The sequence below is a fragment of the Barbus barbus genome (genome assembly GCF_936440315.1).
Source record: "Barbus barbus genome assembly, chromosome: 48".
Taxonomy (NCBI): domain Eukaryota; kingdom Metazoa; phylum Chordata; class Actinopteri; order Cypriniformes; family Cyprinidae; genus Barbus; species Barbus barbus.
The window spans coordinates 12,908,490-13,152,172 of NC_136726.1; the positions used below are offsets into that span (position 1 = coordinate 12,908,490).

Sequence of the window (243,683 nt, forward strand, 5' to 3'; positions counted from 1 at the left end):
GGCGGATCGGCGGCGTGCACAGGGGAGCCGCGGACGGCGGCGTGAACAGGGGAGCCGCCGACGGTGGGTGGGCTTTCCCCACGGACGGCGACGTGATCTCCCGCGAACGGCGGGGTCGGTGAGCCGCGGAAAGCGGCGTGATCTCCCGCGAACGGTGGGCTCGGTGAGCCGCGAATGGCGGCGTGACTTCCCGCGAACGGCGGGCTCGGTGTGCCGCGGACGGCGGCGTGAACTCCCGCGAACGGCGGGTTGGATGAGCCGCGGACAACGGCGAACTTCTCCCGCGATCGGCAGACTTGCAGGGCTCACGGCCAGCGGACTCGCGGCACTCGCGGTAATCCTGCCGAACTCCCACGCCGACTGCTGTGGGCTAAGGCGGGATGTCGAGTGGCGACTTCCATGCCGCGAGTAACAGACAAAACAGGAACAAACAAAAAACTTTTCAAAAACGGAAAACAAAACAAGGTGAAGGGGCGCCGCTTACTGTTTTGGTCTGGTCTTCTGTCACGGTGCACACACGAGGGAGGAACCAGGAACACGCAGACGAGGATGTAAACTCAAATAACACACTTTACTGACATCAAGGCAGGGCAAGACAAGGCAGGGTAAGACACGGACATCAACAGGAACACCGGGGAGTAACGAGTAGACCAGACAGCACGAAACTCAACAGGCAGGAACTTAAATACACACGCTAATGAGACGAACACGGCTAGACAAGAATTAACCGATGATTACATATGACAAGGACAGGAAACAAACCAAATAAGGGCACAAGAGGCAGGAACACATGACACACACGACAGTTCCCTGACAACTATACATTCCGTTAGTTTTGCAAATTGGTTTCATCAGGTCACGAAGAAATATAGAGCTGGGTATCATCAGCATAACAGTGAAAGCTAACACCATGTTTCCTAATGATATCTCCCAAGGGTAACATGTAAAGCGTGAAAGGTAAGGGGCCAAGTACTGAGCCTTGAGGTACTCCATACTGCGCTTGTGATTGCTATGATACCGCTTCATTTACTGCCACAAATTGATGGCGGTCAGATAAGTACGATTTGAACCATGCCAGTGCACTTCCTCTAATGCCAACATAATTTTTTAGTCTATTTAAAAGAATGTTATGGGTGATAGTGTCAAATGCGGCGCTAAGATCCTGTAGCACTAATAGAGAGATACAACCACGATCCGATAATAAAAGAAGGTCATTTGTAACTCTAATGAGAACAGTCTCAGTACTATGATATGGTCTAAAACCTGACTGGAAATCCTGACATATATCACACAACTATATCAAGGAACATAGTTGTGACGATACTACCTTTTCTAATATCTTTGACAGAAAAGGGAGATTCGAGATCGGTCTGTAATTAATTAATTCTTTGGGGTCAAGTTGTTGTTTTTTAAGGAGAGGCTTAATAACAGCCAGTTTGAAGGTTTTTGGGACATATCCTAATGACAATGATGAGTTAGTAATATTCAGAAGAGGATCTATATCTGATGCGATACTGTGGCCGACAGCTGCATGGTTTCAATTTTATATGTAATAGTTTCGATCTTGGAATTAAAGTAGTTCATAAAGTCATTACTACTGTGCTGCTGGGTAATGTCTGAACCTGCTGATGTTATATTTTTTGATAATTTAGCCACTGTATTAAATAAATACTTGGGGTTGTGTTTGTTTTCTTCTAAAAGAGACGTAAAGTAAGCAGATCTAGCAGTTTTTAATGCTTTTCTTTAGGATAGGGTACTTTCCTGTCAAGCAATACGAAATACCTCTAATTTAGTTTTTCTCCAGCTGTGCTCCATTTTCCGGGCTGCTCTCTTTAGGGCCCGAGTGTGCTCATTATACCACGGTGTTGGACTCTTTTCCTTAATCTTCCTTAAGCGTAAAGGAGCAACCGTATATCTAAAGTGCTAGAAAAGTGAGAGTCAATAGTTTCTGTTACATCATCAAGTTGTTCTGAGCAATTGGATATGCTGAGAAATTGAGATAAATTAGGAAGATTATTTATAAAGTAGTCTTTTGTGGTAGAAGTGATGGTTCTACCATATTTGTAACAAGGAGTTGGCTTTACAGCTTTAGCTATATGTAATATACACAAAACTAGATAATGATCTGAGATATCATCGCTCTGCTGCAATATTTCAACGCCACTGACATCAATTCCATATGACAGTATTAAATCTAGAGTATGATTTCGACAATGAGTAGGTCCTGAAACGTGTGGTTTAACACCAATGGAGTTTAGAATGTCTATAAATGCTGATCCCAACGAATCTCTTTCATTATCAACATAGATATTAAAATCACCAGCAATTAGGAATTTATCTACAGCCAGCACTACCTCAGAGAGAAAATCAGCAAATTTTTTATGTTATATGAAGCACCATTACTTCGAATTAATTATACTTGAAACCTGACCTCTGAGAAACACTGAAAATATTGCTATAAATTGTGGCAACACCTCCCCTTTACCTTTTGGACACGGTTCATGTTTGTAACTGTAATCTTGGGGGGTAGACTCATTTAAAGTAAAGTAGTCATCTGGTTTTAGCCAGGTTTCTGTCAAACAAAGCACATCTAGTTTATGGTCAGTGATCATAACATTTACAAAAAGTGCTTTTGTAGAAAGGGATCTAATATTCAATAAGCCAAGCTTTATCATTTGTTTATCTGTATTATATCAGTTTTTTATTTGTTGAACATCAATTAAATTGTTACTCTTACTTTGGTTTGGATGTTTTCTGTATTTTCTAGTTCGGGGAACAGACACAGTCTCTATAGTGTGATATCTAGGTGAAGGAGTCTCTATGTGGTAAGAATTAACTGACTTCTGTGACGTGAGGCAGCTAGCAGACGGTCGGTTTAGCCAGTCTGTCTGCTTCTAGGCAGACAGTCATCAGGGCCTGGAGGTCTAAAAGATGTCTCTCAAGAGTCTGGAAGCCCCTGTGTTTTCTCAGTAATGTGCTCGCTCGAGAGTGACAAATGATGAAGTGATGCATTTTGAGTGTTGAGGAAAGTGAAATTGCAAGATTTCAGCGGCTTGATTAAATTAGTGTCTGTCACGGAGTGAAAAATTAACCTTCAATCTGATCCTCTCAAGTTACACCAATATCAAGAAAATAAAAGCAGATTAAGTTATCCCTCCTACACACACAGATGCAAATGCGCACGAGGGGAGGTGAAGAGATACCAGTGACAGCCTGGTGAGAGAAGGAGAAAGAGGAAAAAGCTGTAATAACAGATGAAATCATTATCAGAGAGGTATGACAGTGCATTAGTTCATAGAGCGGACATACTCCTAAAACAACACTCTCTTAGGAGAAAGAGTACAAGGGTTTGGTCAAAGGTCGATACTGAACACTGTTCTGTAAGAAATACTCAGAGGTAAAACATAATAAACAAAACCAGGGAGATTTTTACCCTGCAGGAAATGAGAGCAAGGTAAGAAGTGCCAGTTTTGTTTTGCTGTTTTTTCTCAAATGGATATTTATATGCCATCTTTAACATATCATACATGTGCAGTGGCACAACTTGCCCCATACTGTGTCAGTTGTAGAACCATCTTGGGTAAATTGTACAATTTATTTTTATCCAAAATTTTCCCTGTGCCTCACATCTCCAAAAACAATTACTCTGTGCACCAGATATCAAGCACAGCTAGTATTTTCTGCTTGCTATATCAGTCTAACAAAGTGCATCAACAGCATATTCAGATCTGCTTATCAGATATCCTCTTTAATGTGCATTTATTGAGTGAGCTTTAATTTCGTATCGACGAATACAATTCAAACTGAACATTCAGTGTAATTTGTAAAAGCAGTAGGACATGATGCGGTAAGATGGGTCAGTTCATAACTAGGAAAGTGCACAATTTTTGTCATGTAATTAAATATTTAAAGAGCTGTCAGTGAGAGATAAAAATGAGAAATGTGTTTCATTACAATTAAATATTCTGAATATTGAAGCTTTCCTGTCTGCAGCAAAATGTGACTTTTGGAATAGACTAGTGCATTTCGTTTTCTTCAATTTTAGTTCATATTTTATTTGAAATGTCCTTTTGCTTACTAGTTTTGCCTCCATCTAATTTCTCCTTGCCTATAGAGTAACATATATACATATATATTTTTAAATGTGACCCTGGACCACAAAACCAGTTGCAAGTTGCACGATTTGTAGCAAAAGCCAAAAATACAGTGTTTCAAAATTATCGATTTTTCTTTTATGCCAAAAATCTTTAGGATATTAAGTAAACATCATGTTCCATGAAGATATTTTGTAAATTTCCAAATCCTACCATAAATATTTCAAAGATTAATTTTTGATTAGTTATGCATTGCTAAGAACTTCATTTGGACAATTTTAAAGGCGATTTTCTCAATATTTAGATTTTTTTTTGCACGCTCAGATTCCAGATTTTCAAATAGTTGTATCTCGGCCAAATATTCTCCTATCCTAACAAACCATATTGCATCAATGAAAAGTTTATTTATTCAGCATATTTATTGATGGTTTTCTGGTCCAGGGTCACAAATGGCAATTTACCTCAGTCTCTCTTATTGAAGCCTACTGTAGTCTACTACTGCCGTAGATGTCACTGTTTACATCAGTGTTCGCGCACGTCTGTCACATTCAACCACATATGTAACACAAAAGTCAAACACGTTTGATTCGAGCCCATTTGATTTGCATATTTGATCAAATGTCAAGTAGGTAAACAGGTATGTCCACGAAATTTTCCGCTCGAGAAACTTTGAATGGTCAGCTGCGCTTCATTTCTTGTGTTTCCATAATACAAAAATCCATTTAAGCCAAGCCAAGGCTTTGTTTCGTACTTGGTCATATTTGAGATGTTTTGAGATATTGGTACCAGAACGTAGGCTACACGCCCGTGACGGACCATTTTCCAGAAGGATATCAACAATCACTAAGCATTTCTTCGACGTCTCAGGGCGAAAACAGTCCAGTGCCAGAGACTTTTTCTCTACAAAACATCTTACAAACAATATGCAAGCCGTAAACGAGCGACTCCAAAACATTGCCATCATATAAATCTCAGTTGGACGTTTATGGTGATTGTGAAATCGACTGAGTGAGACCCAGGGCAGCAGACGATCAAGGGGCGGGAGTTCGCTGAAGTCACACGATAAAAAGGCTTTGCTCTTGGGAAAAAACTCTTGATTCTTTCCGCAGCCTTCCGTTCTCCATCGTGCGGTATGAAGCGTCTACTTGGATACTTACCGTCATTACACAAATTTAGGTGACTTTCTTTCCCTCCCGGCTTGGATTCTACTTTATGATGATTTTGGATATGTACCTTTGGGATGAAGAGAACCCTTTCCCTGCCCGTCGAAGTAAGATAAAATAGGCTTTCGCTGACATTGGAGTTACTCCTCTCGTTCCATATGAAGAAGTCAAACGTAAGTGAACGGCTTTTGCTTTAACGCGTGTAATTTAGCGTCAATCACATGTGATTTGCATTAGTTTTAGCTACGTGCGTTTGCAAAAATATACGCTGTCTGCAGAGCATAACTGGAGGAAATGTAAATGAACACGAAAGCGTATTTTATATTAGCTACAACATATTGAAGTGACAGTCTGAAAAGACTTTCTCGCGTCTTTGAGCTTGTAAAGTATTTTAAGACGCTAAATGCGTACAATTGTGCGCACTTGATTAGTAGGTGGGGTGTGAAAGGACTAGCTATATAATGGTTTATTATTAAATATTACTTAATGCTTGTCGTAAAGTAGCCTACCACAAACATGCTTTGATCTCGTTATTACTGTAACAGCGTGTTTGTTTCTATCCATTTAACGTGTCACATCCATTTTTCGTCATTTCTGCTCAATTAGAATTTTTGGAATTTGAACCAGAAATGGTTAAAAAAATAATTAAGCTTAAGTATTAAATTTTAGTTGGTTCACATGTTTTATGATGTGGTGAGACATGCATAATTCGGTCAACCTGCAAAATCAGCTTCCGTTGTCGTTTAACGAGAATATATATCTCTGGTGTTTATTCAATTATATTACTATTAAAACATGATCGATAAATATGAAATCCTCGAAAAGGCAGATATGAGTAAATTAATACATTTTTTTCGCCTGGCACGAAAAATGTACATGCACACATATTTTGTACGAACTAGATCTTCTTGGTATATTACTCACTGTCTTGGAAATGTTGTACAACGGGAAACAAGCCAGGGGAAATGGTTTTCATTGACTGTGTGGGGGATATTTACTCGAAATGCACCAGGCTTTTCTAACAGCATCACTAATGCTTCCCTTGCTTTTAAGTGAGTAGGTGAGGCTTTGCGCTTGCTTTTAGGTAGATGAACATTTGCTATGTTGTAAATATACTCAAATTTAAATAATACATAGTCTATATTGATGTATGAAGAGACAGAAGTCATTCACCTTGCACCTTCTTAGCCCTGCTGGTAATTTGCATTACCTCTTTTTGGGAAGCAGTTTTAGGATGATAAATTGGCATGTGGTGCTCACCAAGACCTATGTTTTTTAAAGACTTGATTTATTTGTGGTGCATTTTTGCAGAACTTAAAGTAGAGAGAGGACAAATTAGACCAGGATGGGAAAATGGCTGGTGACCCATAAGCATGTCACCTCAAAATGTTAGAGCATTCACATGTTGCTTGAATAAAACACCTTTAAGCACACATAATTTATGTTTAACTTTGGTGGTTTTGAAAGTACATTTATTAGCTTTGACACACCTGCCGCTGTACTTGAATTTCATTGTTTGTAACCTAGTCTTACAACCTTACATAAAACAAAGTTAATCATTTGCAAACATAAGCACAGGGAAGCTCGCTCATACTGTAGCCTACACATGACCGTTTTAATTTAGATTTTTGTGGTTAATCTATTAGAGACAATTTAATGTATGAGGAAAGTGTTGTGTGAACACCTTCAATTCTGTGTGCAGTATTCTGTGGCTGCGGTTAAGAAACCAAACCTAGTACGTGAATAATCATTGAACTAATTGTACAGCTCTTTACCATCAACCATGACATGCATCGATCCTTTTGCCAAAACTGAGGTTCAATTATGTGAAACATCTTGCATGAAAGCAAAACACCTATCCCGTGCCAAGCCCAAAGGCAAAAATAAATTTGTGACAGTTTTCAGTTTGACTATGAGGAAGTGTTACACATCAAAAAAGAACAATCTTGAAGTAAGTGAAAACTTGGTATTTTGCAGCATTTCCTCTTCATGGGTAATACCAGATTTCTATTCAACACAGTTCTTTCCTGGAAGATTTCATTTTAGAAATGCTGTGAAACGTGCAGCTATACTTGCAGTTGACATTCTTGTGCATGGGCTGAATTAAATGTAAAATGTGATTTGCATGTTTAGCCTTTGAAATTAGACATGGAAAAGTGAAGACATTTAGCACCTCAGCTGTGAAGGCACTACAAATGAAATTGGCTACAGCCACAATTTAAACAGTAATCCTATTCACAGACTTCAAAACTGGTTTTAGTGATAACATAAATCTTTCAAGACTGCTAGAACAAACTACGAGGTTGTGAAACAATGGCATATGCTTGTGTGTAAGTTGGAAAAGTTATTTTAACTTTATTAAAAAAATACCTGAAGTAACCATAATCTACAATCCTTAAGCAATGTTCTGTTACTCTGCAAAAGTCTTATTTGGGTAACTATCAAATGTTAGTTCATAGGAGATGTTGCAGTATTACAGGATTAAAGACAGCAGTAATGTGTTCTGATAAGAAAAGAAATTAAGACAGAAAACCCAGATGGACTGCATTATTCACAGCAGTAAAGCAACAAGCAGTAGTCCACTACATACTAAATCGATTACAGAGTAATCCAAACACAGTTAGAACATTAGGAAGTTAATACATATATATCTGGTTTGAAATAAGTGCAGGGTTGAACCATAATTTAACTGAACGGTATCAGCACCATTCCATTAAGCCTGTTTACCTCTTTACATTGTTTCCATATCCTTTTAGTCCTTACATGGTATTTGACACTAACCTGGCTTTGACACTGCTAAGCCTAATACAAATAAAAAGGTTTTCAATAGCGGATGGCCATTCACAATAAAGGGTGAAACTTCATCCGTGTTTGGAAAGAGCTTAATTGTATAATGGACTCTCTAAAGTGAATTGAACCCAGTGATAAAAAATGAAATCACTGGACCGGCAAATATATCTCTTGCTTTCATTGGCGAACTCTGTAAATTGAACGTCAATCAAATTAAACTCCTAACGTATAATATGATCCTCATTAGTTTTCTATTGTTTCTCTATTACGTGTTCCATTTTGTCTGTTGTTTTATTGCAGAAACTGGTTTACCTCAAGTAGTTTTTCAATGCCTGGCTCAATTAGCGATTGGAAATGAGTCATTTCGCTATAATATCTTTGCATTTCTTTTCTTTCAGATATCATTTTCTCAGCGTTCTCCTCAGTGTTGGGTGGGTTCCATTAGTATAACTACTTTTCTTGGTTAGTTCCTGAACAAGGCCTCCCTCCAGCACAGGCTATTGTATTTTTTGCTCCCACCCAGTCCAAAGACTCCCTTTAAATTAGCTATAAAATAGCCAGATCACATTTCATTGGGCTCCTGTGGCCTATTGCCCTCTATTCACACACTCATCAGAGGATATTGCAGCGTAATCGATGTTACCCTGGCTATTATAAATCCACTACATCTTTTCCTGTTGTTTCCTTTGGTTTGAGATGTTTAACAGCACCCAATCATTTTGACTTTACTGACTAACCCCATTGAAGAAATAATCATTGCGATCCACAGAAGTATAGATTCATGGCTGCTGAGGAAGAATTTGACATTCTTGGCAACATGAGAAAGCATATATATTCTTTAGGACATTTGATAGCATCTTTAGCTAGTGTTTATTCAGTTAGCCAGAGGTTTGTAAAGTGCACCTGAATAGACACGGGCAGACAGAGTGCAATTTGTGGATGCAAATTTGATTTGAGTAGTTTTTGAGTGGATACTGGTCGCTGGCTATTCAACTAAGGCTGAAATGATTATGCTAGTTTTCCGGCTGCTGATTTTTGTACTCTTGCTACTCTGGCCTGCGTAAGTAGATCACATGGCTTTACAAAACTGCCTTCCAAACAAAACACACAATTGGTGACAGGAGACTCTCACATCTTTCAGCTTTTTCCTTGTAGCTACATTTGCATGTGTTAGCATTTGTGTCATAGGCTAGCTAATATCAGTCATCGGGATTCTGCCTGTTTTTGAACTGTTTTTACTGATGTACACCATGAACTGCGAAAAGATGGAAAGAAGTAAGATAGATGGTGACTAGACTTTTTTTTTTGGCACCATGTGCTCTGTTCTCACTAATAAGATTATGTAGTGAATGATACAGAATGAGCTTATATGTCTGTCTGGGGAGCCTGCAAAGTTAATAAACCCTAGCGATCAAAGTGTCTGGTCAGCATGACTCTGGCAATGATCTCTAGCTGAGAGAGTTGCTGTTAACATGATGTTCAAAAGGGAGGTTTGAGTTGTCGCTCTCGCTTTTTCTCTCAGTCCAGCTCATGGTCAGCCATAATGAGATCTTGTTCTGCTTCATCTTCTTGTGTCTGGCTAAGTGAAAGTGACCTCTCATTTGACTTTGAAGATTTCTCTGTGATTATAATACAGCAGGTCTGTACAATGTCCTATCAAAGCCTGAGCAATTTCACAATTGTGAGGTATAAAGTCACAATTATAACGAAAGGACACTTTAAATCTCAAAGCGTTACTTTACATCTTGCTGCATTACTCGTTATAAACAGTCACATTTGTGAGATATAGTCACACTGCAGGATATAAAGTCGCAGTTTTGTGGGAAAAAAATGCAATTAAAGTCACAATTATGCTAAACAAGATCATGTAGCAGGATATGAAGGTGTAATTATGAGGAAAAAATGTAATGTGTGGAGTCACCTTGCAGGAAATGAAGTTGCAGTTATGAGGAAAATAATTGCAATTGTTGTACTGAGGCACAATTATGAGAGACAAATTTGCATTTGTGATTATATAGAGTAGTAATTACTTTTTATTTTGTATTTACTTGATAAATGAACTCTTTTAGATACACAGAGCTATTCTGATAAATACATGCTCACAGCTGTGCATTCTGGGATTGTGTTCATTAATATGTATATACTTACCACGTAATGTAGGAGACTGCATTTAGGAGATCTACACCTTCACACACACACACCCATAATTCCTTAAATGCTGCCTAGGCAGCTTGTGCCTATAGTTTGGGAGTAACCTGTTGTTCAGTTGATCAGTTCAGATGTTGGCTTTGCTTACAGTCTATTGATTTATGGCAGTCAGAGTTGAATTTGAGCACAAGTGAGTTTGAATTGTTGACGTTTCAATAGGAGACAGACAGACGTTTGTTGTTGTGTCCAAAGTACTTGCTGAAATCGTAGTTCTTGGCTATGAAGGCACTTTAAAGTCTTGGAGGAAGTCAAATTATGGATAAATATAACCAATGAAACATCCGGGCTTCCTTGTGTTGTTTCATTCATCAAATTTCAACAAATCCTCATCTGGTTTACAACACGCAAGAGCTCTGTCCCTGGTGATGCGGTCTGAAATACTCGCTACAGATTAACTGCTTGTTTGAGTGCATACTAAATTCCAGATGCTGTCATGTGTACTAGCATTGTTTACTTTGAATTATATATTGCAGTCCATTAATTCAAAGCAAAACCTAAGTATTTACATGTGGCCAGTCTTATTTATGGTTCGATGCAAATAAACATGCCCTGTTTAACCAGGAAGAATGTTTTTAGAAGAGCTGGTTGGAAAGAAGATACATTTTGTAAACTTGTAATGGGAAATCAAAACTATTGCATTGATTATTACCTATATATTGTAAACTTGTAGATTTGGTTTAAAAGCGTATGACCTGCCTATCATTATAAATTGTGTCAATTTAACATGTCTTTGACTCGCTACATGTGACTTTGAGTTAAATCACTGATACTGTGATGTAATCGATGATTAAATAAGCTTCTTCTTTATTACTTTAATTTTCATGTCAACAGCTGAGACCTTCCAGCACATGGTCTTCTTCTCAAAAAAAAAATGGTAGCGTGGAATTAAAGATGGTTCTAAGGTGGAACTAGTGTTTACTAGTTATCTAATAAGTTTTAGTGAGAAAGAATAGTTTATCTAGATTTTTTTATATTAGGCCCTACATTGTTTAGTTTAGTGGCGGTGCGTTAATTAGCATGCTGTACATTAACTTCTATACTGTTTTTATTCAGTTTGTAAATTCATCACTTTTGAAGCACCACTGCTCCAATCATTCATAATTAGATGAAATATGTTTGGTATATTGAGTTGTATCATTTGGCTTTTCTTTAATGTCCTGTCACTAGCTTTGTACAAAATAGATGTTTAAAACAACAGCAAAATAGGATGCTAGTTTGCAAAATGAATAAATAAATTGCTAATATAGCCTATTAAAACAACAGAAAAATATAATGCTAAAGGAATAAAGTGCTAACATTCTACAACAACAGCAAAATAGAATGCTAGTTCGCTAAAGGAATAAATAAAGTGCTAATATACTAAAACAACTGCTAAACAGAATGCTAGTTTGCAAAAACAACAGTAAAATAGAATGCTTGATTGCTAAAGGAATAAAATGCTAATATTCTAAAACAACATCTAAATAGAATGCTTGATTGCTAAATGAATAAAGGGCTAATATTTAAAACAACACAATGCTAGTTTGCTAAAACAGTAGCAAAATAGAATGGTGGTTTGCTAAAGGAATAAATAAAGTGCTAATATGCTAATTGTTTGCTAAAGACTACTAATACTGTAAGTTTGCTTAATTAGAATGTTAGCGTTCTAAGTCAACAGCTACATTGAATGCTAATTTTCTTATCATTATCCAATAGCCTGCACTGTCTGCACAAAATTGTACAAGAAAAGTATTACATTTTAATGTAAAATTGAACTTTGGAATAGCATACACTTATGAATCATTTACAATAAGACTAGAAACATAGCTACATTGTTCATAAAAAGTTTTATTCATGTTGACTTTAAAAACGAGACCCTTGCATTGTGCTGTAGCTGTTTTTGAATGTAAATGCCTTGCGAGAAACGCATCCGATTATGGTCACTTGATCTAAATTCTCAAAATATTGAATTGCAGAGCATCTATTTTGTATTTGTGCAATTACACACTCGGAGCATCTCGCAGCTAATAAGATGAGTCTGCTCTTCAACTCTGCTCTGCTCCCCTTCTCTTTCAATCGCTGGCCCATTTCTCCCGACAAGGCTCATGCATTGTTTGTCTGGGATCACCCTTGTAAGCAGGGTTAAGAGCAAATCTGCCTCATGTTATGCAACAAGCTCAAATAGCAGGTCTGGGAAGAGGGGAGCAAAAGCTTTAAATGCTAAGCCATCATGGGACAACAAGCTTTATAGCAGCGGATGGGAAGGAGACTTTGCTAGACAAAACACTCATTTATTCTATCAAAACTGACCCAGTTGTTCTCGGAATAGCAGTCGAAACATTTTCCGTTTTGCCTAATACTCCTCCAAACAATGAGATTAGAAATTAGGACACAAGCAGATCTATATTATTAAAAGATTTTCGATACGATCAATTAGACTGATCTTTTACCTCTTGTTTTTCAGATTTGGATATGCACCTGTGTCCATTTATTGCTGTGCATGACAGTTGCTGCCTATTCCAGTGAAATAGGAAATCCCATTACAGATGACATCAAGAAAATTTCTTTGTTGGTAAGAGCTCAGACATTCTTATCTCTCCAGTGCCGGGGGGCTTTTTTTCCCAACATATTTTGTGAAAGACAGCAGCGAAGGCTGATTTACTGATGCTCTGGGGGCAAAGAGCTGAAATTTATTTCTTGTGTGTTGAAATGAAAGCCCCAGACATGTGGTTCAAAGTATGATAATAGAGTCGTCGACATAAAACAAATGCTTCGCTGCAGACAGTCTTTTTGGGATCATCAAAAATCATCAGCCTGAAAGGATTATTGAGTTTATCGCTTTTTTGGAGCATGTGAGTTGTGTAATGGTATTTGCTTTTCTTAAGCAAAATATTTACAAAGTATCATGCCAAATCAGTGTGCGTGCCATATGCTGAAAGTTTAATAACCAGTCATTAAAATCTTTTGAAGTACATATGTTTGCGGCTTCCATAACTATACCTAAGCCAAGGTTATATAGCAAATTAGAGTAATTCCATGTTTACATTGTGGTTGCATACTGGTAAAGTTTCATTTTTGAATCTTTATTGATGATGGAATGACCATGTGCATTGTAGTTTTTGGCACTTAGAAGCGGCTTTCTTTTTCTCCTATTAGAAACAGAATATTCCAAAAGACTACAAGATTACATTACATTATATACCTAAAGAATTGGTGAGTTGTTGTTATTCAATTTCATTGAATCGTTCATGGTAATAAAGGCAAACATGGTGATAATCTAGTAATGTCTTTTGTTTTTCTTCAAGAGTGGTATGTGCTGGGTGAAGCTAAATGTATTTCACTTGGAGGTGAGCTTAAAAGGCCTGGCGCAGAAGTTTGGGAACATATCCTCCAATAAAGATAATATAGGCACTTTTGTCCAAATACTGCAAGAGATGCGGTATCACATTGGACATGGCTTGGTAAGTTACCTCATCCAAGTGATAACAATAACAAGTGTGTTTCATACAGAACTCTTGATATATCTAGTATGTTTTTGTTGTTGTGTGCTTGTTTTCTTGTCAGCTATAAAAGTCAAGTCTATAAATAACACCGTAAATGAGGAACTAAAACAATTTGGGGGAAAAAAACAGTACAAAAGGTCCTAATTAGGTCTTCGTTTTTTTTTTAAATCAAAAATAGTTTAAAAAAAATTATTTATTTATTTATTTATGGTGTGTTTTATAAAGGTTTATTCATTTCTTTTTCAAAAATGTTCATTCATGAATATTCATTATTAAAATGTATATATTTATCTTAAATTTTTATTTAAAATTATATTTTTGTTCAAAACTATTTTTAAAACTATTTATTTTTCTTATTTTTAAGTAAAATATTGCAGCCAATGGGCAAGGTTTGTAAAACCACTTGGAAAAATTCCTTCATTTGTAAAGCAGTGCGAAACCTGGAATCTTTTATTTATTAAGGCTTTATTTATTAATTTTTTTCAAGAATAGTTTAAATAATTGTATAAAATGAATATTTATTATTACAATTTATTTTTGTGTCATTTATTTTTCTATTTATTCATATCTATTTAAAACGATAAATTTATATTATATGTAAATCATCACAACAAATGATCTTGTAAACCATTTTTTTCTGATTCTTCAGGAGGATTCAATGCTAGAATTCGATTGTCACTACATAAATGAGATGTGGCTTACGGCAAAGTATTTTGAATTTGTGGAGGACTTTTTCTACACTGCCAATTCGTCGAGAGATGCCGAGGATTGCGAGCCTCCACCGTGTCCCACATCCACAAAAACAACAGTAACGACAACTACGACAGCGTCGACAACGTCAGCGCAACATAGTACAAATGGTGAGGCGCATGTCATAACCAGTCTTAAAGGCCTTGCGAAGGCATGGTCTACACATTGCAGAGTGTTGTTTGTGTCGTTTTTAATGAAGCTATTGAGAAGCCGCAGAATGTTGTTTGTGGAAGGCCGCCCATTTGCAACTGAGGTTTTAGATGTTAACACCCGCTTTTAAATCATATCTCTTGTGGCAGCTTTGGTTGCAATTTTGCACATGTTGTGTGTGTGTGGGGAGGGGGGTGGATGTGTGTGTGTTCCATGCCTTTTCAAACGAAGCCGCTGGACAAAACAAGAGAGGCAACATGTTTTTGTCAGCGCTATTATGACAGAGTCTCACTTGAGTTTCAAAACCAAGAGATGCTCCCTAGTGAATGGCATGAAAGGGGGAGCAGAATCGAAGTCCAATTGTCACCATGTTGATTACAGAGCAATCTTCAGATCTTCCCAAGCGCAAGCTCTTTCTTTCTAAAAGCGGACAGATCAGATCTTTCATGGGGTGGAGAGAAAAGGAGATTGTGTCCGACTTTTTAAGCGTCTAACAATGAACGGTTTCTATCTGAGTCTTTTAATGCTTCTCTGTTTCTGGCTTTCTCTAGAGAAACATAACGGTTTGCCTGATGACCCTGAAAAAGGTGAGTTATCATATAAATGTCTTCAGTCATCACTGCTGTATTCATCCAAGAGATAGGTGGTCCAAAAATGGCAAAAAACAACAACAACAAAAGTAAATAAATCGTTTACCTGCCCTCATGTTGTTCCAAACCTTCATGACTTTATCTCTTCACTGGAACACAAGTAGAGATACTGCTGTTTTTCTTATGATGAAAATGAATAAGGAATAAGGGCGTAAAGTGTGATATTTGATAATAAATATCAGCTGAAAGTCAAGACATTTCATGCCAGGCTTTTTTTGTCATTTTTGAGGCTTGACAGCCTCAGACACCATCCACTTTTATTATAAGGGAAGAACTGTGTGAACATTTTTGAGGAATTGAGGAACAACATCAAGTAAATGATGACAGATTTTATTTTATTATTTTATTTTCCTTTATATTTTATTCATTTAAAAATGACTATCCAGCTACCCAAAGAAATAGGAAATATGAGATTGAATAAATGTTGACAGAAATGTATTTAGTTTAGTTTATTTTTTTAACATTTATATGAATATGACTATCCAGCTAGCCAAACACTATCCATAGAGGAAACCATAAATGACTTGAGGGCGAGGAAATGCTGACTGAATTTTCATGAATTTATTAATTTAATTTCATTTTATTTTGGGTAATCTATTCCTTTACCAATTATTTGAGGAACATTATCCAACAACATTAGTCTTTATATTATTTGGGGGGGGGTTTATATTTATATTTATTCATTTAGCTGACGCTTTTATCCAAAGCGACTTACAATTGCTATATATGTCAAGAGGTCACACGCCTCTGGAGCAACTAGGGGTTAAGTGTCTTGCTCAGGGACACATTGGTGTCTCACAGTGGATTCGAACCCGGGTCTCTCACACCAAAGGCATGTGTCTTATCCACTGCGCCATCACCACCCAGTTATTACTTTAACATTTATTTGAAGAAATCTATCAAGTTATGCAGGTTAGATGTTGGGTTTAGTGCTATATATATCTGCCAGTTTGAAAGTTTATCTTGCTGTCTGTCACAGTTCAACGAGTGCACCTTTGCAAACTGATAAAACCAGTCTAATTTTTCCATAGGGGCATTCCTTCCGAAAGTTGTGCAGAGCAGTCTTATGTCGCTGCTCGCCATCCTGTTCATCGCAGTGGTGGTGTTTCTGTTGGTCTGGAAGGTACGTGTGGTGGTGTGCTCTGCTGAGCCTTCAGCATCACAGCCTTTTCGTTTTCAATCCTGATTGGTATTTTTCTTTTTCCTTTCGCAATGCAGATGAAATCTAGAAGAAATGCCCCACAAACCGACCGGAGTCCAGAAGAAGGTCCTGCCCTTTTTTCAGGAGAGGAAGCCAATATACCCCCATTAGATGTGGAGATATCTGAAAAGTAAACATTCAAGTCTGCATACTGTTCTGTGCTTTCCATTGAGTCCTAAAATATTTGAAAACTTCAAAAAATGAAATACATATTAAATAAATCATGTTTAACATATTTATGTTTTATGATTTGAAACCTAACTAATTTAAATATATATATTTATTTATTTAATTTTAGTTTTTTTAGTTTTTTTTACCAAAGATCATACCATTTTTTTGTACGTTTTTAAGTGTTGCTTTGGTATCCAAATATTTTTGGGGTCTATTTTTGTCCTACCTATTGAGCTGTTTCAACACACCAGTTAACACCAACTTCCTGTTTTCCTTTTCCAGAAACAGATTAAATATTATCATGGCAGTGTAAATCCAGCCCCAGCTTAACCAACGCAGGTAAATAATGTTCTTATTATAAACACAGTATTAACTTAACCTACTTTACAGCATATGGTTTCACAGAGGCCGCAGCCATAATTTGGTTTCTTATTAACAACATTTCAGTCACTCCTTCAGACGGCAGAACGGACAGGAACACAAACAAGCACCACCTCCGAAAGATTCTCTTACTGAACTTCTTATTGTGAAGGAAGGATGCATACTGGCCTGAGATGCAACGAACTGCTCTTTGAGAACTGATGCCCTCTCTTATCAACCACTGCTGAGCCCTTCGGGGTGGATACAGCTGCTCCTTTTGTGAACTTCTGAGAGTCGCTCTTCATGCTCTATAAAGCTTCCTTCTCCTCTTGGAGACCGCAAGGAGACTGTGCAGGAGGAATTTGATGAAAAACAGAACGAAAGCAACACGGCATTGGATTCAGCTGGAGGCGTCAAATAGCCAAGCGCATTTTTTGGAGTGCAGGAACCACAGTTCAGAAGGAGGGCAGCCATATTGTTGCTTGAGAGCAGATCTCCTCTAAAAGGAGTTAAAGCAGAATTGACTACCTCCAGCTGCACTGGTCCATCTCCTTCTTTCTTTCTTCATCCTTGTTCTCTCTCTTTCTTTTGGTCTGGGTGTCCAGATAGACGCCTTTTCAGTTTTTTGAGTGCTTGAATCAGTAAAGTCGTTCTCAGATTGTATCATCTGATTTGTGAATTGTTTTTGTCTCTATAGACTGGTGGTGTGGACTTAATTTATTTATTTTCTGAATATGACATGACACCTGCATGGCATCGATTGAGACGAAAAGTACATGATTGTCTCAACCTTTAAACATATCCTGCAATCCTTAATTGCTTGTGTATTTTGACAATAAACCTTACGTTCATACTAGCCACAACCTTGTAATTACCATTATAGCTCCTCATCCCACAGATGCAGTTAAGTGTTTTTAAAGCTATATATCAGTACACCCGTGATTTATGCAGTTAGTATCACAATTATGGCTTTTTATGAAGTCTGCTTCAGTGTTTTTGAAGTCATTTAGTAAGAGAAAATCTCTGGTGGCTGCTAATTTTATAGACGATTCAGCTTTTGTCAACGGTCAAAAGAGTTATACCTTGTAGGGAAGAAAGTCTGCCATACTAGAGCGAAATACAGTTATGGGTCAAAACTAACTCAAGTAATATTACGTCAAACAAAACGGTACACCTCACCACAAAAAGCGGCTTTTTCGAAAACAGGACACCATTGGAAGACCTCGCTAGCAGTAATAGAAAGCCTACATGTATGCTTCTACTTGTATTTTTGTGCCTTTTCATAGCATGGCTCTCCCTGTAAAGATTCTTTTTGGATAACCAGCCATATATTTATTACGGAGAAAAAATAATAATATAATAATGATATTGCACTAGTTATATTCAAGAAAATTCTTCTAGGACATTTCAGATGACTTTCCAAGAAAAGCATAACACAATCCGGATCCTGCTGAGTACGAATCAATTTATGCATGTTTACATCTGACGTCTTACATGGCTTGCGCTTAATCTGTACATACTGATTTATGATAGCTAAGACTAGACAAGTGCTAATGATTTCGAGACGAAACTCAGAGGAGACCAGATTTGATTTGTACCCTGCTTTCTCCAACTGGTTGTAATGATCTATATCCTGTGCCGTGGGGAATAACCTGTTGTCTGCCCAGTCTTTGTTTTCTTAGAGCACAACTGTTTTTTTTTAAGATACAGTATGTAATGTGAATTGACGTTTGGTGAGTAATATCTTGTCCTGGTTAAGGTGGCTGTTTACAAAAACTCGTATTAACATTGGCAGCAATGGAAAGGTCTCTCATTGTAGTGTTTTCTTGCAGTTAATCCAAGTCATTTTGAAGCTCTTCATGAGTCCTGTCAGTGTAGTATTTGCTTTTTCCATCACAGTAAACCACTTCAACCCATCTCAGTGTAGTTCGGGACAGTGCTGGTAATGTTACAGCCTGAGGACACAGATTATAAACATGCAAAATTCATTTTTACACTCGATTCAGGAACCTCAGTGAACTGGAGAAGTTCTCAGTCTGTCTAGAGGGAAGCTTCCTTTGGCGTCTTTGTTTGTGCCCTGATAAGGTTCCATGTAAAGTGTAAATAAATAATTGCGACAGATAAACTGCACCATAGAAATCTTCAAAAGTGGGAATATTCCTACATGATGTAAGAGTTTCATGTGTGAAAACTCTGAAAACGGGAGTTTAGACCCCCCAAAAACACAGACCACATGAGCCAGCCAGCGAAATTCCCACCACTGCCCTGAAACCACTGGGAATGTTGGCGAAGTGTCAGAAGGCACTGCTGCTCCATTTTTTGACACGAGATGAGATGAGAGGGACGTACAAGGGAACCGTACCAGGATTTTTCAGATTTGGCACATCCCAACTGCCGCAATTGGATCCTGCATCATATTTGTTAGACTGCAGAACACAGCTAGTCAGGAAGCCAGTCAGGGTGCCAAAAGTAAACAAGGAATTGTGGCCCAGTCATTGTCTGGGTGACAGTCTACTGTATTCTGTATTTTATATGAATATATGCAAATAAATATATGAGATGTGAATAAAAGTACATTTATCCACCATTGCTGAAGCTTGGGTGGGCTTTACTTGTCATTACGACTAATAAAACCATGATATTACAGTTGAGCGTTCTGGGTTTGATTTTACTTTTTACAATTTTTTTCTTTCAACTTCCTTTTAAAATGTACTGATGCATTTAAAAGGACAGTTTACTCATGTACTCACCCTCATCCAAACCCAAATGACTTTCTCTTTGCAGAAGGAAGTATTGACTATTATTGACTGTTAGTTTATGAGAGAATTGTTTTGTTTTTTTTCAGTGAATTGGTTAATCCTGACCGATTCATTCTGAAGGAGTTGAGTTCTAGTAGTTCATGTTTTATGAGACAAGACTTTTTATGAAAAAAGACTAATCATTTCTCACACAAAACTATTGTATGATTTCAAAAGACTTTGAAGGTACTAATAAATATGGACCAGTTTTACGATGCCTTGTATTGCTCCACGATAACAAATCATTAACTTTTATTATTAGATCATTCACTTTTTATTACACTTTTACTATACAGAAAGTGACTAGGATATTCTTCAAAAAATCCCCTTTTTGTGTCTCACAGAAGAAAAGAATAATAACATGAGTGTGCAAGGACATGAGGGTGAGGAAATAAGAGAATGTTCATTTTGAGCGAATTATTCATTTAAGAATGTGTGAAGAAGTTTGTGGTTATTTGATGGGTTCAAATGGCTTTTCTTTCCATTTACTAGGAAATAACACGCCATAATCACACGCACTAGTTAAGACTGAGTAGACTGGTTAAGGGTTCAAATTTCATTTAAATGATACCATTCGCTTTCCTGTTAAATGAAACAATACATTTGGAATGTAATTACTGTGAGGCTTTTTACAAAAGCTAATCCCAAGGAATATCCATAATGTAAATGTAAACATAATGTAAAAGTATTATTTTCCTGTATGGAAAAAAACAAAACATAGACCCACTGGTTAAGAATGACATGAGGGTGAGTAAATATTCATTTTTAGCCAAACTATCCCTTTAAGTGCTTTTATTCGTGTAGCATTTTAAACCCCCAACTGGTTAGAGGCTGTTTTGGGGCTCAATATAAAACCTGTGGAGTGAAAATGCACTACACATAAAGCTAAATCACATACCATCAGGGAGTTGTTGTAAAAGTTAGGCCCAACTCTGAGCTAACAAGAAGGTCGAGGCATTTTAGCTGTTTTGCCATCAGCCTTCTTGCTTGCTGTGGCGTATTTGGCGCAACCTAATATAAACCTGCTGTGCACAAATCTTCCAGGCCCTTTAAACACCCCTGCAGGGTAATACTTGCTTGTTAACTCAGTAACATTACTTACTAAAAAACGATTACGGAAGAAACAAGGCATAATTTAAGGGTTTAGAAAGAAGTAGTGCCAAAACTGTGAATTTGATCTTGTTTATTTGTGCAAGTTAGGAATATATGGACAGTCATTTCTCCCTGGTGTGCTTGTGTGGGCAACGGCTTCCCGCTGCGCAAATATGCAGGCGCTTCGGCGCACTACAATAAACTCTGCCGTCTCTTGAATCTTGAACCCAGATTGCAGAATGCATAATAAAGATAAAAATGGAAGCGTTTTTGCATAACAGTCTACGGCTCGCTCGCCTCTGCCCTTCTCGGCGGCCCCCTCGCATCGCATTAGCGCCGTTTGTGTGGGTTGGTACACTGGTTGAGAGCCCAGGCAGATGACACTATAAGCCTGTCCCCCTGAATGCCAGCCTCTCCTGTGACAGTACGTACATTAACAAAAAAAGGGCTTTTGAATGTGTGACAAAGGTCTTTATGAATTTAAATTGTGTGTTTTTTCTAGGTGGTGGGAATCGGCACAGGACCTTAGTCACAGGTCATGTGGTTTAGGGTTACTAAAAGCCTCTACCAATAGAGCTGAGTTCCGCGCTTTTTGCCCTTTTACAAAGCCCTTTCTGCAGCCGCGAGAGAAAGCGCTCGCCCCCAGGTGGGGAGCGGAGACGGACGAGTCGGGTCCCTGGAGGCCGTAACCAGAAGCTTATCAGAGCCCGACGCTGTTCTGTAATACTCCTGTGAAAGGCCTTCTCCGCCGCCTCCCAATGGCCGCGTCTCTGGACAGGAGGCTGTAATGGAGATCTTCGTGGCCCCTCGGTGAGCAACGAAGGAGCAAAAAAGGGGGGTCTGTCTCAGGACGAGGCCAGAACCGAGCTGAGACGGAGGGAGAGATGACACTGCCGTGTAGGCGTGACAGAAGAGAGGAGAGGTCTAATGAGTCAGAGGTGAAAGGCTCGGGTTCTCCTCAGGGGTCCCCCGTCATGAAGCGTCAACTCACGGGGCGCAGGTGGACACGCCCGGCATTCGAACGCCACCGCGTTTCTCACGGGCTCCCCGAGGATCGCTTGTGTCGTGGCTCAAAAGGATTGGATAAAGACTGGGAAAGGTTTACACCAGTTCAATGACATTCAGATTAAAACCGAGGCCTTGCGAGGATGAGTAACCTGAGATTTGCTGATTATGACTAAGGCCAACACACAGGCGGATAAAGATAAATGTTGTGCTGCCGTGTAACTATGAGTCATGTCGCGATGATCGGTTGCTTTCTTCTTGGCTACTACACTGATTGAAATCCTAAAGGTTGTTTTGCAAGTAATTTTGCCAGCTGATACAACTGCCGCTGTATCATGGTGGCCTGAAAGGCTTCCCGAGAAGAATTTCAAGTGAAACTGGAACACTTCAAAGGGTGTTGAAACTGATTTCGGGACAGGCCAGGATGATGCATTTATCACACAGAAGCTCTGAATAACTCTGAATGAATCTTTTGTCAAACCATTTAGCAGTCACTTTTAAAAATTATCCTAGTTATTTGTCCTTCTGTGCATGAAAAAATGTAATGCAATTAAAAATGTTAAATTATCATTACTATGTGTAACTTATGAAAAATCCAGTGCACCAAAACATAAAATGCATTCAGTGCTTCAAAAAATTCAAAATTCATTCTATAACCCCACGCATCATTCTGATTCCCAGGAGGATAAAGGGTGTGTAAAAGGAGGTTTTCTTTGATCAAAATGAGTACTTTTGGGTGTTCACATTGTTTGCTGCTGTTTGAAATGCTGATTCTTTTCACACTATTCCAATAAATCATTTCAAAAGAGTAACTTGATAACCTTGAGGGTTTGGCTGCATGTCTAAAACATATTATAGTATACAAAGACATCTTTCCCTGGAGATTTTCACAAATGACATGAAAGACATCAAGATATATGTGATGTCATGTGGGATACAGGGAGTGCAATATTGTAATTCAACAATAGGGACCAAATTATTGCCGTGTCTTCCTAGTAGATTTATCTAGATATTTCAACTTGTGGCTGATTTTTTGATTATATGTGCATAATTCATGTCAGACTCTTAACCAAAAGAACAAATAGGCTATATTTAATTATAAGCTGAAACATTTGTGTTGCTAATAGTTCACCATTTGTGCAAAAAATCTGTTTTCACATATGAATCATCAATTATCATAATCAATCAATATTGTTTCACCAATTATTAAATTTTGCAATCAGTTATATATAAATATTTTAGATAAAAAATTATATTTATAGCCTACTTTGTAATTATATAGGTCTATAGAATTCAGAATTCCTTTGATACAAAATAAGAAATTCGAAATGCTATAGCATGTCGTTCATCAAGGACAAATTTAATTAGTTATTAAATGTTTAAATTAGTTATAAAAAATGTGTTGTGCTGTAAGCTGCGCATGCTGCAAGCTAGCGATGAGAGCCCTTATGAACATGGTTTGAGCGCGTTTTATGACAATTTTAGTGGTTATTAATTTGCATGTACAAACAACCGGATTCATATGACTTTACAACAAAAGTAAGAACGTCTCATGTTTACTCACCTGTTGAATATTGCGTGAGAACTTTGCTACACGCAAAACAGATGTTACCAAAGAGCACAGACTTTACTCTAAAAAATGAGAATTAACATTAGATTAATGGCATCTGACATGTACTGCATTCCTAATCTCCCGCATGCTCTCTCTTTAATCATTTCATCGGTACCTACATGGTATTTCCTCTGACGGAACAATTATTTGTAATTATTAACAGGTCTTATATGTATCCGCTTAGCCTCAGCATAACTGCTGTTAATTCTCAAGGGTTGTTTCATGGCAGAGCTTTGCTCTTTGGCACTTAGTTAGTCTACTTAAAGAAAAAGATTTGAAAGTTCACCTGAACTTTTCCATCATTAATATGCTAGCTTGGTCGGCCGCCAAGTAACGTTAAGTTACTTACAATTCTATGGAGTGTGTCCACAGTCAATGTGACACATAGAGGATGATAAATTAAGCTTATGACTAGAGGTTAAGCATTTAATTAAATATGGAGAAACCCAGTGAACACGACTCTCTTAAAGTTTATCCAAACACAGAACCTCTGCCAGACTGTCGAAATGAAGAGTCACTATCATTAGAAGTGGAACATTTATCTCATGTATGAGGAAGCAGCAGATGAGTAATGATAAGAATCGTAAAAATGGACATTAATGTCAAGGTTTCACCCCAATGCTTCCTTTATCAACCTTATCTTAATTCAATAGGTATATCAAATGTGCAACCAGGTCAAGGCTTATGAATCTTGGGAGACATGTTATGGAATTCACAGATATGTAACTGCATTTTGCATGAATCCCATTCGTGGTATTGCAGTTGTTTTTAAAGGCATAGTTCACCCAAAAATGAAAATTATGTCATTAATTCCAACCCTCATGTCGTTCCAAACCCGTAAGACCTTCGTTCATCTTTGGAACACAAATGAAAATATTTTTTATGAAATTCGAGGGCTCTATGACCCTCCATAGACAGCAATGCAAATGAACCACAAAAAGTATTCTCGTAGCTTCACAAAATTGAAGTTGAGCCACTGATGGACTATTTTACTGATGTAATATGTTTCTGGTTCTGGGAACATTTCAGTTGCTGTCTATGGAGGGTCCAAGAGCTCTCGAATTTCATCAAACATATCTTAATTTGTGTTCTGAAGATTCAATTCAATTCAATTAAAGTTTATTCGTATAGCGCTCTTTACGATACAAATCGTGGCAAAGCAGCTCTACAGGAATTTAAGTTTCCACAATATATATTGATGAATGGAGATTTTTCATTTTGGGGTGAACTAACCTTATAACAACAAACATCTGAAATGTTCTGTCCTAAATGTAATAGTCATTAGCGTCCCTCAATAAATTTGCATGGTATGAGGTCTTTGTTTCCACTTAAACCACATATTAGAAGAATGAGGTACCATTAAAGGTACCTACATTGCTGGTGCCTGATGTAGAAAAAATCCTTAAACAAATGTTTTTCCTTTGAAACAAACCGTCACTGCGAATTGCTTCCTAAGCGGAGAACAAAACTGTTTACATGTGCTCCAAATCTGTTAAATAGTGTGGATTTGCCAAAGTGGCCATTTGTGGCAATGCCAGCACAAATTTGTGATACAGATACTCTGCATAACCCCTGAGAAACATCATTTCTAATTAAATTTAATGACAGAGTGGCTCACCGACCCATTCCCATGCCAAATCTTTCATGATAAAAAGGGGAAAACAGCTCTGAGCAAAGCTGAAACGCTTGCAAAAAGGCATGCCGACAAAGTTCTTCCAGGCTATTGCACCTGGGCTATATGTGAAACTCGATTGTCAATATTTGTATTGCCAAGTCAAAGTTATACATTACACTCTTGATTGGCATTTAGTGGCTTTGTTCCACCGCACTAGTATCCGATCTTCCTATCTTTTCCTATGTTCTTCGTGCATGTCTGACTAATAGTTTAAATGATTTGCCATAAGCAGAATGCGACAGGTTGGTGGGAATGTATTAAATAATCCTCCTAATATGAGTATTTCTATGCACTGACAGATTAAAAAAAACAAAAAATCTGCAAAATGCGTGAATATCCAAGGATATATCCTAGATTGTCCAAAAAGTAGGTTGCTTGCACTGTATTTTATGTATCCTCATGTATTACCTGTTAATTTAATTCATTTTAAATCAGTGTTTTAAATGTTTTACTCTTTGCTTTTATTGTTGTGTTTACTTTTACAGTTATTTTAACTCTTTAACTTTTAATGCAAAGCACTTTGAAATACCAATGTGTTTGTAAATGAACTTTAATAAATAAAATAAAAATAAAACTATGCATAAGAACAATTCATGATGCATATTAAAACACTTTCATATTATAAACATCCTTGTAAATAAACAGTTTTTTAACATGAAGACGGGAGTAATGATGCTGAAAATTCAGCTTTACCATCACAGAAATAAATTATATTTTAACATATGTTAAAATATGGTACAAAGAGTTCCTATAAATTGTAATAATACTTATATCTTACTGTTTTTTACTGTATAGTTTGATAAATGCAGACTTGATGAGTATAAGAGACATCTTTCAAAAACATTTAATAATCTTCATTATTCAAAACAAAATTCTGGTAGTATATTTATACATTTCATATTAAAATATTTTATTTAATTATTTTACATATTTTAATAAAATATATATCATAATATGTGTAATTCTTTTAAAGTCTGAAATTATACAGAAATATAAATGTAAAACTAATATAAATAATATAAATAAAATATAAATAAAACTAAAATGTCAGGGTGACAGCTATTGATCATCATTCATTTTAGCATCATGGAAAAAAGCAGCTTTGACATTTTGATGATCATCCTTTTTTTATTTAACAGGGAAACGTCATCGAAACATGAATTTGCTGAAACGTGAAGGCGAGTAGAAATAAAGCAAATAATAGTGAAATTTTATATTTTGTTAGGATATTGCAACACAGTTTGAATGTAGTATCTTAAACAGGGTTTTTATGGAAATCGGAGTAACCGCACACAATGCTCATGTTACTTTTTATCAGTGTTTTAAACGTTTTTTCATTACTATTATCCCCTAGGCGGTCTTCGGTTTCTTGTGAAAGATTTGTGTTAAACTCTTTACAGGTTTGGCAATACGTCTTTGTAGTGCTAAGGCATTTGATTACACATATGTCTCTAACAGGGTCAATTTCAGCGCAGAAAGAATAACTGCGAAATAGAAATCCCTTTCAGCACTTCAGTAAAACAACTATAAAATATGACAGGGTCAGTCAATTTAGTCACAAACGTAATGATGTAGCAACTTTGCACCAGCTGCACAGCATGCCTGATAAACTTTAATAATGGTATGCAAACAAACTTCAAAGATTTTGTGGCCGACTGGCAATAACTCGTTTACAGCCATTCATGTGGAGTCAAGTGTCTTTTTGATCTTTAAATTAATCATCTTACCTGACAGAAAATTGACTTTGTTTCCAATGTTAGCACTTTTAAAACTGGGCTTATATGAGATAACAACAACATGTGGGAGCTGAAGCCTCAGGCCAGTCACCCTAAAGGATTTTAACTTGCTTGAACTCAACATGCATCCACATAACAGATGTATCTGCTGTTAGATATTAAGCAATGTTTACCCACATAACAGCAGCGGCACTGGAAAGACCTCTCAAGTCAATTACTAATACGATCCGATGTAAAATTTTGGCTTTCAATGTAGAACGATGAAATAAACAAAAACAAAAACACAAGGACACTGAACTCCCTCTCTGACAGATCTGTATTGTTGTGGAAGTGCTCACTTTAAAAAGCAAACAACTGCACTTAAAATTGAGTAATGATCCTCGGACATTCAGTTACTATATCAGCCCTAATCTTCATGATCTCGGGCAGCAAAACATGCACCCACATAATAAAAAAAAGAAAAATCTGAAAGAAAAATCACAAATGAGATCCCTTAAAGATCTTAAAATGAATTGTCTGAGCTTTGTCATCCACATTTTGTCACCCTTTATACTTTCTGTAGCCTGTGTCAACAACTTTCTAATTTGTCTCGAATTTTTATTTCTGAAGATAATATTTTTATTTCTGTAATTTAGGAGAAGCATCTGTGTGTCACGGTGCACACAGCAAGGATGAACGAGGAACACGAGACGAGGGTGTAAACTCGAATAACAGTCTTTAATAACTCCAAACAAGGCAGGGCAAGACAAGGCAAGGTAGACACAGACAGGAACACCGGGGAGTGACGAGTAGACCAGACGACATCTACACGGGCTAATTACAGATAATAACTAAAACACAGCTGGACAAGAATTAACTGATAATCACACTTAACAAGGACAGGAAACAAACCAAATATGGAAACATGAGGTGGGAACACATGACACACACGACAGAGGACTGACACTGTGATAAAGTTGATACATTTAGCTGTGAACGTCTCGGTTACGTACGTAACCCTCGTTCCCTGATGGAGGGAACGGAGACGTTATGTCGTGACGACATTAGGGGATTTACTTGAGAGCCCCGACTGCCTCTGATAAGAGAAAACGCCAATGAAATTTGGCTAGTGGATTTTGCATACCTGAGCCACTCCCCGTGCATACGGGTATAAAAGGGCGACAGGTGCATCCACTCATCAGGTTTTCCGCTGAGGAGCCGAGAACGTGTCCCTGGCAACCAGCGATGGTTCAAGATTGTGGCATGGGGACATAACGTCTCCGTTCCCTCCATCAGGGAACGAGGGTTACGTACGTAACCGAGACGTTCCCTATCTGTCGGTCACTACGAGTTATGTCGTGACGACATTAGGGGTCTATGGAAAGCGCCACAACCTGAACCCCGTCACGACCTTGTGGCATGCAGATGTTGACAAGCTAGCGCGTGACAGACAAATGCGATGCGAAGGTCGCAACCTTCCCGTCGCCCCAGCGCAAATTCGCTAACCTTGGTGCCCGCAGGGACCACTGAGTACATTGCTGCTGGAGATAGCCAAGCCGCTGTTCCTTTCCCCAGAAATCGGAAGGGATTTCGACCTTCTATGAAAGATTGCTTCAAGTCTTTCCTGTTTGTTGTTACAGCCCGGCAGTAACGACGGGGAAGCGAGCCTTCCGGAGAAGGGCGCTACGGAGGCCACACCCTGCCCGAAGGGAGGTAACGTGTGGAGACACTGGTATGGACTGGCCCAAGCCTGGGGCAGTGCTACATACGCCTGGACCCTGGGGCAGATCCTACCTAGGAGAAGGGAGGAAGGCTGCCAGCAGGGCCTGACAGAGCTCTGTCAAAGGGAAGACACGGGTTTACCATGAGGGAAACCGTACCGTGGATGAATACACGTGTGGGATCACCCGAAGGGAATCAGGCCGCACGGGCACCTAGCCGAGTACAGGGGCTGACCGGAGACCCGGGCAAGCTAACACCGGTACTGGGCCTGGCGTCAGACTGCTCCGCCCAGCCTGACTGCCAGGGGTGCTGGAGGAACTCCGCCAGGGTTCGCCGTTCGGGGAACTAACTGGAGGAGAGAATAGGCGCTCGTATCCCCGGGTAAGGGGGAATGGCGCAGCAAGCGTGACACCGGCCAACTCTTCCCGCCACTTACCTGTTACCCAACACACGGGAAGAGACTGGCTCAACGCGGAGACTGTAAAATCTCGCGAAGGTGTTCGGTGTCGCCCAGCCCGCAGCTCTACAGATGTCTGCCAAAGAGGCGCCGTGCGCCAGCGCATAGGAGGAGGCAACACTCCGTGTGGAGTGAGCCCTCACCCCGAGGGGGCACGGCTCGCCTTGGGATTGGTACGCCAAGGCGATGGCATCCACTATCCAGTGGGCCAACCTCTGCTTGGAGACAGCCTTCCCTTTCTGCTGACCTCCGTGGCAGACAAAGAGCTGCTCAGAGCTTCTGAAGCTCCGGGTGCGGTCCACGTATATGCGCAGCGCTCTTACGGGACACAGCAACGCCAAGGCTGGGTCTGCCTCCTCCGAGGGCAGTGCTTGCAGGTTCACCACCTGATCGCGGAAAGGCGTGGTGGGAACCTTAGGCACGTATCCAGGCCGGGGTCTCAGGACAACGTGAGAGTAGGCCGGCCCAAACACAAGGCACTCTTCGCTTACCGAAAATGCTTGAAGGTCCCCGACCCTCTTGATGGAAGTGAGCGCGGTCAGGAGCGCTGTCTTGGCCGACAGGAATTTCAGCTCGACTGAGTCCAGCGGCTCAAAGGGACCTCTCTGAAGTCCAGCCAGGACAATAGAGAGATCCCGGGAGGGCATCAGGGGTGGCCTAGGAGGATTTAACCTTCTGGCACCCCTCAGGAACCTCACGATGAGATCGTGCTTCCCCAGGGACCGGCCGTCCACTGCGTCGTGATGGGCCGCAATAGCAGCCACGTACACTTTCAAGGTGGAGGGCGACAGCCCGCGCTCCAACCTCTCTTGCAGGAAAGAAAGCACCACTCCAATCGTGCATCTTCGGGGGTCCTCCCGCCGAGAAGAACACCAGTCCGCGAACAGACTCCACTTCAGCCTGTGGCAGGCCACTCAAGTCTGCCGCGTCCCATCCAGGAGCCGCACATGGCGGTTCCACAGAGCCGGACGCGGGTGCCGTATGGTGCCGAGCCCCTGAGAAAGAAGGTCCTTCCTCAGAGGGATGCGCCAGGGAGGGGCTGTCGCGAGGAGGGTGAGTTCCGGAAATCAGGTCCGGGTGGGCCAATATGGCGCAACCAACAAGACCTGCTCCTCGTCCTCCCTGACCTTGCACAGTGTCTGTGCGATCAGGCTCACTGGGGGAAACGCATACTTGCGCAGAGCCCGAGGCCAGCTGTGTGCCAGTGCGTCCGTGCCGGGGGGGGGCCTCGGCCAGGGGGAATACAGCTGGCAGTGGGAGGACTTGCGGGAAGCAAACAGGTCTACCTGAGCTTCCCCGAATCGACTCCAAATCAGCCGGATCGTCTCGGGATGGAGTCGCCATTCTCCGGGGAAGTGAGCTGTCGTGAGAGCGCGTCGGCTGCACGATTGAGCTCCCCCGGAATGTGGACGGCGCACAGCGATTTGAGCTGTGACTGACTCCAGAGGAGGAGATGGCGGGCGAGCTGTGACATGCGGCGTGATCGTAGACCTCCCTGCCGGTTGATGTACGAAACAGCCGCAGTGTTGTCCGTGCGGACCAACACGTGCTGGCCTAGGAGCAGTGGCCGGAACTGCTTTAAGGCCAGATGCACTGCCAACAGCTCTAGGCAGTTGAAGTGCCAAAGCAGTCGAGGCCCCATCCAGAGCCAGTGCTGAAGTGGTCTCATATGAAGCAACCCGAGCGGCGTGACTGCGGCTACGGATGCCATATGCCCCAGGAGCTGCTGAAACTGTTTCAGCGGAACCACTGTCCTGCCTCTGAAGGAACTCAGGCAGTTCAGCACTGATTGGGCACGCTCGTCCGAGAGACGTGCCATCATACTCACAGAGTCTAACTCCACACCGAGAAAAGAGATTCTCTGCACGGGGGAGAGCTTGCTCTTTTCCCAGTTGACCCGAAGCCCCAACTGGCTGAGGTGCCGGAGCACCAGGTCCCTGTGACCACCCAACTGTTCTCGCGATCGGGCCAGGATGAGCCAATCATCGAGATAGTTGAGGATCCTGACGCCCACTTCCCGTAACGGGGCAAGGGCGCCCTCCGCCACCTTCGTGAAGGCACGGGGAGACAGGGAGAGCCCGAAGGGGAGGACCCTGTACTGCCATGCCCGCCCCTCGAACGCAAACCGTAGGAACGGCCTGTGTCGAGGGCGAATCGAGACATGAGAGTAAGCGTCCTTCAGGTCGATCGCTGCAAACCAATCCACGGAGTGAACTCATCTGCGTCAACATCTTGAACGGGAGCTTGTGTAGGGCCCGATTCAAGACTCGCAGGTCCAGGATTGGCCGAAGGCCACCGCCTTTCTTGGGCACGATGAAGTAGGGGCTGTAAAACCCCTGCCTCATCTCGGCTGGAGGGACCGGCTCGATTGCACCCTTTGCCAGAAGGACAGCAATCTCCTCGCGCAGGACAGGTGCATCTCGGACTGCCACCGAAGTCTCGAGGATGCCGCTGAACCTGGGCGGCCGCCTGGCGAACTGAATCGCATAGCCGAGTCGAACTGTGCGAATGAGCCAGCGAGACGGGCTGGGTAGCGCAAGCCACGCCCCCAGATACCGTGCAAGCGGCACCAAAGGCCCAATCGACGTGCCCGCAGTGGTGCAGCGAGGGGGAGTAAGGTTGGATGGAACAGAAGGCAGTGCGTTCTGACTCATCCCCACAAAACTCCCTAAGTCCCCGGGGGGACTGGCTAGAGGTGCGCGGGGAGGCATCGCGTCCCCAGACCGCACTCTCTTGGCCACTGGCAATATGGGTCTCGGGTGAGAGTGAGGAGGCATTGCGTCGCACACTGTCAGCCCGCAGACCTGGGAACCCGGAGGGAAGGGAAATTGCTCTTTCTTTGACAATGTGGGTACCACTGGCCCTTGAGCCAGTGGCGGAACAGAAAGAAAAGAAAACACAGGATTCTCCACCCGGCCCTCCTCCGGGGGAAGGAGCGACGCTAGCCTCGTCGTCTCCTGGGAAAGAGCAAATTCCTCCATCTCCGGGTTGTGCGCGTCAGGGCCGCTTTGTCGTCTTCCTGGAGGACTTGGCGGCCGGCTGAGGCGCAGGGGGCGCCGCACTCCTGCGAGAGGCTCGACGCACCGGCCTAGGTGACGACTCAGCACGGGGCGGAGCAGCTCTGGAGGACGCAGGAGGGCGCCCACGGCGACCAGCAGACTGGGGCCTGGCCCTTGGGCCAGCGGTGGCAGCTGGAGCATCCCGCCGTTTAGGGAGGATGTGCTGAATTGCCTCCGTCTGCTTTTGTACTGCCGAGAATTGCTGGGCAAAACCCTCGACAGTGTCGCCAAATAGCCCCGTCTGGGAGATGGAGGCGTCGAGAAAGCGTACTTTGTCGACGTCCTTCATCTCGGCCAGATTGAGCCAGAGATGGCGCTCTTGGACCACTAACGTGGACATCGCCTTCCCGAGGGACCGCGCCGTGACTTTCGTCGCCCGGAGAGCGAAGTCAGTCGCCGTGCGCAGCTCCTGCATCAACCCCGGGTCGGGACTACCCTCGTGCATTTGTTTTAGTGCCTTGGCCTGGTGAACTTGCAGGATGGCCATGGCATGCAGGGCAGAGGCGGCCTGGCCCGCAGCGCTGTAGGCCTTGGCGGCGAGTGCGGCCGTCAGCCTACAGGCTTTGGACGGGAGACGCGGACGATTCCTCCAGGTGGCGGCGTTTTGCGGGCACAGGTGCACCGCAACCGCTCTCTCCACCTGGGGAATATCCACGTACCCCCTGGCCGCCCCGCCATCGAGGGTAGTGAGGACGGAGGAGGGAGACGAGCGGCTTCTGGCCGAGAAAGGGGCCGTCCACGACTTCGTCAGCTCCTCATGCACCTCCGGGAAGAAAGGCACCGGGGCAAAGTGCGGCCGCTGGTCGCGTTTTGCGCCGATGAACCAATCATCCAGCCGCGAGGGCTCGGGACTGGGCGGTCTGTTGACCTCCAGCCCGATACTCACGGCTGCCCGGGCAAGCATGGCCGTCAGCTCTGGGTCCGGATCGGCAGTGGCGACAACACCCGAGGGGGGCAGCCCCGCCGATCGTTCATCCTCAGAGGACGAAAGCCCATCCCCCGATGCCGCGATCGACATCTGATCCTCGGGCGGCGCACCGAATGAAATGCTGGCGGCCCCGTGAGGCGAACCAGCGAAATCACTCGGGAACCGGACGGAACAAGCGCTGCGGGAGGAGTAAGAGGTCCGCGGGGACGTGCCCGGCGGAGAAGCTCTTACCGTCACCCTCAGATCTCCCAGAGCGCCAGCCGGCGGTCCTCTGCTCGAGCCAGAGAGACCGGGACGGGTGGCGGCAGAGGGTGCCAATCCTTTCAGAAAGGAAAGGCGAGAACGCAGCGTTGCCATGTTCATACGCCCACAACAGGCGCATGACTCATCCACAAACGCATCTTCAGCGTGCTGGATGCCCAGACACTGAAGACAACGCTCGTGACCGTCATCCGAGGACAGGAAGCGACCGCAACCAAGAGAACACGGACGGAACGGCATCTTTAAAAAGACGCGAACCGCCCAGTGTTTTAGAAATTTGCTCTTTCAGGTGAAGTGCCCAGGGGAATCGCTGCTGCAGGGACACCGCTGTCTGCACCGTAACGCCACCCAGGAACAAACTTCGAGGCAGACGGCTTTGTGGAGATCTGATCTGTTTTGAAGATTTCTCATCCACTCGGCTCCGAAGCAAAAATCTGATGAGTGGATGCACCTGTCGCCCTTTTATACCCGTATGCACGGGGAGTGGCTCAGGTATGCAAAATCCACTAGCCAAATTTCATTGGCGTTTTCTCTTATCAGAGGCAGTCGGGGCTCTCAAGTAAATCCCCTAATGTCGTCACGACATAACTCGTAGTGACCGACAGATAGGGAACTCCTGAGATCTGGGGAAAGAAACATCAACTCCAGGTAAGACCAGGGAGTGTTGTGACTGGTTAGAAATGAGCTGTGGGGTGAAATAAATACACATCTTCAAATAATTAGTAAATCTTTCATAATCCAAATATGAACATATTCTGATTAAAATCTGATGTTTTTTGCACCTTAACTCTACATATGACGCAATTGTGAGACTGATTTACATGCGAACATGCACACAGTGCTTACATTGTATGTGTTTGATGTTATTTGTCATTTTGTATCATCAGAAGGGCTTAAAGTGAAACAGTTGTTGGGTTAAGTGAGGGGTGGGATGGATGTTTGGCATAAAAATGGTTTTGAAACAAAGTTAATATGATTAACACAACAAATCATTCACAAAATTGAAACTGATGTCCATGTTTTCTATTAGTAGTGGGTAGTGAGAACGGCACTCTTTGTACCTTAAAGTTAGTTATTGGATAAGTAAAAACAGCACTTTTACAGAGACGCATTGCACAAACAAACAGCATGTTACAACAGTCCCTTTTATACTGAACAACTCCTGCAAACCCATCACCGATTACTGATCTTCAAAGAACATGTTCAGAATTGTGTGATTGTTTTAACTGTCATTATTAACTCAGCATGACAGGAATAATACTATCCGTAAATAAGCCTAGGTTCTCAAAACCTCTCCCGCCTGCCTGACAATAGTTAAGTAAATTGAAATGTCAACTAGAGGACATTCATAAATGCCTTCTCTCCAGTCTTTTTGGTGCCTGCTTGTCTGTGGAATGAAATCACATGAAGCCGATATCAAGTGCACATAATTTGTGGAAAACCAATTTATTTATTTTTGCCCAGCCACCAAGCGGGAGCAGTCTTAATGGAGTACAATAAGTTCTGAAGATGCCAGCTAAGTCATTTGGTGTTGTTTTTGCTAATTATGATTTTTAATCTGTTCAGGACAGAATACCATACTTTCTGTATTGAGACCGCGACAGCTTGCAAGGCTGTTTATGTTTCACAGTATGTGGTGAACAATTTTTCCCTTTTTATAGTTCCTGAATAAATACCCTCTTAAAGAAGAATAGCTTTAAGGATAGTTAGCTTTACAACCAGATGGCTTTTAAAGTTAGTTTATCCTCCATGTGTTGTCAACCATGTTAAAATAGTGGGACATATGATGAAAATAACCATATATTTGGTGCATTCAAACGTACATATGTTAGCTGGTTGAATGTGAGTTATCTAGTAGCACTTCCACTATTAGATGTAGCAGCAGTTTAATAATAATCATCACAACAAACTTTGTACTGTTTTTGCATTTATTTGGGCACTCCACGGTCTTGGCACATAAATATAAATGGGTACTTAAAAGGACACTTTATCCATAAATGAAAAGTCTGTCAACAATTACTCACCCTTACCTTTCTTGCCATGGAGCACAAACAGATGTTTAGCAGAGTGTTCATGCAGCTTCATACGTACATCTTTTTCTGTTCCATGCTGAAAAAACAATGGTGGAGAAACAATTTTTACTCAGAAATGATCAGTAAGTTTCACAATTAATTTATGAAGAAATGTCAAGAAAACATTGCATTAAACATAAAAATTTGAAGCAGAAACACTGAAATATAAGTATTTTCTTGTAAAACATATTCCACTAATCTTCAAAACCAACTTCAAAAAATAATTTTTGTTGTGTTAAAGTTCGACGGTCTTTTTTTCTTACTCTTCTTTTTTCTTCTCACTTGAGGATTGTTCAGCATCTGAGAGTAAAGCAGGTCACTTAGATTTCCTATCACCCAACTGTCTGCAGGACCTTTTTAACATCTTCAAACCGACAAGGGCTGTCGGCTGGCTCCTCACCCCTGACCCCTTTGAAGACGCCATGACTGCATCTTATTTTAGATATAGCAAGCTTATGTTAAACTGCTCCTGTCTCATTCAGAAGCTTCAGTAATGCACAGTTTTCACATAGAGCTTGTATTTACCTGCCAACAGTGGTCTGTTATGGTTTCCCTGTATCCCAAAAATGGAAATAGTTTTTTTTTTGTCTTATTTTCTATCTCAAAGTGAGAGTGAGCTGGGGCTATTTGCTTCAAGGGGATTTACACTGAAGTCTGTGTTATAATATAAAAGTCAAACTAGACAAACAAGTTTGTCAGGACGTGAAATAGTTGTAAAAGCTTGAAGATTGAAACAGCTGTAGTTAAAAAGTTAAAAATTTAGATAAGATTTAGCATATTTTATCACACTCTTAGAATGTTTTAACATGATTTTTCACATTGCTAACATGTTTCTGGCATAACTGGCATGTTGCTAGCGAGTCTTTAGCATGATTGTGTTGTTGTTAGCATGTTTTAAAATGATTAGCATGTTGCTAACATGTTTCTAGAATGATTAGCATGTTAAGATCATTATTATGTTGTTAGCATGTCACTAACATGTTGTTACCATGATGCTAGTATGATTATTTGTTTTCTCTAGCAGTGGTTTTGTATGTTGGTTTCAAATATCTAGTTCAAAACAGTATATATATAGTATATAACAAACTAAGGGAGATTTTAAGTTAATGCCCGGTGGATTAAGCTGGATCAAAAAAAGCAAATGCACACCAGAATAATATTTTATAAGGTGCAGAGTCCAGGACCTGGAAATCTTTTTTTTATTTTTTTATTTTAAACACTGAATAAAGTGTACACAGAAACAGAAAGCAATGATAAACACAATGTGTACCAATACTAATAAAAGTAAAAAAAAAAAAACAGACAAAGCACAGTCAGAATAGTAAATAATAATAATAAAATATGAATATATAAATAAATATTAATCAGATATTAAAGCTGTTTATGAGATGTGTATAATACATCCTTCAAAAACCAAACCTTACTCTGTTCCCTTCCGTCCCAACTATCTTAATCAGGGCTGAATAAAGAACTACTCTCTTTAATATACTGAAAGAAGGGACCCACACCTTCCAAAACTTATTCAAACACTTCTTGAGGGAAAATCGTATCTTTTCTAACTTTATAAAATAAAGAACATCTGATAACCAACGATAATGTGTGGGGGGGGCATTTTAGATTTCCAGTTCAGCAATATTAGTATCCTAGCCAACAGAGTGACAAAGGCGATAGCATCTTGTTTAAGAGTTGACAAGGATGGTACAAATTGAGGCAAATTCCAAACAAAGCAGTGAGAGCATTTGGTTAATTCTTTCCCCTATAATAAACTATAAAGTTTCAAAAATGTTTGTCCAGTATACAATGAAGGGCAAAGCCAGAACATATGGATAAGGTTTGCTGGAATTTGACAGCATCTGTCACAAACTGGAGAAACAACTTCATAAATCTTAGCCCATCTAGCTTTTGTAAAATAGACACGATGCACAACTTTACACTGAATAAGTGAATGTCTGCATCAAATAGATGAACTGTGTACCCTATTGAGGATCTTTTCCAGGACCTGGAAATCTAAAAGAACTCACACACTTTCTAATGCTTCCAAAAAACAAAAAAACAAAGACAGACGATGTAGTCAAAATTATTATTCACGCTTATGCATTTAGCAGATACTTTTATGCAAAACGACCTACAATAGAGTGCATATACTATTAAGTTTATCCAACTCATGACCTTGCCATTGCCATGCTGTTTGAATGAAAGGTTGGTGAAAGTTGTCTTTTAAATGAATTTTTAATAAAAGTTTTATTGTTTTTTTTTTCATTTATATTTCACAATTTTTTTGCTGCTTAATTTTTATCTGAAAAGCCTATAATAAGCCCATAATCAGGCTTCTTGTGTGACAACTCAAACTATTCACTATGAAATCAAAACAAACCCAATGTACTGGTCTTTTTGTGCACGTAATTAAGCTAAAAATTCCAATAGTAACCGTTAAGAATGAGTTTGATATGTTAAGGCACTGGCATCAACCTAATCAGATTTCATAATGATCATCTGAGAAACATGTTCACAAGTCATAAAATTGTATGAACATGGGGTGTGTCCTTGTTCACTGAAGACACACCCCAAACTTGTTTACCCCACATGACCTTTTTTTCCCCAACCCAGTCTGTCTTTGTGAAAAATGTTCCCAGATTCTTGGGTAAATCAGGTCCTCATGGGAAAATAATACTTTGCAGAGTTCGACAAGGCCCTCACAACTTTGTATTTTTGTACTATAAACGTGAGAGAGGTCATGTAGTCCACATGCTAACCAGTTTGTATGGTTTGATGCAGTCACGTGCAATCAAGTCAACAACAATAAGATACTCACTTTTTTGAAGTGCCTCTTGTTTGAGATTAATAATTTATTTGCAATTTATTTGAGTTAAGTAAAACAAATCGGTATCATGAAACGAGAAAGTTTAAGACGAGTTCAAAAGCTCAGCAGAAAAGCATTGTAACTCATGCTTCAGTCTGTGAAAACAAACAAAAAATTGGTTTCACAATAAGGCACTTACTACAGAGGTCTATGGGGAATGGCATAGCACCGGAATAGAGGTCAAAATACTGAAATACACACCGTTTAGAAAGTATAACCACAAAACTCAAGGGTGAAGCACTAGCTTTACCAAATGTAACGGCAAAAACACTGACTGTTTTAAAGCAGATTTCCCAAACACTGTCCCATCGCCATTGGTCAGGCAATCAGATTTAGCAGCCCCACCACTCAATCACACCGATGGTTGAGCCAGCATTACTGTTGTCAGGCTGGTTAGGATGCTCAAACAAAAAGCAATGCTTTGAAGGAACTTGAACTTTTATTTAGCAGTCACATTAAATTGATCAAAATGGACAGATAAAAAGCAATGACCCATCAGTCCACTATTGCTTCTGTCCTGATTTCTTTTGAGTGGGGAAGTCGTGGCCTAATGGTTAGAGAGGTGGACTCGTAATCGAAAGGTTGCGGGTTCGAGTCCCCGGCCGGCAGGGATTGTAGGTGGGGGGAGTGAATGTACAGCACTCTCTCCACCCTCAATACCACGACTGAGGTGCCCTTGAGCAAGGCACCGAACCCCCCAATTGCTCCCCGGGCACTGCAGCATGGCTGCCCACTGCTCCGGGTGTGTGTTCACGGTGTGTGTGTGTGTGTGTGTGTGCATTTGTTCACTACTCACTGCTGTGTGTGTGCACTTGGATGGGTTAAACGCAGAGCACCAATTTCGAGTATGGGTCACCATACTTGACAATACGTCACGACTTTTATAATGTTACAAAAGATGTTTCAAATAAATTTTATTCTTTTGAATTTTGTATTCATTAATGAGTCCTGAAAAAATCTATTACAGTTAAAAGAAATATATTAAGCGACACAACTGTTTTCAAGATTAGTTTAAATTGTAATAATTATTGATAATGTCTACAACCAAGGTCCTGTCTGCATGGCTCCTCCCTCTTTGCCTGCCAGTATCCCTCTTCTGGGCAGAGTCTCTCTGGACCTGTTTACACCTGGTATTAAGACGCTTTTTGGTCGATCGAATCACAAGTGGATGAGGGAGACACATTCCTGTTCACACCTGGTGTTTTAATCCATCAGTCCACTATTGCTTCTGTCCTGATTTCTTTTGAGAGGTAGGTCTATTGGCCAGTGTATGTGTGCTTCTTCTGATCTTTCGATCTAATGTGAAATAAGCTTGCAACAACATTGCAACATATTGCATATTTTTAAAACGTTTTCTGCATGGATAAAAAAAATCTACTACACATATATGTCAAAATTGTGCTGAGAGAGAGAGAAAGTGAGAAAAAAAATTGTGATCTATAAATTCTTCAATCCTTGTATTCAGAAAATAAAGATAACAATCTGAAAATATAAGTAGCTATAAAATTATAGTACAATTACAAAACCCATTATAATTGCATTTGTTATAAACCACATTGCCCCATAAAAACTGTATCTAGCAATGCTATAATTGATATGTTGTGCGTGCACAAGGGGCTGCGGTGCAGTCACGGATGTTGTTCTTATCACAGCAGAAAAAAACTAAAATATTCATTCAGTCATTTTTGGTCATAAAGATAGGAGTAAGAAGCTATTTCCTTTTATTTATGTATACTTACAATAAGAAAAAAATTCCTGTGTAAAAGAAAGAAAACAAACAGGATGCGCTTTCAGCTGTCTGTTTTCTTAAACTTGTGGTGTGGTTAAGTGAAATGAAACCGACTTGTGCTGCATCCCAATGTGTCTACTTATACTACACCCTTAAAGTATGTACTCTTTTGGTGAAGAAAAAGTACACTTTTGAGTGTGTAGTAGAAGAGTAGGCAAGCTTTGGGACACACCATCACGTCACACAACTACGTTTTTAAAAGGTAATTTGCATCTCAGATTCATCACAAACTCATGACATTCCAGGGATTTATATAAAAAAAAAAAAAACATCAGTTAACACACTATATATATAGCAAGTACCGGTCTGTGAAATCGCTTAAGCCGGGTCATATGGGATTTTGACTTTCTGGTTAAACAAAAAAGAGGCTTGCATGGCAAAATAGGGCACAGAGCACCAAAAGTTCGACAGCAATTATCTTTCGATGTTAAAATATTTTCTCTTATAGCTTAAAATGTGGAGACAATTACCATTTTTTGTCCGATTCCCCCAAAATGTGTGTAAAAATAGTGTCTCAGAACATAAAAGTATGTTTGAGTATCCAGATCTGCCTGACTACAGTTGGCTCAACCAATGGTGTGAGTTTGGGGTAGAGCCATCTGTTTGACTGACCAGTGGCAGACAGCCAATATGTTTGCATATCTCTTACACGTTTCAGCGTTCAACATCTTTTTGTTTTTTTTATTCACACTGAAGTCTTAAAATGTGATAAAACTGGGTTGCTTAGTCTAGTGTATTATATAAAATCTATCTGAATGTTCTGAGGTAGTTGATCCAGACAGATATATCTTCAAGATTACACAGTCTAGATTCATCACATGGCACAATTTCCCTGGAAGCCTGGGAGTACAGAGTTATCTTCAAGTGGAATAAGATACAGAGGTACTGACATGTGATTAATCGTAAAACTCCATATGCAAGCAAGTGAGAGTTGATAGAATCTAAGGTCAGGGTCAACATCAACACTTTAGCACTTCGGCTTTAGTAGCTGCCGAGCAGCTTCCTGTTGCTGACTGCTCATGTCCAGCTGAGAAGTCAACCCCAACAGCAGAGCACTATGAGCCAAGGCTGTCTGCATATACCCTGGGAATTCCCACAATTGTTCTGGCGGAGGACTCTGCATGACTGTTTATATGAGAGGACCAGTGAACACTTGGTCTTAAAATAGCCACTTCCAGATCAAATGCAGGAAATCGCCATCGTGGCTCCTCGGCAAGTGACGCTAACTTTAACAAGACAATGGCTTCACGATTAAGCTGTTAACTTATCATTTGTCAGTTGTTTTTCAATGCCCTAAAGGACGCGTTTCATGTTTTCTGTGGCTTACAGCATAGTTCAAACCACAGTTCAGCTTGGGGTCAGTCCGAATTTTTTGTGATTTTTAAATTAGTCTCCTATGCTCCCCCAAGGCTACATTTGTTTGATTAAAAACACTAGTCTTATTACAACTATTTTCTATTTCTGTATATTCTAAAATGTAATCCATTTCTGTGATGCAAAGCTGAATTTTCCCCAGTCAATTTTCCAGTGTCACATGATCCTTCATAAATCATTCTATTATGCTCATTTGCTGTGCAAAAATATTTACATTTAGCAGATGCTTTTATGCAACGCTTTTATCCAAACCGTATGACTTCAGAGCACTTCAAAAATATCTATTGTTTTTCAAATGTAAAAGTAAAATGAGGGCAACTTAATAATGACAGAATGTTCATTTTAGGGTGAACTACTACTTTAAAGTTTTATTACTTTAACATGTCTACACATAAAAACCACATGACCTAAGCTTCTGTCACGTCACACGGAGGAGCAGGGAAACGAGGAGGCAACGAACGTCTTGAAAACTCAAGACTTTTATTTACAAAGCTCAGTGATCGCTGGAGATACAGCTACACAAAGGTTGTCGTTAAGGAATGCCGATCAGACCGGACGCAGAGGCAGGGAAACACAGGGCTTAAGAACACAGGGAAATCAAAGAGGAAGAACAGAAACAGGTGCGGAGTAATTAAACAGGGCTCGGGACTAATTAACTAATGATGACAGGGAACGAGGACAGGAACAGGAAGGCCAAATATGGACACGAGAGGAGGGGGAAACAAGACACAGGACTGACAGCTTCATTATATGATTAAAAACAGATCTGAAGGTTCCCACGGAACCAAATGGAATGTAGTGCAAGTGTGTTCATATCAATCCTACATATATTAAAATGACACATTTTTAAAACATGCCTTCATTTGAAGACAATAGTGTTACTTCTGTCCAAGGCAATAACTGTGTTCTTAGCAACTGTGCCATTCATTTATTATTTTTGGTACAGAGGTGGTAAGGCAGAGTGACTAGTAAACACAAGATGCACAATTTTGTGGGGGAAAAAAAATAAAATCAGCCATGATGCCAAGTTAGTAGTGTTTGTGATAGACAGCTTACCTGAGACTCTCAGCCAATTTACTGTTACAAAACTCATATTTTGATTTTACCGGCATGAATTTTAACCTTCAATTATTTACGAATAAATACATTTAATGATTGAAAATTTTAATGAATTAAAATACGTATATATTTTAAGTTGGATTCAAAAGGATCTGACACTTCTGCTATAAATAAGAAAGTGTCTTGTAATTTTAAAGGAATAATAAACCACAAAAAACTAATCCTGTATAATATTTTCTAAGGGGATTGGATAAAATATATAAAAAAATTATTGTGTGTCTCATTCCTATGGTTCCTAAATGTCACATTGCTGCTGCCATTAGAAGCATGGTGGTTTACAACTTATTGGCAGATGAATACAGACTTCCTCTGTTCAAAGATATATTTTAAGTCAACAAATGTCTTGTAGTTCCGTATAAAGCCCTCTTAAAACATCCTCTCATATAACATTTCTGTTTCTGTGTAAAAGCCTTTTAAACATGAACAGAAATGAAATATAAGGTCTCACAGATCAGACCCAGACACATTTGTTCTCATTAAAAGCAGACATGGAAACCCCTGTAGATAACAATTTACATTCACCATGTCTTGACTCACGTACACATTCCACAGAGATGAGCAAGCGTCGCTTTTACAAAACTTAACCTGACTTTCAAGATGTAATTTGCTTTCACATGTTGTTTTTCACTTATTTGATTAGTTTTTCATTAGCTATTGAAAATGTAAACAATTTTTCAATTTAAACAATTCTTGTCCGTATTAATCTAATAATACATTTGTTAAACAATTGTTCCTTAAATATTCAAATATTCAGTGATTCGGATACTACACAATGTGCCTGGTGGGCCTGGTAAACCCATGTTTACCAGCGTACTTCCTACTTGAAAAAGAGGAACGCTGCTTAACCATATCTAATTATTCTGATTACAAAGGCTGTGACTCTTGAGCTGACGCATGTGTGAAGTATTTCATTTAACTCTGATTCATATGCTCGCATTGTCTAACTGACATTTGTGAGAATCTAAGAAACAGAACAAGATGACCAAGTTGCAAGAAACACATTAGAAAAAGTAATGCATAAAAGCAAGTTACAACTAAATGGGCTATGCAGTTGGACTGGTGTTGTAAGCAAAAAAAAAAAGAAAAAAAGAGCAAGATTACTCCTAACTTTGAGTACATTGGTGGCCCTAGGGTAGGTAGGTGGTTCATCACCACAAGATGACAAGCTCACAAACCATGTTCACACAATGCCTTTCACTTTCTCATCTCAGGGAAGATTAAGTTGTAAAGACAACTAATCTTCTATTTACAGTGACATGACCCAGCCTTTCACAGTCTGCTTCAGCGCAAGTATTTTTATTCCTATTTTATTTTCTGAAGTTTGCATGTGCAGTTTTACTGCATGCTAAAAGGTGTTTATCTATACTTGTAAAAAAAAAAGGAAAAATATAAAACTAATTGTACATATATACACACGTGAATATACATCATTTTATGTTTAATATGATTGCTTTTTTAATAAATAATGTATAACAGTTATAAAATTGCATATATTGTATGTATTTCAATATTTCTTTGGTAACACTTTAGATCATTAGAACAATATTCACTATTAAGTAGTTGCTTATTAGCATGAATATTGGCTGCTTATTAGTACTTATAAAGCACATACAGTTGTGTTCAAAACAATAGCAGTGTGTTTAAAAAAGCGAGTAAAGCTCAAAATCCTTATAACTTTTACTTCAATACACACAAATGCATCAGGAACACTGCACTTTCTATTCTAAATCAAAACATGAAGAAAAATTTTGCAAATGTGTTATTACTTTGCAGAAAGTGAAGAAAAAGGAATATTAGGCTGTTCAAAAAAATAGCAGTGTCTTCATTTTTCTTTACAAAATCAAACATTTACTGTATAATCAAAAAATCGATACACAAATTAACTAATTAATCGCACATTTTTCTGAAATTAATCGCGATTAATCCCACCTAACATTAAAGTTTTTAAATATATTTTTATATTGCAATAATTTCACATTCAATCTTCAAATTAATGTACAAACAACATAAAGACAGTATATTTTTTATTTGCTTAATGGCATCTTTATTTTTATGACTGAAGGCCATGAATCACTGATACCAATTAATACTGATTTCCCTATAAAAATATTTCCCCCTAATATTTAACCATTGACTACAGCCATTCAACATTACATTATAATTAAGAGCTATCAATTTTTACATTTATTCGACTTTAAAAATAACTTCTAATTTAGGTGAACTTAAAACAGTCCTCACATAAACCCAGTATAATAAATGTCATATTTATCTATCTGTGCCTCTGTTTTAATGGCCTTTTTGGTAACTTCATGACTTAACTGATCACGACATTGCATGCTCGTAGGTTCTTTCGCGATTTGATATGAAATGATGCATGCGCACGGCGGCACCTTTGTGTGTGTAATTGTGCACGTGCTGCAAGCATAGTACAGTTTCCGCGCTCGTTTGACTCGCGCCTGCCGCTGAAGTGTAGTTGAAGCGCGCGTCTGAAACATCTCCTGTTTGATGTACTCGTAAAGATGTTCTGCGACTGAATAAATTCACTTCTTGTCCAGAAAAATAGACACAGAATTAGCAATTATGAGTGGGGTGGCCAAGCCTAGGCCCCGCCCCTGCGTTAACGGGGTTAAATTATTTTAACGTGTTAAACTGAGAAAATTCATAGTCTGAGTTAACGGGCTAATTTTGACAGCACTAGTGTATAAATATATATAACTGAAGTCAAAACTTTACATACACCCTTCAGAATCTGCAAAATGTTAATTATTTTACCAAGATAAGAGGGATCATACAAAATGCATGTTATTGTTTATTTAGTACTGACCTGAATAAGATATTTCACATAAAAGATGTTTACATATGTTTACATTTTTTATTCAGGTGTGTGAATGTGTTTTGCCCCACATTCACATGAGTTTCTTAATTTGTGATTTGTAGAATATGATTTGTGCACCTCAGCATTTTAAATGATGTAACTGTTGTGTTGTGTTTGTTACAGAGAAAGAGTAAAAGAATAAATAAATTGGAACTTTTTGGAAAAAACTGTTCTCTGTGACTTTAAATTTACTACCTATAATACACATGTATGACTATTCTTTACAACTACAAATTCCACTGTCACAGGTGCTCAGTCTTGCTATAATAATACCTTAGAACATAATACCAATAATACTACAGAACATGGTCGTAGTCAGCCATCTATGCAAAAGCAGAGAGGTCAGTGTGGTGTAGCCTACTGTAGAGACAGCTGTCCAGGCCAACATCTGATGTACTAATGTCTTCAACTGGGAATCAAGAAAACCTGCAATAAAAATAGTACAGTTAAAATCTATCATACATAACCAATATAACAGGACTGCCCAATCCTGTGCCTGGAGATCTACCCACCTGCAGAATTCAGATATAACTCTGATTCAACACACCCATCTGTAATTGTCAAACTGCTTTCATTGATGCGCTGTGAGGTAGATTTATTGACTAGTTCCTCCCTAAAAGTACATTGATAAAACTGTAGTCACTATATTGCCTTTTTAAATTACCTCATTAATAACTTTGCTAAATATTTTTATTGTTATAATAAATAACCTTATGAGAAAGGCATGTAACTGCTTTTTAGGTTCATTCTTTTTAGGGAAGTAATGGCCTAAAGGTTAGAGATTCGGACTCGTAATCCAAAGGTTGTGGGTTCGAGTCTCGGGCTGGCAGTGATTGTAGATGGGGGAGTGAATGTCCAGCGCTCTCTCCACCCTCAATACCACGACTGAGGTGCCCTTGAGCAAGGCACCGAACCCCCAACTGCTCCCCGGGCGCCGCAGCATAAATGGCTGCCCACTGCTCCGGGTGTGTGTTCACGGTGTGTGTGTGTTCACTGCTGTGTGTGTGAACGTTGGATGGGTTAAATGCAGAGCACGAATTCCGAGTATGGGTCGCCATACTTGGCAGTATGTCACTTCACTTCACATTTACAGTCATTTACATTTGCATCATAAATACATACTCAGTCCCAAAGTGATCTTTGATTAATAATTTAAAAGTAGTAGTATATAATAAAAAAAACAATAAAATAGGCAGAAGGGAGAAACACAGCTAAACCCTCCATCTAAATATTCTCTAACAAGTCAAAGGAGTATTAGTTCCTGTTCAAAATTTATAGTATGCAGGACAAAGAAATGAGACATACAATCACCCCATAACCTTTTGCATCATCTGAGTTTTGCTTAAAAATAAATGTGATCTGTACTGGCAAAATGAGTCGGAATGCACACGAGCTAATTTCAAGTTACAGGCAAAAGGAGTTAAAGATATTGATTTTGGTCGAATTTGCTGTTTTCACAAAAATGAGTTCATTAAGCCCTCTTCTAGCGATCCCAATGCTCCAAATAGTATTTAAACATCTAAATATATCTTTATTTGCATGTTTTCTGAGAGGAGTACCTTTTCTCCGCTCGCTTCTCGCGCTGACTGTCATCCAAAGCGAGCGCGTAACGGCGCTTCTGACGGCGTGCAATCCCGATAAATATACGCAGAATTACAGTATTTAAGTATTCACGCGAACATAATCTGTTGTTTTAAGTGAACGTTTGAGGAAATGTTGGGTAAAAACATCGGATGTGTGACATTATATTATATCCGTGCAGTACAGTAGGTCTAATATATAGGCCGTCTGTCTCAATGTTAATCTAATAATAAAAGAGGGAATCGCTGCTCTTGATTGAACTGCTTTTGTAATCAATTTATTCCTACTAAATAAATTACTAAAGTGATTTTTACATTTGATTATTTGTTTTACTTACTTGAATGCTTTTGTTTAGATGTAAAATGAAAAAAGTAATACATTAGTAATTAAAGTAATACATTTTTATTGGAGAATGTAATTAAAAAAAGTGACTCATTTTTGAAAATGTGTTAATTTTGACTCATTTTGCCAGCACAGGTCACAAATGGTGAAATATCGATACAAGTAATTCAGAGAACAGGTAAACCTTGTTCATTTACATACATTACCAACACTGTAACAATACAAAGCTGGTTGAAAATCTGCAAACTTACCTTTTAGGGCAATGATTACAATTTAAGGATTATTTGGCAGCTTTGTATGTTCATCTAGTTGCCATCATCTGAAGTCTTTGTGAGTAGAGGTCGACCGATATGGGTTTTTCTCTGGCTGATGCCTATGCCGATATTTAGAAATCAGGGCAGCCGATGGCCGATATATGATTCTTTTTTTATTATTTATATGATTCTGACTTTTTTGGCCGATATGTTTGGCAGATTTTCTTTCTTTCTTTCTTTTTTTTTCTTCATCTCATAAGAAGTAAAGTGATACATAAAATTGCTTAAATTAAACAAAACAAGCCTCTCCAATGAGTGCACTTGTATAATTTAAATAAAAAATAATGTATACATTAAATAATAAATACACAACAGGTAATCAAAAATCTAGGAAAAAAAGTTTTTTTTGTGCACAAAAACTTACATAACATAAATAATATAATAAATAAACAAGAGTAGTGTTACACAGTAGCACCCAGCAGCATTTCTTAATTTTTGGTCTGAAGTGAACAAAACTATATACAACATCTGAACTTCACTTGAACACTTGTTCTGAGTCTGAACTTTTTTTTTATTGGGTTAAATTAAAAAAATGTATGGGTAACACCAGTGTGTTACATGTCGGGTTTTCTGTTTTCCCCTTTGACCTAGTTCAGTTTGATTAGTCATTGTGTTCACCTGTCCTCCCCAATTATCTGCCCCTTTATAAGTTCCTGTGTTTGTTAGTCTGACCGTCGGTTATTAGTTCATTTATAGATGTGTGTGCTGTTCCTTCTGTGTATCTGCTCCTGGATTATCTATTAAAAGAAAGTTTAATTGTCTTTGCTTGTCGTGCGCTCCTTGCTCCGCACAGCATCCGTGACACAGTGAAGATTCGTTTACATGTATGTTCTTTTACTAACTGCTTTCACTAATTTCCAAATGTATGCCGAATATAACAATATAGTCTCATCTATTAATTATAGCTGAAGAATAAGGATATTTGGTCTAATGTATGTCACTGGTGTTACCATGGTTTATTTTCTGTCACATTACATAAAATGTGCCACATGTGGCATAATAATAATTTTACATCCATTGAATTCTGCTTCACTCAAGAGTTAAGATTTAAAGGATTGCATCATCATTTGTTTATAATTGTTTTTGTTTCAAATATTTTCATTGTTATAACAAATACATGGTTGCACAAATGTACTAACATCATTCAATCACACTTTTAACAAACCTGATTAAAATAAAACAATCTCCTTATTTGTCACATTATCATTTCATTTCATAAAAACCTCTAAAATTGACAAAGTAACACCAGTGACAAAACTTTTTTACATGTGGTCTTTAAATAAATGCACAAATAAATATAAAAAAAATCATTTTGCTGTCATTTATGCGTATTCATAAAGTCAAAAGGTAATCTAATAATGTGGTCTAAGTTTAAATGATAAAAAAAATACATTTTAAGACATCTTGCCATACCAAAAGTTGATGCTTCTGTAATGACCCAAACACGAATGTAAAAAAGAAAAGCTGTGCTGAGTATTTTTGTGTAAATGTTTTAACAGTGTAAAGTTTATTTTTTATTTTTATTAGGATTTTTTTTTACGGAAATTCTTGTTTTATTCAGCAAGGATGCATTCAATTTATTAAAAAAATTCTGTTTCAACTAATGCTGTTCTTTTGAAATTTCTATTCATCAAAAAATCCTGAAAAAAAAACACGCACAAAAATATTCTGCAGTACAACTGTTTTCAACATTGATAATAATCAGAAATGTTTCTTGAGCAGCAAATCAGCATAGAATAATTTCTGAAGGACCATGTGACTCAAGACTGGAGTAATGATGCTGAAATTTCAGCTTTGATATCAAGAATAAATTACATTTTACAATATATTCACACAGAAAACAGCTATTTTAATTTGTAATATTTCACAGTATTACTGTTTTTTTTTTATCTGCATTTTTTAATAAATTCAGCCTTTGTGAGCATAACAGACTTCTTTTCAAAAACATAAAATATTTTACTGAATTTTGAACATTAGTGTATGTTTGAGGTTAACTTACTAGCCATGTGGTTCATTGTGCCTGGGAGATGTTGTCCACAGGTAGGGGTGGGCGCTATACCGGTGAACGGGACTACCGGTATTATGTTGTGCCATGATATGGATTTTGCTATACCGTGGATACCGTTACACATTCATGAATTGTAATTGTGCATTTATTTTAATTTAGTTTATTTTAAATTTAACTAATTTTAGCTAACCTCGTTTTGTTACAATTTTTAACACTGCTAATGATGATACGGAGTCATCCTTACACAGGCATTAGTAATCAAACACAGAAAGCATTGTAATAGGGCGAATTAATAGAGCACAACAGCAACAAACACGCATGCACAGGCAACTGCAGTCTGCGAACTCGTAAATTTAATAGGCACTGCAAAAGTGAACAAGATGAGCGAACACACTGAAAGTCATGTTGAAGAGCAAGTGGAAGAACTGGTTAAAAAGAAAGGGGGCTCCTCTGTCATCTGGAACTGGTTTGGTTTCAAAATCTCCGACATCAACCAACAAACAGTACTATTGTGTCGCCATGTTGTTGTAGCCAAAGGTGGAAACACCAGCAATCTCTTTAGCCACTTGAAAACCATGCATGTCCGTGAATATGAGGAATGCACCCAAACAGATATTGCCAAAGGCGGAGTACGCCCGAAAACAAGCATGTCTCCCATTCAGCAATCAATTAAGTCTCCATTCGCTGCCGGCACTCCTTATGACAAAACAAGCAAAAAATGTAAAGATATAACAAGTGCAATAACACATCACATAGAGAAGGACATGCTGCCCATTCAAATTGTGGAGAAAGAAGGTTTCAGAAAGTTGATTCGGACTCTAGAGCCAAGATACGAGATTCCCAGCCGTAAATATTTTAGCCAACCATGCCTGCCACAGCTTTACACTGAATGTCGGAAAAGAGTTTACAACGAAATAAGTAACGCTGCATTCTTCTCCACCACTGCCGATTTATGGTCAAGCCGTACCACAGAACCATACATAAGCATCACAATACATTACATTGACTGGAAACTTAAAAACAAATGCCTACAAACTTCATATTTTCCAGAGGACCACACCGGCTAAATAATCGCAGCGGGTCTGAGGGATGCACTTTCATGTTGGGGTTTAAAAGAGTCACGTCAAGTATGCATGACAACCGACAGTGGATCAAATATGATCAAAGCACTGCAGCTGAAAAACTGGACAAACCTTGGATGTTTTGGACATAGGCTGCACAATGCCATTGGTAAGTTTCAAGATTATATAGCCTACATTTATTATGCTTATAATAAAGAAAAAAAAAATACAGCTCACGTCATGTAAGATAAATCTCTTCTAATCTAGAAATCAGAATTAGATTTATTGCCTAGTACTGTGGGTATACACGAATTGAGGGGGGATGCGGGAGGATGGCAGCAGCGATCGCAAATGTTGTATTATTTTTATACAACAGTGCAGAGCAACACTAAATTGAACTGTTTTTGAACAAATCAAGTAAGCCAGTGATTCAACGGTCCATTCATAAAGTAAGTCACTAGTTTCGTTTCTATTTAAATAAGCTGTTTTGACTGAATCATTTGATTTGAATGATTCAATAAATAATTTATTTAAACAAGGACTTGCTGCCACCTATCGGCGGTTTTGTTGTCTTTAGGTTATCTAAAAATGGCCTCAACCAGCCAAGGTGCCAACACAAAAACACATTCAGCAAAATATTATTGTTTAATTATTATTATTGACAGCAATCCCCTCCATTTCGGGCCCTAGAAAGAAAACAACGTATAAATCATAGTTCATTTAATAAAGCTATTTTTTTATAGAATAAAAACGTGTTAAAATTAATTATTAATTTAATATTAAATTAAATAAACAAAATACAAGTACTAAGTAAAAGTGAGGGCAGCGTAAATCTTCATAGATGTTGCAAGATGTGCAAAAGGGTCAGAGCCAATTCTCACAGTTAGTTGTGTTAATGTGACATTCTATTGTAATAATTTTTCACACTATTATTTAGATTTCTTATTTGTAATTTCCAGAGAGGAGTGTCCAAAATGAAACCTGTATTTCTTGGGCCACAGGGGTGTGCAAGAAGATAGTTAGCACATTTTCTTACAGCTGGAAAAAACCTGATGAGTGCACAAACTGAAAGAGGCCTGCCCCCACACAAGCTCATCACAGAATCCCCAACAAGGTGGGGATCTCGTTTGCAGATGATTGAAAGAGCCCTGGAACAGGAAAAAGCCATTACACAAGTCCTGGCAGCAGACAAGAAGACACGACACCTTGTGCCTACGTGGCAAGACATCATGTTCTTGGAGTCAGTCACAGCATCATTGAAGCCACTCCAGGATTTTACAGATGCCTTGTCAGGAGAAGCATACGTGAGCGTGTCCTATTTGAAGCCTGTCATCCATCTGTTAAATACAGAGATTCTGAGTCCAAAAGAGAGTGATACCGAACTGACCCAGGAGATCAAGACTAAGGTTCTTGAGTACTTGAATGACAAGTATACTGACCCTGCAACAGATGAGCTACTCACCATGGCTACCTTTATGGACCCAAGATTTAAGACCATGTACATGCCCACTGAGAAGCTGGAGGAGATTAAGGTGAGAGCTGCCTCAGAGACTGAAGCCCTCCTGGTAGAGAACTGTGCCCTAGTAGAATCATCTCTTACAGAGAGAAGCAGCAACTGCTCCACTACCATCAGCCAAGAAGCCCAGGAAGAGCCTTGGCAGCTTCTTTAAGAAGACCTGCGGTGCATCTGCCTCATGTTCACAGAAGTAGATCATCGAGCAAGAACTAAACAGCTACATTCTGGCAATGGCACCAGACAGTGAAACTGATCCTTTGGAGCGGTGGCGATTTCATGGATCTAATTTCTCACATCCGAGTTGTCTGGTGAAAAAATATTTATGCGTCCCTGCCACAAGTTCGCCCTCTGGCATTCAGCACTGGGGGCAATGTCGTCACATGTAGCAGGGCGGCACTGAAGCAAGAAATGGTCAACAGGCTGGTGTTCCTGGCACAGAACTTGTGAAGAAATTGATTGGATGTGAAGTTGATACTTGATAATTGAGGCTTGAAAAGTTTACTTTGAAAAGCGTACAGTGTTTAACGTATTTACATTTGTATTAATGGTCTTATTTTTCATGTAGTAATCTTCTTTATATGCTATGTACTTGAGATACAATTTTTTATTTAATTTTACATGATATCTAATTTAGGCCTACCTCATGTAAATAAAAAATAAAAAAATAAAAAAAACTTGAAGAAAGTTGATGTGAGTATTGGTTGCTACTAGCTGAGGCTTCAAAAGATTTGTTTCAAAACATTAGTGTTTAACATATTTCAGTTTGTAATGACCTTACCTTATTACCTTCCATGTAACAAAATATTTTCATTTTCTTTATCTCCTGTGTTCATTAAATATTAAAATTTAATTTAATTCATACAGGCCTACCTCATGTAGCACGTTTGCACTTTTTGAGAAAAACAACGGCTCAATAAAAACACTTTTCACTTCTATGTCCAATGCCTCACTTTTTATGGTTATATACGATTAAAATACATATTTTGCCAGTAATGTAACTAAGATCTACTAAAATGTGATGTCCAAATTTTTTTCCTCATATCGCGATATAATACCGATATCGTCTGGACAGTGGAAAATATCGTGATATGAATTTTAGCTCATATCGCCCACCTCTACCGACAGGAGGTCTGCTCTAAGTCTGGGGTGCAGGCCATCAACATGGAAGAATGTAGGAACAAAACAAACAATTTGTCACAAAGCCAACAATATTTAGTATACAATGCCAGCCAGGTTTATTACAAGGAACCAAGATAAAGCAGGTGAAATGTAGAAAAGAGAGAGAAGAATATACAGAAAATATTTTTTTAACATAACAATTTGCTTCTAGGTTTACTTATTTGATATTGCTCATACTTCTTACTTGTGGATGTCAATGCCCTCTTAAAATTAAGAAGCTTCACCTGTTCACTTCTGTTCCTTATTTCTTGGTCTGCGGCTCCCTTCAGAAATTGTGAAATCTTGTAACGTTACCCTCCTATGTTGCCGTATTTTGTTTTGTTTTCTCTTCTGAAATCACAGAACAGTTTTTTGTTTTATCAATATTTGTTTGCCATGAGAGATCAAAATACGTTTGAACTAGATTTAGTTAAATGTAAGTGACGTCACCGATTAACGGTTAATGTTTAGGTTAAATTTTTTTTGCTTATTTCCAATCACCCACTGAAAAATTACCAGCTAAACTTTTACAGAACTGTCAAAACCTCTCATCTACATATAAAGAAGTGATTAAAATCCCAAACTTTCAAAAAGAGCTCAGTCTATGGAGTTAGCCTAAGTTAACTTCCTCTGGAAATGGACTCGTATGAAGACACTAAACCATTTCTATGAACTAATTTCACCAGAAGCGAGTCAAATACAAGCAAGAGAGGTGTCAGGAATAGCTGTATTTAATATTTTTTGAGATTTTAGGGACAAAACTTACCGAAAACAGTAAAAACAGCAGCGAGAAACGGAACTTCCTGTTGTTGTGTAGCCGCCCCGTTTCCATGGCAACTCCCTCCGCTCCAGTGTTCAACGTGCACGTATTAAAACACGTCACAGTAACGCAGAATTTACTAAAGTAATCATATAAAATTAGAACATTACATAAATAAATAACCTAATCTAATTAAATTATTATTAAATCATACATTTAATTTATTTAAATGTAGTTCTATGACACACTGCACCTGATAGTCGGATAAAGCAGCACTTTTTTTTTTTTATTATTTCATTTATTTTATTATTATTATTATTTTTTTTTAAATGAACACCCAACCACCTTATTTCATTAGAAAGCCTGCTTGCATGTAAACCAGGGGTCGCCAATTAATTTTCCTAAGGGGCCACAACAGAAACTTGGACCGTTTAGAGGGCATTAATACACCTAACTCGATTCTTTATTAAAACAAAATTTATAAAAATAAATAAAACTGTAAATGAATGAAAATGTGAAGCACAATATTTTATGAACGTTCACAAAAACAGTTTTGATTTTTTTTTTGCAGTGTTTCAAAAACTAGCATCACAACTTTGGGCAAAAAAAGCAATTCAAAGACCAGCATCACATTAGAGCAATTCCAGCGTTATTGACGTTACATTCGCAGTCAAAACATACATTTAATATGAGTTAGGCCTCAAATTTTGTATAATTTCTATTCTTGGGCCATGATTGTCCCTTGAACTTGAATATTTGTATTCATTTGTTCTGGTTTGTTTTCTGTTATTCACCACTGTCCTTTTAATACATATTAATTGATAATGTCCTCTGCTGCTGTAGTATTTAGGCTGTAGTATTTTAGTATTTTGAGAATTACATATCACCAATCAGTGACTACTTTGAGTTTTTTTGTTTGTTTGTTTTTTCAGTTTTGTGGTGTGAAGAACTAGATGTGTTATGGTAAATTAAATATGTTAATAAGAGGGTTTCTGTGGTTTGTGGTTTCTGTGTCTTATGCACCATTTCTGTATGAAATATAACTTAACTAAGTAAACTTAATTTAAACATTTTTGCATATACAATGAACTTCGTTTATAAGTGATAAGCCGATACCTATGCATTTCAAATTAGTCAATAACTGAATTTGGTTATTGTCTCAATCCAATGTTTAATTGGGTTGAAAACCCATAAATTGTGATCACTTGTAGATATAATACATAAGGACATTATATCTTTATTTATTTAGATTATATAAATAAATAGTATATACATTATATACTTACCTGTGATGATCATAAATGACTTAAAAATAATATATAATAGGGGATTAAATCTGAGCTTTTATACAAAGCAGACAACTGTTGCAGGTGGGTGTTGAATATGCTGAAAGCTTACATAAAGTCAAAGTTGATGTCTGATACATAAAGTCTAAAAGTGTGTGTTTTGTCTTGCACATAGCAAATTTATGGTATTCATTTTTCATTGTACATTTATGAAATGTGCGAGGATGGCTCCCTCTAAGGAGGATTTTTCTCCCAGAAATGAATTTGATAAAAAGTCAAAATTGTTTATAGCAAATGGATAAATATTTGTTGTTAATATCTGCTGTTCTTCAGAAAAATCCTTCAGGTCCCACAAATTCTTTGGTTTTTCAGCCTTTTTGTGTGTTTGAACATAGAAAGACAAGGTCCGTCCAGGGGCTGAATGAGTGGTAACATGTCGGCGTGATTGTTATGCAAACTGTACCGTGGCGCCATGCCCATCTCGAGACTTTGGAGTGCAACCAGTGCTGAAGTTGTCTCATATGAAGTATTCAGAGCGGTGTGACTGCGGTTGTGCATGCCATATGCCCCAGGAGCCTCTGAAAGGGTTTCAGTGGTACCACCATCCTGCGAAATCAGGCAGTTCAACACGGACTGGGCACGCTCGTTGGTGAGCACGCTCCAGCAGCTGGATGCATCTGATGATGCGCTTCTGCGTCAACATCTTAATTGGAAGCTTGTGAAGGGCCCGATTCAAGACTCGCAGATACAGAATTGGCCAAAGGCCACTGGCTTTCTTGGGCACGATGAAGTAAGGGCTGTAAAACCCTGACACCATCTCGGCTGGAGGGACAGGCTCGATTGCATCCTTCGCCAAAATTTTCTCAGCTTCACAGATTTTTTCAGCTTTTCACAGATCTGAGAATTTTTTTCTCAGATTCTCTCAGCTTCACAATTGCTCGTGTATCACCCATAGACACCTCTCTGGTTTTCATGTTGGTTACACGTCTAACTAACTATAAATGCAGTCTGCACGGATCTGAAACTGAGCGCAGATATTCAGTGCTATTTATTGTTTGAATAATCAATTAATAGGACACACCAGGGCAACAAAACACACCTGTCAGTCACATGTTCCAATACTTTTGGTAACATGAAAAATGGGTGAGTTCAAACAAAAGGTGCTATCTTCTAAGTTGTGTATCAGATCCTGATGAAAATACCTGTAAATAAACGCTGAAATGTTAATCTCTCATCTCATATTCATCTTTTGATGTCAACCCCAAATGTTTACAGTCTACAGCAAAAATAAAGGAATTGGCCTTACTGTTCCAATACTTTTGGAGGGCACAGTAGGTCTGTCTATGATCTGCAGTCAATAGCGTAAAAGCTTAACAACACTCGCCAAGGACTTAGCCTGACCATTTTCCATTATATATCACCTCAAACAACTCATTTCTGTTCCCTCTCCATAGGGCATGGACCAGTTAATGAATTCTCAAACCACAGACATGGCCATTTAAAATGTAATCAGGCATTACCGCTACAAAAGAGTCATTGAGCCTTTAATCTAATAATATAAATCGTGCTCTCACATGGACTAAAAGCATAATCATGTTAAACATCTTCTGTGATCAAATGTCAATGTGATGACAATCTTGTTTCTTGAACTGGGAGCTCTGCAGACCATTTAAAGCTCAAGTTCCTGTGGTTTAGTCTCATCAGCCTGCCAGAAACTGTGTATAATTACGTTTGCAACAGATCTCACAGTTTTTCAACAAATCCTAGTTATGGGCCCTTTCACTCTTAGCATAAGCCTATTTCCACAAAAATCCGGCAGCTCAGGTTAATGGGTTACGCAAATATTTGTTAATTACCAAGATCAATATCATACCAAATTGTTTAACAAATACAACAAAGTGCCAATTGTTTGCAGCGCGCTTCATTACACACATATAACATTACAGCATGATCAGTTGCAACACAAGCTCAAGGCTGAAACCTAAGGCCTTAACAACAACTAAATTACAGTTGCAGCCTTTGGGCAGCACGTGAGTCAAAGGCGTGGGTGAATAATCTTGACTGTGTGGATTTTGCAGATCGAAAATGTATAATTTCTCTGTGCTTGCGACTCAAAACTTGTTTGCATAAAAAATGGCATTTATGAGACATTTGTGATGTAAGTAATTTTTATTGGAAAACTGTAGGCCCCTCCACCACTCATAAGTCAAAACATTAGTGCAATTAAAAAGGCAAATACCATAAATCAAGATGTAATGAATTGGATATGGGGTGAAAGCACAGCATGAGTAAACATGAGAGGAAAGAGTCCTAAAACATCATAAAGATTCAAGCTGAGCTGAGAGAAACTTGAAATATGACATTACGAACAGCTGAATTAGAGTTGAGAGAGATGATTTAGTGGGAAATGAACTCCCAACACTATATATATTCAATGATTAATATGATACAGCCATGTAAATCTGTCCTTATAGACTATCAAACTGACAATAAAATGTTTTAGTTTTTTTTAAATGTTGCAAACAGGTGCAGCGATTCAGGTTTCTTGTTCAAGATTTATGAGTGAACATCTCAATTGGCAAAACAGCCGATAGCACTGCAACTACATCTGCTACTTAATCAAGCAGTTTTGCTACTTAAAGTGGCGTTATTACATTAACACAACAAAATATCACATCATATGTGCCCCACATTAGTGTTAACACCGCTAGTGTTGTAGAATATATGGAAATGCACTCTCACAGGCTTTGAGGACTCTGCCTTGACAGATCAGTGAGCTCTCAGGCACCTTTTTTCTTTAAGATCTTCAGAAAGGTCAGAGGAGATAGAGGAAGCTATTTAAGGTAAACAGTAAAACGGTGACAGGATTCCAGGAAACAATATGCCCAACTCAACTGTATGCGCAACATGAATATTTGAAGTTCATCTGCAGCACATTAGAATACTGAAGTAACACACTGGAGTGTGATCTTGGCTTAGGAAATGAAAGACTGATTCTTTCCAAATAGAAAAGCTAAAAAAATAAAAGGTCTACGCTGTGATGTTCACCATATTAAATGGCCAGTTCACCCAAAAATGACAATACTGTCATCATTTACTCACCCCTATGTCACTTCAAACACATATAAAAGAAAATTTTAAGAACTGTTCAGTTCATTTCTGTCAAAGCAATTGTAATGCATGAAGACTAGAGTTTAAAAAAAAACATTGTACTTTTCTTTTGAAGTCATTTGAAAATCTGCATACGAAAATCCAATATATGAAATCAGTTAGAGCTCAAACGGTATTCAAACCATAAAGAAAAACCCCAGAAGCCTGCAAAAAGAGGGCTGGAGAAGGGAGGTGACCCTAATTCAGAATGAGATTATGTCAGAGGATATAATTAAATGCTGACACCATTTGGTGTCAAAACTTAAAAAAAAAAAAACAGCAACAGTGATACATGAACGAACAGCAGCAGAGAATTGGAGGAAGTGCAGTGATGTCATGCAAAAAGGGAGAGGGGTCTGCTGAGCTAAATTACAACAGCCATGTGACGGACCACCCGGAGGCCCTGCTAAAAATGGGCTGAATGATATTACCAATACTTTATTTGTGATTAGGAGTCATTCTTGCCAGTGGTATGGTAAATAGTGAAAAAAAAAGTGAAAAAATTAATCCAGTGACTCAAAGATAGACAATCATAAATAAACTATATGGTAATAAACGATTTTTAGTAGGGATTCTTTTTTAAAAAGTAACTAATTTTGTGCTTTTTCAGCGCATGTTGTGAGTACACATCTGGTTTCCCATTTCAGCCAAACAGCTTTACATAATTAAAGCTGTGGGAAAAGGAGGTATACCACACAATATATAAAAGACACAAAACAATCAAACAAAAGCGCCACGAAACATGCATAATCAAGGTCTCAATTTAAAAAAAAATTAAACAGAAGAGTCTCATTCTTGCACTTTAAATAGTTATATATAAAAATAGTGTGGTGGTTGATAAACAAGGTTAATCGCTGCTTAATATGCGTTCAATCTCCTCCAGTCTCTTCAAGGCAGCCGCCCTTTTCTTTTCTATATCTTTAATCTCTTTTGTGGATTTGCTCTTAGTCCGCTTGTCAAGCTTCTTTGATTGGCTGTGGCTGTGGCTCTGGCTGCTGATGCTTTCTTTGGGGGAGGATTTCCTCAAATTCTTCTCTTTCCTGGCCCCCTCCCCTGCTCCCGAGGCAACTCCCTGCTCTTCCTCCTCCTCTTGTTTGTCCTGTTGTTGTTGCTCTTGCTGCTTGTCCGATTCACTACCACCCTCTGTTGGTGCAATCGGCTGGCCCGCGGCACTCATGGCAGCCATTTTGTTACGTACAATGGCAAGGTGCCGTCTTATGTACTCTTCGTGCGGGGCCATGGTAAGAGTTTCCACCAGACAGTGCTCGGCACGCTGGAGCTCCCGTTCTTCGTAGTACACCACACAGAGGTTATGCTTGGCCTGCACGTTGCTGGGGTCCATTTTCAAGATGCGTTCGAAACAGGCCTTGGCGCCACGCGTATCCTTGCGGTGGTTCATGAGAATGTCTCCCTTGAGGATCAGGCCTTTGACGTGTTCCGGGTGGTACTGCAGCAGCTCCTCAAGCACCGGGAGAGCATCCAGTTCACGTTGCGACTGAGAGTAGAGGAGGGCCAAGTTAAACAAAGCACTGCGGAAACCGGGTTGCAGTCGAATGGCCTTCCGCATCCAGCGCTCGGCCTCTTCGTTTTTGTTAGCGTCCATTGCCAGCATGCCCAGGTTGAAGTAGCCGTTAGCATCATCTGGCTCTTCTTTCACGTAGGTGAGAAAGCGACGGTTTGCCTCTGGACGAAATTTTGCCTCACCTGTTAAAGAAGAACATTAGGAGATGCAAATATTACAATTAAATGAATTCAAGTCAAATTGCAAAACTGTCCTCATTTAACGATGTTGATCAATTTCATGCAAGTTTCCTTTTTTTTTTTTTTTTAAGTCGAGCACAAAATTTATTCATACCATATTGTAAAAACATTTGCACACAATAAAAGTGAATGTGGGAAAGGAAGTTTTTCCCTTTAATTTGACTATTGTAATAAAGCAACCAAAACAAAAAACAAATGGCACAAGAGTACGGTCACCAGATGTTTTAAGCAACTAAAATCAAATAAGTTAAAACGTTACATATCCAAAAATACAGGTTATTCAGATGAAAGTGAACCCACATGGATTAGTTATGCTTTTTTCTTTTGTGCTCAAAAGCCTGACAATGCTATCTCTAGTATTTTGGATCAGTTGTATGGCTTTGTTACAAGATCTACGTTGTTCACCATCCTATGTTGCAATGATAGGGTCAAAACGAGGGTAAGGAGTGTCGGTCAGCTTTTTATCACTCCTTGAAGACTGTTCCGAATAACTACTGTAGGCCAAAAATGGGGAAACTGTGGAAAGCAGGTTACATTTAAAATGAACTTGCTTTTATTTGAAAACCAATACAAATGGGCACAACTACAAAACCGAATAACAGTTGTGTCAAGCAGGCCTGTGAATTGATCGCAAAATACTTCCTCAGTCACATGATTAAACAGTCTGTACAACAGGCCTAAAGCCATGTGCAAATAGAGCCGTTGTATTCGTAGTATTTACATTGCAGCAGCGTAGGTGTGCAAATCTGAGAAAAATGACAAACTAATGCCTTACTCGAACTGCAAGGATCCATCAGTCTTTCCTGCTATTCAAAGCTAAGAGTGAAAAAAATGGCATAAAACTCAAAGTTAGGGTCAATGAGTCACATTCAATTTAAACTTATTGCTTTTGGATCAAATGCTAACATTTTTAGGCATGAGAACATGACCGAATTAGGTGAGAGGTTGTTGCCTTAGCTTGGGGTGGCACACAAAGAATCCATAGGTTAATATCTTGGCTTACGCTCCTGACGTCTAACCTCGTGTGAATCAAACATTAAGTAGCAAACTGTCGCTTTCACAGAGTTTACTGAACACCTCACCGTTTCTTGTAACTGACTCAATGTTTTTTTTTGAAGATCTGATAAATAATAAATTCGGGAGTGTATTTTGCAACATTATTTCCCCAGAATCTACTGTGCTGCCATACACAGGTGGTATGTGGTACAGATTTTAAGGCATCAATGGCAAACTTCTGATGCAAATAGTATGTCTCATAGCCAAAGATGCATAGCCAAATTTGAAAGCATCATAGCATGCATATTTCATGGAGAAGGCAACCAAAGACTTCAAGATAGTGGATGAAGTGAGCATATAATGTTGACTATAAATAAACTTAATGTGTTATGAAGGGTATCAACTGTGAGTTGAGTGCCTGCGTGCCACGCAAAATTGCTGCTCTTGTAGAGCATTCCAAGTTGCTTAAGATGTTTTATGATGGTTAGGATGCTTAGAAGGCAGCAGTCTATGTAGGCAGCTCATTAAGTTTTGTGACAGAGCTAACTTTGTTTCTTGGTTCAAATTGCCATTGCCCACACACCTGACTCTTGCATGAGAAGCGCAGAGTTGAAGAGTGCTAGTTTGTGCCGTGGATTCAGGTCCAATGCACGATTAAAGTTTCTCAGAGCCTCTGATGGGTCCTTCATCTCAATATTGACAATTGCTAGATTGTACCAGAGGTCTGCATTGGTATGGTCCAGATCCAGTGCTCGTAGGTAGGCATCCTTCGCCTCACTGGGCTTGTTCATTTTCAGCAGAAGCTCCCCTCTGAGTTTTAAGAGAAACAAAAAGACATTTTTGGAATACCTCTCGCAGGACATCTCGGAAATCTAACACATGTACAACAAGAAAGATTTAGCAAATAGTTTGAGTAATACAATGGTTTTGTTTTGATTTTTTCTTTGGTTTGCCTTGTACTCTTTTCACAGAGCAGCTAAAAGAAGTCCTGACATTCACGAGAACCAAGGCATTCCAGTAAATTCACTTTCAATTGCTTATCTAATAAACATTTCATTAACAGGATGAGACATGTAGAGAGAAATCACAAAGTGTGTAGGCCAAGTCAATTTTCACTTGATGCAAGATATAAAAAGATACTCTCTTACTGTGGCTTGTGATGTCAGCACATATCTATGAGAAATGTTTTCTTATGGATTGCAAAAAAGGTCTAGGGCGGGTGTTAAATTGTAAGACACGGGTGCTCAATTCTTTTCAACAATTGTATCTCTTGAATATCATCCAGTGTATACATGGGCGACAAAAAAAACCATGACTCAATAACCTCATCAAAGCCAAAATACTGTCTCAACTACAACTCATTCGGTTTCATTTGGCCATGTCAGTAAGCATGCAAGTATACAAACACATTTTTGACCCTGTCAGCACGAATGAAGACTTGCCGACTGATGTAGGCTTGCTTGAAGTCCGGTCTCATGCTGATGGCCTGCCTATAGAGTTGGTCGGCTTCTTCCAGGCGGGAGTCATTCACCCGAATTAGGTTCGCCAGATTAATGTAGACGTTCAGATGGTTGGGGGCCACACGGGTTGCATACTTCTTCCCTGGAATGATCTGCCAATGTTTTGGAAAGGTCAGCCAAGGTTTTAAGTATTTACATTTACATAAATTTGACTAAGTATAACAATAATATATTCAGTATGGTCTTTCCATACATTCCAACATGAAATATAGGCCCATGTGAAGTTACAGGTCATAAGTTTGGTTTCAAAAAAAGTCAAGCAGAGAAAAGTCAATATGCTTTAGGTACATCAAAGCTTTCTACTTGCTAATCAGATGTAAATCGCATTAAGGGGCATTCACTTTTTAGAGATCATCTGATTGGACTAAAATCTGTGTCATGCAGGGTGAGTCATAAATATGTTGGGTTCATTTTCACAATACAAAAACTTAAATGCGCACACTACTGTTAAAAAGTATGGGGGCAATACAATTTTTAAAATAAAGAAATCACTACTTTTATTTAATAAGGATGCACTTATTGAAATTTGTTTGTTTATAATGTTCTTCATAAATGCTGTTCTTTTTCACTTTCTGTCCATTGAAGTAATCTGAAAAAACAAGCAGAACCTTTCTAGCATATAGATGAACGCTAATACACATGGACTAAAAGCCACAAACTATTTCTTATTCAGTTTAGACAGTTTTTTATTTTATTTATGCTAAAAATAAAAGACTTTTTCACCTTTTATTTATATAAAATAGAGGAAGATTTCAGATCTTTTAACAGTCCCTGTGAGCCACTAATTCGCAGACTAAAACTTCCCTTAAAATTTGATAACCTTCTTTAAAATTACAGCTGTTTGGTTTTGTAACATTCAGGCAGTGATAGTTTATCTTGAGATAAGCTAGGTCATTGTCTTGCACCGTGCAACACAATGGCAGTGGAAAATTAAAACTGTTGCATTTGGCTCAGGGGAATGTAGTAGGAGAGGAAAACAGGAAAGGAGGTAACAAGTTTTCTTGTGCTGGACAGCAAATCATATCTGAACTGCGTATCACCAGAAGACTGCTCAGAAGATCATTATAGTTAGGAAATTAAAGTATTTTATTGTTCATTTCAACATTTGTTTGCAACCTAAATACAAACAGAACTTTTTTTTTTTCCTCATATGGGGGTTTCGTACCTGTGGCATAAGGGATTTTGCAATTAGATATGCCTCCTCTGCCTCTCTGGACCTGTTTAGGTTTTTGTAGGTTCTCCCAACGTTCATGTGGGCCCCAATGTCATCTTAGAAGAGGACAAAATGTTTAGTAAAGAATCAAGAAAACAGCACAGACTAAACCTCAGAGACAGAGTAGATAGTGGAATGTGAATTATATGGCTTGAGTGCAACAAATAATAATGGTTACAGGCAGCTGACCACTTTAATACACAGTTGGGATGTGAACCGGCGGGAAAGACCAGGAAGAGGAAAAGCACCTCCTGTGAAAGTGCTCACTTTACAACCATGTGGCCCATGTAACCTCAAACAACAGAGAGCTAACCAACAGCGTTGGTAGGTTTCGATGTGTTAAACTGATAATGCTACCAGCATTTTATAAGAAATCCCTGGCCACACTCAAGCGGTATAGGCTAGAGTTTTTGTTATGAAAAGCAAACTGACACGTATAGATAGCCTGCCCAGGATTTCCTCATTCATTAGTGTGCTTACAGAGTTAATCTGGGAAAAACACATCTTGGGTGGTGGGTCATGTTAGCTCAATAAACCAACATAACTTAAACAATTAAAGTCAATAGTCTAATGGCTTTGGCAGCCACAGCCGTCTTCCTCACAGGTAGTCTGACAGAAGTGCAGAAAAGCCAATACAAAACCTAAATCCTCATCTTCTCACATCAAATCCTTAAATCCACATATTCTCAAGACACTAAAGTGTGAAAACAGTTTTATACGGGAATGTTTTCATACAGACCCAATAAATACTACATAAACTACTTAGCTTATACACAATTTGAAATTGTCTTTACCATCATGCCTCCAAACTTATAATAATAATAATAAGGCAGAATTTCCCACACCTCCCTAAAACAACATATCCAGTGTTGTGTTTTGTTTAAAATAAACTCCATTTTAACGTCCTCTGCCAAAATTTTCGAAAGAACTGATGGAAATATTACCCATGCAAGTGTTTTTAGTACATTGTGTCTGTGGAAAACAATGTGGTGCAAAATCATTCCCAGAGATGCACTATCATTTATCATTAGCCTAAATGACTCTGTAAAAAAACAGCTTGAAGTTCACATAAAATAAAATCGGCCTCATTTACTTTCTTAATATTGTTATTGTGAAAGTTTCATTGGTGCTAATAAAATTTGTTTTCATAATCTTTAAAAGATAACAACTTGATCTTCTTCTGAAACTAATTTTCTTTGATTCCACATGCCAATTGGATAATATTAACTAATAGCCAAACGGCTATAAGCAGTCAGTCTGGCTCCATTATCTGAATATACTACCCACTCCAATAAACTCCCAATGGGATAAAATCCCCATTCTACATTCTTTCCTCATTGAGTAACCGGTTTCATTCACAATTACGCAAATTTCAAAAGATAATCTGGCAAATGAGTCAAAACCTGCACATCACCTGTTCCACCTGCTGCCCTCATGTAGAAGATACAGGTCCATACGCGCTAGAACAGCCAGGCTGATCCACAGCCTCCACCCAGAGGCAGTGAGGCTGCTAAACAGACAATCTCTCCCCATTCTGCCCATATGCATAGGCACACATTACATCCCACCACAAAAATAACTGACTGGACTGCATCACTTTGCACTTTGTTACCATTGCTATGCAGTGGGGATGCTCTAACGATATTTCGTTGTTTATAATTATGACAATGACAAAAAAGAATTGAATACCTGGTTGCACTCTTGTGGCCTGAAGGAAGTATCTCAATGCTCTCTCATAACCGTTCTGATTCTCCAAAGCATGTCCCACATTGTTCCAGAGTTTGGCATTGTTCCTGTTCACCTGGAGGAAAACAATTTTAAAATGCTTCAGGCCAGGCTGACATAACAAATCATATTTTCCAGACATCATTTCATTGTACTCTTGTTAATATCTGGATTCGCTCTTTGAAATAAGGCAGCGAGCTGGATTTATTCAAAGTAATGATCTCAAAATACAAGTATACAATATGTATGAGCCTGTGGCCAGATGTGGATCTATAAATGAATAATGTGTCCTTGGATGTGTTTGTACTTTCAGTGCAGATGTAAAAAGCGTGTATTCGGACTCCCAATCCCAGTTTCTGTTGAAAGTCTTGACGGCGTGTATTGTTAGAAGAACTCCCATGAGCAACCAAGACATTTTCTTTAGGCCTCTGGATAAGGTCACAAAAACAGGGAATGAGACTCTGAACATTTAAAAGGAATAAAGTATTTGTTTAAAGAATGTTTACCCTCTTTGGGACAGGAGTTTAAATCCATGGGCTACCAAAACACAAAATCCCATGCTGGGCACGTACAGGACCCTTTCGGCTACAACAAAGCCCACAGGGAAAAACAGATTGGATGCAGGGATAAAAGGAAGGACGATCAGCGACAGTGCCTAAAGGAAACAAAAAGGCCAGAGAAATAATTAAAATATTTGTATTAAATGAATAATTCATCCAAAAATGGAAATTTGTGGTTCTTTGAGAATGGTAATTAAAAAATAACAAGCACAATGTACATACATATTTCTTGCTTTAAAAGAAAGTGCATTAATCAGTTAATAAAAAGGAGAAAAGTACTGTGTAGTTTTTCACACTGAACAAAATATTTTCACAACAGTGAATAAACGCACAGCTCATATCTTAGCCTATGATAAATGTCTCCAGAAGGCATCTATTTACATAACTTCCTTTAGATCTTCAGCAATAACACAGTAAATTGTGCGCATGACCAGGGGTCTGTCCCAAGGAGAACGCATCATCATAAAGGAATAATGGAGGGTAAAAAGGAAAGAAATCTTTTCTTTCATCTGAGGAACACATAGGGAGAGATTCTGAAAAAGTCCTCTTTATTATTGCTTTTTGGTCACTCAGACTGAAGCTTTCAAGCTTTAAAAAGCACCAATTACTTTATGTACTATATTACAAGTCTTCTAACATCATTTGACAGCTTTGTACAAATTAAAATTGAATGTGTTGTTCATAGGTGAATTACTGAGAAGAGCTATAATGAATGTCAAAAAGTTTGATAATTCTAAAACAATACATTTAGGTCCGTTTCTCACACAAAGTTATCACATGAATTCAGGAGACTTGGAACAAGTCACATTGAGCAATTTTAAGATTTCTTTGTAAACATTTATTGGAATTGCACAGAAAAAAAAACAACCAGCAAGTTTAAATGTACTCCTTTTATGTTCCAAAAAAAAAAGTCTGAAAAGAAGTCAGGATTGAAACATGTACGCATGTTCTTTGTGAACATACATTAAAGGGATCGTTCAGCCAAAAATGAATACTTTGTCATCAATTACACGTTGTTCCAGACCTGTGTGAGTTTCTTTCTTTTGTTGAACACAATTTTGAATTATATTTTGATGAATTTGGTCGCATGGAAAATAATATGGAAGTCAATGGCTACAAGCAACTGTTTGGTTACCAACATTCTTCAAATATCTTTACTTGATTTATCTTATCTTTTGTGTTCAACAGAAGAAAGAAATTCAGTCAGGTTTGCAACAACATAAGGGTAAGATGCAGGGGTTCAGTGTTACTGATCTTATCATCAGTGATGATAAGAGTAAATGTTCATTTTCATTTTCGGGTGAACTGTTTCTTAAAGATATTAAGGTATAAAATATCATTGTGTACAGCTCAAGTCTCTTTGTGCAAGCTTCAAGTTTTTTTGTTTTTTTTACTAAACAAATGTTTCTCAAGACTATCAAGCCTCTAAACACAGTACTTGACCCCCTAGGCGAAAGTGCAAATCATTGCCCATCCAAAAAAGCAATGACCTGTTTTTTCCTAACTCTTTGAAATCTAATGAGGTGAAGTAGAAACGCCAGTTTCTCTGGCAATCCAATAAGGGATTTGTCTAAGTGGCAACTCTGAGTGGGCACAAAAACAGCCCAGTACACCAAGAAATTCCATAAGCAAAAATCTTGGATTTAAATGTTCTCATTGTTTGCTTCAGACAAGCTTGTGCAGGTCTGAATGCTAATCACTTTGGTTTCATAAAGCTTTGTCTGAAACCAAGACCATGAGTTTGATTAATCTGGAACTAAACTCAATTATACATGCTTGACCTGTAGGACAAGTGCAAGAAAACTACCAGGCCACATAATCACGTCGGTCCGAGATAATTTCTCCAAGCGGTGGCAACATTCAAACAGATATGATTGATTCAACACAAATGAGAACATGTCAATGCAGTGCTCCTCAAACATGGTCCTTCTCATCAAAACCACAAGCAAACACGCCTGTCTTGCACAATACATGCCAGGCCACAAGATGTAAGATTGGGATTATAGGTTTTATTTACGAAAAGCACCTTATGACAAGGTGATGGATCAGGATTTTTTGTAACACTGAACCCCTGCGAGGGCACAGCCCTTGGACACCCTGTTTTGAAGAACAAACTAATTTTGTTTTGTCTAGCTACGGCTAATCTCACCCTTTTTATGAGCAGAAGAGTCGCTTTTCAAAGCCCGCTCATATTTATGAGTATCATCCCGAAAAAACAGGGGCATTCATCTCACATTGTGCGGTCTTGAAAGCAAATCGCAGAAATTGGTTTTGGCGGCAGCTTCAGAGTACGTCAAGAACCAAACTGTCATGCGTTGCTTCTGCAGGGGTGGATTTAACAGAGCCGAAAGCAGCAGTACAGGGAACATCATATTTATCCAATTTGCTTGATGTTTCAGAGGCCAAAATCAATCTTGATGAAAGAAGTTCCTGCACAAACAAAAGCTTTGTCTGTGGTTATCATAAGCTGCGTGCTGTTTGGTTGCTTTGGAACATGCAACACTGAGGAAAAAAAAAAAAACTTCACAGTCAAATTAGCCAAACTTTCACAACAAAAGTGTTTCCTGTTTGCTCAGAGTGAGTGTCCAGGGCCTGCACACAGGGAATCATTAAAATAACTAACCGTGGCCAAATAAAACAGATTCAGACTAATATCCTCATGCAACCTGTTCTCTGTCTCCTAACTACGCAGACCAGAGCAAAATGTTAATACCCAAGCCCTCCTCCATCATCTTTGCGAACTGTCCTTTAATACTGATTTGTGGCCCCCTGGTCTCGAAAGGCAGCCTCTGCCAACAGAGCGAGGAAGTTCACCAAACTCTGTTGACAGTGCGTGGAGACGCAGATGAAGAATTCATGCCGCTGTTACACAACAAACCAGTGGAGAGCTGAACACACAAGACGAACGGATTTCAACTATGACATTGTGAACTCTTGCGAGCATGGAATCAGCCAGTGGTTGAACATATGCAGACATCAGAGCTGCAGTGCCAGACTATAAGACGATAACATCTTTTATGATGGACTGAAAAAAAACAGCTCTTTTGGCTGTAAATTGAGAAGAAGAAAATGTTGTGAGAGACTAAACATTTAAAAACATGAAATTGTTCAGTTATTGTAAATGAAATGATCACAGATAATAATTTTGATGTACTCTGCCTGACTGAAACCTGGCTTAAACCAAATGAATATTTTGGTCTAAATGAGTCTACTCCACCAAGCTACTGTTATAAACATGAGCCCCGTCAGACTGGTCATGGTGGAGGTGTTGCAACAATATATAGTGATATTCTCAATGTTACTCAGAAAACAGGATACAGGAGGTTTAACGCATTCGAAATACTTCTGCTTAATGTTACACTGTTAGATATGCAAAAGAAATCTCTCCTATCTCTTGCTCTGGTATATGACCCCGCCAGGATTTACAGTGTTACTTTAACACTCTGTAGATTGGGACAATATGTACTCTGAGCAGAGTTGATTTAACTCTGGGGATTTTGCTGTGCATTCTCTCAAGAAAGAAACTCGTAATCTTGAGCGCAAATGGAGAAAAACTAACTTATAAGTTTTTAGAATTGCGTGGAAAAACAGTATGTCCAGCTATAGACAGGCTCTAAAAGCTGCCAGGGCAGAGCATATCCGCAAACTCATAGATAATAACCAAAACAATCCAAGGTTCTTATTTAGCACAGTGGCTAGATTAACAAATAAACAGACACCGCCCGATCTAAATATTCCTTCACAGTTTAATAGTAATGATTTTATTAATTTCTTTACTGATAAAATAGATAACATCAGAAATACAATAACAAATGTAGATTCTACTGCGTCTAGTATTTCAGCTTCATTCATCGCACCCAAAGAAAAACTGCAGTGCTTTACAACTATAGGACAGGAAGAGCTAAATAAACTCATCAGTGCATCTAAACCAACAACGTGTTTATTAGATCCTGTACCCACTAAACTACTGAAAGAGTTGTTACCTGTAGCAGAAGAACCGCTTCTCAATATAATTAACTCAACGTTATCTTTAGGTCAGGCCCCAAAACCATTCAAGCTGGTGGTTATTAAGCCTCTTATTAAGAAACCACAACTAGGTTCTAATGAACTGGCAAATTACAGACTCATTTCAAATCTTCCGTTTATTTCTAAAATTTTAGAAAAAGTTGTGTCTGCTCAATTGTGCTCCTTCTTGCAAAAAAATGATCTCTATGAAAAATTTCAGTCAGGTTTCAGGCCTCACCATAGTACAGAAACTGCACTTGTTAAAATTACAAATGACTTGCTTCTTGCTTCAGACCAAGGCTGCATCTCATTGCTAGTATTACTTGATCTTAGTGCTGTGTTCGACACTATAGACCATGACACACTCATAGATCGATTACAAAACTATACTAGTATTCAAGGGCAGGCTTTAAGATGGTTTAGATCCTACCTGTCCGATCGCTACCACTTTGCTCATTTAAATGGGGAGTCATCTCAATTATCACCAGTAAAGTATGGAGTACCACAAGGATCTGTCCTAGGTCCTCTGCTATTTTCAATATACACGTTGCCCCTTGGTAATATTATTAGAACTCAACTATATATCTCAACAAGACCAGATGAAACTTCTCAACTATCTAAGCTAATAGATTGTGTAAAAAAATTTAAAAGATTGGATGACCAATAATTTCCTCCTATTAAATTTAGATAAGACAGAGATATTACTTATTGGACCAAAAAACAGTAGACAGAATCTCTTGGATTACAATTTGCAACTAGACGGATGCACTGTTACATCCTCTAAAGTCAAAAATCTGGGTGTTATATTAGACAGCAACTTCTCCTTTGAAAATCATATTTCCCATGTTACAAAAACAGCATTCTTCCATCTTAGAAACACTGCCAAGCTTCGAAACATGCTACCTGTTTCTGATGCAGAAAAGCTAGTTCATGCATTCATGACCTCTAGACTGGACTATTGTAATGCACTGCTAGGTGGTTGTCCTGCATCTTCAATAAATAAGCTACAGATAGTCCAAAATGCAGCAGCTAGAGTTCTTACCAGGTCAAGAAAATATGATCATATTACCCCAATTTTACAGTCTCTGCACTGGCTACCTATTAAGTTCCGTATCATTTACAAAATATTATTACTTGCCTATAAGGCCCTAAATGGTTTAGCTTCTGCGCACCTAACTCGTCTTCTATCACGCTACAATCCAACCCGCTCCCTAAGGTCGCAAAACTCTTGGTAGTACCTAGGATAGCAAAGTCCACTAAAGGAGGTAGAGCTTTTTCACATTTAGCTCCCAAACTCTGGAATAGCCTTCCTGATAACGTTCAGGGTTCAGACACACTCTCTGTTTAAATCTAGATTAAAGACATCTCTTTAGCCAAGCATTCACATAATGCATCTTATAATCTTGTACTGCAGTTATATTTGATCAAATGTACATTATTATTATTCTTTAGCTTGGGTTGAACAAATCATTTTTGCTTAGATGGAACAGCAGCTACGCTAATTATGTCTCTATTTGTTTCTCTGTTTCTGCCACAGGATTAACATCCCATGGTAACTAGGAATTACAGAAGCTTCAGTCTGGATCCAACCCTTAAATGATCTGAGATGACCGAACACCTGAGAAAAGATAATGCCAACCCCTCAGAGGACCTCAGAGGATGTCAACGCTCAGACAACATACAGAATTACCAAATTTTTCCATAAGTTAAATATATTAAGGTTCTGCAATATATAAATATATTGTGGAAACTTAATTTCCTGTAGAGCTGCTTTGCAACGATTTGTATCGTAAAAAGCGCTATACAAATAAACTTGAACTTGAAATACACATAGTTTCAAAAGTTCAATGGGAAGGCGTCTGTGTGTTCAGACAGGTGACATTAATCATGTGCTGTGGGTCGCAACAAGTTTCTAGAAGCTGTTAAAAAAAGGTCCAGAAAGAAGGACCGTACTTTTAGACTTCAACTCAATGACTAATAAATTGCCCCAAAAATGTCCCATTTTGGGTAGTAATTACCATCTGTTTAAAATTAAAGGTTGTGACGCACATGCATTTTTAGAAATTAAGTGCCTTCTTTAACTTCCTTCTAGTTAAAACAGTTAAGCGCCTTTTCGGCTTTTTGTTCCCACAAGATTACAAACAAGCTGGACCAGCCTGAAAATACATGTCTTTAGAGTAATTTGAGTGTAAATAGCTAAAATTATGTTGCCGGATTGTATTACTGATTTGCTGTGACTGAAACGTAATCTTGACAAACAGGGTCCAAAATGAATTCACTCACCGAGTGCCAAATGAGAGTAGTCAGTTGGGCAGAAATTTCAGGAACTGTAATATAATACTTTGTTTAAATTAAATAAGAACAATAGTACTTATTGTCATGAACATTTTTCATGAGAAGTTTATATAGGATGCCTTAAGTTTATCTATGACGACACATACATTTAATATTCCTCACATTAAAGGACCAAAATGAAATACATTTTTTGTGGCTAAGCTGTTTTACTGAAAGTCGGAGGCATGCTGATTTAGTAATGCTGCGAGCGTGCTGTTGGTAACAAACAAAATAGCAAAAAATAAGAAAAAAAGCAAAAAAAATAAATAAAAAAAGTTATAAATTGAGTAACATTTATAGCAGTTAAATCTCTCAATTTACATGCCATTGACAAAAATATATACACTGCCCTGTTTGGAAACACCCCTGGCAAAGTGTGGTTTTGGACAATATCAGTATAAATCCTTATCCTTTTTTGGTTCAAATACATTAAAGTAACTTGACATTATCATTGAAGACCAGCAATAAAACATAAAAATGGCAATATATACATATATACAATATATACCAGCTGTGATGCCTGGTTACTGGTTTAAACTTGTCCCAGGTTTTTAAAAGATTTTTGGGTCAGCACACCTTAATACAGTAGCTTCAACAATTGATTGTCAATTCAAAGTCAATGTTTGAATAAACTGACAGCTCGGATGCCCAGATTATGCAGAGCTGTAATAGCTGCTAATGGTGGATATTTTGATGAATCGAAAATTTTTGTTTTTTCTATGTATAAACTGTTTATGTAATAAAATATGTTTTCGTAGTTTGTGTTGTCCCTTATCAGGGCAAAATTACCACAAATTAAAAAGGATGCATGCCAATATTGTCCAAAACCCTTAAAAATACACTGCCTTAAAAATACACTGCCCTCCAAAAGTTTGGAAACACCCTAGAAAAGTGTTTCTAGGGTGTTTCCAAACTTTTGGAGGGCAGTGTATTTTTAAGTAAACAATGAAAAATAAAGAAAATAGTAAATTTTCTAAAGTCATCTGCTGTTGATAAAAATACACATTTTAATAAAGATTATGAACAACGAAGAAACATTTATGGCAAGTATGGTCAATTCACTTGCCACTGGCAAAAATATATTTTCAAATTAAAAAATAATGCGTCAGCGCTGATAGCCTTGTGGGCAGTGCACCGACATATCCCGAGTTCGATTCCCAGCTCGACAACCTTTCCTGATCCCAGGAAAGGAGTGGAACAACTTACCATACAGGGAATCTAAGGGATACCCAGTGAGTTTCCAGTAATTTGCTCAAATCCTGTCATTAGCCTCAAATCACTGAAGTAGACATCTCACACCTCCAGTTCCTTTATTTCCATTTTATTTCGATCACATCGTCTTAGCTAACACTATACCACTAGGAATATGTCATTCAAAACTAAGTTCACTTGGATTCTGGAAAACCAGCTCATGTGCATAGTTTATCCGGTATGGATAAAAACACCCCTAAATTGTATCTGACAGATTTCAAATAAGACTGGGAATGATATATTATTTCAAACTGTTTTTGAGTAAACAATTTCCCCTTTGTGTTTTCTTGTGCATTTATGTAGACAACTGTAATAAAAAACACAAGAATCAACATCTCATTCAAGTCCCGGTTACAGAAATGCATCAAAAAGTTCAAATTTACATTTGAAGAACCCATTTAGATCTTAATGTTCCTTAAGTTTACATATAATCAGATTTTCCATAACCCCCACCCACTAACGTACCATCATGACGATCTTTGCAGAGCTGTGGCGGTACCAAAGGCTGTGATAAGCCAGGAGGCTCAAGGTGGCGTAAAATACCACTGTGGCGAGGTTGCGAGGGTCCAGCAGGGACTCCACAAGAGGGATAGTGCCCATTGTCCAGTCACAACACAGCTCAGAGGGGTTGAGCAGCAGCCAGGCGTTTACTGGCAGGAGGTAGTTGAAGGTCAGCTGCCTGGTCGGGGTGGAGCTGACGGCAGCTGGATTATCAAACCTGATGATAGATGGAATAGAATTAATGAGTACTCCTCTCCATTAAGACATTCCACACTAAAAGACACTGTTCATTTGAAAAGTTTTTATCGATAAAAGAAATATACAGATAAGGAAAGGCAGGTTTTACGTTTCACTATATCAATTAATCAATTAGCCAAACAAAAAAATGTCCAACTCTGTTTTGGATGTTTACTGGATATTAGTGCAACACTCTTTGGAAAAAACTTTGGAAAATCTTCTTTAAATATATATTTCTTTCAATATTTTATATTTTCCTCTCAGGTCTTTAGAATAACTGGTTAAATATAAGTGCTTGTGCTAGTGCTGTGTTTGTGAACATTAACCAATTGCATAAATATAATATTTTCATGGGTCTAAGTTCAATTGAACACAGTGGTGCCTCATTGTGTTCAGATCGGAACTGCTGAAGAGAACTGAACGCAACTTGAATTCTTGCAATTTTCAACATTCTACATTATTTAGCATTCAATTGAGAATTTTTCATTTCTAGTTCAGTTCCTGAAATTTAATTGAGGTAGCAAATGGGAAATAGAACTTACATTCAAATTTAAGAAACAATCTAAAATAAATGTTGGCTTAATAGCTTTTGTTGAAAGTTTAAAAAAGTTAATCTTGAAATAAGAAATTACAATTCAGTAAACTCACTGTCATTGCAAATTAAATTCAGTCACACAATTCAAATTCACATTTCAAATATGAACTGAAAAGAAGGCCATTCTTGAATTCTGAACTGTGCCCAAGCCTGCAACATACACCCTCAGAGTATGAGTTCAGAACATAATACTGCAAGATATACATTTATAGCAAGTAAAAACCCCAAAACATCCTTTTATTCCTTAGTGCGGTTATTTACAGCATTTTTTTTTTTATTTCATTTAACCCATGAGCATTATTCTGCAATGCATCATGTTCCCTATGTATATGAAACCACAAAGAGGTTTAAAAGGATCCAAGCCACACTGAAAAACAGCCAAACTGAATGAACAACCATGGTGCCAAGTTGGCAAGACCGATCTGTGGAAACAGACCATTAACTGTGATTCAAGACTCAAGAAAAAGATTAAAACAAAGTATTGATGTTCTTTGAATCACAAGCATGTAATGTTTATGGTGCATTAAACAGCAACATGTTTTGGATGATAATGATTATGGACACCCATTAACAGGAAACAACAGCATCCTGATTTAATAAAAAGCATTAACAAGTTTCAAATTAAAGTGCATTTATTCATTTGGCAGCTCATATTAGTACACATGCTACCATTCAAGTTACAAAATAAAAAATAAAAAAATTTTACACTTAAAAATGCCAATTTAAGTGCAGAAAATTGACAGTCTTTCAATCTTCACTATCAATTCCTTATTCCTTTCAAGCTTGAAGCTAATATTTTCCAAAGCTGAAATATTTCTGCTGTTTGAAATGGACATAAACTAAAGTTTATCGCTTGGCTTTCACAGAGGGTTGTGTTTTGGAGAGAGTTGTGAAGGGTGGGAGAGCCAACTGCAAGTATTAAAAATCCAAGAAAAGCCTTTGCACAACCCTTTCATAAATCCAATCTCTTGGAAGAAGAATGTTTTTGTTTTGGCTGGGACATTCCAACATTATCACAATATTCTTGAATACAACACATGCAGGGACAAAATATACTAAGAAAGAATGTTAATCCAGCATATTATGTCTCTAGAGAGCTGTGTGATAACACTAATTCAGACGGTCGGAGACAGTCGGTGGATTATGTCTGGGGATTAGCGATGGCTTCCGTGACTAATCCAAGAGGATTTTTCCCTCTGATCCCAATCAACTTCCCCGGGGATGATGATCAGAAGGAGTATGTCTAGGCATTTCACACAGAGCTCTTGGATTCACAGAGACACTTGATTTGTTTAAGGGTGGGCGGAGTAGTCAATCGCTATCCAAACACTCTAATAGGGGCGGTTCTAGATCAACTGATATCTAGAGCATTAAGTTAATTTCAGGCCCAGGGCTGTTGATGTTTACAAAAGCATCATGACAGCTCTCATCATTTTAAAAGATTATGATGCACTGCATTACGAATGATTTTCCAATAATATGATACCACAGACAAGTTTACATTCATTTGTCACATTGTTCCCTTGGCGACTGATACTATTTTGGCTTGAGCTGAGAAACTGTAATCATTTCCTTTTTAAGACCATATGTTCAGTAATAAATCAGTTTATTAAGGTAATAAAGCCACTCAGGGATTTGCATTACACCATGCTTAATGCGACAAGTTTCCAAACCAAAATCTTAGTGTGACTAATTAAATAAATATATGCATAATAATAATAATAATTATTATTACAATTATTTTGTAGCCATATTGATATAACAAATTTTGACAAATTGTGCACCAAGCACAGCATTTTTTAAACTGCATTTTAAATTTGAATAAATATTTCACAGAAAATTTGCAATTTAATTTTTTCTCCAAATCGTGCAGCCCTCGCATGACGTGACAATCACAGCCAGTAAGATGTCATAATGTCTAATAACAAGTATGTACAAGACCATTCAAACGTTTGGGGTCATTAAAGATTTTTTTCTTTAAGGAAGCTATAAATTGATCAAAAGAGACAGTAAAGACATTTATAATGTCAAAAGATTTCTATTTCAAATAAATGTTCTTTTGAACGTTCTATTCATCAAGTATTACTGTTTCCACTAAAATATTAAGCAGCACAACAATGATGATAATAATAATAATAATAATAAATAATGTTTCTTGAGCAGCAAATCAGCATATTAGAATTATTTCTGAAAGATCATGTGACACTGAAAAATCCGCTTTGCCATTGCATACATAAATTACATTTTAAAATAGAAAACAATTGTTTTAAACTTTCTTAATATTTCACAATATTACTCTTACTATATTTTTTTTGGAGCACAAGACAAAAAAATATTTCAAAAACATGAAAAACTTACCGGCCCCCTACATAAGTAGTGTTTGTTTATTGGCACTGGCTTTAAATTCAGCTAAGGCTCCACATTTCATGATTCGTGATGTGATTCACGGATTCTTTGTTTAACAATCATAGAGTAAAATATCCTATAATATATTCTCTACTACTCTAAATACCCTGCTGCTGTCTGTGTAAATGTTAATCAAACTGCAAAACAGCTTAAACAGAGATTAATCTATATTTAATTTACACAGTGAACAATGCAGTGTTACTTTTCATTTAATTATTAAATTTCTGTACCTGAACACTACTGTTAGACTTCTTTTATTTGTAACTTTGTTCAGCTTCAGCACAAATTTTTGAGAAATTTGAAAGGGTGCCATGACTGCATAAAGGTTGGGAAATGCTGGTATATAACACGACAGAGGTTTTAGTGTAGTCTCACCTGGTGAACACTGGCAACTGGGACTGAATGACCTGCACCCTGACAATGACCAGCAATAGTGTGCTGATGATCAGGACAATGAGCTTCAGCAGGGTCTGGAGAACAGAATAGGGAAAACCATCTTTTCCTCTCAACACCTGAAGTAGGGTGTCAATCAGCATGGGCAGAGTGAACTGTATAAAAATTAAAGAGGAGAAAATGACATGACAAAGGAAATAGAATAAGTAAATACATCCATATACGTGCATCTCTGATCAACGTCCAGTTTGGACAGATGGCCTGATCTAGGCAATGCGTTGCCATATGTTTTTCCATTTCCTAATGATGCTCTGAACAGTACTTAGAGAGATAAAGCCTTCGAAAAAAAAAATTGTATGCTTCTAACTTGTGGTACAACTTTATCCCAGAGGCTTTTTGAAAGCACTTTTCCAACCATGGTGAACTATTTGCAGTCCTAAATGTGCTACTAAAAGTGGAATCTTCAAGAAACAGCTGGTTTTATTCAAAAATCAAATATTCAAAACATCTACAATTAACATCAGGTGGGGCAGTTAGCCTAGTGTTTGATCTGGAAGTTGATTGGTTGCACCCGAGTAAGCTGATGGTGCGTTCAAGTCCTCCTGGGACGTTCGTACTTACGAGTTGTCGTAATAACGACGCCAGGTGCGTTCAAGTAACTTTGGTCGGAACAAGATGGGGATTTAACTTTTCTACATAAATTTCAACGATTTTTTAAACTCTACATCTACAAAATGATGAATAAAGAATGTGCATCGTGTTTTTGCTTTTTTCTGTTTTTATCCAATTTATGAAAGGGATGTAAACTGAATCATATGTACTGTGGTAGTTATACAGTAATGTAATATTTTGTATATGTAACTAATATTTTATTTTACATTACAAAAAATTAATCATTTAATTAATTTCAACAAATTTACCATCAATACAGATGCTGCATATCTAGTCTTTGGCTGCGGCCATTGCATCCGACATGTTTTCCCACTGACACGTCCCCAACTCGGAAACTCTGGGCTTAAAGAAAATTGAAAATTTCCCACTCGTTACAACGACTTTGTTGTGGCGTTCATGTGCGTTCAACTCATAAATACGATTTGTCCGACATGACTTGAGTGCACCACGAGTAATGGTATACACCAGTGATGGCGAACTCCAGTCCTGGAGAGCCATTCAGATGCGTTTGATTAGGGTTGAAGCAAAACTCTGCAAGGCTGCGGCTCTCTAGGATGTTCGCCACCCCTGGTATACACTAATTGGCTAATAACTTTACCAAACCAGGTATATGACTAATACAAAATGTAAATTAATTTAAAGGGGTCAGCAAAATTCCCTTGATCTTTTCACATATAAGAGGTCATTGTACAATAAAAACATCCTGTGAGTTTTAGAACTCAAAACTCTCTCATTAGTTTAAATATAGCTTATAATAACGCCAGTCTGCCAAAATGACAGTTGTGGAATGCACAACTCTATGATGTAATAGTGTGGCTAAACACCGCCTCCACAGAGGAAGATCAACGCCTGCTTCAACATCGCTGCCTGTTTATCCTCACCCATCGATTTGTGCATGTAGTGTTTGAGAGAGGTGAACGCGCAGGTCTACACAGAAACCAAACGATAAAGATGGCTCTGATTTTGCTCTTTGCATTGCCTTCCTTCTGATCCCAACATTAGGAAAGAGTGGATGAACTTTATTTTTAATGAAGTTCCAGAATGCGTCTTGGTCCTTTGAATGCACTTTTATTGGACTTCAAAATCTTAAACCCCATTCATTGCCATTATAAAGCTTGAAAGATCTAGGACATTTTTTAGTATAAATTGGCATTCGATGGTATTCCTCTGAAAGAAGAAAGTCATATAAATCTAGAATGGCTTGAGTCAAGTCACCTTTATTTATATAGCGCTTTTAACAATACAGATTGTGTCAAAGCAACTTTACAGTATCAAATAGGAAAATAGTGTGTCAATAATGTAAAATGACAAGATTAAACACTCAATTTTGAGTTAAAGGAATTTCATTATTGAATTCAATGATGTCATCGTCCAGCTCAGTTCAGTTTAAACAGTATCTGTGCAATCAGGTCGACGATATCGCTGGAAATTAAGTGTCCCCAACTAAGCAAGCCAGAGGCGACAGCGGGAAGGAACCAAAACTCCATCGGTGACAGAATGGAGAAAAAAAAAGGCTCAGTCGGGCGGGGGGAGGGGGGGGGTACAGTTCTCCTCTGGCCAGACAAACCAGCAGTTTGTGCTGAGGACTCATCGGGTTCCCGAGGTCTTGTCCCGATGGCCGTCTAGGTGACGAGGTCTTCACTGGGGATCTGTCTCTGGGGCTCATCTAGGTGTCCTGGTCTCCGCTGACGTTCAGGGCTGTAGAGGTCATCTCTAGGTGCTGATCTGCCAACTGATCTGGATACGGACTGGATGCGTTGAGGATGTATAAATCATTGGGTAATTTTCGTTTTTGGGTGAACTATCCCTTTAACTAAACAAGTATCCACAATTAATGTATAGTATTACATTCTTTTTTTTTTTACTAACTAGCAAAACATCAAAGTACAAGTGCTACTCATGCATATGAGTCAAATTAGAGGCACAGCTTAGGGCTGTGTTTTGATTTAACGGAGCAAAGATCCACAGACCTCGAGTTCCTGTCAGAAACAACAGCTGCTTGCATTCAGTTGCTAGCTCACATAAGAGGATTATGCCATAGTCCATTATGTAAAAATTAAATTGCATAATACAAAACGAATGGAAGGCTGTCAAAAGAGCAAAGATCCCGATGAGCATCCGAACGCTAATGGACAGAATGAATGCTACATCGTTAAGTGGCTTTTACTTGATATTCAAATTCAGATGCTAATCTTCTGGGAACAAGAGCGATACGTTTGAAAAGACTCTTTAAAGGGACACTGTGACCTTAACAACTGTGACATGCAACATCTAACTAATGTCAGTGCGTCAAAACATTTTGATTTTTGAAATCCTGCAGCTCGTTTTAAATGGAACAGGCAACAGGGTGTTTTCACATCTGGTAAGACTTGTGGTTAACAAAACTATGAGATTTCGCTGTTTTGTTTCACTGCCATTAGAAATGAGAGATGTTGCCCTAAAGTTATTTACTCAACTGTCACTTACAAAATAGTTATGTCTTGCATCGCTTTTTTTCCCAGGCAGAAGGTACTGCATGCTGTATCAGATAAGAAACATGTATAAGCTGTTGGTTATCACTCGGCTGATGCCTCAGTGTTGATTTTCACACTCTTCCTCAAAAAACTCAATGCAGACATAGCCTTTGGGCTTTTAAACGAATTTTATATTCACAGTAAATGAGCTCACATGACAGTCGAGACGTCAGTGGAAAAGTATATAAGACAAGTCGTTGAGTGAAATGGGTTTATTTTCACTGCAAGAGATGGATTTAGAGCTTTATAACCAATACACGTCGCCACAGGAAATTGCTGATACCTCAAACTGAGTTATTTGCTTTACATTCAATTTTCGTTTTTTTTCCACCGCAACCGTATGCATTTAGCCGTTAGATTAATTTGATTCAAGAGTTGTTGTTTTTTTGGTATTAAACTGTCAAGATAGTGACACTAACAGACAAAAGTGGACAAATATGTCTGAAGTCATCATGCGAGGCTGCGCCCAATGAGGACGCCTTAAGTCGTTCCATCTGGGTAGTGATTTCGCTTTCCCTCTGTTTTTCTGCCAACAAAATAGGGCTTTTAATATCAAACAGAAAAGGATGTTTTATGACTTCCCTTTAAAGCAATACAGTTGTCTTTTTTTGAACTTATTAACAAATAAGCTTTTGATCCCAAGACCCTGTGACAGATCCTATTGACTTTAACCATGCACATCAACACGTAACATAAATAAATGTCACACTTACCCCTTGGGCAACAAACACCTCGTAAATACAGCATATCCCAATGACAGTTATTCCCTGCTCCTTGCATAGCGTGGCAGCGGCAACCAGGAACACGGTTGAAATGATGGGAGTCCACACTGAAAGAGGAAGTTGAGGACATCTCGTTTTTAATATGTCGGAAGTGGTTTTGAGTAACTTTATGCATCTTTCGAACATCATTCAGATTTAAGAAAGTGGAAGGAGGAAAGCAGCCTGGTGTTGTTGTTCACTGGGTGGCTGGGGAATCCCATCCCACAAGTCTTTTAAAGGGAATTGCAGAAAAACACTTAATATAAAAAGGGCTGTCAATTGAACTTGTTAATTTAGCATGATTATTTATCACAATATGACAGGCAGCGCAGAATGAATAAGGAGCCGTTCACACGACTGTGTCTTGTGTTCAAAAACAGCTGGATGGAGAGCAACAAATGGAACTGAATGCAAGGATCTCGAGATGGTTTTTAAATTCATACGGTGTCTTAAAAATGCACTGCTCGCATTTGATGATGTGAGGCAACGGCCATAGACATGTGAACCGAAATATAAAACTACACTGAATTCAAATTCAAATTCAAATTTTATTTGTCACATACATATACATACGTAGTACGACATGTAGTGAAATGTATTGTACGACTGTCCAACAAATTGTCCAACAAAAATTAGAAAAACCTCAAGTTTACAAAAATACAAATAGAAAAAGTACAGTAAACATATATACAGAAGTAAACTAGCAATAAAATAAAATAACAAATAGATATGAGAATAAAAATAGATATGAAGAATAAAATAGAATATGATTCTGTATAGATTCTATAAAAAGTAAAGTGTATGTCAGTGATAAAGTGTCCGTGTGCTGTGCAGTGCAGTAAAGTGTATAAGTGAGTAAAAGGATACTAAAGACAAAGACAAATGGTATGTAAGTCCCACTCATTTATCCTTACGTAACCTTCTACAAATTAGTGCAGATTGTACTTGAAAAATGTGCAAAGTGGAAGTGTGGGGTGATGTGATTATAGTGGAGAGTGGTTCAGACTCCGAATGGCCTGCGGGAAGAAGCTCCTCCTCATTCTCTCTGTGTTCGCCTTCATGGAGCGGAAGCGCCTCCCTGAACGCAGCAGAGAAAAGAGTCCATTGTTGGGATGGCTGAGGTCCTTCACTATCTTCCTGGCCCTGGTCAGGCACCACTTGCTGTAGATGTCCTGCAGGTCAGGGAGCTCGGTGTGAATGGTACGTTCCGCTGAACGCACCACCCTCTGGAGGGCTCGTCTGTCCTGCATAGTGCAGTTCCCGAACCAGGAAGTGATGCTGCCCGTCAGGACGCTCTCGATGGTGCAGGTGTAAAAAGTCTTAAGCACCCGAGAGGGAAGTCTAAAGTCCTTTAAGCGTCTCAGATGGTACAGACGCTGCCTGGCCTTCTTCACCAGGGTGCTGGTATGACAGGACCAAGTCAAGTCCTGCGTGATGTGAACACCCAGGTATCTTGAATTCTAAATGAAATGCTTTTGTCTGTCACAATATTGCATTTCAATGTAGTTTATTCAATTTAGTGACTGGCATATTATATAATTCCGCTGATTATTATTATCGATTGCGAGTTACACAACAACACAAATGCAGTGGTGGCCTGGCACTATGCCACCTGAGATATTAATGATGTTTATTATAGGTCAAATTGTGACCTATAATATATAAAGAGCATTCAATACAACACTATTCAATCATGCAGTTCCTTTTACAACTTAAAACTAAGGTGACGGCTAATTTAAGATGAACAAAAGAAAAGCAAATCAAATCAAATAAGAAAATAATCACTTTTCATCACACCATAGACAAGGCAACAACAAAAATATTATGACAGGATTAACATTCTGCTAAAAAAAATAGTAAGAATCATAGTGGGAGGTTGACGGTATAATATAATAATTGTGTTGAAATGCATCAAGTCAGAAACAACATGCCAATTTGATCGATCTGTGAAACTGGAGCTGTGTACTCAAGACTTCTGGGTGGGGAGCTTGGTGAGCTTTTGAACGAGAGGCGAGTTGCAGCTTGTGCATCGTGTCCTAGGAATGAACTTGTTGCAGCGTGCATGCATGGAGGGATTATGCAGTTATGCGATGGCAACACTTACCTATGGAATGATCGGCACCTTTTGATTTGGTGTACGCCAGGAAAGCAGCCAGCAGGAAAATGGAGGACAGCAACTCAGCCCTGCCAACGACACCTGTCACCTGCACATAGCGAAAGATTTCAACAGCTCAATGTGCAAATCTCTCAACACTCCCAATGCATGATGCATGTAAAATTAAATATTTGAAATTAAAATCTTATGTTTGACTGACGTTAAGTGTATGAAGTTTTGTTTTTACACAAAGGTTTCTTCTTACGCCACGATTGGAGATTTGATTGAAAGTCTATGCCATGAAGAGTCATGTGACAGGTGCAAGAGGAACCAGTTTTAAGCAATCAATCATAACTGTAAAACAGAAATAATTTTTCCCTTTCATACAACCTGTGAGAACTTTTGCTCAAAACAATGCAAGCAATTATACAAGATCATCATATGGTATAATTAATTGTTACGTAACGTTATATACAGTGTCCAAAAAACTGAAACAAACAGTGCAAACGTTCTTAAATTTAATGCATTTTTTTCCATTACAAATTACAGCATAGGCATATAAATTTGATTGAAAAGTTACATTTCAGAATGTTTTAGTATTCAGTTTTGCTTTATGGACAGCAGCACTCAAACCGCACGACCTCCAAAAGTTTGTGAAAACCCCAATAACTACGACTTGACAATGATCCAAATAGCATCTTGTGCCTCAATGGAAGCAAAGAATCTGACCTTTGAGGATTTCACGTGCTCAGCGTCACAAATTTCCTAATTTAATTAGTGACCTTAAAATTTCTTATTCACTGAACGTCATAACATTATCCAATTTTCCTCCTAAACTCTGTTTATTTCCAGATTTACATTCGATTAAGATAAGCCATTTTATAATATGTCTGATTTTGACCTCAGCAGCAAAAGTTGGAGCTTCAGAGTTTGATTCATTTCTGTGAATCACTAAACAACAGGAATCAACCTTAAATGATTTGTTTGCATCATGTCGGAAAAAATATTCATTAAAAGTCCTAAGCGCACATCTCGGAATGCTGACTGTTTCTATGGCAACCGGGACTTCTAACAGCAGCTGCAGTGACACGATGACTTTACCCATTAGCGATTGGCTCTTTTACTCAGAAGGCGGGGCTTCATTTGATAGAGTGGCCATATTGAGTGTTGTATTGTTCCTCATTCAAAATTATATGAATGACACGTCTTGGGTATATATAAAATGCATATTATATATAGTGTATGTATGCAATTTATGATTATAGAAATGTATAATTCTGACCCCATTGAATGCAATGGAAGTTGCTTTGGATAAAAGCATCTGCTAAATGCATAAATGCAATTATAACAAATATAATATTAAATAACCCTTTTAGACTATTTCAGAGTAAATCATTGAGCATAATATTACTCATTATTATTACTACTAAATGTTAGATTGTTTTTTGCTTATTAGGCAAGAACTTTTTATGCAAAGAAATGTACTATACATTATTTCTATAGTTAGTCTAAAGATAAGCACTGTGGTGGAGGGTATAATAGTTTTAGAGAAAGACTAAGATCAGATTAACACTCCAGTTCTTAGGTCACCTGCACAGGGACTGATCCCCAACCATTTCACGAGCAGCACAGATCTCTACCTGATAAACATTCACCAATCCTATAGCAAAGTACTCCAAACAGATAGTGTACCACTGCATTGAGCTACAAGATCAATAACCCTCTCTGAGGACTTTGCCCTCATGTTGTCCTTTCTTTTGAAGTGATATCTCACTTAAAAAGAAAGAACAACATATGAAATATGAAACCAATATTGACAAATGAAAAAGGCTCAATTTCAAACAGTTTTTCCATGATAATGCACAACTCTTTACATGCAATGCACACTAGAACATTAAGTTCTGTCTATTACTGCCACCATGAGGTGGCATCTACAAAGACACTTAATTTGAGTTTTTGTTCCTCAAGTTTGTGCCAAAGATAGTTTCCTCAAGCAACAAAGGCAAAGAGTAAATCACGAAGGAAACTTCAACACGATTGTGGCATGTTGATCAATAGAGTCCCTTTACATGAAAATAGCAGAAGCAAATTCCACAAATGAAGCTCAACTTCATGTTTTGGCTGCATAAACCATGTTGATGAATCTGTGACATAATAGCAGTTACTTACAGCCTCTGTGTGGATGGGATGGACAGCAAACAGCAGAGCCGCTACTAGGCTGGTGCTTCGGTCCAAGAGTAGACGGCAGAAGTGGAGGAAGAGGACACACACCACGGCATGGAGAACCACATTGAGGAGGTGGTATGAAGAGGAGCTCAACTCACTGAACAGGTAATTGAGGCGGAAGGTGAGAACAGTAAGCGGCCGGTAGGACTTATGGCTCCTCTCCTGGAAAAAAACAAAAAAAAACAAGGTTGGATACAAGCCTCCAAAAACATTATATCTTGAGAAACCAAGCTTAATTTCTTCAAGTTTACCTCTGACATAGGTGTGCCCCAGAAATCATTGAGGAAAAGGTTCTTCAGTGGTGTGGTGGGGCGAAGGTCTTTGTTATCCAAGATAGCAGAGACATCATCGAACACGAAACCACAGAACAGGCTGTTCCAGTAGCAGCCCACCACCAGTCCAGTCAGAAGACAGATCTCCTTCCAAGACACTACAGCCATCACTGACGTGAGACCTCATTGAGCACTGCAAGAGCAAAGGAGAAAAACCTGTGATTCCTTATATGATCAGAGAATCATTCTGATTCAGACCATTTTGTTAATGAACCATTCAGACCTTATGTGAACTGCTTTGATTCATTGCAAAGAACTCATTTATTCATGTAAGATATGATGTACTAAATAATTAGAGCTATTATAAGGTTTACGAATTTTATAGCGCCACCAACAGGCTGAGTCAAGTCATTTCCTGCAGCCTTCTCAGAGTAACGTATAACATAAATTCACCAAATTTCATCACAGTTACTTATTTGCTTAAGAAATAATATCTGTTTTAGTAAACTAGGCCACGCCCTACGTTCTTCATTGACCTCGGATGGCCATGCTGAACTTCAGTTTTTGATGATTGTTAACAATGGCCTTCCAGACTACATGCATGCCAGATTTGCTATAAACTAGGGGGGAAAAACTATATTGTGGAAAGGTTTTCATGGTTCATAAAAAAAAAAAGTCCATATTTCTATTTCTGTGCTCTATAGTGCCATCTATGATCTGATTTATTTTTCATCGCTTAGTAGTGGTCAACGTTTCAAACTATTGACCTTTTTTTGTTGTTGTTTTTGCCGTTTACGGTTTTATCTTTATCTTCTATTTTAAGGCAGAAAATTGCTACTGTTATTTATTATTATTATTAATTACAGAAGCTCTGCCTACAACTATATATTACAATGACTAATAATAAGAAGAAATATTTTTTTAAATCTAATACAATGACAAAAAAAAAAATTACTTTAAACGAAAACTGAAAATTTTAAAATAAAAGCTAATTCAAAATATTATTAATGTTATAAAAGAGTATTTAAAAAATACTTTAAAGACTGCTACACGTGCAATATACTTCTGGCATATTTTATTTTCGGAATATTTTAGAATTTTAGAGCTGGACAAATATATAATCCATGCCTTTCAGTATTTAATTTATTTTGATGCCTGTAAAACATCATTTTAAAATCCCCTGAAATGATCCATAACCTTTCTAACGTTAACCCTGTTTTAATCAGCCCACAGCACTGCGTTGCAAACCTAAATCCACGAGTAAATCAGTCGAATGATCAGCACAATACTGTATTTATGATTGAATACAATAATCTGTGCTGAATGAATGGAGCTCATAAATCATCCAGCTACCAGTAAGCATTTGCTTTTCAATTAAATTAATCGAATAATTCCGTCATTATAGTTATAAAAACATCATTGCAACATCTATCACTAATAAATAAGGAATGTAGTGATGATTAGAAGAAACTGGGTTAAATGAGCAGGACACTGATCTGATTAAAGATCAAGTCTAACTTCAGCTGTCCCAATAGCATGCACTGACTTCAATCCGCCATCAGTGATCGGTAATATATAATCACATGGACAACTCACCTTGTCATTTCTGGTTAAAACTAAATGAAAAGAGAATGTGTGTGTTTATTTTGGCTGAAGCATCAAGTTCGAGCTAAAGCATTGAATTAGCAAGGACCAAAAACTGCTTCCGGGTAAAAATGCTTGGCAGAATAAAAGTAATGAGTTACAAAGTACTGGTTAACAATTTCGACAATGTCATTCCATTAAAAATATATCTGCAGATAGATATATTTTGTTCATTTTATATCCTTTGAAATGAACGTACCGCATAATGGAGAATAATTTAATGAGCGTCAGAAAGCGTAAAAACAAGAGCCCGAGGAGACGAATTTACGACGTTCCGCTTTACGACTGTTTTCATGGTTGCCTAGCAGCAGCAGAGCAAGAGGAACACAAGATGGCTAGGCTGTTTTATCAATGAGGTGATTTTCTGTCTTTACTTATTTCCTAATATTCAGTTTTTAACACTATACCTAACAAACTAAACAAAATATGACAAATTGTATTCAATGCTAAAACAGCTATTCTTGCTAATATCTAGATTGTCTTTTAACCTCTTATTTATAGTAAAGCTGTTATTATTCTGCGTTCTTCTATGAGGGTGTAATCATAGTACCCTGTGAGAAGTCTGTGTGAATAAGAATACTGTACGTTAGCATTAGATTTTACTGTCTGTGTAGAAGGCTGGCAATAAAACGCCATCTGACATCTAACAGGTTAAATGTTGTTCAGTTCATCGCTGTAGGACATTTATACAAAAGCTAAAAGATGCCTGCGGCCGCAGATTGGAAGCTGATCATGGGAGTAGACCCAGAAGATCTGGGAGAAGATGATGAGAAAATCTGTGATTTGATTTTGATGGTAAGTGTGTGCCATTTTAAGGCATAAAAACTGTGTAGATAAGTACAATGATCAGGAATTTTTATTCCTGATCCAATGATCAAAATGTTTATAATGTCACACTATTTTGTAGTTTGCCACTTATCCAAATATTATAAAATAATATTCATGTAATATTTACCTTTTTTTTTTTTTAAATCACACAACAAGTCTCATATTTCACTCTTTTGTATTTTATATATTTACACATTTTAGGTTATATAATCGGACTACTTTTTGATCTAGAAAGAAAAAATCTACAACTGGAAAAAATGCTCAAGATCTATATCTTTGCTTGCTTCCAGACTGACATCTGCTTATTGGAATGTGAAGTGAAGTGAAGTGAAGTGAAGTGAAGTGACATACTGCCAAGTATGGTGACCCATACTCGGAATTTGTGCTCTGCATTTAACCCATCCAACGTGCACACACACAGCAGTGAACACACACACAGCAGTGAACACACACACAGCAGTGAACACACACACACCGTGAACACACACCCGGAGCAGTGGGCAGCCATTTATGCTGCGGCGCCCGGGGAGCAGTTGGGGGTTCGGTGCCTTGCTCAAGGGCACCTCAGTCGTGGTATTGAGGGTGGAGAGAGCGCTGGACATTCACTCCCACCACCTACAATCCCTGCCGGCCCGAGACTCGAACCCGCAACCTTTGGATTACGAGTCCAACTCTCTAACCATTAGGCCACGACTTCCCCACAAGTGTGAATGTGTGAGGGACAAAAACATTCTCCCTGCAAATTCATCTGACAATCATGCTTTCCTTCCCGCGTAGGTCAAACCACGGGACATGAAAGCAGATGATTCAGCTCTTTAGAATCTCACAAACACTCCTGAGGGTAAACACTCATACACCGTCACCACACATCTGCTTCTTTCAGTTGGAAAGCTTTGAATTTCTTTCACTAATTATTTTCTGATCATTACCATCTGCAGTTACTCTCAGTCATTTTAATAGTATTGTGTGTGTCAGTCTAGATGTTACATTTGATGTCTTACTGACCCTCAGATGAAACTGGATGAAATTAAATGTGCCTATGAAGTTGTAGACAGTGCGGGTGCAGAGCAAGCAAGAATTGGTATGCACAGTCATTATTCCATTTGCATTTCCCACAGGAAATAACAGTGCTTGTAATGTAGCAAAATAATAGCATTCAAGTCTTTTAATAAAAAAAAATCAGCGACACCAGCAACCAACAACAACCTGATCAGCTGAGAAAACAACAGTAGTTGATGACAGACAAATCATAAAAGCTGTGAAAATTAACCCTAAAAGACGTGTCTGTAAAGTCACCAACAACTTCCAGAAAGCTGGGGTGATGCTCTGACAATCTACTGTCCTCAGGAGACTTTGACACAGAATTACAGATGCTACACAGCAAGATGCAAACCTCTGACCAGCACCAGAAATAGAAAGGCAAGATTAGAGTTTGCAAAAAAGCATAAAGGTGAGCCAGAAGAGTTTTGGAACTGTGTTTATGGACCGATGAGACAGAGATGAACCTTTATCTAAGTGATGGGAAAGCAAAAATGTGGAGAAACAAAGGGAACTGCAAATGATCCCAAGCATACAGCCTCATCTGTAAAGCATGGTGGAGGTGGTGTCATGGCATGGGCATGCATGGCTGTCTCTGGAACAGGCCCTCTCAACTTTACTGATGACTTAATGTATGATGACAGTAGCAGAATGAATTTGAAAGGGTACAAAACCATCTTGCCTACCAATATTCAAGAAAATGCCACCAGATTCATTGGGAAGTGCTTCATATTGCATCAGGACAATGACCCAAAACACCCTGCCAGTTCAGTCAAGGAATTTATAAGCCATATCAACCTGCAGCCCAAGACCGGTTGCCCACTGAAGCTAAGCAGGGTTGAGCCTGGTCAGTACCTGGATGGGAGACCTCCGGTGAAAACTAGGTTGCTGTTGGAAGAGGTGTTAGTGAGGCCAGCAGGGGGTGCTCACCCTGGAGTCTGTGTGGGTCCTAACGCCCCGGTATAGTGACAGGGACACTATACTGTCAAAAAAAAGCACTGTCTTTCGGATGAGACGTTAAACTGAGGTCCTGACTCTCTGTGGTCATTAAAAATCCCATGGCACTTCTCGTAAAGAGTAGGGGTGTAACCCCGGTGTCCTGGCCAAACTGCCTCCACTGGCCCTTGTCTATCATGGCCTCCTAATAATCCCCATCCACTTGATTGGCTCTATCACTCTCTCCTCTCCACCTGTAGCTGGTGTGTGGTGAGCACACTGGCGCCGTTGTGCTGTGGCTGCCGTCGCATCATCCAAGTGGATGCTGCACACTGGTGGTGGTTGAGGAGAGACCCCCCACATGATTGTAAAGCGCTTTGGGTGTACAGCAATACATAATAAGGCGCTATATAAATGCATCATTCATTCATTCATTCATAAGGGCAAAGAAATGGAAAGTCTTAGATTGCCCACGTCAATCTCCAGATTTAAATCTGATTAAGCATGAATTTCACCAGCTGGAGAGGAGAGTAAAGGCAGAAAACTCCCCAAAACAAGCAACAAGTGAAATTGTCTGCATTAAAGGCTGGGAAAAGCATTTCAAAGAATGAGACCAAGAGTCTGGTGATGTCTACGGGTCACAGACTCACTGCTGTGATTGTGCGCAAGGGATCTGCAACTAAATAATAGCTTTTCATCTTTTATATCTGCCTTATGTTCAACTGTACCAATACTTATGCTCACATCAATGAATGGGATGAACTCTAAAAGTGCTGTTCTTTTTATTTGGTAAAACATGTATGTGTTGAAACGGCTAATAATAAAATGTGACTTTTTAGTTTTGTCTCATATTCATCTTTTAATCATATTTGTAAATGTCTTGACTCCACAGCCAACAGAGCAATTTGGTCTTTACTGTTCCAATACTTATGGAGGGCACTGTATACTCAAGGTCACTTACCAAAAAATTATATTTTCATTCATAAAACATGTACTGGTTTAAATCAGAATTCAGAATGACATCATCGGCAATTCGATTTTGAATGCAGAACATGTCAGTAAGAGATTTCAAATCTCAATCTTAAAATTTTTCAGTAAATCATTTTAGACTTAAATTTAAAGAATTCTGTTTAAAACTCCAGTATACTTAGCAAACCTAAGGCTGAAATTATCAGTCACACTTTATTTTAAGGTCCAATTCTCGCTGTCAACAAACCATTAACTATGATTTTTGCCTCAATAAACGCCTAATTTGCTGCTTATTAATCATTAGTAAGGTAGTTGTTAAATTTAGGTATTGGGTAGGATTAAGGCAGAATATGGTCATGCAGAATATGTGCTTTGTAAGCATTAATAAACAGCCAATATGTTAATAATAGGCATGCTAATAAGCAACTAGTTAATAGTGAGAATTGTTCCCTATACCAAAGTGTCACCAAATTATCTAACAATTATGTTAAATGCTAGAGCTTTTCAAGCACTGTAATTGTTTCAAACATCATTCTAATATTTTATTGTTAATATTTTATAGTTGTGTATTAAATGATTGCAGAAAATGAGCTGAAAGCCAAAGTCCTAAAGCTGGAAGGTGAGCTAGCGGTAAGGGAGGTATTTCACTAATAATTGTGTGTACAAGTGCACTTATTTGATTTGCATCATCTGTGTACAAGTACAGTCTTAAGAGGATTACAGCCTTAATTCCTTGTGTGTTGCTGTCTGTTAAAACTATAGTTGTTCTGCACATCGCATTTCCTTTGATATGTTTATTATTGTGCAATAAGTGAGATGTCATTGAGCTGCACAACTCACCGGTGTCAGAGATATATATAGATGGAGAGTTTTGGGTCTTGGGTCTTGAGTTTTATTCCGATCTGCCTTACTTCCTGTCCAGATGGCCCAGCGCGTGATGGGAGGGGGTGATACACGCTTCCTCCGGAATGAGATTCACCTACTGGAGAGTCACCTGGAGCGCAAAGAGAGAGAGGTGACCCAGCTGGAGAAGGAAATGGGCAAGGAGAGGAAAGCCAATGAGGAGGTAGGAACTTTCCACGAATAGAGTACAAAAGAGTGGCAGAGACCCTGAAGTTTTTTTTTTATCAGTAAGTGGTCGGTGAAAGGAAGTGCTAAACCTTCAGATATTGACTGTCAAGCTCAAATTAAATATTAGATGAGCTGTTGAATTTTTTTTTTCTATTTTATATGATATTTGTTATGTCAGTAACCCGGTTACCAAATTTGGGACATAAATAAATGCATTTTAAAACCAGAATTTGTGTAATTTTATTATTTTCCAGCAATAAACAGTAAATAAACATAAAAATTAAATAGATAAAAGTTGATCAAATGTAACAATAAAATATACAGTACCTTAGATAATAGGAATATTAATTCAAGTCAAAACATATCAAACATTAGGAGCTGTTAAATATATTGAAGAAAAGTAATTTTTTTACAATAACTTGAATGCTTGACTTAATGCACGTTTAAATCTGTGTAAAAATCGAGAACAGACTGAGATTAATCCCTTTTCTTCCTGATGTGCTGTAGACAGGGTCTGATAAATGTTAGGTTTTGGTCATTAAAATCCAAAAGGTTCATAATTATAAATCATTTTTACTGCCATTAATTGAATTAGTTGGTTATTAATTCAACTAAAGGTGTCAAAATTATTTATTTTAATTGTTGGATAAATATCCTGTTCATTAAAAACAAAAAATATGGAATAATAATAGGGATAGTGTGGGATTGAGAACAACCTAATGCATTGGTTGTATGTTTTGCATCTCACAGCTGGCTCTCCGTGCTGAAGAGGCAGAAGAGAAGAACAGAAACTCAAAAGAGAGGTATGTCCTCCTGTGTAAAGCTTTTATATGGACTACAATCTTAAATCTTTTTCTTTCTGTTACTTTAATTTATCCATTCCATTCTCTCTCTAATATCACCTTTATTTGCATCTCTTCTCATCTTTATTCCACAACTGATCATTTCATTTTCATGCATGCCTGTTATTGTTTTCTTTTTATCCTTTTCTTTTCTTGCTGTCATTTCTTGTCAATGCCCCCTCAAGATAAAGCATTTTACAAAGAAGGTAAGACCCCAGATTAGGCAGAATTAGAGAAGCCAGTCTATTTATTAGAAGCACGTTAATGTCAATTGGATCTGCACCACCAGTCTGATCTGTTCTTCAAGGTGTCCTTGGATAAATTCAAATTGCCATCTGCTTTGGCATGTTTTGTTGTTGTTTTTGCTATGGTAGACTGTTTCATTAATTTAAAACAATTTTCCCAGGGAATAATTTAACTAACCCTACCACAAAAATGTAAAAAAAGAAAAAATACTGTATACTGTACATTTTTTCTTTGCAAAATAAAATGTTTTATTAAAAGTGCATATAAAAAAAAATGTTATTGCTATTATCAAAGCTACTCATTTTAAATACATTTTGAAATTTATATAGCTATAGATATAATTTCACAAAAATGTTTTGTCTGGAAAACAGTACCGTACATGGCTTATGAAGCGCAGATTTCTAATTTGTTTATCATTTTCAGTCTATTCTTACTTATGCAAGTTTCGTTAAAACCTTATACATTAGCCAGTTAGATAATCTTAACTTGTATATGAATCATTTTAACTCGCAACAACTCATAATATAAAATCAGATGGACATGATCAACATAGCACTCCATGATAGGGCAAGTGTTTGTTTTAGAACTGGCCTGAAACTCTCTGGAACTAGCCAACTTTATTGCCAAGCCCTGAGTGATGGCTTCACTGCTGTGCAATTATAGAAAATTAATCAACACTACTGCAATGTCAAATGTCTGGTATGAAAAATTCAAAAGTGCGGTGAATTAAGTAATATGACACGCTGTAATGATGTATGATAGCAACTCATTTAGTAATAAATCATGCTTGACAGCAGGTTGAATAATGGATTTGTTCGTTACTGCAGAACGAACAACTGCAACAGGATGTGGAGTTCTACAGAAAGGAGGTAGAGCAGAGAGAACCTCTTCAGACCAAAGAGGAGAGCAATGAGATTCAGAGAAGATTTACCAAAGCCAACCAACAGCTCTACCAGTGCATGGAGGACCTGCAGGTAATCCACAAATCACCTTCAGCCTGCCATATAATGCCATCATAGCATGGCAGGCTCACTGTCTAGACACCTCTACACCTCTAATGCTGCAGTACTTCTTTAAATGAGACATATTTTACACTTATTTTACACATGAATAATTTTCTCATAAACATAAACCGAAAAGATGAAAATAAATTTACACAGTGAAAATATATAATGTATATTAGTGCTGTCAAACGATCCAAAATAAACATTTATTTTGCATAATATATGTTTGTGTGCTGTGTATGTTTATGTATATATAAATACACACACGCATGTATATATAAAAAAAAAAATGTTATGTTTATATACTAAATATTAGGGGTGTAACGGTACACGTATTCGTACCGAATCGTTTCGGTACAGGTCTTTCGGTTCGGTACGCATGTACAAATAAAGTATTTAAAAAAAAAATTCAGGAAATTCAAATAATAAATAGTGTTTAGACCGTCTTTGATGTGGCATGACAGATCTCTGTATAAATGCCTTGGAGAGCCGCTTCTGGGACGGTTCAGAAACGTGCTGGTATAAACCCAACACAAGCATTGACTAGAGCGGCCGCGATCAGCTCCAGTTCTCCTGTCTGAGCCGTGACGCGCCGCAGATTTGTGCAGAGCATAGCGGAAAGATCATTCCTTCTTCTGTACTACTTAATGCGAATAAACATGACTGAACATTTCACGCCACATGTAATTGCTCAATCAGTGTTTCAACCGCAGAAAGACATCAACAAAACAGCGTGGAAATAAAATGCATTCACCTCAGCAAGTCATCAGTGTCCACAGCTTGTCAGTTCACTAGAGAAATGAAGTCTAGAAAGGAGCATTTCACAAAATATTGCACCATATACTCAATATTTTACTAAACCTGTTAGTTTTAATTATTTAATGTATGTTTAAATTATTCTGTTAAGAAACATGATACGACAGCCAGTGTGTAATGGAATATATTTGAACAAATAGCCTAGATTTTTTTTTTTTTATTAAGTTTTTTTTTTTTATTAAGTTTTATTTAATTTTTTTACGTTGAGTGTTGATCATCTATTTAAAAATAAATAGTAATTAAATTTAAGTTTGGGTTAAGTTGTTAGGCCTAATTGTAACCTTATAATGTAAAAGGGCTCCCTGTAGTTTTAAGCATGAGCTGAGGTAGATTTTTATAACTGAATGTATTTACACACTTTAGTAGCACTTTTTAGGGCCCAAGCCAGTAAGGCGCAGGGCCCTATTGTTCTTCTAAGGATTATTATTAGGGCCCAAGCCAGTAAGGCGCAGGGCCCTATTGTTCTTCTAAGGATTATTATTTTTTTTATTATTTTTTATTTCGACTATCCGGGTACTTTTGGGGGCCTTAACGTGCCCGAAAACTCTTGAAAATTGGCACACACATTGGAACCTGCGGCCATTAGGACGCCGCTGAGGCTGGGACCCGGGCGTGGCACAGGGGCTCTACGGCGCCCCCTGCAAAATTGTCAGAAAGCTTGATGTATAGCTCACACATACTTGCACGTATTCATATGAAACTCGGTACACATATAGAACTCATTGAGCCGAACAACTTCCGCGCAGCATGTCATAGGCTCCGCCCAACAGGAAGTCGGCTATTCAGGGCTGTTTAAAAAGCGCATGCTCTGGAATTTGATATACTCCTCTGAGGATTTCCATACAATTGCCACCAAACTCGGTGAACATGATCTCAAGACATTGGGGACGCTAAATTGCGAAGATATTTTTGATATGTCGAACGGTTTGCCCGTGGCGAGGCGATGAAATTATGGCGAAAAATGAGACACAGGAAATGCCTAATAACGTCAACATACATTGTATGATGTAGATCAAACTTCAGTGATTTGTTCGTTGTGTGATGCCGATCGGATAGATGTGACTATTATGACTGAAAGTTATAGCGCCACCAACTGGCTGCAGGAAGTGTGTCGTTTTCAAAATGCTTTGAATTCAGCATCTTATTTTTACTCGATTTGCTTCAAACTTCACCAGAATAATGTCAAAACACGGCCGATGTAAAACTGTGAAGGGAATATTGATATCTAAAATTATGTTACCATGGCAACGTGTCAAAGTTGAAAATTCGTTTCTGGTGATTTTGAGGCAGATAACATGTTTAGAATGTCATGAAACTCAACACACATATGAGTATTAATGATAGTTAGACACTGGAAAAAGCTCATAAACGGGCGTGGAAGAGACACTCTATAGCGCCACCTTTTGTCAAAAATGGGGGGGTTAGTTTTAGCTACAGACACCAAACTCGGTACATAAATTGTTCTTATTAATCCGGACAACTTTCTAATTTACAGTCATTAGCTACGACCAACAGGAAGTCGGCATTATTTATTTTAATGTGGGTTTTTTTTAAAAACGGGCTGTAAACAAATTAATACTCCTCCAAGCAGAAACACGGAAATCACACCAAACATTTTTTATCATGATGCCAAAATACTGAAGATGCTAAATTGCGGACGGATTTAGGATATCTTGAACGATGATTTAATGGCAATTTATTAAAGTTACAGTAAAAAAGATCATTTTTTTTTTTTTTTATCTTTTAAGAGCAGCTTTCAAACACTTCATAAAAAATTACATACACAGAACAATACAGTCTGAGGATATGTGATTAATTTCATGAATTTACAATACACTATGCTTAGGAGAAAATTTAAAAACTATCAGAGAGCTCTTAGACTGCTTCTGAGTGAGAGATCCCTGTCAGCCTGCAGCTGAGTGAGGGGTGGGGTGGGGTGGGGTGTGAGTGACTGTGTGAGTGACTGTGTGGATTGAGGAGCTGGGTGAGAGAGAGAAAGAGAGAGAGGGTCTGTTTTTTAAAATCTTTAAAAAATGCTTATAAATCATTAAATAAGGTCTCAATTCTTAACATTAGGAAATGCATTAATTAACGTGAACTAACAATGAAAAATATATTTTTACATCATGTTAATTCTTCCATGATAGTATGAACTAACAAAGAACAATTTTTTTAAAGCATTTATTAATCTTTTTAATGTTAGAAAAATAGTCATGTTCAAAAGATAAACTTTCAAATGTAATAATATATTAACACATTTTGGAATTAATATTGATCAACATTAAATGGTATATAATTATTAATGTTTATATATATATAATGATAGCTACAGACACCAAACTCGGTACATAAATTGTTCTTATTAATCCGGACAACTTTCTAATTTACAGTCATTAGCTACGACCAACAGGAAGTCGGCTATATTTATTTTAATGTGGGTTTTTTTTTTAAACGGGCTGTAAACAAATTCATACTCCTCCAAACAGAAACACGGAAATCACACCAAACATTTTTTCTCATGATGCCAAAATACTGATGATGCTAAATTGCGGACGGATTTAGGATATCTTGAACGATGATTTAATGGAAATTTATTAAAGTTACAGTAAACAAGAAAAAACATTTTTTTTTTATCTTTTAAGAGCAGCTTCCAAACACTTCATAAAAAATTACATACACAGAACAATACAGTCTGAGGTTATGGGATTAATTTCATGAATTTACAATACACTATGCGGAGGAGAAAATTTAAAAACTATCAGAGCTGCTTTTGAGTGAGAGCTCCCTGCCAGCCTGCCTCTGAGTGAGAGCTCCCTGTCACTGCTGCTGAGTGAGGGGTGGGGGTGGGCTGTGAGTGACTGTGTGAGTGACTGTGTGGATTGAGTGTGGATTGAGGCAGTGGGTGAGAGAGAGAAAGAGAGAGAGGGTCTGTTTTTTAAAATCTTAAAAAAATGCTTATAAATCATTAAAGATTTTGATAACACTTTATAATAAGGTCTCATTTCTTAACATTAGGAAATGCATTAATTAACGTGAACTAACAATGAAAAATATATTTTTACAGCATGTTAATTCTTCCATGATAGTATGAAATAACAAAGAGCAATTTTTTTTAAAGCATTTATTAATCTTTTTAATGTTAGAAAAATAGTCATGTTCAAAAGATAAACTTTAAAATTTAATAATATATTAACACATTTTGGAATTAATATTGATCAACATTAAATGGTATATAATTATTAATTTGTATATATATATATATATATATGATAGCTACAGACACCAAACTCGGTATATAAATTGTTCTTATTAATCCGGACAACTTTCTAATTTACAGTCATTAGCTACGACCAACAGGAAGTCGGCTATATTTATTTTAATGTGTGTTTTTTTTTTTTAAACGGGCTGTAAACAAATTCATACTCCTCCAATCAGAAACACGGAAATCACACCAAACATTTTTTGTCATGATGCCAAAATACTGATGATGCTAAATTGCGGACGGATTTAGGATATCTTGAACGATGATTTAATGGCAATTTATTAAAGTTACAGTAAAAAAGAACACTTTTTTTTTTTATCTTTTAAGAGCAGCTTCCAAACACTTCATAAAAAATTACATACACAGAACAAGACAGTCTGAGGATATGTGATTATTTCATGAATTTACAATACACTATGGCGAAAAGAAAATTTTCAAACTTATCAGAGTTCTCCTGTCTCTGTGCTTCTAATGTGTGCGGTGGGTGACTGGGTGGGTGACTGACTGTGTGAGTTTAGTGAGTGTGGAGGGGGAGGGGGAGAGAAAGAGAGAGAGAGAGAGGGTCTGTTTAAACTTCTCAATAAAATCCTTAAAAAATGCTTATAAAGCATTAAAGGTTTTGATAACACTTTATAATTAAGTCTCATTTGTTAACATTAGGAAATGCATTAATTAACGTGAACTAACAATGAAAAATATATTTTTACAGCATGTTAATTCTTCCAGGATAGTATGAACTAACAAAGAACAATTTTTTTTTAAAGCATTTATTAATCTTTTTAATGTTAGAAAAATAGTCATGTTCAAAAGATAAACTTTAAAATTTAATAATATATTAACACATTTTGGAATTAATATTGAACAACATTAAATGGTATATAATTATTAATGTTTATATATATATATATATAATGATAGCTACAGACACCAAACTCGGTACATAAATTGTTCTTATTAATCCGGACAACTTTCTAATTTACAGTCATTAGCTACGACCAACAGGAAGTCGGCTATATTTATTTTAATGTGGGTTTTTTTTAAACAGGCTGTAAACAAATTCATACTCCTTCAAGCAGAAACACAGAAATCACACCAAACATTTTTTCTCATGATGCCAAAATACTGAAGATGCTAAATTGTGGACGGATTTAGGATATCTTGAACGATGATTTAATGGCAATTTATTAAAGTTACAGAAAAAAGAGAACTTTTTTTTTTTTATCTTTTAAGAGCAGCTTCCAAACACTTCATAAAAAATTACATACACAGAACAATACAGTCTGAGGATATGTGATTAATTTCATGAATTTACAATACACTATGGAGAGGAGAAAATTTAAAACTTATCAGAGTTCTCCTGTCACTGCTTCTAATGTGTGCGGTGGGTGACTGACTGTGTGAGTTCAGTGAGTGTGGAGGGGGAGAGAGAGAGAGAGAGAGGGTCTGTTTAAACTTCTCAATAAAATCCTTAAAAAATGCTTATAAAGCATTAAAGGTTTTGATAACACTTTATAATTAAGTCTCATTTGTTAACAGTAGGGAATGCATTAATTAACATGAACTAACAATGAAAAATATATTTTTTACAGCATGTTAATTCTTCATTGATAGTATGAACTTACAACGAACTAACAATGAACAAAATATTTTTAATATTAGAAAAATAGTCATGTTCAAAAGATAAAACTTTAAAATGTAATAATATATTAACACATTTTGGAATTGATTTTGATCAACATTAAATGGTATATATTTATTAATGATGTAAATTAACAACAGTTAAATAATGTTGTTTTTTAACATTGGTTAATTCACAAATAACATTAAATATTAACAATATATTTTTTACTTTATTCATTTGTGTTAGAAAAAAATATTCATGTTAGTTAATGGAAAAATAAATCATTAAAACCTTTGGTAACTATAATAATTTCTCATTTGTTAGCATTAGTAAATGCATTAACTAACATCAACTACCAATGAAAAATATATTTTCACAGAATTTAAAGTTTTATATGTTGTTCTGTGTGTGTGTGTGTTTCACAGAGTTGATGGTTTGGATTAACCCTTTAATTGCCGTATCCCTTAAAACCAAACTGCCAGAGGGTTACTGTAATGCTTGTGCTCGCTGGGCACCGTTTTATCGATGCCACCGGGGTGGCGTATGCTGACGGCTTGGGCCCGTCATCGCTGCTCGCAGCTATATTTTTTTTTTTTTTTTTTTTTTTTTTTTTTTTTTTTTTTTTTTTATTTCAATCATCCGGGCACTTTTGGGGGCCTTAACGTGCCCGAAAACTCTCGAAAATTGGCACGCACGTTGGAACCTGCGGCCATTAGGACGCCGCTGAGGCTGGGACCCGGGCGTGGCACAGGGGCTCTACGGCGCCCCCTGGAAAATTGTCAGAAAGCTTGATGTATAGCTCACACATACTTGCACGTATTCATATGAAACTCGGTACACATATAGAACTCATTGAGCCGAACAACTTTCGCGCAGCATGTCATAGGCTCCGCCCAACAGGAAGTCGGCTATTCAGGGCTGTTTAAAAAGCGCATGCTCTGGAATTTGATATACTCCTCTGAGGATTTCCATACGATTGCCACCAAACTCGGTGAACATGATCTCAAGACATTGGGGACGCTAAATTGCGAAGATATTTTTGATATGTCGAACGGTTTGCCCGTGGCGAGGCGATGAAGTTATGGCGAAAAATGAGACCCAGGAAATGCCTAATAACGTCCACATACATTGTATGATGTTGATCAAACTCCAGTGGTTTGTTCGTTGTATGATGCCGATCGGATAGATGTGACTATTATGACTGAAAGTTATAGCGCCACCAACTGGCTGCAGGAAGTGTGTCGTTTTCAAAATTATTTGAATTCAGCATCTTATTTTTACTCGATTTGCTTCAAACTTCACCAGAATAATGTCAAAACACGGCCGATGTAAAACTGTGAAGGGAATATTGATATCTAAAATTATGTTGCCATGGCAACGTGTCAAAGTTGAAAATTCGTTTCTGGTGATTTTGAGGCAGATAACATGTTTAGAATGTCATGAAACTCAACACACATATCCATTTTAATGATAGTTAGACACTGGAAAAACCTCATAAACGGGCGTGGAAGAGGCACTCTATAGCGCCACCTTTTGTCAAAAATGGGGGGGTTAGTTTTAGCTACAGACACCAAACTCGGTACATAAATTGTTCTTATTAATCCGGACAACTTTCTAATTTACAGTCATTAGCTACGACCAACAGGACGTCGGCTATATTTATTTTAATGTGGGTTTTTTTTTAAAACGGGCTGTAAACAAATTCATACTCCTCAAAGCAGAAACACGTAAATCACACCAAACATTTTTTCTCATGATGCCAAAATACTGAAGATGCTAAATTGCGGACGGATTTAGGATATCTTGAACGATGATTTAATGGCAATTTATTAAAGTTACAGTAAAAAAGAGATTTTTTTTTTTTTTTTATCTTTTAAGAGCAGCTTCCAAACACTTCATAAAAAATTACATACACAGAACAATACAGTCTGAGGATATGTGATTAATTTCATGAATTTACAATACACTATGCAGAGGAGAAAATTTAAAAACTATCAGACAGTTGTTACAATGCTTCTATGAGTGAGAGTTCCCTGTCAGCCTGCAGCTGAGTGAGGGGGTGGGGGTGGGGTGTGAGTGACTGTGTGAGTGACTGTGTGGATTGAGGAGCTGGGTGAGAGAGAGAAAGAGAGAGAGGGTCTGTTTTTTTTAAATCTTTAAAAAATGCTTATAAAGCATTAAAGGTTTTCATAACACTTTATAATTAAGTCTCAATTGTTAACAGTAGGGAATGCATTAATTAACATGAACTAACAATGAAAAATATAATTTTTTACAGCATGTTAATTCTTCATTGATAGTATGAACTTACAATGAACTAACAATGAACAAAATATTTTTAATGTTAGAAAAATAGTCATGTTCAAAAGAGAAACTTTAAAATTTAATAATATATTAACACATTTTGGAATTAATATTGATCAACATTAAATGGAATATAATTATTAATGATTATATATATATAATGATAGCTACAGACACCAAACTTGGTACATAAATTGTTCACATTAAGCCGGACAACTTTCTAATTTACAGACATTAGCTACGACCAACAGGAAGTCGGCTTTTTTTTTTTTATGTGTTTTTTTTTTTCAAAACGGGCTGTAAACAAATTCATACACCTCCAAGCAGAAACCACAAATTCACACCAAACACAGAACAAGACAGTCTGAGGATATGTGATTAATTCCATGAATTTACAGTACACTATGGCGAGAAGAAAATTTTAAAACTTATCAGAGATATCCTGTCACTGTGCTTCTAATGTGTGCGGTAGGTGACTGGGTGAGTGACTGACTGTGTGAGTTCAGTGAGTGTGGAGGGGGAGAGAGAGAGAGAGAGAGAGAGAAAGAGAGAGAGAGAGAGAGAGAGTCTGTTTAAACTTCTCAATAAAATCCTTAAAAAATGCTTAAAGCATTAAAGGTTTTGATAACACTTTATAATTGAGTCTCATTTGTTAACAGTAGGGAATGCATTAATTAACATGAACTAACAATGAAAAATATATTTTTTAAAGCATGTTAATTCTTCATTGATAGTATGAACTTACAATGAGCTAACAATGAACATAATATTTTTAATATTAGAAAAATAGTCATGTTCAAAAGATAAAACTTTAAAATTTAATATATTAACACATTTTGGAATTGATTTTAAACATTAAAACATTGATTTCAACATTAAATGGTATATATTTATTAATGATGTAAATTAACAACAGTTAAATAATGTTGTTTTTTAACATTGGTTAATTCACAAATAACATTAAATATTAACAATATATTTTTTACTTTATTCATTTGTGTTAGAAAAAATTATTCATTTTAGTTAATGGAAAAATAAATCATTAAAAAATGCTTATAAATCATTAAAACCTTTGGTAACTATAATAATTTCTCATTTGTTAGCATTAGTAAATGCATTAACTAACATCAACTACCAATGAAAAATATATTTTCATAGAATTTAAAGTTTTATATGTTGTTCTGTGTGTGTGTGTTTCACAGAGTTGATGGTTTGGATTAACCCTTTAATTGCCGTATCCCTTAAAACCAAACTGCCAGAGGGTTACTGTGATGCTTGTGCTCGCTGGGCACCGTTTTATCGATGCCACCGGGGTGGCGTATGCTGACGGCTTGGGCCCGTCATCGCTGCTCGCAGCTATATTTAAAATTTTAAAGTCCACATATCAGTATTCATGATTTATTTTTATTTTTAATTGTTTTTGTTTTTATTTATACTGTATATTGTTTTCTGCACTTTGTTATTCCTCTGGTTATTTACCTATAGTGTCAATGTGCAACCTACGAATCGCACGCTCACAGAAAATAGATAATATTGCAGTATTAATGTTATACCAAAATGTGTGCAGGTTATTGTTCTTGTGGTGGTTTTTTTCAATCTTGGTGGTGTCTTTTATTTCAAAAGTAGCAAGGAGAGTCCTAGATTTTAAAGCATGTTTCAAATGCAGTCTCTTGTTATGTGTCATCTTCATGTTGTAATCCACAAATTCTCCCTATTCCCAGCATGCCGAGGACATGGCTGCCAACCTGAAGAGCGAGAACGAGCATCTGCAGAAGAATCTGGAGGAGTCTGTGAAGGAGATGGAGAAGATGACGGATGAATACAACAAGATGAAGATCGCAGTCCAGCAGACGGATGCCATCATGGATCAGCTGAGAAAAGAAAGAGATCATGCCAAGCTTCAGGTGCTTTAATCAATGGATCACTTCAGTCCTGAATGCTGATTAGTCTATATAATATTTGTGCCACATGAACTGGTTCTCCTAGCTACATTTGGCAGAAATAAATAGTTGCGGTTGAGTTTTGCATAAATCTGAGTAGTTTGTGAGTGTGCATGCATGTAATGGGGGGTGGCCTCTTTTATGATTGAAAGAAAAATAAATTATTGTTATTATTAATGGATTAATTTTAAATGGATGTCTTTTTAAAGGTCAGAGAGCTAAATGAACCAATCCAGGCTCGAGTTGAAGAGGACGACCCAGTTATGGCTGCCGTTAATGCCAAAGTTGAAGAGTGGAAGGTGAGCCCAACCTCGCAAATGTCAGCTTTGACAAATAAAACCAGTTTATATACAAAAGGTTCCATGAACTTTCCCCATTTCTCACTACTGCAGAAGTGGCTGTTGTTGTTTTTCTTTTGTTTGTTTGTGGTTTTACCTGTCTGAAATTGCTCAAGTTCTGTAGAAAAGGTTAAATATTTGCTTTTGTGCCAGACTTAACCAACAATTTTGTCATCTGAGGAAACAATCCAAATTTTTTACATTTTTTTTACATTGTGCTAGCATGCATCTTCAGTGAAATTCAGCTTATAAAAATGTGGATAAAAATACTTGGGCTTTTAATTTATTAAAAAATATATCATCTTATATTTCAGTATTTTCTTTGAAAAGCTCCCAAATAAAGACAACTCGAAGACATTTGTATGGCAAACGAGTAAATCATTGAATAGACATTACAAAAACCTAACATGTTGCTTTTTATTTTTTATTAATTTAATAAATAACTTAATAACTTGACATGTTCAGTTGACAATCCTTAAAATACAGAGGATATTTTTATAGGCTAGTTCAAAGTAAAGAATAAACTCCAGACGCAAATGAAGTTTATGTAATTGAGAGTCTCTGATTGAGAGTTAAAACACTCAAAAGTGCTTCTGTTTTTAACATTTATGAAACATAACAAATGGAATACAAATTGCTGCTGTAGAGGAATATCAAATTAACTAACAAGTATCATATTAACATCATGACACTACAGTGACTCTGAACAAGTTGACACAAATCACTCAAACTTGTTCCCAGCACAAAGCCTATAACTATTTCCATTGTAACTGAACAAACATGATATCTGATGGAAAAGGCCCAAAAAGCTGAACAACTAGTAATTGGAGTTGCTAAATTACTGTCTGGTTTGTCAACACCATGCCAAACCTCTAAGCGGTGAAAAATCAGCGCCAAAAGTCTAACCTGCAGAATCGTATCACACATCCTGGCAACCCATAGACCAATCACTGTCACAATGTGAACATAATGTGCAATGAGGGAAATGCAGGTTTTAGTCCTTTGGTAGTTGAAGTTCTACATGCTGTAAACTGTCATGTATTTGTTTGTGTTTCAGAGTATTTTATCTGGAAAAGATATGGAAATTTTGGAGTATCAGCAGATGATCAGAGACTTGAGGGAGAAACTTCGAGCTGCTCAGATGGACTCAGACAAAAGCAACATTATCGCACTGCAGCAGGTCAGTCAGAAACACTCACAGACGCAGTATGTATGAAACAGGCCTCAGATTGACTCTAATGCATCTGACTTAGTTTGTGTGCAGTATCATGTGTGTTCTTTTTGATGCACTCTTCTTTTATTCATTACTGCGTCCTTTCAAATGCTTCATTGGCTTCCAAATGTTTCCTTTTTCCATTGTTTCTTGTTTACCACTCGGCCAAGTCAGGTCATATATGAACTAAGTGGCATGAGTATCTCTGCTTCTCATTTCCTTTGCTTTATGTGTCATTCTTCCTCAGTTTTACGTCTGTCATCTGTCATCACTCATCTGTTTCCATCATATTGGTTCGTCTTATTTTATCCCAGCGGGGGTTAAGGAAGTCATTGACTTTGTGTTTGACTTCAAAAGGCCGTGCAAGAGAGGGACAACCAGATCAAGATGCTGTCTGAGCAAGTTGAGCAGTACACAACCGAAATGGAAAAGAATGCTGTGCTCATCGAGGAGCTGGGGAAACCGGTAAAGAAAGATAAAGGTAACGCCAGCGTGCAGCAGCGCAGGTTGGAAGACTTCAGCTCTAAACTGCAGGTGGCTGAGAGGAGAGCTCTGGAGGCTGAGCGTGCCGCCCAACTGGCCGAACGTGATGCCAGGGACAAAGACAAAGAGCTCAATGACACCCTCAGTCGAATCCGTCTCTATGAGTCTGTGAGTTTATCCCTTTGCACTCTCAGTGGTGTAAAATTCACTCCTGTCACAAAGTCTTAATACTTTTTGAGGTCGCTGTATTAATTTTCTTGGGTTTAGGACAATAAATTACTGCATCTTCAACTTAGTAAAGTCACAAAGCATCTTTGCAAGATCTTTTTCTTGAATCTAAAAGCAGAAGAAACTTTGTGTCTAGTGAGCTTATAATGGGCCTTTCTTATAAGCTAACTATATAAAAAGTTTTAAGTAGGCTAAGTTTTACATTGTTTATTTAACTTTTAATTTTTTTGTTTGTTTTGCTAAAGCATCTTAATTTCTTTTATTTAATATATTTATCATCTTTTTTATTCATTTTTAATCTATTTAATCTACCTTTGTGACGATTTAATTTTGGGCTCATTTGTGACCATATTTAATGAAAATGTGAATATTTTTAATAATTTAATAATAATATTATTATTAAACATAATAATTAATGTCATTATGCATTTAATGTTTATTTTATATAAATAAATAAACATTTATTTATCATATTTAATATTCATAAATATAAATTTACATATATATATATATATATGAGTAATAAAATAATCAACATTTTCATTCATTTTTGTTGTTTTATTTTGTTTATCATTGTGACCACTCATTAAAGATATTCATGTTTATATGAAAATAATCCATCTTTTCGTATAAAATAATATCAGGTTGCACTTAATTTATTAATGTAATTTTTAAAATTCTCATCCTTACTAGATTCTAGCAATAACGCTTTTGGGCAGTTTCTCAAATAGAAAAGTTTTAATGCAAATTCTACAATTGTTTGTTGGAAGGTAGCAACACTTGATCACAAATAATTCAAATGCTAAACATTCAGAAAACAACCAATGAGTCACTTTAACCTATAGAATTATCAAATATATCTACATAGACGTTTGGCTTAAATCACTCTATTGTCTTTCAGGGGTTGGATGGTTTGGAAGCTGCCATCACTGAGATCAAAGAATGTAAAAATCAAATCGGAGTGAGAGTCCGGGAAATAGAATCCATGATAAAAGAGATAAACCAACTGGAAATCAAAATCAACAATCTGCTAGATGAGAATGAAGACCTATGGGAACGCCTTGGTAATTTTCCTCAGCCTGCTTTTATTTTTTCAGGAACCCAGTATAAATTATCTCTACACCCAGACATACTAGATTGTTTTCATATCCCTTGTTGAGTTTACTAAGATAAAAATCTGCTTTGACTCTCATTGGGATCATCTTCCCACATCAGGATTAAATCTGAAGGAAGAACTGGATTTGAGTGAATTCCGGCGATCAAAGGTTTTGAAGCAGAGACAGTACAAAGCAGAGAACCAGGTCATGCTGAAAGAGGTAAAACTGATTAACGTTATCTTAATGGTCTGACTTTGGTCCATTAGCCCTCTTTAATTTTGTCCGTGACCCCTAATGGGACTCTCCTTAGATTGAGCGTCAGGAGGAGGAAAGGCTCGAGCTGAAACAACGCATTCGTGCGCTGGTGAAGGACAAAGATGAGATCTTATCTCCAAGATGGTGCATATCGGTTACACACATGTCCTATTCACATAACCAGATCATTTGGTTGTCTTATATGATGAAACCTGGCAGCACATTTCCTTTTTAAGGCGTATCAGTAGTTAGTAGTTCACTGCTTGATGACAGTGTTGAAGAAAAGCCCAGCAGATCTTTTAGAGAGGGGCCTGTCTCTGGATCCACCGATGATGAGATAAAAACAAAAAGTAAGCCGTTTATCAGAAAAGAATGAGTTTTGAACAGCATAAGCATTAAAGCTAAGCTAAAAACCTGTTTGTTTTTCAGAACAGAAAGAGTTGAGCAACAAAGTGAAAGAACTTAAGCTCAAGAGAACAGAATCCGCCCAGTTCAAAGCCAGATGTGAGCAGCATCACCGCGTGACCTTTGCACACTTGCAGTGTCAGGTGGTTTCTGTGACTATAATGTTTCTCTCACTCCTGCAGTGAATGAAATGCTGAATGAGAATAAACAGCTGGAGCAGGGCATGAAGGAGATCCTACAGGCCATCCAGGACACTCAGAAGAATACACCCACATCCACTGGCGTCAGCATTCCCAGCCTGGAGAGACTCGTCGATGTACGTTCACCAACAGTTGGTGGGCCCACACTAAATCTGTGTAGTATTGCATTATTGCAACAATTTTTTGTAATATTTAATTATATGTGTGCAAAATAATATTGTATTAATAATAATAATAATAATAATAATATTTTATTATTATGATTGTTGTTATTATTAGAAATAATAATTTAGTAAAGTATATGTACAGGCAATAAACATATGAAATAACAACATATGCAATAAAGGATACATTTTATAATTATGCACTAATTACCTACAATAATTTTAAATATAAAATTATACATTTAAAATATAACTGTGTGAAAATAATACTAAATTAAATTTTAATAATGCATAAATAAATAATAAAATCTATAATTATGCATTTAAAGTTAGAAATTGATATAAACATATGCATTTTAATATGAAATAAAATAGTTGTGAAAAATATAATTAAAAATACTTTTAAAACTAAATAATAAATCTCATAATTATGCATATAAAAATAATACATGTAAATATAAAATTATACATCTAAATAATAATACAGGTGTGAAAAAATAACTGTAATCCTTTATCATTTATAAATGAATAATAAATGTCGTAATTGTGCAATTAAGTATATTTTATATATAAAATTACACATTTAACATGTAATGCAATAGTTAAAAATAATTTATGTGGGAATTGGATAATACATTTTATTTGTAACAAACATAAATAAACATTAAATGTCATAATTGTGCATTTAAAATGATACATTTAAATATAAATTTAATTGAATTATTGTGATCAAATGTGTTTAACTGAGCTGAGTCCAACACCCTCATTTTAGCTTCGATTTGATACTTTATTTAAAAAACATTTATTAAAAACCTTTACAAAATGCAGTTGTAGTGGGGAAAAATTGATGAACATGCAAGTGGCGACAGGCAGTCAAATTCTGTGGAAATCTGCAGTTTACTTTAGCTTCATTCAAGCACAGATATTGTGTGGAATGTGATTAGTCATCCTGATAAATCTGTGATAATTTGACAAACAGTTTCAAACTTTTTTTAATCATACTCGAATATGAAGTTTTTACTCCCTCTTGCAGCAAATTGAAATGACTGTTCCTAAATATCCTGTCACTACATATTTTAATGATAACTGTGTTTATCTTAAGGCTCTGGAGATGAAATACTCAGAGGGAAAGTTTGATGCAAGCCTCCACCTCAGAACGCAGGTAGATCAGCTGACCGGCCGCAACGAGGAGCTACGGCAGGAGATGAAAGCAGCTAGAGAAGAGGCAACAATTGCTCTCAATCAGTTAACGAAAGCTAAAGAGAGGGTATTTACTCAAAATACCAACTTAAACGTTCACTGGATTAAAAAATAGGTTTTCATCTCTCTTTTATATGCCTTTTTTTGTAGATTTCGTGCTTGGAAAGTGAGGTTGAATCAATGGGCAAATCAGCTGGCACTTTCATCCCTTACAAGTCATTAGCTCTGCCTGAAGAGATGACGCCAACTAGTGCCCAGGTCATCAAGGCTCTCAATGAATACACGATACACCTCCTACAGGTGTGTGCGTGTCTCAGTCCGGTTACTGTATCACATTATAACACAAACCAGATGTAACGAACATAATCTTAAGACTCCCGACTGTGGATGTTCAGTAGATCAAAAACAAAGAAGATTCCATTGAGCAGCTCAGTTCAGCTCTGGAAGAATATAAAAGGAAATTCGCAGTGATCCACCATCAACAAGGACTACTATACAAGGAGTATCAAAGGTATGCCAAGCCAATAGAGTTTATAGTATAAAATACTGTCTATTTAGAAGTATGCTGATCCAAAAAAATATTGTTTATAAAACACATTCATGTGTTCGGTGACGATTAAAGCATGATTTTACATCACCTCATGTGCTCTGATTCAGCGAGAGGAAGTCTTGGCAGAAAGAGAGAGACTCTTTTACCGAACTGAAATCCAAACTCGAGGAACAAAGGGAGGTGGACGCAGTCAAAGTCAAAGAGTATAATGTATGTCTCTGAAAGGGATAGTTGATCACTTTCACCCAAAATGAAAATGATTTCTTCATTTACTCACCCGTTACTAAAATTTGTATAACTGTAATGACTTGCTAACAAACTTGTGTCATTAATTAAAAAAATTTGGTTTGAAACATTGCGGTGGACAAAATCAATTTAGCTATTGGTTATTAGATGCCTCGTGTCTTCATATAATATAAAATCAATTAAAACACTATTTTATCCTTTCACTCTTCCGAATATCTGTTTGACACATTCCCAGCACTGGCTTGAGGCTCTTGAAAAGGTTCTCAAGGTGAACGAGAAGTGTCTGACACGACGTTACACGACTCTGCTTGAGCTCGAGCAACAGTTGAGGAAGGAGAACGGCAAATTGAAGGATGATTTCACTCAAATGGAGGCTGTTGTAACTGAAAGAATCGGCTACTTGCAAAGGTTCAAGGTATCAGGCCTATGTATATCACTCAAAAAGAAAAGAAGAATGATGGGATTTCCAAGACTTTGTTTTGGCAGGTTAATTGGCCTGGCTAATACATTATATTGCCAAAATTATTGGGACACCCTCTTCTAATGAACAGGTTTGAATACTTTAGTAATTTCCATGAGTACAAATCTTAATGTTTAAGCATATAGTGATATTCTAGGGAATTGTGTGCTTCTAATTTTATAGCAACAGTTTGGACAGGACCCTTTTCTATTATAAATGACTGATTGAGTCAATCAATAAGTCTTAATTCCAGCTGAACACTTCTGGTGTGACTTTATGCAGACCTTGAGCCAAAAACTCATCAGCAAACACCAATGATTTGTACATGCACTATATGGACAAAAGTACACAGAAAAAGGCACTTCCAAAACTGGGAACAAAGATGGAAACATAATACATAAATTAAAAAATTGTATTTCCATCTCTGTTGCAACAGTTTTGTTTCTGGTGTCTGGTGATGAGTTTTTGGCTCAAGTTCTGCATTTAAAGTCACAACAGATTTTCTACAGTTCTTCCACACTGACTGAATCAATAATTTCTTTTTGAACCTTGCCTTATACACAGAGTCATGCAAGAATGGAAAACCTGTTCATTAAAAGAGGGTGTTCCAATACTTCTGGCAATATAGTGTTTATATTGGTCTTTCACTATGAGGGATGGTGGTCATCTTTTCTGAGGGCTGTAACACCTCTGCTGACTTCTGTGACTTGCTTTGCCTTCAGGAAATGGCAGCGTTTAAAATGGCCACATTGCAGAAATCCCTTGACGGTAATGTTCCTACATCAGAGCTGGAGAGAGCCAACAAACAATACACCGAGCTCACTATCAAGTACAGAAACCTACTACAGAAAGACAATCACCTCGTTCAGAAGACAACCACACTGGAGCACTTGGAGGTACAACTGTTGCAATTACACTAAGCAATGGTCCGTCTTTGTTTTTCTTACTGTACTCTCCTTTCCTTTCAGAAGGAGAATGTGTCTTTAAATGAACGCATTAACGCCATCAATAAAGAGCTTGAGATCAGCCAGGAGAAGCTTCACACTTTGGAGCAGGCCTGGGAAAACATCAGCATGACTGGTAAATGTCACTGCTAATTGATACATAAAACAAAAGCAACGCTGAAGCATTGCAAATGATGCAGTTGACTTCTGGTGTTCACAGGTGAGAACAGCATGGACAAGGCAGCCAAAGCCCTGGCCAACAGCGAGATTGTATCTGTGTCCAGACGCATCACAACACTGGAGATGAAAGAGTTAAATGAAAGGCAGCAGGCCGAACATGCTCAGAAGATGTACGAGCACCTGAGGAACTCCCTCAGACAGGTGGAAGACCGTAACTTCGAGCTAGAGACCAAGTTTGCTGAGGTGGGTCTGATTTATTTCTTGCATCACATAGCATCCATCCAGAACATAGCAACCATATAGTAAAATGATACACTTTATACTCTTTATACACTTGATTGGCTCAATGACTCTCTCTCCTCTCCACCTGTAGCTGGTGTGTGGTGAGCGCACTGGCGCCGTTGTGCTGTGGCTGCCGTCGCATCATCCAAGTGGATGCTGCACACTGGTGGTGGTTGAGGAGTGACCCCCCCCACATGATTGTAAAGCGCTTTGGGTGTACAGCAATACACAATAAAGCACTATATAAACGCATCATTCATTCATTCATTCATAGTAAAATGCCAAAAATCACCTTGAACACCCTGTTTTTGTTTTGTTTCGTTTCATTTCGTTTCGGTAAAGCACATTAAGTTGAGCATTAAATATTCCTTTTGTTTTATTTTTATAAAACACAGTATGTTAAACATTTTAATAACCTTTAATTAAATTTTTATAAAACACAATGCGTTAAACATGTTATATTATTATATTATAATTATTTTATTTTATTGTAATAAAGCACATTAAGTTGAGCATTAAATAAGCTTTTGTTTTATTTTTTATAAAACACAGCATGTTAAACATTTACATTTATACGTTTTTTTATTTTATTTTAATAAAGCAGTTTGTTGAATATTTAATGATTTAGTTTTGTTTTGTAAAACACAATTTTAGACATTTAATAATCTTTTGTTTTATTTCATTTTAATAAAACAGTGTGTTGAACATTAAACTTTTTATTTTAATTTACTTCATGTATATAAAACGCAGTAAGTTGTAAATTTAAATGTTTTTTTTTTTTTTTTTTTTTTTTTTTTAAACAGTATGTTGAACATTTACTAGGATGATATTTTGTATATATTTCTGTATGCCTGTACAGCTCACAAAATTAAACCTGGAGGCTCAGCAGATAGAGCGGGAGCTCCGGGATGAGCTGGCAGACAGCGTAAGCAAAGACATCAGTGATCCTGATCGCAAGCGAATCACCGAACTGGAGAAAATAGAGGCAGACCTGCGGATTGAAGTGTCCAAGTAAGCCTGATGACTCAGCCTGTGCATATGCTTGCTGTGATAACATATCACAAGAAAATGTACACAAACATGCTTTTATGAGCAGATTGCGGGGGGTGTCAGATGTCGCTAAAATGCAGGTGTCCGCTCTGGAAGCCAGACAGCAGTCAAGAGAGAAGGAGGTAGAAAGCCTGAGGAGACAGGTGTTGGACTACCAGCTATGTTTTTCTTTTTTTCAGCTGTTCAGCCTCTTGATCACATTCCTAATTGCACATCTCCTCCTCAGGCTCAGTCCGATGAAAAGGTCCTCATCGCTAAACTCCACCAGCATATTGTGGCTCTACAGTTGAGCGAAACCACAGCCATTAGCCGACTGGAAGCTGCCAACACACGCCTGCAGAAACTCGAAGTGCAGAAGCTCCGAGTCGAACAGCAGCTGGATGCCCAGCAGCAGACTCTGTGGCACGCGAGGTAGGAGGGTCACCAGCGGGCCAGACACCTCCGCCACACCATCCAGGCTCTTCGCAGACAGTTCTCAGGAGCCCTGCCGCTGGCCCAACAGGAGAAGTTTTCCAACACCATGCTCCAGCTGCAGGAGGACAAGGCACGGGCCAGGGAGGAGGCACATAAGGCGGAGGAGGAGAGGTGGAAAGCAGAAGGAAAGGCATAAGAACTGAAGCTAAAGCTGAAGGGGTTGGAGGAGCTCATAGCAACACTGAAAGATGCCAAAGGAGCTCAGAAAGTAGGTTGATTTACTTACTTACTTACATTTGTCATTTAGCAGACGCTTTTGTCCAAAGCGACTTACAAATAAGAAAAAGTTACTAAAACTAAAAGTTACAACTCTATAAATACTATCTACCCACATATTTAAGAAAATAAAGAAATTAAATAAAATTGACACATGCATATAACAACATTTCAATAATAAACATATAAATGAAAAAACTTTAAAAAAAAAGCGATACTTCTATCCCTTGCCGGTGTCCCTGCCCGGTGGAGTCACACGGTAGAGTTGATGGTCTTTGATTTATTGACTGATTACAAATAAAGATGTGATATGATTCTTAAAATCGTATTTTACACACATGAAAAAATATAATTTTAATAATTATAATTTTAAACATAAATGTATATTTATTTTGTGTATATAAAATATGTTTGTTTATTTTTATATTTAACATCATTATTTGTTTTATTCATATAGATTTTAGAGAATCTTACAAAAAAGATTAAAAAAAATTACCACATAACCATATAACATTTTCTTTTATTTTTGTATTTACACATTGTTTTAAGCACATTTTACACAAAAATTAAAATTAAAATTTTTTTAAATAATGATTTTCATTAGATTATTATAACTGTATTATGTAATCATTGTAATATAGTAGTATTTGCATCACAGTAATAAAAATGTTTTACTTCAGTGTCATGAAAATAATCAATGGTCTACAGCAGGGTTCCTCAAATCTTACCCTGGAGGGCCAATCCACTGCGGAGTTTAGCTCCAACCCTGATCAAACTCACCTGTCTGTGATTTTCTAATGATCCTGAAGACATTGATTAGCATGCTCAGGTGTGTTTGATTAGGGTTACAGCTAAACTCTGCAGGAAAGTGGATCTCGTGGGCCAGATTTGAGGATCCCTGGTCCTCAGCCTACATTTTCTTTAGGAACGTTTTTATTCTTTGTTTTTCCTATATTCATAAGACTTTTATTTATTTACTTGTAAATTATTCACATGAGTTATGTTACTCCTATTAATAAAATAAATTGTCCCCATGAATGGTAGTTTACACTCCACTACAGTGTTTACAGCTTAATATCAACCCTTACAGGTGAGTGAGTGGCATAAGAAACTGGAGGAAGTTCGTCTGTTGGAAATGAGGCAGAGCAGAGAGCTTGGTGCCCAGCAGGAAGAGATAAAATACTTTTAAGAACATTGCGGCTGAGCAGGAACGCACAATCAGCAGCCTGGAAGAGGAGTTGGTGCAGCAGAATAACGTCAGAATTGCATTTAAACATCTTCCCTATTTTTACAGTATACAGAGCATGCTTCATTCATGATTTCTAATCTTATTTGATATCATTGTTAGCTTCTCGAGGAGCGGCAACTGATCTGGGATCAGAGAGAAGTGCAATTGGAGCGCCAACTCGACACCTACGAGAAACAGCAGAATGAAGTCTTAAGTACAGCTTGGAAGGTGCCATCAACACTGACTCTTGGCAGACTTGACAAATGTTTTTTACAGTTTACTGAACTACAGTTTAAATTACACTTAACTTGTCCTGTTTGGGTTTAGTTTGAGGAAGCCACAGGCTCTCTACCGGATCCAAATCAGCCTTTAGCGCACCAGCTAGACTACGCTCTTGGAAAAATCAAAGAGCATGTTCACACCATCCTTGAGACAAAAGCCACCTGCAAAATTCTGGAAGAGGTACTTTTTTTATCCATCAAGTGACTGGGCAATAATTTAAGTCAGCTTTACCAATTATAAACCTTGTTTTTAAGATTTTCTTACAAGGGGTTTCTTTCTCTCTGAGCAGAAGCTGAAGGAAAAAGAAGCTACTTCGTGGACATCAGAACAGAACGTCTTATCCCGAGACAAAGTGATCAATGAACTGAGGCTTCGCCTGCCAGCCGCTGCTGAGAGAGAGAAACTCCTGGCTGACCTGAGCAAACAAGAGGACTCTGATAGCCAGACCGCCCTGAAGATCGCTCACCAGACCATTAATAACCTACAAGGGCGTCTGGATCAAAAAGAAGAGGTTCTCAAGAAGTACCAGAACCTGTTAGCAAAGACCCGTCAGGTGCCTAATTTCAGTTAAAAGCTGAGGCTTGGTGATCCATATTGCACATTGAAACCATATAAAAGCTCATGTGTCTTCATTTTTATTTTCCCAGGAGCAGATCAAAAACTGGACATTTATATGGACACATCGCTGGACCGTTTCAAACATACCTCTCTGGTATCTAGAGTATTCATTATAGAGCTCAACTTATGATAGAGCGCCAGAAATGAATCAAGAAAGAACACATTTATAGTGCACTTGATATATATAATGTTATAAATCATGGAAGCTGTCATCTTTAGTACGCTACTCAACTTTATTGTTCTCTAGGAACTAATGAAGAAACCCACCATCGCTGTACCGACCAATAAGCACTTGATGCGTTTGGCAGAAATGGAGCAGACGGTGGCCGAGCAGGACAATTCGCTTTCCTCACTGACACGCAAGCTGAAGGTCGTCACCTCAGAGCTGGACCAACAGAAACAGGTGATGGCGGCACAAGCCATGGAGCACGCTATGGAAATAACCAGGTGAGAAATTAAAACAAGTTAAACCCCGCTTTTTTTAAATACTGACTAATTTCAATACATTGATTCCTTGTGCCACTTTTAATGAGCTTTCATTTCCAAGACTTGAGAGACATGTTGCCCAAACGAAAGGTCTGTCCCAATAGGAAGGAAGAGGAGCTGAAAGCTCAGCTCATTCAAATGGAGAAAGAGCTGCATTTCCTCCGCACGGAGCTAGAGGCCCAGAAAGAAGCCACTGTCAGATCACCATCCAACACCATGAAGAACCTCGTGGAGCGGTTGAAGACCTAGTTGGCCCTCAAGGAGAAAAAGTTGAAGGTACCACACTTTGGAGAACTACAGTAAATGTGCAGTCATATTTAGAATTGATATACAATAATCATTTCAAGAGCAATCTGTCCTATTTGGAATAATTCATTTTTGTCAATGATAATTCACCAAAATGTTTTTTCAATTATAAGTTTTTCCACAGTGATATTTAACGTGATTAAAATACGAATTCGGGTTCTTCTCTGCAGGCTCTCAGTAAAGCTCTCTTGGAGCTTCGTGCAGAGTTGACATCTCAAGCAGAACAGCAGATTATGTCCAGTGCTGCTCAGAAGGAAGAGGCCCTCAACATTCAACAGATTGTCGACAAGCAGACCAAGGAGCTAAGGGTAAAAATAAGGAAGAAACCTAAATTCTTACCCTATTTCTAAATCTTTACTTGTCAACTGTAAATCATTGGTTCCAAACTTACTATAAAATTTTGCACCGGCTTTAAAAATTAAAATAATATTTCCCATCAGTTGTTGTTGATGATAAAGGTGATGCATTCAATTATTAAAGTGACAATTCATCTGTCACTTTCTAGCTCATCAAATTGACCATCCATTCATCCGTGAAAACCATGAACAAAACAATGCAAAGTATACAAAAAAATAAAAATTTTATTGAATTAACTTTTTTAATGTAAAACTAGAAGTAACTGAATAAATTGTTTATAACTGACAAATAAATAGCTATTTAAAATGGTTTATTTATTAGTTTAAAATGTAACAATAAAAATACATTGCTCAACTCATTTTAAGAAGCATTGGTCAGTTGCTTTTATTAATAATTTGTCAATCGAGTTTTTAAAAAATGCAATTGAACTGTTCATTGATGGGAGCAACCAATGAACTTTTGACTTTTGAATTTCGAGATGACAGAATTTGATCTCAACCCTAAGCAATACATTTTTATATCCCTGTGTTCCTCATCAGACGTGTGAAAGACCTGAATGAGGAGCTCCTGCTGGCTAAGGATGGCGTACGAGCAGCTAAAGCCAGAGAAAACTCGCTGAGAGAGGAGCTGGAGACCTTAAGCAAGGATCTGCAGAGGAGCCAGAAATCACATAACAAGCTGCAGAGGGAAAAAGAGACTCTGGAGGATCAGCTGGATGAGCTGAAGAAGAAGGTCCAGAGGCTCAGCAGCGGACTTCAGGTCAGACTACATGTGTTTTTCACCCCTATTCACTTCTACCATGAATGGTTAAGGTCAAGAAATTTATGTCTCCCTGTTCTTGAGCAATTCTACCACTGTCACTGTCTTGGACAGTGAGTCAGTGGCCCTTTTTTCTCTGAAAAAGAAGAACAACTTCTCAGTGTCTGGTTTAACAGAGCCTTTCTTTGACGGCAGTGAATACGTCTAGACACCATTGTGCAGATCCTCACGCTTATCAGTTTGTAGTGCTTGGAAAGAACATTTTTTTTTGGGATGTGTAATCATTGTCCTCTCAACTTTTGTACTGTAGCACCTTTTAAACTTTTTACGTAGTTTACATAGTTCTTTACCAAAGACATGTATACTACCATTCAAAAGTTTGGGGTTAGTATAAAATTTATTTAATTTTGAAGATAAAGACATTTATAGTGTTACAAATATTTCTACTTCAAATGTCATTATATTCTATACAAATTCGTAAACTATGATTACTGGAAAAATAAATCATGGTCTCTACAAAAATACAAAGCTGCACAACAGTTTGTCTCCACAAATGTTTCTTGAGCAGCAAATCAGCATATTAGAATGATTTCTGAAGGATCATGTGACACTGAAGGCTGGAGTAATGCAGCTTTGCCATCACAGAAATATGTATTAAAATAGAAACTGTTGTTTTAAATTGTAATAATATTTCACTATATTACTGGTTTACTGTAATTTTGATCAAATAAATGCAGCGTTGGTGAGTTTAAGAGATTCTTTCAAAAAGGAGATCAAATACATTGTCAGAGAAAGACTAAAATGGGAGTCTAAATAAATAATATATATAAAGATATCTTTTTGTTGGCTGTTTGTGTTTGGTGTTTGTCTATGCAGGCTCAGGTTGAGAGTGATGGACCCACAGTTGAGGCTCTTCAGAAGAAGATTCGTAAGTTAGAGCAGGAGTTGGACAGGAAGAGCATCTCAGAGCCTGCAGACAAGAGGAGCGTCCTGAAGGAGGACAAGGTGAACTAGAATTGAATTTACTGCAAGAAAACTAAATTATCAACAGAAGGTGATGTAGAAGATGTTGATGTCAGATGTTTATTTGAGCTCTTATTCTTAGACACACATTTAATTTTGCATTTTGTGGTGAGGTCACAGTCTAGCTCCGTTTCTGAAATTGTCAGAGTCATTAAAAAATTATAAATAAATGATTATATTCCTCTGATTTGTTTAGTCCTGATTTATTAACAATAACAGTATTAATTTTCATGTATATATGCAATTTTTTCCTATATTTGCAGTCCTCTAAAGAAGAAATCTTGAGGTGGGAGGAAGGTAAAAAGTGGCAGGCCAGGGTAGAGAAAGTGCTGACCGTCCTCAAGGAGAAGGAGAAAGAAGCGGAATCTCTGTCTAAACAATTAACAACAATCAAAGAACTTTACAGCAGGTCTGTGTTGTGACACTAATCCATTAGTAATATTATCAATGTATTAATTCTATAATGTCAAAGCATCATTACCCCAGTCCTCAGTGTCACATGATCCTTCAGAAATCATTCCAATATGCTGGATCGCTCAAACATTTCTTATTGTTATCAGCGTTGAAAACAGTTGTGCTGCTTAATATTTTTGTAGAAACCGTAAAACATTTTTTTAGGATTCTTTGATTATCAGAAAGTAAAAAAAAAGCATATATATATATATATATATATATATATATATATATATATATATATATTTATTTCAATTTAGCAAAGACCATCTACAAGTTGCATCTGTATAATTTGTGGAAACAATAAGATTGTGATTTTGTTTAAAAAGGTGATGTGACAAATAGTTATTTTCTACTTTGCCTAATAATGTGCATCTTTCTTTTTGTTACAGTCTGAATATGAAAAGCTGAAAGGAAAAAAGAGGAACAGCTAAATGCAAGACTTGAGTCAAAAACCAAGGGCATTGAGAAAATCATGATGGAAAATGAACGCTTGCATAAAGATATTAAAAAGTTTTTTGTTTTTTTTGACTGGTTTTCATTATCTTCATATCAGTAAACCATGCTCTTAATATAGCATGATACAGTATATATGTTTTTGTGTCAAACTGCAGGAAGCAGAAGCTACAGAGAAGCTGAGGGTTGCAAAGGCCAGCCTTGAAGTAGCCAATGAGAAACTAAAGGCAGAGCTGGAGGAGACCAATCAGAGGCTCTTATTGGCACAGTCAAAGGGGCCGTCTTTAGAGGGAGCGGACAGCAAGACCTGGAAATCTTCAGTTGTTTCCAGGTAGTACATTTACCTAAATAATTGATCAGTTTCGTCATCATTTAAGCTGTTATTATTATTCATTTTTCCCTTCACAGGTTATTTGAAAACAAGATGAAAGGTCTTGAGAGCGAAATCGCTTAGAAAAGCTCCAGCGTATCAGAGCTGAAGGTGCAGCTTGAAGAGGCGAATGAGAAACAGCAGGCCACACAACACGCAGTCAGACCGCTGAAGGAACAAGTAAGACACTTCTTCAGCTATTTACTAAAATCCCCATATTCTGCCATTATTGAAATATGTTTGATATTTTGAGCCAATTTTAGAACACTTATTGTTTTCATTTGTCATGCGTCTCCTAGCAGCGAGGCACATGTTTCTGCTTTAGTTTGTTGTGTTCGGAATGACTTGAAAGTCTAGTAGTGTGTGACCCTCAGTCTTTTTTATTTCTCTGTAACCATTTATAAAGCTGGCAAATGTGTTTTAAAATCTGTTCCAACGTAGTGCATTCCAGCCTTAACATGCTTTTTTTTCTCAGAGATCTAATAACCTGATATGTATTAACAGGTGGAACTGCTTAAAAATATCCCAGTGGAAGCGACCATGGATGAAGGCCTTCAAAGCACAAGAAATGACTCTAAACTCATTCTTTGCCAAATATTTCCCAACTAGATTAGGCAATAAACAACTCGAAAGGGAAAAAGCTCAACTTCTTCGCCAGATCCAAAGGTACGATGAGCAGTTTGGAACCAGCAAAGCAGTACCAGGTAAGATCACCATTGATTTTCTGAAGAATTCATAGTGTGGCTACATGAGACGCATCATCTACCTGTTCCTTTTGTAGGATACAAAGATCTCCAGGAACAAATTAAGGCAGCAAATACCGAAAAAAAGAAATTACAGGTATCTCTGAAGAAACATGTCTAAATAATCAGTTTTTTTAGATCTCAAGTCACATTATAAATGCTTTCATTTTAGGACGAAGAGAGAAAGCTGAGCAGAGAGCTTGAATACTTTGAGCCAACATTTTTTGAGGAACCTGAGGATCTAAAGTTCAACTACAATCTGGAGGTGAAGAAAAACATCATCCTGGAGGAACAGCTGTCGGATCAGTTTGGAGTGGCGGTTCCCATAGACGTGTCTATTAGCTAACACACATCAGATCATTTTTCAGGTCGTTAGATTTTATTGTTACTGCTCCGTTAGAGCCAAATATGTACAATGTCGCTTCGCTTTATGTTCAAATACAATGTTTCACAAGTAGGTTCATATTTATATTTTGTAAAATATTACAACCTTTTCATATAAAATGTACAATATTTGTGATTTATGGTCTTACTAGCATAAGCTGAAACTGAACGGATTTTACCTTTTTACGTTTAATCTACCAATCAGTGCCCCATTTTTGAGACTCCTTACATGTAATAAATGACAATCAATGCCAATTTGTTCCATTTATTTATATACATATTGCTGAACCATCCTCTGACACCTATTTAAACAAACAAACAAACAAAGAATTAATAATTTAAAAAAACTCTTCCACTCTCTGAAAGAAAAGAAAAAGTGCCAAATATAAAGCAATCACAGCATTTGCACATATCACATATCAAAGTGCATATATATGAGCAAAGTGTCAGTGGGAATTTGCAATAGGCAGTTTTGACCAGTATTAAGTGTTGGGAAAGATTCTTCACTCTGGTTAAAACCAGATTTCGCAGGAATGTTTGGTAGTTTCATTTTACGGGATCAAAGTTCAAAGCATCTGGATCAGGCGTTTCATCTACGTGGACGACCACAGGTCTGGTGTTCAGGAAGGTGTCACCGACAGGCCATTTCAAACCGAGATGATGGCGGTGTATCTGGAGAGCAAGAATTAAAGTGATTTGATCTGAAAAAAATGTGGATAACAGCAGCAGCAGAGTGACGGTTTGATGCACGAACCTAGGGCTGGACGAAATGGCCAAAATTTATATCACGATATATCTATTAATTTCAGTCGATACGATATAATTCTGATATAAACAATATTTTAACAGCCTCAGAAAAACTGCCAAGAATGCCCACAATGGATGTCTGTAATATTTTACAAATAAAAATGGTACAGATAAATGAATGTTCACTTTTTATTTATATTTAAGCTTCATACAAACAAGAAATGCGAAATCACTGTCAAATAAACCCAACGCTCTCAGACTCACCTTATTAATATTAATATCTTTAACTTTAAACTACAAAATAGGCTGATTATTCTTATAGATTGAAACAAAAGTGCTTCAGCCCGGATAAAGAATATGAAAAGTGCTCAGTGTTGCTGCAGAAAAAAAAAGTGAACAACAACATGTTGCTGGAGATGGGCTTATTATTGAAAATGCAAATTCATTCTCTGCCAGCAGGAGGCACTTTTGGAGCAGCAGACAGTGGTTTCCTCGGTAACGGCTGTATATATCACAGCTGGGCTCATGAATGCTGCTTTATCAGATAAAATGAAAACGCCATTGAAACTTTTCTGAAGACACTCGGTTCCCTTCAAAGATACATTTAAATATAACCGTGCCTCGTTTTGATTTTAAAACGCGAAGTGCTCATGTTTATTCAACAAAGTTGTGGAATAAATAAATGTATGGGACTGGTAATGTATACCGAAATAAGAGAAATGTGTTTGAAAATCATATCACCGTTATTGAAAAAATTGTATCACAATATATATCGATATTGAACTATTGTCCAGTCCTATATGAACCCTTATTTACCTTGACCAGTGTCCCATCATCACAGTGCCACACGATTCCCTCCAGTCGCCCCTCTTGGCATTCCTGAAAGCAGGAATACAGCTGCTGAAATTCCACTGGAGGAGGGTTCCGGATGCGCAGGACCCCATGGGGCACCAGGACATGGACTGGATGCTTCTTACTTCCCAAACCTACAGAATCACACAGTGAGCCACATCCTAAACCAACAGAACTCCACTCAGTTTCTTACTTTCTTAACAGTTAAACTAACATTCAAAAGAATAAATGAGAGTAAAAACTTTAACAATGTTACAAAATATTTCTATTTTCAAATAAATGCTGTATTTTTTTAAATTTCTATTCAAAGAATCCAGAAAAAAAAACGTCATTGTGTCATTAGAATGGTTTCTGAAGGATCATGTGACACTGAAGACTGGAGGAATGATCCTGAAAATTCAGCTTTAAAATTTTTTAAATGTATTCAAGTAGAAAACGTTATTTTAAATTGTAATAATATTTCACAATATTACTGTTTTTACTGCACTTTTAATCAAATAAATGCAGCCTTGGTGAGCAAAGACTTGGTGAGACTTAAAATATTAATATATTCACCATATGGATTTCCATTAACGCTGGTTCCAATAAGCTCAAGGGTTTGCTCCATGAGGTCTGCCAGAGGAACGCAGACAATTTCAAGCAATCCTTCACCCTCTCCTTCTGTCTTCAGGACAAGGGCGACACCAGCATCATAGTAGACCACAGAGCCGTGCCAGCAGTACTGCTTGTTGATATGATCCACCCAACCTTCGTAACAGATATATCTAAGCCATTATTTTCACTCAGTACAGTATAACTTGTGACAGGTGTAACGTCACAAGACTCTAACCCACCTGGTATGTGTCCATGTTCGTCTGGCACTGGATGGCCGTTCTCATGCTGGACTCTGTGAGCAGCGATCCAGGATTCTGGCACTTCACGGAAATCTTCGTCTACATTCCACACAAATCCTGTAATTTAGCAGAGAACTAAAAAAAAAAAAAAGTTTACAACTTTTATTTTTATCCACTGCTTTGTGATGGTTTCTTGTTAGCCCATGAAATAACATGTTAGCATGTTAATTATATTAAGTTCAATCATACAAAAAAAATAAATTAAAAAGTATATGGACCAAAATACTTTTACAGGTCTTCTGTGAATACTGTGAGACTTATTTAAAAACTTTCAAAAATTTGATCAACCCACAAACCTTTGAACAGGTGTCTTTTTACATAATGAACAATGAGTCAACATTAATAACCACTTGACCTCACGTTATGACTCATTTATAGCTTTGTATGTGGTGACATCTTCTGAGTTGCTGCTGCTGCACAGTGAATATCTGATTCAAGAGCAGCAGGGTTCACATTCTCAGTGGCCACCACCTGAAACCGCAGCAGGATCAGCTCCGTCAGGAAAACACATGGGATTTTCTGCTGCACTGAACCCAGACGCCGCACTATCGCTGCTGGTAATCAGCTTTATTACGGGGTGTGTTGCTTTAAAAATTGAATATGGACTGATGAGCTCTACACATTTTCAGATCAGCCATTCACACGCGCTAATGCTATTTTGTCCAGATTTCCTTATTCTGTAGTCTGTTACGTTAAGATGATCTTTGTCGCCATCTATTGGAACGGAGAATGAACGTGTTTTATTTTGTTGTTGTTATTGTTTTTTTGGTGTTTGATGTTCATCTGTCTCGGAGCAAAAACGAATGATGGCAACTTTATGCTTATTTTAAACTTATTTAATATTTTTAAATATTTTGCACATAAATAAATTAATAGTGCTTTAATAAAATGCTTTAATTTTCACGGAGCGGGTCGCCTCATGGGGGCGCCATGTTGAGACCAAATGACTCTCAGTAATCATCAACTCAATGAAAAGTAAAAATATACTCTTAAATATACTCACTTGCAGTTGCAGGTCATCTAAATTTAGCATTACGTCACTTGTTCATCACTGGATCCTCTAGTAACACTATGAAGAAATATGGATTTATTGACCAGAGGTAATAACGGTTTAAACTTAAAATGTCTTAAAGATATAGTTCACCCAAAAATTAAAAATCTGTCATTAATTACTCACCCTCATGTCGTTCCAAACCCATAAGACATCAGTCATCTTCGGAACACAAATTAAGATATTTTTAGCTCCAAGAGCTCTCTGACCCTCTTCAAAATGTTGAATAGAGTTATTTTTGTTTTCTTTGCACACAAACCTTACTATGTTTCTGTGCATTGATCTTGGTAGTACCTTGCTGGCTATGCAGGGTCAGAGAGCTCTCAGATTTCATCAAAGTTATCTTAAAGTGTTCTGAAGATGAATGAAGGCCTTACGGGTTTGGTACAACATGAGGGTGAGTAATTAATGACATTTTTCATTTTTGGGTGAACTATCCCTTTAAGGATAGATTTGTTTCTTACAAACAGGCAGCTTGTTACATGACATTAATTGATGGACTGGAATCATGTGGATTACTTGTAGATTCTTGTGAGGTTTTTATCAGTTGTTAGGACTTCTCGTTCTGATGGCATCCATTCACTCCAGAGGATCCATTGGTGAGTAATTAATACTGAATTTCTCCAAATCTGTTCTGATGAAGAAACAAACTCACCTACATCTTGAACGTTCTGAGGGCGAGTAATTTTAATGCAAATTTTCATTTTTGTGTGAACTATTACTTTTATTACTTTATCATCACTGACTTGTGATTAGAGCATTTCTACTATACTCTTCTTCTATAAATCTCATGAAAACAGACAGTTTTATGTATAAACGATTTAATGCCAACAATTTTAATGACACAAGTCTACAGAAAGCCTCTTAAGTTGAAAAGCATCATATGCATGAATTACTTCTAGACAAATAATTTTCCATTTCAGAGGCAGAATCATGTTGTCATGCCCTTTAAAACCACTCAATTAAGTTTTTGAAGTAAATATATACACATGCCTACACCATTTTGGTATTATAGTTTTTAATTTCGTACCATGTAACTTGTTTTATGCCAGATTACACCTGATCCAGGCACACAAAAAGCTTTTCAGAGTGCAAAGTGAGAGGTTCCTTAGGTAACAACCAGACATGACCTGAGGTAGGTCTCTATAAAGCAAAAGTCAGTTAGTACTATGAACTATTTAACAACTGTTGTCAGACTCTATTTGATTTCTCCGTCAGGTTTCATGCTGAAGGGCTCCAGGCGCTCGCTTTCAGGCAGCAGATTGTTGAGACGCTCCATCAGTGGTATCGTCTGGTCGATGCCCATCTGAATGCGTCTCAGAATCATCGACATCTCATTGACCTTCTGGATCTGCTCGGCGTACTTGGCGTAACGCTTTTGCCTTTCCTGCATGATGCTGAATAATGCCTCCACTGACAGATCCATCTGACAATAAAAAACAGGTCAGCATTCACAGCGGGCTTGTCAAACCGTAAAATTCAATAGAAATGATGGTGAATACCTCTTTGATCCTCTTAACCAGAGCATTCTGGTCAAAGGCAACAGCTTCCGCACACTGGTGTAGATGATCCTGATATCGGACACACAGCTGCAGCACCTGTGCCGAATCCAGCTTTTCTAAACAGATAGTGCTCGGAGAGGTTTGTCCACTGAGCACACCTGAGAGATGACATCAATATTAAGCTAAATTGTGATTTATATCACTATAAACTACGGCTGGATATTGACACAGGTTTCAAAAAACGATTCTGATTAATTTGAATAGTTGTCAGGAAAACAATCTCACAACTAATGCTGGAAAAATACACATATATACAGGAAACCCTGTCAGCTGGTATATTCCGATAATATTGAAGGTTAAAATTAATAATAGAGGCAAAATTTTATTGATATTTATAGCTATAATCAACACTCAAAAACTGAGTTGAATGCAAGCATTTAAATTGCACATGCGGCAGCTTTTCTATCAGCTTTATATAGGTAATTGCAACTTTAAAATCTTACAATTCTGACTTTTTTCCCTCTGAATTTCTTGTTTATATCCTGCAATTGTGATTCTGAGAAAAAAAAAAAAAAATTATAATTTGTCAGGTGTCTGAAATTTGGGAAATAACAGAAACAGAAATGCTATAAACTCGCAATTTCAAGAAAAGTCAGAATTACGAGATGCAAACTCAGAATTAAACAAAAAAAAGTCATAATTATGAGAAATAAACTGAATTCTGAGGGGGAAAAGTCAGAATTGTGAAATGAAAAGTCATTACCTTTTTAATGTTTTTATTCTGTGGTGGAAGCAAGCTTCCGTATGTTTCTACTCCAATTCATTATCAAAATATACATCTTTAAACAATGGCTGCCATGAAAATATGTTTTCATGAAAGATTTATTCAAACATACATTAAATAATGAAGACATCAATAACAGGTTAAGTAAAAAATATAATGAATGTGTAGTAAAGAAGTGCAAATATTTATCAAAAAGCTCCTCTTTAGAGCTTGGTCGATGTTACGGCACACTAAAGTGCGTTTTGATTGAAAAATTGATTGTTTGAATTTTATGATAAATTTGACAGAATATAAAACTGTAACTGTAAAAAAGTAACAGCACAACCCAGTCCCAGATCTATTATAACCATTTAGGAGGAGCTTCTTCCCCCAGGCCATCAGGCTCCTAAACTCTAACTCTGTGTCATCACATCACTTGACTCCATGTAAATATCACTATATCAATAAGCTATTCATAATTTTTCTCTACCTCATACTGCTGCTATTTAAATACCCTTTTTTGCACATTCTTTTGTACATTCCTCTTATATTACTATTTAAGTCAACAACATGCTGACCTGCACATTTATATTTTTTATCTTTTACTTTATTTTATTCTTTTATTTTTTCTACTTTTCTTTTCTTAATATTTGTATTCTATATAATTGCACTGTCCTTGGAGCGGACCTGACTTACATTTCACTGCTAGTTATACTCTGTATAATTGTGTATGTGACAAATAAAAATCTTGAATCTTGAATCTTGAATTTAGTTACCTACCAAAAAAAATTATATATATACTTTTCTTTTTTTTTGCATTTGGACTGCTGCTTACCTTTTAGAAGAGGCTGAAAGGTGGGAATTTCCTGTAGTTTGATCACATCTGGATCATTATGGATATTCCGTAATGACTGAGTTCCTTGGGCAACAACTACTATGTCATCCATTTTGGCTCTATGTTTGGCTGGAGAGGGTACAACTGCAACAACAAAACAGAACTAAATAACAGGTAATGGTAGAATATTTACAACACAAGAATGTCATTTCAAGCAAGTAAAAATCATGTTATTAATATAATATTGAGTACCTGAAGTGCTGAAGTCTGTATGTTTATGTTCAGCATCTCCACTCTGTTCAGCACCCATGGTGCGCTCAGTCTATGCAGTCAACACAAGCACTGAACCAGAAAAATAACAAAATTATATATAATAATATTTGTACATTTGTGAGATGAAAAGTCATAATTACTTTATGTTTTTACTCTGTGGTGGAAGCAAGCTTCCATATGTTTCTACTGCAATTCATTATCAAAATAAACATCTTTAAACAATGGCTGCCTTGAAAATATGTTTTCATGAAAGATTTATTCAAACTCATTAAATAATGAAGACATCACTAACAGGTTAAGTAAAAAATATAATGAATATGTAGTAAAGAAATGTTATTATTATACAGTATAATAATAATTCTATATTTTGTATAAAATTCTACATTTTACAACAAAGATTATATATATAATACACAAATTTGGTTCTTGAAATTTGATTTAATACATATGCACGACTACATAATGTTTGACTTACCTTGATGTTGTTATTTGCAGCTGTTTAACTGGGGCGATTTCATTCGGATTATTTAGTTGCTAATGTTTTACATTGTAACTTAAAGACATTGTGAGACGTTAAACCACAATACTGGGTGTAGATAACGTCAACAATCTATATATATTAGCAAATAAGGTTACAATCACTAGAGGAACAACAAAATAAAACATCCGGTCTGATAACATGAGACGCGTGATGATGACGTCATGGGTTTGTTTCCAGTCGTATTCTTGACAGCTTTTCATTTACAACTAAAAGACAAGTACACTCTGTATCTAAAGAGAGACACAGAAAACAGAAAACCAATTAAGAAAAATAGTTTTGATTAAATCACTTTTACAGGTTGGTTTTGCGTGCGTAACTTTTACATACTTTATATATACCTATAATCTGTTTAAGATGGCACATATTTTATTTTATTTAAATTCAGTCATGATCAAATTTCCAAAGCTTACACAGTTGCAAAAAGTATATTTAAACTATAAACAAAGTATATACCTACATATTGTGTACACTGTATAAAGTGGAGTATCTTTCTATTGAACTTACAGAGAAAAAGAGAAAAAAAAACAATTTAGACAATATCATTTATTATAATGAATATAAAAAGAAGTGCATCTTTTATATATATATATATATATATATATATATATATATGTGTGTGTGTGTGTGTTTACATCTACATTTACATTTTGGCATTTAGCAGACGCTTCTATCCAAAGCGACTTACAAATGAGGACAACAGAAGCAATCAAAATCAACAAAAGAGCAATGATATGTAAGTGCTATAACAAGTCTTTGAAGGTTGTTGTTTTTTTGTATAAAATTATATATCAAATAAAAAGAAAACAGATTTAATAGAACAAGAATTGTGTTAGAGGCCTTTTTTGCTTTTGTTAATTTTATAATAAATAAAAAGAAAACAAATAGATAGAATACAAAAAGATTAGAAGAGCTAGTGTTAGGGGTTTTTTTTTTTTTTTTAAGAATATAATTAGAAAAGAGAGTGCTAGAGTTAGAGCATCAAATAAAAATGGAAGAAATGTGTTTTTAGCCGATTCTTAAAGCTGGCTAAAAGGACTCAGCTGCTCGAATTGAGTTGGGCAGGTCATTCCACCAGGAGGTAACATTTAATTTAAAAGTCTGTGAAAGTGATTTTGTGCCTCTTTGGGATGGCACAATAAAGCGACGTTCATTTGCAGAATGCAAGCTTCTAGAGGGCACATAAGTCTGAAGTAATGAATTTAGGTAAAGATGTGCAGAGCCAGTGGTGTTTTTGTAGGTTTTTGTGGTTTACCTAAATTGGAGGGAAAACAAAACAAAGGCCAAATTCCAAATTAATCATCCATCACAATGACAAAAACCAAGGAATAAATTTCTGATGTGCAGCAAAAGATAATTTAGCTTCACAAATTAGTGAAGTGGCTTTAAGAAAATAGCTAGAGCAGTGAAAATTCCCATTTCCACCACCAGGGCAATAATTAAGAATTTCCAATCAACATAAAATGTTATGAATCTGCCTGGAAGAGGACGTGTCTATATCGCCCTAATGCACGGTGAGAAGGAGAGTTTGAGTGGCTAAAGACCCTCCAAGGATCACAGCTGGAGAATTGCAGAAAAAGGTTGAGTTTCGGGGTCAGAAAACCTTTAAAAAATTATCAAACAGCACCTACATCACCACATGTTGTCTGGGAGGGAAAAGAAAACGCTTTCTCCAAAAAACAAACTCCAGCATATGCAGATATCAAACACGACTGGAACTTCAAATGGGACTGGCTTCTATGGTCAGATGAAACAAAAAAATTAGCTTTTTAGCAGCAAACACTCAAGATGGGTTTGGTGAACATGGGGATAAAAAGTACCCCATGTGTACAATGAAATATACTGCTGTATTTCTGATGTTGTGGGCCTATATTTCTGCTGGAGGTCCTGGACATCTTGTTTAGACACATGGCATCATGGATTCTATCAAATAACAACAGATAAAAATCAATAAGTGACTTACTCTGTTAGAAATCTTATAATGAGCCATGTTTGGATCTTCCAACCGTACAATAATCCAAACACAAATCTCAAAAACAACACAAAAATGGGTCACTGAGCACAAAACCAAGCTTCTGCTGGCCATTCCAGTCCTCTGACCTGAACCCTGTAGAAAATGAGTGAGGTGAACTGAAGAGAAGAAGCACCAACATGGAGCTGTGAATCTGAAGGATCTGGAGAGATTCTGGATGAAGGAATGGTCTCTGATCTCTTGTCAGGTGTTCTCTAACCTCATCAGGCATTATAGGAGAAAACTCTTATACTATTTTGGCAAATGGAGGTTTAAAAAAGTATTGAATAAAAGGGTGCCGTTAATTGTGGCCAATGTGTATTAGAGAAAATTTTTTATTTCATAATGATATTTCGCCCCATTTTAAATTCTTATTATCCAATGAAAGGTTAGATTTTTGTGATTTTTTAAAATAATAGATCAAAAGGATTAACAATGCAGATGAATTTTCACAGCCTTCTTTGATCATATTTACCAAGGGTACCAACAATTCTGACCACGTGTGTATAATAACACACACAGACACATATATACATATATATATATATATATATATATATATATATATATATACATTACACATTACATTTTACATTTAGTTAGTTAGCAGACGCTCTTATCCAAAGCTATCAATATCATATATCATCATAGTGATACATTTAGAATTACTGTATGTACATTGCTACTAACTTTTATTAAAATTATTAATTCATCCATATAAATTTTATTAGAATTATTCATAATTATTCATTGATTTCGTGGTAAATCAGTCTGTAAGAGAAAATGTTTATCTTCTTACAATTTTGAATCAGATTTTGTCTTCATACATTATTCCTGTGGTGTGACAAGCTTCATGAATAATACATTTAAAGGAACTAGCCTAATACCTAAGGTTTTGGGTAGTGGTTTTCAAACATCTTTTTTCTCACTCTCTTTCAAAAACAATCTCAAAATGTATAGCAACACAAAAATTAATAGCAATTAATGTGCACATTTATTTTTAAACAGGCACCATTTTTATAAACAGTGTTAATTAAGAATACTGTTACATATTCTATATATGAAAACAATCTGCAATTCCTCCCGTTTTGTAGGCCTAGTTTTAATTGTTTATTAGTCTCCACTAACACTGTCCCTTCTTTTTTTCAACAGGATAGGTTATAAACATAATTGTTAACGTAATTCCTTAAAACTCAGCATCTCTCTCAAAGAAATCAAAAGCTCTACAGGTTAAGCTAATGTCTTCAACAATCCCATCCATTTCTCAAAGGAGCAAGTACATTAGACACAATGCAGCAACATGCGATTGAGAACCACCCCTTACTGGGATCATCAGCCATGTCAGTGAATCGCGAGAAACCTTGTTTGATTGGCTACTCCGTGTGTCAATCATTCCGCCGTGAAGCGTAAGCGCCATTCTTATTGGCCACAACAAGTGCATCTTTTTATCCAAAGATCCTATTGGTGGAAAATATAGGTTAGTGGTCCGACAGTCACACGAAGGAAAGAAAAGTAGGTCAGAGACCGATTCCGTTTATGTCACAGTTCCTCACGGACCGGACGCCTAATAACCGAAACAAACTGTGATGTTGAGCTATTCCTCCGGTAAGTGTGACGATTTAACGTTTGACCATCAGGTCTAAGTATCGCGCTCTGCTTATCGATGTATTATGTGCAGGTTTTTGTCCGCTCGCATATTGATTTCAGTAGAAGGGGCGTCCATGACATTTCTCGGGTTGAAAACCTCAGAACCGATCCAGTTGCCACCACAACAAAAACGGTCATGGTGTCAGTGATTTAGTTAGAAAGTTATAAATCATATCAGAGCGTAGCCACAAACCCACACCCATCATCGATGTGAGGTTAATGGTCTGCGTCCCCTTTAAGATGTTGAATAGAGGGATCGAGTCTCATGTATGGGTTGGTCACTTCCAAAGGTACTTCCATTTACGTTATATCTGCTGTGTTCGCCTTAGAAATTGGGGTTGTGCCTCAAAGCCTTTGTGAGCTGTCTATCTAGACAGCATGCTTGTGCTTGTGTTCTATGTAGGCAGTTCACTATGGTTTGGGCTACAGTGGCGTCATTTTGCTTTCGATTGCGGTTAATCCATGTCCGTTTTGTTGCCACTATAAAGATAGCAGATAAAGGGCGTGAGGTTAGTCACCATTGAAATGAGCCTTTTTAACCAGTCTGAGTACTAGCTGTCAATATTTCAGATGAGACTCTATTACCAGGCAACGATACAAATGCAAGCAAATTTGTGAGACTGACCAGAGCGCATTTTTGCAAAAGGTCAGATGTTCTTGTTTTCTCTGAAGCACACAGTGTTCTTTGCATCATTCTCAGATCTTGCTGGATATTATGCTGAAATTCGTGTTACTTTTCAGCTCAACTTTTCACTTATTTTATGATGACAATCATTTTGAAGTTTGAATTAATTTGGAAAAAAGCCAAAACTGGAAGTACTTTTATTGCAAAACACTGTATAGGGCAGACAGGGTTAGTTGTTACATTTTTACTTTATTTCTTAACACTGATTAATATTTGAAAAAGAAAATATGTATAGGCAGAAATCTTAAACTCTTGACTACAAATTTGTTTTTAAACGTTTCTACCATGTAAAAAGATACAATTCATTTAACATGTTACCCACATGTGACAACATGCCCCAGTAGTGTGGCTTATTTTGGCACACTTCATTATTATTACAGTGTGATGACAATACATTTTAAATATTAATATTAATTATTTATTTTTGAAATTATTTTTAAATGTACATTTTTACAATTTAATTTGAATATCTGTATTTTTAAATGATATTTTTCATTTTTATTGTTAATAATAATAATTATTATTATTAAATGTATTATTTTGTAATTTTTATATAAAATTTAATACAATACAATATTAATAAATATTAAGTATTTAGAATACTAATATTTGTTAAATGTAAATGAATACTAATATTTTAAAATGTTAATAATACATATTAATTAACATTGAACACCAAATAGTTCTAAATGATTGTAAAACATTTGAAATGCATGTGACAATTTGCTTCAGCTTTACATTTGTGAAAAATACTATACCCTACCTTAAAAAACTGTTTGCTTTCAGTCGTGACAAGTCCAACAAGTTATGTGTAAGTGCTACTTCCATATTGTAAGACGGGTGTGTGGTGTTCAGTTGAAGTCACTGCATTCCTAAAGTACAGCATCAAACACTCATCATTAGGGCGTTCATCAGCACTCATTTCCAGAATTAGTTGTTTTTCCTTAAACCACGTCTGGACTTTCTTCTGTTCATCCACACGTCATGTTTCTCCTAAATTTGTCTGTAATAACTTGAAATGAGGCTCGTAATTAGGATGAGTAATACACAGGTAGGCCTTTAAATGTGACATTATAATCATGTTGCCATGAAGGGAGGTTTGATTTGCATGCTTGGCTTTCACCATACTGAAATCGACTTGAATTAGAATAAACTGAGATGACCTACTTTGATCTTTTTTTGCTTGTCGCTTCTTCCTCTTTTTTTTTTTATCTTTGGCAGTCTGTTAAGGCAAGCCCACGCACTCAAGAATAGATCATTTGGAGATGGGTGGAGTGAAGGCAGTGTATGAGCTATGAGAATAATTCCAGAGTTTAACACTTTTGTTTAACTATGTGAATATGAAAAATGACGTATACATCACACACATAACTGCACTGTTGCTCCAGTGTAGGCATTCAAACGGCTGATTGAAGGGTCTGCAAATGCACTTTTTATTTTGGCAGAAATTCCCATTTGAACACAGGGGACTCCTGTTTCATTTACAGCGAGAGAAAATGGGTCTTCCGGCCCTTTCTGTCTGCCAGTTGCATTTCTGTAATCTAAATGTGGCCTAGATTGCAAGCTTTCCAAGGGTTTCCTGGCAACCAGAGCAGGTCATTGATGATGCTCACCGATTCCTCCGTGTGTTGTGGGAGTATGAGAGAGATTTATTTTTTTTTCTTTGTCATTTTGTTTGTAGATGATAAGGAAGCTCAAGTTACCTATTAACTTGTCTTAAAGGAATAGTTTACCCAAAAAAGAAAATACTGTCATCACTCACTTCAGTCTATACCTGTATGAATTTCTGTATTCTGTGGAATGTCTCAAGATTTTTTTTTCTTTCTTGGCTACTGTTAAATTTGTTTGATCTTTTATGTACTACTATTCAAACTCCTTTCAATAGCAGTTTAATCAATGGAAATAGTCCTGCTTGTTTTAACCACGTATTTAAAACCTAATTTAGATTGTACAGTTGTAAGTTATTAATGACCTATATTAAAATGACCTTTTTATCCAATGTTTTAGAGGTCATTTTATCACAACTTGTTCCATATTTAGTTGCTCTAACAGATGTGTTCCAGTCAGGTTTAGGACCCTTCGTATTACAGAATCTGGCCAATATTTAATTGGCAGTTGACTCTGGATATTTAAAGGATAGATCTTTTTCAGTTTGTATTGGTAATTTGTGTTCTGCATTGACTAAATTAAACAGCGGCATGCCGCAGGGTTCTATTCTTGGGCCTATTTTATTTTTATTTTATATGTGCCCATTAGGCTAAATTTTTCATAAACACAATAGTTTGTATCATCTGTTTGCTGACGGTACCTAGCTACTAGTATACAGTGGATATAAAAAAAGTCTACACACACCTGTTAAAATGCCAGGTTTCTGTGATGTAAAAAAAAAAAAATGAGACCAAGATAAATAATTTCTGAACTTTTTCCACCTTTAATGTAAACTATAACCTGTACAACTAAATTAAAAAACAAACTGGAATATTTTGGGAAAGGTGGAGTAAAAATAAAAAACTAAAATAATGTGGTTGCATAAGTGTGTACACCCTCAGTTCTAGCTGAAGAAAAACAGCCCTAAAGCGTGATGCTGCCACCACCATGCTTCACTGCGAGTATGGTGTTCCTTTGGTGATGTGCAGTGTTGTTTTTGTGCCAAACATAACTTTTAGAATTATGGCCGAAAAGGTCAACCTTGGTTTCATCAGACCATAACACATTTTCCCACATGCTTTTGGGAGGCTTATAATGTGTTTTTGCCAAATCTAGCCGGGCTTGGATGTTTTTCTTCCCACCTTACCCCATAGCCCAGACATATGAAGAATACGGGAGATTGTTGTCACATGTACTACACAGCCAGTACTTGCCAGAAAATCCTGCAGCTCCTTTATTGTTGCTGTAGGCCTCTTGGCAGCCTCCCTCACCAGTTTTCTTCTCATCTTTTCATCAATTTTGGAGGGACATCCAGTGCTTGGCAAGATCACTGTTGCGCCATATTTTCTCCACTTGATGATGATGACTGTCTTCCATGGTATATCTAATGCCTTGGAAATGACTTTGTACACTTCTCCTGACTGATACCTTTCAACAATGAGATCCCTCTGATGCTTTGGAAGCTCTCTGTGGACCATGGCTTTTGCTGTAAGATGCGAAGGAAATGTCAGGAAAAGCCTACTAGAACAGCTCAACTTTATTTGGCTTTAATCAGAAGCACTTTAAATGATGGCAGGTGTGTACTGACAAAGTTCTGAAATTATTTATCTTGGTCTCATTTTTTTACATCACAGAAACCTGGCATTTTAACAGGGATGTGTAGACTTTTTTATATCCACTGTATATCCCAATTGATCCGTCCTCCAATTGATCTCCATCCTTTGATGCACTTGTACATTGCTTAGGTGAGGCTAAAGCCAGGTTGGCGAGGGATTTTCTTCATCTTAATACCAAAAAGACTTGTGTGTTGTCTTTGGACCCCCATCTGCCACTAAGGAAATTATAAGTAGGCTGTGTTTTAAGATCATCTCAAGAATTTGGGTATTTTACGCACATTTCTATGCCCATTTTGTGCGTACGCTGTTTTCTAAGCACATATCTGGATTTATAAAAAATTAACTTGGTGCAAATATGTGCATGTGTGCGTGTACGGATGCTCTTGACAGTGCGTACGCACTCTTTTTCCTGAGTAATGATTTTAAACTGTTTTCATTTCGATATACACATTTACATTAAATAGCCTATTCCACTCTCATCAATGGAGATAAGCACTGAAATTACATAGTCATTAGACAGAAGTTAAACCAAAATTATGTGAATTTAGACGCATTTGTAGTTGATGTGCTTAATCACTTTTCCCGTGGCATGCAATGTTTTAATGACAGCGATGAGTGCTATAATAATTCATATATTTAAACTAAACTGCAGATCTCATGTTATGAGAATTTTTTTAGCGAGAACAATGATCAGTGATGCACACTTATTTCTATATTATGGCGGACACTGCTGGATTCAGTGGTCGAACGGTCCATTGCCTGGTTTGAATATGAAAAATACCACTGTATTTGAAGGATTAAATTTGGGGGGGACGGGAAGATTTGCCTGCCTTTTTAAAATACTTTGTCAGTGACGCGCGAGTCAGACAATTGTATTTACACTGCAATAAATGGCTTACCTGTTTCCACTAAAAATAGCTAAAAGATGTTTTCAGCAAAACTACATAAATTTTATTTTGAGTTGTTTAAAACAATTGAAATACTATTTGGTCAGTGGAAAGAATGAGGTCAAGTATATGCTAAAATTTATCTGAGAACTAAACGGTTTTGTTTTTATGGATATTTTGATATTTTAAAACATTCTGGATTATTTTGGCAATAAAAATTCATGTGGCACAAATGGCATTTAGTCCGTATCTCATATTCTTGTACCTTTGACGGTGTTAAACATGGTGTCACATGGATGGGAATATTCATGGAAATTATATGCAGATGAGGTTATGCATAGTAAAACTAGTCATTGTAAGCTCCATATATGGTGATTTCTGGGAGGAGACGAGGTGGAGATGCACGTACACACAATCTTTCAATTTTTGCACATGTTCTGGCATACGCATGCTTTTATAAATCTGAAAACTTTTGTGCATACACAAAATCTAGCTTTTGTGTGTACGTACACATTTAGGATGAAATCTACGGAGAGTTTTATACATGAGGCCCCAGGAAACTGTCATTCATGCATATCATCACGCATTGATTACTGTAGTTCTTTATATAGGCATTTCTCAGGGTCAGTTATCTCGTCTTGCAGTGGCCAAGCTCTTGACTCGTACAAAGAAGAGGGACTATCACCCCAGTTTTGGTCTCCCTTTACTGGTTGCCTGTAAAATTTAGAATTGAGTTTTAGGTTCTGTTGTCGGAAAGCATATTGGTTGTATTGCACAATGAAAGATAATGGGGTCCAAAAAAAGGTTTGGTCCATTGGGTTAAAAATAGTTCACGGCCAAAGTGAAGACAGCTTTTTTTCTATTGATAAATACTGACTAGTCTTAACTTTAACTTCTCCTGACCTCAACTTCAATGTATATGTGAAACTGAAATGTAGAATTTTGTTGTCAGCGGAAACATATTTGTTTGTTAAAAATGCAGTTTTTGTCCACAGGATCTTGCCACAGGTGGACGGACATGCATTGAACAGCTGCTTGACTGAATCTGTGTAGTGAGCATCTTTTATTCTCTATACATACATTGATTTAATGCAGCATATTCTAGCCATTTTAAACAACTGTTCTTGAATGATTTTTAATTTTTTTGCCTGTGTTAAGATAATCTAATGGCAGACCAAAGAATGGACATCTCCTCCACAATGAATGAGTTCATGTCCCAGAGTTCTGCAGATCTCATCAGCAGTTCCATTGGCACCACGGGCATGGACTACAACCGCAAGAGGAAGGGCAGCACCACCGAATACCAGTGCGTGAACTCCTGATTGTATAGTAGAATACTATTTATGGCTTATTGTACCTTAAGTTTTGCAAACTGTGTTTGAGCAGTTCTAATCGAAGTAGTATCACATAAAATAGCAATGGGAAATAGTGATGATGTTTTTTGATTACTTTTAAATTAGGCAGTTTTTTAATTGTAATATAATAACAATTTTAATGTTGTCAGATAAGTTTTCTTCACTAATTTTCTTAATAATAAAAAAATGGTATGCAATTATTAATATTTTAAATAATAATTATTATTTATATTATATGTTTAATTATAATATTTATAATAATTTTAAAATATAAAATTTGTGTGTTTAAATCTTTTTATTTATAATGTGTGTGTATATATATCATTTTGTTTTACAGGATTGATGGCTTTTCGTTTGAGTGAGTAGAAATGTTTCCTAATATTTTTCACAAATTTTCCATACTAGTAAGAATTGAAAAATAATATAATTAGAAAAATGTTGTAAAAGGTTGTTTTATTCACTGCTGTGGTTTTTCTTTTGATTTTCACAGTGATAGTATGGACACAGATAAAGATAAGACAATGGGAAGGTAAATGAATTTGAATTGTATGCTGTTATGTTTAAATACAGTTTTAAGACATAAAGAGATCAGTAAATGAATGATAAATGAATAATAAATATGTTTTCCTAAATCCAGGGATGACCAGCATGGCCGGATAAAAAATGCCAGGTAAGGTGAAGATGAAGCTTTTCTCTGCTTAATTAATGTTATATGAAAAAGAGGTGTGTTGCTTGTAGGGCTGGGCGATTTTTCCGATTTTATCAATTAATTCGAATTTAATGTTTTGCCACGATTTTATTTCTTATAAATCGAGGAATCGCGATTTTGAATAGAAATATTACCAGGCGTTAGAATTAGACACTTTGAACGTAGAAAAGAGAAATGAACGATCCAACCGCATGTCGGCGCACGTGATTAACTGCTCGCGTGAGACGCTCTTATGGCTAGGCGTCGTTCTCTATTATAGAGATCCTCAGTGCGGGCGCCATTCAACGTGCTTTTGTGTTGACAAAGATGCGACGCGGACAGTGGAATAGGACAAAATGCCAGAAGATGGGAGTGAACGTCTTTTAACTTGAGGTCTGCGTTTTTATAATGCCGTTTCATGCATGAGACGCAATCGTCAAACACGTCCATGTTTACATAGAAAATCAATGGAAAAGCAGCGCAATTGAATAAAAAACCTGTGAAGAACTACTACTGTATGTCTGATATTTCATGTTTGCATCATGTTGACAGGCTGAAAGCTGTTGTTCATGGTTTTCACTGAATATTTATTGTTAATAGTCTACTTTCTGACCTAGAGAAATCAGAAAGAGCTTTGTTAGCAAGTGTTTACACGCCAGGAATTTGACTTGGTGACATTTACATCATGTTGACAACTTCATGTGTGATGCATTGGAACAGAATTTTCTTTAACTAGAGGGTCAATAAAGAAAAAGTTACTTGAATCGTTGTAGTTACATTAAGTAAAAAAAAAAAAAAAATGAGAATCGGTCAAACGTTCTGGAAAAATATCGATATTCTATTTTCTTTTATTTTTTTGCTAAATCGCCCAGCCCTAGTTGCTTGTATGTTTTCAGCTGATTATTTTACGTTATTTTATTTTATTTTTAGGGAGGCTCACAGTCAGATCGAGAAGAGACGCAGGGATAAAATGAACAGTTTTATAGACGAGTTGGCTTCGTTAGTCCCCACTTGCAGTGCTATGTCTCGTAAGTTGGACAAACTCACTGTACTGCGCATGGCCGTCCAACACATGAAGACATTACGAGGTGAGAGCTTTCTACCACGGCGCAGGCCAAACTGCATTTGAGTTCATTATGAGTCTAAATCCAGACTTTTTCCACATTTAATTATGCTTGGCTTTTCTGTTTCTCTCTTTTTCTTGTAGGGGCCACCAACCCATACACAGAAGCAAATTATAAACCAGCATTCTTGTCGGATGATGAATTAAAGCACTTGATTTTAAGGGTGTGTTTAAAATATCAACTCCAAGGCTTTTGAGAATTTATCTTGTGGAAAACTTTTAGGATCTGTTTAAAAACTCTCCATCCCTCTCTCTCCGCAGGCTGCCGATGGCTTCCTCTTTGTAGTTGGTTGCGATCGTGGAAAGATTCTCTTCGTCTCAGAGTCTGTTTATAAAATTCTTAATTACACTCAGGTATATTTTCTGCACAGTGATCTCCTTGCTCAGATACAGTAAAGTTTTTGATGTTAATGCAAATTGTTTTGTTTTGAACCATCAGAATGATCTAATTGGCCAGAGTTTGTTTGACTACCTGCATCCAAAAGACATTGCCAAAGTTAAAGAGCAGCTGTCATCGTCAGACACGGCTCCTCGGGAACGACTCATCGATGCCAAAAGTAATGTTTGTTTTTATAAATGTTACCATTTTACCCACATTTAAGCCCAAGGCACTTGAACTGATGTTCGGTTCTCTCTGAAGCTGGTCTACCAGTGAAGACTGACATCACTCCCGGCCCCTCCAGACTGTGTTCAGGAGCCCGACGATCTTTCTTCTGTAGAATGAAATGCAACCGTCCATCTGTCAAGATGGAGGACAAGGACTTCCCCTCAACCTGCTCTAAAAAGAAAGGTATCACTCACTGTGCAGGTAGTTTGCATGGGATAAAAGACTCTGAAAACAGAGCAATAAACAGAGAAAAAAAATAGATAGTTAAAAAAATTAAGTGTATCTATGAACATTTTTTTTGAAAATAACTAAAATTGTCAAATATTTGTGATTTTAAAATATAATTTCTATAATAAAATAACATCTGTGTGTGTATGTATATATTTATTTTGATTAAAATAATTTATGAAATATGTATGTTTATATAGAGCACATATTTTATATATAAACAATATTAATTTATACTAGAATTATAAAATTCTAATTATTGTGTCGTGGCCTAATGGTTAGAGAGTCGGACTCGTAATCCAAAGGTTGTGGGTTCGAGTCTCGGGCTGGCAGGGATTGTAGGTGGGGGGAGTGAATGTCCGGGCGCCGCAACATAAATGGCTGCCCACTGCTCCGGCTGTGTGTTCATGGTGTGTGTGTGTTCACTGCTGTGTGTGTGCACGTTGGATGGGTTAAATGCAGAGCACGAATTCCGAGTATGGGTCACCATACTTGGCAGTATGTCACTTCACTTAAAAATATATATATAAAATATAAAAATAAATGCACACTGGCAGAATGTTTATTAATGAAATATATCTGCTATTTGATATTTTTCCATTATTTTGTGTTCACAAATAGCTTTGTTGCTTGAGAGGCTGATTAAAATATAATTTGTTATTAAATATAAATGTAAATATGTATGTGTATTTGAGAGAGAGAGAGAATATTTGGGAAAATGCATATTTTATATATTTTTGTAAATGTTGTTTTAACATGCTGTATATTAGAATTATTAAATTCTAAATTATTACAATCATTATACTTCTAAAATAAAATGTAAAAAAAGAATAGTTTTTTAACAGTTGTTTAGGGTTATGTATGAATTAGTCAATGTATAGAATATATTAGCAAAAAAATGTTTATTAATAAAATATATCTGCTATTATTTTGTATTCTCTAATGGCTTTTTTGCTTCAGAGGCTGATGGATAAATCTTTCCCTGTCTCTACAGCAGACCGTAAGAGTTTCTGTACCATCCATAGCACTGGCTACCTGAAAAGCTGGCCGCCCACCAAGATGGGATTAGACGAGGATAACGAACCCGATAATGAGGGCTGCAACCTCAGCTGTCTAGTGGCCATCGGCCGCCTACACCCACATATCATCCCCCAGCCCATGAACGGCGACATCCGCGTTAAACCCACAGAATACGTCTCCCGCCACGCTATCGATGGCAAGTTTGTTTTCGTCGACCAGAGGTGAGAAGGTGCTTTTAGATCCATCTTACTTCATCTAATCTTTTTATAGGGCACCAGCTAAAATTTTATATGCAACTTTTAAGGTTCAAAAGACCACTAATAATGTGTGTTGAGCAGAATTGATAACTCTCTAAAATGAGATTTGAATAGTCAGAAACCTCAAGGGTCTACAAGTATTGATTTCAGTTCATGTCAGTGAATTAGCTTCTCATTTAATCCATTAGTTTATCACCGCAATTCATTGTTTCCATTTAGGGCGACAGCCATCTTGGCCTACTTGCCTCAGGAGCTTCTAGGAACGTCATTTTATGAGTATTTTCACCAGGATGACATCGGTCACCTCGCAGAGTGCCACAGACAAGGTTTCTGTTTTATTGGCTCGATCAAATCATTCATACTGTTTGGAAATGAATGTTTTAAAAGTAATTTACTGTTATAATGCCATTTGTAATAAATGCTCTTTTGCTTTTTTACTTCAGTGCTACAGATGAGAGAGAAGATTCATACAAACTGTTACAAATTCAAGATAAAAGACGGCTCTTTCATCACTCTGAGGAGCCGCTGGTTCAGCTTCATGAACCCCTGGACCAAAGAGGTGGAATATATCGTCTCTACAAACACTGTGGTTTCGTAAGTGTCACATCACATTATGTTTGTGTAAATAAGAAAGTGCTCAACCGAAATGATTAAATCAACCCTCTCTCTTGGATCATGCAGAGGAAATGATCACAGGCCCTGTTGAATTCATGATCTAATAAATTTGCCTTTCATACACTACATAACTCAAAACTGAGCACATTTACTTTCATGTTATTGCACACAAATAACTAGAGAATGTGATTCTAAAAATGATGTCATTTACCTTAAAAACAACATTTCTGATAACACTGTTGAAAAATATTATTTAAAAAAAAACATTGATTTTGTTTGTATTACATGTAAAATTTTAATTCAATAATATAAAATGAAAAAAACTACAACATAAAATAAAATAATAATAAGCATGATGATTATATACACTGCCGGTCAAAAGTTTGGGATCAGTAAAATTTAATTTTTTTTTTTTTTTTTAAAGAAGTTTCTTCTTCTCATCAACTCTTGATCTATTTGATCAAAAAAAAAAAAGAATTTTCAGCATCACACTCCAGTCTTCAGTGTCACATGATCCTTCAGAAATCATTCTAATATGTGACCCTGGACCACAAACCCAGTCTTAAGTCGCTGGGGTATATTTGTAGCAATAGCCAAAAATACATTGTATGGCTCAAAATTATTGATTTTTCTTTTATGCCAAAAATCATTAGGACATTAAGTAAAGATCATGTTCCATGAAGATATTTTGTACATTTCCTACTGTAAATATATCAAAACTTAATTTTTGATTAGTGAAATGCATTGCTAATAACTTCATTTGGACAGCTTTAAAGGCAAGTTTCTCAATATTTAGAATTTTTTGCACCCTCAGATTCCAGATTTTCAAATAGATGCATCTCGGCCAAATATTGTCCTATCCTAATATACCATACATCAATGGAAAGCTTATTTATTCTGCTTTAAGGAGATGTATAAATCTCAATTTTGAGAAAAGTTTTGTGGTTCAGGGTCAGAATTATGCTGATTTATAATCAATGTTGGAAACCGTTGTGCTGCTTCATATTTTTTGGGGACATGTGATTTTTTTTTTTTTTTTTTTAGGATTCTTCTTTGAGTAATAAAAAGTTTAAAAGAACAGCATTGATTTAAAAATAATAATGTTACAATTTGTGTTACAATATACAATGCTATTCAAAAGTTTGGGGTCAGTAATTTTTTTTCTTATTTTTTTTTAAGAAATTAATACTTTTATTCTGGAGGGATGTGTTAAATGAATAAATGTCATAGTAAAGACTTGTATTGTTAGAAAAGATTGCTATTTTGAACAAATGCTGTTCTTTTTAACTTTGTATTCATCGAAGAATCAAATAAAAAAGTATCACAGGTTCCAAGCAGCACAACAGTTTCAACACTGATAATAAATCAGCATATTAGAATGATTTCTGAAGTATCATGTGACACTGAAGACTGGAGTAATGATGCTGAAAATTCAGCGCTGCATCACAGAAATAAATTCTATTTTAAAGTATATTAAAATAGGAAACCAATATTAGAAATTGCAATAAGATTTCACAATATTACTGTTTTTGTCTGTATTTTTGATCGAATAAATACAGCCTTGATGAGCAGAAGAGACTCCCTTAAAAAACATAAATCTTCCCAAACTTTAATAATAAAACTTTTGAGCAGCAGTGTATAGATATAAAGATGATAATATATCTTTTTATACTGTTAGTACAATAAATAATAAATGTTTATAGAAGTAAACTCATTACACACATTATGAATAATAATAATAATAAAATATTTTACTTAAACATTTTATAATACATTAGTATTAATAATACAAATACTATAATAGTGTTATGTAACTGAATTATTTGTGTGTAATGTGTATGCTAATTTGTTTATAATTAATAGTTTTATAATATTATTTTATTAAAGTAAATAGAATATTATAATAATCAGAAGAAATTGAATAATATACAAATGTATTAAAAGTATTAATAGTATTAGTATAGTAATGTTAATTATTTTATATATACTATTAATACTATGTGTATTAATAATGATGGTGTAAAGAATAATTTATTATTATTTATTAACAGTATTATATAAAACATGTTTCTTATTAATAACAATAAAAGAATGAGTTCAGATTCTGCCAGTTTTTAACTCAGAAATGTCCCATTTTGAATGTCAGTGGTGTTTTTATATTAATTATATTCTGTTGATTGTGTTGTTTCAGGGGTAGTATGCTGGAAGGAGCAGATCCTAGTTATTCGCAGTCAGCCTCGTCCCCTCAGAGCATGGACAGCGTTTTAACATCAGGAGACGGTGAGATCTTTTTCCAGCTGAGCATTTTCTCTTACAGATTTCTTTTTATACATTTATGTGTGTATGTTTCTGACAGGTGGGAGGAAACGTCCTTTTCAGACGGTTCCTGGTATTCCAGGAGGGACTAGAGCCGGAGCTGGCAAGATTGGACGCATGATAGCTGAGGAAGTGATGGAGATTCAGAGGTAAGTGCAGCATCTGGCACACAGGTTGCACTGCAATATCATTCACTAAAATATTTGATTCTATAATGATGTCACCCCCCCCCCCCCCCCCCAGGATTCGAGGCTCCTCCCCTTCCAGCTGTGGCTCCAGTCCTTTAAATATCACTGCCACGCCCCCACCTGACACCTGCTCTCCAGGGGGAAAGAAGGTGAGAGAGCCGCCTCGCAAAATCACTCTTTGACCACATTTACAGCTACAGTTAAAGGAATAGTTCACCCAAAAAAGAAAATTTGCTGAAAAAGTACTCACCCTCAGGCCATCCAAGATGTAGATGAGTGTTTCTTCATCAGAATATATTTGGAGAAATTTAGCATTGTCACGTTTACAAACGGATCCTCTGCAGTGAATGGGTGCCGTCAGAATGAGAGTCCAAACAGCTGATAAAAACATCACAATAATTTACAAACCATCAATTAATGTCTTGTGAAGTGAAAAGCTGTGTTTGTAGAAAATCCATCAGTAAGGCTTTAAACTATTGGTTCTGGACAAAATACCAATCAATAATGCAAAATTAACAGAGATTTGCAGCAAGTTTTAATTTAACTTAAACTATAACCTTTAAACTATTCCTTTAAGGCAAAACTCCCCAGGTGAATAAGGTAAAAAAAACATGGATATGATTGATAAGATGATTGATTAAAAAATATTTATTTTGTGTGTGTATTACAAATTTTATGAAACGTTATGTTCTCAAACTCATCTATATCCAATTTGCATATATTCCCAGAACCGAAATCTAAATCTAATAAAAAATCTTTTTTTTTTTTACTTAAAGGGACTTTGGACTTTCTCTTTTTATCACTCCATAATTCAGAAAATACTGTGAACAGTTTTCACGTTTTTAGAAATAAAATGTTATATAAAATATTGAATAAAACTGTAAAGTTATATGTAAATTTTCTCAAAATATACAGATGCAACTAAAGTGCAATAAAATAAATATTTAAATATGTTTCGAATGTTTTCTTTAATTAATCTGAAAGAGAATGTTATGAAAAAACCAATAGCCCCAAATCCAAAAATTGAGTGGTGCATAAAAAATGGTGTCTTGTTTCTTTTGATTCTTTTATATTACTGTTTTGTTGTAAAAAATGTTTTTATCATTTAGATTCAAAATGGTGGAACTCCAGATCTGCCTTCAGCAGGAATTTTGCCTGGGCCCGATTCAATAGGATACCCATATTCAAATAACTCATTAATGAGTAAGTACACTGAATCAATCTCACTTAAGTGAATCGCATGTAATATTCTCAAGCGAATACACTAAACGAATCTCTGCCTGCAGGTGACAACTCCCATCTCAGTATTGACATCATGGAAGAGCCGGGATCCAGCAGCCCCAGTAACGACGAGGCAGCCATGGCCGTCATCATGAGCCTCCTAGAAGCTGACGCTGGCCTCGGCGGTCCTGTGGATTTCAGCGACCTTCCCTGGCCTTTGTGAAACCACAGCAGACTCCCACCAGGATGCTCATCGGGTCCAAGGCTAAACAGGTCTAACCGCAGGTCACCACAGAGGCTCCTGGTCAGGAAGTGCACAGCAGTGGTGTGCGGAGGCTAACGCGCCGTGGCCGTTAGATACGGGACCTCCTACTCAAAGCACACAGAATGGTTGTGCTGCATACTTCTTTCAACCGCCTCCTATTGAACGGCGATCTGTGCATTTCCCATGATTCTCACACGACTTTTCCTGACCTGCCTGTTTCTCTGTAGATACCGGCCTGGATTATTCCTGTGGTACCCATCAGCAAACATGGATATCTTTCTATACATATATAAATATATATACCATTTTGTTTGTTTAATGTTTTTACACTACAAAAGTTGTTGAAATGTTAAATATTCTATATGCAGATTGTAACTAATATTGTAATTCTATGTAAGATTTCTTTATGCAAAATATATATGGTAAAAGTGTAACGTATCAGCAGTGGATATTTTTAAAATAAAAATCTTGTCTTCAACTTTTTTTTTTTTTGCACTTTACTGCCTATTATTAATGATTAATTTTTACCTTGATGAATAATAAATATGCTGGCTGCCCCAGATTATCAAAGTCTTTTGGAGAATTGTTAGAGATGTTTCCTCATGGAGTTCTTCTCAAGCCTGCTTCAGTTGATGTCTCTTTCCCTGGCTTTTGATTGGTCCATGGCTGAGATATTTTTGTTCGATGTTGCCATCCAGTGGTAAAATCTTTGAGGAAATTAATGTGTTGTCAGGGGAAGGAGACTATAGCTTAAGTTCTGAAAAATCGATTAGCACTATTGTGAATTATTTTGTAGGTCAAAAACATTTTATAAGCATAATTTAATTCGAGTGACAAAGTGTGATTGAACTTTTTTTATTTTTTTTAAAGGTGAATAGCAAACGTTTCTTGAGCAGCAAATCAGCATATTAAAATGACTTCTAAAGGATCGTGTGACACTGAAGACTGGAGTAATGCTGCTGAAAATTCAGGTTTTCCGTCACAGAAATAGATTATATTTAAAAACAAAATGAAATACAAAAGTTATTTTACTTTGTAATATTTTTTCACTATATTACTGTTCTTACTGGGGTTTTACAAAATACAGCTTTGATGAGTATAACAGACTTCGGTACAAAATCTTAACCACAAAACTTTTTGAACTGATGTATATAGATATTTATGTACAAACATTTATATTTCACTAAAAAAAAAATTTTATTTTTGCATCAACATTTTCATGACAATACAATGATGACAGGGAAATGTGCTTAAAGGTATAGTTCACCCAATCATAAAAATTCTGTCATTAATTACTCACCCTCATGTTGTTCCACACCCGCAAGACCTTCGTTCCGGAACACAAATTAAGATATTTTTTGATGAAATCCAAATTTTAATTTTTGGGTGATCCATCCCTTTAATTGTTGCAAAAATGCATATTAAAAGATTTAACTTTATCTATACAAAATTTCATTTTTATTTTGTGTGATCCTGGGATCTACCTATAAAATTCTATGAAAACATGACAAATGAATTATAGTAATTTCTATATTTAGAACCAAATCTAATGAACCAAGCATACTGATTTGATCATGTTTATTAAAATAACATTCCTCAAGCAAGAGGAACATCTCTCCTGATGCACCTCACTGCAGCTACAAATAACAAAATGAATTGTACAGTACAATAAAAACATGTGACATCACTTCAGTACTGGTTCAGAGGCCATGCATCACAGTGAAGCTCCACAGGTGCTCCTTACACCCCGTCCATGTGACAAAACCAGAAGGGCTTCTCATTTCATCGCATGGTGCTCCAGTGGATTGTGCTCCATTTTATTGCCAAGTTAAACAGCAGTAGCTACACAGCACCACAACATAGTACAATATCTTCAGATACTAATCAAAGGAGTGATTATCAACTTTGAGTGTCTAATTAAATTAAAAAAAACTCCTTTGGTTGAGTTCTATGAGGAAAAGAAAGGCAAAGTGTCCAAAGGTCATGTGCTGCCGCTGCGATCATCTTTGAGACTCTTAAGGCAGGAGAGGACTTGAAAGGCAATGCGGTCTTGGCAGCGGGACTTGGCTGGCCTCTCTCTGCAGTGCTCCAGTGGTGACGTTGTGTGTATGTGTGTGTGAGAGGGTCAGATGGCCGGGGACGAGGCGTCGGGATCAGGATCATATTGGTGGCTGGGCTGAGGGTGGTTGGGGAGGATGTCTAGTTCGTCCACCTGAGGCCCGGGGTGCATCACCACCAGCTGGTCTTGAGGGATGTCTGCGGCAGCAGCGGCCAGGTTAGTGATGGACTTGCTTTTCACGCACTGGAAGTCCACGTGTCGGCTTTTGCCTTCCTCTTTCTCCCAGGACATGCGGATGAAGGGCCGCTGGACGTAGTTGTAAATGACCTCAGGACGCCCGCCGGGCCGCTTCTTTACTTTCTCTTTGTAGGTTGGGTAACCTAGGTGCAAACATAGGCGCAACATTGGCAGGAATGCTAATTAAAGGGATAGTTCAACTATCCCTTTAACGTTCCAAACCTGTATGATTTTCTTGTGGAACATAGAAGATATTTTGAAAAATTTTGGTAACCAAACCATTTTGGTTCCCATTGAATTCCAGTGTATTTTTTTCCATTGTATTGTTTTTTTTTCATACACCGTGTCAATTTAAAAAAAAAAATTTTAATGTTATAAAAATTGTATATTTTCAAAGATTTTTTAACGTGTATGTGCATGTGTACATTTTTTCTTTTTTCTCAGATTACACACCACCATACAAAGTGTCAATTTTCAATTTGAAGTGTATAAAATAAGTTAATTTATGCGTGTATGTATATATTTTTTTCCTCAGTCTGTACTGTACTGTCATATATATATATATATATATATATATATATACACACACATTATATATACACGTGTACACACACACACACACACACACATACATACATACATACATACATATATACACACATACATATATACACACATACATATATACACACATACATATATACACACACACACACACACACTATGTTGCCAAATGTATTGGGTCATCCCCTTCTAATGAACAGGTTTGACTACTTTAGTAATTTCCATGAGTACAAATCTTAATGTTTAAGCATATAATATATTCTAGGGAATTGTGTGCTTCTAATTTTATTGCAACAGTTTGGACAGGACCCTTTTCTAGTCTAACATGACAGTGCCTCCGTGTGCTTGACTGGTCTGCATAAAGCAAAGTCCTATTCCCAGCTGAACACCTGGTGTGACTTTAAATGCAGACCTTGAGCCGAAAACTCATCACCAGACACATATACAAATAACATGAGAAACATGAGGTTTATCTTCAATGTTAGAGTTTTTTTTTTCTTTACATTTTTGCTGTCACACCATAGGACATATTGATATGTCAACTATCCATATATATACTTATATAGGTTTTTATCATTTATAAGTTTATATACAATGCAAACTATTAATTCTTTATTTTTCTTTAACATTTATTTGAACTTTATTAAGAAAATATTATTGCAAAGAAATTAATAAAAAGTTCTATTTACTACCATTTTCTTCCTGCAAATTATTATATAGAAGATATTTTGTAGAATGTTAGTAACTAAACAGTTTATTTCATTGGTTTCCATTGACTTCCATTGTATTATTTTGGCCAATAGGAACTAAACTGTTTGGTTATCAACAATCTTCTATTATAGAAAGACATATCGGTGAAATTGTGGGTTGATTATCCTTTTAAATGAGCAAATGAGCTTATTTAATTTCTGTAAACAGCCCATTTTTCCACCCATCCTGATATTCTGTGTCTTACCTTCAATGCCTAATCGAATCTTCTTCAGTCCTCTCTCTTTCAAAACCGACTTGGCGACGTCTCGGTTCTCAATGTATTTGAAGAAGCGGTATAGTTTTGTGCTATATATAACTGCAGGACACAAAAACAAAACCATTATGAACTTGAGTGGAAAAATTACACAAAATCCTACAAACAGATTACTTACAAACCTACACTGATATTTGACACATCCTGTCTTTTCAGGCTAAAATCAAAAGTCTCGCTTATGTTAGCATATTGCTATGTGGTTGCTACCCATATTGTCATCTACGAGGTCAAAATCATAACAGCACACAGCAAGCTGCACAATTTGAGGTTTCATTCAATGTTCGTAGCTATAAGGGCCAAAGGTGTTCAAAAACCACATGCACACACCACTAATAAGTGATCACAATCAATTCTCATAAATCCCCTGAGAAATTACCCATAATGCAGTAGCACTGTGATTGACAAATAGATAGCAGTGTGTAATTGAGGTGCAGGTGAAGTGAACTGACTCTGTGAGTATTCCTCTCCCATCTGCGGCGGATACTCCTCATCCCAGTCCACCACGTCGTCGTCGGTCAGCACCACCACATGACACTCCCTCTCTCCACTCTGAGCGCTGGCCACCATCAGAGGCAGCACCATCTCCTCCAGATAGCACTCAAACTGCCGCCGGGCGCCATCATTAGACAGCTCATGCATGAGTGCACCTGCAGAGCGTGATTCAAATCAGCTCATTACGATTCAGCGGCTGACTTACTGATTCAATCCGGCCATATCATGACATATACAAGATATTTTCAATTAAAAAAAGCAGTTACAATGTAAACAGGTCACACTATCAGTGTCCAGTGACCCATATCTGACAATCACACCGGATATGGCACTGCTCTCTTGTGTTTACCATCCTCAGACATCCGAAACGCTCGGAATACCGTCCAATTCCGCCATTGCGGTGACAATCAGAGCATTTTCCAACACAAAAAGATGAATCCGTTTAGTGCATTTGTCATGTTAATGAATACTCACTGAGGTCTCTGCACTTGATGGTGCTGTAGTCAAAGGTGATGCAAAGGTAGTCACATGCCTCCCTCAGCTCCGGGATGGATATCCCATCAGGGCAGCGGATTATCCCTGATTTGTAGTAATCCTGCCGGTTAAAAGTGAGAGACGCAGAGAAAAAAACAAACAGGCGGCCATTACTGAAGCAGCACTTATTCCAAAGAGAAGCAAATGGCTTCGATGCCAGACAGACACACACCCCCCCTGCTTTTCCCACTCTTCACACGCACTGATCCATTTAAAGCCAGCCAAACGTGGAAAGAGCTCAGCATACGGACAGCATGAAGACGCTCAACAAAACACTTCACTGAAAAAAAGAGGGGTTCAATATGGCTATTATTTCTGTAGTGCTGTCCTGATTTTTCCACTGAGCTGAGCCTCACGGTAGAAGCTTAACCCTTTCAGTGCCACAGAGATGGGTTTGTAACGAATGCCAAGGTAGTCCAAATAAAGCTGGCCATGACATCCATCTAAAATTCAGTTTTTCTCAGATTACACTGTTGTTTTCAAAATGTTTTAAATATGCATATGCATATATTTTTAAATGTAAATATGCATCTTTTTTTTATTACAAATTTGACTACTTTTTATAATTTTTTATAAATGTAGTCTGTATAAAATGCAAAATATTTCTTCTTTAACATTTATTTTAACTTTATTAACAATGTATTATTGCTGAGAAGATTTTAATCCAGTCTTCAGTGTCACATGATCCTTCAGAAATCACTCTAATAAGATGATTTGCTGCTCAAGAAAATAATCTTATTTTTGATGTTGAAACAGTTGGCTGCTTAATATTTTTGGAGAAAAAGTAAAAAAATATATATTTGAAATTTATTTGATTAGCATAATGCACCATTGCCGAGCATTTTAAACATTTTAATTTCTTTTGAAAATAACTAAAAGACCCCCAAACTTTTCAACAGTAGTCTACATCATTTTTTTTTTTTTCTGGTCTAATAATTCAATAATTCATGAGTCTCTAGCTGCAACTTCATAAACTGTTGCTGAGTTTTATTTATTGTAATAACATTTATTGTTTGTGTACACAGATGCCTTATATATATTTAAGAAATATATGCAATTTATATTTATATATAATATAAATCATTTATTTATTATATATATATATATATATATATATATATATATATATATATATATATATATATATATATATATATATATATATATATATATATATATACACACACACACACACACACATACATATGTGTGTATTTATATAAACATAAATATACACAGTAAACATTATGTAAACAAACTTATTTTGGATGTAATTAATTGTGACAGCATTTTTGACTGCATATATTTTATAACTTTTATAAATATAGTCTGTATAAAATGCGAAAAAAAAATCTTTAACATTGTGTACACTGATGGCTTATGTGCATATATAAGAAATATATTTATATTTATGTATAAATAAATAAATATATATTAAATTTAATATATATTAAATATATATATTTATATTAATCAATAATACTTTTATTCCGGTCCTCACAAACAAATTTTCACAAAATAAATAAAATACATATATAATATATGATATAATATTTAAAATATATAAAAAACAAAAAAAAAACAGTCATTTGAATGAAACAATCATCCAGACTATCTGTTTTAATTGATTTAATCTGTTTTAAATAAGTCTTAATTGATTTCAAGGTCAGTAAAGTGATCAGGCAGGAAAAGAATACAAAACATGCTGGCACTGACTCTGAAGATAATAACGGAAACCAAAGAAACCAGACAGTGGGGAAAACGTTCTGCCGAGTTAACATTTTTATATGTGAAATACATCTGCAATGAGCTTTAACAAAACTGCTCTTTGTGATGAAGTCATGTGAATTTTGATACTGCAGTCTAATCCGGCACTTAATCAATAGTGCACTAGGCCAAAGAGATATTTAAAAACTCAATAAAGATTTTAAAGCATAGTGCACTCACCAAAATGGCTCTGAACACGGTGGAGCTGATTCCCTCAGCAACCTCATACTCTCCCTTTTCATTAGGACGCGTGAAGTTGTGTTCCCGTCCAGATCCAAACATCCTTCAAGACAACGCCCACCAGTTATTTATTAAAAATGAAGTGAATTTATTAATAAGTGACTGAAGTTGATCCTACCTGCCGAGCATGGTGTTGGGTTGAGCAGTGAAGATGGATGGGTCGACCACAAAACGGGTGTTGTCAACAATCAGTGTGACTCTCTCGGCAGTCCTCAAACTGCGAGGGCCCTCCTTGATGTTTTCGCACACGTAGATCATGTCAGAGCTGTGGGTTTTACCATGAGGGTCACCATAGAATAGGCTGGAAGTGCATGCTTTCTGAGGCCTGGGACTCGTGGAGCGCGATGAGCAGCCTGCATCCCGTTCACGGTCTGAGCAAACAACATGGAAGTTAGACAGGAGTCAAACAATTGAAGCAAGCCTCAATCAAACAAGTCAAGCCTCCCAGTACTGACTTGAGAATCAGTAAACGTTATATGCCATCAGTAAACACAAACAATAAATGTTAACACAATCAATACAATTCAGCAACAGTTTATGAAGTTGCAGCTAGAGAATTTAACCCTCATGATTAAATTATTAAACCAGAGGAAAAATAAATATATATATATTTTTTATGTAGACTACTGTTGAAAAGTTTGGGGGTCTGTAAGATTTTTTTTTTTATTAAAATGTTTAGAATGCTATGCAAAGGTGCACTAAATCAATCAAATTTCCAGGGGTCCTCCTCCGCTTGCTCCATACAGGCTCATTTTGACTAGCTCTCCCTCCAGCTGAGCTCCACACGGCTGACCACTGCCAGGAAAAGCCAACACACAATCAAATACACACGTGAGCATTCGAATGCTGAGGGAGGGCTGGTCCGAGTGCATCTCTCCACAACGTGAGGAACTCACAGAGCGCCTACAATAAACTTACATGAACTCTGGGCTCTAAAAGAGATGCTGAGTGCAGGAAGTGCGATGACAGCAAAGCGCAATTTCTCACTGTTTCCTGCAAACCTGCTGCATGACACAAAAGGACAGCAGCGCAGCTTCATTTTCAAATGTATTTAACTTTAAAAAAAAATTCTCAAAAAACAAAAATATTTTTTCATGAGCAGCAGATCAGCACATTAGAATGATTTCTGAAGGATCATGTGACACTGAAGACTGGAGAAGTGGCTGTTAAAAATTCAGCTTTGCCACCACTGAAGTAAATTACATTTTAAAATATATTACAACAGAAAACCTATTTTAAAATGTAGTAATATTTCACAACATTTCATCAAGTAAATGCAGCCTTGATGAGCATAAGGTACTTCTTTCAAAAACATCTGACTGACCACAAATTTTTGAGAGAGAGAGAGAGATATATGAATAAAATGTTTATATGAATTACAAAGAATTCATTATCTGTCTATAAAAAAGGTAGTAGCAGGTAGTAAATTAATGTGTTAAATAGCTATATAATACAACAAATTAATATTAATGTAGGATTGACATTAAAATAAGAAATTTGAAAGATCTGGGAGCTGGTACAGAATGAGAAACCCAAAGCTCACCACTGAGGTGTTGGCGTATGGGTGAGGTGACGTTCCTGATGCAGGGGGTCAGCTGTCCTTCACCTCTCTCATGTGAAGAATCCCTGGAGCGATCACCAGAGCGCCGTCTCTCCCTGGGGTGGTCCAGGGGTCCTCCTCCGCTTGCTCCATACAGGCTCATTTTGACTAGCTCTCCCTCCAGCTGAGCTCCACACGGCTGACCACTGCCGGGAAAAGCCAACACACAATCAAATACACACGTGAGCATTCGAATGCTGAGGGAGGGCTGGTCCGAGTGCATCTCTCCACAACGTGAGGAACTCACAGAGCGCCTACAATAAACTTACATGAACTCTGGGCTCTAAAAGAGATGCTGAGTGCAGGAAGTGTGATGACAGCAAAGCGCAATTTCTCACTGTTTCCTGCAAACCTGCTGCATGACACAAAAGGACAGCAGCGCAGCTTCATTTTCAGCACAGCCTCGTCTGTCAAGCCGCTGTATTGACCCGTGTGATCACAGATGATTCATTCCCATTTGTCTTTATTTTATTCACATCACGCGCGGTGCTTGTGAGAAAAAGTGACTGGGGTTTAATTTTAACCTAATCCTTTCAGGCGACGGCCTATATTAAAAATTCAATAATACTTCATTTAATTTAGAAATCCATAAATAAAAAATCTGAAATAAACCCACAGAGAGAAATATTCACAAAACTAGCCCTGGTCTCTTCTATTTAGTATTTTTAACATTAATTGTACTAACATAAAGCATTTTTATTAATAAAATTGAATTTTATTTTTAAATTTTCAGTTCTTATTTTAATTAACATTTCAGTAAAAACAATTTGGGTAGTTTTTGTTTTTTAATGGCTGTATGTTTATTTTTTATTCTTTTATTTATTATTTTGTTTTTTTGTTAATTGTTTAGTTTTAGTTATTTTGGTACGTCAAGTTAAACTAAATAAAAATGAGAAAGAGAACTAGATTAATTTATATATAATTTATCTTATTTCAAGTAACAAACTAGTTATAGTTTTAATTAACTATAACAACCCGGATAGTTATAATGATAAATATAAAGTTATAAAATACAAATAAATCCTTTATAATCCCAGACATCATTTGAAGCCTCCAGACTGCCTATGCCCAGACCAGGTGCTGTTAATTTTTTCTTGCATTAATACTCATTCCCCAGGGGGCAGAAACAGGATCATTACAAGACAGATGCCCTTGAAGCAAGGAGACTGGAGTGCAGCACACAGACCAAAGCAGAAAACACAGTTAAAAACACAGTCTTTGTGGTCTATGCCTCATTCTTCCCCTGCACTGAAAAAACATAAAGGGTCCATTGAAGCGTGCACGGGCAGAATATTCTGTTTGAATAAATGATGGCCTTGTTTAATCCCAGCGAATGTGCTGCCCAATATGGACCCCTCGATTTATTTCGACTCTCATGACTGCACCAGCCAAAAGCTTTGTGACCCCATTAAGCAACCAGAGCGTAACCAGAGCCCACGGCACCACTATACTCAACAGCAGATACAAATTCAATAAGTTGTGCTGCATGTGTTCTGCTGCGTGTTTTCCCACCTGATGCAGAACACACATGCAACAATCTATAGCATCCCACCGATAAAATCGATGAAATCAGGTCTGTTTTAATATGCAATTTAAAGTGTAGTCACATCACCAATATTTAACTTTAGGCAGCAAAACCCAAAACCTCTTTGCAAGTGCATGTGTTCTCCTGAATATGAACAGAAATCGAATAGAGTGCAAAGTCTAGAGTGACTTTTACAGTCCGTATCAGAGGTAGATTGATCATTTTACAGATACTAACACTTATCTATTTTATCTAGAAATGTCCGACAGATGGCACCTAGTGGTGGGTCTCTAAAGAGTCATAACATGCTGTGTGTTTGATAGGAAACAAAGGTGTTCAAAGATTAAGTATTTTTTGTTTTGTTTGCATAATTATTGCGAACCACTTATTTTCAAATAAAAATAAAACAAGACTTTTATGATTAACAGTTCACAAAACAATGCTTAACATATTATAATTTAGTAAATTATGTAATATAATGGCTTAAATAATATTATGAATAATAGTCATTACTATTATTATAGTATCAATTAAACCACAAGAAAGATAATAATTACCTATATATATATATATATATATATATATATACACACACACTGTGTAAAATATACTCTAAAGGTTATTTCATTACATAAAACAGAATACATAAACTCAAACTATTATATAAAAGCAATATAATGGCTTAAAAACATTCAGAATAACAGCTATTATTATTACTATCATATTATTACAACAAAATATGAAATTATTATTTTATTTTTAATTACCTACTGTTTTATTGCTATACTCTAAATATTAATATATTATTATAATAAATAGTATATACATTATATTACAATATTATATTAATTAAAAGAAAACAACTGATAATATAATGCAATGTAGTATATTGTCTGATTATGTAAAATAGAATAAATGGTTAAAATAATGGTTTTGGATATTGTTTATAAGACACTTTTATTGTTTAAAATAGATCAAAATCACACTTTGCAAACCATTGTACTCCCAACACTTTTCAGTCGCTCCCTCAGTCTTGCTGATTGATATTTTAGCTGCCAAGATCCCAGCCATTAATGCAATGGTGAAACCTGAACTTCAGCTGCACCCTTTAAGTACCATCTGAGCAGTCTGATGACTCCCTAAGCAGCTCACACAGAAATTCATTCAGCACAGGATGGGCTCATTCAGTTTCATATCAGAGATCATTTTCACAGATCCACTGCCAAACACATGCATGATTCCCATATAATTACAAGTCAAGATCATGTTTTGCTTCTCTATTGCATCAGCCCAGAAATGTGCCAGGCAGAAGTAAGTTAGCCCACAACGAATTGAAATGAAGGCATGTCTGTGGTGTCTCCGGACCCCTTAGGGGGACAAGATCATATTCTTGACGAGACAAGCCAACTGTCTGTCTTTCTGTATGTCAATCAATACTAATAATAATAATAAAAAAAAAGACAAGTGCGTTTTAACTTGACTTTTGTTTCCGGGCGCGCAATCCGTTCTGTTACTTACAGAGAAAGTAGCATCAATAATTCAGCACACTGCTGACACCGCTCCTCTAATGTTAAACAGCAAGACAATGCGTTCCTGAAGCGCACTGCCTGCAGACATGCGTTCAAATGACGCATACAACTCATTTCTAAACGATAGAATATTTAATGAGGGAACTACATCTGAAATATCATCTATAAATAAAACTTACTACGCATTTTCTCAGGACTTTACTAAGCAAAACATCCCTCTTTTAAGACTCACTGACACAGTGAAGAGCGTCTACGTACCCGCCTGTCTTTAAAACAAAGCAGCAGGGCAGCAGCTGATGAATGAACGCACAAAGGACGCGCGCTCCTTCACACAACGAGGGCTTGCCAGGCGACTTAGCATCCTCGGGCATTACTTTCAAACTTCAGCATAATGCCAGCACTCCGGTGTAACTTATTCGCTGCGAACACAGCCTCCAAATGCCGCTGTTTGGAAAGAAAGGACGCCCTCAGGTAGGACGGTAGCATAGTAACCTGACGGAGACTCACGCGCCAGAGTGAATGGCTGGTAGCTACTGTGGCACGCGGAGGCTGCCTCGATGACGTAGGCCGACCCTTATAACATCTCCTGATACTGTAGCTTCTCTCATGCACGATAACACACGGGCTGATGAAAGACACGGCGTGATGCGATGGAAAACGAACTCGGTGAACCTCGATGTCCGCAACCGCTCGAGTGTTAAAAGCGTTATACAAGACTTCTCAGAATGACCTTCTATTCTGAATATAGTACAAAGCTTATTTAAAGGTGCAGACAAGTGAGTGTTGTAATGCACCATCTGCCGTCAATTCAAATCAATCGCTATATTGTTTGAAATCACCAGCGTATCCTTTTATAACCTTTACCTATCCTTGACAATCAAAGGTGTGCTTGTAACAGACTAGATAATTAAATAAAATGATAAAAATCTGCTTTAGAAAAGCATATCGTAAGCTGTGCTTTTTTTTACCCTTCCTTTCATTCATAAACAAAAGCTTTTATGGCCATTGTTTCCGACTCCATCCTTACAAGCTGTTCATTTCCCAACGGCCAGCAGGTGGCGCTGACACACAGAGGCGAACAGGTTGTACATTATACGCAGAGGTGCTCTCTCTATAGCCTTTTTCTCATTTAAAAGATGCAAAAACGATTAGAATGGTACTTTTGGGGTGGGGGAGCTTAAATCGTACACTCTGATGCAAAAACTCATGTGGCCATATACAATTTGAAAACTAGGCTGTGAGCAGGGTTAAAATTTGGCCCTGGACAAATCTGGCCCACAAGTTCCTAGTGAATGATTTACTGGGTTATAGGGCCTTAAATTGGAGTAAATAAATGAATAAATAAAACAGGACAGAAACAAATAATGATAGATATGACTTAATTCTTAATAATGCATTTTTGTAGAAAGGAACTTGACAGTGAAGCAATGATTTTGAGCTAAAATGCAGAAAATGTACTGCTATTAAATTCTGTCATCATTTCCTCACTCTCATGCTGTTCCAAACATGTATGACTTACTTTCTTCTGTGGAACACAAAAGAAGATCATTTGTAGAATATTATCAAACCACTTTGGTTACCCTTGATTTCTACTGTATTCTACTGTTTGTATACTGTACAGAAATTACTTGAAATTTTGAATGACATGATGGTGAGTAAATGATGACCATTTTAATTTTTGGGTGAACTATCTCTTTAAGAACTTTAACATTAGTAAATAGTTAACACCTAATTTATATAAGACACTATTTAAACATTTAAAAAGAAAGAAGCTATTAAAGTTATTCTGTTAAATTATCCTTTGCCCTAATGAGATTTAATATAGTTCATAAAATCCAGAATTTAACTGACTCTATTAGTAAGATGGTGGTCACAAGTAAAACAATGGTCCTCATTACCATATGGTTTTTAAAATAATAATAACAAACTATGGAATTTGTAAAAAAAAGTAAACCTGTAGAAACTACAAAAACAACTTCTCCAATTCCCCAATATTTAATATAACATCAGCCAAAACACAATAGGCTATTTGTACAGTGTTAATGTCTGCTGAATTGACAAGTAATTATGAATCTGCGTTTTTTGGCAGTTTACATAGTCGTGGCTGTTTTCAGCCAGCATCACTACAGAACCTTTAATGTTCTCATATCACACGACTGTATAACAATTTTGTGTCACATCTGAATGGATCAAGCGACTTGCGCTGTTTATCATTTTACATTCGGAAGCGCAGCGCACGTTCTTCAGCACTGTGCGGGTGACTGATCCACTCTGCTTTTAAGTGCTGTTGGCGGATGCATTGTGTAGGGCCACTTCACACTTTTGGAGTATTTGCTTTTTGCAGTTTTGCATGAGCTGTAATTTGAAAATTTATGCTAATATGACTTTAAAGCATAGACTGTAAAAAAAAAAAAAAAGTCCTAATATGGGGAGGTCCCTCACTTACACGACCGGCCCACCGGGAATGTCCCGGTACTCCCGATGGCCAGTACATCCCTGGCTGTGAGGGAGAGAAATATAGTGTTTAATGGATTGTACTGTTGTTTTATGACATAGTGAATGTTCAGCTGACGAAAAACTTTCAGTAGACAAAAACTCCATAAAACAGTTTGTGTCATTATAAATACTGTAAGATTATCTATGCCAGCTTCATTTGTATCCACTTTAAATTCAACATGGCATCTAACCTAAGGTCTAGCTTACACCCTGGGTGCTTCTCAATATCCCTCCACCGTCCTCCATCCTATGACCCGGAAACTGATCGAGCTCAGCCATCTTGAAGGACATCTCAATTCTCTAATAGCAACGCCAGGAGGCGAGGAGCGAGGAGTGAGGAGCTATGAGCGAGGATACACAGTCTTTTTCATCGAAAAACCTGACGCACATGTAAATTCTCCTCCCCCTTCTCATCTGTTGTAATAATTTTAATTTATATTTTACCTTTGCAATTTAAATAAACCATACATCATATTTCAACAGGGTATCTTTCTTTATTAATATTTATTTCGAATGTCTTAAAAAAACAAAACTTTAACAACATAAGGGCAGATCCATTTTGCACAGCTGATGATGCTCTGAAGTGACGCTAAAGGGAGCGAGGATATATAATTTCAGTCCTCGCGTTTTTTCCATGCATCCTTCCCTCGCATCCTGAAGGGGTGGAGCTAAGATGCAAGGAAAGGAAACGACACGAGGATGCACAAATAAGAATTGATAAGCACCCCGTCACTGAACATTTGCTTGCACTGTAACCAACGTTCCCTCAAATATTTTTCTTGCTGAGCAAAACTTTTCTCTATTAGGCGGACATTTCGGTCACCTGAGCAAAAACATTCTTTATACCAGACCTGTACAGCGCGTGCAAAAAAAAAAGTGTGTAACTTTTAACTTTAATGTGCTATTTATATTTGATTTGAACCTTGATTTAACTAAATGATGTACATTTTAGGTTACCTGAGAATTTGTTTTACAGTATAATACACTGCCGATCAAGTTTGATCTCTTTTTTTTTTTTAATTAATACTTTTATTTAGCAAGGATGTGTTAAATGGATAAAAAGTGATAGTAAAGACTTATATTGTTAGAAAATATTTATATTTTCAATTAATGCTGTTCTTTTTAACTTTTTATTAGCCTATAATCAAAGAATCAAAGAAAAAAGGTTCCAAAAAATATTAAGCAGCACAAGTTTCAATACTGATAAATCAGAATATTAGAATGATTTCTGAAGGATCATGTGACACTGAAGACTGGAGTAATGATGCTGAAAATTCAACTTTGCTTTACAGGAATACACTATATTTTAAAATATATTAAAATAGAAAACCAATATTAGAAATTGCAATAGCCTAAGAGTTCACACAGTTCATTACAGTTTTTTTTCTGTATTTTTATCAAATAGATACAGCCTTGATAAGCAGAAGTGACTCCATTAAAAAACAAGGTCAATTTTCCCTGGCCTCAAATTTAGGCCCTTAGCCCGGCCCGTGTCCGAGAGCTTAACAGAATTACCAGCCCGAGTCCATCCCGAGCTCAAATCAGATTATACTGTTTCAGCTATTAAAATAGTTCAGTTTTGTATGTAATGGCAAAGTGATTATATATCTATAATTTTTTTTATAAAGTTAATTTAGAAAAACGTTTGGAGCATTTTTTTATTCGTTAAATAAGTTTTTTTCTTTCTTAAAGTAACCACCAAGCGGCCAGCGGCAGGCTGATCATAGCCATGTTTGATCAATTTAGCCTTCTCAAATCATCACGACTTGCCTAAAATAAAATCTATAGATATACTAAAACAGTTCAAGCATATAACAATGTTTAAACGTTAAGCCTAGTGCGCTGCATCCTAGTTTGTGCGGAGAGTGGAAGCTAAAGTGCAGGACATGGAGGCACCAGCGCAATCAAATGCATTTTTTTCAATGGAAACAACTTACGCCTCAATTTTTGCTCATAAAAGTAATGGGGAAGTCGTGGCCTAATGGTTAGAGAGTCGGACTCGTAATCGAAAGGTTGCGAGTTCGAGCCCCCGGCCGGCAGGAATTGTAGGTGGGGGGAGGGAACGTCCAGCGCTCTCTCCACCCTCAATACCACGACTGAGGTGCCCTTGAGCAAGGCACCGAACCCCCAACTGCTCCCCGGGCGCCGCAGCACTGCTCCGGGTGTGTGTTCACGGTGTGTGTGTGTGTGTGTGTGTGTGTGTGTGTGTGTGGATTTGTTCACTACTCACTGCTGTGTGTGTGCACTTGGATGGGTTAAAGGCAGAGCACCAATTTCGAGTATGGGTCACCATACTTGACAATACGTCACGACTAAGAGTAATACATCATTCGGAGGCGAGGCGCTCTTCACAGTCGCGGCACGGTCTCGTGTTGTTTTCACCAGCTCGGCAATTTTTTTCATCACTAACTGATGGATGCCTAAAATATAAAAATAAGGTGAAGCCTAAAACAGGCCCGAGGCCCAGCCCCCGTCTGAACTATGACGTCAAAATTGGCCAGAAGCCCGGCCCTAGAGGCGTAAAAAAGTCAGGGCCCGGGCCGAAATGCAGGGCTCTAGCGTTACCCTCGTAGGAATCACGCTTCTCCCTCGGGGCCCCCCCCCCCATCGTCGGGCCCTTAGAATAGTCCTAACCCCCCCACCCCACCACCCCCTTATGGCGCCCCTGTTGATTGTAACTGTGAAATTGGCATTTCACAGCATTGATATCACTAAAATGGAACTAGCATTGATTAGATAGATTGAAACTCGACTTATACTTTAACAGCAATGAAGGGGGAAGTCGTGGCCTAATGGTTAGAGAGTCCTAATCGGACTCGTAATCCAAAGGTTGCGGGTTCGAGTCCCCGGCCGGCAGGGATTGTAGGCGGGGGGAGTGAATGTCCAGCGCTCTCTCCACCCTCAATACCACGACTGAGGTGCCCTTGAGCAAGGCACGGAACCCCCAACTGCTCCCCGGGCGCCGCAGCATAAATGGCTGCCCACTGCTCCGGCTGTGTGTTCATGGTGTGTGTGTGTTCACTGCTGTGTGTGTGCACGTTGGATGGGTTAAATGCAGAGCACGAATTCCGAGTATGGGTCACCATACTTGGAAGTATGTCACTTCACTTCATGACTCGAGACTTGACTTGGACTTGACTAGGAAAGACTTTAAGATCAGATCAGTGTCGTTATCGCTCTAGACGGGTGCAGCGTGCTTGCACTTGACTGGCAATAAGCCAGAGACTAGAATAAATTAATGGAGTAATAGCATAACCGAGATAAGAAAAAAAATGACATGATTCATCTAGTAGCAATCTCCACTCGTGAAAAGCGCTGCCCTGCACGTTTGATCGCCGCCCAGCAGACACAGGGAGCAGGTATTAGAAACTAGAGGTGCGGCCGCGATCACTGGTGCTTGCCTCATCTTCACCGTGAACACTGCTGTTAAATGCTAAACGTAGGCTAATCCTCTCTTCTTTTGTTTGTCCGACACCGAGGTGCACCACGACCCTCGCAGCTCTACCAACTCGATGTGCTTTAATTTTAATTTTTTATTGGTAAACACCTCTCCGAGAACTTTTTTTTTTTTGTCAGATCTCCACTCTTTTTGTTCAATCAGTTGCATATTTTAACTGCATGTGCATTTTATTTTATTTAAACCTCCATTAAGTTTAAAGTTAATCCATAATCAAGATTTAAATCTGAGTTTAAAGTTACAGTGCAAATATTTGGCTACTTAAATCCAGGATCAAAATGATCGGTTAAAATGTAAACCTCCTTATTTTTAAAGGTTTAAAGTTTGGTGCAAAATAATTATTAGATAAACATTGATTTAAGCTAGATTTAAAATTAATCATTGCAAAAAAAAATTAAAAAATTTTTTTTAAACAGCATTTTTGTATGACTGTCTTTATGAGTTTGTCTGCATCCATATTGCAGGTTTCCTCTCACATGTAAAGTTTGGTAGCAGTTATTTCTTCTAGTTCTTTCAAAGCAGTTCTTTTTGCGTTTCTGCTCACATGTTTTTAAATCTGTTTCATTGAGGTTCCAAATAATGGCTCATTGGCTTAGATATAACACCTAGAAGCATATATTCTTCTTATGCACACATGCAAAGTATTGCAGCTGTTATTTCTATGAAATTATGTTGTCTTTGCTATTCTGTTACTAATAAAATAGCTTTTTTCACTGCTTGTCCTATTTTGGCACAATCCCTAAATTGAACTTGAGTAGTTTTACTAAGGGCACCCATCTCACATGAAATTACGACTTGGACTTGCCTATTTTGACTCGGGACTTGACTCGAGAATTGAATGCAAATGCAAAGACTCGAGACTTACTTGTGACTTGCAAAACAATGACTTAGTCCCACCTCTGGAATTCAGTATACACACTGAAACAACCAGCATGATGCACAAAAACATACAATATAAACTAGGGCTAAGTAATGACACTCATTTCATGAACTGATTCAATATCAATTCACAAGCTCTTAATCAATTAGATTTTGATTCGATTGGCTATTAATCAGTTACAGTACAGGTACAATATATCAATTAATGCTGTAAACTATACCGGAAACCTTGTAAGTTGGTACATTACTATTAAAGGTTAAAACGAACAACAGATGGTGTTCATTTTTTTTACTCCAATGTTGAAATTTAAACATTTTAATGGTGGCTGTCATGAAAACTGAAAATTATGAAGTTGTGTTTACGCATTGACAGAATCGACAAAACAGAGCGATCTTGGAATCTAAAAAATCTACCTATTTAAGAATCTAATCTCTTTTTTTTCACTTAATCAAAATGATCTATTAAAATTGATTATGGTTATCAACTCAGCCTCATATATTAGCTATGTAAATAATGGCTTTAGCATTTGGACCGAACCACAATGAATTTAACTGTACAAGAACGTTTACATTCACATATTCAATTTCAAATGCGTGCAGTGTTTTTGAAGACAGACTTCAGAAAATCCATGCAGCAGATGGACACTCCTATGACTGGGAATCTCTGTTATTTTCCAGTCTTACCTTAAGTGTCTGCAGATTCTCCTAGACCGACATGTTGTCCTTTGATCCCAATTTTCTGAATGGCTAGAGTGGCTGTCATAAAAGCTAGAACGTCCTGCCATCTCAGGAGAGTTTATATTACTGGACCGTTACGCCTTAAGGTCTCATATCCTAGTAGAGCAAAAAGAATTGAAACAATGTTTTCATTCTACTATCTGTTGCCAAAACTTGCTATGATGCTTTTAATTTATTAATTTCATCTGACCAAATTTCAGATTTTATGTGCACAAACAATTGCATGAAAATTCAAATGTGGTTCGATTAAAATTCAACTATAGATAATCACACACTGTGTGTAATCGTAATTTTGAAACAACCCAAACGAATCATAAAATAAGAATCCTCTAGAAATCAAATAAGATTTACTGGATAAAGTGAAATTCATACAGGATTTCTGGATATGGATTTGATTCTTAGAGCCCTACTGATATTGTGTAATTTTTTACAAGAACTCTAACGTTACTTGTTTTACTGGAATGTTTTTTTTTTCTTTTGGACAATTATAGTTGTAAAGTTTATTTTTTTCTTTACTATTCTATACATGAATAATATTTTTAGCTTTAAATGATTATTCTCTAAGAAAAAACAAGTCAAATGATCCTTCTGGTTCCGATTATTACAAAAAGATGGGAGATAATGTTTATAAGAAGATGTACAATTCCACAAGTATTCGTTTAGTTGAGCTAGTAACAAATAAAATCTCCAAAAAGCCCACAAAACTGACCAAGTACTCCAACCTAGGTAACCTGGTTCACCAAGCTATCTAGTTAGCGTTTAAAAGTGAGCGCTAATCAAACACAAACGATCTCTCACCTGTTTCCGCTGAACGCTGAACTTTCTCCGCGTGGTGTACGTTTGAGCTTACTGACAGAAGTTAATAGCTAGCATTAATTTACATTAGCGTGTTCTTCACCGTTTACGATGGGATGCAATGTTGACAGAGATGAAGAGGCTACATGGCTAACCGGGAGACAAGTTAACTAAGCTGAATATCGCGAGAACACACGGGACGTCGTCATAGAAACCACCTTGCTTACAGCTGAAGAGGAACACGCTGCTTTTGAGATATTTACATTGCTGCCATAAAAGGCGCGCTACAAAAATAGAATGCAGAGAGTGTACTGAAATAATATTATTTAAAATTATTACAACAAAAACGAAAAAAGTAGAAGTAGAAATAAATTTAAAGAGCAGGCTAAACCAATGTAGGCCAATGCCTAAATGTAAAGTGCGCGATGTGAGACATTTAACACAACAGTGAACAGTTTTTTTATATTTATTGTACATTGTCATCATAAATAGAAGACACTCAAAAATGACTTTTTATCTGGGGTTTTTTTTCTTAAAAACAAAAAACATTTGGTCCAACTGCTCGTTTACTTTTTTCTGGGTTCAGATCTAGCCTATGTTACGAATAAATAGCCTACATAAAAGAGCTTTGAGCTGTCACGGCTTAGCCGTTAAAAATGATGGCAACTACATTAAAAAAATATAAATACATTTTGTATAGAAAAAAATAAATAATTTTAATACAATTATTAAGGCTTGAACAGAATGGCTTGACTTCAGTCCCTGAGTTCACATGAAACAAATTCAGTTTTTACGACGGGTTCATAAGTTTTTCCAAAACGGCAATGATATCTTCAGCTTCTCTTGGATTTAGATCCTTCAGATTGGGAATAATATCTGGAAGAAGTCCTGTTTTCTCTTCGTTTTTCTTCTCTGAGGCCGTGTGGATTTCCCGAAGTTTCGTCTGAAGCCAGTCTTGCCTCAGTTCCACATGTTTATGCACCCCGAGGTTGTGCATAAGCTGGACTTCATTGATAGCCCTTTTGCTTTTTGATGAAAAAACAAAAAAACTTTATCATACATTGGAAAAAAAAAAAAAAGTTTTGAATTGGAAAAATATTAGCTACAGCATGTAGTACTTACCCCAGTGGCTTGCTATCTCCATGTGTTGAAAATAATAATATGCAGATGGAGATAAGTACAACAGTTTTCTCCAAAAGGCCAAGATTGATGGAAACCATTTTATGAACCTTGAAAATAGAAATAAATGCGTTTATGGTAATAATAATTTTATAATCGTAATAGCCTATTTAATTTGGAACAAAATTAGTAGGGTATATAGAACTAAATATATCGCTAAGTTAAAAAAAAAACAATTTAGAGTCAACTCACCATTGCTGGGTATTGAGTAACAGGTTGCTGGAGTTCGCGCATCAGCCTATCAGTTCACATTAGATTTGGTTCTCAGTTCACAGGGTCCTTATATAGCTCTGTGTCCATTGATGAGCCGCCTTCATTATTAGTGATGATGTCACCCCGTGCCTTAATGAAGAATGCGCGTGACAACACCACCAATAATTCAGCCCTCGTTAAAACCCGCCCTTGAATTTGAACTTATGTGCGTAAATTAGTGGTACAGTTTCCTTAAGTAGCAATAATTACACAAACAAATAAATATATATTTTTTATTTAATTCCAAAGGGGAAAAATGTCAATACAAAATTAAAAATGCCTTAATTTTAGTTTGGTACTGCTCAGTTATTTAAATCAGGGAGTAAATTATTTCTATTATATTATATTAGCCTATATTATATTATATATATAATATCTAATTATACATATTATCTAATTTTAATTTCATGATGTTTGCTGCCTGTGTATGATCTTATTAACATTAGCAAAGGCTGCATAAATTGTACATATTGATATATATATTAATCTCCTTATAAACTTATCTTTGAAGGGTATATATAGGCTTTTTTTCTTTTATTTTTCTGAAGTAGTTGCTTCCACCTAGACCAATAAAATGTTAAAACGTTTTCCAGATTTCCTCTGAAAATGTACAGAAAAGGTATTCATTTATAGACTGCAACCATGATAACAGCTGCTACATGTTTTCTCTATCAGGTGGTAATCCAGCCAAAGAACCTGCTGCAGTCACAGGTGTCCAGAGGGGCACCTGGGTAGGTGGACGGCTCTGTCCTACTTTTATGGCCACTGGATGACAGATTAGGTAACTATGAGCGAAGTTTTCTAAATGTAGCCCAGGAATAGCTATGTCATGACACAGAGTGTGTTTGGGTACCTAAACAGGTCTGACCCGTAGATCTTACCTCGTGGTGTGGTTAGGGTTTCTCTCCAAGCTATGGGCTTCTGACTCAAGAAAAAATGGGGTATGACGACAGGGAGCAAGCAGTCCGAAGACATACCAGGCAATAAGCATTGATTCAGTCTGTAAATTATAGAGGACAGGAGAGATCGTCACCCAATATCTGCGTTTTATGCAATAATCAGCAAAGTGCATGTAAGCTGTATCCAATACTGCTTATTCTAGAAATGTTCACTGCATCTTGTGCATTGCACCTGTCCATGAACTACTGTTTCATCCTTTGGCATTCTGTAAAACAAACTTCGCAGGTGGTAAGCAATTCAAGTTGTTTACATACCAAATTCACAAGATTTATGGCTGAAAAGGCCCGCATGTTGAAGATGTTTGACCCCATCCCTGTCTTTTGCAGTACTGTGTATGGGCTGAAGTGAACATGGCCTGTTTAGATGACACCCACCAAACAAATAGACCTTTGACCCTTACAAGAGATCCCTAGCACAGTCCTAACAATCCTCAGCAGTATTTAGACCCTTTGGAGGCAAGAGGGGGGACCTTTCAACCCCAGAACTGCGGTTCTCATTACCTCATGCTTTATCGATGCAGGTCATGTCATCAGCAGTGTGTGTTACCACTACACATGATAATTCAGGAGAATTCAGGGGGAGATATCAAGTCACCTAGGACACCCTATTTTTTGGTCTTTCTCAAGGTTTATTGAGTGGTAAAATGTTTATTACATGGGCTGATTTGAACACAACATTTGATGATCAAAATGAATAGCGACACATGTTAATAACTGGCACCTGAAAGCATCTGACAACAGGTGAAATGTTCTAATTTTTACAAAGGGGGTATTATCATAAAATATTGGTTCTGAAACATTTTAAGATTTATAGTTATATTTTAGAAAACGTAATTTGTGTAACATTATTTTATAGTTATTTTATACTGCCCCCCCCCCCCCCAAATACAATGCAACAAGATTTGCTTTTTATTGAAATAAATGATAGATGCTTGGAAAACTGAAAGAACAGAATTGAATAGAATAGAATAGAATAGAATAGAATAGAATAGAATAGAATAGAATATAGACAGGTCTGGTGTGTAATTTTGTATTTACAGCTATGATACATACTGTAATACAAACAGAAATGATTATAATGTGCAGTGTATTAGAATACAATAGAGACAAGTCTGGCATGTATTTGTGTATTTCCTGCTATGATACAAAAAGACAGAAAATATGTGCAATGTGCAATGTTTTAGAATAGAACAGAAAAGAATATAGACATGTCTGGATTTACAGCTGATACATTGTATAAACACAGAAAATCGGTCCCATGTGCAATGTATTAGAATAGAATAGAATAGAATAGAATAGAATAGAGACAGGGTTGATGTGTATTTTTTGTATTTACAGCTATGATAACAAATTATGTACAATGTTTAGTGTATTAGTATATAATAAAATAAAATAGAAAAGACAGCTATGATACATAGTATAAACACAGAGAAAATGTACAATGTACTATAGGCCTACCAACCAAACAGAAAATAACTAATGCAGTGTGCTAATACACAAAGAAAGTGCAGTATGCAATATAATTTACAGAACAAACGATAAATAAATCATATAAATATCACAATAAATATTACAACATTGTGGTAAACGGGAAAAAAAAATTAAATGTATTTTAAAACGATTTTGGGAAGACCTAAATCCAAATTTATGTATTTTCTTTTGCTTATAAACGTTTTTTCAACTAGTGACGCTGGTTGAATTAAGCTTACGTAGCTTCAAAGAAACTGAGGAGCGGAAAGACATTAGTAACACATTTAATGCAGGTTCACATGCGATATTCCCACTGCTTCGTAAAAAGAATGGCAGTAAAAATCATTTTAGCTGCTGTTTGCTGACGCGATAGACCACGGAAGCCATTTCTAAGAAGAAAAGCTACAAAAAGCGCCCTTTATGTGAGAAAGGGATTTCTCCAGCAGTGAAAATAGTTGCCTGACAAGCCGAGTGACGCACAGACCACTGATGCTTCTTCATGAATGGACTGAAGATAGAAAGGTTACGTAGCTCTTCGTTGTCACAGTAACGGCGTGATTTATGAAATGGCACATTTTCAGTACACACCACTGCCAACAGTTTTTCTTAGCAGTAATTGTCTTTATACGTCGTTTGTTTTTAGAATCTATTTTATTTATTTATTTATTATATTTTTATTAGACGCAAACGTGCTGTTCATAAATGCTCGAAAATGCCGATACGAACAGAGCATGCGCAGTCGGCAACACACTGAAGCGGTAATTGGCGGAAAAATAGGAGAGTGTAATTTGTCAATGAGCAAAATAGGTAAGTGCATGACAGTTTTCCTTTTGGTTTAGGGTCAAAACACAAGAATACAAATAAATATTTTTAAAATGAAACGCACTTTGTTAGATATTTAGTCGCAAAGGACGAGCAGTTAAACAAGCTGCTTTCTGTAGCAGAAGTCTCTGAGTATCTGTGGAGAATGACGTCAAGATGAACCAAGTGTTAAACTGTTGCGTTCAACTTTAGCTAAAATATGTCTCAACAAATGTAACCACAAGTCTGCTCTCCTGATTACTGTTACCGTTTCTGCACTGACTTTTAAGGGCCTGCCTGAGAGAAAAGGTGACCAGCTAAATTGGGTAAGAGTTACACAAGATTTGAAATAAATGTGATTCCTCATTTGAATTAAATGCATTTTTATCACATTGACAGGTGTTACTGGGGAAAAGAAACAGGACAAATAGGAAATTTCACTCTGGCGATAAGTGAGTATTCACTAAAAGTTATACTGACTTATGATAGAGCCTTCAGATTATTATTTCTTTCATTAGGTTACATAATGTTTTGTTGCATTGCACCAGGAATAGCCTATTAAACATGTATATCGCGATAAACACACATTATGTAAGTTCATATTTATATTTATACAGTTTTACATATGTGCATATTTGTACACTGCAGGCCCAAATAATTTATATTAATTCATTTTAATGATTTTGGAAGAACTAACCAAGGCTGCGTTAATTTGATCAAAACACAGTAAAAACAGTAACATTGTGAAATATTACTGCAATTAAAAACAGCTGTTTTCTATTTAAATGTTTTAAAATGTAATTTATTTGTGTGATGGCAAACATTTTCAGCATCATTACTCCAGTCTTCAGTGTCACGTGATCCTTCAGAAATCATTCTAATATTCTGATTTGCTGCTCAAGAAGCATTTAATATTATTACCAATGTCAAAAGCAGTTGTGTTGCTTCATACTTTTGTGGAAACCGTGATACACAACCATGCGAAAGTATGGGGTATGTAAGATAAATAAAAACAAGAAAAACGTATGCATTCAATTATTCAGAATTGATATAAGACAGGTACATCTCAAAAAATTAGAATATCATGAAAATATTTTGTCACTCATTTCAGAAAGTGAAACCCATATATTATATAGATTCATTGCACAAAGTGAAATATTTCAAGCCTTTGTTTCTTGAAAATTTGATGATTATGGCTTACAGATAATGAAAACCCAAAATTCAGTGTCTCAGAAAATTTGAATATTACATAAGATCAATAAAGAAAGGATATTTTAAACAGAAATGTCAGGCTTCTGAAAAGTATGTTCATTTCTATTCACTCAATACTTAGTTGGGCCTCCTTTTGCATGAATTACTGCCTCAATTTGGCGTGGCATGGAGGCAATCAGCCTGTGGCACTGCTCAGGTGTAATGGAAGCCCAGGTTGCTTTGATAGCGGCCTTCAGGTCATCTGTATTGTTGGGTCTGGTGTCTCTCATCTTCCCCTTGACAATACCCCATAGATTCCCTATGGGGTTCAGGTCTGGCGAGTTTGCTGGCCAATCAAGCACAGTAACACCATGGTCATTGAACCAGCTTTTGGTACCTTTGGCAGTGTGGGCAGGTGCCAAGTCCTGCTGGAAAATGAAATCAGCATCTCCATAAAGCTTGTCAGCAGAAGGAAGCAGGAAGTGCTCTAAAATTTCCTGGTAGATGGCTGCGTTGACTGTGGACTTCAGAAAACACAGTGGACCAACACCAGCAGATGACATGGCAGCCCAAATCATCACTGACTGTGGAAACTTCACACTGAACTTCAAGCAACATGGATTCTGTGCCTCCCCACTCTTCCTCCAGATTCTGGGACCTTGATTTCCAAATGAAATGCAAAATTGACTTTCATCTGAAAAGAGGACTTTGGACCACTGAGCAACAGTCCAGTTCTTTTTTTCTGTAGCCCAGGTAAGACGTTTCTGACGTTGTCTCTGGTTCAGAAGTGGCTTGGTAGCCCTTTTCCTGAAGACGTCTGAGCGTGGTGACTCTTGATGCACTGACTCCAGCTTCAGTCCACTCCTTGTGAAACTCTCCCAAGTGTTTGAATCAGCTTTGCTTGACAGTATTCTCAAGCTTGCGGTCATCCCTGTTGCTTGTGCACCTTTTCCTACCCAAATTCTTCCTTCCAGTCAACTTTGCATTTAATATGCTTTGATACAGCACTCTGTAAACAGCCACACCTTTCAGTAATGACCCTCTGTGACTTACCCTCTTTGTGGAGGGCGTCAATGTTCGTCTTCTGGATCATTGCCAAGTCAGCAATCTTCCCCATTATTGTGGTTTCAAAGAACAAGAGAAACCCGGAATTTATACTGTAGGGATGGTCATTTATTTGAACTCAAATGTAAATATTCTAATATTTTGAGATACTGATTTTTGACTTTCAAAAGCTGTAAGCTCTAATCATCAAAATTAAAACAAAAAACACTTGAAATGTTTTACTTTACATGTAATGAATCTAAAATATATGAAAGTTTTTCACTATATTCAATTTTTTTTTTAGATGTACCTGTATATGATTTATTATTTCAAATAAATGCTGTTCTTTGGTATAACTTTTTATTAATCAAACAAACCAAAAAAAAAAAAGAAATCACCATTTTCAGAAAAATATTAAGCAGCACAACTGTTTTCAACATTGATAATAAGAATTGATAATATAACCAATGTGCTTTGTTGTTACTCTTTGATTTTGTAAAGGAAATGGCTTCTGTCCCAACAATGAAGAATATTCCCAATGTTGAAAATGCCTTTAAAGTGTCCAAGAAACACAAAAACAAGAAAATGAAAAAGGAAAAAAAGGATAAGAGCAAAAAGCATGTGCCTGACTTCTTGTTGCACGAAGGCTGCCATGAGACAGTATTTACACAAATACCAGAGACTAAGAAAAGAAAACAGCCAAAGAAGAAAAACAAACCGAAGGAAGACTTTCAGCAACCTAAATTAAATAAACTCAAACAACCTGAAGATATGCACCAAACTCAGCCCATCATCTACATCTGCCCTGATCAGGAGACACCACATTCAACTGAGAAGGAGTGTAATAGAAGCGTGAAACGTAAAAAGAGAGTCATTTTCAACTTGCCACCTGAGCAGAGCCAAGATGCAAAGACAAATGATGAGGAATTTGGAAAGAAGCGGCTGGTCGGCGAAAGCAGCTTGGAATCCAGCACAGCTGAAGAAATAAACAGCCAAGACCTGTTTATTACACAAAAATCATTCTTGGATCCACACGTGGAGATCTCTAGCAGCTCAAGCTGCAGTGAGGCCACTACCGTGAAGGCGCCAGAGAACCGCTCATGTTCAACAGCTGAAGCAACCACTCAAACTGAAAACTTCTTTACCTTCCCAGCACTCTCCACCTCTCTCAGGTTTCAGCAGCAGCAGAACACATCCAAAAGCCTGGAGGAACCGGTAGACCTGAGCCTGCCAAACAGAACAAGACAAAGGCACGGCCTAAAACAATCCACTGTAGATTCTGCAAAACCACCCATGCTGAAGATATCAGACACATCGAGTGAAGACAGCGATACGGTGCCCAAAGCCAAAGGTGATCTGCTCCAGCTGAAGGTCATCCAGACCCGTTTGAACGAGTCTTTCTTTTTTAAGGTGAAGGGTGAAGATTCTCCGAAGCCCATGTGCCCTTTGATGAAGCTCACGGAAAGTGTTGAGAAAAAAACAAAGAAGTAAAATCAGACTAAGCTAAGATGTTACAAATTCATGATGAAAAAAAAGGCAGAGTTCTGTGCACATAGCTTTGTTATTTGCAGTTTTATTCTGTATTTTACATTGTTTGCTTCAATGTTTATTCAGTGTTCTTAAATATGAATGTTCACTGTTTGTTTACAAGCAAGCATTGTTCACAAACATTCCGACAATTAAAATAGTCACGGTTTTACAGTTTTAATTGTGTCTAAACAGCTTGATTCCCATCCACTTCCAAAGGTGAAAGAAAACATAAACAGGAATTGTAACTGGCAGCAGCAGGCTGTAAAAACACACGCTGCTTGCACTCGTACAGCCTTGAGGGAAATTTTCATCCACGGTTGCCGAGTAAAACAGTCCAGACAAGGATATCAGTGGCACAAGAACAGTCACTGTAGACAGGGAGAAAAACATTGTGGCAGAATACGATTAATGACAAATGTGCTTTATAAACTCAAGATTCAGTGGGTTTTTCAGTCGCTCCGCTCTTATGGATCATTCTTGCATCTTGTGGGATCATGTTAGGAATACCATCAATGATGGGATATGCGATACCAAGCTCTTCGTTTATTAATTCGTTGTTCCTTTCGTCGTACCTTGAAAAAAAATCAGAAGCAAATACATGTATTAGTATTATTGATAATGATAATCTGAACATCCCTTACATTTAATAATACAGTTACTATAAACCATACTAAATGAATATGGGATCTCCTTATATAAAGCAGAATGTCTTTGTAATTCTGTAGCATTTTTTCACTCTTTTTTTGAAAATAGCTTTTAATATTAAAGTTTAATTGTTACACAAAATAATATTTATAATATTATATACACATACACACATTATATATATATATATATATATATATATATATATATATATAGTAAAACATTTTTAAAAAGTACCTATATATTTGTCAGAAGAAAATGTATGTATTAGTATTATAGATAATCATAATCTGAACATCCCTTACAAAAATGTACAAGTCTATGAAAAAATAGTTACAATAAAAATACAGTATTAATTCAATTACTATAAAACCCAAACTGAATTAATAAAATCTTCACATAAAGCAGAACGCTTTGAAATGTGTAATTCTGTAACATTTTGCCTCTCATTTTTGAAAGTAGCTTTTAAAATTAGTTTAATTTTAATGCAAAATGATATTATTAATGTTAATAATAAACGTTTTTTTTTAAGTAATAAATGATAAAAATAATAACTATGATGTTTGTCTGGAGCTATCCCAAGGTAAAAGTTCGTGACGGAAATGATCAACTGGTGGTAATGTGATATAATCCCTGGTATATAACTACTGTACGTCCCATCATAAGATAATAATATTATGCATGATGAACAATCATACCTCAGTGGTTTTTTGGACAGTGGACACACCAGAAACTGGAGCAGAGACTCATCAAACGGCTGGCTCTGGCTGTCCTTCACTCCATCGCTGCGGCTGCGCTGTTGTTCTCGGATCTTCACGACGCTCACAGACCTCTGCACGCTAAACACTCCAGTGGCAAGCGTCCTCAATGCATGAGACATATCCGAAGACAGCTGTATGGCTAAAAAAAATCGAAACTTGTTTCACCCGTTATCAGACGCCAACAGTGAACCGGAAGCGCTGAACTGGGCGCGTCTGTAAACGTGTCCCCTGATCTTTTACATTCGTGAGATGGTTCCGGTTGCAAATTTATATATATATTAGTTTGAAAAGAAATGTCATTCATAACAAAATATTAATATATCTGGTTTTACATGGTCTGCACACCCAGGAGAAAAACAAGTACACTTCCATAATGCACTTAAAGTGCTCTATTTTCGCGCACTAATTTTGTACTTAATATACTAAAAATTATCCTTTAGTACTTCTTAAGATAAACTTAAGATCATCTAAGTGTACTCAACTGTGCTATTTTGAGACACCATGAATATGAACTAAAATGTACTTTTAGCATACTATCTTTGTATTTAAAAAATGTATTTAGCTACCACTTGTAGTACACTTGAGTGTACTAGTGAATGAAAGATGGGTTCAAGTGTACTACAAGTGGTAGCTAAATACATTTTTTAAATACAAAGATAGTATGCTAAAAGTGCATTTTAGTTCATATTCATGGTGTCTCAAAATAGCACAGTTGAGTACATTTAGATGATCTTAAGTTTATCTTAAGAAGTACTAAAGGATCATTTTTAGTGTATTAAGTACAAAATTAGTGCGCGAAAATAGAGTACTTTAAGTGCATTATGGAAGTGTACTTGTTTTTCACCTGGGCAAGACAACTCTTCAGCAAGAAAATGGATGCAGATATTTTGAAATATATCATTAATTTAGGTGTTCGGACAGACATAATTAACAATAATCACGTTGGCTGTTATTGCATTGATCAAAGTAATAATACGATAAATGTCAATGAATAATCTAAACTACTACTAAGCTATTGTTACTGATAAAAATGACTATTTTATCTGCATCGATCATTTTTAAAAACTAATAATAAAAGAGTTTAGTAATATATGTAAACTAATAATCTAAACTATGAAGAAGAACAAAAATTGCTAAATAAATTAAAAGTGGAATTATGGCACACTACTAAATTGCCTTTGATTTGATTGCATTAAATACTGATTATATCAAGATAAATAAATAACTAGAAATAACGTGTTGGTTAGATTTATAAATGGATATATTGGATAGAATTATGACATTTTATGCCTCATTAAACGAAATAATATATTGCAAGCAGTGTGTGGCGCTCTTGCCTAAAGCATTGTAAAACAGAAACCAACCGGAGAGATTATTCATGAACAGCAGATGTCGCCAGTGAACTGTATGTAAAACAACAACAACAACAACAACAACCTACCAACTCTTGCAGCAATGAAAAAACATCAAACTTTACTTTGAAGTGCTTGTTGTGACACAAGCTGAGACTTAAATTAAAGGCAGAAGCTGCCAGGAGTGGAGAATCTCTCTGTTAAGATCGTATTGTAAACAAAGTATTGTGCGTATGCTGTGATACAAAATATAGTATTTAAACCAACAGATTGTATATTGGCTATTTTACTGGGGCCTGTGATTTTGAGAGGCTCTCAGAAGACTCATTCACATAACCAACAGACTCGAGCAAAAGTCAAGCATCTGACCAGCCTTCTGATGTCCAGAGGTGGCTGGATCCTCCTCAAAACTGCCCTCTTGATTTGAGAGCTATTCCTCAATAGTCTCAAGTGCAGCTCTGGTTATTCATCCAGCTGGTTTCAGGGGTTTATTTCTTTGGCATATGCTGTTGTGGCAGATCTCTCGCTCAAGGCAGGCAAGGTTTACTCAAAGATATGGAGGAGACAGCATTGGCCGTGCCATGTTTGTGTGTATTTCCAACAAAAACACAGAAAGGGTCGAATTCCCCCCGATATCCCTGCCAAATTCAAAGCCGTTTCGGGTCAATATTTGTAGTGTTTTGAGCTGATGGAAGAGAAAGAGCTGGAAGGAAGCTCATGAGCACCAGAGACCTCAGTTCACTGACCTGCCAAGCATGTCAAATGAAACAAACCCGCTCCAGGCCAAAGTCAGGACAGACGGCATTGTGGGTAGGTGCGCTCTTCATTGCATTGAACGAATCGATTGCCTCAGCCATGTGAAATCTGACTATACCCTCTTGCTCTTCTGAAAATGTTTACTTCTGTGTCTGGGACCTAAGAGCTGATCGCTGGAAAAACAAAAACAGAAAATGATTCGAAAATGAACTGAATTTAAAGTTGAAAATGTGTGTTACTTGATTAAGAAATCCAAGACAACTCATGAATTATGGGATATTCAAGGTTTGCTGAGCATAAAAAAATCCATTACATTTACCTTGTTTTATTTTCCTAAGTTGGCTAACCTTAAATCTCTAGTGTGGTCTTTTCAACTAAAACAATTTGTTCTCCGTCAACTGATGGCAATTAAGATTCAAGATTCAAGTGTCTGGGAAAACAATAAGACAATTAGACAATTTTGCTGTTGTCTTTTGTTGCCATTTCCTGCCAGCATCCTTCAGAAAGGCTTTCACAGTTGCTAGAATCCAGTTAATCAAGCTTGAACCCTTTTCTGCTCCATTATCCACCACAGCATGAACGCTGAGCAACATATGATTGTGTGAACTGTCATTATTTCCTTTTGTTTCAGTTTCCATTAATGCAGATGGTGCCAATAGCTAAATATACAAACGAACAGCAATATGCTCCTTGAAATGTCTGAGTGGGCCAGTGCGCACCAGATGGGACAGGCTAATTTCACACCCATGAAAGAGAATTAAAAACCATAAGCTTTTATCTCATTTAATGCAGCTGAATTTAAGGACTCCTCCATTCTCTTATGTTTAGTATTTGATATTTTCAAGATATGGAACTGTCGGTTCAATAGGAAACACTTTAATTTACATTAAGGATACACATTAAAACACATAAAACACAGGCCTAAAATCAAACATTAAACCCAGAGTTTTTGGCCTTCTGGGGGTGAATTAAAAAACTCCAGCAAGTCTGTGAAAAAAGATATTAAAAGTTTTCTTATATTTTCATGACATTTTGAACAAAATTAACATTTGCTAATGATCTAAGCATTATACAAGGTAATGTTGGCTAATATTCTTAATTAATTATTGTTCTTAATTAATGTTCTTAATTATTTATTATATAGGGTTTCTGAGAAAATATTTTTTTTATACTCTTTTAGAGATTTTTATGGTGGTCTATATAGGATCTTAGCGCCTGCTAATAAAAAGAAATAAAGGTGAGGTACGTAGGCTATCAGTGAAATTTCATAGGGCAAAAAAGTCCATTATTTATAATCAACAGCGTAGAGATCTTTTGCTCTTACGTGAAATTCCCATTCGTGTGAATTCCTGTATTTACAGGAACAAAATTGTATGAGTGCTCTCTGCCCTGTTGAAAAAACAGCATGCTGGTTAGGTATGTTTAAAAGCATAACTGCTGGTTTGAGCTGGTTTAAGCTGGTTCTTAGCTGGTCATGAGCTGGTTGAAGTTGGTCATGTGCTGGTCCTAAGATGGTCCTAAGCAGCTCAGGACAAGCACATGACCAGCTTAAACCAGCTCATGACCAGCTACGAACCAGCTTAAACCAGCTCATGACCAGCTACGAACCAGCTTAAACCAGATCATGACCAGCTAAGAACCAGCTTAAACCAGCTCATGACCAGCTACGAACCAGCTTAAACCAGCTCATGACCAGCTACGAACCAGCTTAAACCAGATCATGACCAGCTAAGAACCAGCTTAAACCAGCTCATGACCAGCTACGAACCAGCTTAAACCAGATCATGACCAGCTACGAACCAGCTTAAACCAGCTCAAATCAGCAGTCATGCTTCAAAACATACCAGACCAGCATATGCTGGTTTTTTTCAACAGGGTGAGGTTGTACGAATTCGTACGAATTAGCCACCTCGTAAAATAGGCTACTTGGCCGCGAGATAGCATTCGTATTTCGCCTTGAAAATTCGCCAAACAATGGTAAATGTGACCCTATCTTTACAATGTACAAAACACTGACTGCAACAATATTGTTTCATACAATAGCTACCTAAAAATGCAGAACATTATGTAGTGTGAATAATATTATTGCCAAAAAACAATTTCCTGTTCACTATAATCGAGATTAACAAATTTTCTCTGTGTTCAGTATTCTAATTACTTTGCTCTATTTGCACAGCATTTCAAGTAGAAGAGCTGTAGCAGTTAGTGGAAGGTCCTTGGGAGAATACAGTAATTTAATAAACTCTTTTGCTTCTCAGCCTGTGGGATTAAGAGGTTCAAAAGTGCTAACCCAACACTTTTCAGGCCTGATAATAAGCTCTCCAAATGCTCTGGGCCTCTCACACTTCTAATACTCTCATCAATGAGACAGTGAAGCGGGGACAGTTGCACCTAATGACTTTGATTAATGATCATGCTCAGAATTTATACTGCTAAATTAATTCTTCTGGTTACTCAGCAGTAAAATACAGCAGGACAGGGAGACGATTTTCTATTGTCATCAAGGCCATTCGTATGGATGTAGTGAACCATTTGTAGTCACTGCAATGTTATTGTTTTACAGCTTTACTGTCTAAAGATGTTGAATAATAGAACTAGAACTAAACCCCTCGTTACATCACAAATGTGAAATATTTTAAAACAACCAAACTGCATTTACTCAAATATATTTTTTAACATTATTGTCTGTCATTATTTCCACTACAGGCCAAGAAGCTCTTATAAAAAGCTTTTATGTCCAACCATTGTGCTTCCCGACAAAAAAGGGTTCATTTTGCCCCTCAGAAGGTCAGTCGGAATAGGAGTTTTATCATCTCAGGAGGCAAACTGTTTATCTGACAGGTCTGGAAGTGAAAAGGGGAAATAGAAGGAAGATTAGAAATTGTTATGATCGGTCTCAGTGTGGATGTTTTTTTAGTTGTTTTGTTTTTTAAATCGATACAAACTATTTCAAGGATGCAGGTATATTGGAGACTTCCTGACAAATGCACTTCTAAAACTCATTTAGATTCCCATCTCAGGGGATGTACTGTAGCTTTTGCAAGTTGCTTTTCCAAGAGGTTGTCAAGACGATGTTTAGACGTTTTGAATTGTTTAAATAGCGTAAATAAAGAAATGCTTCAGTGGTTTAAATATAACAAACAATCTCCAGTTCTGTCTTTGAGGTTCCAGTCTTTCCAATGTTTTTTCATAGGAAACATAAATGACAGAAAGACTCATGAAACTGTTGTTCCTTGTTCAAGCAGCATGCGTGTCTGTGTTTGAGAGATTTGAGGGATTTGGATAGCTCAGAGCTCTGTGAGCATGTCAAGTGTTGCTGACTTTGATTAAAATGATGGTTTTGTCCCACAGGAGATGGGAAGATAGAAAATAGGAGATTTTCCTGAAAGCATAAATGAATTTGACTGAACTGTGAATGTGGAGCTTTAATTTCCGTGAATGCAAGAACTCTTTTGGTATGAATAGAGAAACTGTATGAATAGAGACTTCTTGAACTTAAATTAAGTTTTTATACCATGGCATTTGTTATTTTTACATTTCCATACTTTGAAGAAAGCACTGTTTTAACCAGCTTTAGATGGCCTAATGCAAAATTCAAGAACGATGAGTTAAAAGTCTTTACATACATAGTCGCCTATATTATATATTATATATTGTGTATTTTTTTTTTTTTTTTTGCTGCTTTGTACATTGGTCATTGGCTATTTCCTGTTATTTTGTTTCATTACCTGTGTCCTGTCCTGTTACTGTCCTTCTGTTGCACTGCGGAGCTTCTGTCACTACAACAAATTCCTTGTATGTGTAAACATACTTGGCCAATAAAGCTCATTCTGATTCTGATTTATTATTTTTTTTAGAAACACTATTTACATTTATAAAATATTTTTTCCACATCAAATAATCACAATCATCATTCACAAACCTGAGAAAAAAACATTTCAAAATTGTGCTACACAGTAGCAAAACTACTAAATGCTTAAATACACAAAAGCCAATAATACAGCAGAACATTTAAAGAGACAGTTCACTGAAAAAAAGGAAAAAGATGAGTAAATAATGGCAGAATTTAGATTTTTGGGTGAACTATCCATTAATTACTCACCCTCATGTCGTTCCAAACCCATAAGACCTTCGGTACTCTCGTGAATGGCAACAGACGGATATTATGAACATTACGGCTGATGACACATGGACTATTTTAATGATGTCCTTACTACCTTTCTGGGCCTTGAACGTGGTAGTTCCCTTGCTGTCTACGGAGAGTCAGAAAGCTCTCATATTTCATCAAAAATATCTTAATTTGTGTTGAGATGATGAACGAAGGTCTTACAGGTTTGGACCGACATGAGAATCAGTAATTAAAGACAGGATCTTCATTTTTGTGTGAACTATCCCTTTAAGCATCATTGTCTCTAGACTAAACCATCTTTTTTGGTCAAAATTAAATGTTTGACACTTGATCAATGTTGGCTTTGAGGTCCGACACAAGACATGATGTTTACAGTGTTAAATAAAAGAGAACAGCAGCCTTCCTTCGACACAACAATGTGTAAAGGGACACTATCTCAGTCCACTACATATCCAGAGATGCGTCCCATTAGACACTATGCTTATACAACTTTCCCAGGCAATATGTTGGTAATTGTCCATTTTTGACTGCTGCACTGCTGAAGGGCCAGCTGATATCCATGATCCACGTCCGCACTTTCCACCAACTCCAAACAACGCTTCGACTTCCTATTCTGAATGGAGCCTCCCTGCAAGACACAATACACATCAAAATGAGTGAACAATGACATTGAATTGGTCCAGGATCATGAAGGATGCTGATTTTTATGATGCTTTTCAGAAAAAGAGGCAATGGAATCCATTAATCTTAAAATGTTAGAGTAGACCTGTCCTTCTAATGCCGAATCCAAGAGGCGCTAAGTGAGAAATCAAAGCGTCACTTGCACCTCGAGAAACATATTGCTTTCAGTCAGTAAATACAGTATGAAATACACCACCAAAGCCTTTCAGAACTATGTCAAAAGGAAAGTGATGTTCCTGAAGTGGTTGCTTCTGAAGAAGAGCCTGAAGAATTGAGAGCCTTACAGTGTTGAAGGAGGCTCCGGAGACAGCTGAAACATGAAAGAGGAGGCCGCGGGCAAAGTGTCGCCCTCGTCCAATCATCTGCCACCGTATGAAATCCAAGGTGTATGCAACACCAAATGTCTCGCTACACAGGCTAAATCATATTATTGAAGATGCACAGTTGGAATATTTGTATTACTTTTATGCCACTTTTCATTTCCTTGGCTGCAACATTAGCATTTGAAAACAAAATGTTATACACTGTGCTAAGTGTGAAACTAAATTATTGGATAGAATACCTTCATGTGGTGGTTAGTGGTGGAAATTTAGAACAGTTTAGATGGTAGAGTAGTGCATTATTTAAAACTCAACTTTATACTTGAACAAAACTCTAACCCCATGTATTAAATTTACATCAGCAACCAAGATCACCCTAGAACACTCTAGAACCACGATGCAATGTTTTGCACAAGCAAACAGCACACATTATCTTCAGATTATGTAAAAATCTAGTTTTTCTGCATCTAGTTAGATTTTCAACTAGCTATATGTTTTTAAATGTTGAGCAAGTGAGTCATACAACATGCCTCCTCTCATTACGATTTACGCCAGTGACTCATGAGGCGCATCCTACAATTATATAAAGCAAAGTTCCGTTTTAAATAAACAGGAAGAATTCATTGTGTATAAGCCTGTTGTGGATATAATTATCTATACCATTGACCTTCAATTGTATTGAGTATTATTTAAATGGTTGTGTGATTGCTTAACATGTTCAACTCACACAAGTGATACTCAAGTATTAAATAACCAATAAGATGACAACTGTAGATATAAAATTAGAATAATGGGCTTTTTTCACTTTTCAATTTTACTTCATATAAAATTTGAATGTGGGTCATATTGAATACAGTACGTATTCACAATATAAATGGGCATGTATGTAAATGAAGAGTTCATTTGCAAAAACACATTTTCAAAAATCGTGTTTTTTCATTGTGCATTCCAATTAATCTCAATCAAACCGCAGTTGGGTTATTTTGATTAAGTAAAAATACAAAAATACAGCTAACTAACACAATAAAACAATAAAAACATAAAAAACGGAGTTATCTGTTTTTGCAAATAAACTCTTCAAATGTTAATTTGCAATACATGCTTCTGAATTTGGGGATAAAAGCACCTCTCAGTCGATTATACCTTGTATTGAAAACATAATTACTCAAGTTACTAAAAACTGACAAAAATATTTAAAACTTGTTGTTGACATTGTTGTTTCATGTTTATTCATGTTTGTTCATGTGATGCAGGGATTCCCAAGATTTCGTCAGTCAAACCACATTGATATAAAATATTTACTTGAAGATCCCCCTGAGATTTAAAGTAAATAATTCAGTAATTTAACAACACATTTCATTTCCCCCAGTTTGGGAAACTCTGTACTAATATTATCTTGGTCTTTAAGGTCCAACTCTTGCTAATAACAAACCATAAACTATGTCTTTTCCCTCATTAAAACTCCTAATTTGTTGCTTATTAATAACTAGTAAGGTAGTTGTTAAATTTAGGTATTGGGTTAGCGATGTAGAATATGGTCATGCAGAATATGTGCTTTATATGTACAAATAAACAGCTGATATGTTAATAATAGGCATGCTAATAAGCAACTAGTTAACAGTGAGAATTGGTTCCTATACTAAAGTGTTGACAAAGATGTTTTTTTTTTATAACAATAAATCACATTTAAAGTTAGGTCAAAAGGAATCCAAAATTAATCCAGAAGTAGTCAGAATACATTACCTAAAATGACTAATAGATTACATCACTGACAACAATTTTCATCAAGTAATTTGTAATCCGTAACCTACCCAGCACTGTTTCTCTCTCACTCTATATTTCAATTTTGTGAAAAAGAATTTAAGTAGTAATGACTCCATGTAATTTTTCGTGGTCATGTACATTATAAACAAGGTATTATTAAGTACCCCAGTACTTAAAAAATAATCTGGCATGCACCGTTGAACAGGTGTCACCGACAGGAACACAGCATCTGCTTCAGTTATGTTTTGTTCCAAACCAGCCTCCCTAAAATAATAATATCACTGACTGCTGGTGGTGCCAAACGCCCTAAAGAGCTAAATAATATAATTCAGCTGGGTGCATATGTCAGGTAAACTTAACGGTACATTAATTCACGACCTGCCAAGCGGTGTCCTGGTGACAGTCTGAAAAGCAGACTGTCAACAGACAATGTGAGTCGATAAAGACTTAATTAAAGCCATTTCTGATGCTCTCCTATGAGTCAAGAGCCAGATCACTCTTTCACTGCCTTTGTCATCAATTATTCATTGCACCTAAAAGGCCACAATGGATTCAGCCCACCTGATTCCATTTTAAATAACTTGAAGAAAAAAGGTGGCTATCCCACCGAGCTCGTGTGAGACATTAAAGCACGTCCCTAGGGTTTGTGTCAGAATTTATATGGTTCATACTCTTACACTTTTCCTGATAGCGTGTGTTTGTTCATCTACTTCGACATCTTTCCCAAGGGGGCAGCATTACCCTTTCCTAATAACCTGTTCTGACATTTCCAGCACACTTCAGCTAAACCTTTTAGACGACACCGCCTGCTGTGACATTTATTAATTCACCTGCCTTTTAATAGAGACGCATATATTACGCACGGATATAATCAAGATATCTGCTACAATCCAGAACAGTGCACGAATTGAATTAAGAGAGCTTTATCACACACACACACACACACACGCACCTCTGAATTATTAATGCTCGATATCTAGAAAGTGGCCACTGTAGTCGCACAGCCGGAGGGCGAACAGATGCTGCAAATTGACAGCAAATTTTAAGGGAAAGTTTTGTAGTACTTCAATGATCCCAGAACTTGCTCAAAAAAAGGGAATGACTTTGACATCTGCTTTAAATGAGTTGTGCAGTAAAGGATGTCTGTGTGTAATGAGGATTGCGTAGAATGCAATGAAGCTCTTTATGGCCAGGGTTATTATAGCTTATTACAACTATTAACTAAAACTATAAAAAACCCTTTTGTTACTTGAAATAAAACAAACATTAACTGAAATACAATAATATATATATACACAGGTACATCTACAAAAATTTGAATATCATGAAAAAGGTCAATATTTTTTGTTACTCATTTCAGAAAGTGAAACCCATACATAGATTCATTACACATAAAGTGAAATATTTCATGCCTTTATTTCTTGAAATTTTGATGATTATGGCTTACAGATCATGAAAACCCAAAATTCAGTGTCTCAGAAAATTAGATTACATAAGATCAATAAAAAAAAGGATATTTTGAACAGAAATGTCAGGCTTCTGAAAAGTATGTTAATTTCTATGCACTCAATACTTGGTTGGGCCTCCTTTTGCATGAATTACTGCCTCAATTTGGCGTGGCATGGAGGCAATCAGCCTGTGGCACTGCTCAGGTGTAATGGAAGCCCAGGTTGCTTTGATAGCGGCCTTCAGGTCATCTGTATTGTTGGGTCTGGTGTCTCTCATCTTCCCCTTGACAATACCCCATAGATTCCCTATGAGGTTCAGGTCTGGAGTTTGCTGGCCAATCAAGCACAGTAACACCATGGTCATTGAACCAGCTTTTGGTACCTTTGGCAGTGTGGGCAGGTGCCAAGTCCTGCTGGAAAATTAAATCAGCATCTCCATAAAGCTTGTCAGCAGAAGGAAGCATGAAGTGCTCTAAAATGTCCTGGTAGATGGCTGCGTTGACTGTGGACTGGCTGTGACTGAGAAAACACAGTGGACCAACACCAGCAGATGACATGGCAGCCCAAATCATCACTGACTGTGGAAACTTCACACTGAACTTCAAGCAGCTTGGATTCTGTGCCTCTCTCTTCCTCCAGACTTCAGACCTTGATTTCCAAATGAAATGCAAAATTTACTTTCATCTGAAAAGAGGACTTTGGACCACTGAGCAACAGTCCAGTTCTTTTTTTCTGTAGCCCAGGTAAGATGCTTCTGACGTTGTCTCTGGTTCAGAAGTGGCTTGGTAGCCCTTTTCCTGAAGACGTCTGAGCGTGGTGACTCTTGATGCACTGACTCCAGCTTCAGTCCACTCCTTGTGAAGCTCTCCCAAGTGTTTGAATCAGCTTTGCTTGACAGTATTCTCAAGCTTGCAGTCATCCCTGTTGCTTGTGCACCTTTCCCAAACCAATTTCTTCCTTTCAGTCAACTTTGCATTTAATATGCTTTGATACAGCACTCTGTAAATAGCCACCCCTTTCAGTAATGACCCTCTGTGAATTACCCTCTTTGTGGAGGGCGTCAATGTTTGTCTTCTGGATCATTGCCAAGTCAGCAGTCTTCCCCATTATTGTGGTTTCAAAGAACAAGAGATACCCAGAATTTATACTGTAGGGATGGTCATTAATTGAGACTCAAATGTAAATATTCTAATATTTTGAGATACTGATTTTTGACTTTCATGAGCTGTAAGCTCTAATCATCAAAATTCAAACAAAAAAACTTTTGAAATGTTTTACTTGTAATGAATCTAAAATATATGAAAGTTTAACTTTTTGAAATAAGTTACAAGAAAAAATTAACTTTTTCACGATATTCAAATTTTTTGAGATGTACCTGTATAGATAAATTGAAAAATAATAATAATAAAAATTACAAAAACATTAAAATTAAAACACTAAATATAAAACTATTTAAAACTATTAATAAAGCTACATTAGTATCTCTAAATATGATACTAAAATCACCAGACAGCAAAACCAGACAGCAAAAACTGACCACTGCAATACTATACTTATTTAGATGTAGGGCACCAAAACCAGCATAAAAAATGTTTTGAGCATACAACTGATTGTTTCCCATGAAAGTGTACCTGAGTAAAGAGCCAGGAGAGCTTCATGTGCTTGTTGCTGGCGTAGCTGCATTCCAGCAGTCGCGGCCGGCCGTTCACGTCCACCAGGCACTTGTTATCGTCGTCGTCGATGGTCGGACTCAAGCCTCCAACATGCAGATGCTGAGAGCTTGTGTAGTACACATTCTAGAACAACAGAAGAGACAAGTATGCTTAAATTATACATATAATATGACTACACTAAGAAATGTTTCTTGAGCAGCAAATCAGTATATAAGAATGATTTCTGAAGGATCGTGTGACACTGAAGACTGAAGTAATGAGGCTGAAAATGTAGCTTTTAATCACATGAATACATTACAATTTATTCAAATAGAAAACTGTTATTTTAAATAGTAATAATATTTCACAATATTACTATTTTTACTGTATTTTTGACTCAACAATTGAAGCCATAGTGAGCATAAGAGACTTTCACAAAACATTTTTAAAAAATCACATATTTTGTACAATAAAAATTTATAAAATAAATTTGGTAAAGAAAAGCATGTTTTGTAAAGAAACTATTGCATCAACACTTATATGTTGAACATTGAAGCAATTGCAATAATAATCATGGCATATCTTTTATCATTCTGATCCATTCAATTGGGCCGTCTGATTGTCTGTTTGTACAGCGAGTGTTATTTAGCTCTGTATTACCCAGCCAATAAAATGAATTATTCATGTTTGATAATTGTGTATTTCCCATGAAATCTCTCAGACAATGTGGCTCAGTTCCAAATCCCAGTGTTGATACCTAGTATTGCATCTTAATGGGCTCAAGAGGGAAGAATAACTTTTTCTTATCGACTGACTCTCATTTGTTAATTTCCTACCCACCATTCAAACATGGGCTGAATGCCAATAGGCTACTTCTACAAAGTGTGTAGAAAGAAATGGAAGTAGAAAGAAAGTCAGTAATGGGACCTTTCACAGCTGCACTTCGATACATGTTCTGTTTTTTTAACCTAAGTGTTAGCACTTGCATATATACATTTCTTAACTCAAATAAATCATTACTTTGATTTTAGGTGTATACATTTAAAAGCTGAAGTCACAAATTTCTCATAACTTTAGCATTTCGGATGCTTTGTGAAATTAAAAGTTCTACTTACAGAAATTATGTAAAATATTTGATCTAATCATAATGTCACGCCCATGGACCGTCTGTGTGTTTTTCTTCCTATGTGCTCCCCATGACCTAGTTTCTCCCTCTCATTGAGTGTCTCATTTGATTCACCTGTGTCCCATTCATTACCCCTCATTAAGCCCTGTATTTATAGTGTTGTCTGCAGCTTGATTCCTTTGTCTGGTGTTAAATGTCCGTATTATGTGCTATGTGTGTGTTCCTGCCAAGCCCAGTTACCACTTGTTTTGGACTATTAAAGACTATTATCCTGAATCCTTTGCTTAGCTCCGTGACAAACAACAACAATTTATCCTTTTATTTACATATGTACACACACACAAACACATATACACTTATAGTATATATAGTAATTTAAAAAATATATTAAACATAAAAAACACACACATATATATATATATAGTCATTTTTAAATAAAAAAATAATAAATTATTATTTTATAGAAAAATATTTCTATTTAAATTTCCCATTTACAAAAATTGAAAAAATATTTTAATGGGCTAATTAATTTACCTTAAACTAAATGAATTTATTCACATTAACTTTAGGTGTGCATTGTTTGATGGCATGAGGCAAAAGAAGACAGACAAGGAAAGTCTTTGATATTCAACATTTTCTTTGAATCACTAATGCACATTTTGTTGGACCAAGTCCTAAATCAATAGCCCTCATACTTTAATCCCTCGCCTTACTGAAAAACAAGCACTTTCAGAATGAATTCATTTCATGCAATATGCCCACATTTCTTTTTCAGGGTCTGGATGGATTGATATTTCACTTCAAAAACCTGAGCCTGGAGAAGTGCTAACAGTATTATTGATTAGATGGCTCATGCAGCGCATCACAAGAACGCATACTTCTCTCAAATACATAGATTAAATTGGTTGTATACCGTCTAGAGTGACTTTAGCAATCCAAAAATTGTGTTACAATCAGTTATGCAATATCTGATACAGAGCTAGGCATTCTCCTCTTCTCCTCAGGTCCAAATCAGTTCAGATCTCTGGTATCGTTTGGGAGCTACCATGCTTTCCACTGAGACTGATTATGTGTGTCAGGACCATTTTTTCTCAGAATATCGTGGTACACCTGAGCCTACAGTAAAATCACATCAAATTGTTTGACTTTGGAACGACACCAATGCAAAACTGCTCAAACTTTTGTGAGGCACCTTGAAATGAAAATCTCTGCAAACACAAAGGCTGAACAGGCAGCAAGTGCATCTCCACGGACACAAAACAACTAATCATTCATTCACAATGGAAACAATGCATGTCCTTCGGGATCCTTTGATGAGCACTGGAACTGTGACGGGAAGTGATGGAGGCTAAAATGGGACAGGGAATAATATAAGAGAGAAGAAAAACAAGGACAGAACTTGCTAGGGACTCATTTAGCACTGCTTGAGGAAAGGCTTGCTTTTTCTCTTCTTGAGAGATTTATGGCTGTTGTGTTGGAACAATGTTCCTTTTGCCCAATGAATGGGAGATACGGACTGAAAGAAAGAGAGAGTGTGTCTATGCTTCATTTCCAACATGCTCAAATCCCCGAGCAACTGCCACGGTGTTAATACGCTTAGCTGAGGTATTGTCTAACAGCCCATTAAAGATAAAACAAATCCAGCATCACGAGTACAGAGACTGCTCACATCCTATCAGAATGATTCAAGTCAGTTTAAGTGTGCAAACAGAAATAAGATGCACTGTAAATTATGCAAAAATATTTTGGCTGGTAGAGAACTTAAACATACATCTATATTTGCACACACACACACACACACACACACACACACACACATACACAGAAAGAGAAATGAGAAAGAGCGAGAGAACAATTACATTAAATCCATTCATTCTCCAAAATGGTAATCCCCTGTAGGATTGCAGGATTTATATAAAATATATAATGATATTTATTTTTATGTAATATGTTCTATAAACAATTATTACTATTAAAAAGTAAAAAATATTGCATAATATATATATATATATATATATATATATATAATTTATAGAACATATTACATAATTATTATTAGTAGTAGTAGTATTAACAAATAAATATTAAAAATAAATAATTTAGCATGTATTAAAATATTTTAAAATAAAATTGTGTGTGTATGTATGTACAGTCATGGCCAAAAATATTTAGCCTTTGTAAATCTGAACAAAGGCGGCTGTGAAAATTAATCTGCATTGTTAATCCTTTTAATCCTTTTATTTTAAAATTTCACAAAAATCTAACCTTTCATTGGATAATAAGAATTTAAAATGGGGGGAAATATCATTATGAAATAATTTTTTTTCTCTAATACACATTGGCCACAATTAACGGCACCCTTTTATTCAATACTTTTTGAAACCTCTATTTGCCAAAATAGTATAAGAGTTTTCTCCTATAACGCCTGATGAGGTTAGAGAACACGTGACAAGAGATCACAGACCATTCCTTCATCCAGAATCTCTCCAGATCCTTCAGCTTCACAGCTCCATGTGAACAGTGCTTCTTCTCTTCAGTTCACCTCACTCATTTTCTACAGGGTTCAGGTCAGAGGACTGGAATGGCCAGCAGAAGCTTGGTTTTGTGCTCAGTGACACATTTTTGTGTTGTTTTTGAGGTTTGTTTTTGGATTATTGTATGGTTGGAAGATCCAAACATGGCTCATTATAAGATTTCTAATAGAATCAGTCACTTATTGATTTTTTTATCTGTTGGTATTTGATAGAATCCATGATGCCATGTGTCTAAACAAGATGTCCAGGACCTCCAGCAGAAATATAGGCCCACAACATCAAAAATACAGCAGTATATTTCATTGTACACATGGGGTACTTTTTATCCCTGTGTTCACCAAACCCATCTTGAGTGTTTGCTGCTAAAAAGCTCATTTTTTAGTTTCATCTGACCATAGAAGCCAGTCCTATTTGAAGTTCCAGTCGTGTCTGATAACTGAATATGCTGGAGTTTGTTTTTGGATGAGCTAGGAGAATTTTTCTTGAAACCCTCCCAAACAGCATGTGATGTAGGTGCTGTTTGACAATTTTTTTAAAAGGTTTTCTGACCACGAGAATTTCTAGGGGTGCCAATAATTGTGTCCAATGTGTCTTTGAGAAAAACATTTATTTCATAATGATATTTCCTCCCATTTTAAATTATTATTATCCAATGAAAGGTTAGATTTTAGTGAATTTTTTAAATAAAAGATCAAAAGGATTATCAATGCAGATTAATTTTCACAGCCGCCTTTGATCATATTTACCAAGGGTGCCGATATTTTTGGCCATGACTGTATGTATGTATGTATATAAATAAATATATATATATATATATATATATATATATTTATTTATATATATATATATATATGTATAAAACAGGTAATATTTAATAATAATAATAAAAACGATATACTACAATACTAATTATAAAAGCTACATATCATTAACAATAACAAGTTAAAGCCCTGGAGCCTCTAAAATTTCCTATAATTAGCAGTGGTGTATTTCTGATTTCCTCAACAGATTCTAGAAAGTTTAGAATCAGCAAGAATAGAAAGTGAAAACATTATACTGCATTGCTTAGCTCCATTGTGTCGTTTCCAATAAGAGAGCTGGAAGCACACACGGATATGAATTCAGCAGGTGTAAGAGACCCAGCTAAGTAGTTAAAATCATGCTGACAGTGCTGTTCTCTGTCTTTCCCTCCCTCTCACTCTCTCTTATTTATATATCTCTGTCACATATTCACATTCTACAATTCGTCCTCATCTAAATGATGCCCCTGTGGTGGTGAAACAACCCTCCCTGGTTGTGTTCTAAGTCACTGCTCTTTATTGAGATTCATTATAGTGACAATAGCCCTGGAATCTGTCTAAATCCGAAATTCCCTGGAGAGTCGATGCTTTATGGAGAATGCTCCCAATTTTTACAGTATTTTTGCAGGATATTGTTTGCTTGTAGAACCTGGTTGTGTAATACACTAGGAATAAGACAAAAACAAAAGCAGACTGGATTGCCTAGAGCAGCCCAACTGTTCAAAAATTCATATTTCGGGCCTTAGCACAAAATAATGAAGAGGTTTTATGCAATACAATGACGGTTTTATGGGTTGCAGAAATTGACAGTGTATCACTGTAAAACACTGAGATCAATTCTGACGGGAAGATGGGAAAGCGCAAGCCAAGCGCATACAAGCCAACTCTTCATAAAAGAGAAATCTTCATAGAGGAAGAAATGTCTTTTAACTCACATTTTCACTATGAATTAAACAACTGAAGTGTGCAGAGCCTTTGTACAGAAGATGGGAATAAGGATGAATGATATAGCTATAAAAATTCAATGTTTATATTTTTCAGCCTTTTGATACCGCAGCACTTATGTATTTGCTCTGAAATGGTTTAAAAAAAAATTCAGCCAAACAGCCATAGTTGCCAAATAAATCGCCAAATAATAAAAGTTTTAGATCCAAAAGATCAAATAGTTATTTAGAGGAATGTACCATTTGAACTGATTCACATAAATGAACCAAAGTTTCCGGCAACTTTTATTAAAATGAACTTTAAATTGAAAAATTTTTATAAAAAAAAACAATTCTCCTACTTTTTAAAAACTTTTTTCACTACATGAACTGAAGGAAGAATCATACTGAAATGATTATTTCAGTTGTAATGAATATTTCTGTTTTAGTGACAAACGTATTTTGCTTCAGAGTATTAATTCAGAATTATAATCGATTCATTGGAATGGTTAACAGTTTTAAGTGATTTGCGTAAATGAGTCGAAGTAATCAACACAAACCTTTTTTGCGAGTTGAAAGAATGATTTGCTAAACTAGCCATAGTTTAGAAACTTAAACAAACCAACAAACTAAATATTCGCAATGTCAACAAAAACATTGAAAATTCTATTTTCAATAGAACATTTAGCCATGTGCTAAAACAGGTGCAAATAAACTTTTTCTGATCCTGTTCCAACCGTTTCTACTTGTTATTTCCTGTTCTTGACCTCCAGGCCAAAAATAAGTTCTTGAAAATGTTTAATGCCACATACAGTACAGATATAGTGAGAAACATGGAAAGAGAGAGCAGAAAACGTGATGGAGTCAGACATGAGCACTTATATATATATATATATATATATATATATATATATATATATATATATATATAAATGAATTACACGCCTTCTGTGGACAGAAAAAGGATGAAAGCCAGAAGGTGCAGTGGACTGGACACTAACCTGAGGCGTCAGGCCATGGCAGATGTACAGGATGGGAATGTTATCAGAGTCGGGACCTTGATCCACACATAGATCTGGCCTCAGGCTGTTCCTCAGCTACAGGAAAACACGCGCACACACACACACACACACACACACACACACACACAAAGATGCAATATATGAACAAGTAGATCAGGCCCATTTCACACTGCAAAACCAGAGAGGAGAAGATGGATTAAGCATGCAAAAACTATCTTTCTTTCTCAGTCTGCTAATGGCCGATGTGTGTGAAAATGCCCTGGAGCTCAGCTTTCCTTTGTCTTCACAATGGAGCTGTTAATTATGCTACTCCACAAAAGAATGCCAATTAGGAAAAGCGCTCTGCTGGCCTTGCATTGTGATAAATGAAGAAACAGCAGGTCTTGAGTAAGAAAAATAATGCTTAGTTCAAACTGTTTCTATAACTCAATATATTACGAGAAACAATGTCATTTATCAGATAAGCAAAGTCTCTAACTGCTAATAAACTGCACTGAGCTATGTCAAGCTATGTTGTTATATTATTATGCCTTCAGAATGGATAAATATCTACTTTATGGATTTGCACATTTGATTAATACAGAAAATCATGGTAAACGTGTCGACGTTTTAAGACCTGATAAGTGAAACAAAACAAGATAAAATGATAACAAATTTATGAGACTTGTCCTTGAACAGTGAAAGCAGGATGATGAGAAAGTTTTTTGATTTATGAAATATCTTATATATACTTTAAAAAGGGGAAACATATGAGGCTAACATAGCTGATGCATAATCTGTAAGTCTCTTTTTTAAAGAAACACATTGTGTCAACTAAAATCTGAAAATATACACTGCCGTTCAAAAGTTTAGGGTGGTTAAGATTTTTTGTTTTTGAGATAAGTCTCATAAACTAATCTAGGCTGCATTTATATGATCAGAAATATAGTAAAAACTAAAATATAACAAAATAATTAAAAGTAATATATTCAAATATTATTACAATTTAAAATAGTTTTCTGTTTTAATATATTTTAAAATATAATTTATTTATATTTATAAAGCTGAATTTTCTGCAGTTATTAATTCAGATGTATATTGTAACATGAGAAATCATTCTAATATGCAGATATGGTGTTCATGAAGAATTTTTAAAAACAATTGTTTTACTTAATATTTTTGTGAAAACTGTGAGACATTCTTTGAAGGATTCTTTAAAGCATTTTTTAAACTTTTGATCAATATAATATGGCTTTGATAATAAAAGTTATGGACTTTTAAGACTAATGTGTGTGTGTGTGTGTGTGTGTGTGTGTGTGTGTGCGTGTGTAAACAAAAGCCCAATGCCTAGTAAAACCTGGCACTCTCTATCTATTCATTAGGTAATTTTTTTTACACACAAATATATAAATGCATCAGTTTTGTAGATGGATGTTTAGCAATGACTGTTATTAGCTGATAAGTGGATACTCACTACACCATAAGCAATGGTCTCTGTGTAGGTTCTCATCTCAGAATAAATATTCTTCAGGAACCAGCTGAAGGGTTTGCAGCGGAGTCTCTCTCTGAGAGCTTTTCTTTCTCTGATATCACCAATATCGATCCCTGAGTCCTGCACACACAAACACCCACAAGCACATGCAGTCGTGAGCACACAAGAACTCATTTACAGAGTGCAGAATCTAACAGCTAGAACATGAGGCTCAGGGCTGCGAGCGAAGAAAAGCTCTTATTGTGTCAATGTACATTTATCTCTGTCCTTCAGGCACTTGCGGTAACTTCAAGTGAAGTGATGCTATATACTGCGGCATTTCAAGACGTCATGGGAAGAATATGTACAGCTCAAAAGTGAGAGCTCATTAAGAAGCCCTAATGACTAGCTTAAATAAGTCATGGTCATTGCATTTCAGCCCATTACATCTTAACTTAAAATGACGAAGCAGCATGAATCCTTTAACTTCCATCACATTCATGTACTAATAAAGAACTGAAAGCCACTCAAGGCTGTGTATTACAGAAAATCTGCCATGGTTAAAGTATGGTGTTAGGTACAACGTGACACAGAGTGCTTAAATCGCCTTTAACCATGGTTAAAAACACAGCAGAGATTGGCTTACAGTGGCTTTTTCCTTTTATAAAACAGTGACAGACAAAATATGCTAAAAACTCTAACGTGCAAAGGATAATTAAATTTAACTGTAGGCTACTTACAGCTGCCAAGCAATTTAGCATATTAGTATACAAATATATATCTGAGACCTTTTTTTTATTTAATTCATACACTACTATTTAAAAGTTTGGGTTCAGTGAGAGAGTAAAACTTTTCTATTTGCAAGAAATTCATACTTTTATTCAGCAGGGACTCATTAAATTGATCCAAAGTGGCAGAAAAGACATTTATATAAATGCTGTTCTTTTGAACTTTTGATTTTTCCAAGAATCCTGTAAAAAAATGCATCACGATTCCCACAAAAATATTAAGCTGCACAACTGTTTTCAACATTGATAACAATCAGAAATGTTTCTTGAGCATCAAATTAGCATATTAGAATGATTTCTGAAGGATCATGTGACACTGAAGACTGGAGTAATGCTGCTAAAATGCAGCTTTGCATCACAGGAATAAATTACATTTGAAAATATATTAGAATAGAAAACAGCTCTTTTTAATTATAATAATATTTCACAATATTACTGTTTTTTTTTTACTGTATATTTCAAATAAATGCAGCATTAGTAAACATAAGGGACTTTTTTAAAAAATATAAAAAAAAAAATTACAGACCCCAAACTTTTGAACAGCATTTTCTTTTTTTTTTTTAATTACAAATTATCTTTAAATTTAGTGAAAATAACAACTGAATAACAAACTATCATCAACTACTATTTATTTCCTGTTATAAGATTCTGAATCCCAGATTTCAATCCAATCAGAATTTAGAGCTTCAACAACTCGTATAAAGTGCAAGTGAGAGGTACCTGTTGTGGAACATTCCAGGCCATATAAACGTGGCTCTTGAACTCATCCATCCACACCTCTGCCACTCTCAAGGCGTTCCTGCGGACGTGAGTTGCCAGGTCCTCTGTGTAGGGCTTGTGGGCGCGCTCAATATGAGCTATTCTGGAACAGGGCATGACCTCCACGCTTCCTCCGCACAGCCACACCTGATTACACGCACATAAATGTCTCGTGTTTTGAATTTGGACAAGGATGAAGAAAAATTAGCTCTTGAAAATGCCCTTTAACATCCATTAGGCAGTCCACAAAAAGTTTTTGTGAGTTGTTAGGGAGTATGTGAGTCGTATAACAAAATAAACCAAATTACTGAAAAAAACAACACATAAATCAAAACTCCATGAGGAACAAAAAGTACTGTACTTTTTTTAAATAAAAGGCTTTGTTAAAACAAATAAGCTAAACAATACACTTCAAATCAAGCATGCTCATTTTCTATAATTATCAACGGAAGGTTACTAATTTCCACACAGCGGAGCTTTTGTTCAAAATGAACTCCTAAATATGACTCTTCGTTTACAAAACAATATGGGGCTTTTTTTACCGCATAGTAAGGAGAATAAAAAAAAAAAAGCTCAAACAGGCCATTTAATTTGCTATAATTCAACATATTTGCATATAGGGGTCATATGACGTTGCTAAAAATAACATTATTTTGTGTATTTGGTGTAATGCAATGTATTTGCACGGTTTAAGGTTAAAAAAACACATTATTTTCCACATACGTACATTATTGTTGCTCCTCTCTGCCCCACCTTTCTGAAACATTTAGGTTTTTACAAAGCTCATCATTCTGAAAAGCACGGTGTGCTCTGATTTGCCAGCTATCCACTGCGTGTGATTGTCCGAATACCTCAAGCCTGTGACAGAAATGTTACGCCCCTCACCGTATTTGGAAACACACAGCATCTCCATGACATGGCGGTGGCGGCAACAATACTACAGCGAGAATAAAAGTTTTGCTGCCTTTCTTTGCGTTTTCTTCACGCTCTTTAATTAAAAAAAAAAATACACCGCCATTGACTTTAGACCAGGTTTTAGTCGGTCAATGGCGCAGTCTACTTCAGTTACCTCAAAATAGTAATGTGCCAACAATGCATCTGAAACACCTCATTTTCAGAACAGCACACCCATGGGCGCACAAATAGGCACAAATACATTAGCTACTTAAACAACGTGGCACAGGACGTGAAAATGATAACGTGTCGGGCTGAAACTAGCAAAAAACACTTGTGTCGCGCCTGGCGCCGCATTGCACGAGATGTATGATAGGGCCCTTAACTTTTAGAAAGAATATCTCTCTGGGTTTGAGACTTTAATCTTTGGGGACCTTATATATGCACGAACAGCTCGTAACACTCCAAAGACAAAGGAAAACATGCAATTGCATCATATGACCCCTTTAACAACACAGTCACCGCCTGGTGTGTCAGTAAAGATGGGAGAAAAATCACAAAACGCTGCTGTTTTCCTACAGTGGTTTCATGTAATACATGTTTATTCAGTGATTTACCCTCAGTTAGCACATTATGCAGCTCAAAATGGAAAATGGCGGCTTATTTCTGTGTGTGGGTTTGATTTTCTTGGTTTTTCCAACCCACTGTGCTCCAGCAGAGCTTTTAAACCGAGAGTATCTCTGTAGTAAATCTTCACATGGGATTATATAGGCCATGTGCCAGTGTGCTGAACTTCATTCAGACATTCACACCCAAACACCTTTGTTCAGGCCTGGTTTGATGAAATATGAAGTGCAACATCTGGTTGAGGCATATGTCAGGGTCGTTTCAGTGCAACTGAACTGTATATTTAAAAGCATCCAGTTTGCGTTAGACTAAAAAATGGTTTCAAGAGAACCTGGTGGTGTATTTTCTATCTGATTATTTGTTTGAATGGGAAGGGGGGGATCATATTCATTCTAATCTGCTTGTTTGGCAGGCTTTTAACACTATGACTCGTTGGGCGGGATTCAATAGGAAGTGGACAGATGTGTGTTGTTCCTATTTGCCAGGAGAATGATTCATATGCATAATCATTGACAACAATCCCAATGATCCATGACTGAGCCGTCTGTTCTCCCGAAGCATTAAAAAATAATTTCTCGCATTTGCATACAATACCTGCTGCAGACAGAGATATTCAGACCGTAATCTGTCGCACAGAAGCAAATTTCGCAAGCATGAAATGAGAATCAAATCAGCTTTATATTGTCTGGGAGACATTTAAGACTTGGTCGCTTTCCAAAAAACACCACCGAGAGTGATCTACAATGGAAAAAATCATTTTATCTGTGTTTTTTTTTTTTTTTTTTTTTTTTATTTGTCACAAAAAAATCGAAACACCTAAGCAATAAAATTGGCTAAATTTACTACTTTATTGTTTTAATAATTTAAACCTCACAAAATGTTATAAATAATCTCTCATTTAAATGTATACAAAATATTCTTGTTCTATTCTTAAAATAAAAAAATATAATAATAACAAAATTAACACTGGGGAAAATATTTATTTCATTACATGTTTTCTGAAAATATCATTATTTTTCATTAATATTATAATGCTATAATAAAAAATAAAATAATAACAATTATTATTATTATATTTTTCAGAGAATTTATCATGAAATATGTTTTTCCACCCAGCGTTATTAATAATAATAATAAATAAAAATATATTTAATTTTTGTAAGGACATTTACATATTTTTACTGGAAAAAGGGAGAAATTAAGGAAAATATTTTTGTTTCATATTTGCTATGATGTATCTGCATCATTTGTATAGGGCTCTCAATTGTATTTAACGCTCCCCTACCTTGACCGAATTAACCACCAATAAGCATGTCACCAAAGGGACATTACTGCCCAAGTCATTTTTCTTTACCTGGAACCACAACAGATTGCAAATAAACCAAGCTGACATCTGACATGATCAAAGACAGTTTTCATTCTCCATCACTGATAAACAGAGCCCTTTAGCAAGAGCTAAGAATAGAAGAGCACAGATGCGTTGACCTTTTATGGAGCATGTACCCTCTTTCAAAGCGAAAAATAGCTCCCGTCAACACAATGTCAATGAGGGTCAGCAAAACGGGAAATTTTCTTTTGCTTCAGTGCCTCCAGCGTGAGTTTGACTGACAAGGTGCAATCTTAGAAAACTGTCCATCAAAATATCTGCAAAAATGACTGCAGTATAGAAGTTACATTACAAAAAAGCAATATCTTATTTGTCATGATGATGATGATTATTATTATATTACATTATTATAGCATTGTAATATTTAAAATAGGTTTTACTTTAAAAAGCAAAAATGCAAATTAACAAAAAAAAAAATCTTACACATTTGTCTTACACCACTGGCAAAAAGCAAGTAAGTTACATTGGATAAAAACATTTTACAAATGAATAATAAATCTGAATATAAAGTCTTAAAAATAAGATCTTCTCAATTCATTTGATCTGTTTTAGGTATGTTCACTGTCAACAAGATAAAATACTGATTACAATTTTTTTCAGAGATCTAAATAGTCGTTAATTAATTAGTCATTAAAGATCTTGTCACCAAAAAATACTACGAAAATGTAAAATATCTACAATGCAAAATTCAATCAATCAATAGATCAATCAATCACGTTGGATTTTTGTTTTGCAAAGATAGTTAAACATCTGAGAAATAAAATTTACTAGAAAAATCATCATTTATTGTTTAAAAAATGTATAAAAGGTTAATAAAATATATGCATCAATAAAATGTATTAAAATGTATATAAAAATGAATTAATAATAGTCAAGTCACCTTTATTTATATAGCGCTTTTAACAATACAGATTGCGTCAAAGCACTTAACAGTATCAAATTGGAGGATAGAGTGTCAGTAATGTATAAAAATAAGATTAAACACTCAATTTTCAGTTCATGCATTTCATTATTGAGTTCAGAGATGAATTCAAAATCAAATTGACGATAATCACCAGAAATTAAGTGTCCCCAACTGAGCAAGCCAGAGGCGACAGCGGCAAGGAACCAAAACTCCCTCTGTAAAAGAATGGAGAAAAAAAACCTTGGAAGAAACCAGGCTTGGGGGGTCAGTTCTCCTCTGGCCAGGAGATAATTGTTTATTTATTGTTTACTTATTGCTTTAATTAAAATTTTAAATGTATAAATGTATTTATTTCTATTTTATATTGTTGTAATTTTTTACAATAATAGTATTATGTAGTTAGGCATTTTATTATATTTTTTGTTATTTTCTTTTATTTTAGTTTTAGTAATAATAATTTTTGGTTTTAGGTATTTTCACTCTAATTCAAGAAAAAAATATTTATTTATTTGGTTGCAGAGCATATAGCTTCTGTTGACTACAAATGCAACCAAATGACAACGAAAATGTATCTTAATATCATGCCTGAGCTACAGACCTCCAAAACCCTGCTGCAGAAAGATTGACAAACTTTGCACTTTGTTTTCTTCCCTTTTTGGCAACATCTGCAGGATTGCAACATTTGTGCGATGTTGCATTTGGAGATTCGGGGGCACAAAGGAGCTCAGAAGGTGAGAGTGTGGAATTAGGCAGCAGAGACACAGCTGTATGAACAGATGTTGAGGGCCATTATCTCCACGCAGTAACAAATCCCACCGCACACATGGTGCCTGCCACTTCCTGAGACATTTTCATTTCCTCTCTCCTCATTGAGACCCTTAGTGATTAAACAGAAGAAAAAAAAATCTGTGCGTGTAATGGAGGGTTTGATCTGCTCGGTATTGTCGAGGTGCACCCTGCGTGGAGTGATTGCAGCTTTGCTTGGCCAAATCACAGTGAGAGCAAGTGACCGTCTATCTGCTGTAGCGAGCTCCATTCACAGCCTGGGCTTGCATTCTGGCTGCGGAGGCTAATTACAGGGCTGCTGGGTCTGATGGGAGTCGGCAGAGGTCTCGATGGGGCTCTGTACATGTGTAATAGTGAGAGGTTAGGACCCCGCCAGTTTGGAGCGAGAAGTATGTTTGGCAGGTTATCATTAGTGAGGCGCAGAGAACTCTGCTTTAATTGTGTGTGATGATGACACACACACACACACACACACACACAGGTCTATCTGTAACCAGAGGCTTCAAACCTCCATATATCCATCTGCCCTCAAAGAACAACTTGCATAAAGCATCTTTTCATCAAATGAAACAGCATTATTCATTGACGCGTCTGCACGTCTGCTCAAACTCCAGATATCCTGTCTCCTGCTGCACTTTCAAAACTCTCGTCGGCAGTATGAATATCTCTTACCCTGATCCCCAGCTCCACGTTTTCACCTCCATAAACTTCCATCCCTTCATCCAGCAGACCAATCTCCTCAAAATACTCCCGATCCACTACAAAGCAGCCGATCAGAGCGGGGCTCCTATTGAGAGAGGAGATACACATGGCAAAAATGAGGTGAAATGACTTACAAGAATGTATTTTACTACATTAATAATATTGTATACAGGCTGAAACAGTTTCTTGAGTCATTTAACACAAAGGACACAAGTTATTAAGAAGGCAATGATACTAATTTGTATCTGTCAGGGCTCTAAATAGTTGCAAATGCGACAAAAAGTACACTTACAATACAGCAGTGTGTCACCCCATGGCTTAGATTGTTTTACAGTAAATCTATTAGTTCATTGTGTATTTTGTAAATATTTAAAAGAAAATCACCTTTCTTTTTTATTTAAATTTTTTTATGAATTCCTTCGTTCATTCTGTTCCTGTTTTAAATATTTATAATTATTTATGTATTCTTTCTATATTATATTTTTGCGTTTTATTAATATACATGTTCTACGTTTTCCCTACATTAACGTTTCACATTTATTTGTTTATATTTTGTTCATGCGTGTCACAGAGCTGCCCTCTGCCTAGCCCCTTTTGGTATTAAGACATGAACACATACTTGGGTTTGAAAAATTCTTTATTTACCTTGATGTGTCAGCGAGGTGAAGAGATGGAGAACACACACACACACACACACACACACACACATGTTGGTTTTTGTGGTTTATGGGGACTCTCCATAGGCGTAATGTTTTTTATACTTAACAAACTGTGTGTGCTATTGCCCTACACCAACCCTACACCTAAACTTAGCCCTCACAGGAGGCTTTGTGCATTTTTAGATAAAAAAAAACACCATTTAGTATGTTTTTTAAGCCTTTTGAATTACGGGGACATAGGCAGTGTCCTCATAACCCACCTTAATATTGTAATACCTCTGTCATACCCACGTCATTATACAAATTTGTGTCCTCATAAACCACATAAACATGCACACACACACACACACACACACACACACACACACACGTTTGCAACTGGACTGTTGTGTTCAGACTGGCCATCTGGAAACTGGGACTGTTGGACATTTGAGTTTTTCTTGCATTTGTGGTGGTGGCCATCTTGAACTGAGAAAAAGACCCAAAAGGTCTTTTGTCAGTCTTTATATACCTTTGTTGTGTGGCATCATGGGGAGTGGGAGATACCAAGTATGAGTGGAAAGGGGTGGAAACTGTTTTATGAGTTCTTGCATTTGACTTTCTATGATTATTGCTGAATTGAAGTTATGGTATATTATGCTATTGATATTGGGGTATTGAAGGAAATGGTGTTATTCGATTTTTACTCCTTTTTATGTGATATTACTTCATATTATTGTCATGTGATATTACATTTACATTTATTCATTTAGCTGACTTACAATTGCTATATATGTCAGAGGTCGCACGCCTCTGGAGCAACTAGGGGTTAAGTGTCTTGCTCAGGGACACATTGGTGTCTCACAGTGGATTCGAACCCGGGTCTCTCACACCAAAGGCATGTGTCTTATCCACTGCGCCATCACCACCCCTGTTATTACATATTACAGCTTCTGAGAAATGGTTGAACCCATGAGTATAAATTCTCATGTAATGAAGCAGTCAGGGAGTCTTTTGGACCTGTGTGCAGTGAGTGCAGTAGCTTTAAAGGAGTACTCTGATTGAATTATTGTAATACTTAAACTAAGGTTATTTTTTGTTGGTTTGTTTGATTTTGTACTTTGAAGTTGTTGGTTTTTTTTGTTCTGCTTTAGGGGTTTTCCCCTATGGAATTTGTTTTGTTTTTGCACCTGTGATCACTCTGCACTTTACTGGCTTGGGAAAAACGAAATAAAAAGAAAAAGCTGGCATTCAACGTTCTCCATTCATTGTTTGAAGAACGTTAGTATCAATGTATCAATCATACACTCATTTGTGAATGCAGTTTCATCGGATATCTTTTCGCAAAGTGGAGGTTACTTCCTAAGCGCGCCGGTGATTCCTGCACTTGAACAGAACACATTACAAGCTGAAATGTCTGATTTGCTGCCAAATGATTAAGAAACAGTTCTTTTTAAAGTGAAGTGAAGTGACATTCAGCCAAGTATGGTGACCCATACTCAGAATTCGTGCTCTGCATTTAACCCATCCAACGTGCACACACACAGCAGTGAACACACACACACCGTGAACATACACCCGGAGCAGTGGGCAGCCATTTTATGCTCAAGGGCACCTCAGTCGTGGTATTGAGGTTGGAGAGAGCGTTGTACATTCACTCCCCCCACCTACAATCCCTGCCGGCCCGAGACTCGAACCCGCAACCTTTGGATTACGAGTCCGACTCTCTAACCATTAGGCCACGACTTCCCCTCAATCAAAACGAGTCAATCAAAAAGATTCATGAATCAGTCTCCAGCTTGCTTGTGAATGCAGCTTCATCAGCTATCTTTACACAATGTGGTGCTAGTTACTTCTTTAGTCAGTTTGGACTGCATGCTGGTTTTTCCAGCACATGACAATGAAGAAACTGCAAACCATCAAATGATTATTAAGAAATGGTTAATTTTCAGTGAGTCAATCAAAAAGATTCATAAATCAGCCTTGAACTTGCTTGTGAATGCGGTTTCATCAGATATTATCTCGCAATGTGGTGTTAGTTACATCCTAAGTCAGTTTAGACAGCACGCCAGTTTTTCCTGCACATGACAACGAACGCACTGCAAACCAGACTGTGCAATTCACTGTCAAATGATCCTTAAGAATCATTTTTTTCAAGTAAGCCAGTCAGTAAGATTCAAGAACCATTCTTGAATTGAGCTAGCGATTTGAATCAGACTCACTCAGTGAATCAGAGCTGTTCAAAACTGACTCCCTCACTGAATCATGAGTCAGTGTACGGTTATGCCTTAATCGAAATGAACCAGGAACTGTTACTGTGATGTATATTTTAAGTTTAGGACCTGCATATGTCCTATGTGTTATCCCACACAGTAATATTCCAACATGTAATTAAAGATATCTATTCATGTTACTTAATAATTTTCATCGAGAAAAGAGAGAAAAGCAAATCAGATATTTTGGTTATTGCTTAGCAAATGTAGTTCACTGTAAGGGAATTCTGTATTTGTCAAAAAAGGTCCTTTGTGTTTTTTGTAAAACACTGAGGTGATGCTGGTCACATCATGATTACCTGATTGGTGCAGTTTGATTCTTCTGTGTCCACCAGGATTTGGGAGGGTTTAGATAGCGGCACCAAAGTTCCCAGTCGAACCCTTGAGCTGAGAGGGGGTACTCTTCGATCTCAAACGTGTCGTATTTGATGTTGTCGAATGACGGCGAGATGACCCGGGTTCCGTCCTCTTTGATTCTGTGAAGGATTGGTTCAGCCCTTGGATCAATAGAAATAGAACATGCTTTAAGTTCACGGGCAGTAGTTTTAGGATGGGTATATCTAATTTGTCTCTTGAGAGCTCCGAAAACCCAGAGTACAATGTTTAATGTAGTCCCTCCCAAGCGAAAGGCGATTTCACACTTGATTATTAAAGCTGATAGTAGTTTTCACTTTGGTGGGCAATAACTTCTCAGAACCCATCGATCTAAAACTTAAAATGTCATTGTGGGAGATAACGCTACTTTAAAAGACCATCTCAAAGTTGTGAAGACAGGCATTAGCGCTGCATTTGATCTCAGAATGTAGCCTCGGGCTAGCTAAAAGCTGTGCTATCCAGCTGTAAAAACGGCATCAAACCCTAGAGAAACTTCCAGATGCATCCATGAACTGATAGAACGCAGCATGAATTGAGAGCAGGAATAAGCTGACGACGTGCATAAGATAGACTTGGACTCCATCCAAGCCCTTTAGAGGTGTTTTTCTCATGTTGCACAGAGAATAATTAACAGGTTGTAAGTTGACAGCTGTGCCTAGCACTGTAATTGCAGCAGACAGGCACTTCTGCTCATATTCCTGCCCTCACACCCACAGGGAAGAACACACATTTCCATCCACATGTACTGTAGGTCTCCTACATTTTAACAGTTACACTTGTTTAACATGTGATTTGTTAAACAAGCAGGTATTTGAATTAATTTGTATTGGGGTCAAAAGAGCAATGAAGGTAAAAGTTACATCACTCTATACATACAATGAACATCACGCAGAAGACCTATTTACAACAAATCTGAATTCTCAGAATGAAAAAGGCAGCACAGCTAGATTTGAAATAAAATGACGCATGTCTAGCTTCGCTGCAGTAATAGTTTTTTATTTGGAGGCTAGATCGGTTTTCTATTTGTTTGAATGTCTCAACAGAGAATGGCATTTTCAGAAAACTCTGCAAATTGTTGTGTTGCAGAACTTTATATTTTGCATTCCCATGCTGTTTAGTCATTTCAAATAGGCTGTAAGAGGACATACAAATGAGATTTCTTCAGAACCTTGGGTCTCAATCATGAAACACATGTTCTGTGTAAATTGTTCATAGAACCATTTTACCACATTGAATACTGTCTTGTTCAGTTCAATGTGGCAATTTGTATAAGAATGGATTTACAAAGAATTTACACTAGTTTTCTTTTGCAAAAATGTTTCAAGAACAAATGCCCTTGTTTCCAGTCTTCTATTCAATTGCTTCAACTTGAATAGCAGTATTCTAATTCATAATAAACATAAAAATACATTCTCTGTTATAAATAAGGTACAATATAGAGAAGATAGAGGGTAATTGCAACATTTTTGTTTGTTCATAACTCACATTCTACTAGAAATCTACCAGAGGTGGAAAGAGTACGAAAATATTTTACTCAAGTAAAAGTAAAAAGTAGCTCAATTAAAATTTACTCAGAGTAAAAATTACTTAGTTACTTTTTAACAGTGGGAGGGACGCAAAAATGGGAAAGGCCAAGGGTGTCAAACTCAGTTCCTGGAGGGCCACAGCCCTACAACAGTATAGATATAACCCTAAATAAACACATCTGATCCAGCTATAATTAGGGTTATATCTATACTAATCATTTAGGTCTAATCAATTAGGGTTATATCTATACTAATCTAATCATTTAGTTTACATTTTCTGCACCTATATCTTCAATTTTGTGATCATTTTAAATGCATTTTAACAGAATCACGCAGTGAAAGAACCCACTCTAAATGCGCGCGCACACTAGTCTAATCTACTAGACTTCACACACTGTAGCAGTGTTTTGTTTGGTTTTTGGCTAAATACTGATAATGTCAAATCGCACATAGTTAAAACAACAATTACGATATTGTCGCAGACGATATCGCATACCCTGCACCACTGTCTTTTTAGCTAATTTGCGCATTTTGCTAAAACTTTTTGCTAAACTGCCAAAGCTTCATTTTAACCAACAATGCAACGATGTAAGTATTTACCTTACCTCTACATGCTTGCGATGGGGTATGTCGATATTTTATAAGCTGCTAGTTTGGTCTCCCTAGGCAAACACAGTTTACACTGCATAACCCCCGGGCGCCGCATCATTGGCTGCCCACTGCTCCGGGTGTATGTTCACTGCTGTGTGTACACTTGGATGGGTTAAATGCAGACCACAAATTCCGAGTATGGGTCACCATACTTGGCCACACACCCCTTCCCTTTCCCTTTTAATAGAGAATAAACATGGCCAGGGGATCACTTCATTTCCTTGGTTTTCAGCTGGGTCTGCATCTTTCTTGTGATTTTAGCACCAGTTTGTTCTCCTGCCCATTATATACTGCAGTAGTTTCCAGGGAGCGATTTTTTATTTAATTTTTTACTCAGTAATTAATGTGTTTTAAAAAGTAAAATTACAGATTTAAAAAATTGTAGAAGTACACAAAGCTACTCAATTACAGTAACGCGAGTAAATGTAATTCGTTACTTTCCACCTCTGAAATCTACCTACCGTCATTTATCATGTATCATAAAAATATTTACATCAAGAAAGATTTAATCATAATATATCAATAGTGGTTGGTCATTTTTTTCCCTTTAAATCTTAACAAAGGAAACACAGCATTTTTAAGTTTAAGTCCACTGAAGTTAATCCACTCTCCTGTTTGATTTGTGGTTGGCGACTCCTGGTTAGTTGTTAGTTAGTTTCTGGCCATAGCTGTTGAACAAGATGGTGCATTCGGCGTTATGATTGGTCAGATCGCCTGTCAATCAAGCTCTTTGAAAGGTCAATTGTAAATCAGAATGTATATTTATAAGTCTTGAGTAATTTTTAAATATTTTTTAAAATACACTGTAAAAGACGAATTATAACATTTTGATGCAAATAGTTTATACATTTAAGGTTTACAAAACATAAGTAAAAACCTTCTAGCACCTTTACGTACAGTACAGGCAGCAAAATGAAAATTCAAGTGTCACTGACCATCCGATGCTGAACTCAACATGGGCATCAAACAGGGCCACGACAGGAGCGGTCGCAGCCCTCCAGCCGCTGACCCGAGAGCGAATCAAACCCTCTTGCTTGTCATGCCGAACCACTTTAATGAAGTCGGGCCGCTGCTGGTTGGTCTCGTCCACAAACCTCTGCAGGTTCTCTGACAGTTCAGCTTTGAGTGAAGTGAATATAAGAGGGATTAGTTGAAAAGAGTCTCTTCATGCAATATAAAATTCATACCTGCTGTTTGAGAATCACCCTGGTGGCCTCTGAGAAAGTTTCAGTACTTGCCAGAAATGAAGCGGGGAGACCCTAGTGACACATGTACCTGACTTATATTACATTCTAATCAAAATTTGTTTATATAGACTCCCCCTTCGACCTCTCAGGGAATTACTAACATGAACTGAAACGCTGCGAACATCAGACACTAATATTTGCCAGCGGTCTGTGATATTTGGAGTCTCTGTCTGCTGGTGATTACTCCCCTCCCATCTATCTCCTGTGCTGTTTGTTTTTATTAGGGAGTAAGCCATCATCCTGTCTCACCATGGCAACCAGATGGTGTGACGTGGGGCCACTGTCAGTCAGTGGGAGAATGAAACGTCCAAACCTCTGCACCTCACGTTAACCGCCCTGCCCCCTTACTATATCCCACACACGCAGAGTAAAAGGTCACTGTAGCATAACCGCTGTGAAGTCATTATTCTGGAAAAACCAGATACTCTAGAGGTGACTGAGAGCAAATAAAAGCTTTAGCTTCTGATCGGCCTGAGATGAACCCCCCTCAGTAGTGTACTTTACTGCACAGAGCCGGTAGTTATCTTCAGAAAATAGTCAGTCTTAAGCCCACAGTCTACACAGGGGTTTGGATGGCTTAAATGCAGAGCACAAATTCACTTGTGGGTCACCATACTTGGCCACACACCACTTCCCTTTCCCCTTTATTACTGACTGACAGTGTGGGTTAAATATTTGACATTATTATATAATAAAATTGTATATATTAATAACAACTTTTATGTTTTATTGGTATTTTTAATATTAATTTAATATAATTTAATATATTTGTATTACCTTTCCTACATTAACATATTATTACATAACATTAAAATATTATCTGTAAAATATAAATATTAACAAAAATATTTAATAAAATCTTTAAAACCTTATTTTTTATTCATTATTTTTATATAAAAGTTTACTTTATTTTATTAATTATATATTATATATAAATTATATTTAATATGATTCATTATTAATATATTATTATAATATTTAATCTGTAAAATATCAATATTATCAACAATTATTTATTATGAATATATTTTAAATATATATATATATTTTTAATTTACACCCTTTTCTACGATTACTACAACTACTATTCATGTGAACAGAAAAATGTACTGTAATTCAGTTCAAATGTTTTACTAAAATGTTCAATGTTCAAGTTAAATTCGACAAAGCTGAGAAGAAACTCCTTATGGACATGACAATATGTAAAAGAAGAACTTAGAACTAAACAGAAATGAATTTTACAGAAAGGCAGCTATGGATTAAGTTAACAAATCCAGTTATACTGTACTGCACATGATACACTGTATATACTAACAATTATTATTTTATTTATTTATTTTAATTTTTCTTTATTGCCAGGCAATGCTTGGACTAATATAAAGTATATGATGTATTTGCACAAATGTAAATATTAGCCAAAGCAGAATTTATGGATGCAATCTACAAGAAACATTACACCATCTGGGCACCTTTCAGACACTATGATTTTACACACATCTCACATACTATTTAGGACAGATAATATGCAAAAGATTTCTCTTCAGAAAAATAATTTGCTTGATTAAACTGACTCCTTCTAGACCAGAATGTTTGCGAGAGAAATGACACACTTCTGATGCCAAAGCATAAAACATTTAGTTGTGCATATGGGATACATGTACATCTGCTGCCCATAATACCCTATGTTATAGACCTCAAATATTTTTTCCACATGAATCAACATTCATATGAATTATTCATCGTAATCTGTCATACAAGAGTCAATCCCCATTGAAGGAGTCCCTGTATGCCCCCAGCAAATCAAAATAGCAGCGCTGGGGCAAAAACAAGCGCTCACCGTTGTTGCTGTTGTCATCCACAAGGATAATCTCCTTCAGCAAGTGGGAGGGCGTTCGATGGATCGCCGAATGAACGGAACGCAGGATGACCGACAGCGCCTCGTTCACAAAGATGAAGATGATGCTGACTTGTGGTAAACTGGAGGGGTACGAGATGTTTCTGCATCTGTGAACAAACAAAAATATAAATACAGGATCACACACCTGGAAAAGAAGTCTTTCCAAGATTAAATATTTTTTATTTTCTTGAGTTCTGCCTTTAATCACATCGGAAACACTTGTGACTGGAATTTAATTTCAGTTTGAAGAGCCTAAAAGGAGGTGCTTATGTATTTTGACTGTTTTGATCTCACACAAACATTTTACACAGGCGGTATGAACAATCACATAACCGGAGGTGTTTAATTCCAGTTTGACACTTGACCACATCCACGTGGATGAGACAAAAAAAAAAAAAAAAATGATATGCTATTAGCAAAATTAAACCACTGATCTATCATTGTACAGCAAGAAAAAGAAATGATTAAAATATTAATAATGAATGTAAAATATTATATATATATATATATATATATAATTATCATTCCATTTTCTCCAACAATTGCATGATATACAATACATTTAAAAATATATAAATGTTTCTATTGTTTGAGGCTTTTTTGACACAATTGTGAGCAGGAGACTATTTAATTTTTTTTAACAAAAAACAAAACAAAACATGATTGAGACTGATTTGTGAGGACATTTCCCTATATTGTCTTCTTTTAAGTGATTCCTTTAGTTTACTTTGACCATGATGATAAAGGAAATTCAATGTTTCTAAAAAAAAACAAAGGCTGTGTATATATATACAGTATATATATATATATATATGCTAATAAGAGGGAGAGAGGAGAAGGCGGTGGGCGGTGAGTGATTGTTTCACCCGTCGGGCCTGAGGTCTGGGATGGCTCTGTCTAGAGAGAGTCTGTCGCTGAGGTAGCCATTGTAACCGTAGTACTGGAACTTCTTCAGGGCCACCTTGCGGCTCTCTGGGCCGAGGTCATGACCCCAGTGTGCAAAAAGAGAGTCTGAGAGGGTCTGGTCAGCTGTGTCGTCCCCATCTTTCAACGGTTTCTCTGGAAGTTCAGACAAAAACAACAGTGTTAGCAGTGTAAGTGTTGGCTCAAGGGCTTCTGGGTAAACATGGTCATCACGCCTTTAACATAAACTCATTTTCACTCATGTTGATTTAGTGAAAACAAATAATGAAGAAACTAAATATAATTTATAAACAATTTAATAATAACAATAATTAACACTAATAATAATCACTGTTATTATTACTTCTAATATTGTTATTAACATCAATAACAAATAGTGCCGTCAATTCGATTCATTGCAATTAATCGTAACCAAAATAAAAGTTTGTTTACATAATATATGTGTGTGTACTGTGTATATTTATATGTAAATATAAATACACACACAAACATGCATATATTTAAGAAATATTTACATGTATATACATATTCATATTTATATGACGTATTATACATAAATATAAATACATATTAAATATATTTCTTTAATATATACATGTATGTGTCTGTATTTATATTTACATATAAATATACACAGTACACACACATATATTATGTATGCGATTAATCGTGATTAATTGATTTAACAGCACTAAATAATAATAGTAGTAGTAGTAGTAGTAAATAATAATAATAATTATTATTATTATTATTAAATTATTATTTCTAGTATTACTATTATTGCTGTAGTTAAATAACAATAACAATATTTACAATATTATTTATATACTATATTAAAAGTAATAATAAAAACATAATAAAATCAGTGGAAATTACTATTATAATAAATATCACTATTATTAATATTAATAAAGTATTATTGTTATTATTCAATAACAACAATATAATTAATAACAACAACTCTAGTATTAAAGATATAAACAATAACAACAACAATAATAATAATAATAATACATTCAAATTATAATGTTATTATATATACATATTTAATTTTCAATAGCATTAAAATTGTAGTAGTAATAATAAGGAACATTTATAATTACCATTGCAAATATTATTATTAAACAACTACAATGAAAATAATAGTAATAATAATAATAAATATATGAAATATATAAAATATGATAAATATGACAATAAAAATACTTTCAGTCTCAATAACTAAATACTAGTGCAATAAAATTTTACTCAAATTTACCATACACTAATATGAGGTACAACACTATGACAAAGTTTTACCTTTTTTTATTTTTTTATGTAGTAACACCATGGGTTTTGACCATGTATCATGGTAATTCAATATTTTTTGGACATGTTCCATAGCCTTACCACATCTTTTTAAGTACCTGGGTGTACCATGAAATATGAATATGGAATTGTTCGGTATTGTTATATCGTGGTATAATGCCATAGTACTTTGAACTGAAAGACAGCCAACTGCAGTTTGGAATCTATTACTACTAAAATAATGAGTCCATTTCTTCTCTAACTTCTATTCATCAAGTCAGCGATCCCATCAAGGTCTTATGGAAAGTTAATCCTCCTCACCCAAACTCTCCTTCAAGCTGCCTAAGCAGCAAATATCTACCTTCCACTACATCAAATTCACATATTAAGAAAATATGACAGGTTGCAGAACTATGAATGCTGAGTACGCAGGCAGAACAGAGGGAAAGTGCCCTGACAATGCTCAAAGAATGATGAAAGGCCAATGCGCGTAATTAAGGAGTGCTAATTAACAGCAGAGGTTATTTAATTACATCCACTGCAAAGAGCTGGCCTGCGGAGAATAATACATGTTTGCCACGGCAGACACTGACAGTTTGAAACCAACTTCAGACCAGGAGACAATGCTTTCATGAACTAGAAATGCCTTTTAAGGGGCTGTCATCATACAAAAAAAAGAAGTCTGTTTCAGGCTTCCAGTGCCTCAAATGCACATCCAAAATCACTGAATAATTAACAAATCAGTCCTTGATGCAAATCTTTAAAATTCTATTTGTAGCTTACTTTTTTCACTTATTTTCCAAGACTGAAGGCTAGTCACGAGGCTTGAAAATCACATTCCCGGTAAATTAGAGCTTAGCCTCATTCCAGCTGTATTCAGCAGAGTAGCCTACATTCAAACTGAGCCATTGAGAAAACAGGCCATTGGCTAGAAATCAAACAGCAAGATGAATAACAGTATTTAAGACCTAAAAAGCCTCCATTATTGTGTTTAGAAGTTCAGTTCACCATGTAATTCAGGTAGTCTCAACATGACCACACTGATATGCAAATAAATACTCTAAATAGGTGTCCTCTCTGTTGTTGTGTTCCAATCGATTTCAGATTCAGACGAAAAGCAAGGCGGTTTTACTGACACTGTTGATTTGTGTCGAGACAAAAAGAGGAGGGAGCCAAACAGAGACTGAATTACTGCAGAAACTGACAGATCAGTGTAAGTAGTTTACAGATGGACCTTCTCAGCATATGATATGAACAAAAGGAAGAATGCTTTAAAGTTTGCTTATAGCACCTACTGTGATGTACCTACTGCTCTCCAGAAGAGAATGACAGGCTGAAAATGAATGTGCCTCTGGGTAGAGTAGAAATCAGCATTTATTCTCATAATAATTAAATCACTTGCAGAAGTGCTAAGCAACAAGCTAAACATATGAAAATACAGTTAGGGACTACATGCTAAAATTAACTTAGCCATTCATTTTCACCTTATTTAAATCATCACCCTTGCTGACATATTGTTCCCATTTATGTGTGGAATAAAAAGAGGAAGATTTGTAAAAATAGATTTTTAATCTTTCAGAAGTTTTTCTCTTTGGTCAAATAAAGTTTATAATAATTTTTAACAACAAAACTTTATGGGTTCCAACGCACGCATCACACATTATATCATAATAGCCCAAACCCAAATAATAATAAAGCCCCTATAGTTGCTTTTAACATTTGCACTATCATCATTATTTTTGAATGAATAAATACACATTTTTCCATCATCATGCAATTTGCATCCTATGCATTAAATTTTTTTTATCAATAAACCTAACAACATCAATAATACAATTATTATTATTATTGTTATTATTATTAAATGCCTATTTTTAGTATTACTATTGTTGTTGTTGTTAAATAACAATAACAAGAAGTAATAATAAAAAAGTGTTAACAATTATTATTGTTGTTGTTATTATTATTATAAAACATTTAATCTATTATTATTATCACTATTATTATTATTTATAAAGTATTATTGTTATTATTCAATAACAACAATGTAATTAATAATAACAATAATTTTAAAGATATAAATAATAATAATGATGCATATATATATATATATATATGTGTGTGTGTGTGTGTGTGTGTGTATTATTAGCATGTATTATAACACTTATTATTATAACACTTTGCACTTATCAATAAAATATTAATAAAAAATATATAAAATAAATATATAATACAGAAAATATTGATTAAATATATAAAGAACAATTCTACAAAATAGCAACATTTAAAATACATTCACAGCTTTTTAAAATAATTATCTTGTATTTATTTTAATGCAATAACCATTTTGAAACTATACTTCCTATGTATTAAAAAGTATTAAAAGCATTAGCCAAAGCAAACAAATGATTAATAAAAAATAATAATTATTGCAAATATACATACTAGCATAGCCCATGCCATGCTTTAATCACCAAAATTATAAGTCAACATAAAGTACATAAAATAATTGTATAATACATTACAAAAATTACGCACAACAGCAACATTTCACAGCTTCGCACCACAACCTCCTGCAGTGACAAAAACACAATTATCTTGCAGTTATGTTTTTAATGCAATAACCATCAAACTAATTTGTAAATCTATTTAAAAAGTTAAGACTAAGTCAAAGAAGTATGAAAAAAAGATTAATAATAATATTTATTCTTCTCAAAGAAATTACATGGCCTTTACTCACCAAACAGAACTAATTATAATCAACTCCAGAAAAAGCACAAGCTCATATCATCAGCCTGTTCGAAATCCTTAAGCGGTGTGCTCGGTAAAGTTGAAGTAGGCTATATATACTTACACAGCCACTATTGTTACCATATTAAGTTCTCACTTCTAAGTAAATAACTTTTACATCCCTGTAAGCTCTAAGTACAAAAGTTGTCAACAAAATAAAGAAACTCAAAGCTTCAGATTTACTATTTTAAAAAGTACAGAATTTAACAGAATTCATTTATAATATCTCTTTACCACCAAAACCTGGCTTTCTTTCTTCTGTGGAAGTTTTTGAAGAATGAGGACTGTGTCTGTCAAGAGCTGAAATTACAAAAAAAAGCACCATTAAAGTATCATAACAGTGGTTCATAAGACTTGTGCTCATATTCCGAGTCTTTCAAAGGCATACAATAGCTTTCAGAAAATACATTATTCAATATTTTTCCTTTAGTGCTCCACAGAAGAAAGAAAGTTACACAGTTTTGGAACAACATGAGGGAGAACTATTCCTTTAAAACGCTGCGAATAGAAAAGATTCATGTTGTGATAGAAATATAGTAGGATGGATCCAATGCAAAACAAATTTGTTTCCCTTTTTAAAATGCGAAAGCCTCGGGAGGGTTGCGTCACGGCGGACGGCTAGCATTTCTGACCTCGCCTGTGGCATGCCGTCTGCCTGTCAGTGCCAGCTCTATGGAGCGAATGTAAAACAAGACACCCAGCATGTAACCCAAACTATTGAGAAGAACACATGTAAACAGCCTGCGAATGCAAAAACATCATTCCGTTCTGACATTTCGGAGAAGCTCTATCCACAGATATAAGGTTCATGTGAGTGTGCATGTCACATGTGTATTTGTCTGAAGAGGATTCTGACTCACAGACCCGAGACGACAACAAAATCCAAAATTTGAGAGCACTCACATGACCCTAATGAGTTACATAGCTGACCTAATGTTTTACTGTCAAATTGATTCAGAACGAGGAGACAACGCAGATGGCCAACAGAGCTCTGCTTGCTGAAGACATACTTTCCATTTAAAGATCATTATCAAGACAAATCACTGGAAAAACAATGGGTGTTTCTTCTTATGTCCCTGGGCTTGCTTTTTATTTAGACCAACTGATTTTAACTTAAAGGTCATAATACGTCATCATTATTTATTTACTCTATTTTTTAAATGTCTTTTATGTAAAGATTTTATTGTTTTAATCTTGTCCCAGACCCAGATTTTCAACCATAAATTATGGACATCTATCATCAGGAGTGAAATAAAACTTTTAAACCAACACAATATTTATTGTGTGAAATTGATTTATATAAAAATAAATTATTCAAAAAACAAACAAACTATATATATAGTATCTCACAGAAGTGAGTACACCCCTCAATTTTTTGTAAATCTTTTATTATATCTTTTCATGTGACAACACTGAAGAAATGACACTTTGCTACAATGTAAAGTAGTGAGTGTACAGCTTGTATAACAGTGTAAATGTGCTGTCCCCTCAAAATAACTCAACACACAGCCATTAATGTCTAAACCACTGACCATAAAATTGAGTACACCCCTAAGTGAAAATGTCCAAATTGGCCCCAAAGTGTCAATATTTTGTGTGGCCACCATTATTTTCCAGCACTGCCTTAACCCTCTTGGGCATGGAGTTCACCAGAGCTTCACAGATTGCCACTGGAGACCTCTTCCACTCCCACAGATGCTCAATAGGGTTTAAGTCTGGAGACATGCTTGGCCAGTCCATCACCTTTACCCTCAGGTTCTATGGCAAGGCAGTGGTCGTCTTGGAGGTGTGTTTGGGGTCGTTATCATGTTGGAATACTGCCCTGCGGCCCAGTCTCCGAAGGGGACTTCAGTATGTCACAGTACATGTTGGCATTCATGGTTCCCTCAATGTACTGTAGCTCCCCATTGCCGGCAGCACTCATGCAGCCCCAGACCATGACACTCCCACCACCATGCTTGACTGTAGGCAAGACACACTTGTCTTTGTACTCCTCACCTGGTTGCCGCCACACACGCTTGATACCATCTGAACCAAATAAGTTTATCTTGTTCTCATCAGATATATTAGCCGTAGCAAAAAATGTTGGCTATTTTATTCCAAGTATGTTAAAAATGTTATTTCTGTCACCGTCAGTACTTAATTTCAGAAGACACCGTGGTAGAAATATTCATGACACTGTGTACCATCAACTAAAACGATTAAAAACAATTTTTCATTCATTAAAATAAAGCCAAAATAAAAAAAAAAACATAAATACTTAGCAATGTTGCCTTTACAAATAACAAATAAAGTAAGTTGAAGTTCAGTACTAAAATGACTAAAACTGAAATAAAAATAAATTAAAGCTAAAGAGAAGTATTTTTTTAAATTATGAAAATGACAATCACATAACAAAATGACTAAAACTTAAAATTTAAATGAAAAGTGAAAACATATATATGAAGTGCCGTTTAAGATTTTTTTCTTAAATGAGCATTTTTTTCAGGCTCCTATGTTTATGTTCAGCTATTCATTGCCATTAAAGTGAAATTACTGAACCTACACACAGGAGCCTGATAAAATGCTCATTTTAGAACGAACAGACAGACAGACAGATAACATAACACTCTTACCATACGAAATGAATATTTAAGTTTTATTAAATATAAATTAACCATTTATTTTCCAGTCCATTTAATTTGTTTATAGACAAATGAAATCAATATTTATTTTGAGAATGTTTATGTTACCTATAGTTGAAGAAACACCCATAATAAATGATGCATAATGTTTTCCACAAGCAGCTCCTAATTCTGTTCAAATGCAACAATTGTTTTAAAACTCTGACGTCATGAGCTTGTTGGCCTGATGCTGCTGCTGTAAGATAAGATGTGCATGACTAAGAGGTAACAGGATACTCTACTTGATTAAATTAGCCAGCAGCGCACGGCTCTAATTGAGTTGAGTGCAGATACACAACAACAATTTGTTCACATTGTCTAAAAAGGTATACATATTGCATATACAGTGAGTCCACCATCGTAAAAATTCCATGTAGCTATTTAGACCATTGGACAAAGATGTAAACAGCACTTTACGAGAAATGTAGAAATGCTTCTATTTATTGTCCGTAGCACCACGGACCAATCTCATTATTCGTTCGCTTTACTGTGCCAGAGCAAATAATTGGCACAGACACCATCATACACAAGTTTATTGCTTTCTTTCAATGCAGTGTACCTTAATCCAAATAGCTCTTATATTTCAACATATTTGAAAGTCTCTCTCTCACTGTTTTGCACATATCTCAGGGCTGGATCGTCTCTCTGCACACTAACAGCCGTCATTATACATTCTAGCCAGTTGAGAGCTGCTAGAAAAGCTTCACATTGCAGAACAAAATGACCAGATGCCCAAAGCCATTTCCACAAGCAGAACTCAGCAAGAGCATCTGTAACCATGACAGACAGAGCTGTGAATGGCTTTGGACAATATTCTCAAATGCTCAATCAATCCTGCTATTACTTGTGGAAAAGCATAGGGTGACTTTTGGATATAATTCCTGGATATATTCTTCCATATGCAATCTTAATATTGTAGTCTTAATATTTAATATCTAATCATCATTAGACACTGCATGTTTACATGTTGCCCTGATTGACCAATATATGACTGACCATGAACTTTATGTATTAATAAGATTTTTTTTATTGCATTGATCAAATATGTAATTTTTGTTTACACAAACAACCACATACTCCATAGAAATTGAAAACAATAACATGCATATTCCTGTGCTGTCAAATAAATCTTGTTATCTGACCTTCTCCCCTTTCATTACACAGTTTTCGAAGTAGACTAATTACAGCGATATGGGTCAGACCGGCCTTATTCCCCTCACAGCAATTATATTAAGCGCATATTTCAGATGAATGACATGCCTCAGAAGTTATTGAGAGTGCTCAGCTAAATGTTTCCAATATGTTTGTAATTACTGCTGCCTTTTCCAAAGAGTAACAGTGAATCACATGTAATTGTTGATTTCTTATGCTGAAAACACAATGGTCACTGAAATATGCTTTCCTTGCTGAAACATAAGGCTGTGAATACACAATTCTTCTGCCACATAATCAAGTTTATTAAACTAATGTTGAACTGTTTGTAGTTGCCATTGTAGAAACTTGCTGTCTTAATATAATATACAATAGCAGAGTCATACACAAATCATCCAGTCATAATTTACTTTATTTATTGGAACTAACTAAAATAAGAAATGTTTCTTGAGCACCAAATCATATTAAAATGATTTCTGAAGGTTCATGTGACACTGAAGACTGGAGTAATGATGCTTTAAATGACTTTAAACTTTTGAACAGTAACATAAGAGAGAGAGACAAAAAGAAGAAAAACAGAGGCGAAAAAGAGCCTTTCAAAACCAAATATTCATATCTGTCTTCCCAGAACATTATTGCCAGACTATAACAGCCAAATATTATTTTATTTATTTATTATTTTTCTGAGTTTAGGACATGAATCCCTTGAAAGTATGAAGGCTACAGGGCTAATGTCCCAGCCACCGTCATTAAACATTATTGTGACCTGAGGCAGGGTAACCCAAGGCTACAGAACGGAGAAACAGAAGGTATGTGTCCTGACCATCTAAACTCTCCATCTGCACACATTCGCCTTCCCCTCCATCACACTCTGTGCAGCTTATGGAAAAGGACAGCTTGCTGGCAAAGTGAGGAAATATATTTTATTCAATTTCTCTGAGAGTTTTTTGCAGCCCTCCAGGGATGGTGACACAGAGAGCAAGCGAGGCTGGATTCGATGACCTGGCTCAGCCTGAAGCCAGAGCCGGTCCTGAGGAGAGTGAGGCAGAACGTGATCCGCCGTCCAGGTCGGCCATCTGTCTGACCACAAGAGAGGCAGGAAATAGGCCACCGTTGAACACATCAATCAGAGGAGACGGATGTAGAGGGGAATAAGACATTCTAAAGTTTAGGATCAAACCCATTTATTGGGCTTCACTCACTAATAATTGCACATGAATACATGTGGGGATGGCAATTGTAGAGAATTTAATGATTTTGGTTTCTTTTAGTACTTTTAAGAAACAAGTATTTGAAGAAAAAAATGCAATTTCATTGCTAAATGATGATTTTTTTTTATTAAAATGTGGGATAAATGCAATAAAATAATTGGTCTAATGACAAAATGTCATCACATCTCACAGTTAGCTGTAAGAGGTTTAATTCACAAAAAAGAAGAAAAAAGACTCATAAGTGTTATTAGTTCAGGAGTCAGTATGTTTTTTATTCACAAAAAAGAACCAGCTCGTAAGAGTCAGTCTTTCAGGACTCAGACTATACAGTTTGTGCTGTATGTTTTTGATTCACGTAAAAAGAACCAGCTCTCAAGAGGCATTCATTCAGAAGTTGAACTACACCAGTTACAATGTATGTTTCTAATTCACTAAAAGAAGCAGCTCAGGAGGCAGTCTTTCAGGTGTCAGAATATGCATTTGTGCTGCATGTTTTTGATTCACTAAAAACAACAGGTTCATAAGAGTTATTTGTTCGGGAATCAGACTACACAATTTGCTTTCTATGTTTTTGATTCACCAAACAGAAAACGTTCATAAGAGGCATTTGTTGAGGAGTCAAGACTACACAGTTTGTGCTGTATGTTTCTGATTCCCAAAAAAGAACCAGCTCAAAAGAAGCATTCATTCGTAAGTCGAAATACACTGATTCACTAAAAAGAACCAGCTCTTAGTCATTCTTCCAGGAATCAGACTGTGCTGTATGTTTTGATTCACCAAAACAACAAGCTCATAAGAGTCATTTGTTCAGGACTCAGACTACACAGTTTGTGCTGTATGTTTTTAATTCAATAAATAGAACAGGCTCATAAGAGTCATTTGTTCGAGAGACGAACTACACCAGTTGAGCTACATGTTTTTGATTCTCTAAAACAAACTGGCTCATTAGAGTCATTGTTCGGGAATCGGACTACACTGGCCATGCTATATGTTTTATGGTATAGATTCAGTACTGGTGCTGTGGTGCAGCCGAACAAATAGAGCTGAAAACCCTGTCAAAGTATTTTAGCAGTAGAGTCATTCGTTCAGGAGTCAGACTACACACTTTGTGCTGTAGGTTTTTGATTCACTAAAAAGAACAGGCTAATTCAAGTAATTTGTTTGAGAGTCTTACACCAGTTTTGAATCAGTTATAGATTCAGTAGTGGTGCTGTGGCATAGCTGACTAAATAGAGCCAGAAACCCTGTCAGAGTATTATAGCAGTATTTTCAAACTCAAAGTATTTTAGCACAGCATTCCGTCCCCATCAGTGCAAACAAGCATGTGGAAGATCAAAGTTTCACTAAATGTCTTCTACAAATATAATGGACGGAAGACTGGAATTAACATACATGGACACCAATGAGGCAGTGAAAATAGTTAACGACAAATGTACTGACATCCTGCTCTTTTAATTAACTGAATAGAAAAAAAAAACCTCTCTAAACGTCAAGCCTAATCAGATCACATAAAATGGTTGACAGAGCATAGGTGCTATATTCACAACAGTGGAAATGACCAAGCTGCTGAGTGAACCTCTCACTGGTGATGAATGCCGTTTTGGCTGCTCTTCTCATTATGAGCTGTTATGTAAGCATCTGCTGGGTTAAAATGTCCTGCTGGCGCCATGGCGCCATGGCGACAGAAGATGAGACATCTAAGTTGACAGTTCCTGTTGCCGTCTTTAAGGCACATTAAAGAGCCCACTGAAGCTACACGACACAAATTAATAGATCAGTCAAAGGTCCTGAATGTCTTGGAAACTTGGAAAAATAATCAATGAATTTTTTATTATCTGCCGTGGGATGCATTACACCCAAGTGCATGCTAAGTACCCTACTTGAGAGGCGCGTACCATTACACAGCAACAAAGTCAGTTTCAATTGGCATGTTATTATGAATATCCCATCTCCACCAATCTGAAGTGCTTCAGATGTTAGAAGTGCTCGATGCCTCCAAGTTGCCACTGATGTAACCGTAACGCAATGGTTTCTGACTTCACAGAGACACGTCTGAGCATCTGAATCATACATGTACACCAGAGTAAGCCTAACTCGGTGACAAACATCTAAAACAGAACAAGGCATCACAATCCAAACAGCCCCATTCTTTCAGATATGATGATTTACAGTCATAGTTTGACAAAACAAGACCACAAATACTATATAAAGACTTAAAATGAGAAATTCTGAAAATGAGAAATTCTAATTGAGAAATATATTATTTTTCAATTATTATTATTTTGAATTACTGTCCCTGGATCAGTAGGGTATACCTATAATAAAGTAGCAGTGGCTGGGACAGATTTTAAGTATCAATTCTGCTTAAAAAGATGCGCTCTAATCCTGTTTAAATGAAATAAGCCTTCTCCCGAGCAGGTTTAAGCTTACAGACCTGTTGCTATGACACCAACTCCGGAATGAGCTTCGAAGAACCAAACGATCCAAGACCAAGCAAAATCATTAAAAATTCAATTCAACTAACTGAGTTAGCGACGTATGAAGAACAGACACCTGGAGTAGGGTTTATTGTAGGTGGTGTGTTTTTTTCAAACATAATAGAGCTTTAACCTTTTAGTGCCACTCATTTTCCACATTCATCTGTTTTGAATAAACCCACTGGACATTTTACTTTGAAAGAGTTGTGAAACTTGCAAGAATCAACTATTTAATTCTGCAGAAATGTTGCCACAGGCACTTTTTCCATTGAGCCTGTGTTGGACAAATTTGCTAACCATCTCTAGAGCACAAACTTGCTAGCCAATTCAAGATAATAAAGTAACAGCCAATATGTAAAAACAGCATCAGGTGGGCCAAAACACCAAACATGTTCATGCTTTATAGAATATCATTGCAGAAATTTAACACTGTCTGTGACAAGCGCTAGTTTATAGTATCAGGTACATTAGCCTCTCTAACTGGAGTGTGCTAACAGCCTTTCAAAGTCAAGCTGAAAGCTCCCAAACAGCACACAGCTGGGAGTTCATGCAACCCTGCAGAGTGTGAAATGGAGGCAGGTCTCACAATTATCAGTTCTTATGGGTAATTGAAACAGTGTGAGTCATTTGAGTCCCTGACGCCATCTACTTCATGCTAGCTTGGCACGTTAGCTACAAGCAAACTGCCGCTAGGTTAACACTATGTAAATGTATGTATATGAAATGTTCTCTCGTCCCAGAGGTTTTACACTTATGGAATACAGCCTATAGTTCTTGAAGCTGAAATGACTTTAAAACTTTTTGTTGGTAATAATTTGGTGAGCCTGCTGGTAAATGCAGGCCATGACGTGCACCACACAGAGCTAAATGATCATCTATCACAAGATTTCCTCACCAATTCACAGAGCTTGTGAATAATCATAATAACTAACAGGACTTTAAGACACTGTAGGGAAGCTTTGCTATTCTGAATGGATTCCACATCTCAACGTGGACAATTATTCTTTCATTGGCAAAAAGAAAATAGCATTTCTTTGGGCGATTTTCAATACGCCTTGCTATTAATCCATGACACTGAGCAGTGAATTATTCAAACGAATTTCAGTATTTCCACAATCACTTTCTCATTAAAGCAGAGTGCTAAAGGAATGAATGTTATGCAGAATTGTAGTTGTCAAATGCTCAGGGTTATTTCATTGGAAACCTTATAATGTAAGACTAAATGAAGTTCATAAGAGAATGTCTTTGTGTACCACAAAGCAAATAACACTGGGATTTTTTGAAAGTCACTCAAAAACTCAAAGTCACCAGAAAGTCATAAAGTTAATCATAATAATAATAATTATTATTTTTTAATTATAATAATACTTATTAATAACACCAACAATACTAAAAATATTTAAATAAACCTTGAAATAAACAAGATTCTAAAAATATAATATAAAGTAAAATGAAGAAGAAATATTTCAGCATGGGTGCCCACCAATAAAAACTTTGTAAAATGTAGGGAGTGCTCTGCACTGAAAGTTTATCAAATTCATTTCATTGCATTCACATCCCTGTCCCTGAATCACATATTTGTGTCGGAGGCAATCACACATCTTGTTTTGCAGTCCTCTGTCCTTGACACCAGTATTTTAAAAGGCAACAAAAGCCCTTTTTCTTTCCTCTGCATTTTGTTAGACTTCCTGTCATGCTGATAACATTCACAGACTCGTATTAAAACTGTACAAAATTAAAGGACAAACAACAAAAAGATGCATGAAGAAACTGAGGTCTTTCAGTTGTTTTGAAATCAAGCTGGTAAATGCATGGTCTTTTGTTTGCATGGAGGCCCGTGGGCTGTGCTAGAAACAACATTAGCAGGTGACCTAGAAGTCAGCAGGATGCTCCATGCCACTGAATGTTTATGTGCATACGAGCGCATGGGCGGCCCCGGGCGGCCATGTTAATCGCCAGAACACCATTAGCAGCAGGATACATGGCAGTGAATGTCCCTCAGGTGATATAATGCATTATTTTGTGTGGGCTCCAAATTTCAAATCTGTGTCTGAACCATTAACAGGCTTTGTATAAAGGCAAGAGGGTGTTTTTGTCTCTACGGAACAGCACTTTTGTTGATTTCCTTGCAAAATGAATTACTTTGGCCTCATAAATCAAATGTTACAGCTCATTGCTTGTAATTTCTACATGCAAAACCCAATCCTGGAGAAAAGATGATAATTACGGCCTCATCCAGCCACTTGTGCAAAACAAAACGGCACTAAAATCACAGTCAAGATCCTCTAGAAATCACTTCTCTGCAAATAAGGAAGCAGAAAAGACAAAGTGCATTCAAAGTCCAACAAATGCTAAAATAAACCACAAAGAGAAATATACTAAAGCGATAGAAATTATTTTTCTAAAATAGTCTAACAGACTCTATAAGATTAAATGAGAATGGAACAAAATTATTAGGACTGTAAATTGAATGTTTAACTAAATCAATTACATAATTTGCTTAATCAAAATATTCATAGATAGATAATTTCCAGTATTACTTATTCTGTAATATTGAGCTTTATGTCTGATTCGAGCATATATATCAGTATTTGATATCACACATATCAATACTGGCACAATAATTTGTTTTAGTTTTAGTACCTACAATTTTTCCTCACTATTGTGTCCCATGATTACTTGGAATCATGGAGTGAGTTGATTTTTTTCAAGTGTGACTGAAATAATACATCAATTACACGCTCTCCCTCTCTGTCATGTCAGTACATTAACAGGTGGCCTAATGCGCAGAGTGAGCTATCAGCTGACAGCCCAGCACAGGTCCCTATTACACACACTAAAAAAAGTCAAAACTCCACCATCTGTGACTCTGTTGAGCAACTTATTTATTTAAATAAAAACATGTTACATAAATTCCAGATCAGAGAGCAAAATGTGACAGAAAAATAATTCCTAGAGGCCATGTTTACAAAGTGTCTGCCAAATACTGGCTTATAATAAATTATCCGGTCACAATATGACACATACAACTGACCAGAACTCATATCCGTGTCATTTACATCACTTTTATTGTGGCTTTGTCCCCACCACTTTATGAAATAGCTTGCTAGTTAATATGGAGGAACATCTCTATTTGTTGAGTTTAGTCCATGACAATTTATATTTAGATTCATACATTTATCCACCGACCTACAAAAACCAAAAAGATGAATTTATCAAACTGAATAAGTCACAAGTCCTCCACAATTCAATGCAGGATGTGGTTTGATAGTTGGGTTCAAATTAAGTTCATAAAACACATAGTTCCCACTCCCAATCTGACTGAGACACATCTGAAGCTGTGAAATAGCCATACACAAACATGACATGAGGAAACATCTATTTTTGTGTTTGCAAACCGCATGCCACTTCAGCTTTTCCGAATGCATCAAGACAGTCATACAAGCATTGTTGCAAACACAATGGCTCTCCAGCTTCAGCCCCATGATAACAAGAGACAGTTCCACTGATCTGTTTTCTGCTTCTGTTCAGGAGGCATTGTTGTCCTGATGCTCACAACTTGAGCACAATTGTCAGGATGCTGAGCGGCACATATGTGATTAGAGTTTTAAGATGCAGCTCCTGCTGTGGGCGATATACTCTTGCACTCTCTAACCAGTGCAAAGGTTAATAAAGTCACAGAGAAACATTTGAATTCAGTTCCTCAGGTGTGCCTGCTGGGCGAGCAGCGGCCCGGTCTCCATGAAACCCTCATGAGTCAGTGTGTGAGATGTCCAGATGACAGAGAGTCGCCACAGTTTGTTTTCTGCTCTATGACGAATCTAAAGGCTCTTTCGTGGTTTTAGGTTCATCTACTAGCATTGCAAATGTTTGCTCTTTTTATTAAGTAGCTACTATAATAATATCCAAAAGCATACACCAAAATGACACGTTAAACGTTAAAGTTTTAAACAACTCAATCATTTTTATTAAATATAATATATAATACTGTTTCAAATAATATTCATACAAAAATTTTTATCTTGTAGTATTCTAAAAACATTGCTATTAAAAATGCAGTGAATAACTAGCTCTACTAACAGGCTGCAGAACCAAAAATTATAGCCTTCATATTTTTAATGGAAGGAAATGGACAGTTTTATATTCCATTTTTTAATTGTATTTATGGCTTTTGCAGCATAGGCCAGTAGAGAACAACAGTGGGAGAGCGAGGAACTTCTCAAACCCCAGATATGACAGCCGCCGCTGTGCTACAGCTATTTTAAGGTGCTGTTTTGAAGTTAATTAAACAGAATATTAATGAAAGGTTAATGAATATGAACAGAATATACTGAAACAATCTGAGTGTAAAATTATATTTTACTTATATTAGAAAAGGTTGTTGGGAGAAACTCTATCTATCTTCATTGCTAATGCTAATATCGTAATATCTTTTTAAAAAAGCACAAGATAGTTCAGCTAAATCTATTTATTCATGCAACACTCTGGAATACTTGATGCTGATGGCCAATTGGTTTGTCAAATATTATTGCACAATGATACTAAGCAGTATATATATGACTATTTTCCTATATTTATCATTTAGCTAGAGTAGTTTCATTTGACTTTTTTGCTGCCAAATAATAGCCAGAGCAGTCTCAAGAGACTTAACATGCGCTACAGGTTCTGTGGAATATTTACTGAATATCACTCATTCAAACAAGGACATCTCAACCGCACACAGTATTCTGGTCTCGCTCGGTTAGTCAAGGGCAACTGACTCTGTTTTTAACCCTGGGTCATTGGCTCAGTGAGTGTATCCTGCATCGCTATTCAGGAGCAGCACCAGACGACTGTTTACATGGCTAACGGCACACAACTACGAACATACTGGCCAAAGTGCCATCTAATGTGTGAATGAATCACTCAACTAAGGCGATTCTTTCGAATGAATCAATCTGAATCAAACAGAAATCACAAGACTAAATCAGACAAGTCACCTCATTATTATGTGTATGTATATTGGTATCTGTTGTCAGATTTCAGTAGAATCAATCATAAAACAAAATACAAATCATGCTGTCATTCATCCCAACTGCCTCCGTCATTACGTGTTTGACTGGTCGGTGGAATAAAGCTAAAATCGTTTCAATTTCTGAGGATTACCGAAGCTCAAGCTTGATTAAGGGCTGCTCTCTGGACGACAGACATCTGTGAGATGGGCTGACAAATCAGTGCAGCCAGATGCACCCTAAGTGGAGCCCACTGACAGAGGGGAAGAAAGTGTTTATCAGGAGCTGAACTCATGATGACACATGCAAACAGGAGCAATAAAAAACAGTTCTGAATCCACTGAAAAAATATCAAATTTCTCCCACACATGGGGATTAACCCTAATCCTGACCCCAAACATGATTTAAGGGCATTTTACATGCTCAGTTTGTGATATTGCCTCCTCTCGTGTACAGTCGTTTTCCTGTTGAGCAAACACAGCGAAGGCTGCTTCAGCTCCAAATATGTTCCATGTGGAAAATACTGTAAATATTAAGTGAGAGCTAATAAAATGATAAAAAATAATGAAATACAGTGGTATATATTTCTCCTTAAAATATTTTTTGATCAATACTGGATATTTAATTGTGCATGTTTATTTTCTTTATTTTGTACATTTAGATTACATTTGCCATCATTTAACAAGTTCATCTTTAGCATATGAAACAATTTATTGTTTATAATAACATAATATCAGCTGTATCACTGTGGCTAAAAGCCTCTGATGAATGAATAAATGTAAAATCTAATCCACCATAGCATGAAAATTAGTGCTGGGAAATGATTAATCGTGATTAATCACATCCAAAATAATAATATTGTTTATATATGTGTGTGTACTGTGTCTGACAAAAAGCCAACCACCTCCTCCACATGGCGTCGGCTGGAAACGAGGACCCTTGGGTACTCGGCTAACGGTGGCTCTGGTCTCAGTGACAGGTGATGCGACACATCGGCTGAGTATCTTTGGTCGCATCAATGGCAGCAGCAAATCAATTATCACCCGATCAAGCTAGGGCGTCCCCCCTAGGCGACGCGCGTCATCTTCGCCCGAATGGCGTGGGAAATGGATTAGGGCTACCTGTTCAAAGACGGGACAGGCCAAAGAAGATTCCACCGAATCCGACTAGCCACACTTAACATCGGCACCCTCACCGGCCGTAGCCGTGAATTGGCTGACACTCTCAAGACCAGACGCATCGACATTGCATGTATCCAGGAGACCAAATGGAAAGGGAGTAAGGCAAGGGATATTGGAGAAGGGTACAAGCTTATCTATCACGGTGTCAAGTCAAGTCAAAATGGAGTTGCCGTGGCCGTCTGCCAGCAACTACGAGACAGCGTATCTGAAGTCGACAACATCTCTGATCGCCTAATCTCAGTCAAGATTGTTTCTGGCCCAACCATCCTCATGCTACACCCCTCAAGTAGGCTGCACTGATCAGGAGAAGGACGAGTTCTGGGAGAGCCTTGGCACGCACCTTCAGATGGTTACCCCAGAAGAGCATGTCCTGGTCGGAGGAGACCTTAATGGCCATGTTGGTAAAGAGCGCAAAGGATACGAACAAGTTCATGGAGGCCAGGGACTAGTCACACGTAACGACGAGGGAAGTCGCATTCTGGATTGCGCCGAAGCCCGTGATCTCATCGTTGTTAACACCTTCTTCAGGAAGAGACCTTGCCACCTGGCCACCTACAACAGTGGCGGCCACAAAACCCAGATCGACTACTGGATGATTCGACGGCGTGACCTGAAGCTGGCACTCGATTCCAAGGTGATTCCATCAGATACCATCGGCCCAAATGAGAGTGACCAGCCCTGAGCACCTTAAGTGGTGGAGGCTACCCGAACATAAGCAACAACTCGAAGTGGCCCTTCAATCACTTAACATCAACCTCGACCAGCCAGTCGACATGTTCTGGGACGATATCATATGCCTCATACAGGCCGCTGCCTCTGACATTCTCGGCTTAACAAAGCCAGGGCAGCGATACATTGATAAGCAAGTCTGGTGGTGGGGTGAGGAGGTCCAGACTGCAATTAAGGCCAAGAAGCTGGCATATAAGCTATGGCATTGCATAAGCCTGGACGCCCACCGCCAAAACTACCGGACACTCAAGTCGGCTGCGAAACGGGTAGTGGCTACGGCGAAAGCTGAGTACTACCATGATCTGTACGAGCAATTAGGCACACCCGAAGGGGAGAAAATCATCTACCGCATCGCAAACTCGCGGCACAAATCGACCCATGCCATTGGTCAAGTGAAGCACATCAAGAGTGTTGAGGGGCTAGTATTACACGACCCTCCTGCCATACTCGCCCGTTGGAATGAGTATTTCACCACCATCTCAAATGAGGAATTCCCACATCCACCGATTCACAGCCCTGACCCCATCTGTGGACCTGTACCTCTAGTCACTACCGCCGAAGTCATGAAGGCTGTGAAGAGAATGAAGAATGGCAAAGCTACTGGGCTAGATGACATCCCAGTTGATGTCTGGAAGTTGATGGGGCATCGTGGAGCAGTGATCCTGGTTGCCGTGTTCAATAAGACCATCGTAGAGAACAGGGTACCGCAGGCCTGGACGGCCAGCACCACGGTGCCGATTTGGAAAGGCAAGGGCGACGTCTCTGAATGTAAAAACTACCGCCCAATCCGACTCCTGAGTCACACCATGAAGATCTTTGAACGCGTCCTGGACAGCCGCCTACGTGGCATTATCAACATCAGCCCCAATCAATGCAGCTTTGTCAAGGGACACGGAACCACGGACGCTATCCACGCTGTCCGCCTGCTGCTGGAAAAGCACCGGGAAAAGAACAAGCCCATCCACATGGCCTTCCTGGACCTAGAGAAGGCTTTCGATCGTGTACCACACGAACTTATCTGGGACTCCCTCCGATCCCACTCTGTCCCCGAGGCCTATATTAACTGGGTCCAAATACTCTATCAAAACGTTACGAGTGTTGTCCGCTGCCCTGCTGGGATGTCACCACCGTTCGCCATCAACGTTGGAGTACACCAAGGATCGGCCCTTTCGCCACTGCTCTTCATCACTTGTATGGACGCGGCGACTGTAGATCTGCAGGCACCACATCCCTGGACACTACTTTACGCGGACGATATATTCCTTGCTGATAGTGAGCGGCAAAACCTCCAAGAGCACACACAACGGTGGAAAGACCGCCTGGACCAGAATGGCCTACGGCTTAACATCAGTAAGACGGAGTACATGGAAAGTGCCCCCCGCCAGACTAGTGATACCATCAGTATCGACGGTATAGATCTGAAGAAGGCCACCCAATTCAGGTACCTCGGCTCCACCCTTTCGGCCGATGGCGACAGCCTCCTAGATGTCAGGTCCCGAGTCAACGCTGCCTGGTTGAAATGGTGCCAAGTCACCGGCATCCTCTGCGATAAAAGTATGCACAAACATCTCAAGGCAAAGATCTATAAGACAGTCGTCCGTCCAGTCTCCTTATATGGAGCGGAGTGTTGGCCTGCGACCAACAGGCACGAACAGGCCCTTCATGTAATGGAGATGCGGATGCTTAGGTGGACGCTAGGGCTGACCAGATGGGACCGAGTAACAAATGAAGACGTAAGAAAGACCATGGGAGTAGCACCGATTATGGAGAAGATGAGGGAAGCGCGACTCCGATGGTATGGCCATGTAGTCAGGAGTGGGAAAGAGTCAATAGCGAAGAGGGCCCTGTGTCTCAACGTGGAAGGAAAGCGACCCCGTGGAAGACCAAAGAAGCGATGGATGGATCGGATAAAGGAAGACATGAAACATGACAATGTCGCCCCCGAGGATGCCCTCGATCGGATGAAATGGAGAGCAATCTGCCGAAAAGCGGACCCCGCATTACGACGGGATAAACGCTAGGAGAGAGAGAGAGAGAGACTGTGTCTGTGTATATTTATTATGTATATATAAAGACACACACATAGAGTATATATTTTGAAAATATTTAAATATATTTACATGTATATATTTATATTCATATAATTTATATTATATATAAATATATTTAATATATAATCATAACATTTTCCTTAAATATATACATGCATGTATGTGTATTTTTATACATAATAAATATACACAGTACACACACATATATTATGTACACAAACACTTTTATTTTGGATGTGATTAATTGCGATTAATCATTGCCCAGCACCAATGAAAATAATGATTGACTTAACGTTAAAGAAAAAAAATGTTGGGTGGGATTTGGTTTAATTCATCGTTGTTTCACCGGAAGATCGAGTTATGACATTTTGATAAAAAAATTACAAGGTCAAAACATAAAAAAAAATAGACAAATGGAACGGATGAATTGTTCACAATAATATCATGGAGGGTACGTTTACATGACAATGATGTACTAAAAATGAAAAAGTTTTTCCTTTGCGCTATTTAAAATTTTTGCGTACAGATGACATTGTTGTCAAAACGATCCCAGTTCACACAGATCTGCGAAAACAAATAAAAATGCGTTAGAATTTTGCACTCCAATAATCCTATTTACAACTTTGAATTTTTTAAAGATTTATTTTTGACAATTTTATTATGTGTGACGAGTCGGCTGCCTCCCCCCTGTCCATCATCACCACCCCGTCCCGTATTCGCCGCCCTTCACCAGGCTCCCGACAGGAGTGGGTGTGTGAGAGAGGAGGGGCGCTGAAACAGCCAGGGCTGGCGGCGTGTGATGAGGCGCACCTGACGTGAATAGAGCCTCATCACCGCCGCCGTTTAAACGCCGAGCGCGCCTCTCCTCGAGAGACCGGTCTCTTCCCCGTGCATGCACGCTGGTGTCCTCGTGGGTCCAGGAAAGGGAGCGTAGAGGGAACTACCTGCCGCCGCCAGAGACGCGAGCGGCCGGACCCGCAGTCCGGCCGACACTGCACCCGCGATACGGCCGTCGGGCAAGGACGCCGGGCCGTGGAATCCCGTCGAGCACCCGGGGATGAAGGAGATGGACGAAGCCGCCACAGAAGCCGCCGTCACCCGCGCCCCGGGACCTCCAGACGGGAGCGCGTGCGGCCGCCGGACTCCGCCCCTTACCTGGACCCTTCCCTCCTGAACACTGCCCTCCTTCACGAGCCCCGCAGCACAACGAGGACACCAGATCCCTGTTTATTTTGGACACTTTTCCCCCTTTGGACACTTTATTGTAAATATTGTTTAATAAAAACCTCTCCGAGGCTTGACGCCACGCCCACGGTGTCTGTCGTTGGCTCCTCCCGCCACAGTGGTGGAGAATGCGGGCAGGCGGAGCCTAGACAGCGCAGTTGGGCAACATCTGATGACGTCATCCCCTCTCGCTCGCAAGAAGCCGTAGAGCCCGTACGGGGACGGAGGAAGGACGGGGACAGCCTCCCAGCCACCAATGGGGTAAGTGACATTCTGTCTATTTGTCATCATTACCCCGTGGTTGGTTGAGGCTGTCAACTAAAACCCGCTTTCTCTGTCCCGGCTCCGGCGCGGTGCGAGAGGGAGCGTTGCCCGGAGAGGAATCCCTGCCCCGCCCACTCCGACCGCTGGAGCCTGGTTGAGGAAGGTAGCACTCCTGCGTGGGCGGCGACCCTCGGACGGGGATGTCGCTTGGGGGGGGGAATGTGACGAGTCGGCTGCCTCCCCCCTGTCCATCATCACCACCCCGTCCCGTATTCGCCGCCCTTCACCAGGCTCCCGACAGGAGTGGGTGTGTGAGAGAGGAGGGGCGCTGAAACAGCCAGGGCTGGCGGCGTGTGATGAGGCGCACCTGACGTGAATAGAGCCTCATCACCGCCGCCGTTTAAACGCCGAGCGCGCCTCTCCTCGAGAGACCGGTCTCTTCCCCGTGCATGCACGCTGGTGTCCTCGTGGGTCCAGGAAAGGGAGCGTAGAGGGAACTACCTGCCGCCGCCAGAGACGCGAGCGGCCGGACCCGCAGTCCGGCCGACACTGCACCCGCGATACGGCCGTCGGGCAAGGACGCCGGGCCGTGGAATCCCGTCGAGCACCCGGGGATGAAGGAGATGGACGAAGCCGCCACAGAAGCCGCCGCCACCCGCGCCCCGGGACCTCCAGACGGGAGCGCGTGCGGCCGCCGGACTCCGCCCCTTACCTGGACCCTTCCCTCCTGAACACTGCCCTCCTGCACAGCCCCGCAGCACGACGAGGACACCAGATCCCCGTTTATTTTGGACACTTTTCCCCCTTTGGACACTTTATTTTCCCTGTATTTTGTTTAATAAAAACCTCTCCGAGGCTTGACGCCACGCCCACTGTGTCTGTCGTTGGCTCCTCCCGCCACATATGATATAGGACAGATCAGAGCTGACAGGAAGCGAAGTGAGACAGAGATAGGGGGGGCGGGTTCGAGAAAGGTCTTCGAGTCAGGATTCGTACGGGATTTGTAGTGCAACGACAATGTATGTCGGTGCGCTGCCCACAAGGCTATCAGCGCTGACTGAAAAATCTATTTTTACAGGTTACATTGCAGTTACTGCTTATCATAAAAAAAGAAAAATGTTTCTTCATAGGAAGACTGCAGTAAATAAACTGCTGGTACGACTTAATTAAGTCTAGACTGAGCGTGCTTTGCCACCACTGAGACAACTCATTTAATTAGCAAAATCTGATGGGTGTCTAAGCAATTACCCACCTTTAATTAACTACAACACATTTAAAGAGCCAATCAAGACATTTTGAAAAAAAATTACAGACTGACGAAGCAACTTTCCAGTGTGCCCTGTGACCTCCATGATATAAAGTATCCTCCTCCCGCTCCACTCCTTCCCTCTGGCGTTTCTCCTTCATTTCCCATCAGCAAGTGAAGCGTGGTGTTAAAACAAGCCCTTGTGCATCCTATCCTATAATAAGAGAACCGTGGACAAAAACACCTTTGATAACGATAACGATCTCAGGTGGTATTTAACAGAGGCAGTACGACAGAACAACTTATGCCTGCGGGGTGCATGCACAAATACATCCAGCGCTAATTGTCAGGCAGGCGCACCATAATGAGACAGTCCAAAATAAATTAGCGGGGTAACACTTGGCTCCAAAGTGTGACTCATGAATTTATGAACTTATGAACAGGGCACGGAGAGAAGAAAAGATAATAGTACGAAGGCAGGATTTTTATAGCACTCAGGCACCCTGCTGATCTCCAGTGCAGAGCTGTGTGAAAATGGGAAGAGAACGGGTGAGTAATTCTCGCTCGGTACAGCGCTGCTGTTCTCTTTAGATGTACAGAAAACTCAGCAGCTGTTTGCACAGCAATCAACCATGAGCATGTACATACAAGACTCTACTGTACTCTCTATACACTGAATCCAGTTAGGGGACATGCTTTCTAAGGCTTCAAAGAGCATGGAAGCATGTATGAGCAGGTCCAGATGGAAACTGTGGACTTTTTCCACATTTTAAGCACTCACTTTAGGGAAAATCTGTGGAATAGATTTTTATGTGGTAAAAATGTGTTAAATTGATCTGTACTACACTTTAAAAACAATAAAAATGCATTATTTTATTGTCAAACAGTTTCCCCCAAATGTTCTCCTGGCATGCTATTGGTCATCCACACAGATAGCCCCTCCCAAAACTCACGCTATTGGTTGAGTCAATGCTGCTGTTGTCAGGCTTTTTGGGATCTTCAAACAAACAGAGCAATGTTGTCATAATGCCATAGCAAAGGCCAGCAAAGTGGAAGTTAGTTCATTTGGCGGCCATATTTGAAAGTCCTCCAGGCAGCTTTTTGGTTGTGGCTAGAAGGGATACAGCTCCGACCGGAAACGAACAATGAAATAAATTTTCCACCCATTAGATTGTGTTTTATTAACATCTACACCTACCCCAACCTTAAATCTACCCCTTACAATAATGAAAAATAGTAATTATTGTTGTACAGTGTGACAAAAATTACGCTGTATTGATGTGCGCATGCCCAGTAGCGCCATACGTATCCCTTCTAGCCTTAACCCAGCTTTTTCAAGCATGACCAACTCTATCTATTTAAATAGCGAAATACTGAAATCTCAAAAACCTGACACTCACATTTAAATAAAATAAAATTAACTGTCCCATATAACATTAAAAAGCATTTCAGGTTGAGCCCATGTACTAATGCAATTTCACGAGTTCACCCTTGCATCTAACCTGATAGCAAATAATAAGCATATTTTGGCGTGCTGTCCTGGGGGAGGGCTCCGAGCCCAGAATATGGCCCGAACCCAGAGAACTCCCCCTATCCCTAATATGGGATAAAAATAGATTAGGGGTGAGGAGTTGGGGTGGAGGAGAGATGTAGGAGGGATGCCGGAAAATTTTGTTTTATTGTGCTACTTAAGATGGTTAGCTAAAAGAGTGACACCTGCGCCAAATTAGTTGATTATCTGATCGTGCTCCTCCCGAACCTTGTTAATAAAACATAATTTCAAGCACACGATTCAGGAAACTGCCTGTTTCTGTTGCAACCAAAGCAGCAGTTGTAGTGACACATTGACTATACTAATTGCTGCTTGGCACTTTTATTTATAAATCGAGACTTATTCCACCATATTGCGATTTCAGCATACCCACATAAACTAATGTTTTTCCTTGATGCCTCACCAGACCTAATCACCAGTATAAAGACTTTGGTAATTAGGCCTGGAGATTTTTTGGATACTGACTGGCTTAATTAAAGATATCTGCAAATTAAGCTAGGATTAAAAAAATTTACTCAACAATGAAACTTCACTATTTACTCTTATAGGAGACAATTTAATTAATATCCATTTGGGTGATTCCAATACATTGGAGGTCCAATAGGCACATTTTACACTGTCAACCACTACTGAAATGCAGAAGAAGAATTAGAGCACATTACCACCATCTATTGGCCTGGAGTGTAAATTGCTGGATGCCACAGGAATGCAATGGCAAAACCTCAAAGAGTTTAGTCTTCAGAGTACTTTTTAAAATGATAAGCAAGCTACAGTGTACTTTTTAGCTGACACTCTTGGGTGCCTTATTAAAGTTACCATGAAATCAAAACTGACAATTTTTATTTATGGAATATTGCAAAGATTATAATTAATGATTTATTCGTGCACATTCATATGCAACACTCCAAATAATTCCTGATGGACAAAATCAAGTCCAACTACATTTGTTCTTGTTCGATGAGCTGTTTCAGTTGGATATATTTTACAATAGGGAAGAAAAGAGCAGACTGTTTTTTCTATGGAAGAAAATAACTTATAAGGGTCTGAAATGACATGAGGGTGAGATGGCAAAATTTTCATTTTGGGTGAACTATCCCTTTAAAGAAGGAAAGTTCTCCTAACTTAATTTCAAACCTAATTTTATATTAGATACTAATATATACTACAAAAACGTTCTGCAGACCTGTTTTTCTTGCTTTCTCCCTAAATCTCCAGCATCTTAAACTACGCATTTCAAATGGCACAACACCAGAACTCATTTCCCTGGCCATCACAAGCAAAGCACAGTAAACGTGGCATTTCCACAGTGACCTTCTACTAACCAAAGTTCACATTTGCTAATTGAAACTGGGTTACAGGAGAAGAATTGGCTTCAATTCTTTCTTTCTGTAAGACAGCACATCAACACTGTTGCTTGTGCTAACGCAAAACTGGAGGTCCAGTCTCAGTCAATGACAATGCAATCAGACAGTTCATATGGGCGTGAAAACCGGACTCTTCACTTTTAATGGATTTTGGAGAAATGAGACTCTCCGACAGCAGCCACTGACTCAGTTAACGTAAAACTGGAGGAGACTGCAAACAAATCTGAGGCGCCTTGATTATTTATTTCACTGAGACTTGTCTTTGGCTTGCGCTCTGAAAGTACAGAGGAGCAGTTTAAATGTGAATTGGGGTTTAGAATACATATATTAAATGTGTACTAGTTTCACTTCCCAAAGGCATTTCCAAACATTTTTGTCAGATGAACCTCTTTAACCTAAAACACTTACTTGAGATTTAAGTTAATTGCAAATGGTTCCATGACATGCAAATAGACAAATAAAATATTCTATCTTTAAGTGTTTTGTTTTGATTGTTTTTATTTTAAGATCATTTATGTATTTTAATTTTACATTTTTTAATTATTAGATTTTCTTCAACACACGAACCCGTTTGTGAAACCAGAGCAGTATAGTCTAAAATAATTTGACACAAATCTAAATAAAATATTTTTTTTTTTCCCCTTAATCACATTGTTTTTATTGGAATCACAAAATTAATTGTGGTTAATTTTAAATATCAATACTCATTACAGTTTACATTACAGTAATTACAGTTTCTGTTAATACGAAACGGCTGAAAAATTCCTCGTAATTTTCTCTCAGAAACTCAATACTTGTTTTTGAATATTATGTTGGGCAATAACATGATGAGTCTTCAAACTGAAATGCAAAAACAACAGAACATTCCTTCTGTCTTCCATTGGCTGGCCAAACAGATAGCACCGGCCCAAACTCATAATATTGGCTGAGCCAAAGCTGCTGTTGTCAGAGCATTCAGAAGGCTCAAACAAATATTTTAACAGCATTAAAAAGCCAGTGTTTACACTTTTTTACAGCACAAATAGCTGTGGTTTTCAATGTATGGTATTTTAAAATGAAATAAAATATTTTAAGACAAGCGAGGAAGGCATCATTATGTGGTATCTTTATTTTGAAACAGTATAAAATAGCATGATACACTCAATCACTTAAGTGCCTCATTGTGTAGGTGTACTGGGTATATTTTGATTGACATTTATGGCTTCGCTACGACTGCATTGAGCGAGAAGCAAGCTTTAAGACCTTGAGCTCGGCACAGGAGCTGTACTTATGGTACAGGCCAACATATCCCATAAATCCAGGCAAATGCTTCTCAACAAGATTAATGCATGCATTAACACTTTACAGAAATACAATTCCTCACACAAAGCCTGTTAGGGCATAAATGGGGGGTTATTTTAAAGACAGCACCCCTTATATCATTCCAAGGCCATATTTTTTAACAATACCGAATTAGATCGACATCAACAGTACACTAATGATGATTAATCATGTTTAAACTCTTGCAGGTTATCATCACTCCCAGCTGTCCTGTCTGAGTCCACCAAAGCAACATGATGGCACCAGCCGCGGGACTGATGTTTACGCGAGGACTTTGCCAAGTGCTAAATTTATGCCCCCTCTCTAGCAGCAGTAAACCTGAGTTTACACTGCACCAGCTGAATACAGAAATCTGCTGGGAGCTGAATACAGTCCAGATAGAGGTGCTATAACATTATGATCGGTCTCCAATTCATCTCTATGTATCTACATATAAAAAACAGAGGCATAAAAGAGGCTCATTAACATCAGCATCTGAAGTGCATAGCCCGTTTAAACCAGCATTGATCTTCATATCTGCTGCAAGTGGGACTGTGATATACAGCAACTGTAAAAAGAAAACATGCAGTTATTATAAATCATGTTGTCCTGTCAAAACATCGTTACCTTGGATGTGCTGGTTCACAACACTCTCCAGCCTGTCCAGTCTCTCTATAATCCTCAGCGTTTCTCCTCTGCTGTCATCGTCAAACTTTTTCTCGTGCGTCCTCCCAGCAACTTTGACGTTTCTGTTATTAGACACATAATTGGTGATCCATCCGACGTAGAGCAGACACAAAATATTGGTCATGCCGCTTAAAATCACGCACGTGGACACCAAAGTTTTGGTTCTCCTCGTGCATGCCATCGCAACATCCCCACGTGCGCAGCGCGCGCAGAAACAGCCACAAATCCTCTACGCGTTTGGCGGCGGTTCTGCTCTCATACAGCTGGGCGGAATGATCTTCCGTATAACATTTCGGTTCTCCGGCACATCTTATGTGACAGGGAGCTGCAGCTGTTCGGATCTGTGCGGCTCTCTCTCGCGCTTGTTTGACAGCGGGTTTACAGCTCGGCAGCACGCGCGCACGGCGTCAGAGCCAGTAGGACACGCGCTGCTGCTGACAGCCAATGAAGTTCAGCAGCAGTAATGGTTTAGGCCATCTGGTTTACATTGTATATCAAGTGGGGAATACCAATTAGTTTACTGTACGTTGGTCAAATTTAGAAATGTATTGATGTTATGCTAATATGTAATTGCTTAATCTGGCTAGGTCAGTGGCGCTCCAGGATTTCTTTTTGTTGGGGGTGCTAAGGGGGGGCTTAACAGTTCAGAGGGGGTGCTAAAAAAAACTAATTAAATTGAGAGACAGTAATGAACGCCTAAACTTTAGCTATCAGTTTTTTTATATACAGCAGCTTCGAAAAAAAAGGTTCTAGGTTCTTTCAGCCCACATGAAAAAATAGTACAGTAATTTATACTATAGTGTTTTTGAACCATAGCCAATAGAAAAGTAGGCTACTTGAATTAATCTGTTGTGGTAATTCTATTGTTGCTGTGGTAATATAACAACTATAGTAATATAAACTAATTACTTTACCCAATACTGTACTAAGTTTTCCACAACTAATTTTCATAGCAAATTTGCAATTA

General features: G+C 37.2%; 10 protein-coding genes and 1 pseudogene across 19 annotated transcripts; 4 read left to right on the plus strand and 7 right to left on the minus strand.

The window, feature by feature from the left end:
* The first annotated feature begins 4,878 nt into the window (after positions 1 to 4,878).
* LOC306867074 (kit ligand-like) lies at positions 4,879 to 19,669 on the plus strand. The gene is made up of 10 exons (XM_079412557.1): positions 4,879 to 5,430; positions 12,699 to 12,806; positions 13,391 to 13,447; positions 13,540 to 13,695; positions 14,387 to 14,597; positions 15,189 to 15,224; positions 16,319 to 16,410; positions 16,506 to 16,618; positions 16,942 to 16,998; positions 17,107 to 19,669. The coding sequence occupies exons 1-9, from the start codon at positions 5,416 to 5,418 to the stop codon at positions 16,970 to 16,972; spliced, it is 819 nt and encodes a 272-aa protein (XP_079268683.1). The 5' UTR covers positions 4,879 to 5,415; the 3' UTR covers positions 16,973 to 16,998; positions 17,107 to 19,669.
* A 37,942-nt stretch (positions 19,670 to 57,611) lies between these two features.
* On the minus strand, positions 57,612 to 92,993 carry LOC306866726 (protein O-mannosyl-transferase TMTC3-like). 2 transcript variants are annotated; one of them, XM_079412023.1, is made up of 14 exons: positions 92,900 to 92,993; positions 86,624 to 86,837; positions 86,316 to 86,534; positions 84,156 to 84,255; positions 82,004 to 82,119; positions 78,088 to 78,260; positions 74,439 to 74,691; positions 66,330 to 66,478; positions 66,131 to 66,251; positions 65,788 to 65,899; positions 64,051 to 64,154; positions 62,808 to 62,977; positions 61,949 to 62,175; positions 57,612 to 60,312 (listed from the first exon to the last, which is right to left on the minus strand). In XM_079412023.1, the coding sequence occupies exons 2-14, from the start codon at positions 86,810 to 86,812 to the stop codon at positions 59,456 to 59,458; spliced, it is 2,790 nt and encodes a 929-aa protein (XP_079268149.1). In that variant the 5' UTR covers positions 86,813 to 86,837; positions 92,900 to 92,993; the 3' UTR covers positions 57,612 to 59,455. The 2 variants fall into 2 exon arrangements, with proteins under 2 accessions (XP_079268149.1, XP_079268148.1); XM_079412022.1 differs by lacking the exon at positions 92,900 to 92,993 and adding an exon at positions 88,241 to 88,373.
* LOC306867009 (centrosomal protein of 290 kDa-like) lies at positions 88,991 to 122,684 on the plus strand (annotated as a pseudogene). Its single transcript, XR_013786117.1, has 42 exons — positions 88,991 to 89,083; positions 89,936 to 89,957; positions 92,643 to 92,689; positions 92,982 to 93,125; positions 93,881 to 93,933; positions 95,046 to 95,192; positions 104,947 to 105,129; positions 105,375 to 105,464; positions 106,561 to 106,683; positions 107,074 to 107,367; positions 108,329 to 108,491; positions 108,643 to 108,743; positions 108,835 to 108,901; positions 109,016 to 109,129; positions 109,209 to 109,283; positions 109,367 to 109,500; positions 110,651 to 110,815; positions 110,899 to 111,075; positions 111,147 to 111,259; positions 111,406 to 111,508; positions 111,780 to 111,959; positions 112,727 to 112,900; positions 112,973 to 113,084; positions 113,169 to 113,371; positions 114,270 to 114,421; positions 114,507 to 114,603; positions 114,687 to 115,142; positions 116,241 to 116,406; positions 116,499 to 116,606; positions 116,706 to 116,840; positions 116,950 to 117,372; positions 117,526 to 117,725; positions 117,869 to 118,040; positions 118,241 to 118,378; positions 118,967 to 119,186; positions 120,063 to 120,191; positions 120,473 to 120,618; positions 121,240 to 121,449; positions 121,527 to 121,668; positions 121,993 to 122,192; positions 122,270 to 122,328; positions 122,404 to 122,684. The product of XR_013786117.1 is annotated as a centrosomal protein of 290 kDa-like (transcript).
* On the minus strand, positions 122,597 to 125,800 carry LOC306866728 (RNA ligase 1-like). 5 transcript variants are annotated; one of them, XM_079412026.1, is made up of 5 exons: positions 125,404 to 125,793; positions 125,048 to 125,146; positions 124,770 to 124,961; positions 124,179 to 124,348; positions 122,597 to 123,287 (listed from the first exon to the last, which is right to left on the minus strand). In XM_079412026.1, the coding sequence occupies exons 3-5, from the start codon at positions 124,819 to 124,821 to the stop codon at positions 123,162 to 123,164; spliced, it is 348 nt and encodes a 115-aa protein (XP_079268152.1). In that variant the 5' UTR covers positions 124,822 to 124,961; positions 125,048 to 125,146; positions 125,404 to 125,793; the 3' UTR covers positions 122,597 to 123,161. The 5 variants fall into 5 exon arrangements, with proteins under 5 accessions (XP_079268152.1, XP_079268150.1, XP_079268151.1 ...); XM_079412024.1 differs by having other exon boundaries at positions 125,048 to 125,182; positions 125,404 to 125,788; XM_079412028.1 differs by having other exon boundaries at positions 122,867 to 123,287; positions 124,770 to 124,978; positions 125,048 to 125,182; positions 125,404 to 125,792.
* Positions 125,801 to 126,866: 1,066 nt separating this feature from the next.
* Positions 126,867 to 130,398, minus strand: borcs5 (BLOC-1 related complex subunit 5). Its single transcript, XM_079411538.1, has 5 exons — positions 130,007 to 130,398; positions 129,511 to 129,600; positions 129,259 to 129,402; positions 127,661 to 127,818; positions 126,867 to 127,584 (listed from the first exon to the last, which is right to left on the minus strand). The coding sequence occupies exons 2-5, from the start codon at positions 129,566 to 129,568 to the stop codon at positions 127,357 to 127,359; spliced, it is 588 nt and encodes a 195-aa protein (XP_079267664.1). The 5' UTR covers positions 129,569 to 129,600; positions 130,007 to 130,398; the 3' UTR covers positions 126,867 to 127,356.
* Positions 130,399 to 133,553: 3,155 nt separating this feature from the next.
* On the plus strand, positions 133,554 to 149,018 carry bmal1a (basic helix-loop-helix ARNT like 1a). 2 transcript variants are annotated; one of them, XM_079412245.1, is made up of 19 exons: positions 133,554 to 133,685; positions 139,558 to 139,614; positions 139,721 to 139,868; positions 140,255 to 140,275; positions 140,408 to 140,446; positions 140,555 to 140,587; positions 141,536 to 141,693; positions 141,813 to 141,892; positions 141,990 to 142,082; positions 142,168 to 142,285; positions 142,369 to 142,518; positions 143,558 to 143,804; positions 144,060 to 144,166; positions 144,284 to 144,434; positions 146,647 to 146,735; positions 146,812 to 146,920; positions 147,015 to 147,108; positions 148,069 to 148,162; positions 148,246 to 149,018. In XM_079412245.1, exons 3-19 carry the CDS (start codon positions 139,729 to 139,731, stop codon positions 148,401 to 148,403), a joined length of 1,881 nt encoding a protein of 626 aa, XP_079268371.1. In that variant the 5' UTR covers positions 133,554 to 133,685; positions 139,558 to 139,614; positions 139,721 to 139,728; the 3' UTR covers positions 148,404 to 149,018. The 2 variants fall into 2 exon arrangements, with proteins under 2 accessions (XP_079268371.1, XP_079268372.1); XM_079412246.1 differs by lacking the exon at positions 133,554 to 133,685 and adding an exon at positions 133,977 to 134,017.
* On the minus strand, positions 148,944 to 168,577 carry btbd10a (BTB (POZ) domain containing 10a). 3 transcript variants are annotated; one of them, XM_079412248.1, is made up of 9 exons: positions 168,385 to 168,577; positions 167,533 to 167,682; positions 156,906 to 157,108; positions 155,481 to 155,733; positions 155,303 to 155,405; positions 153,296 to 153,416; positions 152,779 to 152,976; positions 152,261 to 152,371; positions 148,944 to 150,884 (listed from the first exon to the last, which is right to left on the minus strand). In XM_079412248.1, exons 2-9 carry the CDS (start codon positions 167,631 to 167,633, stop codon positions 150,571 to 150,573), a joined length of 1,404 nt encoding a protein of 467 aa, XP_079268374.1. In that variant the 5' UTR covers positions 167,634 to 167,682; positions 168,385 to 168,577; the 3' UTR covers positions 148,944 to 150,570. The 3 variants fall into 3 exon arrangements, with proteins under 3 accessions (XP_079268374.1, XP_079268375.1, XP_079268373.1); XM_079412249.1 differs by lacking the exon at positions 167,533 to 167,682 and having other exon boundaries at positions 168,385 to 168,567; XM_079412247.1 differs by lacking the exons at positions 167,533 to 167,682; positions 168,385 to 168,577 and adding an exon at positions 160,275 to 160,760.
* Positions 168,578 to 172,823: 4,246 nt separating this feature from the next.
* LOC306866775 (uncharacterized protein) lies at positions 172,824 to 176,983 on the plus strand. Its single transcript, XM_079412119.1, has 4 exons — positions 172,824 to 173,048; positions 173,333 to 173,368; positions 173,442 to 173,494; positions 175,779 to 176,983. The coding sequence occupies exon 4, from the start codon at positions 175,782 to 175,784 to the stop codon at positions 176,766 to 176,768; it is 987 nt and encodes a 328-aa protein (XP_079268245.1). The 5' UTR covers positions 172,824 to 173,048; positions 173,333 to 173,368; positions 173,442 to 173,494; positions 175,779 to 175,781; the 3' UTR covers positions 176,769 to 176,983.
* pyurf (PIGY upstream open reading frame) lies at positions 176,822 to 178,443 on the minus strand. The gene is made up of 2 exons (XM_079412120.1): positions 178,151 to 178,443; positions 176,822 to 177,379 (listed from the first exon to the last, which is right to left on the minus strand). The coding sequence occupies exons 1-2, from the start codon at positions 178,330 to 178,332 to the stop codon at positions 177,238 to 177,240; spliced, it is 324 nt and encodes a 107-aa protein (XP_079268246.1). The 5' UTR covers positions 178,333 to 178,443; the 3' UTR covers positions 176,822 to 177,237.
* LOC306866777 (phosphatidylinositol N-acetylglucosaminyltransferase subunit Y) lies at positions 176,982 to 177,197 on the minus strand (the record flags this gene model as incomplete). Its single annotated transcript, XM_079412121.1, has 1 exon — positions 176,982 to 177,197. One exon carries the CDS (start codon positions 177,195 to 177,197, stop codon positions 176,982 to 176,984), a length of 216 nt encoding a protein of 71 aa, XP_079268247.1.
* A 5,702-nt stretch (positions 178,444 to 184,145) lies between the features above and the next one.
* On the minus strand, positions 184,146 to 243,109 carry LOC306866880 (polypeptide N-acetylgalactosaminyltransferase 18-like). Its single transcript, XM_079412298.1, has 11 exons — positions 242,657 to 243,109; positions 214,491 to 214,683; positions 213,565 to 213,731; positions 211,416 to 211,599; positions 208,228 to 208,425; positions 204,988 to 205,102; positions 199,679 to 199,864; positions 198,174 to 198,311; positions 196,700 to 196,795; positions 190,295 to 190,459; positions 184,146 to 185,078 (listed from the first exon to the last, which is right to left on the minus strand). Exons 1-11 carry the CDS (start codon positions 242,895 to 242,897, stop codon positions 184,932 to 184,934), a joined length of 1,830 nt encoding a protein of 609 aa, XP_079268424.1. The 5' UTR covers positions 242,898 to 243,109; the 3' UTR covers positions 184,146 to 184,931.
* Positions 243,110 to 243,683: the final 574 nt, after the last annotated feature.

Bases quoted from the DNA above. Each gene is read 5' to 3' on its own strand.
- LOC306866880 (XM_079412298.1), bottom strand. From the start codon at position 242,897: ATGGCATGCACGAGGAGAACCAAAACTTTGGTGTCCACGTGCGTGATT. The intron at 198,312-199,678 runs GTACCTCTCACT...TTGTGTGTGCAG, and splicing joins CCTGGAATGTTCCACAACAG to GACTCAGGGATCGATATTGG. The intron at 196,796-198,173 runs GTGAGTATCCAC...GTTTTCCTGTAG, and splicing joins AGACCATTGCTTATGGTGTA to CTGAGGAACAGCCTGAGGCC.
- LOC306866726 (XM_079412023.1), bottom strand. From the start codon at position 86,812: ATGGCTGTAGTGTCTTGGAAGGAGATCTGTCTTCTGACTGGACTGGTG. The intron at 86,535-86,623 runs GTAAACTTGAAG...GTTTTTTTCCAG, and splicing joins GGGGCACACCTATGTCAGAG to GAGAGGAGCCATAAGTCCTA. The intron at 65,900-66,130 runs GTACAAACACAT...GTTTTCCTCCAG, and splicing joins TTTTTACATCTGCACTGAAA to GTGAACAGGAACAATGCCAA.
- borcs5 (XM_079411538.1), bottom strand. From the start codon at position 129,568: ATGGGTGCTGAACAGAGTGGAGATGCTGAACATAAACATACAGACTTC. The intron at 127,819-129,258 runs GTAAGCAGCAGT...GTCATCTCTCAG, and splicing joins CTTTCAGCCTCTTCTAAAAG to GTGTGCTCAGTGGACAAACC. The intron at 127,585-127,660 runs GTATTCACCATC...TTTTATTGTCAG, and splicing joins TGGTTAAGAGGATCAAAGAG to ATGGATCTGTCAGTGGAGGC.
- LOC306866728 (XM_079412025.1), bottom strand. From the start codon at position 124,821: ATGGAGCAAACCCTTGAGCTTATTGGAACCAGCGTTAATGGAAATCCA. The intron at 124,349-124,769 runs GTGAATATATTA...GTGATTCTGTAG, and splicing joins CGTTAATGGAAATCCATATG to GTTTGGGAAGTAAGAAGCAT. The intron at 123,288-124,178 runs GTAAATAAGGGT...CTTGCTCTCCAG, and splicing joins ATGATGGGACACTGGTCAAG to ATACACCGCCATCATCTCGG.
- bmal1a (XM_079412245.1), top strand. From the start codon at position 139,729: ATGGCAGACCAAAGAATGGACATCTCCTCCACAATGAATGAGTTCATG. The intron at 140,447-140,554 runs GTAAATGAATTT...TCCTAAATCCAG, and splicing joins AAAGATAAGACAATGGGAAG to GGATGACCAGCATGGCCGGA. The intron at 140,588-141,535 runs GTAAGGTGAAGA...TTTTATTTTTAG, and splicing joins GGCCGGATAAAAAATGCCAG to GGAGGCTCACAGTCAGATCG.
- btbd10a (XM_079412247.1), bottom strand. From the start codon at position 160,387: ATGCCCGAGGATGCTAAGTCGCCTGGCAAGCCCTCGTTGTGTGAAGGA. The intron at 155,734-156,905 runs GTGAGCTTTGGG...TTGTTTGCTCAG, and splicing joins CATACGCCAACACCTCAGTG to ACCGTGAACGGGATGCAGGC. The intron at 152,977-153,295 runs GTGAGTATTCAT...CACGCTCTGCAG, and splicing joins CATCAAGTGCAGAGACCTCA to GTGCACTCATGCATGAGCTG.
- LOC306866775 (XM_079412119.1), top strand. From the start codon at position 175,782: ATGGCTTCTGTCCCAACAATGAAGAATATTCCCAATGTTGAAAATGCC.
- LOC306867074 (XM_079412557.1), top strand. The intron at 13,696-14,386 runs GTAAGTTACCTC...CTGATTCTTCAG, and splicing joins ATCACATTGGACATGGCTTG to GAGGATTCAATGCTAGAATT. The intron at 14,598-15,188 runs GTGAGGCGCATG...GGCTTTCTCTAG, and splicing joins AGCGCAACATAGTACAAATG to AGAAACATAACGGTTTGCCT.
- pyurf (XM_079412120.1), bottom strand. From the start codon at position 178,332: ATGTCTCATGCATTGAGGACGCTTGCCACTGGAGTGTTTAGCGTGCAG. The intron at 177,380-178,150 runs GTATGATTGTTC...TTTTTTTTCAAG, and splicing joins CTGTCCAAAAAACCACTGAG to GTACGACGAAAGGAACAACG.